The sequence below is a fragment of the Ranitomeya variabilis genome, chromosome 4 (assembly GCF_051348905.1).
Source record: "Ranitomeya variabilis isolate aRanVar5 chromosome 4, aRanVar5.hap1, whole genome shotgun sequence".
Lineage (NCBI taxonomy): Eukaryota > Metazoa > Chordata > Amphibia > Anura > Dendrobatidae > Ranitomeya > Ranitomeya variabilis.
Genome location: NC_135235.1, coordinates 428,397,711 through 428,686,068, shown reverse-complemented (window position 1 = coordinate 428,686,068; position 288,358 = coordinate 428,397,711). Strand labels below are relative to the sequence as shown.

Here is a 288,358-nt window from a genome sequence, read left to right as displayed (position 1 = left end):
AATCAGACATGTCTCCGATATTTGTCACAGAGCACTTGGACCAAGGAAAAAATGGTCCCAGAGAATATCATGTTTACGAGTGCTATCCATGAAAAACATGGGCACCACTCATGCACAAAAATCGGACACCTTAATGAGGACTTACTGTATTATGGAATCTTGCTACATGGCCTTTATGTCCTTTTCATCCTTTATTCATTGCCTCAGATGTATTTTTCGGTAGGCTAATTAGGGCTATGATCTTTCACAGTTACGGAAGGTTAAAAATGCTTTAACATTTTAAAAAATATGTTAATTATCAAGAACAAGAAATATGTTGCCATGGTTTAGTTCTGGAATGTGTCTTAAGGAGGCCTGGTTCACTGTGTCCTTGCACGCTTAGAAAATTCAGACAGAAATATCTCAAAGGCTCATTATTGTGAATTCGGTATGAATGTTTACAGTGAGGTTTAAGATCTAAGTATACAGAGTTCATGTATGGAGGCTAGCAGGGGTGGATCTTACATCTTCAATGTAGGTGGATGGGTCAGAGTACATTGCCCAGCTTTGTCTGTATTATACTCACTTCTCAATTTGTTGCCATATACCTCTAAGGTCAGATGTAGTGCTGAGCAATGCATGTAGTGATGGTAGCTGTGGGGGACAGATAAGTGCTAGCTATAATACAACATAATGTAGCAGTGCCACTTTATAATTATATATCTATTATTTATCTACCTCATATCTATCTATTATCTATCTATCTACGAATCTATCTATCTCATATCTATTATCTATCTATCTACCTACCATATCTGTCTATCTTTATATCTATCTACCATATCTAGCTATATAGCTCTCTATGAATCTATTATCTATCTATTATCTCTCTATAATCTATCATCTATCTATCTATCCCATATCTATCTATCTATTCTCTATCTATTATTTATCATCTATCTATCTATTATCTATCTATCTATCCATCTCTCCATCTATGAATCTATCCATTAATCTATCATCTATTATCTATCTTTAAATCTATCTGTCTATCATCTGTCTATCATCTGTCTATCTATCTATCTGTCTATCTATTATCTATCCATCTATGAAACTATCTATCATCTATTATCTCTCATATCTATTTATCTATCTTATATCTATCTATTATCTATATATCTATGAATCTATCTATTATCTGTCTATCTATCTATCAAATCTGTTATCTATCATCTATCTATTATCTATCTATCTCATATATATCAATTATCTATCTATTATCTATCTACCATATCTATCAGCTATCTATCTATGAATCTATTTATCAAATCTATTATCTATTTATTATCTATGTATCTATCATCTATCTATATATGAATCTATTATCTATCAGTTCTAACTATTATATCTATTTGTCTATGACTCTATCTATGAATCTATCTATGAATCTACTATCTATCCATGAATCTATCATCTATTATCTATCTATGAATCTATCTATCTATTAATCTGTAACACCCCAGGAAACTGGTTGTTACAGTGGCATTGCTTTCCTCACGGGGAGAGTGATGCCATGCTTGAAAGCAAGGAAGGATCCCTTTAGCAGGTATTCAGCACATACAACACTGTTCTGACTCCAGGCCAGAAGGGGGAGCTCTACACCCGACTTCAGGGGAGCTTCCCTAGATATATATATATCCTGGCCTGGGGGAGGAGTTAGTTAGATTGTGAGAGGAGAGAGAGCAGAGTGGAAGCAGACAGAGAGAGTCTGAGAAAGGAAAGTTGGGGCCGTACAGACGAGTGATTCTGCAGCTCCTAAAAGAAAAGAGAAAAGTAGAGCAGTCTGTAGGAGACTGACAGGGAAGAGAAGCAAAGAAGAGGAAAGAGCTGGAGGAAAGCTGCGACTGGGCTCCCTCCACGCTGAAGCGCAGATACCGGTAGCCGGAAGACCGAGGTTGTGGGGGTAACTCTATGCCCCATGGAAGAAACTGGCGGACAGCAGGTTGCAGGTCGCCTCTCCACCATTAACACTCAAAGGCACAGTAATAGATAGAGCCCATAGTCATCCTGAGAGACCCTGCAGCTTGCAGAATAAGCAGGGACCTGATCAAATTCGCTCAACTCTAGTCATTAAATAAAATAAAGTCATCAGTTGCAGAGCAGCTTTTTAAAGTCTATTTTCTCTGATAGTTTCTCTTTAAAGGGAATATTTGTCCCCATGTTTTTGCTGTTATCAGAGAGGAGCATATTGTAGTGGCAGAGACCCTGATACCAACAATGTATCACTTGCTTGGCTGCTTGTTGCAGTTTTGACAAAATCACAGTTTTATTTGCTGCAGATCTACCAGTTTTCTGAATGCTAACCTTTCTATGACCTGTATCACCTATATCACTGATTGGCAGCTTTCTGTGGACACTGTGCATAGGCAGAAAGAACCAATGAGTGGAGGCGGGGTTATGAAAAGCTCAAGAATATGGAGTATTACATGACAGCAGGTTCCACTAGTGATGATATCCTGCTAATAAGGCCAGGATCACACTTGCGAGTGCAATGCGAGAAACTCGCGCATCAATACCCGGCACTGCCACTGGCACTCGGGATCCGAGTGTGCAGCAGCATGTATTTCTATGCAGCTGAACGCTCTGGACCCAAGTGCTGGCGGTAGTGCCGAATATTGTTGCGAGAGACTCATGCGAGTTTCTCGCATTGCACTCACAAGTGTGACCCCGGCCGAAAAAAAAGATCTGAACTACAGCTCAGTAAGTGATGCAGCACTGGAATCAGGGTTTCTGTCCCTACATCAAGCTGCTTTCAGATTAATTAGCAAAAACCTGCTGACAGATTGCCTTTAAGGGTGAGTTCACACATTTTGTCCTGTATTTGTTTGCAAATTTCAGTTGTTGAATTTGCACTTTTATTCTGCAACCAAGTGCAATACATTATTAATGTCTGAAGTTTTACAAAACTCCATTCAACCACTAAACAAAAATCCCCAGCGGATTCTTGTCATGTTACAGATCTTCATATCCATGACATTCCCTATCTATTGCCGATAGGCCGCAGATCCTCTCTGCTATGCAATGAGAAAAAATCATGGCTGTGTCCACATGTGAATTTCATTGATTCAAGAATGACAGGATAGAGCATTCCCTTTTTTTCAGAATACATTTTTTTTCTACAGAACGCAAAACTACATGTCTTCCCTAGTCACGTAACCTGGTTATAGATTCTACGATAATTACTGTTAAATAATTGGCTTATTTTGCAGGTATAAGACCTAGCTCCAGGTCGAGATCTTCTCTTTATATCCGCTATAAAAGGGCGACTACTCAGACCCAAACCCGCTGACTGTTCCACCCCCCATAGACTGAAAGAAGATAATTTGTCTGGGCGACAAACTGGAATTGTGCACTTAGCAAGGTCTTTGATGACAGTAAAAAATAAAAGATAACGAGCTGTTTTCAGAGATGCAACTCAAAACTTCCTTTCAAAGAGGCCGCGGCGCAGATCTTGCATTTCAATGAAAGGAGCAGGAAGCGGGGGCTATCACAGCTAGAGAATTACCTGCAATTGAAAACACTCAGCAGACGTGTTCGGAGAGAGACGCACCTGCAAAGCCTGCTGAGCATTGAGGCAAAGACAGGGCAAGGATAGAGACGGAGATTAGACGCTTCAGCTAAGTGCCCCACTTTCATCAAACTTTACCAAAATAGTCAAACATGTAAAGAAAGCGGGGGAGAAACACTCGGAGATGACTCATGGTAAAAGCAAAGGACCAACGGAGCACACAAAACCAGCTGATGGCAGGTGAATATTAATACGCTCCCTAATATTGAAATTGCAACACCAAGAATGGGAAAACTAGTAGAATTATTGAGATCACAAGCTAGATAGACATGTTTTTGATAAAGAAACTGTGCAAAAATGGATACAACATTTTTAAAACATCTCAATTTATTTTGTCTCGAATATGAGCACCACAAGCAGAAATCCCCGCACTTGGCTGCTATCAATGAGGTAATTAATGGTTGCCTGAGCCGTTCTACTACGCGGAATACACTTGCCATTGTTGGGTTAAAAAATGATCCTGGGACATTTTGGAGAAATGGCTGTACCGCGGTTTCCATCAACTGATTTAATGTAACAATGAGCTGTTAGTGTACCTAGAGAGGTCTCGCTACCATGCATTTTACCACCGCAACCATAATGCCAGGAGTAGGACAGGTGTAACCTTCCATCATAAATGCTTCTTCATAGAGTTGCCTATGTTGTATCTAGATGGAGACCAGAAGTTGGAATTGAACAATAGAAGCTTGAATGAAGGTTTATCTTCTTCAGAGTGATTCCTACTTCTAACTTTTGGATGGTATGATATCCAGAGATCGGTTTGTAGACAATGTGGGCAACGCTATGAAAAGGCCTTCACAAGGGAACTTCACACTGATCCTTCTCCCAGGATTATGGTATGGAATGACATAATGTAGTACCCAGGCCCCTCTAGTCTTCATGAGCAACACGCGTGGCCTAAACATGCTACCACTGCCTGCAGTATTTACGGACTTGTCTCTATGGGATGTCATTGGTTGGCAATTGTGAAGGAAGCGGACATACGGTAAGCGGATCTTGATGATTTGCATTCTGAAGTACATTCAGCGAGGCATTCCTCAAACAACCATTAATAACCCCATTAATAGCATGCCAGGCCATGTAATGACATGGATTTCTTTACCTAACACTCATACTTCATACCGAATTGAGATGTTTTGAAAATTTTATTCCCATTTTTTCACCATTTATATATCCGTAACAGGTCTATCCATTCTGTTATTTTAATAATCCCACAACCTTCTTGGTGTTGCAATTTAAATGTTGAGGATTGTATGTTGTAATGTAGTCCATGAAAATGAGATGCTTCAAGTAAATGCATAGTGCTCAAGTGTTTAAATTTCTCTATAAAATAGACTTTCAAAGGATGCAACCATTACAGGGACTATGTGGGATTGTTACCCAGCTTTCCATACCCCCCAAAAGTTATGTAGATCTGCACTTTTATGTAATCTCCCCACAAGGATCACAATAATATGTATAGCAAAAGAAGGAATGCCTTCGTGACATATATCATCCATTATCCTCAAGTGCCTTCAAGACTCTCCAAGCATCAGGACATAGTAGCTAGAACCCTTTTATTAAGGTCTACCCTCATTCACCCAAGCGATGGTAGATCCAGGTAATATTGGTGGGATGTGCCAGCAGTTCTCTACATTGCATGTCCAACTTCATGTTATATGAAAGTATTCTGAGAGCAGTTCTAACATACAACTGACAGGAGCAGGTGGTTCCGGATGATGAACAGTGCCCTAAATCTCTAAGAAGAGGAGTACTATAGAATTGTGGAAAGATGTTGGCCAAAAACAAGTACACTGAAATGGCAGGATGAATAGATTTCCTAGAACAAAGCAAGTGATTATCATCAGTAGGCATTGTAGTACACGTGGCTGCAATCTAAAGCCTTTATATACGTATGTCCTAATGCAGTGAAGGTACTGCGATTTTTGCAACACACAAGCCAAGTGGAAATTCCTCCAGTTTCACAAAAAAATTATACGGTAGAATCATTTCTCTAAATCACTCTATTAGTAGTTTTTGATGATAATCTGCAAAATGGACTGTCTGAAGTATGAGCCTAGCAGTAGCCGATCATACAAATTGATCTTATCAAGTCGTCAAAGCACACCTATGTTAAAATGTCAGTTTTTTGTCATGTAAAATAAAGAATGATTTCAGTACTTTTACACCTTTAATGTGACAATCTTGACAATTCAATTAGAAAAAAAAATCATTTCGAGGGGAAAAATAACCATAACAAAACAAAAAAAAGTCGTTGCATAAGTGTAGACATATTTGTTGACATGGTTGTATCCACAATTAGCCACTTATAGTGATTCTGATTAACCCTTTACAAAGTTAATCTGTTCTAGTAGGATTTCCTGACTTTTTACAGCAAAGTCATGGTCTGTAAACAGCTTACAACACAGCAGAGGGATTTCACTGCTGAAAGTTATCAATCATTAGATATACCATGGAACACAGTGAAGATGTCATCAAGAAGTGGCCTAAATTTTGCACAACAGTAACATTACTAAGAACTTGATGAAAAATTGATGAAAATACAAGAAAAAAAATTGGTCTGACAGACAGCCATGAGGCCTACAGCAACAATAAAGGAGCTGCAGGAATTTATGGTAAATACTGGTTGTGTCCTGCATGCACAATAATCTCCCATATTCATCATATGTCTGGCCTGTAGGGTGGGGTGGCAAGTTGGAAGACTTTTCTTACAAAGAAAAACATCCAAGCCTGGCTATGTTCTTCCAAAACCTGCATAAAGTATGGCAAGAGCATGTGGGAAAATGTATTATGGTCTGATGAGAACAAGGTTGTAGTTTAAGGGTGTGCATACTTATGAAACTATATTTTAGTTCTTTTGTTTTAATTTTCCACCCGAAAAGATTTCAATTTATTTTTTAATTCATTTGTACAGATTAGTGACATTAAAAGGTGGGAAAGTTCTGAAATGAATCTTTTTAGTGATGAGCGAATATACTTGTTACTCGAGACTTCTCGAGCATGCTCGGGGGTCCTCCGAGTATTTTTCAGTGCTCGGAGATTTAGTTTTTCTTGCCGCAGCTGAATGATTTACATCTGTTAGCCAGCATAAGTACATGTGGGGATTCCCTAGCAACCAGGCAACCCCCACATGTACTTATGCTGGCTAACAGATGTAAATCATTCAGCTGCGGCAAGAAAAACTAAATCTCCGAGCACTAAAAAATACTCGGAGGACACCCGAGCATGCTCGAGAAATCTCGAGTAACGAGTATATTCTTTTACATTACAAAAACCTGGCATTTTAACAAAGTGTGTGGGCCTTTTATATACACTGTACTCATAGCTGTAGAATTGTAATCTATATTGCAATCAGTAAAACATCTGACATCTGATTGTGTCACATGAGCCAATCAGCAGCGACTATTGGGCTGCCATGCTCTCCCTTTCCTTGGGCTTAAGCTGTTCTGCAGTACCCTGCAGCAGCCACTACACACTGAAGTAGCTGTGCTTTTCATCTCCTTTTCAAAGCCTTTACAACCAGCAGCTGCTGGTGCAAGTAGCAGTGGGGTGCCGACTGTTGGACCCCAACAATGGATAGGTTATCAATATATTTTGATCGGGCACCCCCTTTAATTAAGAAGCTTCGTTTCGGCATGTATCCATCTTTCATATGAAGCATCCTCCTATCAGTTTTGCAGCATTTGACTGAAGTTAAGCAGAATGCATAGCTCTATATCCTTCAGAATTCACTTACATCATCAGTAAATACCAGTCTTCCTCATCTATTAGAAGCAATCCATGCCTTAACACTAAGTTCAAGTTCACATGTCGCGGATTTGCGTTGAGGATTCCACACCACTAGTCCGCAACAATTTACAGTACAATACAAGTAATTGGTTTTCTCAAAATCCCAGACACATGCTGTGGAAAAAAAATAATCATGAAAATGAATTTTACTCATTGCATAGCAGAAAATGTGGATTTTTATTGCAGTTTTCACCCTATTTGAAGTTTAGTAAATGGAGCAGGGAGACATTAAATTATTTTCAGAAATGATCCTGTCCAGACTATGAACCTTGTTTATGGATATTATTCACCCAGACTAAGAGGGTTTCATGAGGGGGAGGGATGCTAGGGACAATACTACCAAGGCACTGAACCTTATACATAGAGCTAGAATAAGTCCCAGCCCATTATGTTAACTTTCTACAGACAGAAAAGGCTTTTGATAGAGTAAATTGGTCTTTTATGGATGAGACACTCTGTAGCCTAGGTTTAAAGTCTAGCTTGTTAAGATGGATTTCTGTCCTATGTACTATGCCGACCGCCAGCGTGAAAGTAAATAGAGTTCTGTCATGGGACTTCGACATATGTAATAGTACAAAACAGGAGTGCCCACTTTCACCTTTAATTCTTATACTTACTATGGGACCTTTTCTTCCAAGGGTTCATTATGGGCCCTGGCACCCGCAGTGCACCTCTCAAGATTGCAGATTATGCAGTCTGCTTTTTTTCATTACCAACCAATTTCTTTGCTGAACCTGAAGGCAGTATTTCATTTGTACAATGGCTTTTCCAACTTTAAAATCAATTTCTCCAAGTCAGAAATCCTGAATGTTAATATCCCTTCGCGTACTGTAGTGCTTTTGGTATTAAGTGGGCCAAGTCAGCTTTAAAATCTTTAAAATATATGGGGATCCTCTTACATATTTGACATATTTGCTTAACTTCCATAAGTTACTACAATCGGTGAGGGAGAGCTGCTCAAGATGGACAAGGAACACCTTTACATGGTATGGGAGCAGAGTGATTTTCAAAATTAACATCCTACCCCAAATTCTGTATATGATACAGGCTTTCCCTATTCATTCGTCCTTCTTCAAAAGTTCAGCATTGGTTCAAGCCAAGTTTATTTGGTCTGGCAAATCTCTTCGTATTAGAAGAGCCATACTACATTGTCCTAAATCATCAGGGGGTATAGCTTTCCCCAACTTCAGATCTTATTACATTGCCACTCACCTTTCTAAGATATTGGAGCAGTGTAGGAATGACACAGGAACAGCATGGGTCAGGATTGAGCTAAGTTTTACAAATATCCCTCTTATATCAGCTCCCTGGTTAGAACCTTCTTTGGTCAAAACACATTCAACAATTGGGGCTATCCTTTCATGCTGTTCCCTCCCCACAGTGCTTGACCACATTATGCCACAAAACTCTATGTTACCAATTTTGAGCAATCCATTTTTCCTCCCCTGGTCTCGACGATTGTTTTCTGATCCTGGATAAACAGGGGTCACTTCAGAAAGTCATTTTGGAGCAGAACACCTCTGGCCTTCAAAGGACCATCTCCTTGGTATTTCTTCACCATCCACCCTGGACATCTGGAGAATAGGTCAACTTTCACATTTTTTCCAGTTACTCCCTCCCAGATCCTTCTATAATGATAAAATTAGGTACTTTCGAGACAGCTTGCATGAGTGCAGGACCTATGAGGCACACCTTTTCCTCATACTCTGTTGATTGACCCTCCAGACCTTCCGGTCACCAGGTTTCGGACACAGTGGGAGGGGGATTTGGGATTTTCTCTATCAAAAGATCAATGGAGAATTCTCCTTAACGCTTAAAGTGTCAATCTGTTCTCGTTTTCATGAGGCCAGTTCTAAATTGTTATCAGGATAGTATAGATCCAGACTCGACTACACTACTTTTCTTGATACTAGCCCCATGTGTTGGAGATGTGGAGATGAGGAAGGTGATCAACTACACATTTTTAAGTCATGCAAGTTAATCTCTCCTTTTTGGGACAAAGTACAGTGAGTGATACGAAGATTCACAGATCTCATGTTCGACTTGACTCCTGCTCTTGTCCTTCCCCATCACTGCGACATTCTGCTAAAAATATATAGGCATTCTATACTGAGGAACTTAATTTTGATGGCTTCGGCATGCACCCCTTTCTCTGGAAAAAAAGATAACGCTCCAACAATCGCCCTTTGGTTTCTTTAAAATAATTAATGTTGATGGAGGAACTAACCGCTATAGCTAATAACTCTTATGACTGTTTTAACAAAATAGGGATTTTTGTGTACTCACCGTAAAATCCTTTTCTCCGAGCCACTCATTGGGGAACACAGGACCGTGGGTGTATGCTGCGGCCACTGGGAGGCTGACACTAAGTAAATACAAAAAAGGTTAGCTCTTCCTCTGCAGTATACACCGCCCACTGGCTCCGGATAGAACCAGTTCAGTGACCAAGCAGTAGGAGATTAACAAAAATTAACCATAGGTGCAACATGTCAAAACTATAACACTCATCATAGTCAACAAGCCACAGAAAAGTGTGTGCTGTGTCCCCCAATGAGAGCCTCGGACAAAAGGATTTTACGGTGAGTACACAAAAATCCCTATTTCTCCATCTCCACATTGGGGAACACAGGACCGTGGGATGTCCCAAAGCAGTCCCTGGGCGGGAAATAACATAACAGAGTAAACTGTCGGCGCCTGCTTTCTAAAGGTGCACTACCGCTGCCTGCAAAATTCGCCTACCCAGGCTCGCATCTGCAGATGCCTGAGTATGGAGATTATAATGCTTTGAGAAAGTATGCAGGCTAGACCAGGTCGCAGCTTTGCAAACCTGCTCAGCAGACGCTTGATGCCGAACGGCCCATGAAGCACCCACCAACCGAGTGGAGTGTACCCTGATCCCCATTGGGATAGGCTTGCCTCTGATGCAATAAGCTTCTTGAATAGTCAACCAAGTCCATCTGGCTATTGTCGACTTAGAAGTGGCCAATCACTTCCGGTGTCCCGCCGGGAGCACAAACATAGCTTTCGTCTGTCGAAAAGGTGCCGTCCTAGACACATACTTTCTGAGAGCCCTTACAAGATCCAAGGAGTGAAGAGCCTTCTCCATGCGGTGCGCCGTGGCAGGACAAAACAAAGGAAGTACGATATCCTCATTAAGGTGGAAGGAAGACACCACCTTTGTAAGAAAGGTAGAAGATGGTCTGAGGACCACTTTGTCTCGTGGAATGTAAGAAAAGGCGCTCGACAGGAAAGAGCAGCCAACTCCGAGACTCGTCTGAACGAAGTAATAGCGACAAGAACAGCCACCTTCCATGAGGAGAGATAGAGAGATGTCCTGCAAGGGCTCAAAGGGAGATTCCTGCAGGATGCCTAGGAGGCTATAGGGAGGCACCACGTGGGAGACTCCCTGAAATAACATTCTCACCTGGGGTTTGGAAGCAATTTTGCACTGGAAAAGAACTGACAAGGACGAGACCTGCCCCTTAAGGGAGCTCGGCGATAGCCCCAAGTCCAGACCGGATTGAAGGAATTCCAAGATGGTGGGATGGTTGAAAACCAACAGAGGGTGACCTCTACTTCTGCACCATTCAAAGAAGGTCTTCCAGGTCCATTGATAGATGTGCAATGACACCGGCTTTCAAGCACTGATCAAGGTGGAAACTACTTTGCGAGAAAAACCCGCTTGAGTCAGAACCCAGGATTCAACGGCCAAGCCATCAAACACAGGGCCCCTGAGTTCTGGTGGTAAATCGGACCCTGAGAAAGCGGATCAGGACGATCTGATAGTCGCCAAGGAACATCTGCGATCAGTTGGACCAGCTCCGCGTACCACGCTCGGCCAGTTCAATCCAGAGCAATGAGAATCACCGGCACGTCCTCCGCCTTGATTTTCCTGATGACCCTCGGAAGCAAGAGCAAGGGAGGAAACAGGAAAGGAAGAAAAAACTAACTCCAAGGAAGGACCAGCGCGTCGACTGAGGTACCTTGGAATTGAACCAGGAAGCCATCAAGTCTACGTCCGGAGTACCCCAACGAAGGCAGATCTGTTGGAAAATGTCATGATGGAGAGACCACTCTCCTGAGGCAAGACCTTGATGGCTTAGGAAGTCCACAGCACAATTTTCCACCCTTGGAATGTGAACGGCCGATATAACCAAGTGGTTCCTTTCGGCCTAACGAAGAATGTGCTCTACCTCGCGCATTGCAGCCTTGCTGCGGGTGCCCCTCTGATGATTTATATATGCCACAGCCGTGGCATTGCCGACTGGATACGGATGGGGCGGCCTGCTAGGAGATGATGGAACCGCCGCAGGGACAGCCAAATCACACGGATCTGTAGGATATTGATTGGAAGGTGAGACACGTCAGGAGACCAGATCCCCTGTGCAGTGTGATGACGAAAAACAGCTCCCCAGCCGAGGAGGCTGGCATTGGTAGTGACTACCAGCCAATGGACTGGGAGGAAAGATTTCCCTTGGAGAAGGGAGGCCCGGTCCACCATTGGAGTGCCTGTTTGACCCGAGGGGTCAGTGGACACGGTTGGTCGAGGGAAAAAGGACTCTTGTCCCATGCGTCCAACAGTGCGTGCTGAAGTGGACGAAGATTCAGTTGCGCAAATGGAATTGCCTCCATTGCGGCCACCATCTTCCCGAGAATCCTCATGCTGAAACGGATGGAACAGGGAGACGGTTGACGGAGCTTATGGACCCCCGTTGAAGAGCTAGGACCTTGTCCCAAGGGAGAAGCACCAACCCTCGGGAAGTGTCCAGAGTCATGCCCAGGAAGGAGATCTGCTGAGCTGGGACAGGAGATGACTTCTTTACGTTGATTAACCAGCCCAGCTGAGAAAGAGTATCCAAAGGAATGCGGACGCACTCCTTGCAGGTTTGGAAAGATGAGCCTTTGACCAGTAAATCATCTAGATAGGGGAGCATGACTAGTCCCCGAGTGTGTAGGATGGCCATGACTGCCGCCATGACCTTTGTGAAAACTCTGGGGGCGGTAGCGAGGCCGAAAGGTAAGGCCGTGAACTGAAAATGTTCCCCGCGGACAGTGAAGCGAAGGAACCTTTGGTGAAGCGGGAAGATTGGGATGTTTAGATACGCATCCCGAATGTCGATGGAGGCTAAGAACTCGCCTTGCTCCATCGAGGCAATGACGGAACGGAGGGACTCCATGTTGAAATGTCGGACTTTGACAAATCTGTTTAAGAGCTTTAGATCAAGGATGGGTCTGACTATTACATCCTTCTTGGGGACCGTGAACAGATTTGAATAAAAACCTTGGAACCTTTCGTTTTCTGGGACCGCCGTCTCGGCGAAGTGACTCGGTGGCCTGGAAAAGCATTCCCACTTTGGGAGGCCGGGAAGCAAAAAAACGGGTTGGAGGGGGGGAGGAAAATTTGATTTTGTATACGAAGGACACCAGATCCCTGACCCACTCGTCGTGAACGACTGCAAGCCAGATATGATGAAACAGGAGAAGGCATCCGCCTACTCTGCTGGTGTCGTCTGGACAAGGTTGCAAGTCATTTCGTGTAAGATCTTTAGGGTCTGGATACCCTAGATCTAGACTGCATGGGGCGGCCCCTCCAGGAATGGTTGGGCTTGTACGAGGTCTGTGGACTTTTGTCTCTGACAGCGCGACGCCCCGTACTGGGGGAACTGGCCATAGAGGACATCCGTAATTGCTGAGAAAGGACCGAAAACAAGCCTGCGGCTGTCGGCGGATCGGTTGTCTAAATCTCTGCTGGGGAAGGGATTTACTCTTCCCTCCTGTAGCATCGAGAATCAGTTGGTCCAGCTTTTCACCGAATAAGCGGCCACTGAGATGGGGAAGGGACGTTAAGGACTTTTTAGATGCAGAGTTCGCTTGTCAGTTCCTCAGGCATAGTGCCCTTCTAATCGCCACTGCGTTTGAAGCTGTAAGTGCAGAGCAATTAGCCACGTCCAGGGAAGCGTTTACTAAGTAATCACCAGCCAAAGAAATTTGATTAGCCAACTCCGCTATCTCGGAGGGGAGATCACTCTTCTGTAAGGGTATGTGTCCACTTTCAGGATGGCCGGCGGTTTGGACGGAGCGGCAAACCCGCTCTGCCCTAAGCTCCGCCCCCTTCTGTGACGCGGTGATGCCAGATGTGTTTATTGCACACACTCGGCATCATCGCACCCCACACATAGGGCCCTGTGATTTACCTTGCGGTGGCGCATCGTCGCCGCAAGGTAAACGAACATGCTGCGATCTTAAAAGACGCGCCGCATGTCCTGAATCGCAGGGCTGCCGGGTGCGTGTTACCACGCATAGTGGAGACGGGATTTCATAAAATCCCCTCCACTATGCTGTAACATCTGGACGCTGCGCGTTTGATGCTGCAGCTCTGCACAGCGTCAAACATGCAGCGTTTCCTGAACGTGGAAACATACCCTAAGGCCTTAAGCAGAGTATCTACCCAAAAAGTCACGGCTTTGGCTACCCAGGTAGCTGCAAAGGAGGGAAAAAGTGCCGCGCCTGATGCCTCGAAAACCAAACGGGCGAAGCTGTCAATCAGGCGATCTGTGGGATCTTTGATGGAATCCATCCGGCAAAGACAGAAGAATTTGGGAGGATCCACTGGAGGAGATTCTGTCCATTGTTTGCGGAGGTCAGGAGAGGAAGGATATCTGGACTCCAGAGATCTCTGACCTGCAAAGCGTTTGTCCGGACGCTCCCTATGTCGCCGAACTATGTCCTGGAATTCTGGGTGATAGGCAAACAGCCTTTGAGGATGCTTGGTACTTTTGAAGGACACCGCATTATCCGTATGGAAAGTTGCAGGTTCCTCGTCGACCTGCAGTGACTGGTTGACGGCCTTAATGAGACTATCTATAGTAGTCTGATAACCTGGCAACTCTAGATCAAGGGGCCCATCAGACTCAGGTTCAGAGTCATGGTCCCTATAGGCGCCTGGAGAGGGAGAGTGGGAAGCAGAGCTAACGGACGCCGAGACACCGGAAGGCCTGGGGGACGAGCTATGAACACGCTTCCTAGATGCCCGTTTGTGTCTTGAATGAGAAAGGCCCCGGCAGGCCGATGGTTCCCCTGCTGTAGGGGAATTTTCTTGGGCAGGCGGATTAGTGGTCCTGCTCCTGGATGGATCCTGGAGGGACTCAATCACTTTAGTCAAGGAAGCCATAGATTGCGAGAGTGACAAAGCCCACTCAGGGGGACTGGTCACCGTGGGCTCGGTCACAGTGGGGGGCTCCTGAGCGCATTTAGGGTCACAAGCATGACAGAACGGAGCAGTATGCCCTCTTGGTAGCGCAGCCTGACAGGAGGTGCAAGAAGTAAAAAACACTGTGTTTTCGAAGACTCTTTGGAGGTTTTAGGTAGAGACATGTTGTACCGTTATCCTCCAAAAGAACTGCAGGGATGTTGCGGCTGAAAAATCAGCGGAGCACTTTATGTGCGGCTGTCTTAATCGTGGCTATATAAAGGGGGGACCTGCGGTAGTCTAGCAGAGCAGTTACCCAGGTCCTGTGCCAGTGTCTCAGCGGAGCAGCGCTGTTCCTGTGTAGTGTTGTGGTCCATTCAGCGTTAGAGAGGCTGAAGATGGCCGCCGAGATTAGGACGCTTCTCGTAGTGCAAAGACCGGTGGGCGGGGCCTCAGACATGACGCGCGCTGTGGGCGGAGTTTTTCAACCTGCGGCCTAGTTAAGCCCGAAGCCGGGGGCTAAATTAGCTGAGCCCGGCTGTGAGAAGCGGCCGGGCCCACGATGCGCTCGGGAGAACCCCCACTCCCGCCGAAAACTCACCGCTGAAGCTGGAGGATGAGAGTTCTATCCCGCGAAGGTAGTATGCGGGGGGACGGTACAGGAACCTTCGATCCACCATCCCCTTTGATGGGGAGGTAGAGAGGGATCTTCCAGCTCCACGCAGCACCGCTTTTTAACCTCTTTACCCCCAAGGGTGGTTTGCACGTTAATGACCAGGCCAATTTTTTTAATTCTGACCACTGTCCCTTTATGAGGTTATAACTCTGGAACGCTTCAACGGATCCCGGTGGTTCTGACATTGTTTTCTCGTGACATATTGTACTTCATGATCGTGGTAAAATTTCTTTGATATTACCTGCATTTATTTGTGAAAAAAAACGGAAATTTGGCGAAAATGTCGCAATTTTCCAACTTTGAATTTTTATGCCCTTAAATCACAGAGATATGTCACACAAAATACTTAATAAGTAACATTTTCCACATGTCTACTTTACATCAGCACAATTTTGGAACCAACATTTTTTTTTGTTAGGGAGTTATAAGGGTTAAAAGTTGACCAGCAATTTCTCATTTTTACAACACCATTTTTTGGGGGGACCACATCACATTTGAAGTCATTTTGAGGGGTCTATATGATAGAAAATAACCCAGTGTGACACCATTCTAAAAACTGCACCCCTCAAGGTGCTCAAAACCACATTCAAGAAGTTTACTAACCCTTCAGGTGTTTCACAGGAATTTTTGGAATGTTTAAATAAAAATGAACATTTAACTTTTTTTCACAAAAAAATTACTTCAGCTCCAATTTGTTTTATTTTACCAAGGGTAACAGGAGAAAATGGACACCAAAAGTTGTTTTTCAATTTGTCCTGAGTACGCCGATACCCCATATGTGGGGGTAAACCACTGTTTGGGCGCATGGCAGAGCTCGGAAGGGAAGGAGCGCCATTTGACTTTTCAATGCAAAAGTGACTGGAATTGAGATGGGACGCCATGTTGCGTTTGGAGAGCCCCTGATGTGCCTAAACATTGAAACCCCCCACAAGTGACACCATTTTGGAAAGTAGACCCCCTAAGGAACTTATCTAGATGTGTGTTGAGCACTTTGACCCACCAAGTGCTTCACAGAAGTTTATAATGCAGAGCCGTAAAAATAAAAAATCATTTTTTCACAAAAATCTTTTCGCCCCCAATGTTTATTTTCCCAAGGGTAAGAGAAGAAATTGTACCCCAAAAGTTGTTGGGCAATTTGTCCTGAGTTTACTTTTTTGTTTTTGTGATTGGCGAACAAGTCTATTGTTGGGGTTCCCCACATTTTCGTGATCTGGTTGTAGACAGACTGATTCAGGGACCATTCGCCTTGTCTCAACTGAGTTCGACTCAGGTAATCCGCTTTCTCGTTTTTTGAACCTAGAATATGTAGTGCGGAAAGGGAAAGTAAATTCGTTTCTGCAAGGCGGAGAATTTTGGCGGAGGAATTCATCAGTGACCAAGACCTTGTTCCCCCCTGGTGATTTATGTAAGCTACTGTCACTATATTGTCCGAGAAAATTCGGACATGATGTCCTCGTATGTAGGGAAGAAACGACAGGAGAGCCTGATACACCGCCCAGAGTTCTTTTTGATTTGAGGATGCTGATAGTTCCTGAATTGACCAGTTGCCCTGAGTCACTCTGTTTCCCATGTGGGCCCCCCACCCCCTGGGACTCGCATCGGTTGTTATTACCCGAGATATTTTGGGTACCCAAGGAATCCCTTTTGAAATATTCTGGCTCTTTCCCCACCAGAGGAGGGAATGAATAACGGAGGAATTTAGAGTGACCCTGCTTTCCAAATTGTTTTTTTAAATTTCCTGCCATTCTAGTATGTGCCACTGAAGCTCCCTTGTGTGGAATTGTGCAAAGGGTATCGCCGGCAGGCATGAGGATAGAGACCCCAGTAGAGACATTGCCCTCCTTAGAGTCATGGAGGGGTTTTGCAGTGTTTGTGCTATCATGGCCAAAATTTTGTCTTTTTTGGGGCCCGGGAGCCGGCATTCTTGAACCCGGGAGTCTAACGTCAACCCTAGGAACTCCTGTACCTGAGAGGGTTCCAACTTTGATTTTTTTATATTTATGAGCCAACCTAATTCCGTCAGAGTAGTCATTACCCGGTCTCTCTGATGTCTGCAATTTTGAGCCGAGTCGCTGGCAATAAGAAAGTCGTCCAAGTAAGGGACTATGATAATGTTCTGTTCCCTTATGTGGGCCATCATCTCCGCTACTATTTTTGTAAATATCCGCGGAGCTATAGAAATCCCGAACGGGAGGGCCCTGTACTGGAAGTTTCTTATTTTCCCTTTTATGGATACCGCCATCCTGAGAAACTTTTGAGAATTCTCGTGGATGGGCACATGGTAATATGCGTCGGTTAGATCTATCACAACCATGTAGCAATTTGGAAAGAGAATTTTTATTGTAGATTTTATTGTCTCCATTTTGAATTTGCGATTCCTTACATAATTGTTTAGGTTTCTTAAGTTTATAATTGTCCGAAAGGACCCGTCGGGTTTTGGTACTAGAAACAGAGGGGAGAAAAACCCCTCCCCCATTTCTTGAGGAGGAATCTCCTGAATTACAGCTTTCTTCAGTAGGGAGATAATCTCTTTCTCTAGTGCCGCTTGCTCTACCGACGAAGACCTCATTTTTGTTATTACATAATTTCGAGGGGGGAGGGAAAGGAAATCTATTTTTAGGCCAAATTGTATGAGTCTTAGAATCCAGGTGTTGTTGGATATTTTCTTCCAAGCAGGAAGAAATGTGGTGAGTCTTCCCCCCAACGCAGGGACAATGTCATTTGGTGGGTTTTTTGTCGCGGGAGGTGTTGCCAAAGAGGTAGCCTCTATCTCGCCTTCTACCTTCTTCCCATTTATTTTGGTCTCTAGGAGGTCTTCGACGAAAAAATTTTCTATTCCGAAAGGACTGTTTAAATGTGGCTGGTCCCAGATTTGGAAACCCCTTCTTTTTGTCTCCCGCTTTCTGGAGGATGTCATCCAAGGTTTCCCCGAATAAGAAGTTTCCCTCGCATGGAATAGAACACAGCTTTAATTTGGTTTGGAGATCCCTTGGCCAGCTTTTAAGCCATAGGGTCCTTCTGGCCGCATTGGAGAGAGCAGCGGCCTTGGATGTTAGACGTACTGAGTCCGCTGAGGAGTCTGCTAGAAAAGCTGCTGCTGCTCTAATTGCAGGAATTGAGTCTAACAATTTACTTCTGGGTGATCCGTCCTTGATCTGGCTTTCCAGCTGGTCAACCCACACCATCAAAGACCTGGAGGTGCAGGTCGCTGCGACTGCAGGTCTCAGGCTACCTCCAGCCGATTCCCAAGCCCCTTTGAGAAAGGGATCTGCTTTTTTGTCTAAGGGGTCTTTGAGGGTACCCATATCCTCAAATGGGAGCGCAAATTTTTTTGAAGCTTTAGCTACTGCTACGTCCAATTTGGGTGCCTTGTCCCAAGAAGTGGACGCCTCATCATCGAAGGGATACTTTCTTTTCAGCGAGGGTACTGAAGAATTTCTCCTGTCCGGTTTCTCCCATTCTTTTTTGATTAGTGTCTGGACATTGGAGTTTAATGGAAAAGCTCTCTGCTTTTTTTGTGTCAGACCTCCGAACATAATGTCTTGAGCCGTTTTATCGGGTCTGGGATCCTCAACCCCCATGGTGGCCCTGACGGCTTTAACCAAAGCGTCCACTTCCTCTAATGGGAAGCAGTGACGGCCCGAATCTTCGTCAGAGGAAGATAGGGAGGATTTGGAATCATCAGAGTCCGCATCCTCAGATGAGGATCGGACAGAGTGAGCATATACCGTCTCCTTCACCTTTTCCTTCCCTTTTTTGGATAATAGGGCATTCTGAACTTCCGATCTAATTATGGTTTTAAGTTCGGAAGCGAAGTCAGGGGTTTCTTCACATAACAAACGCTGGATACAAGATTTACAAAGCTTTTTTCCCCAGGTTGCCGGCAAAGCTTTGTTACATGTGGGGCAAACTCTATTTTTCTTTTTCTCCAGGCTCTTCTTACCCTAGTAAGGGAGAAGAGGGAGCCCTATTATAGGAAATGTGTACTTTCACGGAGATCACTCACCATTCAGATGTGGAGGCAGGTACCGGTTCTGGAGGAGGGCCGGGATCTGGAAGTGAAGCCTCTTGAGGAGGAGAGTTAGTCCTTGCAGCAGATCTGCTGCGCTGTGTGGATCGACTGCTTGATCCACTTCTGGAGCTCTTTGGGTCATTTTTCTTATGATGCTGCTGCCTTGGCTGCAGCTGCTGTGAATCGCTGTCCTCCATAGTGAAAGGGAGGTAGTGCGACAATCATGTGTGCACCATCTCCCTTTTTAAATCCGGCGCCAGCTCCGGCGTTTTCCGTCACTTCCGGTCCTGCACACATCCCTGGGAGAGGAGACCTTGCCGCGCATGCGCGCGGGGATGACCCGGAAGTTGATGCCGCATTTCCGGAGCGGCGGCCATCTTACTACACCCGGCCCGTGCAGCAGCCGGCACAGGAGCTCCGGGTGACCAGCGCCCCTTCGTCCGTCGGAGTCTGGCGGCGGCCTCTCCCCCGCTCACCCTGAAAACCCCATCGGTCTCAGCGGTGGCGGCTTCGGGTGCCGGACCAGCCGCGGCAGGAGCCTCCTCGCTGCCAGAACTCGACTGTCCGGTCCCGGTCCGTGGATACGACGTCTTCATTGCAGGTACCGCCGAAAGGAGGTTCCCCGTTCAGGGACAGGAAACCAACTGATGCGAGGGAGAGGTACCGCCCTTATGTATCTGTAGGTTTCCTGTCCCCGAAGGGCGGATCCCCTCTCTCCGTAGTGCTGTCATGGGAGACCGAGAAAATATCTCTTACTCCTAATAGATGCAATATTTCTGATAAACCCCTTTAATTACAGCAGAAGTCTATACTTCAATGGCATCCTGATGGCTGGTTTCTAATATATCGTACAGAGGTTAAATTATGAAAATTCTTCTGGCCCTGACGAACACTATTAATGAGATCGTTAGTAGTGATGAGCGAGTGTACTCGTTGCTCGGGTGGTCTCAGAGTATTTATGACTGCTCGGAGATTAAGTTTTCATCGCCTCAGCTGAATGATTTACAGCTACTAGACAGCTTGAACACATGTGGGGATTCCTTAGCAACCAGGCAACCCCCACATGTACTTAGGCAGGCTAGTAGCTGTAAATCATTCAGCTGCAGCGATGAAAACTAAATCTCCGGACACTATCAAATACTCGGAGACCACCCGAGCGTGCTCGGGAAAACCCGAGCAATGAGTATACTCGCTCATCACTAATCGTTAGATCTCGTTGCGCTTTAATTCAACCCATATTATACTCTTCTGCACTAGCAGTCTTTTCACTGTCATCAATGTTTAGATCACTCATTAGTAAAAAGCACAGATTTTTTTTCAGATGCTGAAAATAATTATTTATTATCTCCATACACACAAAGAAAAAACAGGAATGTTGCCATCCATGTCACACTGTCATTTATATAGCGGTAACATTTACTCCTGAGAATTAAAAAACATTGCACAACACATTTACACTCAGACCCAGGTAGAAGCAGAAAAAAAATCTTTATTTTCTACGTCTTTGTCTAAAAGTTTAAAACTTCCTATAAATCCAGTTCTTTTTTTCCCCATGTTGTCTCAGGTTTAAGCCTATCTGAGAAGAGGATGTAAATCCAGTAGCAGCATATGTGTAAAAGGCAAAGACAGTACCTTCCTCGGTCCTTCCACCTTCCTCAGTCCATCAAAACAAAAAACTAAAGCATTTTAAAGGTTGGAAAAAAAAAAAAAAAAAAAAAGAGGATAAAAGTCTGAAGTGCAAACAGTTGGTACCGTGCCCTTTCACCATGGAGTAGCGAGATTCCTAGACACACGTGGTAAACTCTGAAGATTTCCCTGAGCAAGCAGCAATAGGAGAGGTGCTCGTGATGAGCTAGGTCACACAGTTCAGGCTCAGGCTTTAATCTCGGGGGGCGGCTGTGGGAGCTTTGATTCTGTCAAGTTCTCCTCTGACACATCTGCATCCTGCACGACCTTACACTGAAGAGCTCTCTCCGATTTGGTTTTGAAAAGCAGCCCGTGACCTAAAAACCAGAAGTAAGTTTTGGTACTTTGACATTTTTGCGAGAAGGTGGCGTAACGGCAGACAGCTGACACCAACCTGCACAGTCTGCCAACTCCCTGAATGCTTTCTTCTTACAGCAGCTGCGGCACAGATGGAACACACATTTATTGCCCTAAAATCCAATAACAGCACAATCAGGCAACCGCATATACAAATTGCCAAATAGATTTTTAGAACAGTAGATTATCTTTGCAAATGAAGCTAGCACGACCTCGCATCCATGACAAAGTAATATATTCTTTGGCAAAAAGTTACAAATATCGTGAATGTGACCTTATAAAGGGCACTGTGAAATGAATGCCCAAAACATGAAAATTACTACCAAAACAAAGATATTCTAAGAATAAATGTGGCAAAAAAACTTCAGTAGCCGTAGGGGAAGTTACTTGTTCAGCAGACAGGTATTCCTTCCGCCTAACCCCACCTTCATACACATCTATGGGTATTTTGGGACCTGATCTAAAGTTCATAGTTAGAAAATACTGCCCTGAGAAGTAACAGAAGAAACTGGTACATACTTGCAGCTATTACAATTTTGCTAATGGCGTGCTCCATCTAACATCAGGTTTAAATGGACAGTTGTGTAGGGAAGCTTGGTCAACATCTTGGCTTCAATGCTGACTGTTTTTAAAGGGAACCTATCAGTACTAAATAACTGTTCAAACCAAGCACAGCAGCTTGGAGCACCATTGGCAAGTCCAAACTATAAATTGCATCTTCCCACCTACTTGTTTTCCTTCTGTCTCTGTCCTTCTCTAGCTCCAGTAAAGACAGAGCTGTGAATCAAGGAAGGAGGAGGGAGAGTAAGAAGGAAAACAAGTAAGTGTGAAGGTGCACTGAATTCTTTGGCCATACCAAGAGTGCACCGAGCGCATGTACTTGGCTTAATCAATAAGTTTGTGCTGTCCGGCTTGCTTTAAAGGGAAGTTTGAAAATTATTGCATACCCAAAAGATTGGCGATAACTTTCCATTCGCTGGATGACCAACCAATGTGGCCCCCACCAATCCAGAGAATGGAGGGGATGTCGATCATGCGCACTATCTATCCGTTCATTCTAATAGGAGCGCTGAAGATCAGTGCTCGGCAATCTCCAGCACTCCTGTTAAAAATGAATGTAGCCGTACTGCGCATAATTGATCTCTGCTCCATTCATTCAGCCCCCCTGGTTCTTGAGATTGGTGGAGGCAAAGGAAGTCTGAGCTCCAGCGATTAGAAAGCTATCAAGTATCCCTAGCATAGGGAATAACTAAAGACCTTGAGAACAACACTTTAAAAAAGGTCTCCCATTAATATTTTTACTCCCTAAACCTGTGTAAATGTTAGTGTGATGTGTCAATATCACCGATTGCAGTCTTGTATCCAACGACGTTCCGCTCCTCTTCCGAGTCATGTGATGACAACCAAGACTCTCCGACTCGCACTGTGCTCTGTGTCACCCAGTATTTGCTGAACAAGACTCCACAAATTTACTTTTGTAAAGAAGATTTCTTTATCACACACACCCCAATGTGATCCGGAGAGCCTGAATTGCGGTCATGTGACTCATACGGGGACCTAGTGGTGCTGGACACTTGAGAAAACTGCGATCGATGAGTATATTACCACACTGACACTACACGAACATCTACTCAGGTGTAGGATGTAAAGATGAATGGGAATGTTTGTCCCCCAATCTTGGTTTCAGGGGTGGCCATAAAGAAAGAGCCGTTAGCTGCCAAATGATTCTGTTCATTTGTCTTTGTGTGCTTGCAGTAACTTGTAATTCTAATTTGTAGTAGAAGTTAATGCAGTTTTGATGCCAAAAACACAGAATGGGATCTAAAAAAAAAGAAAGCTGTGAAGGAAAGACTGATTGTCCTCTCTGTATCCATTGCTGTTTGGTTAAAATAAAACCTGCATGTGTGGCTGAAGCCTAAACCCTAAAACACTGGATAAATAATGTAACTATGACAGCAGCATTAAAGGGAACCTGTCACCCCCAAAATCGAAGGTGAGCTAAGCCCACCAGCATCAGGGGCTTATCTACAGCATTCTGGAATGCTGTAGATAAGCCCCCGATGTATCTTGAAAGATGAGAAAAAGAGGTTAGATTATACTCACCTGGGAAGGGGTGGGGGTGGGGGGGGGGACACAGAGCAAAGTGCTGGGCCTCTCTGACCCTTCCTCAACAGGGCAGACAAAATACGCCTGCGCCGGAGCCGCAGTGTGAGGACAAGAAGAGGACGTCATCGTAAGAAGATGGGAGGCCCCGGACCGGACCGCGACACCCATCGGACCACCCCTGGGTGAGTATAATCTAACCTCTTTTTCTCATCTTTCAGGATACATCGGGGGCTTATGTAAAGCATTCCAGAATGCTGTAGATAAGCCCCTGATGCTGGTGGGCTTAGCTCATCTTTGATTTTGGGGGCGACAGGTTCCCTTTAATATGGAAGATACTCTATTCATGTAGTTCAATGTATAAAAGCTGGGCTTGGTGAACAAAGCTCAAAAACATGTTCTGGAAAGCTTACCTTGGGATTTCCACACTGGTCACATTTTGCATATTTAGCTGCAAAAAACAGAGGTGTGGGTAAATTACAATAGTTTGTGCAGCTGAACAGTCGCACTCTGGCGTTTCATTACTTTCTGCACTGTGGTGTGTATGGGTGTTGGCCAATTTTCATTCTTGTGCAGGGGAACTTAAAATTATTGGATTTGTACGGTCAATCCTCAAGGGCTGACCTCAAGAATAATGGTTTTGATAAGTTGCAATCACTGTTTAGTAGTACTGATTGGCTAAAAGGGATGTCTGGGTTCTGAGACCCCCATCTGATCGCCTACAGTAAAAATCAGGGGTGCTTAGCTAATCCTCAGAGCACAAGCAAAGTGACAGATTTTTGGGTGCACTCAATGGTAAGTTTAGCGCTTCTGCTCCTTCCTTTGCACACACAATCTTCAAGGAGTTACATACGTTTTACAGAAGAGTCAAAAGTTTTGTTGGGGTTACGCAGTTTCTTTTTCTGTTTGTTCTTCGACAGGTGTTCTGCATTTCCATCTTCTTCATCCTCCAAGGCTCTCTTCCCTCGTACTCCACCTTCGTCTTTAAATACATCTTTAGGCCTTAGAAGAAAAACAAAACAAAGACTCTTTGACCCCTTAAAGCTTCCATCGGCTCCCTGCAACATGATCGCGGGGAACCAGTAAGGTGTATGCTGAAGGCCCACATAACTGCCATGTTAGTTGTCTTATGAAGCTCCACTACTGGCTGAGCTCCATAGGAGAATCTCATTTTCTGTATCTGCATATATACAGCATTTGTATATAGTATCAGCAATTGCATATTAAGTCCCTGAAGGAGACAAAGTAAAAGTGAATCACAACATTACATGCACCCCGATATGGTATCAATAAAAAGATCAGCTCAGCGAACAAAAAACAAGCCCTCATACAGCACTATGGCCCAAAAAATTAAAAAAGTTACATTAACACATTTTTTCTTAATACAAATTTCAGATTTTTTTTCACTACTATAATAAACAAAAACATTGGACGAGTCTGCTATCGCTGTAATTGTACTGACTTTTTACAGGATAACAGCATAAAAACACCACCTGACCCCCAAAATAACAGAACTGTGGGCTTTTTTTTAAGCAATTCCACCGCACTTGATATTTTTTCCCCCATTTACAGTACAGAACACGGTATAGTACACATGGGAAAGTGAACAGTGTCATTCACAACTATAATTCGTCCCATAATAAACTTCATACCGCTATATATCAATGGAAAAGTAATTTTAAAAAAAAGTTACGGCTTTTGATTTAAGAGTTAATAGCAAATAAAAAAACACCATAGGATACCTTCACACACACTCTCCATGCATGCTAGAAATTATTGATGAGCGAACGTGCTCGGATAAGGACCTGAGCATGCTCGGGTGCTAATCAAGTGACTTCGGCGTGCTTGAATAATAAGTTGGGCTCCCCGCGGCTCCATGTCTCATGGCTGTTGGACAGCCGCAATACATGCAGGGATTTCTGTTTCTTATGAAATCCTTTCATGTGTTGCGGCTGTAGAACAACCACTAGACATGGAGCGGCGGGGACTCAAACGTACTTTTCAAGCACGCCGAAGACATTCGGTAAGAACACAAGCATGCTCGGAGAAGTGCCGAAAAGAACACTACTGATTAATGAGGGGAGAACTTACAGTGGGCGGACATAAGGCTGGCAGATCCAGTGAGGGAATGGCAAGTCACCTGAGACAGTTTCACCTTCTTTCCCGTTCAATGCTTCCTCCTATGAGACAAAATACAAGTGTTTTTTCTGACGAACCAAAAAGCACGAGCACACAAGGCCTCATAAACACACTTTACACCACGAATAGTGATTCACGTTTAACGATTATTTACCAAAGATATTTATATACAAATATTCAGCATTTAGTGCAGAAAATATCATTAATATCATTCGTTGCTAATAAAACCTTATTTTTATATTCTATGCCTAAATTTTGGTATTTAACTACTTCAGCTCACTGCATCAGGGACAGAGCTTATTATTGTATCTAAAATTCATTTTCAATATTCATTTATATTTTTCTTTAATATGACATTTTTACCAAACATTTCCCGGACACGATAGCAGCCCCAGCTACAAGGCGACACTGCCCTGATGAGTGAAAGTATCAAGAATGGGCTGCGTCTACTGTAGTTAGGCCTGGAGCCTCAACAGAACGGTAAACCCCACCACCAATGTGCTGTATAGTAATGGCTTATATGCACTGTGTGTATACAGAGATCAACAATGGAAAAAGGAGATTTTTGTGTACTCACCGTAAAATCTCTTTCTCTTAGCCTCTAATTGGGGGACACAGGACCATGGGTGTTATGCTGCTGTCCACTAGGAGGCGACACTATGCATAATCTGAAAAAGATTAACTGTGGCTCCTCCTGTGCAGTATACACCCCTGGACGGCATCAGCCTTCTCCAGTTTTGTGCCAAAGCAGTAGGAGGAACGTAACATGAATAACATAATTATGCCTGTAAGAAGGCAACTATGTACGAGCTCAAGAAACAATATGAGAACTCAACAGTTACAACAGCCCGGAAAGGGCAACAGGGTGGGAGCTGTGTCCCCCAATTAGAGGCTAAGAGAAAGAGATTTTACGGTGAGTACACAAAAATCTCCTTTACTCTGTCGCCTCATTGGGGGACACAGGACCATGGGACGTCCTAAAGCAGTCCCTGGGTGGGAAGCAATGGACGAATATTGTGCAGACAGGCCCGTACACTTAGGGCGCCGCCGCCTGCAGGACACATCTACCCAGGCTCGCTGAGGACTGGGTATGAACCCTGTAGTGTTTAGTAAATGTGTGTAAGCTAGTCCAAGTGGCCGCCTTACACACTTGTTGTGCCGAAGCCTGGTGCCGAATGGCCCAGGAGGCCTCTACCGCCCGTGTAGAGTGTGCCGTAATACCGGCTGGAAGAGGAGGATTTTTAAGGCGGTACGCCTCTTGTATGGTGGATTTGATCCACCTGGCAAGAGTAGCTTTTGGAAGCTGGCCTACCCTTGTGGCCGCCTTCCGGAAGGAGGAAAGGAGAATCAGACCTCCGGAAGGACGCAGTCCTAGACACGTATATACGCAAAGGCCTGACAAGGTCAAGCGTATGCAGAGCCTTCTCCACTCTATGAACCGGAACCGGACAAAGGGATGGTAGTGAAATTTCCTCATGGAGGTGGAAGTCTGACACAACCTTCGGAAGGAAGGATGGGACCGTACGAAGAACTACCTTGGCCTGGTGACAAGCCAGGAAAGGCCGTCTGCATGAGAGTGCTGTCGGTTCAGACACCTTGCGTAGCGAGGTGATTGCCACCAGGAAAAAAAACACCTTCTGGGAAAGAAGGCGGAGCGGGACCTCCTTAAGGGGTTCGAAGGGTGGTTCCTGCAATGCTGTCAGGACCAGGATGAGGTCCCACGTTTCTAGTGGTCGTCTGTAGGGGGGAACCAATCGGGGAACCCCCTGAAGGAAAAGGCCTTACTTGCGGCTTGGTAGCAATGTGCTTTTGGAAAAAGCACTGAGAGGGCCGACACCTGGCTTTAGGCGAGCCCAATGACAGACTGGCCTCCAGACCCGCTTGGAGAAAACCAAGAGCTTTGGGTAGGGAATAAGGGAGTGGAACCTAGCCACGAGATTCGCACCAGGTAAAGAAAACTTTCCAGGTACGGTAATACATCTTGGCAGAGGCTGATTTCCGTGCTCTGATCATGGTTGCAATGACCTCTGTCGAGAACCCTGCCTGGGTTAGAACCCAGGTCTCAAGGGCCACGCCATCAAGTTGAGAGCCCTTGAGTTCTGGTGGTAGAACGGCTCTTGTGATAGAAGATCGTGGCGGTCGGGGAGACGCCAGGGGGCGTCTGCTGTGAGTTGTACGATGTCGGCGTACCATGTGCGTCCGGGCCAGTCCGGTGCAATGAGGATAGTTGAAACTCCCCCTTGTTTGATCTTCCTCACCCTCTGAATATCAGGGGGAGAGGTGGAAAAAATATACAGAAGCTGGAACTGAGTCCAGTCCTGAACCAGAGCGACTGCTCCGAGCGACCGCGGATCGTGAGTTCAGGCAATGAAGTTGGAGACCTTGGCATTGAAATGGGATGCCATTAGGTCCACATCCGGGGTCCCCCAGCGGAGACAGATCTGTAGAAAAATTTCGGGATGGAGAGACCACTCTCCCGAGTCTATTTCTTGTCGGCTGAGGAAGTCTGCTTCCCAGTTGTCCACACCCGAACGTGGAAAGCCGAAGGACCGACCCTGTGTCCTCCGCCCAGCGGAGGACATATGACACTTCCCGTGTCGCTTGGGTACTGCGGGTCCCCCCTTGATGAGTCACATATGCCACAGTCGTGGTATTGTCCGACTGTATCCTGATGTAAGAGGCTGCCAGTAAGTGATGGAAAGCCCTCAATGCCAGAAGGATGGCACGAATTTTCAGGATGTTGATGGGCATGGACGCTTCCGCTGAGGACCACTTGCCCAACAGGAGCCCACAGCTGAGCCGGGGTCCCTGGATGCAGGCGCAGTGTGCTGGCCTATTGCTTGGAGGTGTAGGATGCTGCCTGTACAGGCCCTACCTGAGGTGTCTCAACCTATACCCCCAGAGAGGGATAGGGAAGGTGCTATTGTCACCTTCAGGGGCCTTTATCCTCGCCTCGACCTCAACCCAGAAACCAAAAGGAATTGGGGAAGGGAGTCTCGACTTCGAACCAGCACCCGAGGGACTGGGGAAGGAGCAGCATGGGGAATAGCCATCTCAACTTCAACTGGGCACCCCATAATAGGGGGCCGAGGAAGGAGCCATGCCGGGAGTCTCACAAGAGACCCTCTTTTCTTCATCTGCTAGTCGGAGGGCCAGTGCCTTGTCCTTGGGAAGGAGCACTAGACCCCTGGAAGTGTTGAATAACATTCCCAGGAAGGTCAGGGACTGACTCGGAGTTGGTGATGACTTTGTAGGTTGATTAACCAGCCCATACGACTGAGAGTATCGGTTGTGATTGAGACGCTGAGCTCGCAAACCTTGAAGGTGGGAGCCTTGATGAGTAGATCGTCCAGGTATGGAACGACTACTATGCCTCTGGAATGCAGGACGTCCATGGTTGCTGCCATGACCTTGGTGACACTCTGGGAGCCGTGGCGAGTCCAAAGGGGAGAGCCACGAATTGGTAGTGGTCCTGGCCTATTGCGAACCTGAGAAACCTCTGATGGGCAGGTGCAATGGGTATATGCAGGTATGCGTCTTGTATGTCTATGGAGGCGAGATATTCTCCCTTCTCCATGGACGCAGTGATGGACCGAAGGGACTACATGCGGAAGTGACGGACCCGTACATATTTGTTGAGCTGTTTTAGGTCTAGTATGGGCCGTACGCTGCCTCCTTTCTTGGGAACTACGAACAGATTGGAGTAGAACCCTCGGAAGCGGTCGGTCGTGGGTACCGGTACTATGACTCCTGATTAATAAAGCGAGGAGACCGCTTGGTGGTAGGCTCGAGCCTTGGCTGGCGGTTTTGGGGGGACAGAGAGGAAGAACCTGTCCGGTGGGTTGGAGGTGAAGTCTATTTTGTATCCAGAAGACACTAGTTCCATGACCCACCTGTCTTCTGTAATAGGCAGCCATACTTGATGAAAGAGCAAAAGTCGGCCGCCTACCGGTGTGGTGTCTTCCGGAGTCCGTGAGTCATGAGGAAGAGAAAGTCTGAGATTTTCCTCCTCTGGGCTTAGACTGGCCTGCTTTTGACTGCCAGGTCTTGTCCGACCTTTGCGTCGATCGTGAGTTGTCCCTGCGTGGGGAACGGTTACGATTTTGTACTGGACGTGAGACGGACCAGCCGGAGGAATTCCGAAAGGATCGGAATCGAGTTTGGTTACGCTTCTGGTAAGTGCGTTTAGGTTTCAGTTGGGGAAGAGAAGTACTCTTACCCCCTGTGGCGTTGGATATCATAGTATCCAACTGTTCACCGAAAAGTCTCCCACTGAGGTAGGGGAGGTGCGTGAGGGACTTCTTTGAGGCTGCGTCCGCTTTCCATTCCCGCAACCAGAGGATACGCCTCATGGGGTTTGATGCTATCCCCGCGACTCCCCTTGCTGAAACCAGAGCTGCATGGAGCATGTAATCTGCTACAACTGCAATTGAACCACTTGGTCCGACAGTTGAGGAGCGGATGCTTGGAAGGCTTGTAGATTCTTTACCCAGGCCAGGATGGCCTTGGCAGCCCAAGCTGAAGCGAACGCAGGAGCCATGGATGCCCTTGCTGCCTTGAAAATTGAACGAGCCATGCGTTCTACCTGCCAGTCTGCTGCGTCCCTGAGTGTTGAGCTATCTGGCGGTGTAAGGAGGGTCTGTGCTGCCAGCCTAGAGACTGGGGGATCCACTTCAGGTGGATCTGTCCATTCCTTGGTGTCCTTCTGTGGGAAGGGGCACCTTGCCTCCAGATATTTGCGATTAGCGAATTTTTTCTCAGGCTGTGAGAGCTGTTTTTTAAGGATCGCCTTAAACTCTGGTGGTTAGAGAAAACCTTAGGCGGCTTCAGAGGTCCTTCAAAGGAAGTCTGATGTTCCGGGGCCTCTGGTGGCGGATCAGAAATGACCAGCACCCGATGGATGGACGATATTATGTCCTCAACTAGCGCTGTATTGCTAGGAAGGATTGGGATCAGGGACCCCTCCGTTTCTCTGTCTGAGTCAGAGACGCAGATGCCTTCCGAATCCTGTGTATCACTGAGGCGTCCCCTGCTAGGTGAGCTGGGGAGGAGGCCTTCTCTGGTTGGGGATTGCGGAGATCTGCATTGTCTGTCCCTGGAATGGGACGGTCTAGATGACCTGGAGCAACGGTGTCTCTCCCTAGAGGGGGATGACCGTGTGCTATGGGATGACGCAGATGGACTTGATGTATGGATCCGCTTGCGTCGTGACCTAGACGTGGATGTGCCAGGGGCATCTTGTTCCTGAGTCAAGCTCTCCCTTTGCTGGGTAACGTTCATAGCCGGGGCATGACCCTGCAGAGCCTGAAGCAATGTGGAAGTTAGGTTATCTATAGACTGCGTCATAGATTACGATATCTGAGTAGCCCATTCCGGTGTGTCATTAGACACCGAGGCATTGGCAGGGGCTTCTTGAGGCTGTGACACAGTAGTTTGTATACAGTTCTGACAATGCGGGTACGTGCTACTACTGGGGAGAGCGGTCTCGCAGGCTGTGCAGAATGCATAATAGCAGTTCTGCCTGGTTCTCTTAGACCTTGAGCCCGGCATAGTGCACAGAGTGCAGAAGTGCTGCCAGCAGATGGACCTTACAGGGGTAGAGAACCTACAGGGGAGCCTTATAGGTAATATGGATTCACAGCTGAGTAAAGATAACCCAGCTGTGATCTTACCCCACCAGTGTACCCCTAGGTCCAGCGCCGAAAATCCACAGTCCTGTGCCCCCCGGAGACTGGCTGCCTGGTCCTGGTCCTGCAGACCGGGAGATGCAGGGTTAATCTGCAGCCGAAAATGGCTGCAGAGACAGAGAAGAGAGGAGGAGAAGGGGGCGGAGAGCTGGAAAAAGGCGGCAAGGCTATAAAAAACCCGCCCTTTCTGTCTCGATCCGCCCCTTGTATGACACTGTAGAGTGTCATATTTGTCATCCGGGGGGCGGGCCGGGGGGCGGAGAGGAGGCTGCTGCTTCAGCTAGGCCGAAGCCGGGGCCTAAATTAGATGCCTGAGGCCCAGAAGGGCTCCAGGCCGGCGCAAAAGTCCGGGAGGGGGTCGGATCTGAACCGGACCCCTCCGGATTTGAAGGCAGGATGGCGGTGGGGCTATAAGCGGAAGGGGGAGCCCGGCTGGGGTCCCCGAGGCAGTATAGAGCTGGTGCTGCCGCAGAGACAGGGACGCAGGGAGCCCTGTGTCTGTATGTGCCATGCCTGCCTGCACTCCCCCCGGCCCCAACAGGAGCCCGCAGCTGGGCTGGGGTCCCTGGATGCAGGCGCAGTGTGCTGGCCCATTGCTGGGAGCTGTAGGATGCTGCCTGTACAGGCCCTACCTGAGGTGTCTCAACCTAATACCCCCAGAGGGGGATAGGGAGGGTGCTTTTGTCACACCTTCAGGGGCCTTTATCCTCGCCTCGACCTCAACCCAGAAACCAAAAGGAATTGGGGAAGGAGGGGGGTCTCGACTTCGAACCAACACCCGAGGGGTTGGGGAAGGAGCAGCATGGGGAATAGCCATCTCTACTTCAACTGGGCACCCCATAATAGGGGGCCGAGGAAGGAGCCATGCCGGGGGTCTCACAGGAGACCCTCTTTTCTTCATCTGTAATCCCGTCGGAAAACGGGAAACGGAGTAAAAACGGAGTAAAAATCTTTAGGTGTGCCTCCTTTGCGACACTAAGCAAAAACTGGAGAAGGCTGATGCCGTCCAGGGGTGTATACTGCACAGGAGGAGCCACAGTTAATCTTTTTCAGATTATGCATAGTGTCGCCTCCTAGTGGACAGCAGCATAACACCCATGGTCCTGTGTCCCCCAATGAGGCGACAGAGTAATACTGGTCTTCTGTACCATTCTTAAACTATTTAGAATAAGATAGATTGCACTGGCAATCATTAATACGTCATTATTATAGCTGACTATTAATATGAGAGATGTATATGTGCCGAGTAAACACGCTCGTAGCCATCGTTGTATTACCTGGCATCGGAGTTTCAGCTCTTTATTCACAGCAATGATGCCATTTAAGGACTTGGCTTTTGCCAGCTCTTCACGTAGCACCTGGTAAACCTGCAAACTAAGGTCAGGAGAGTGAGAACATGCCATGGAACCATCTAGCAGAAAGAAAGTGGGAACCAACATACTGGCCACAAACAGAACTGCTGGAGGCAATGCCCATAGAAGCCTCCAAATCGGGGAGGCACCCCCCAAGATTTCTTCAGATAATGGTAAGAGAGCAGAATTCGTGTGCTTCAGTGTGTGGATTATACATTCGCAGTGGTGGCAGCAGTGATCACTTCAGGTTCAGTCCACAACAAGGAAGATTTCTGCCGGAAAGGTGTCCTACTAAAATACAGACTCCTAAAACAGTGTGCCCCCGATTTCTCAGGACTGGCGGCTTGTACGAGTATGTGTATTTCGTTACGAAGCATGCCCCTCCTAATGAATTAGGCGCATCTATCTGCAGCTGTGCGCAACCACAAGGAACGTTCTCCAGTACATCTCTGGAGTAATACATGCCATCTTCTTGGCATAAATTATGACGATTCCGATGGCCGCACAGAGCTTTGTCGGCATTTCTAAAAGTTCGTGAAAGTGGCAGGGACAGGAGTAAAAAAAAAATAAAAAATCAGAAGTTGAATTTCTTTTTGCACAACTTGCAACATTTTGGTGAAAACAGCTTGATGAATGAGCCCCTATGTGTATTTAAAGGGCTCGTCCTTTTCAGAAAATCTTGGTCCCCAGGTGCAGTTTGTTATGAGAAGGCAAACTGCTGAAGCGGTGATGTCAGGTCAACAGAGCAGCAACCAAACAGTGAGCTTGGCGGCTCTGAGCAGAACATGCCATCCACACAGGCAGAACCGCTGGCCTCACTAGGTGGTTACTGCGCTGTCAACCAATACCAGACACAGGACTAAGCGCTGGACTCGGGGAGGGTGTTCCACAAAGTATAGTTTAAGAAAAGCCTCCTGGTAACAAAGACTGAAAAGACACCCCTCCCCCACAGATCCCACTTGCAAATCACATGTAGGGGATGCTTCTGTAAGTATATGGACCGGACCATGCCGACTGGAATGAAAAGAAATAGCATATACACAATATTTGCGCCACGGGGACTGCAGAACGTGTGCACATCACACACTGTCTCTCCATAAGACAGTAGGACTGTTTTATGTCAGGACTCGGATGCCTGGAGAAATCACACGCAGTAAAGTTTTCTCAGATGATGAAACTTCAAGAGGAGACGGCTGACGCATACACAGTATGGCTCTGGGGGGGTTCGGTCTAAGTATGCTCGGAGTATTATGCTACACATAATGAATCCTCATTACTACATCCACGGGAAAGGGAGAAGTCTACATTTCAATTTCAAAAGGTGTGAACAATACCCCAGGGAATGGTGTCTTTAATGTTTTCTAGAATCAACAGCTTAACAGAATTCCAATAAAATCCAAAGCATCTTCGTCATCAGGAGAAAAAAGTTTCACAAGCGATGCTGCTTGCCATCCTAAACTTCAGCTTGCCCGATAAGCCATATTGAGAACCCCTAAAGACAGCCAGTTGGAGGTGGTGTGAATTGTGTGCACAACCTGGTCCCAACAGTCATGACAGTAATCTATGAGCGCTGGACGGGAGCCTTAAAGGGGTATTCACAGCTCTAAGAGCCTATCCCAATATGTAGTAGGTGTAATAATAATATCAGCAAAGCTCCAATTAGAATTGTAGTTTAGTTCTTCTGATGTACTAGGTCGCTTGCCATATGCAGGGCATAGCAATAGCATAGGTATCCATGGTTACGACCACTTGCAACTAACGGACTGTCACTGTGTGAGAGGTCGTAACCGTGGATACATAAGCTATTGCAATTCCCCGCACATGGTATGCAACAAAGCAAATCAGAAGAACTGAACTACTTTTCTAATTGGAGGTATCTGCTGATAATATTATTAAACCTACCACATATTGGGATAGGATCTTGGAGATGAGAATACTCACCTCTCACTCAACAGCATCTGCAGCTCTTCTTTTGATTATCCGACCTGGTGCATGTCATATGTGCGTCACGCGGCAATGACGGTGTTGCTGTAGGCAATATAAGAGCCATGTCTGCAGATAGGCAAGAGGCCGTTATCAGAGCCCAGCAGCCAATGGTTACTGTCTAGGCCGATGGGACAAGGTTGTGCGAATCAATGCACACCATCTCCAGTGCAGGATCACTTCAGAGATGCCAACAGCAGCTGTCCTGTAATCTAACATTCGCTCCACCTCTCCTTATATATCTGCATTGTGTCATTCCTCGGTTATATAGTTATGTAGGTTAAAAAAAGAACTAGATCCATCAAGTTCAACCTTTCTCCACCAATTGTACATTGTGTCAGTAAATTAACTATAACCCGCAATGTTATGTGTGTGGAGGAAATCACCCAGCCCTTTTTTAAAAGCTGTTATAGTATCTGCCATTACTACCGATGTGGACGGGAATACCACATTTTGACAACTCTACTTAGCTGTCGGAATCACCTTTCTTCCACCCGTAATGAGTGCCCCCTAGTTCTCAGCACGGTCCTTGGAAGGAATAAGTCATGTGTCAGTGTTTTGTACTGGCCACACATATATTTATACATGTAAATGAGATCCACTCTGAGGTATCTTTTTTCTAAGGCTACTTTCACACTAGCCTATTTTGTAATCCGTCGCAATCCATCATTTGGGGCAAAAAACGGATCCTGCAAAGTTGCCCGCAGGATGCGTTTTTTGCCCATTGACTTTTAGTGACAACGGATCGCGACGTATGGCCATACGTCGCGTCCATTGTGCACTGGATCCGCCGTGTTTTGGCGGACCGTTGGCACAAAAAAACGTTCAAGTGAACTTTTTTTGTCAGTCGCGTCCGCCATTTTTGACCGCGAATGCGCGGCTGAAACTCCGCCCCCTCCTCCCCGAACTTCAGAATGGGCAGCGGATGCGTTGAAAAACTGCATCCGCTGCCCACGTCGGGCACAATTTTCACAACGTGCGTCGGTACGTCGGCCCGACGCATAGCGACGGACCCGTACCGACGCAAGTGTGAAAGAGGCCTAAGCCGAACAAGCCCAACTTGTCTAACCTTCCACCATATGAGAGGCCTTCCATCCCTTGTAATAATCTAGTTGCCGCCTTTGAACTGATTGTAACTTCTGAATATCCTTTTTAAAATGTGGAGCCCAAACTGGATCCCATATTCTAGATGTGTGGCCTCACCAGTGATTTATAAAGGGGTAATAATACGTTGGGATTGCGGGATTTTCTCTCTCTTTTTATACATCCTAAAATCTTGTTTGATTTTGGAGCTGCTGCTTGACATTGAGTACTGCTGCTCAGCTTACATGTAATGAGAATACCCAAGTCCTTCTCCTGGTCTGTAGTCCCGAGTATACTCCCATTTATTGTATATGCAGCCATAGGATTACTCCATTCCAGGTGCATTTGCCAAGTTAGCCATCTTATGCAGATCGTTTTGTAATGTCAAGGTCAGATTTTAATATCCTACATAGGTTGGTGTTGTCAGCCTTCTGCCTAGAAATGTGTGAATAAATTAATAACTGGGTATATGTCCCTAGACAGTCTGACATGCTCCAAACCAGTGCAGACTGTGTCAGACATTGTGCCCTACAGTTTTCTGTCTTTTACCAGATGTGTTATAAAGTCAATTCAGTGAGAGCCAACCAAGACCAATTCATTCTCCACATCAGTGGAGTTTCACGGAGGTCACCTTGAAATCAAAGAATACACAGCACAGGCAGGGAATCGTATAAACGGCAGTAGTCATTAAAAGAAAAGCAATGTGCAGCCCCAAGCTAAGCTGCTCGCAACTCCACTGTTTTAACTCCTTCATGACATATGACGTACATGTATGACATGATGTACATGTACGTCATATGTTGTGTACCTGCCTTTGATGTGGGCACGTACACCAAATCCACATCTTTCCCAGCAAATGGTGGCTGATTTAATCAGCCATCATGTGTTTTTAACAGCTGTGGGTGGAGCGGAGCTGTTAACTTGTTAAATCCTGCTGTCAGTCGCGCCGGCAGGGGGGGCCTGTCGTTCCACGCTACCATTGGGTTGTCATAATAGCTGATGATCTGCTTAAGACTCCTGTGCCTGTCATTACGATACTCTTGTGAAAGTCAGCCCTTGGCTGGCATTCATAGGAGATTATGATTTTCCTTTACGCAGTAGTGTTGATACACTGATATGTATAGCCCAAAGCGATCGCAGCTTCAAGTCTCCTAAAGGAACTAATACAGTAAAGTCTGAAAAAAAAATAATATTAAAAAAAGTTCAAATAACCCTCCTTTTACCCACATTGAAAAAAAAAATTAATCAGATCTTTAAACGGCATAATGAGAAAAAAAAATTAGAACTTAAAATTATTGGTTTTTTTGGTCACCACAACAATGCAATAAGAGGCGATCAACACATGGCATCTATCCTAAAGTGGTATCAATAAAAATGTCAGGATAGGGAGTAAAAAATAGCCCATCACACAACCCCAGATCCTAAATAAAGAAAATGTTATGGGTCTCAGAATATTATAAACGTTTTTTTTCTCTAAACTATACATGTTTGATATCAAAAGTACAACTCATCCAGCAAAAAAAAAATAATTTACGGCTGTTGGAAGAAGGGGAGAAAAAAACGAAAACAAAAGAACGCCATATAAGGAAGGGGTTAAAAAAGAACTTTCAGTTTTAGTGAATACCTATAAACCCCATGAAAAGGAATTGCAGGGGCATCTTTTTTCAAACTGTCATCTGTGCTATTGTGGATTGTGACTGGGCCATTCACACACATGAATATGCTTTGATCTATACAACTCCATTGTAGCTCTGGCAGTATGTTGAGGGTCGTTGTCCTGCTGGAAGGTGAACCTACACCCCAATCTCAAGTCTTCTGCAGTCTCCAACAGGTTTTCCTCCAAGGTTGCCCAGTCTTTAGCGTCATCATTTTTCCTCATCAATTTTGACCAGATTCCCTGTCCCTGCTGAAAAAAAGCATCCTGGCAGCATGATTCTGCTGCCACCACGTTTGATAGTGAGCATGGTGCTTTCAGGGTGATGTGCAGAGTTAGTTTTCTACCACTCATAGCGTTTTGTATTTAGCCCAAAAAATTCCACTTAGGCTTCATCTAACCAGAGCCCCATCTTCCAAATGTTAGCTTTGTCTCCTACATGGCATTTTGCAAGCTACAAATGGGACTTTTTTATGGCTTGCAATCAAAAATGGCTTTCTTCTTGCCATTCTTCCATAAAGGTCAGATTTGTGTAGTATACAACTAATAGTTGTCCTGTACAGAGAGATTCTCCCACCTGAGCTGTGGATCTCTGCAGCTTCTCCAGAGTGACCATGGGCCTGTTGGCTGCTTTTTTTAATTAGTGCTCTCCTTGCTTGGGATGGCTGGACGGCCATGCTTTGGTACATTTGTGCCATACCCCTTCCATTTTTGGATGAGGGATTGAACAGTGCTCCATGATGTTTTCAGAGTTGGGCCATTTTTATTTATTCATTTTTATAACCTAACCCTTCTTTACTGTGCTCCACAACATTTTCCTTGACCGGTCTGGTGTGTTTCTTGGTTTTCATGATGATGATTGATCGCCAATGTTCTCAAACAAATCTCCGAGGCCTTCACAGAACAACTGTAGTTATACTAAGAATAAATTACACACAGGTGGACTAAGTTTACTAATTGTGTGACTTCTGAGGGCAAATGGTCACTCAATTTTATTTAGGGGTATCAGACTACAGGGGGCTGAATACAAATGAGTGTCACAATTTTCATATTTATATTTTTTAACCCCTTCATGACCCAGCCTATTTTGACCTTAATGACCTGGCCGTTTTTTGCAATTCTGACCAGTGTCCCTTTATGAGGTAATAACTCAGGAAGGCTTCAACGGATCCTAGCGGTTCTGAGAATGTTTTTTCGTGACATATTGGGCTTCACGTTAGTGGTAAATTTAGGTCAATAATTTTTTAGTTTGTGAAAAAAATGGAAATTTGGCTAAAATTTTGAAAATTCCGCAATTTTCAAATTTTTTATGTTTATTCTGTTAAACGAGAGAGTTATGTGACACAAAATAGTTAATAACATTACCCACATGTCTACTTTACATCAGCACAATTTTGGAAACAAAATTTTTTTTTGCTAGGAAGTTATAAGGGTTAAAATTTGACCAGCGATTTCTCATTTTTACAACAAAATTTACAAAACCATTTTTTTTTAGGGACCACCTCACATTTGAAGTCAGTTTGAGGGGTCTATATAGCTGAAAATACCCAAAAGTGACACCATTCTAAAAACTGCACCCCTCAAGGTGCTCAAAACTACATTCAAGAAGTTTATTAACCCTTCAGGTGCTTCACAGCAGCAGAAGCAACATGGAAGGAAAAAATGAACATTTAACTTTTTAGTCACAAAAATGATCTTTTAGCAACAATTTTTTTATTTTCCCAAGGGTAAAAAGAGAAACTGGACCCCAAAATTTATTGTCCAATTTGTCCTGAGTACACCAATACCCCATATGTGGGGGGAAACCACTGTTTGGGCGCACGACAGGGCTTGGAAGGGAAGGAGCGCCATTTGACTTTTTCAATGAAAAATTGGCTCCAATCTTTAGCGGACACCATGTCGCGTTTGGAGAGCCCCCGTGTGCCTAAACATTGGAGCTCCCCCACAAGTGACCCCATTTTGGATACTAGACCCCACAAGGAACTTATCTAGATGCATAGTGAGCACTTTGAACCCCAGGTGCTTCACAAATTGATCCGTAAAAATGAAAAAGTACTTTTTTTTCCACAAAAAATTTCTTTTAGCCTCAATTTGTTCATTTCCACATGGGCAACAGGATAAAATGGATCCTAAAATATATTGGGCAATTTCTCCTGAGTACACTGATACCTCACATGTGGGGGTAAACCACTGTTCGTGCACACGGCAGGGCTCGGAAGGGAAGGAGCGCCATTTGACTTTTGAATGAAAAATTAGCTACAATCGTTAGCGGACACCATGTCGCGTTTGGAGAACCCCTGTGTGCCTAATCATTGGAGCTCCCCCACGTGACCCCATTTTGGAAACTAGACCCCCCAAGGAACATATCTAGATGCATAGTGAGCACTTTGAACCCCAGGGGCTTCACAAATTGATCCAAGAAATTGTTCCGTAAAAGTGAAAAAGTACTTTTTTTTTTTTTCACAAAAAATTTCTTTTAGCCTCAATTTGTTCATTTCCACATGAGCAACAGGATAGCATTAAGCTACTTACGGGTAGCGGCATTTTTCGGAGGCCCATGACAGCACCACGAGAGAGGGGATCCGCCCCTTAGGAACAGGAAACCCACAGATACAAAAGGGCGGCACCTCTCCCACGCATCAGTTGGATTACAGAGCCTGAGAGGACTACTGCAGTTAATGACAAGCAAACACAACATTACATACAGTTAAACACAATAACTTTAATAAAGTAACAATTCAGATATCACACGTGAAAAAACCTTTTTCCCCTTTTTATTTTTTACATATCAAGGATGTGCAACCCCCACGTGAATAGGGAGGGAACTAAGGGTGCTGTCATGGGCCTCCGAAAAATGCCGCTACCCGTAAGTAGCTTAATGCTTTATTCGGACTCCCATGACAGCACCACGAGAGAATTACAGAGATGTAAGCTATTTTAGGGAGGGACCACAGCCTGAAGCACCCTTAACCCGAAGGTGAGATCTGAGGAGAACCCTAAGTCCAACCGATAGTGTTTGAAAAAGGTGGAAGGGGATGACCATGTGGCCGCCTTACATATCTGGTCGACCGACACTCCAGACCTTTCTGCCCAGGATGACGCCATGGCTCGGGTGGAATATGCCCTCAGATTCTGCGGAGCCGGACCCCCACCTGTCGTGTAAGCAAGAGAGATGGCCTCCCTAATCCATTTAGCTAGTGTGTATTTTGACGCTCTAACCCCTTTCCTAGGACCTTGGAAGGACAGGAATAGTGCATTATCTTTCTTCCAGTCATTAGTAACCGAAATATATTGTAAAAGACATCTCCTGACATCTAATGTATGGAGTTCACTTTCTTTAGGGTTAGAAGGATTAGGGATGAATGAAGGTAAAACTATCTCCTGCGACCTGTGAAACTGCGATGCTACCTTTGGTAAGTAGGCTGGGTCCGGTCTAAGGATAACTCTATCCTGTAAAAATTCTGTATACGGGGGAAGTCTAGAAAGCGCCTGGATGTCTCCTATTCTGCGAGCTGATGTTATAGCTATCAGGAAAGCTGTTTTGAGAGACAACATATTGATTGAGGCTTCATTCAACGGCTCAAAGGGGGCTTTTGTTAAAAGAGGAAAGGACAAGATTTAAATCCCATGGTACCATTTTGTTTCTATATAACGGTCTAGCTCTACCGACCGCCTTAATAAATCTCGACACCCAATAGTTGCTCGCAATATTAAGTGAGAACAGGGCTCCAAGTGCTGAAACCTGTACTCTTAATGTGCTTGTGGAGAGATTTAACTCTAACCCCCTTTGCAGAAATTCTAATATTTGGCGTATTGGTACCCCTTCATTAATGTTAAACTCTGAGGAAGTTAGGAACTTTCTCCAGGTTCTGGAGTAGATTCTCGTTGTTATTGGCTTCCTACTATTTAAAAGGGTATCAACCAAATTAGAGGAGAAGCCTTTATTTTTTAATAATGACCGCTCAAACTCCAAGCCGTCAAATGAAGCCCCTTCACTTGTGGATGGAATACCAGCCCCTGGGAAAGTAGATTTGGGATGTCTGGTAGCACCCAGGGATCGCCTACTGACATTGTCCTGAGCCATGCAAACCAAGTTCTCCTGAGCCAGAAGGGAGCAATCAGAATGACTCTCACATGATCTTCTCTGATTTTCCTCACCACTAGAGGTAACAGGTTCAATGGTGGGAAGGCGTAGGCCAGAGTAAAATCCCATTTTATGAGGACTGCATCCACTGCCAGCGGATTTTCTCTGGGATTTAGAGAACAAAAGTCTTTTGCTTTTTTGTTTTCTTTCGTAGCAAATATGTCCACCACTGGCCGACCCCATAAGCGGACAATCTGCTTGAAGATGTCTCCATTTAGAGACCATTCCCCTTGTCTTAGAACATTGCGGCTGAGAAAGTCCGCTTTTATATTCTCCTTCCCTGTGATGTGGAGAGCAGTCAAAGATCGAAAATTCTCTTCTGCCATCCGGAGGAGGCGATCTGTGATCTGCATCAGAGTCTCAGGACGTGTACCTCCTTGATGATTTATATAGGAGACTGCCACCTGGTTGTCCGAGAGGATCCTGACGTGGTGGCCCTGCAGATACATGAGGAGTATTTTAACTGACAACTCAATTGCCAATAATTCTCTCTGATTGGATGAAGACGTTGAGTATGGTTCCCATTGACCCTGAACCACAATGTCATTCATGTGAGCCCCCCAACCTGAGGAGCTAGCATCCGTAGTTATCACCCGGGACACCTCTATTACCCAGGGAACTCCTGCCGACAGATTATCCCTATCCAGCCACCAATTTAGGGATTCACGAGTCGCCGGTTCTAAAGTTATCTTTTCCTCCAATACACCCCTCAAGATCCTGTCCTTAATCAAAACATCTTTCTGAAGGGATCTAGCATGAAATTGTGCCCACCTTACCGCTGGAATGCAGGATGTGAGGGACCCTAGCAGGGACATAGCTTGTCGAAGGGTCATACAAGGTGTATTAATTGCTTTTAATACCTGATGCTGAATCTGATTTAATTTATTTTCTGGAAGGAGACACTGTTGTGTAGTTGAATCCAATAATAACCCTAGGAACTTTTGAATTTTTTGAGGCTGTAACCGGGATTTTTCAAAATTAATTATCCAGCCCAGGCGTTCCAACTTAACCCTAGTCAGCTCTAATTGGGACAAACAGTGTTCCGCCGAGTTCCCTGCTATGAGGAAATCGTCAAGGTATGGGACAATAAGGACATTAGATTCCCGCAAATGAGCCATAACCTCCGCAACTATTTTTGTGAATACTCTAGGGGCCGATGTTATACCAAAGGGAAGAGCTCTGTACTGAAAATGATGAACCACTCCCCCCATTAATACTGCTACCCTCAAGAACTGCTGGAAATCTTCATGAATGGGCTCATGATAATAGGCATCTTTTAAATCGACTACCACCATAAAGCAGTTTTTGAATAGCATTTTTATTGTCGAGCTGATGAACTCCATCTTAAAAGTATGCTTAACCAGATAACTATTAAGATGCCTGAGATTTATAATGGTCCTATACGTCTTATCAGGTTTCTGAATAAGAAACAGGGGAGAATAAAATCCTTTCCCTCTATCAGACTTTGGAACCTCTATAAGTACATTTTTAGAGCAAAGAGACCACACTTCTTCTAGAGCAGATTGTTCTAGGGGAGAAGAACGCAAAGGAGTTAACATAAAATTATCCCGTGGGGTACGGCAAAACTCAAGTGTGAGACCCCGAGAAATAGTATCTTGTACCCAGACACTATTTGTGATCTCTGTCCATTCTGAACAGAAATGCAATAGTCTACCCCCCACCGGGATTTCTAGTCATTTGTCCTCTTTCTTTCTCTCCTTTGAGGAACGACGGAACATATATCCTGTACCTCGTCTATGTCTATCCTCCCATCTAGACCGGTCTCTTATAGGTGAAAAGGTACGCTTTCCTCCGCGACCAAACCTTTTCTTATTAAAGGGACGACGATAGAAATTCCCCAATCTGCTTGGATCCTTTTTGTCACCCCCTGCTTTCTCTAGGAGTTCATCCAAGGTGGGCCCGAATAAATACTCTCCTTTACATGGAATGGCACAAAGTTTTGATCTCGTTTGCATATCACCTGGCCAACATTTTAACCATAGAGCCCTCCTGGCTGCATTCGAGAGTCCTGCTGCTCTAGCAGCCATTTTAATGGAGTCAATGGAAGCGTCTGATAAGAAGGCAGCTGCTTCTGGAATCACCGGTAAGGCAGTCAGAATAGAATCCCTTGACGCACCTTCTTTCAACTGAGTCTCTAACTGATCCAGCCAGACCATCATTGATCTGGCTGTACAGGTTGAAGCCACCGCAGGCCTTAAGGAACCGGCTGCCATCTCCCAGGTACCCTTTAGAAAGGTGTCCGCTTTTCTATCAAGGGGGTCTTTAAGGGTTCCCATATCCTCAAAGGGGAGAGAGGCCCGTTTTGCCACCTTGGCTATTGCCGCATCCAATTTGAGGGCTTTTTCCCAATTGGTGACTGCTGGGTCATCAAAGGGATACCTGCGCTTCTGCGCTGGTGGTAAGGAACCTTTTTCCTCGGGCTTCTTCCACTCCTTATTAATAAGATCTTGAATTTTTTCATTGAGCAGAAAAACCCTACGTTTTTTCGGCTCCAACCCACTAAACAATTTCCTCCTTGGAAAGTTGGGGTCTTGGTTCTGTTATGCCCATTGTTCCTCTGACCACTTTAACCAACTTATCTATCTCCTCTCAAGAGGTAGACAGAAGCGAGCGGTATCTTCATCCGAGGAAGAGGACGATGCCGCTGAACCGGAGAAAACTTCCTCCTTATCCTCCTCTGCTGAAGAATCGGAGAATAATGGAGCTTTATATTTTAGAACTTCCTGCTTGAGAAAGGCCCTTTAAGGATTGTCTGACCTCCATTCTGACCATCTCTTTCAAGCTGGCGGCCATAGTAAGGGATTCCTCCGCTACCTGAGGGGGTAAGTAAAGCAATCTAATCCCTGTAGATATAATGCTCTCACCCCCTCCCCCTTCCTGAGACCTCACCGTCTGCTGGATACAGGGGCCACATAATTTTTTAGGGCACAAATCAGGTAGGGGAACCCCGCAGATGCCACATTTCCTGTGTTTCGCCTTCCCGGCACATTTCTTCCCCTATAACAGAACATATGAGGGGAATCATGTCACTGGGTGAACTTTCACCAGCAGCTGCCCAAAGAAAGGTACCGGAATATGAGGGGGATTTTTCCTGGCTGACGCTCCAGACCCCTGTCTGGAGGAGCTTTTGTGGCCAGACTCACTACTCCTTCTGTCGCGTTCCTTCCCTTTGGGCTTCTGGGATACCTCTTCCAGCAGCTGAGGCTGCTGCACATGCTCGTCCTCCATTTCCGCACAATGTGAGGTCAGAAACAAGGGACCACGATCCGGAGTTCTTCTTATAACCCCTCCTCCGGTCAGCAGATGTGCCTAGCGCTCCCCTGATTGTTTTCCGGACTCCCCCAGGTGCAGGCGGTCGTCTCTGGGGCTCAGAACGCCAGCGGTACTATTGCCGGTGGGCGCCACCATCTTGGATGCACTGCGCATGCGCAGGACCCCGGAAACCCGGAAGTGACTGCCGGCTCCGCCCCTGACGTCACCTCGGCTCCCAGCGCTTTCCTATCAGCGCTTAGAGCGGCGTCGGACAGACCAGCAGCACCCCGGGTGGCACCACCAAAGCGCCGCCGCATACAGAGACCCCAGCCACCCCAGAAGGAGGAGACCCAGGGGACATACTTACCCAGCGCTGGCCTTGGAGACAGGACACCACCGGCGACCGCTCCCTGCTGGAATGCCACCGACGTGCAGCCCTGCCAGGACCACCGTGACATCTCCAGGAACTCCGCACCGGCCAAGGTAGGAGACCCCCTCGCTACCTGAGTCGGCCGGCCTGGGATCCTTTTGTAAGTTCTGCAGGATCCCGTCCCATTAGGAACAGGAAACCAACTGATGCGTGGGAGAGGTGCCGCCCTTTTGTATCTGTGGGTTTCCTGTTCCTAAGGGGCGGATCCCCTCTCTCGTGGTGCTTTCATGGGAGTCCGAATAAAAAATGGATCCTAAAATTTATTGGGCAATTTCTCCTGAGTACACCGATACCTCACATGTGGGGGTAAACCACTGTTTGGGCACACGGCAGGGCTCGAAAGGGAAGGAGCGCCATTTGACTTTTTCAATGAAAAGTTAGCTCCAATCGATAGACACCATGTCGCATTTGGAGAGCCCCTGTGTGCCTAAACATTGGAGCTCCCCCACGTGACCCCTTTTGGAAACTAGACCTCCTGTGGAACTAATCTAGATGTGCAGTGACCACTTTAAACCCCCAAGTGCTTCACAGAAGTTTATAACGCAGAGCCGTGAAAATAAAAAATCATTTTTCTTTCCTCAAAAATTATTATTTAGCCAGCTATTTTTTTTTTTTTCACAAGAGTAACAGGATAAATTGGACACCAAAAGTTGTTGTCCAGTTTGTCCTGAGTACGCTGATACCCCACATGTGGGGGGGAACCACCGTTTGGGCACACATTGGGGCTCAGAAAGGAAGTAGTGACATTTTGGAATGCAGACTTTGATGGAATGGTCTGCGGGCATCATGTTACGTTTGCAGAGCCCCTGATGTGCCTAAACAGTAGAAACTCCCCACAAGTGACCCCATTTTGGAAACTAGACCCCCCCCCCCCCCAAGGAACTTATCTAGATATGTGGTGAGCACTTTGAACCCCCAAGTGCTTCATAGAAGTTTACAATGCAGAGCCGTGAAAATAAAAAATCATTTTTCTTTCCTCAAAAATGATGTTTTAGCAAGCAATTTTTTATTTTCGCAAGGGTAACAGGAGAAATTGGACCCCAATAGTTGTTGCCCAGTTTGTCCTGAGTATACTGGTACCCCATATGTGGGGGTAAACCACTGTTTGGGCGCAGGTCGGGGCTCGGAAGCGAGGGAGCGCCATGTTGCGTTTGGAGACCCCTGATTTGTCTAACCCTAATCCCAACTCTAGCCATAACCCTGTCAAGGTGAAAATATACTTTCTTATATACCTTTTGTACTTTTATACTCTTATACTGTGAAACAATAAGTTTTCCCTTGCTAATGTAACTGTATTAAAGATGGCTGCCAGTGTTCATTCTTCACTTCAGTTTAGAATCTGAAGGGTTAAGTTTCATTTCTCCTGAAAAGATAACTCTGGAATGTGAAGAAAGAAGTAACCACCGGGAGACGTTCTGACGAATCGGAGAGAGAGACTGGACACTAGATGTATACTGCATAAACCCCGCCTATTGCATTCCTTTTTAGTACTGTGTATTGTAAATAAAACTCAGTTGCTGTGACCGTTACACACATGTGTGTGGATGCACGAGCATGCACTGAGATTGAACCAGCTACCTGTCTGACTCATTCTTACCCGGTACCACATGCTTATAATTTAATTTGGAATGACTGGTGAATGAGGGTATATTGTCGTTACGACCCCGACAACCCTAATCACAACCCTAACCCCAACACACCCCTAACCACAACCCTAACCCCAACACACCCCTAATCCCAACCCTTACCCAAACCTAACCACAACCCTAATCCCAACACACCCCTAACCCTAATCCCAACCCTAACCCAACCCTAATCCCAACCCACCCCTAACCATAACCCTAATCTTAACCCTATTTCCAACCCTAGCCCAAATTCCAACCCTAACTCTAATTCCAACCCTAACCCTAAGGCTATGTGCCCACGTTGCGGATTCGTGTGAGATTTTTCCGCACCATTTTTGAAAAATCCGCAGGGAAAAGGCACTTTTACCTGCGGATTTACCGCGGATTTCCAGTGTTTTTTGTGTGGATTTCACCTGCTGATTCCTATTGAGGAACAGGTGTAAAACGCTGCGGAATCCGCACAAAGAATTGACATGCTGCGGAAAATACAATGCAGCGTTTCCGCGCGGTATTTTCCGCACCATGGGCACAGCGGATTTAGTTTTCCATAGGTTTACATGGTACTGTAAACCTGATGGAAAACTGCTACGAATCCGCAGCGGCCAATCCGACGTGGATCCGCAGCCAAATCCGCACCGCGTGCACATACCCTTAGAATTAGGCTATGTGCACACGCTGCGAAAAAAAGCTGCGGATCCGCAGCAGTTTCCCATGAGTTTACAGTTCAATGTAAACCTATGGGAAACAAAAAACGCTGTGCACATGCTGTGGAAAAAACTGCGCGGAAACGCAGCGGTTTACATTTCACAGCATGTCACTTCTTTCTGTCCATTCCGCAGCGGTTTTACAGCTGCTCCTATAGAAAACCGCAGTTGTAAAACCGCAGTGAAATCCGCGGTAAATCCGCAGCGGTTTTGCACTGCGGAAAAATCCGCAGAGGACCAGAATACGTGTGCACATAGCCTTTCCCTAACCCTAATTCTAACCCTAGCGCTAACCCTAGTTCTAACCCTAACCCTAGTGGAAAAATAAAAGTAAATATATTTTCTTTATTTTATTATTGCCCCTACCTATGGGGGTGATAAGGGGGGGGGGTTCATTTACTATTTTTTTTTATTTTGATCACTGCGATAAAACCTATCACAGTGATCAAAATGTACATGGAACGAATCTGCCGGCGCACTGCGCATGCGCCCGCCATTTTGGAAGATGGCGGCGCCCATGGAACAGACGGACGGACACCGGGAGGCTCGGTAAGTATGGGGGAGGGGGGAAATCGGAGCACAGGGGGGAGTGGACAGGAGGACAGAGGGGAGCGGACCACAGAACAGAGGACTGGGGAGGCGATCGGTGGCTGTGGGCGGGGGGGGAGAGCAGATCAGGATTTCCAGCCATGGCCGATGATATTGCAGCATCGGCCATGGCTGGATTGTAATATTTCACCATTTTCATAGGTGAAATATTACAAATCGCTGTGATTGGCTGTTGAAAGTGAAACAGCCAATCAGAGCGATCGTAGCCACGGGGGGGTGAAGCCACCCCCCCTGGGCTGAAGTACCACTCCCCCGTCCCTGCAGATCGGGTGAAATTGGAGTTAACCCTTTCATCTGATCTGCAGGGACGCGATCCCTCCATGATGCCACATAGGAGTCACAGGTCGGATTGGCACCGAATTTCATGACGCCTACGTGGCGTCACAGGTCGGGAAGGGGTTAAATAATTAGAAAAACATGTATCATTTCCTCTACACTCCACAAATGTTTGCTACTTTATATTGGTACTGTACGTATGCATGTACATACACACACACACACACACACACACACGTGTGTGTGTATGCATGTACATACACACACACACACACACACACACGTGTGTGTGTATGCATGTACATACACACACACACACACACGTGTGTGTGTGTGTATGCATGTACATACACACACACACACGTGTGTGTGTATGCATGTACATACACACACACACACACACACACACACACGTGTGTGTGTATGCATGTACATACACACACACACACACACACACACACACGTGTGTGTATGCATGTACATACACACACACACACACACATGTGTGTGTATGCATGTACATACACACACACACACACATGTGTGTGTATGCATGTACATACACACACACACACACGTGTGTGTATGCATGTACATACACACACACACACACACATGTGTGTGTGTGTATGCATGTACATACACACACGTGTGTGTGTGTGTGTGTGTGTGTGTGTGTGTGTGTGTGTGTGTGTGTATGTATATACACACACATGTCTATATGTATATATGCGTGTGTTTGTGTGTGAGTGTATGTGTGTATATATATACACACACACATACATATACACACACACACACATACATACAAAAAAAGTTAATATTTTTCAGTTCTTCAATACAAAGAGTGAAACTCATATAGAGTCACTACAAACAGAGTGATCTATTTCAAGTGTATATTGGTTTATGTTGATGATTATGGCTTATAGCCAATGAAAACCCAAAAGTCATTATATCAATAAATTAGAATACTTTATAACACCAGCTAGAAAAATGATTTTAAAATACTAAATGTTGGTCGGGGCTCCTTTTGCATCAATTACTGCATCAATGCAGCGTGGCGTGGAGGCTATCAGCCTGTGGCACCGCTGAGGTGTTATGGAAGCCCAGGTTGCTTTGATAGCAGCCTTCAGCTATCGTCTGCATTTGTTCGTTCTGGTGTCACATCTTCCTCTTGACAATACCCCATAGATTCTCTATGTGTTTAAGGTCAGGCGAGTTTGCTGGCCAATCAAGCACAGTGATCCTGTTGTTTTTAAACCAGGTATTGGTACTTTTGGCAGTGTGGACAGGTGCCAAGTCCTGCTGGAGAATGAAATTTCCATCTCCAAAAAAAGCTTGTTGACAGGGGGAAGCATGAAGTACTCTGGTACTGATAAATGGCTGCGCTGACTTTGGTCTTGATAAACATAGTGGACCTACACCAGCAGATGGCATGGCTCCCCAAATCATCACTGATTGTGGAAACTTCACACTAGACCTCAAGCAGCTTGGATCATGGCCTCTCCACTCTTCCTCCAGACTCTGGGACCTGGATTTCCAAATATAATGAAAAATTTTCTTTCATCTGAAAACAACGTCTTTGACCACTGAGCAACAGTCCAGTTATTTTTCTCCTTGGCTCAGGTAAGATGCTTCTGGCATTGTCTATTGGTCATGAGTGGCTTGACACAAGGAATGTGACACTTGGAGCCCATGTCCTGGATACGCCTGTGTGTGGTAGCTCTTGAAGCAATGACTCCAGCAGCAGTCCACTCCTTGTGCATCTTCCCCCAAATTTTTAAATGGCGTTTTCTTAACAATCCTTTCAAGGCTGCGGTTATCCCGGTTACTTTTGCACCTTTTTCTACCACACTTTTTCCTTCCACTCAACTTTCCATTAATATGCTTGGATACAGCACTCTGATCAGCCAGCTTCTTTAGCAATGACCATTTGTGGCTTACCCTCCTTGTGGAGTGTGTCAATGACTGCCTTCTAAACATCTGTCAAGTCAGCAGTCTATACCATGATTGTGGAGCCTGCTGAAACAGACTAAGGGACCTTTCTAAATGCTTAGGAATCCTTTTCAGGTGTTTTTTGTTAATTATTCTAATTTACTGAGATAACTTTTGGGTTTTCATTGGTTTTAAAGCCATAATCATCAACATTAACAGAAATAAACACTTAAAATAGATCGATCTGTAATGACTTTATAATTTAGAAGTTTAACTTTTTGTATTGAAGAACTGAAATTTACTTTTTGATGATATTCTAATTTAGTGAGAAGCACTTGTATATATGATAGAATAGAGATGATAGAGATAAATAGATATACACTGTGTTAGAGCGGCTCACTTGGCTGGACAGAGGTATAACCGGGACACTGTCTCTTTAAGAAAATGCTTGGTTTATTGAAGACAGCCTAAACCAAGCTTTGGAAAGTAAACACGCCCCTCTAGGCAAAACAGATAAACAAGAAACAAAAAGAAACAGTCCTTTTCCTAACGGAGGATCAGCCTGCTAATAGGCAGTAATGTCCACAGTTCAGATTAGCACACACTTTCCTGGAGTGCTCGCTCTCCAGGCATCTCCTGAAAACTGGAAGCTTTGGCAGTCAGTCATTTCAGCCCAGGCCTTGTGACTCAATCATGTGACTGATCACGTGATCCTGACATCACACAGGTCCTCTAAGGACACTGCAGGTGGAGATACGTGGACCTCCTCTCACCCCGCTCTATGGAAATCCAGCCCATCATATAACTTTATATAAACTGTCCCAACACGCAGTGAGCTGGAGGAAATTATTCTGGTTTTACATCACTGATGCCATCATGCGCAGTGACACGTATCTCCCCTCCATCACTTCACCAGTGACTGTCACAACACACACACACACAAATATACACATATCGTAAGTCCTCCTGCCTCATCAGGTAAAAGAAAAGTGCAGTTTGTATTGTGAAATCAGAAAACATTTTTTAACCCCTTTCTGACCTCGGACGGGATAGTACGTCCGAGGTCAGAACCCCCGCTTTGATGCAGGGCTCTGGCGGTGAGCCTGCATCAAAGCCGGGACATTTCAGCTGTTTTGAACAGCTGACATGTGCCCGCAATAGCGGCGGGTGAAATCGCGATTCACCAGCCGCTATTAACTAGTTAAATGCCGCTGTCAAAAGCAGACAGCGGCATTTAACCGGCGCATTCGGCCGGAAATGATCACATCGCCAACCCCCGTCACATGATCGGGGGTCAGCGATGCTTCTGCATTGTGACCATAGAGGTCCTTGAGACCTCTATGGTTACTGATACCCGGTAGCTGTGAGCGCCACCCTGTGGTCGGCGCTCATAGCAAGCCTGTAATTCAGCTACATAGCAGCGATCTTATGAAGGAGGGGAGAGAAAAACGAACACGGAAAAATGGGAAATCCCAAGGTCATGAAGGGGTTAATGGTCTATGCACACTGGTAGACAAGAAATGGTAGACCTCAAATGATCCTGTTAGCCAGATATATATTACTGAAAAACGCCATAGAACCATAGGGAGAGACCAGAATAAGCTGGCTTCTCCCCGCCCTGCTTCACACATGGGAGAGACCACCCGGGGTCTGTACCAGACTACTCGGACCTCTCCTTATGGTTATCTCTAAGTTGTCAAACTTCGTTTTCTCTGAAACACAGTAGCATTTAGAGTGAAACATACCTGGCTGCAATCATGTCACCAGGCTCCAATTCATGCTGTCCGTGGTTGGAGCCGAGAAAATCAAGTAGCAGGTTCCATTTAATGTTAAAAGGTGGATCTGAAAACATATACCAGAACATGATACTCACGTGTGGTGCCAAAGTTTAAAAAGATGTGCCCGCACAAAAGACAAGGGGCATGGGTATTGCTGAGCAAGCTCCAAGTACTCTTCTGCCATCTCCCACACAAAAGGACTCTTCCCTTCAAACAAGGCTGGATTGTGAAGATTTCCCTCTAAAATACAACCAACCATGAATAAAGTTACACCAGACTAGCTCAGTAACTTAGACAACCAAATTGAAACTACTGACGATGGAACATATTTATGCACCAATTATTGTGTAAGTAGGTATTTCTTGAAGGTCTTCTCCTGGGCCGCTGACGTTTGCATCAGGAGAAGCCCTTCAAGAAATACCTACTTACACAATAATTGGTGCATAAAGGAGGGCTTCTCCTATTAGCCGTGAAGTGTCCATAATACGTGCCGAACATGTATGTCACAACAGATATGACCAGACAAGACATCATCGGAAGCACCTGCCCCCGGATGCAGAAGTGAGTGGCACTGGAGAGCTCCTATAATGGGAATTTGCCAATACAAAATGAGGGAATCTACAAGTAGAGGCACACCTCCTCTCCATAGACTTTTATTTGGATGACTTATGACATATAAAGCGTGCTCCAGCCTGCACATTGAGGGTGCATATAGTGTGAAAGTATGTATCTTAAAAGGATACATTTAAAAGGGGCCTCATGATTTAATCATCAGTCTTTTATATTCTACAATATACTATCTGCCTAGTGGGTTCTGAGATGTAAGGAGGTCTTAAGTGTTCCAAAACATATGTCTTTATATGACAGGAGGATTCTAAATTACTACTCCCATAGGTCATCAGATAAAATGTCTCCCAGGTCTGGACAGAGGGGAACCAACCTGCACTCATCACTCCATGGACACCAGTCTCTTGAATACACCGCTCCACATCACTAAGGTATTGGATATTCCCATTTGCAAAAACTGGAATGTTTACAGCATTTCTATTCAAGATAATAATGAGAAAACCTGCAGTGATAAGCAAGAATGAAATAACATACAGTTTCCAGAAAAATAAATGTATGAAAAAGGAAACAAAACAATAGAGAAATAGAAAAGGGGTTAATTAACAAAAAGTGGGATAAAGCTTAAGCTGCAAGGGGAAGTGCAGAGAATAAGTAAAATAGAGGTGGCGACAAGAATCGGGGAATATAGTCACAGCTGACCCAAGCAGTAGACCTCCAGGGTACACCAGATCTGAACTCTGGGTCCATTGCACTAGCTTGATAAATGTCGGACAATGTGCCTCTACTAATATAACATGTGCCTATACACTCACCGGACAGCTTTAATATGTTCCCATGAAGCAATGCCAGTTAGAGGCCCTTTCTGCTCTTTGGTGCGACCATGAACTGTGAGGAGCTGAAACAGAATCCTGTAAGGAGCCAAGAGAAAAACTTCAAGAAGACAACACAGTCAATAAAATACCAACCTGGCACCCGGCTTTCTCCAGTAACTTGGCATATGCGACGGTTTTTTCAATCTCAGAGAAAACTCTGATTTTACAAGTGATGGGGACAGCCAACTTCTGGTGCGCCAGCTGAACTAAGAAATGGAATTCAGAAGAACTGAAATCCCCAGATAGAAATTAAAGAAGCCGCCAGAAACTTACAAAGACGTTATTATACAGTGGAGACTTACTCATCTTCTCCAGGAGCTGCCATTCATCTTGTAGAAATGCTCCATAGTGACCTGAGCAATGAAACAAAGACATGGGTATGAGCAGGTCTTTTATGCACTCTCAATTTATGTACTAGACAACGGAGCATCAAGGGTAATGTGGTGTATCCTGAATGCACAGGCACCAAATAATGATCTGCAAATGGGTTGTAAGTTTGGCAAAATGGACTCCCTGCCAATAAGCTGTTGCCCTTCCCCCCCCCAGTCAATTTGTTGGGCCCTCCACTGAGCCTGAGAATGGGGCTATATGATCACCCGGTAATGACGGAAACATGTATGCACACCTCTGCTTTATTAATTTCTATTGAATGCAGATTGTATATTTGTTTCTCGCTTTTGGCCATGCTTGTCCTTTGAAGGGGAGGTCAAACATTTTTTGGAAAAAGGCACAAAGCAGTGGAGACTTCAAATAATAAAAAAAAAAAAAAAATGCTAAAATAATTAACACTTGCCAGGATATTCATCTGCCAGTCCAATGATCCCACCATTCTGCAGTGATAATGATCACTGAACTTAGTGGACATGTTCTGACCGTGGTACCATCTAGGCTGAAGCAACAGATGCACCGCTGTAGTGTGGTCAGAAAGCCGCAAACACCAGCAGGACCATCGGAGCGGCAGGGGAACTAGCAGGACATTACAGGATATTTCACTCATCTAATCCATCCCTGGCTTTGTAGCCGCCATTAGATGTTGGACAAGCCCTTCTGCCAGTCTGCAGTGCCAGGAAGGTTTGTATATCACTATACCTCTCTTCGCAATCATTTGTGGGCAGCCGAGGTTCAGATCAATGGCATCACAATAATCCTGTGCTAGCAGCGCTGCTTGGACAAACACTTCAGGGTCGTTTGCACAAAACTTAAAGAGAAAAACAGACAAGCAACATTTAATAGCCGATACAAATAAGGAAACAATGGAGGTGGTGTACCTGACAGTCAGCCCCATGCAAAGCATGTCACCATTACGGAGACGGAACAGGTACTCTTCTATGTCAATAACAAGCAATATTTATTTCCCAATGCAAGAAAAAAGTCTGCAGTCACATGACAAGTATGCGATTTGGGAATTTGTGATCACGTGCCAACTAGGTTCTCATCCGCTTCTTTCAATAGAGGGAATGGTGAATTAGAGGGGAGTGGTAGGGGAATAGGCATGGATGGTAAGAATCAATTATTTTTATAATAAAACATTTAGAGAAACTGGTGAGAATCTGTTATTAGGTGGAGAATCCTGGCTGCATGCACATTGCACACTGTCACAATCCTGCCACCTGCGGGCATATAATGTGACTGCTGAAAGTTCTCATAGGCCCAGAAAAAAAATCCCTTTTAATTTTGAAATAAATCTCTGCTTGCTACCAAAGTACATGAACATTCTCCAGGGGTTGGAATCCCGTCCTGTACACAAGCAGCTTCTACACCTTACAGCGTTCCTCAGGAGAGGAGCCCTCCAACACTGCAAGAAGCCCCTCAGCCTTACCAATTGGAAATGATCAGGGCAGGTTATATCTAAAAAGCATTGCATCCATTCACTGATGGCAAGCGGAAATATAAATACCATCAAACACAACACCCTGGTAAATGGTAGGGGGTGATGTACACCCAATGAAAAAGGAGACGTCCAGTCCCGTAGCAGGCTGACTACATGCCTACTCACTCTCCCCTGCGTTCTCAATGGGAAGAACAGGTTGCTGCTAGGAAGAGGTGGCTTGTCTCCTGTGCTTACAAAAGGATTGGACATGGTGAAATCCAACATGCCTGACCAATGTTCTGACATTTGTAACAGCGGTCACAAACACACTGGCTGGTCAGGCCACACATCTAATATGCATGACCACCTATACACGTAAAGAACACCTGTCATGTATCTGTAAAAATGAGTTACCTTTCCAAAACCCTAAGCTGTCCTGAATCTGCCGACGCTTTCCATTTTTGTTTGCACCCCTACGTAGCAGAGATATGCCCATTTTTCTATTTTGGCTGCCAATGCTCTTGTGGACCAGGAGGGCGCTTTAGAAAGTTCTCTGTTGGGACGTGTAGTCCTCTCCCTCTGCTCAACACCATCAAACGGGTTAAACAACGTGATCGCACAAGATCTTCCCGTTACCAATGTGACTTGCCTGTGACAAGTGCTCAGGATAGTCTTCTTCCACTGAAACCTTGCAAGAACAGGGGGATCTTGGGAGATCCAGTCTCAGGAGGAAAACAAGCCTCAAGCGAAAACTTTCAGAAACACCCTCTTGGTCCACAAGCATAATTGGAGCCAAAGTAGAAGAAATGGCGTGTCTCCACAGAGGGACGAAATACAAACCGGAAGGCTCCGGCACATTCAGGGCAGCGCAGGAACTTGGGCAATGTAATAAGGCGTGACAGGTGCACTTTAATACGAGGGAGCCTTTGGTTCTTGAAAGTAACCCTATCAGCGCCAGATGTCACCAGGGAATAACGTGAGTGCGGAGCAGTGCAGCCGGTTGGGTGACTCGCCCTATGGGCACCGGACGGCCGCAGATACTACAACCCTCATCAGACGATAGTCGCCTATTCTGGCTACCACCATTACCAGTCCTATGAGCAGCCATGCCAGGAGATAACTAGCAGCCATGGTTACCTGGACGATGAGGGGCCGGTCCTCCGCAGACACCTCACAGGACAGGTTCTCCTTCCGGTAGTTGGCATCTCGTACAAACACCTGGGCATGGAGCATGGGAGTGTAGCACAGCTCAGCACCATGTCTCCGGCTCAGGAGCCTCCAGGCCAGCTCACTCTGATCCACCATGGGAGCCAGCACATGGCGAGCTCCCTTCAGGGTCTCTTTCCAGAAGTCCATGCCCTGCCGCTTAGCCATGCTGTGTGCTGCCAGGCTCCGGGGCCACAAGCCGGCGTGGACCATTCAGCTCTCCCTCCCGGACTATCCAGCGTCGCTGCCAGCGCTCACATGCCAACTACTGGCATTCGGCTCCGCTCCAGAGCAAAGACACAATCACTTCCGGCAGTAAGCATGGCACTTCCGCTTGGTGCGTCACTGACTTCGTTCCCCGCAGCGCAGCACCTTATACTTCCGTTAGCAACAAAGCAGAAATGTCTTAGTTCCCTAGTGTCGTTATCATCAGCCGCAGCCATTACTGCTGCCTGCTTCCCTTTCGGACATAATGCAGTCGGTACTTTTCAGAGTGAAATGCAAACCTGTCCCAACATTATAATATGCTGTACCTGCTAGAAGTTTTCAGTGCTAGTTGGACATGGACCAGGAAAAATATTTGCTTCACCCTATTGAATGTCATCATCTCTCCGTATAACTGGCACATAGTGCAGCAGACGCACAATGACACTGCCACTCTCACTGAGGGCCCCTCAGATGTCTGCATTCCAGATATGGACAAAGAGACTTGCGGTACTCCGTCACAACCGGACTTCTGCGGTACTCCGTCACAACCGGACTTCTGCGGTACTCCGTCACAACCGGACTTCTGCGGTACTCCGTCACAACCGGACTTCTGCGGTACTCCGTCACAACCGGACTTCTGCGGTACTCCGTCACAACCGGACTTCTGCGGTACTCCGTCACAACCGGACTTCTGCGGTACTCCGTCACAACCGGACTTCTGCGGTACTCCGTCACAACCGGACTTCTGCGGTACTCCGTCACAACCGGACTTCTGCGGTACTCCGTCACAACCGGACTTCTGCGGTACTCCGTCACAACCGGACTTCTGCGGTACTCCGTCACAACCGGACTTCTGCGGTACTCCGTCACAACCGGACTTCTGCGGTACTCCGTCACAACCGGACTTCTGCGGTACTCCGTCACAACCGGACTTCTGCGGTACTCCGTCACAACCGGACTTCTGCGGTACTCCGTCACAACCGGACTTCTGCGGTACTCCGTCACAACCGGACTTCTGCGGTACTCCGTCACAACCGGACTTCTGCGGTACTCCGTCACAACCGGACTTCTGCGGTACTCCGTCACAACCGGACTTCTGCGGTACTCTGTCAAAACCGGACTTCTGCGGTACTCCGTCACAACCGGACTACTGCGGTACTCCGTCACAACCGGACTACTGCGGTACTCCGTCACAACCGGACTACTGCGGTACTCCGTCACAACCGGACTTCTGCGGTACTGTGTCACAACCGGACTTCTGCGGTACTCCGTCACAACCGGACTTCTGCGGTACTCCGTCACAACCGGACTTCTGCGGTACTCCGTCACAACCGGACTTCTGCGGTACTCCGTCACAACCGGACTACTGCGGTACTCCGTCACAACCGGACTACTGCGGTACTCCGTCACAACCGGACTTCTGCGGTACTGTGTCACAACCGGACTTCTGCGGTACTCCGTCACAACCGGACTTCTGCGGTACTCCGTCACAACCGGACTTCTGCGGTACTCTGTCACAACCGGACTTCTGCGGTACTCCGTCACAACCGGACTTCTGCGGTACTCTGTCACAACCGGACTTCTGCGGTACTCCGTCACAACCGGACTTCTGCGGTACTCCGTCACAACCGGACTTCTGCGGTACTCCGTCACAACCGGACTTCTGCGGTACTCCGTCACAACCGGACTTCTGCGGTACTCCGTCACAACCGGACTTCTGCGGTACTCCGTCACAACCGGACTACTGCGGTACTCCGTCACAACCGGACTACTGCGGTACTCCGTCACAACCGGACTTCTGCGGTACTGTGTCACAACCGGACTTCTGCGGTACTGTGTCACAACCGGACTTCTGCGGTACTCCGTCACAACCGGACTTCTGCGGTACTCCGTCACAACCGGACTTCTGCGGTACTCCGTCACAACCGGACTTCTGCGGTACTCCGTCACAACCGGACTTCTGCGGTACTCCGTCACAACCGGACTTCTGCGGTACTCCGTCACAACCGGACTTCTGCGGTACTCCGTCACAACCGGACTTCTGCGGTACTCCGTCACAACCGGACTTCTGCGGTACTCCGTCACAACCGGACTTCTGCGGTACTCCGTCACAACCGGACTTCTGCGGTACTCCGTCACAACCGGACTTCTGCGGTACTCCGTCACAACCGGACTTCTGCGGTACTCCGTCACAACCGGACTTCTGCGGTACTCCGTCACAACCGGACTTCTGCGGTACTCCGTCACAACCGGACTTCTGCGGTACTCCGTCACAACCGGACTTCTGCGGTACTCCGTCACAACCGGACTTCTGCGGTACTCCGTCACAACCGGACTTCTGCGGTACTCCGTCACAACCGGACTTCTGCGGTACTCCGTCACAACCGGACTTCTGCGGTACTCCGTCACAACCGGACTTCTGCGGTACTCCGTCACAACCGGACTTCTGCGGTACTCCGTCACAACCGGACTTCTGCGGTACTCCGTCACAACCGGACTTCTGCGGTACTCCGTCACAACCGGACTTCTGCGGTACTCCGTCACAACCGGACTTCTGCGGTACTCCGTCACAACCGGACTTCTGCGGTACTCCGTCACAACCGGACTTCTGCGGTACTCCGTCACAACCGGACTTCTGCGGTACTCCGTCACAACCGGACTTCTGCGGTACTCCGTCACAACCGGACTTCTGCGGTACTCCGTCACAACCGGACTTCTGCGGTACTCCGTCACAACCGGACTTCTGCGGTACTCCGTCACAACCGGACTTCTGCGGTACTCCGTCACAACCGGACTTCTGCGGTACTCCGTCACAACCGGACTTCTGCGGTACTCCGTCACAACCGGACTTCTGCGGTACTCCGTCACAACCGGACTTCTGCGGTACTCCGTCACAACCGGACTTCTGCGGTACTCCGTCACAACCGGACTTCTGCGGTACTCTGTCAAAACCGGACTTCTGCGGTACTCCGTCACAACCGGACTACTGCGGTACTCCGTCACAACCGGACTACTGCGGTACTCCGTCACAACCGGACTTCTGCGGTACTGTGTCACAACCGGACTTCTGCGGTACTCCGTCACAACCGGACTTCTGCGGTACTCCGTCACAACCGGACTTCTGCGGTACTCCGTCACAACCGGACTTCTGCGGTACTCCGTCACAACCGGACTACTGCGGTACTCCGTCACAACCGGACTACTGCGGTACTCCGTCACAACCGGACTTCTGCGGTACTGTGTCACAACCGGACTTCTGCGGTACTCCGTCACAACCGGACTTCTGCGGTACTCCGTCACAACCGGACTTCTGCGGTACTCTGTCACAACCGGACTTCTGCGGTACTCCGTCACAACCGGACTTCTGCGGTACTCTGTCACAACCGGACTTCTGCGGTACTCCGTCACAACCGGACTTCTGCGGTACTCCGTCACAACCGGACTTCTGCGGTACTCCGTCACAACCGGACTTCTGCGGTACTCCGTCACAACCGGACTTCTGCGGTACTCCGTCACAACCGGACTTCTGCGGTACTCCGTCACAACCGGACTACTGCGGTACTCCGTCACAACCGGACTACTGCGGTACTCCGTCACAACCGGACTTCTGCGGTACTGTGTCACAACCGGACTTCTGCGGTACTGTGTCACAACCGGACTTCTGCGGTACTCCGTCACAACCGGACTTCTGCGGTACTCCGTCACAACCGGACTTCTGCGGTACTCCGTCACAACCGGACTTCTGCGGTACTCCGTCACAACCGGACTTCTGCGGTACTCCGTCACAACCGGACTTCTGCGGTACTCCGTCACAACCGGACTTCTGCGGTACTCCGTCACAACCGGACTTCTGCGGTACTCCGTCACAACCGGACTTCTGCGGTACTCCGTCACAACCGGACTTCTGCGGTACTCCGTCACAACCGGACTTCTGCGGTACTCCGTCACAACCGGACTTCTGCGGTACTCCGTCACAACCGGACTTCTGCGGTACTCCGTCACAACCGGACTTCTGCGGTACTCCGTCACAACCGGACTTCTGCGGTACTCCGTCACAACCGGACTTCTGCGGTACTCCGTCACAACCGGACTTCTGCGGTACTCCGTCACAACCGGACTTCTGCGGTACTCCGTCACAACCGGACTTCTGCGGTACTCCGTCACAACCGGACTTCTGCGGTACTCCGTCACAACCGGACTTCTGCGGTACTCCGTCACAACCGGACTTCTGCGGTACTCCGTCACAACCGGACTTCTGCGGTACTCCGTCACAACCGGACTTCTGCGGTACTCCGTCACAACCGGACTTCTGCGGTACTCCGTCACAACCGGACTTCTGCGGTACTCCGTCACAACCGGACTTCTGCGGTACTCCGTCACAACCGGACTTCTGCGGTACTCCGTCACAACCGGACTTCTGCGGTACTCCGTCACAACCGGACTTCTGCGGTACTCCGTCACAACCGGACTTCTGCGGTACTCCGTCACAACCGGACTTCTGCGGTACTCCGTCACAACCGGACTTCTGCGGTACTCCGTCACAACCGGACTTCTGCGGTACTCCGTCACAACCGGACTTCTGCGGTACTCCGTCACAACCGGACTTCTGCGGTACTGTGTCACAACCGGACTTCTGCGGTACTCCGTCACAACCGGACTTCTGCGGTACTCCGTCACAACCGGACTTCTGCGGTACTCCGTCACAACCGGACTTCTGCGGTACTCCGTCACAACCGGACTTCTGCGGTACTCCGTCACAACCGGACTTCTGCGGTACTCCGTCACAACCGGACTTCTGCGGTACTGTGTCACAACCGGACTTCTGCGGTACTCCGTCACAACCGGACTTCTGCGGTACTCCGTCACAACCGGACTTCTGCGGTACTCCGTCACAACCGGACTTCTGCGGTACTCCGTCACAACCGGACTTCTGCGGTACTCCGTCACAACCGGACTTCTGCGGTACTCTGTCACAACCGGACTTCTGCGGTACTCCGTCACAACCGGACTTCTGCGGTACTCCGTCACAACCGGACTTCTGCGGTACTCCGTCACAACCGGACTTCTGCGGTACTCCGTCACAACCGGACTTCTGCGGTACTCCGTCACAACCGGACTTCTGCGGTACTCCGTCACAACCGGACTTCTGCGGTACTCCGTCACAACCGGACTTCTGCGGTACTCCGTCACAACCGGACTTCTGCGGTACTCCGTCACAACCGGACTTCTGCGGTACTCCGTCACAACCGGACTTCTGCGGTACTCCGTCACAACCGGACTTCTGCGGTACTCCGTCACAACCGGACTTCTGCGGTACTCCGTCACAACCGGACTTCTGCGGTACTCAATCAAACCGGACTTTTGCGGTACTCTGTAACAAGTGGACTTCGGTGGCTCGTATCCTCCAATTGGTGGCCTCACACGTTGACCTCACACTTTTTGATGTGGCATTGAAACCCAGGCCCAGTATCCATGGCCCTTTCCTAGGCTATTAATATCAGCCTGCAGCTGTCTGCATAGCCTATGCTGGTTATTAACCCCTTAAAGTCGCGGCCCTTTTTCATTTTTGCGTTTTCGTTTTTCGCTCCCCTCCTTCCTAGAGCCATAACTTTTTTATTTTTCCGTCAATATGGGCTGAGGGCTTATTTTTTGCAGGACGAGTTGTACTTTTGAACGACACTATTGGTTTTACCATGTCTTGTACTAGAAAACGGGAAAAGAAATCCAAGTGTGGTGAAATTGCAAAAACAGTGCAATCCCACACTGGTTTTTTGTTTGGCTTTTTTGCTAGGGTCACTAAATGCTAAAACTGACCTGCCATTATGATTCTCCAGGTGATTACGAGTTCATAGACACCAAACATGTCTAGGTTATTTTTTATCTAAGTGGTGAAAAAAAATTCAAAACTTTGCTAAAAAAAAACTTGCGCCATTTTTCGATACCCATAGCGTCTCCATTGTTCATGATCTGGGGTCGGGTGAGGGCTTATTTTTTGCGTGCCGAGCTGACGTTTTTATTGATACCACTATTGTGCCGATACGTTCTTTTGATCGCCCGTTATTGCATTTTAATGCAATGTCGCGGCGACCAAAAAAACGTAATTCTGGCATTTCGATTTTTTTTCTCGCTACGCTGTTTAGCGATCAGGTTAATGCTTTTTTTTATTGATAAATCGAGCGATTCTGAACGAGGCGATACCAAACGTGTATGTTTGATTTTTTTAATTGTTTTACAGTATTTTGGATGGAGCGAAAGGGGGGTGATTTAAACTTTTATATTTTTTTTAATTTTTTTCATATTTTTAAAACTTTTTTTTAACTTTTGCCATGCTTCAATAGCCTCCATGGGAGGCTAGAAGCTGACAAAACTGGATCGGCTTTGCTACGTAGCAGCGATCATCAGATCGCTGCTATGTAGCTGAATTGCAGGCTTGCTATGAGCGCCGACCACAGGGTGGCGCTCACAGCAAGCCAGCATCAGTAACCATAGAGGTCTCAAGGACCTCTATGGTTACTTTCCTGACGCATCGCTGACCCCCGATCATGTGACGGGGGTCGGCCATGCACGCATTTCCAGCCACGCGGCCGGAAGTGGTAGTTAAATGCCGCTGTCAGCGGCATTTAACTGGTTAATAGCAGCAGGTGGATCGCGATCCCACCTGCCGCTATTGCGCGCACATGTCAGCTGTACATAACAGCTGACATGTCGTGACTTTGATGTGGGTTCAGCGCCGGAGCCCACATTAAAGGGGGAGACATGACATGTGCCGTACTAGTACGGGGCATGTCGTGAAGGGGTTAATTATAGGGTGACCCAATGTCATTTTTTGAGCTGTCCCCCATTTTAATAGCTAGTAAAGGCCAAGTATACAGTTGTGAGCTGATAATAGCCTGGGAAGCTCCATGAATATTACCCCATTCCCAGGCTATAAACAACGGCCCCCAGCCTTCGGCTTTCCCTCTTCTGGTTAGGGAAATTACACGGGAGCCCACACCATTTTGTTCTGAAAAATTATCTTTTATTAATTAAATACATGTACAGTAAGCTGCGCACACACTGTACTAATTGTATGTCACAGACATCTGTATATCTACCTATTTTATTAGTATTTACTGTATGTAATCCATCTCTTCTATCCTGTCAGCTCTTGCTATGATATTACTCAATGCGGCTATCCGTGTAATATATATACATATATACAGCGTCGGACTGAAGCACCTTGGGCCCACAAGAGAAAATCATTCTTGGGGCACACTATGTAACTACATAGAAATAAATTCAAGACCACCAATTGTGTGGTAAAACGTGCTAATATCAGGGTATAATATAAGGTAGTACACATCTTAATTATCAGGGGTTGGGGTAGAATCATAGAGGGGTAGCCCCCTCATAAAATATAATGTCGCCCCTCATAGAATATAATGTAGCCCCCTCATAGAATATAATGTAGCCCAGCTCATAAAATAATGTAGCCCCCCCTCATAAAATATAATGCAGCCCCCTCTCATAGAACATAATGCAGCACCCCACAAAATATAATGCAACCCCCTCCGGTATAACGCAGTACCCTGAATATAATGTAGCACCCTCATAGGGTATAATGCAGCCCCCTCATATAGTATAATTCAGCCCACCACAGAGTTTACGGTAGCCCCCTCATAGGGCATAATGCATATAGTATGATGTAGCCCCCCAGAATATAATGTAGTCCCCTGAGAGAATAATGCAGCCCCACCACAGAATATAATGCAGCCCTCCCATAGAGTATACTGTAGCCCCCTCATATAGTATGATGTAGCCCCCCCCAGAATATAATGTAGTCCCCTGAGAATAATACAGTCCCCCACAGAATATAATGAAGCACAGTGGCGTGTAGGGTTTTGAGTATTATAATCACTAGTGGATGACCCATACTTCTTTGACTACTGTCCATGAGGGACTTTTAAAAGTTTTTAATTGATTTGTATGTGGTGGTTTCCAATAAAAAGAATTTTTGCATTGCACTCTATTTGGTGATCCCTCTTTTGATGCATATGCTTTGTTTCTATTTTTTGTGACTACTTGTTCTATATGAATTAGGTAATCCCAGCGTAATTGTATTTGTGGATGGTGCCCGCTTATACATATTGCTTAAGCCTTACGTCACTCAGTCAGCATAGAATCTTGTCTACTTAGCTGAATATACCCTCATCGGACTTGTCTCTATTATGCAACCTCGGTCTTCCCTCAGTCAAGCTGTCCTGTGTTGCCTGTGACCCTTTGTTCTTCACTCAGCCAGGCTGTGCTGTTTTTCCTTAGATACTACGTTCTTCCTTCAGGCTGTGCTGTGTCTCCTGTGACACTACGTTCTTCCCTCAGTAAGTCTATGATGTGTCTCCTCTGACACTACGTTCTTCCCTCAGTCAGGCTGTGCTATGTCTCCTCTGACACTACGTTCTTCCCTCAGTCAGGCTGTGCTGTGTCTCCTCTGACACAATGTTCTTCCCTCAGCCAAACTGTGCTGTGTCTCCTCTGACACAATGTTCTTCCCTCAGCAAGGATATGCTTGCGTTCTCCTCTGACACTACTTTCTTTCCTCAACAAGGCTGGGCTGTGTCTCGTCTGACAATACGGTACATTCTTCCCTCGGCAAGGCTGTGCTGTGTCTCCTCTGACACTCTTTCCTCAACAAGGCTGTGCTGTGTCTCCTCTGACTCTACTTTCTTTCCTCAACAAGGCTGTGCTGTGTCTCCTCTGACTCTACTTTCTTTCCTCAACAAGGCTGTGCTGTGTCTCCTCTGACACTACTTTCTTCCCTCAGCTAGACTGCACTGTGTCTGCTCAATCACACTTTGTGTCCTCAGTCAGGCTGTGTTTATCTCCTACAATCATTTTTCCAGATATCACAAACAGCCTTAAAGGAGCTTCATGAGCCAAAATAACATTATCCCCGTCCTCTCCAGTTCAACCCCTATTCTTTCTGCAAACTTATTTTCTCTGATGAAGCCCCTTCAGACTGTTTGGGACAGCTGGAAGAATGACTGTCCAGAGAATAAAAGATGAGCGCTTCCATAAGTCCTGTGTCATCCCAACAGCAAAGCATCCAGCCGAGACTATTCATTTGTGGAGGGTTTTTTTTATAGAGCAGGCTTACTCATAATTTTGGGGGAAAAAAAACAGGTAATTGTGGAGGATTTCAAATGACTGTCTAATATACTGTATATAGAAACCTCCCCCCTTAAGAGGTATACTTTATTGATAATAATTAAAAGTAGACAAAAGACAAACATTTCTGATTAGATACTGATTCTGATAACTGACTCAAAGGTTACAATCACCAAAACCTTTACTAGTAAAAAGCACACAGTATGATAACAAGGGGCATTGTGGTGAATATAGAGAGGGAATATATCTATAAAACCATACACTCTCCCTATCAGGTAATCCCCAAAATTCACCCTACCTGAACTTTGTTGTCATCCCAAAGGTTGCAATGGATTGGTAGCTATATGGGGTTATCTTTCTCTATGAGAGATATTTTATCCCTGTTGATTTCAATGACTATACCAATTTTACTTAGCATTTTGCACTAGGGTTAGCTACTGTATATGAGCATATATCATACCTTATGTATTTTGGGTTTTTCTGTGTTAGGGGACATTCACTCCTTGTTCTTTCTTTGGTAGATGTGTTTTTCTACATTCTCGTTGTTGATTGGAACATTTATCCACTTATAGGGGTTATTGATAACAAGGCTGCCTTGCAGTTTCCTAGGGTACGATGACAGTGAGAGATGGCGCCTATTCTACGTGGTTTCTTTATGGTGCCAGGTAGGGTGAAAGGAGATACAAATAAGTGCTATTTTAGATAACCCCTTTAATGCCCTTTAAAATAGATTTTTTTGTTTTGTTTTTGATGGATTTATTTAAACTTTCTAGATTATTTTGGAATAGGCTAATTGAATTACTTAATAAATTAATAGGTAACAATTACAAATCTGAACACTTTTAACCCTATTACAATGTATTATAAAATAATTGCTGAAATTCTTGCAGACAGGATGAAGGTGGTAATTGAAAAAGTTATAATCCAGATGACGTGTATAAAGTGTATGGGCTGGATATCCAGCAACCTCCTAATGTAATTAGAGCATTAGATCTGCTATCAAAAAGTCAGAAACTAACTTTTTAATGATGGCCTTTGAAAGTGTCTCATGAATATTTTGTTAACCTTCTAAGAAAGAAAGTTCTGTCTGCACATTTAATACAGAAATGATTTTCATGTAGTTTTAACTAACAACAATTTTAAAAATCATATTTTTACCCATTTTGTCTCTAATGTAAGATATTACCATGACTGCGGTTTTTGGTACCCCATGTGAGGGCAGAAGTTTCATTATCAGTAACTTATTATAGAAAGGATCACAATGAAATGTAATACCTTAAAAGTGAACAGTAATCAGAATTCAACATTCACAATAGGTGATGGCCACAGTTCATCCCCTTGCCATAATCAGAGCATGCTTATGACAAGGGCTACCACCAGGAATTTCAGGGCCCCATTCTGGCAACATTTTTAGGCCCCCTTGAGTCTCCACCCAGGCTCCATCCCAGCTCCGCTTCCACCCCTTCCACTTTCCCACCACCCACTCTTGGAAAAACTCCACTTCTGCAAAACGTCCTCACCAGTCCTCATTAACCTCTTTACCCCGAAGGTGGTTTGCACGTTAATGACCAGGCCAATTTTTCAATTCTGACCACTGTCAATTTATGAGGTAATAACTCTGGAACGCTTCAACAGATCCCAGTGATTTGGAGAATTTTTTTTTTACATATTGTAATTCATGATAGTCGTAACTAGGGTTGAGCGACTTTTGCTTTTTTAGGATCGAGTCGGGTTTCGTGAAACCCGACTGTCTCGAAAGTCGGATCGTGTGAAATCGGCCGATTATTGTGAAAAGTCGGGGGGCCGACCGAAACACGAAACCCAATGCAAGTCAATGGGGATTGATTTTTTTTTTCTCTCTCTCTCTCTCTCTCTCTCTCTCTCTCCCCTCCGTCCCTGCAAAATTTGTGTTTCACTGTGGGAATCGCTATATCCCAAACGTTAAGATGGCGCTTTTACCCCTTGTGACGCCGCACAAAGCGAGCCGGAACCCATGTCATCACGCTGCACACACTCCTTCATTGGCTGAAAAAAATAGCGTGGAAAGCGTCATACGAAACGCGACTTTGGAGCGAAAATCGCCGACCGTGTGGCCGATCCCACGCTGGGGTCGGGTCGGGTTTCACGAAACCCGACTTTGCCAAAAGTCGGCGACTTTTGAAAATGACCGATCCGTTTCGCTCAACCCTAGTCGTAACATTTCTTTGATAGGACTTGCGTTTATTTCTGAAAAAAATGGAAATTTAGTGGGAATTTTGGAAATTTCGCAATTTTCAAACTTTCATTCCCTCAAATCACAGAGATACAAGTGCTTTTCACAAAATTAGAATATCATCAAAAGGATAATTTATATCAGTTCTTCAATACAAAAAGTGAAACTCATATACTATATAGAGTAATTACAGAGTGATCTATTTCACGTGTTTATTTATGTTAATATTGATGATTATGGCTTATAGCCGATGAAAACCCAAAAGTCATTATCTCAGTAAATTAGAATAATTAACAAAAAACACCTGCAAAGGCTTCCTAAGCACTAAAAAGGTCCCTTAGTCTGTTTCAGTAGGCTCCACAATCATGGGGAAGACTGCTGACTTCACATATCCAGAAGGCAGTCAGTGACACACTCCACAAGGAGGGTAAGCCACAAAAGGTCATTGCTAAAGAAGCTGGCTGTTCACAGAGTGCTGTATCCAAGCATATTAATGGACAGTTGAGTGGAAGGAAACTGTGATAGAAAAAGGTGCAAAGTACTGTTTGGACGCACTGCAGGTCTTGGAAGGAAAGGAGCGTCATTTGACTTTTTGAATGCTAAATATGAATGTTGAATGTTTTTCGAATGTTAAATTTCCTGGAATCATTAGCGGACGCCATATTTAGAGAGCCCCTCGTGCCTAAACAGTGGAAACCCTCCACAATTGACCCCATTTTGGAAACTAGACCCCTCAAGGAATGTATTTAGATGTATGGTGAGCACCTTGAAACCCCAGGTGTTTCACAGAAGTTTATAACGTTGAGCTGTGAAAATAATAAAGTTATATTTTCCTCACAAAAAGTGTTATTTTGGTCCCAAATTTTGCATTTCATAAGGGTAACAGGAGAAATTGCTCCATACAAATAGTTGTGCAATTTCTCCTAAACACGCCGATACCCTATATGTGGGGTAATACTACTTTTGAGGCACAGTGCAAAGCTCAGAAGGGAAGAGGAGCCTTATTCGAGTTCAGATTTTGCTGGAATGTATTGAGGGTGCCATGTCACATTGGTAGAGCCCCTAAGGTGCCAGAACAACAGAAACCTCCTATATGTGAACTCATTTTACAAACTGCAGTCCCCAATGAATTCATCTAGGGGTGCAGTGATCATATTGACACCACATGTGCCTCACAGAATTTTATACCACTGAGCGGTGAAGAAAGAACGAATTACATTTTTACCACTAAAATGTTGTTTTAGCCCCAAGTTTTTAATTTTTAAAAGGGCTAATAGAATTTTTTTTTTACAAAAAACTGAGGTTCACTTTTTCCTGAGTGTGCCAATACCCTATATGTAATTAGGAAATATTTTTCAGGCACAGTGCTAAGCTCAGAAGGGAAGGAGCGCCAGATTTCACTGTTATGATTTGCAGGTGCCATAACCCACTGGGAGAGCCCATGAGGTGCCAGAACAGCAGAATCCCTCATAAGTGATCCAATTTTACAAACTACACCTCTCAGTGAATTCACCTAGGGGTGCAGTGATCATATTGACACCACGGGTGTGTCACAGAATTTTACACCATTGGTCAGTGAAGAAAAAATAACTACATTTTTTACCACCAAAATTTTGTTTTAGCCCCAGATTTTACATTTTCACATAGGAAGTGGGTAACTATGGCACCATAATTTGTCACCCAATTTCTACTGAAGGTGGCAATACCCCATATGTGGCTGTACAGTACTACTTTACCATATGGAGAGACTCGGGAGGAACAAAGCGCTATTTTCCTCCTTGAGCGCAGATTTTCCTAGAACAGTTTGCAGACTCCATATACAGAGTCCCTAAATGCTAGAAGAGCAAAATACCCCATTTTGTAAATTATATCCCTTTGGGAATTTATCTACAGGTGTAGTGACGATTTTGACTCCATGGGTATTTTCCAGAAATAAGAAGCAATGGATGTTGCCCTGTGAAAATTGCAAACTGCCCCTGTAGTGACCAGTACACTGTAGTAACTAGTACATTGCAGTCACCAGTACGGTAGGCCCAGCTCATGCCTCTGGAGACATGCACCTGTAAATTAGGCGGGCTCTCATCGCTTTAGAAATTCCAAACATGTGGGCACTTTTATGTGGTTTAGGTACACTGGTGTTCAGAAGGGAGGGGGCATTTGGATTTGTTAGCTCAGAATTTGCTGAATTTCTTTTGGGGAGTGAGGAGCCATTTCCCTTTGTACTACCAATAACGTGGAAGCCCCCTATATTTCCATTAACAGATGACAGACCTGAGTGAGGACTTACTTTTTTGTGGACTGAGGTGAAGCTTTTATTGGGAACATTTTACATAACATTTGGGATCGCATTTATCCGGCGCTCTATGCTGAGCACTTACTTAGGGTTTCCATCTAAATCTCTGACTGACGTGATGCAGATGAAACCCCTGTGGGATCAATTCACTTAATGAGGCAGCAGAGTTACTCTGGACTCCGTCTGGCCTCTGTTCAGCGGTGTCCTTTTCAGAAGTCATCAATACATCCTTCTTTTCAAAAGTGCACAAAACTGTGGATGACGGCTCTTTTATGCAATCCTAAAAAGACAGACACCACCGGATCACAGGTCAGACAGAGTCCACAGTGCTTCCATCTTCCTCATTATAGGGAATTTTCCACCAGAGGTTCTATCTGAATCCCGTATTTCAGAGATTTACACGGAAACCCTGGTGCAAGCGCTCAGCGCAGAGCGCAGGATAAATGTGCGCCAAGCCTTCCTGCAATCTTTGGCAGGCAAAATGAAAAAAATCAACAACAGGTGAAGAATTGGTTTTATTTATTTTTTACGCCATTCCTCATGTGGGATAAGTGATTAGGCGACATTCTTCTTTAGGTCAGTGCGATTGCAGCAATACCAGATTTATATCGGGTTTTTATGTTTAGCCACTGTCACACACTAAAAGAAGCATTTTATTTCCAAAAATAGTTTTTGCATTACCATATTTTGAGAGATATTATTTTTCAATAGTTTGGCCCACAGAGTCATGTGAGGGCTTGTTTTTTTGCGGGATAAGTTGACATTTTTATTGCCACCATTTTCAGATGCATGACATTTTTTGATCGCTTTCTATTCCAATTTTTGGGAGGCAGAATGAACAAAAACTTGCAATTTAGGAATTTTTTTGGGGGGTGGGGTTTATGTCATTCCACGTATGGTAAAATTGATAAGACAGTTTTATCCTTTGGGTCAGTATGATTACAGCGATACCACATTTATATTTTTTGTATGTTTTTGCGCTGTTAAACAATAAAAACTATTTTATAGAAAAAATAATTTTTTTTTGCATCGCTTTAGTCTGAGAGCTTTAACGTTTTCATTTTCCCACTTATGTTCGGCAATATGATGATATAGCATTGTCTTTTATCTTGTTTATTATGGTGTTCACTAAAGGGGTTAACTACTGGGACAGTTTTATAGGTTGGGTCATTCTGGATGCGGCAATACCAAATATGTGTACTTTTATTGTTTAGATTTTTTTTCATACAAATATTTATTCATGGATAAAATATCTTTGATTTTTTTATTATTATTATTATTTGTATTTATTTTAAATATTTTTACAATTATTTATAATAATTTTTCAAATTTTTTTTTTTTACTTTTTTACTTTTGTCCCATTATGGGACTATCATTTTTTGTAGCCTGATTGCTTGTATAGCATGAGGATGCTTTTACATCCCCATGCTATGCAAACTGTCAGCTCTGCACTGACAGAGAAAGATGCTGAGCATGCACTGCACATGATCAAGCAACTTTCCTAGCTCTGGTGACCAGGATGTCATCACACCGCGAGGTCTCTGATCCAGGGGCAGAGAGTCTGTCATCCCTCTGCCGGCTCCCGGAATGCTGCAATCGCCTTCGATTGCATCAATTAGATGGTTAAAGTGCCGGGAGTGGTGCGGGACCACTCCTGGCACTTAGTGCCTGGTGTCAGCTGTCAGAATCAGCTATTACCCAGCGGCGATCGCGCATGCACAGCCCATAGCCCACAGCTGTTTGTTTAGCCTGTACTGGTTATAATAGGAGAGACCCCTCAAAAAAAGAATAAAGTGGGGTCACCCCTTCATTTACTAACCAGCAAAGGCTATGCAGACAGCTGAGGCATTATTGTTGTGAATTTGGATTCTGGGCTCCCCCGGTGGCCGCTTGTGGAATTGGACTTGTCATCCTCTTTCCTGTTTCACCTGGTTCCATCAGTAGTGGGTGTCGCTATTTAAGCTCATTTCTCTGGTGGTTTCTTGCCGGTCAACAATGTTATCTGATGCCTCTCAGTGCTTGTTCCTGCTTCTAGACAACTACTAGATAAGTTGGACTTTTGTCCATGTTTTGTTTTGCCTATTTGTTCCAGTTCACAGCTGAAGTTTTGTTACTGTGTCTGGAAAGCTCTCGTTGATCAGGGATTGCTACTCTGGCGTTATGAGTTAATGCCAGAGTTTAAGGTAATCTCTGGATGGTGTTTTGTTAGTGTTTTTCTGCTGACCATGAAAGTATACTATCTGTCTTCTGCTATCTAGTAAGCGGACCTCAAATTTGCTAAGACTATTTTCCTGCTGCGTTTGTTGTTTCATCTGAACTCACCGTCATTATATGTGGGGGGCTACTGTCTTCTTTGGAATATTTCTCTAGAGGTGAGCCAGGTCTTATATTTCCCTCTGCTAGCTATTTAGGTCTTAGGCCAGAGCTGGGCATCTAGCGATAAATAGGAAATGCTACCTGGCTATTTCTAGTTGCGCGGCAGGCTTAGTTCATGGTCAGTATAGTTCCATCTTCCGAGAGCTTGTCCCTCTATAGGCTTGCTATGATCTCTGCCTGCAGAGATCATGACAGTTTGACCGGCCATTAAAGTGTTAAAGACCCAGGTTGAGAAAGGAGAGTTATAAGAAGTCTGCTGGAATTTTTTTTTTTTTTTCCTCCAGTCTGCCTTGCTGCAGTCTTTTTTCTCTCTCTCCTCCTAATCTCTGTATGGCTCTGTGTGCACCTGACAATAATGGATCTCCAGAGTGTAACTGCGGGTTTGAATAATCTCATCACGAAAGTACAAAATTTACAAGATTTTGTGGTACATGCTCCGGTATCTGAGCCGAGAATTCCTTTGCCGGAGTTCTTCACAGGGAATAGAGCTAGCTTCCAGAATTTCCGAAATAATTGTAAGCTTTATTTGTCCCTGAAGTCTCGTTCAGCTAGAGACCCTGCTCAGCAGGTTAGGATTGTGATTTCCTTGCTCAGGGGTGACCCTCAAGATTGGGCCTTCTCATTGCCAGCAGGGGATCCTGCGTTACGCGATGTGGATGCGTTTTTTCTGGCCTTGGGCTTGCTTTATGAGGAACCTCATTTGGAACTTCAGGCAGAAAAAACTTTGATGGCACTATCTCAGGGGCAAGACGAAGCTGAAGTTTTCTGCCAAAAATTCCGTAAATGGTCTGTGCTTACTCAGTGGAATGAGTGCGCCTTGGCGGCAACTTTCAGAGAAGGTCTCTCTGATGCCGTTAAGGATGTTATGGTGGGGTTCCCTGTGCCTGCAGGTCTGAATGAGTCCATGACAATGGCTATTCAGATTGATAGGCGTCTGCGGGAGCGCAAACCGGTGCACCATCTGGCGGTGTCTATGGAAAAGACGCCAGAAAGTATGCAGTGTGATAGAATTCTGTCCAGGAGCGAGCGACAGAATTTTAGACGGAAGAATGGATTGTGTTTCTATTGTGGGGATTCTACTCATGTTATATCAGCATGCTCTAGGCGTACAAAGAAGCTTGATAAGTCTGTTTCCATTGGCACCATTCAGTCTAGGTTTGTTTTGTCTGTGACCCTGATTTGCTCTTTGTCATCCATTGCCACGGACGCCTATGTTGACTCTGGCGCCGCTCTGAGTCTTATGGATTGGTCCTTTGCCAATCGTTGTGGTTTTGATTTAGAGCCTTTGGAGACTCTTATTCCTCTGAAGGGGATTGACTCCACCCCATTGGCTAATAATAAACCACAATACTGGACACAAGTAACCATGCGTATCAATCCGGATCACCAGGAGATTATTCGTTTCCTGGTGCTGTATAATTTACATGACGATTTGGTACTGGGATTGCCATGGTTGCAGTCTCACAACCCAGTCTTGGACTGGAGAGCAATGTCTGTGTTGAGCTGGGGATGTAAGGGTATTCATGGGGACTTACCTTTGGTTTCTATTTCGTCGTCCATTCCCTCTGAAGTCCCTGAGTTCCTCTCTGATTATCAAGACGTCTTTGACGAACCCAAGCTTGGGTCGTTACCTCCGCACCGTGAGTGCGATTGTGCCATAGATTTGATACCGGGTTGTAAATATCCAAAGGGTCGTTTGTTTAATCTGTCTGTGCCGGAACATGCTGCTATGCGGGAATATATAAAGGAGTCTTTGGAAAAGGGACATATTCGTCCATCTTCTTCTCCCTTGGGAGCTGGGTTTTTCTTTGTCTCAAAAAAAGACGGCTCTTTGAGACCATGTATTGATTATCGGCTTCTGAATAAGATCACTGTTAAGTATCAATACCCATTGCCATTGCTTACTGATTTGTTTGCTCGTATAGAGGGTGCTAAGTGGTTCTCTAAAATTGATCTTCGTGGGGCGTATAATTTGGTGCGGATCAGGCAGGGGGATGAGTGGAAGACCGCATTTAATACGCCCGAGGGCCACTTTGAGTATTTGGTCATGCCTTTTGGTCTTTCTAATGCCCCTTCAGTTTTCCAGTCTTTTATGCATGATATTTTCCGCGATTTTCTGGATAAATTTATGATAATATATCTGGATGATATTCTGATTTTTTCTGATGACTGGGACTCTCATGTCCAGCAGGTCAGGAGAGTTTTTCAGGTTCTGCGGTCTAATTCTTTATGTGTGAAGGGGTCTAAGTGCGTTTTTGGGGTCCAGAAAATTTCCTTTTTGGGGTATATTTTTTCTCCCTCTTCCATTGAGATGGATCCCGTCAAGGTGCAAGCTATTTGTGACTGGACTCAGCCCTCCTCTCTTAAGGGTCTTCAGAGATTTTTGGGCTTTGCCAACTTTTACCGCCGATTTATTGCTGGTTTTTCGGATGTCGTTAAACCACTGACTGATTTGACCAGACAAGGCGCTGATGTTGCTAATTGGTCCCCTCATGCTGTAGAGGCCTTTCAGGAGCTTAAGCGCCGTTTTGCCTCTGCCCCTGTGTTGCGTCAGCCTGATGTGAATCTGCCTTTTCAGGTTGAGGTTGACGCTTCGGAGATCGGAGCTGGGGCAGTGTTGTCGCAGAAAGGTTCCGACTGCTCCGTCATTAGGCCTTGTGCCTTCTTTTCTCGCAAATTTTCGCCCGCAGAGCGGAATTATGATGTTGGGAATTGGGAGCTTTTGGCCATGAAGTGGGCGTTTGAGGAGTGGCGCCATTGGCTCGAGGGGGCTAGGCATCAGGTGGTGGTATTGACTGACCACAAAAATTTGATTTATCTTGAGACTGCCAGACGCCTGAATCCTAGACAGGCGCGCTGGTCTTTATTTTTTTCTCGCTTTAATTTTGTGGTGTCATACCTACCGGGTTCTAAGAATGTTAAGGCAGATGCCCTTTCTAGGAGTTTTGACCCGGACTCTCCTGGTAATTCTGAACCCACAGGTATCCTTAGGGAGGGAGTAATTTTGTCGGCCGTTTCTCCTGATCTGCGGCGGTCCTTGCAAGAGTTTCAGGCGGATAGACCGGATCGTTGTCCGCCTGATAGACTGTTTGTTCCGGATGATTGGACCAGCAGAGTCATCTCTGAGGTACATTCTTCTGCATTGGCAGGTCATCCCGGAATTTTTGGTACCAGGGATTTGGTGGCAAGATCCTTCTGGTGGCCTTCCCTGTCACGAGATGTGCGAGTCTTTGTGCAGTCATGTGACGTTTGTGCTCGGGCCAAGTCTTGTAGTTCTCGGGCTAGCGGACTGCTGTTGCCCTTGCCTATTCCTAAGAGGCCTTGGACACACATCTCGATGGATTTTATTTCAGATCTGCCTGTTTCCCAGAAGATGTCTGTCATCTGGGTGGTCTGTGACCGTTTCTCTAAAATGGTCCATTTGGTTCCTCTGCCCAAGTTGCCTTCTTCTTCTGAGTTGGTTCCTCTGTTTTTTCAGAATGTTGTCCGATTGCACGGTATTCCTGAGAATATTGTTTCTGACAGAGGTACCCAATTTGTGTCTAGATTTTGGCGGGCATTCTGTGCTAGGATGGGCATAGATTTGTCTTTTTCATCTGCTTTTCACCCTCAGACTAATGGCCAGACCGAGCGGACTAATCAGACCCTGGAGACATATCTGAGGTGTTTTGTCTCTGCTGACCAGGATGATTGGGTTGCTTTTTTGCCATTGGCAGAGTTCGCCCTCAATAATCGGGCCAGCTCTTCCACCTTGGTGTCCCCGTTTTTCTGTAATTCGGGGTTTCACCCTCGATTTTCCTCCGGTCAGGTGGAATCCTCGGATTGTCCTGGAGTGGATGCGGTGGTGGAGAGATTGCATCACATCTGGGGGCAGGTTATGGACAATTTGAAGTTGTCCCAGGAGAAGACTCAGCGTTTTGCCAACCGTCATCGTCGTGTTGGTTCTCGGCTTTGTGTTGGAGATTTGGTGTGGTTGTCTTCTCGTTTTGTCCCTATGAGGGTCTCTTCTCCTAAGTTTAAACCTCGGTTCATCGGCCCTTATAGAATATTGGAGATTCTTAATCCTGTTTCTTTCCGTTTGGACCTCCCTGCGTCCTTTTCCATTCATAACGTTTTTCATCGGTCGTTATTGCGCAGGTATGAGGTACCTGTTGTACCTTCAGTTGAGCCTCCTGCTCCGGTGTTGGTTGAGGGTGAGTTGGAGTACGTTGTGGAGAAAATTTTGGACTCTCGTGTTTCCAGACGGAGACTCCAGTATCTGGTCAACTGGAAGGGTTACGGCCAGGAGGATAATTCTTGGGTCAATGCATCTGATGTTCATGCTTCTGATCTTGTTCGTGCCTTCCATAGGGCTCATCCTGGTCGCCCTGGTGGATCTGGTGAGGGTTCGGTGCCCCCTCCTTGAGGGGGGGGTACTGTTGTGAATTTGGATTCTGGGCTCCCCCGGTGGCCGCTTGTGGAATTGGACTTGTCATCCTCTTTCCTGTTTCACCTGGTTCCATCAGTAGTGGGTGTCGCTATTTAAGCTCATTTCTCTGGTGGTTTCTTGCCGGTCAACAATGTTATCTGATGCCTCTCAGTGCTTGTTCCTGCTTCTAGACAACTACTAGATAAGTTGGACTTTTGTCCATGTTTTGTTTTGCCTATTTGTTCCAGTTCACAGCTGAAGTTTTGTTACTGTGTCTGGAAAGCTCTCGTTGATCAGGGATTGCTACTCTGGCGTTATGAGTTAATGCCAGAGTTTAAGGTAATCTCTGGATGGTGTTTTGTTAGTGTTTTTCTGCTGACCATGAAAGTATACTATCTGTCTTCTGCTATCTAGTAAGCGGACCTCAAATTTGCTAAGACTATTTTCCTGCTGCGTTTGTTGTTTCATCTGAACTCACCGTCATTATATGTGGGGGGCTACTGTCTTCTTTGGAATATTTCTCTAGAGGTGAGCCAGGTCTTATATTTCCCTCTGCTAGCTATTTAGGTCTTAGGCCAGAGCTGGGCATCTAGCGATAAATAGGAAATGCTACCTGGCTATTTCTAGTTGCGCGGCAGGCTTAGTTCATGGTCAGTATAGTTCCATCTTCCGAGAGCTTGTCCCTCTATAGGCTTGCTATGATCTCTGCCTGCAGAGATCATGACACATTATATTAATTGCCTAGGAAGGGGCCATGGATATTGGCCCCTCTCAGACTAAGTACATCAGCTCTCAGCTGCCCCAGAAATGGCGCATCCATTAGCCTCTACTCTTCCCACTTACCCTGGTGCTGTAGTAAGTGGGGTAACAGTTGTAGGGTTAATGTCAGCTGTTTTATGGCCGCTGACGTCAAGACCAGGGATTAGTAATGGAGAGGCATCTATCAGACACCCTCATTACTAACCCCATTGTCAAGTTTAATAAAAACAGAGACAGAGTAAAGTCCTTTAATTGAAATAAAAACACAAAGTCCTTTCTTCGAGGCAAAAACTCACCAACCCTCTTTTACCCATTTATTCAACAAAAATAAGAAAGCAAAGTTATACTCACCTTTCCACTGACAATCCATTAATAACCATGCCCCACAACGATCCGGATGGTTTTGGTGAGTGGTCACATCAGTGATGCTACCTCTCACCATGCCAGCCGGAACACACTGAGCTGAACGGGAGAAGCGCTGCCTGTGACCAGTAGTCACCACCAGTCACACGCATCCACGTGTATATATCAATGCCAATGATTTTAACCTAAAATTCACTCATTGTTTTCATAACTAATCACTGTGGCGTGTTTCGGACCGCCCCTGAACCGGGTGGGAGGCATCACAATGGGATGGAGTGACTTCCTCCATCCAGTCTTCATGGCTTAGACGCGCCCCATGCATGCACTGTCTCCCCGGCGGCGGCCGGACATGTTGCCGTGGAGATGGGCAGTGATGATGCACATCCTCCTTCCCATCATCCACGGCGAGTGCCGGCCCGCCCTCCAGCCGGAGTGGACGTACCATGCTGGGCTGTGCACCAATTCGCCGAGGGTCCCCTTCTCCTCCATATAAATAACCCCTGCCCTTTTATTTAAACACGCCTCCTGATGAAGCCAAGGCAGTGCAATGCGCGTCGAGGCCCTCCTTTGTCATACCTGCATGCCTGCACTTCCAATTCATCATGTCCCAAGGTATCACTATAAAGTCATCTTCGGCTTATATCCATTATTGTTCATCTTGGGTCTCATCTATTCTTATGCACATTTAACCAATGGCTATGTGCAAACAGAGCACTTTAGTTATAGTATCAGGCCATTATGCCTGACCTTATTGATCTTTACTAGGTATTACCTCTATGGCTCTGTGATTATTATGCCTATTGCCTATTTATCTTTTGCATAGCAGATGCTGCTTAAGGACATGTGTTTTTCTTAACCAGTGCATTTTCACTGTTTTCATGCACTGACTTTTTTAGCTGTGGTTATTTTCTCACTTTAATACCTTGTCTCTGATTATTATAATTGTTTAAGAAAATGTTGTATTGATTTGTACCAAACCCCTATTTTTGTATGGATCCTGTGTCAACAGCTATTTTTTGATTGACTGATCATATTGACATCATAGACTCAGTTATCCTATCTGCAAGTCGGTTTTTATGTCTTTGACTTAGGGTTACGCTAGCGTTCAAAAGTTTAGGGTCACGCAGACAATTTTGTGTTTTCCATGAAAACTCATACTTTTATTAATCAAATGAGTTGCCAAATGAATTGAAAATCTAGTCCAGACAAGGTAAAAAAAAAAAAAAAAATTTATTTGAAATAATAATTTTCTCCTTCAAACTTTGCTTTAGTCAAAGAATGCTCCCTTTGCAGCAATTACAGCATTGCAGACCTTTGACATTCTAGCAGTTAATTTGCTGAGGTAATCTGAAGAAATTTCACCCCATGCTTCCAGAAGCCCCTCCCACAAGTTGGTTTGGCTTGATGGGCACTTTTTACGTACCATATGGTCAAGCTGCTCCCACAACAGCTCAATGGGGTTGAGATCTGGTGACTGCACTGGCCACTCCATTACAGATAGAATACCAGCTGCCTGCTTCTTCCCTAAATAGTTCTTGTATAATTTGGAGATGTGCTTTGAGTCATTGTCCTGTTGTAGGATGAAATTGGCTCCAATCAAGCGCTGTCCAAAGGGTATGGCATGGAGTTGCAAAATGAAGTGATAGCCTTCCTTATTCAATATCCCTTTTACCTTGTACAAATCTCCCACTTTACCAGCACCAAAGCAACTCCAAACCATTACATTACCTCCACCATGCTTGACAGATGGCGTCAGGAACTCTTCCAGTATATTTTCAGTTGTTCTGCGTCTCACAAATGTTCTTCTGTGTGATCTAATCACCTCAAACTTAGATTCGTCTGTCCAAAACACTTTTTTCCAATCTTCCTCTGTCCAATGTCTGTGTTCTTTTGCCCATATTAATCTTTTCCTTTTGTTAGTCAGTCTCAGATATGGCTTTTTCTTTGCCACTCTGCCCTGAAGGCCAGCATCCCGGAGTCGCCTCTTCACTGTAGACATTGACACTGGCGTTTTGAGTGTACTATTTAATGAAGCTGCCAGTTGAGGACCTGTGAGGCATCGATTTCTCAAACTACAAACTCTAATGTACTTGTCTTGTTGCTCTGTTGTGCAGCGCGGCCTCCCACTTCTCTTTCTACTCTAGTTAGAGTCTGTTTGTGCTCTCTTCTGAAGGGAGTAGTACACACCGTTGTAGGAAATCTTCAGTTTCTTGGCAATGTCTCGCATGGAATAGCCTTCATTTCTAAGAACAAGAATAGACTGTTGAGTTTCACATGAAAGTTCTTTTTATCTGGCCATTTTGAGAGCTTAATGGAACCAACAAATGTAATGCTCCAGATTCTCAACTAGCTCAAAGGAAATTCAGGTTTATAGGTTCTCTAATCAGCTAAGGCTACGTTCACATTTGCGGCCAGCGCCTGTTGTGAATTTGCTTTTTGCTCCCTCTAGTGGTTACTAGTTTTTTGACTCTGGTTTTTCTGTCATTCCTTTTATCCGCACCTGGGTCGTTAGTTAGGGGTGTTGCTATATAAGCTCCCTGGACCTTCAGTTCAATGCCTGGCAACGTAGTTATCAGAGCTAGTCTGCTGTGCTCTTGTCTACTGATCCTGGTTCCAGTTATATCAGCTAAGTCTGCCTTTTGCTTTTTGCTATTTGTTTTGGTTTTGTATTTTTGTCCAGCTTGTTCCTAATCTATATCCTGACCTTTGCTGGAAGCTCTAGGGGGGCTGGTGTTCCCCCCCCCGGACCGTTAGACGGTTCGGGGGTTCTTGAATTTCCAGTGTGGATTTTGATAGGGTTTTTGTTGACCATATAAGTTACCTTTCTTTATTCTGCTATCAGTAAGCGGGCCTCTCTGTGCTAAACCTGGTTCATTTCTGTGTTTGTCATTTCCTCTTACCTCACCGTCATTATTTGTGGGGGGCTTCTATCCAGCTTTGGGGTCCCCTTCTCTGGAGGCAAGAAAGGTCTTTGTTTTCCTCTACTAGGGGTAGCTAGATTCTCCGGCTGGCGCGTGTCATCTAGAATCAACGTAGGAATGATCCCCGGCTACTTCTAGTGTTGGCGTTAGGAGTAGATATATGGTCAACCCAGTTACCACTGCCCTATGAGCTGGATTTTTGTATTCTGCAGACTTCCACGTTCCTCTGAGACCCTCGCCATTGGGGTCATAACAGTTTGCCAGGCCAGTATTAAATGTTTAATGCATTGCAGAAGAGGGATTATAAGAAAGAAGATTCTGAGTTTTTTTTTTTTTTTCTCCTTCCCCTTTACCTCAGAGTGGCTATGCTTGCTGCAGACATGAATGTCCAGACCTTGATTACAAGTGTGGACCAGCTGGCTACTCGTGTGCAGGGCATACAAGACTATGTTATCAGAAATCCTAGGTCAGAACCTAAAATACCGATTCCTGAACTGTTTTCCGGAGACAGGTTTAAGTTTAGGAATTTCGTGAATAATTGTAAATTGTTTTTGTCCCTGAGACCCTGTTCATCAGGAGATTCTGCTCAGCAAGTAAAAATTGTTATTTCGTTCTTACGGGGCGACCCTCAGGATTGGGCTTTTTCGCTGGCGCCAGGAGATCCGGCATTGGCTGATCTTGATGCGTTTTTTCTGGCGCTCGGTTTACTTTATGAGGAACCCAATCTTGAGATTCAGGCAGAAAAGGCCTTGCTGTCTATGTCTCAGGGGCAGGACGAGGCTGAAGTGTATTGCCAAAAATTTCGGAAATGGTCCGTGCTGACACATTGGAACGAGTGTGCACTGGCCGCTAATTTTAGAAATGGCCTTTCTGAAGCCATTAAGAATGTTATGGTGGGTTTTCCCATTCCCACAGGTCTGAATGATACTATGGCACTGGCTATTCAAATTGACCGGCGGTTGCGGGAGCGCAAAACCGCAAATTCCCTCATGGTGTTGTCTGAACAGACACCTAATTCGGTGCAATGTGATAGAAAAACCGCAAATTCCCTCATGGTGTTGTCTGAACAGACACCTGATTTAATGCAATGTGATAGAATCCTGACTAGAAATGAGCGGAAAATTCATAGACGCCGGAATGGCTTGTGCTACTACTGTGGTGATTCTACACATGTTATCTCAGCATGCTCTAAACGTATAGCTAAGGTTGTTAGTCCTGTCACCGTTGGTAATTTGCAACCTAAATTTATTCTGTCTGTGACTTTGATTTGCTCACTGTCATCTTATCCTGTCATGGCGTTTGTAGATTCAGGTGCTGCCCTGAGTCTCATGGATCTCTCATTTGCTAAGCGCTGTGGATTTACTCTTGAACCATTAGAAAATCCTATTCCTCTTAGGGGTATTGATGCTACACCATTGGCAGCAAATAAACCGCAGTATTGGACTCAGGTTACCATGTGCATGACTCCTGAACACCGCGAGGTGATACGTTTCCTGGTTTTACATAAAATGCATGATTTGGTTGTTTTAGGGCTGCCATGGTTACAGACCCATAATCCAGTCCTGGACTGGAAGGCTATGTCAGTCTCTAGTTGGGGCTGTCGTGGTATTCATGAGGATTCCCTGCCTGTGTCTATTGCTTCTTCTACGCCTTCGGAAGTTCCGGAGTATTTGTCTGATTATCAGGATGTCTTCAGTGAGTCTGAGTCCAGTGCACTGCCTCCTCATAGGGACTGTGACTGTGCTATAGATTTGATCCCAGGCAGTAAATTTCCTAAGGGAAGACTGTTTAATCTGTCGGTACCTGAACATACCGCTATGCGTTCATATATCAAGGAGTCTCTGGAAAAAGGACATATTCGTCCGTCTTCTTCCCCTCTTGGTGCGGGATTCTTTTTTGTGGCAAAAAAGGACGGATCTTTGAGACCTTGTATTGATTATCGGCTTTTAAATAAGATCACTGTCAAATTTCAGTATCCTTTACCGCTGTTGTCTGACTTGTTTGCCCGGATTAAGGGTGCCAAGTGGTTCACCAAGATAGACCTTCGTGGTGCGTACAACCTTGTGCGCATTAAGCAAGGTGATGAATGGAAAACCGCATTCAATACGCCCGAAGGTCATTTTGAGTACTTGGTGATGCCTTTTGGGCTCTCCAATGCGCCTTCAGTTTTTCAGTCCTTTATGCATGACATTTTCCGGAAGTATCTGGATAAATTTTTGATTGTTTATCTGGATGATATTTTGGTTTTTTCTGATAATTGGGATTCGCATGTGGAGCAGGTCAGGTTGGTCTTTAAAATTTTGCGTGAAAATTCTTTGTTTGTCAAGGGCTCAAAGTGTCTCTTTGGTGTACAGAAGGTTCCCTTTTTGGGGTTCATTTTTTCCCCTTCTGCTGTGGAGATGGACCCAGTCAAGGTCCGAGCTATTCTTGATTGGACTCAGCCCTCGTCAGTTAAGAGTCTTCAGAAGTTCTTGGGCTTCGCTAACTTCTACCGTCGTTTTATCGCTAATTTTTCTAGCATTGTGAAACCTTTGACGGATATGACCAAGAAGGGCTCCGATGTAGCTAACTGGGCTCCTGCTGCCGTGGAGGCTTTCCAGGAGTTGAAACGCCGGTTTACTTCGGCGCCTGTTTTGTGCCAGCCTGACGTCTCACTTCCCTTTCAGGTTGAGGTGGATGCTTCGGAGATTGGGGCAGGGGCCGTTTTGTCGCAGAGAGGCCCTGGTTGCTCTGTTATGAAACCTTGTGCCTTTTTCTCTAGGAAGTTTTCGCCTGCCGAGCGAAATTATGATGTGGGCAATCGGGAGTTGTTGGCCATGAAATGGGCATTTGAGGAGTGGCGTCATTGGCTCGAGGGTGCTAAGCATCGTGTGGTGGTCTTGACTGATCACAAAAATCTGATGTATCTCGAGTCTGCTAAACGCCTTAATCCGAGACAGGCCCGCTGGTCATTGTTTTTCTCCCGCTTTGATTTTGTTGTCTCGTATTTACCAGGTTCAAAGAATGTGAAGGCCGATGCTCTTTCTAGGAGCTTTGTGCCTGATGCTCCTGGAGTCGCTGATCCTGTTGGTATTCTTAAAGATGGAGTTATCTTGTCAGCTATTTCTCCGGATCTGCGACGTGTGTTGCAGAGATTTCAGGCTGATAGGCCTGAGTCTTGTCCACCTGACAGACTGTTTGTCCCGGATAAGTGGACCAGCAGAGTCATTTCCGAGGTTCATTCCTCGGTGTTGGCAGGTCACCCGGGAATTTTTGGCACCAGAGATCTGGTGGCCAGGTCCTCTTGGTGGCCTTCCTTGTCAAGGGATGTGCGGTCATTTGTGCAGTCCTGTGGGACTTGTGCTCGAGCTAAGCCTTGCTGTTCTCGTGCCAGCGGTTTGCTCTTGCCCTTGCCTGTCCCGAAGAGACCTTGGACACATATCTCCATGGATTTCATTTCTGATCTTCCGCTATCTCAGGACATGTCCGTTATCTGGGTGATATGTGATCGCTTCTCCAAGATGGTCCATTTGGTTCCTTTGCCTAAGCTGCCTTCCTCTTCCGATCTGGTTCCTGTGTTTTTCCAGAACGTGGTTCGTTTGCACGGCATCCCTGAGAATATTGTGTCAGACAGAGGATCCCAGTTCGTTTCCAGGTTCTGGCGATCCTTTTGTAGTAGGATGGGCATTGATTTGTCGTTTTCGTCTGCTTTCCATCCTCAGACTAATGGACAGACGGAGCGAACCAATCAGACTTTGGAGGCTTATTTGAGGTGTTTTGTCTCTGCTGATCAGGACGATTGGGTGACATTCTTGCCGTTGGCTGAGTTTGCCCTTAATAATCGGGCTAGTTCCGCCACCTTGGTTTCGCCTTTTTTCTGCAACTCTGGTTTCCATCCTCGCTTTTCTTCGGGTCATGTGGAGCCTTCTGACTGTCCTGGGGTGGATTCTGTGGTGGATAGGTTGCAGCAGATCTGGAATCATGTGGTGGACAACTTGAAGTTGTCACAGGAGAAGGCTCAGCGCTTTGCCAACCGCCGCCGCGGTGTGGGTCCCCGACTACGCGTTGGGGATTTGGTATGGCTTTCTTCCCGCTTTGTTCCTATGAAGGTCTCCTCTCCCAAATTTAAACCTCGTTTTATTGGGCCTTACAAGATATTGGAAATCCTTAATCCTGTATCTTTTCGTCTGGATCTTCCTGTGTCGTTTGCTATTCACAATGTATTTCATAGGTCCTTGTTGCGGCGGTACATTGTGCCTGTAGTTCCTTCTGCTGAGCCTCCTGCTCCGGTGTTGGTTGAGGGCGAGTTGGAGTACGTGGTGGAGAAGATCTTGGATTCTCGCCTCTCCAGGCGGAGGCTTCAGTACCTGGTCAAGTGGAAGGGCTATGGTCAGGAGGATAATTCCTGGGTGGTCGCCTCTGATGTTCATGCGGCCGATTTAGTTCGTGCCTTTCATGCCGCTCATCCTGATCGCCCTGGTGGTCGTGGTGAGGGTTCGGTGACCCCTCACTAAGGGGGGGGTACTGTTGTGAATTTGCTTTTTGCTCCCTCTAGTGGTTACTAGTTTTTTGACTCTGGTTTTTCTGTCATTCCTTTTATCCGCACCTGGGTCGTTAGTTAGGGGTGTTGCTATATAAGCTCCCTGGACCTTCAGTTCAATGCCTGGCAACGTAGTTATCAGAGCTAGTCTGCTGTGCTCTTGTCTACTGATCCTGGTTCCAGTTATATCAGCTAAGTCTGCCTTTTGCTTTTTGCTATTTGTTTTGGTTTTGTATTTTTGTCCAGCTTGTTCCTAATCTATATCCTGACCTTTGCTGGAAGCTCTAGGGGGGCTGGTGTTCCCCCCCCCCCGGACCGTTAGACGGTTCGGGGGTTCTTGAATTTCCAGTGTGGATTTTGATAGGGTTTTTGTTGACCATATAAGTTACCTTTCTTTATTCTGCTATCAGTAAGCGGGCCTCTCTGTGCTAAACCTGGTTAATTTCTGTGTTTGTCATTTCCTCTTACCTCACCGTCATTATTTGTGGGGGGCTTCTATCCAGCTTTGGGGTCCCCTTCTCTGGAGGCAAGAAAGGTCTTTGTTTTCCTCTACTAGGGGTAGCTAGATTCTCCGGCTGGCGCGTGTCATCTAGAATCAACGTAGGAATGATCCCCGGCTACTTCTAGTGTTGGCGTTAGGAGTAGATATATGGTCAACCCAGTTACCACTGCCCTATGAGCTGGATTTTTGTATTCTGCAGACTTCCACGTTCCTCTGAGACCCTCGCCATTGGGGTCATAACAGCGCCGCAGCGTCGGGCGCCGCAGCGGCGCCGCATGCGTCATGCGCCCCTATATTTAACATGGGGGCGCATGGACATGCGGCGCACTTGCGTTTTGCGCCGCATGCGTCGCTGCGGCGCCCGCGTCGGGGCGCAGAGGACGCAGCAAGTTGCATTTTTGCTGCGTCCAAATTCAATGAAAAAAACGACGCATGCGGCGCAAAACGCAGCGTTGTGCATGCGTTTTGCTGCGTTTTTGTTTGCGTTGTGCGCTGCGGCGCCGACGCTGCGGCGCACAACGCAAATGTGAACGTAGCCTTAACTGTTTTCAGCTGTGCTAACATACTTGCACAAGGGTTTTCAAGGGTATTCTAACCATCCATTAGCCTTCTTACACAGTTAGCAAACGCAAAGTACCATAAGAACACTGGAGTGATGGTTATTGGAAATGGGCCTCTATACACCTATCAAGATACTGCATTACAAACCAGACGTTTGCAGCTAGAATAGTCATTTACCATATTAACAATGTATAGAGTGTATTTCTGAATCATTTAATGTTAGCTTCATTGGAAAAAACTGTGCTTTTCTTTCAAAAATAAGGACATTTCTAAGTGACCCTAAACTTTTAAATGGTAGTGTACATGGTGAAGGGATAAGGGAGGGAGGGGGAGACAAAGACAAAGACATATGACATATATGGGGGGAGACGTACTAAAGAGTAAATACCAGGAGGTAAAGTGTCCAAAAGCAAAATTAAATTAGCAATTCCAAATAGGAAACTGTTGATCCTAGAATTTAGGTCCAAATACCTAGGTGAGGAGGAGAAAGCCATGACAGGAAGAGGCATTCTTGTGCAACCCTTATTGCTCAATAATTCAAATATGTATTAAACAGCAGGATATGTAGATGGAGGAGAGAGGGAAAATATGTTTGAAGGGATAAGAAGGTTATGAATTAGCTGGGTGTTAAGAAAGAAGTCACTATGTTTGATCAAAAGTCAAAAATATTAGAATTATTACATGACATCTATAAGGGAAGGTATGTATGCTTTTCTTTCAAAAATAAGGAAATTTCTAAGTGACCCTAAACTTTTGAAAGGTAGTGTATGTCCTCTTTTGGCCATAAGGACAATTTTGCCTATATTTATATGGGTAGATGGGATCCTGCCGTGATTAAAACCGCCAGAGGCTGATGGGTGGAGTGCTCAGAGATCCTATGTACAAATAACAAAAGACTGATCTTCACTGACAAAAATAAAACAGGTATGTACAGGTGCAAACTAAAAGTTGCCATCTCCATATATAACCAACAAATAAAGTTGTACTCTGTAACACTATAGCATGAAAACATGAAATAAATGAAATTAGAATTGCATTACTGCTCTAGAAAATAGAAGAAAAATGAGAATACTTAGCACATAAATTGGCCAATTTATGTATACCCAGCAACTGTGGTAAGGTGATTCTCTTTGCTGGGAACCTATCTGTGATGACACAGCATTTAATCTTAATTATCTAGATGTCTATTTTCAGTAGGCCAGGAGGCATAGACTATTATCTTCTTGTTAAAGAAGTTGTCCACTACTATAACTTTTTTTTTTCATAAATTTTGCTATTATGTGCCACTGAAAACATCCACTGTGTTTATTTTAGCAATATTACCTTTTATCATGCTGTAGCAGCACATCCTCAGTGCTGGATCCAGCTCTCATGGAGTTAAATCGACAACTTCCTTTCTCCTGACTTATTGTGCTCTAATACTACAAGTTCCATGATGCATTGCACTGGCCTCTAAGCCCCAACCTAGCACATCCACTCCAAAACACACCCAAACCTCTCCTCTCCCTCCTCTATCTTCAAAAAGATTTGTGATGTAATTTCTTGTCCAACCTCCTCTTTTACATTTGTCCAACCCACACTCCATTACACACAGGTAGACAGATACAGTAGATAGATAGATAGATAGATAGATAGATAGATAGATAGATAGATAGATAAATACTGTAGATAGATAGATAGATAGATAGATAGATAGATAGATAGATAGATAGATAGATAGATAGATAGATAGATATGGGATGGATAGATAGATACATACAGAGATATATCTATATATCTATTTCCATAGATATGTCCATATCCATGTTTCTAAACCCCTTCACCCCTGGAGCTTTTTTCTTTTTTCGCTCCCCTTCTTTCCAGAGCCATAATTTTTCCGTCAATATGGCCATGTGAGGGCTTATCTTTTGCGGGACAAGTTCTACTTTTGAACGACATCATTGGTTTTACCATGTCGTGTAACAGAAAATGTGAAAAAAATTCAAAGTGCGATGAAAGTGCAATCCCACACTTGTTTTTTGCTTGGCTTTTTTGCTAGGTTCACTAAATGCTAAGGCTGTGCCTTTTTTGGAAGTGCATTAGAAAAGCAAGGTGGCTTGTTGTTGAAGGGAAATAGAGGAAAAAAAAAAAAAAATCTTTAAATCTTCAGCATAGCGAGTGTGAGCGAGCTGAGTGTGACCTGAGCGTAAGTGTGGACGGCGGTAAGTGTGACTTGTGACTCAGTGAGGAGGTATTTGGAAGGCCTTTAACAAATACCTGTGTGAATTTGTGTGAGTTGTTGAATTGGGAGTAGCTATATTCACAAGGGGTTAACTTAGGGTGGGCGGTCATAATCAAGGGTTTATAAGGGGCAGCTGTTTGGGGCTCAAGTCCTTTTTGGAAGTGCATTTGAGCAGCAAGGTGGCTTGTTGTTGAAGGGAAATAGAGGAAAAAAAAAAAAAATCTTTAAATCTTCAGCATAGCGAGTGTGAGCGAGCTGAGTGTGACCTGAGTGTAAGTGTGGACGGCGGTAAGTGTTACTTGTGACTCAGTGACTTTGGAATCAGGGCATTTCCAAGGGAGGAATTGCTGTTCCAAGTGTTAATTAATTTGTATTTATTTTTATTTAACGTTTCTATCTGGTGCAATCCCCATTAGGAAATGTGCTCCACAATTGTTAATGCCATCCAGTGTACATCTTGCCACATGTATGCAGTCCTTGACCAGCCGGTCGAGGGTGCATACTGCTGTGCGAGATGTGAGCACGTTGTGCATTTGGAAACCCAGATACTGGATCTAAATGTGCAGCTGGCAACACTGAGATCCATAGACAATATGGAGAGGAGTCTTCTGCTCACAGAGCAGACGCTCAATGGGATAGATGAGGAGGAGGATGGTAGGATGGAGCTGCAGGACAGTGAGGCAGTTAGCTGGGTGACAGTTAGGAAGCGGGGTAGAGGGAAGAGTGCCAGGGAGGCTAGTCCTGATCTTTCACACCCCAATAAGTTTGCTAAGTTGGCAGATGAGGGGGGTGCCAGTACAGGGGTAGCACTGCTGCAGCCAGGCATGTCCTCTGAATGCCGGAGGAGTGACTGCTCCAGTAAGGAGGGAAATAGGAGAGAAGGGCAGGCCAGACAGGTGCTGGTAGTGGGGGACTCTATTATTAGGGGAACAGATAGGGCAATCTGTCACAAAGACAGGGATCGTCGGACAGTGTGCTGCCTACCTGGCGCTCGAGTCCGACACATCGCTGATCGGGTGGACAGATTACTGGGAGGGGCTGGTGAGGACCCAGCGGTCATGGTGCACATTGGCACAAATGACAAAGTTAGAGGTAGGTGGAAGGTCCTTAAAGATGATTTCAGGGAATTAGGCTGCAAGCTGAAAGCAAGGACCTCCAACGTGGTATTTTCTGAAATACTGCCTGTACCACGTGCCACGCCAGAGAGGCAACGGGAGATTAGGGAGGTTAATAAGTGGCTCAAGAATTGGTGTAGGAAGGAGGGGTTTGGGTTCCTGCAGAACTGGGCCGACTTCTCAGTTGGCTACAGGCTCTACGCTAGGGATGGGCTGCACCTCAATGGGGAAGGTGCAGCTGTGCTGGGGGAGAAAATGGTTAGAAGGTTGGAGGAGTGTTTAAACTAGGGAATGGGGGGGAGGGTATTCATTTTATAGGTGGGGAAGATAGTGCAGATAGAGACCTGGGCACAAATAAGGAAGTTGGGGGTGGCGGAGGCATGGGGGGTGGGGTTTGAACAGTTAGTAATTTAAGAAAGAATAGAGGTACAGAGAGGAACATCAAGTGCATGTATACTAATGCCAGAAGCCTCGCCAACAAAATGGACGAATTAGAACTAATGTTGTTGGAACATAATTATGACATGGTGGGGATATCTGAAACATGGCTGGATGAGAGCCATGACTGGGCTGTTAACTTGCAGGGCTATAGCCTTTTCAGAAATGACCGTACAGATAAGCGAGGGGGTGGGGTGTGTCTGTTTGTAAAATCGACCTTAAAACCCATCCTGCGTGATAATATAGGTGAATCTAATGAAAATGTAGAGTCCCTGTGGGTGGAGATAAGGGGAGGGGGAAAAAATAATAAATTACTGATAGGGGTTTGTTATAAATCTCCAAAAATAATGGAAGCAATGGAGAATATCCTTGTAAAGCAAATAGATGAAGCTGCAACTCAAGGAGAAGTCATTATTATGGGGGACTTCAACTACCCTGAAATAGATTGGGGAACAGAAACCTGCAGTTCCAGTAAAGGTAATCGGATTTTGACAACTATGAGAGACAATTACCTTTCACAACTGGTTCAGGACCCAACAAGAAGGGGGGCACTGCTAGACCTAATATTAACCAACAGGCCAGACCGCATATCAAATATAAAGGTTGAGGGTCACTTGGGGAATAGTGATCACAAAATAATAAGTTTTCATGTCTCCTTTAATAAGATGTGTAGTAGAGGGGTGACAAGGACACTAAACTTCAGGAGGGCAAATTTCCAACGGATGAGAGAGGATCTTGGTGCAATTAACTGGGACGATATCCTGAGACATAAAAGTACACAAAGAAAATGGGAGACATTTATTAGCATCCTGGATAGGACCTGTGCACAGTATATACCGTATGGGAATAAACATACTAGAAATAGGAGGAAACCAATATGGCTAAATAGAGCTGTAAGGGGCGCAATAAGGGACAAAAAGAAAGCATTTAGAGAATTAAAGGAAGTAGGTAGTGAGGAGGCATTAAATAAATACAAAAAATTAAATAAATTATGTAAAAAGCAAATCAAGGCAGCAAAGATTGAGACAGAGAGACTCTTTGCTAGAGAGAGCAAAAATAACCCCAAAATATTCTTTAACTACATAAATAGTAAGAAACTAAAAAATGATAGTGTTGGCCCCCTTAAAAATAGTCTGGGTGAAATGGTGGATGAGGATGAGGAAAAAGCCAATATGCTAAATGACTTTTTTTCATCAGTATTTACAAAAGAAAATCCCATGGCAGCCAATATGACTAGTGATAATAATTCCCAATTTAATGTTACCTGCTTAACCCAGCAGGAAGTACGGCGGCGTCTAAAAATCACAAAAATTGACAAATCTCCGGGCCCGGATGGGATACACCCCCGAGTACTGCAGGAATTAAGTACAGTCATTGATAGACCATTATTTTTAATCTTTAAAGAGTCCATAATAACAGGGTCTGTACCACAGGACTGGCGTATAGCAAATGTGGTGCCAATATTCAAAAAGGGGACAAAAACTGAACTCGGAAATTATAGGCCAGTAAGTTTAACCTCTACTGTGGGTAAAATCCTGGAGGGCATTCTAAGGGATGCTATACTGGAGTATCTGAAGAGGAATAACCTCATGACCCAGTATCAGCACGGGTTTACTAGGGACCGATCATGTCAGACTAATTTGATCAGCTTCTATGAAGAGGTAAGTTCCGGTCTGGACCAAGGGAACCCAGTAGATGTAGTGTATATGGACTTTTCAAAAGCTTTTGATACGGTGCCACACAAAAGGTTGATACATAAAATGAGAATAATGGGGATAGGGGAAAATATGTGCAAGTGGGTTGAGAGTTGGCTCAGGGATAGGAAACAAAGGGTGGTTATTAATGGAGCACACTCGGACTGGGTCACGGTTAGTAGTGGGGGTACCACAGGGGTCAGTATTGGGCCCTCTTCTTTTAAACATATTTATTAATGACCTTGTAGGGGGCATTCAGAGTAGAATTTCAATATTTGCAGATGACACTAAACTCTGCAGGGTAATCAATACAGGGGAGGACAATTTTATATTACAGGCTGATTTATATAAACTAGAAGCTTGGGCTGATAAATGGCAAATGACCTTTAATGAGGATAAATGTAAGGTCATGCACTTGGGTAGAAGTAATAAGATGTATAACTACACTCACCGGCCACTTTATTAGGTACACCTGTCCAACTTCTTGTTAACACTTAATTTCTAATCAGCCAATCACATGGCGGCAACTCAGTGCATTTAGGCATGTAGACATGGTCAAGACAATCTCCTGCAGTTCAAACCGAGCATCAGTATGGGGAAGAAAGGTGATTTGAGTGCCTTTGAACGTGGCATGGTTGTTGGTGCCAGAAGGGCTGGTCTGAGTATTTCAGAAACTGCTGATCTACTGGGATTTTCGCGCACAACCATCTCTAGGGTTTACAGAGAATGGTCCGAAAAAGAAAAAAAATCCAGTGAGCGGCAGTTCTGTGGGCGGAAATGCCTTGTTGATGCCAGAGGTCAGAGGAGAATGGGCAGACTGGTTCGAGCTGATAGAAAGGCAACAGTGACTCAAATCGCCACCCGTTACAACCAAGGTAGGCCTAAGAGCATCTCTGAACGCACAGTGCGTCGAACTTTGAGGCAGATGGGCTACAGCAGCAGAAGACCACACTGGGTACCACTCCTTTCAGCTAAGAACAGGAAACTGAGGCTACAATTTGTACAAGCTCATCGAAATTTGACAGTAGAAGATTGGAAAAACGTTGCTTGGTCTGATGAGTCTCGATTTCTGCTGCGACATTCGGATGGTAGGGTCAGAATTTGGCGTAAACAACATGAAAGCATGGATCCATCCTGCCTTGTATGGAGCATCTTTGGGATGTGCAGCCGACAAATCTGCGGCAACTGTGTGATGCCATCATGTCAATATGGACCAAAATCTCTGAGGAATGCTTCCAGCACCTTGTTGAATCTATGCCACGAAGAATTGAGGCAGTTCTGAAGGCAAAAGGGGGTCCAACCCGTTACTAGCATGGTGTACCTAATAAAGTGGCCGGTGAGTGTATGTGCTTAATTCTAAAACTCTGGGCAAAACCGTCAATGAAAAAGACCTGGGTGTATGGGTGGATGACAAACTCGTATTCAGTGGCCAGTGTCAGGCAGCTGCTACAAAGGCAAATAAAATAATGGGATGCATTAAAAGAAGCATAGATGCTCATGAGGAGAACATAATTTTACCTCTATACAAGTCACTAGTGCGACCACACTTAGAATACTGTGCACAGTTCTGGTCTCCGGTGTATAAGAAAGACATAGCTGAACTGGAGCGGGTGCAGAGAAGAGCAACCAAGGTTATTAGAGGACTGGGAGGTCTGCCATACCAAGATAGGTTATTACACTTGGGGCTATTTAGTTTGGAAAAACGAAGACTAAGGGGTGATCTTATGTTAATGTATAAATATATGAGGGGACAGTACAAAGACCTTTCTGCTGATCTTTTTAATCATAGACCGGTGACAGGGACAAGGGGGCATCCTCTACGTCTGGAGGAAAAAAGGTTTAAGCATAATAACAGACGCGGATTCTTTACTGTAAGAGCAGTGAGACTATGGAACTCTCTGCCGTATGATGTTGTAATGAGTGACTCATTGCTTCAATTTAAGAGGGGACTGGATACCTTTCTGGAAAAGTATAATATTACAGGGTATATATATTAGATTCCTTGATAAGGCGTTGATCCAGGGAACTAGTCTGATTGCCGTATGTGGGGTCGGGAAGGAATTTTTTTCCCCATGATGGAGCTTACTCTTACCACATGGGTTTTTTTTGCCTTCCCCTGGATCAACATGTTAGGGCATTCTAGGCTATGGGTTGAACTAGATGGACTTAAAGTCTTCCTTCAACCTTAATAACTATGTAACTATGTGTGCACACGTTGCGGATTTGATTGCAGATCCGCAGCCACGAAATTGCATCAAATCCGCATTGTAGTGCACAACCAATGTAAGTCTATGGGAGCCGCAGACTTGTTGTGCACATGCTGCGGAAAAAGCCGCACCGAAACACAGCTTTTTTTTTCCGCAGCATGTCACTTCTTTTGTGATGAACTGCAGCGTTTCTGCACCCATAGACTTGCATTGAGTCTGGCACATCAACAGCAAAACTGCAGATGTAAAAATATCTGCAGTTTTGCTGCGGATGTGGGTCCGAGAAAAGCTGTAGTTCGGGAGGAGGGAAGTGTGTGGGCGGAATATGTGCGGTGACTGTGTGCGTGTATGTGTGTGCGTGTGTGCGGGACTGTTCGGGTGTGTGCGGGACTGTTCGGGTGTGTGCAGGGCTGTGCGGGTGTGTGCGGGACTGTTCGGGTGTGTGCGGGGCTGTCAGGGTGTGTGCAGGGGGTCTTTGGTTGTGTGTGTGTGCAGGCATCATCCGATGGGACTACAAGTACGCAGCATCCAATCTGCAGCTAATCCGGATGTAATCCGGACAGTGGACACGCACCCTACACTATCCATACATCTATCAATAGATATATCTATAGATAGCTATATGAATAGATAGATGTATGCATCTATAGATCTATCTATATGTAGATCTATCTATCCATCTCATCCATCTATCTATCTGTCTATCTGTGTGTGTAATGGAGTGTGGGTTGGACAAATGTAAAAGAGGATGTTGGACAATAATGACATCGCAAATCTTTTTTTTTATTCAATAATACATTTTGTTTAGCTTTCAAAAACGCATACAAAAAAGCATTAAAAAAACGCACAAAAACGCATAAAAACCGTGCAAAAACTGCACCAAAAACTAAATCAAAACTGCACCAAAAACTAAATCAAAACCGTGCAAAAACTGCGCAAGAAACGCACCAAAAACTGCATAAAAACCGCACCAAAAATGCATCAGAACCGTGCAAAAAAACACGCAAAGTCATCAAAACTGCACCAAAAGCTGAATCAAAAACGCATCAAAACTGCACCAAAAACTACATCAAAACCGCGCAAAAACCGCACCAAAAAACGCATCAAAACAGCGCAAAAACTGCATAAAAAACGCATCAAAACAATGCAAAAACCACACCAAAAACTGCATCAAAAAACATATCAAAACCGTGCAAAAAACGCACAAAAACGCATCAAAAATGCAGCTGCGTTTTCTGCCAGGAGATGCAAATTTTGTGCAGAATATTCTGCACCCAAATCTCTAACGTGTGCACACAACCAAAAACTTACCTGCCATTATGATTCTCCAGGTGATTACGAGTTCATAGACACCAAACATGTCTAGGTTCTTTTTTATCTAAGTGGTGAAAAAAAAATTCCAAACTTTGCTATGTAAAAATAAAATAATTGCGCCATTTTCCAATACCCGTAGCGTCTATATTTTCTGAGATATCGGGTTGGCTGAGGGCTAATTTTTTGCGTGCCGAGCTGACATTTTTAATGATACCACTTTTGTGCAGATACGTTCTTTTGATGGCCCGTTATTGCATTTTAATGCAATGTCGCGGCGACCAAAAAAATATAATTTTGGCTTTTGATTTTTTTCTTGCTACGCCGTTTAGCAATCAGGTTAATCCTTTTTTTTTTAAATTGAAAACAGCTGACATGTTGCGGCTTTGAAGTGGGCTCACCGCCGGAGCCCACCTCAAAGCGGGGGATACTGCCAGCTGACGTACTATTCCGTCAGCTGGCAGAAAGGGGTTAATGAACAATATGTTTCAGTTAAAAAAAAAAGAAAAAAAATGTTGTGGGCTCCCGCGCAACTTTCTGTGCCAGAGGGGGAAAGCCGACATCCGGGGACCAATATTTGTAGCCTGGGAAGGGGTTAATACCCATTACCCCTCCGAGGCTATGCATATCAGCCCGCAGCTGTCTGCATAGCCTTTACTGGCTAGTAAAATAGGGGGACCCCCCAAAAAATGACGTGGGGTCCCCCTATATTTTATAGCCAGAAAGGCTACGCAGACAGCTGCGGGCTGATATTCATAGCCTAGAGAGGGGCCATGGATATTGGCCCCCCTGGCTACAAATACCAGCCCGCAACCGCCCCAGAAATGGCGCATCTGTAAGATGCGCCAATTCCGGCACTTAGGCCCTCTCTTCCCACTCCCGAGAAGTGGTGGGATATGGGGTAATAGGGGGTTAATGTCACCTTGCTATTGTAAGGTGACATTAAGCCTGGTTAATAATGGAGAGGCGTCAATAAGACGCCTATCCATTATTAATCCTATAGTAGTGAAACGGTTAAAAAATAAATAAAGACGCAGCCAGAAAAAAGTATTTTAATATTCTTAATTCAACCATACTTACCTGTTATGGACCTGGTGGTTAGGAGCACCCGGAATGACCTGATGGTTAAACTATCACACAGGACAAGCTCTGGGAAGTGGGAGCTCTGCTGTCCGCAAGCCTAATCCTATCACTCACACACTAGAAATAGCTGTGGAGCGTACCTAACTCTGCCTAGACGCCTCTTCACAGCCTAAGAGCTAACTACCCCTAAAGATAAGAAATAAAGCCTACCTTGCCTCAGAGAAATTTCCCCAAAGGAAAAGGCAGCCCCCCACATATATTGACTGTGAGTTAAGATGAAAGTCACAAACATAAGAATGAAACAGGTTTCAGCAAAGGAGGCCAGACTTCACTAAACAGACTGAGGATAGAAAAGGTATCTTTGCGGTCAGCACAAAACACTACAAAAAGCCACCCAGAGTGTGCAAAAAGACCCCCGCACCGACTCACGGTGCGGAGGTGCCACTCTGCCTCCCAGAGCTTCCAGCTAGCAAGGCAATATCATGATAGCAAGCTGGACAAGAAAACAAAGATCAGCAAATAAACTAGCAGGGACTTAGCTTATGCTGGAGTAGACAGGTCCTCTGAAGGATCCAAGAGAGATCTGAACCAGTACTAGAACATTGACAGCTGGCATCAAGTAACGATCTGAGTGGAGTTAAATAGAGCAGCCAGCCTAGGACCAAACGAGGTCAGCTGAGGAAGGAACCTCAGAACCAGCAGCTCCACTCACAGCCACCAGAGGGAGTCCATGGGCAGAACTCGCCGAAGTACCATTCATGACCACAGGAGGGAGTTTGAGAACAGAATTCACAACACTTACCATACTCGATCGCCTGCAAAATATTAAAAATAATAATCCGTATACTTACTTTCCGCCGTAGTCCAATTAATAATGAGTGTCCCACGACGATCTCCCCTATAGAACAGTGACATCGGGTGATGTCACTGCTCTATAGGACCTCCAGTGACACACTGACAGGAGACAATTGTTTCTGCTGTGTATCACTGAGGTTACCTAAGTTCAGTGTCTCACTTTATGGCAAAGCTGTGTGAGAATTTTCCCACACAGCAGTGCCAGAAGTGAGACTAGGGACTATTTTCTCACAGGGGCATAGGAATACATTGTGGGGAATACATTGTGGAAGGATACCTACCATCATTGTATTCCTGGAACCCCTGGAGAGCGGTCGCATCAGCTGATGCTGCTGCTCTCCATGGGAGATCGTCGTGGGACGCTCATATTAATTGGATATCTGCGGATCAGGGAGTATAGTGTTTGTTTGTTATTTTAATATTTTTTACAGGTGACACTGGCTTCGGGGATCAAGGTGACAAGGTGATGGTGAGCATGTACTCTATGTTATATGTACTGTATGTCTATATGTATGTTGTATGTATGTACTGTATGTGGCATGTTGTATGTTGCATGTCGCATGGTGCATGTCACATGTTGTATGTTGCATGTCGCATGGTGCATGTCGCATGGTGCATGTCGCATGGTGCATGTTGTATGTTGCATGTTGTATGTCGCATGTTATATGTTGCATGGTGCATGTCGGATGGTGCATGGTACATGTTGTATGTTCCATGTTGTATGTCGCATGACGTATGTGGTATGTTGCATGTCACATGGTGCATGTCGCATGGTGCATGTCGTATGTTGCATGTAGCATGTTGCATGTCACATGGTGCATGTTGTATGTTGCATGTCGCATGTTGCATGTCACATGGTGCATGTTGTATGTCGCATGTTGTATGTTGCATGTCGCATGTTGCATGTCACATGGTGCATGTCTCGTGGTGCATGTTGCATGTTGTATGTCGCATGTTGTATGTTGCATGTCGCATGGTGCATGTCGTATTTTGCATGTTGTATGTCGCATGTTGCATGTCACATGGTGCATGTCGTATATTGCATGTAGCATGTTGTATGTCGCATGGTGCATGTCACTTGGTGTATGTTGCATGTTGTATGTCGCATGGTGCATGTCGCATGGCGCATGTCACATGTTGTATGTTGTATGTCCATGTTATATGTCGCATGTTGCATGTCGCATGGTGCATGTCGCATGGTGCATGTTGTATGTTGCATGTTGTATGTCGCATGTTGCATGTCGCACGGTGCATGTCGTATGTTGTATGTTGCATGGTGCATGTTGTATGTCGCATGTTGCATGTCGCATGGGGCATAGTGCATGTCGCATGTTGAATGTCGCATGGTGCATGTCGCATGGTGCATGTTGTATGTCATATGGTGCATGTCGTATGATGCATGTTGTATGGTGCATGTTGCATGGTGTATGTTGCATGTTGTATGTACTGCATGTGTGTAATGTATGTTGTGTGTATGCTGTATGTCTGTATGTTGTATGTACTGTATGTGTGTAATGTATGTTGTATGTATGTTGTATGTACTGTATGTGTGTAATGTATATTGTATGTATGTTGTATGTACTGTATGTGTGTAATGTATGTTGTATGTATGTTGTATGTACTGTATGTGTGTAATGTATATTGTATGTTGTATGTACTGTATGTGTGTAATGTATGTTGTATGTATGTTGTATGTACTGTATGTGTGTAATGTATATTGTATGTATGTTGTATGTATTGTATGTGTGTAATGTATGTTGTATGTATGTTGTATGTACTGTATGTGTGTAATGTATATTGTATGTATGTTGTATGTACTGTATGTGTGTAATGTATGTTGTATGTATGTATGTACTGTATATGTGTATGTGTAGTTATTTTTTTTACATTCAACACATTAGCCGGATGATGGGACTACTACTGTCCCATCATTGGCTAATGTGTCACTCACTGTCACTGTAGCAGGCATAGCCCAATGGGACTTGTAGTCCCATCGGCCAATGCCTGCACACAGAGACACACACACCAATGAGACAGAAACACACACCCCCGTCTGAAGCAGACCCACCGCACAAAGCAGACCCACCGCACAGGCCCGCAGACCCCCTGCCCGCACACTCCAGCACCTTCCGCAGACCCACTGTGCAGAACCCCCACTGCCAGCAGATCCACCACTGGCAGATTCACTGCACAGACCCCCGCTGCCGCACCGGCCGCATGTCCCAGCACATGAGCACGGCCAGCAGACCCCAGCCCCGCCCACCCGCAGACTTTAGCCCCGCCTGCAGGCTGACCCCAGCCCCGCCCACAGCCCAGTCACTCTTGATGATGGACCTCTGTCTGTGGAGGCTGGGTCACTGTTGTGAATTCCGCTCTTGGACTCCCTCCGGTGGTTGTAAGTAGCACTTTTGTGAATTCTGCTCTTGGGTTCCCTCCTGTGGTTTTGAGTGGTATAGCTGCTTCTTGGATTTAGCATCAGCAGCTGCTTCCACTGATCGTCTTTCTGGCTCGGCTATTTTAGTCTGGCCTTATCGCTCAATCAATGCCAGTTGTCAATTGTTCCTGCTTGGAGCCACTGCTCTTTTGGATTTCCCTGACACTCTGTCCAGTTCAGCAAAGATAAGTCCTTGCTTGTCCTTTGGCAGTCCACTTGTTGTGGACTTATTTGTTCAGCACATTCTATGTTTTGCTCATTTGTCCAGCTTATCAGTATGGATCTATTCAGCTAAGCTGGAAGCTCTGGGCTGCAGATTTTGCCCTCCTCACCTTTAGTCAGGTGTGGAGATTTTTGCATATCTCTGCGGTGGACTTTTTCTAGTTTTTATTACTGACCGCACAGTGTTCTTTCCTGTACTATCTATCTAGCTAGTAGTGGCCTCCTTTGCTGAATCTTGTTTCATACTACGTATGTCATTTCCTTCTCCTCTCACAGTCAATATTTGTGGGGGGCTGTCCTATCCTTTGGGGATCTTCTCTGAGGCAAGATAGCTTTCCTATTCCTACCTTTAGGGGTAGCTAGTTCTCCGGCTGTGACGAGGTGTCCAGGGAGTGACAGGAACATCCCACGGCTACTGCTAGTGTTGAGTTAAGATCAGGAACTGCGGTCTGTATAGTTACCACCTGCTCAGAGCTAGTCGCATGTCGCTCCTAAATTACCAGTCCATAACAGTACAACTGGCCAAAAATGAGTTGAATGCATCTCAAAAGAAGGAAAAGAAAAAGAGTTCTGAGCCATTTTTTTTTTTCTTTAGTCTGTTTTATCTTTTTCCTTCCTCTTAATCTCTGGGTGGATTTGGGAGCGGACATGGATGTTCAGGGTTTGTTTTCTCGTGTGGATCAGCTTGCTGCAAGAGTTCAGAGAATCCAAGATTGTGTTGTTCAGACTCCAGCCTTGGAGCCTAGAATTCCTACTCCAGATTTGTTTTACGGGGATAGATCTAAGTTTTTGAACTTTAAAAATAACTGCAAATTGTTTTTTGCTCTGAAACCCCGTTCCTCTGGTGACCCCACTCAGCAAGTTAAAATAGTTATTTCTCTGCTGCGTGGTGACTCTCAGGACTGGGCATTCTCCCTTGAGTCAGGGGATCCGGCATTGCTTAATGTAGATGCATTTTTTCAATCGCTCGGATTATTGTATGACGAACCTAACTCTGTGGATCATGCGGAAAAAACCTTGTTGGCCCTGTGCCAGGGTCAGGAAGCGGCAGAATTATACTGCCAGAAATTTAGAAAATGGTCTGTGCTCACTAAATGGAATGAGGACGCTCTGGCAGCAATTTTCAGAAAGGGTCTTTCTGAAGCCCTTAAAGATGTTTACCACGCCTGTTGGTCTGAGCGAATCTATGTCTCTAGCCATTCAGATTGATCGGCGCCTGCGCGAGCGCAAAGTGGTGCACCATATGGCAGCATCCTCTGAACAGAGTCCTGAGACTATGCAATGTGATAGGATTCTGAACAGAGCGGAACAGAGGGGATACAGACGTCAGAATGGGCTGTGTTTTTACTGTGGTGATTCAGCTCATACTATCTCTGATTGCCCTAAGCGTATTAAGAGGGTCGCTAGATCTGTTACCATTAGTACTGTACAGCCTAAGTTTCTCCTGTCTGTGACCCTGATCTGCTCATTGTCATCTTTCTCTGTTATGGCATTTGTGGATTCAGGTGCTGCCCTGAACTAAATGGACTTAGAATTTGCCAGGCGCTGTGGTTTTTCCTTGCAGCCTTTGCAGAGCCCTATTCCTCTGAGGGGTATTAATGCTACACCGTTGGCCAAGAATAAACCTCAGTATTGGACTCAGCTGACTATGTGCATGGCTCCAGCACATCAGGAAGATTGTCGTTTTCTGGTGTTGCATAATTTACATGATGTTGTTGTACTGGGTTTTCCATGGTTACAAGTACACAATCCAGTGTTGGATTGGAAATCAATGTCTGTGACTAGTTGGGGTTGTCAAGGGGTACATAGTGACGTTCCTTTAATGTCAATTTCCTCTTCCCCCTCTTCTGATGTTCCTGAATTTTTGTCAGATTTCCAGGATGTATTCGATGAGCCCAAGTCCAGTTCCCTTCCTCCACATAGGGACTGTGATTGTGCTATTGACTTGATTCCAGGCTCTAAGTTCCCTAAGGGCCGACTTTTCAACCTGTCTGTGCCAGAACATACCGCTATGCGGAGCTATGTTAAGGAGTCCTTGGAGAAGGGGCATATTCGGCCGTCTTCGTCACCATTGGGAGCTGGATTCTTTTTTGTTGCCAAGAAGGATGGCTCCTTGAGACCCTGTATTGATTATCGCCTTCTTAATAAGATCACGGTCAAATTCCAATACCCTTTACCTTTGCTCTCTGATTTGTTTGCTCGGATTAAGGGGGCTAGTTGGTTTACCAAGATTGACCTTCGAGGGGCATATAATCTTGTTCGTATTAAACAGGGTGACGAATGGAAAACTGCATTTAATACGCCCGAAGGCCATTTTGAATACCTGGTGATGCCTTTCGGGCTTTCTAATGCTCCTTCTGTATTTCAGTCCTTCATGCATGACATTTTTCGAATTTTATCTTGATAAATTCTTAATTGTGTATTTGGATGATATTTTGATATTTTCCAATGATTGGGAGTCTCATGTGAAGCAGGTCAGGATGGTGTTCCAGATCCTTCATGATAATGCTCTATTTGTGAAGGGGTCTTAGTGCCTATTTGGAGTTTAGAAGGTCTCTTTTTTGGGGTTTATTTTTTCTCCTTCGTCTATAGAAAAGGATCCTGTTAAGGTCCAAGCCATTCATGACTGGATTCAACCCACATCTGTGAAGAGCCTTCAGAAATTTTTGGGCTTTGCTAATTTTTATCGCCGTTTCATTGCCAACTTCTCTAGTGTGGTTAAGCCCCTGACCGATTTGACGAAGAAAGGCGCTGATGTAACAAATTGGTCCTCTGAGGCTGTTGAGGCCTTTCAGGAGCTTAAGCGCCGATTTACTTCTGCCCCTGTCTTGCGTCAGCCGGATGTGTCTCTTCCTTTTCAGGTTGAGGTTGACGCTTCTGAGATTGGGGCAGGGGCCGTTTTGTCACAGAGGAATTCTGATGGTTCCTTGATGAAACCATGTGCCTTCTTTTCCCGAAAGTTTTCGCCTGCGGAACGCAATTATGATGTCGGCAATCGGGAGTTGTTGGCTATGAAGTGGGCATTTGAGGAGTGGCGACATTGGCTTGAGTGTTGTGAACTGTGTTTCTGGGCTCCCTCTGGTGGTCACTAACGGTATTGTGTTAGGCATGTCTTGTTGCAGGCCTGAGCTCCAGCTGTGTTGTTAAGCAGCGGGTGTTCCCTATTTAAGTCTCCTTCGGACTCAGTCTCTTGCCTGGCATCGTTGTATCCAGACCTATATGGTCTCCTCCGGATTCCTTTCAGTCTGTCTCATGCAAGAAAAGCTAAGTCCGTTTTGTATAATTTGGATTGTTTGCATTTTTCAGTGTCTTTGTCCAGCTTGCTTAATATTTGATTTTCTGGCTCGCTGGAAGCTCTAGGGGGCTGATATTCTCCCTCCGCACCGTCAGTCGGTGTGGGGGTTCTTGAATGTTCAGCGTGGATGTTTTTGTAGGGTTTTCTGCTGACCGCATAGTCCACTATCTATTTTCTGTCTATCTAGACTAGTGGGCCTCACTTTGCTGAATCTAGTTCATCTCTACGTTTGTGTTTTCCTCTTGCCTCACCGTTATTATTTGTTGGGGGCTTTCTATATCTTTGGGGTTCAATTTCTCTGGAGGCAAGTGAGGTCTTATTTTCCCTCTAGGGGTAGTCAGTTCTCCGGCTGGCTCGAGACGTCTAGAACCAACGTAGGCACGTTCACCGGCTGCTTCTAGTTGTGTGTGTTAGGATCAGGTATGCGGTTAGCCCAGTTTCCACCTCCCTAGAGCAGTATTTATGTTTTTGCTATCTTGCTGGAATATCAGAGGTCCTCTACCACTGGGATCATAACAGTATGCCAGGCCAAAAGAAAATGTTTATTGCATCGCAGAAGCGGGATTAAAAAGAAGTTCTGAGTTTTTGGGTTTTTTTTGTTGCTGCAGTTTGCCTAGCTTCTTCCATCCCCTTTTTCTCTGAGTGGCTGGAACTCTGCTGCAGATATGAATGTCCAGACTCTGACTTCTAGTGTGGATCAGCTTGCTGCTAGGGTGCAAAGCATTCAGGATTTTGTTATCCATAGCCCTATGTCTGAACCAAAAATACCTATTCCTGAGCCGTTTTTTGGAGATAGATCTAAGTTCCTGAATTTTAGGAATAATTGCAAATTGTTTCTGTCTCTGAAACCTCGTTCCTCTGGTGATTCCGCTCAGCAAGTTAAGATTGTTATTTCCTTCTTGCGCGGCGACCCTCAAGATTGGGCATTCTCTCTGGCGCCAGGAGATCCTGCATTGGTGAATGTTGATGCGTTTTTCCTGGCACTTGGTTTGCTTTATGAGGAGCCTAATCTTGAAAATCAGGCTGAAAAGATGTTGCTGGCTATCTCTCAGGGTCAGGACGAAGCTGAGGTATATTGTCAAAAATTTCGGAAATGGTCCGTGCTTACTCAATGGAATGAGTGTGCACTGGCCGCAAATTTCAGAAATGGTCTTTCTGAAGCCATTAAAGATGTGATGGTGGGGTTTCCTATCCCTACAGGTCTGAATGATTCAATGGCTCTGGCCATTCAAATTGATCGACGTTTGCGGGAGCTGTTGTGAAATTGGATTTTGGGCTCCCCCGGTGGCCACTGGTGGAATTGAACTGGTGTGCATCATCCTCTCTGTTCACCTGTTTCCATCAGGATATGGGAGTCGCTATTTAGCCTTGCTCCTCTGTCACTTCCATGCCGGTCATCATTGTAATCAGAAGCCTTTCTGTGCATGTTCCTGCTGCTAGACAACTCCCAGCTAAGTTGGACTTAGTCCTTGTTTGTTTTTGCATTTTGTTCCAGTTCACAGCTGTAGTTTCGTTTCTGTGTCTGGAAAGCTCTTGTGATCTGAAATTGCCACTCTGATGTTATGAGTTAATACTAGAGTCTTAAAGTAATTTCAGGATGGTATTTTGATAGGGTTTTCAGCTGACCATGAAAGTGCCCTTTCTGTCTTCCTGCTATCTAGTAAGCGGACCTCAATTTTGCTAAACCTATTTTCATACTACGTTTGTCATTTCATCTAAAATCACCGCCAATATTTGTGGGGGCCTCTGTCTGCCTTTCGGGGAAATTTCTCTAGAGGTGAGCCAGGACTATATTTTCCTCTGCCAGGATTAGTTAGTCCTCCGGCCGGCGCTGGGCGTCTAGGGATAAAACGCAGGCTACGCTACCCGGCTACTGTTAGTTGTGCGGCAGGTTTAGTTCATGGTCAGTTTAGTTTCCATCCTTCCAAGAGCTAGTTCGTATGTTTGCTGGGCTATGTTCTCTTGCCATTGAGAACCATAACAGGGAGCGCAAATCTGTTAATCCTTTGGCGGTGCTGTCTGAACGGTCACCTGATTCTATGCAATGTGACAGAATTTTGACCAGAGCCGAGCGACAAAATCATAGACGTCAAAATGGGTTGTGTTTCTACTGTGGTGATTCAACACATGTTATCTCAGCATGCTCTAAACGCTTAAAAAAATTGTTAATCCTGTCGCCATTGGTACTTTTCAGCCTAAGTTTATTTTGTCTGTGACTTTAATTTGTTCATTATCTTCTTACTCAGTTATGGCTTTTGTGGATTCTGGTGCTGCTTTAAGTCTGATGGATTTGTCGTTTGCCAAGTGCTGCGGTTTTGTCCTGGAGCCTTTGGAAAATCCTATTCCTCTTAGAGGAATTGATTCTACGCCATTGGCAGAGAATAAACCTCAGTATTGGACGCAAGTGACCATGTGCATGACTCCTGTACATCAGGAGGTGATTCGTTTTCTGGTACTGCATAAAATGCATGATGTTGTCGTTTTGGGTCTGCCATGGTTACAGGCCCATAATCCAGTTTTAGATTGGAAAGCTATGACTGTGTCTAGTTGGGGGTGTCAGGGGATTCATGGCGATTCTCCATTGGTGTCTATTGCTTCTTCTACTCCTTCTGAGATCCCTGAGTTTTTGTCAGACTTTCAGGATGTATTTAATGAGGCCAGGTCCAGTGCCCTTCCTCCTCATAGGGACTGTGATTGTGCTATAGATTTGATTCCTGGTAGTAAGTTTCCTAAGGGACGACTCTTTAATTTATCTGTGCCAGAGCATGCCACGATGCGGAGTTATATAAAGGAGTCTTTGGAGAAGGGACATATTCGCCCATCCTCTTCTCCTCTTGGTGCAGGATTCTTTTTTGTGGGCAAGAAAGACGGGTCTTTGAGACCTTGTATAGATTATCGTCTTCTGAATAAGATCACGGTTAAATTTCAGTATCCTTTGCCATTGTTGTCTGATTTGTTTGCTCGGATTAAGGGATCCAGTTGGTTCACCAAGATAGATCTTTGTGGTGCGTATAACCTTGTGCGCATAAAGCAGGGAGATGAATGGAAAACGGCATTTAATACGCCCGAGGGTCATTTTGAGTACCTGGTGATGCCTTTTGGATTATCGAATGCCCCTTCTGTGTTTCAGTCCTTCATGCATGACATCTTCCGGAAATATCTGGATAAATTTATGATTATTTATCTGGATGATATTTTGGTTTTTTTCTGATGATTGGGAGTCCCATGTGAACCAGGTCAGGATGGTGTTTCAGGTTCTGCGGGAGAATGCTCTATTTGTGAAGGGCTCAAAATGTATCTTTGGGGTACAGAAGGTTTCTTTCTTGGGTTTTATTTTTTCCCCTTCTACTGTGGAGATGGACCCAGTCAAGGTTCGTGCCATTCATGACTGGACTCAGCCCACGTCTGTTAAGAGCCTGCAGAAGTTCTTGGGCTTTGCTAATTTTTACCGTCGTTTTATCGCTAATTTTTCCAGCGTGGTTAAACCTTTGACGGATATGACCAAGAAGGGTTCTGATGTTGCTAATTGGTCTCCTGCGGCCGTGGAGGCCTTTCGGGAGCTGAAGCGTCGGTTTACTTCAGCGCCAGTCTTGTGCCAGCCGGATGTCTCTCTTCCCTTCCAGGTTGAAGTTGATGCTTCTGAGATTGGTGCAGGGGCTGTTTTGTCGCAAAAAAGTTCTGATGGCTCCGTGATGAAGCCATGCGCCTTCTTTTCAAGAAAATTTTCGCCTGCTGAGCGTAACTATGATGTTGGTAATCGGGAGTTGTTGGCTATGAAGTGGGCATTTGAGGAGTGGCGACATTGGCTCGAGGGAGCTAGACATCGTGTGGTGGTCTTGACTGATCATAAAAATCTGATTTACCTCGAGTCTGCCAAGCGCCTGAATCCTAGACAGGCTCGTTGGTCGTTGTTTTTCTCCCGTTTTGACTTTGTGGTCTCGTACCTGCCTGGTTCGAAGAACGTGAAGGCTGATGCACTTTCTAGGAGTTTTGTGCCTGACTCTCCGGGAGTCTCGGAGCCGGCTGGTATTCTCAGAGAGGGAGTGATTTTGTCTGCCATTTCCCCAGATTTGCGACGAGTGCTGCAGAAATTTCAGGCTGATAGGCCTGATCGTTGCCCACCAGAGAGACTGTTTGTCCCTGACAGATGGACCAGCAGAGTTATTTCTGAGGTTCATTCTTCAGTGTTGGCGGGACATCCTGGGATTTTCGGTACCAGAGATTTGGTGGCTAGGTCCTTTTGGTGGCCTTCCTCGCGGGATGTGCGTTCTTTTGTGCAGTCCTCTGGGATTTGTGCTCGGGCTAAGCCTTGCTGTTCTCGTGCCAGCGGGTTGCTTTTGCCCTTGCCTATCCCGAAGAGGCCTTGGACGCACATTTCCATGGATTTCATTTCGGATCTTCCGGTATCTCGGAAGATGTCTGTCATCTGGGTGGTGTGCGATCGTTTTTCTAAAATGGTCCATTTGGTGCCCTTGCCTAAGTTGCCTTCCTCCTCTGATTTGGTTCCTTTGTTCTTTCAGAATGTGGTTCGTTTGCACGGCATCCCTGAGAATATTGTTTCTGACAGAGGATCCCAGTTTGTGTCCAGATTCTGGCGATCCTTTTGTGCTAAGATGGGTATTGATTTGTCTTTTTCGTCGGCTTTTCATCCTCAGACTAATGGCCAGACCGAGCGAACTAATCAGACGTTGGAGACTTATTTGAGATGTTTTGTTTCTGCTGATCAGGACGACTGGGTTACCTTTTTGCCACTGGCCGAGTTTGCCCTTAATAATCGGGCTAGTTCTGCCACTTTGGTTTCACCCTTTTTCTGCAACTCTGGTTTTCATCCTCGTTTCTCCTCGGGCCAGGTTGAACCTTCTGACTGTCCTGGGGTTGATTCTGTGGTGGATAGGTTGCAGCGGATTTGGAACCATGTGGTGGACAATTTGAAATTGTCACAAGACAAGGCCCAGCGTTTTGCCAACCGCCTCCGCGGTGTGGGTCCCCGACTTCGTGTTGGGGATTTGGTTTGGTTGTCTTCTCGGCATGTTCCTTTGAAAGTCTCCTCTCCTAAGTTCAAGCCTTGCTTTATCGGTCCTTATAAGATTTTGGAAATCCTTAACCCGGTGTCTTTTCGCTTGGACCTTCCAGCGTCATTTGCTATTCATAATGTGTTCCATAGGTCCTTGTTGCGGCGGTACGTGGTGCCTATGGTTCCTGCTGTTGAGCCTCCTGCCCCGGTTTTGGTTGAGGGCGAGTTGGAGTACGTGGTGGAGAAGATTCTGGATTCTCGTATCTCTAGACGGAAACTCCAGTATTTAGTTAAGTGGAAAGGCTATGGTCAGGAGGATAATTCCTGGGTTGTCGCCTCTGATGTTCATGCGGCTGATTTGGTTCATGCCTTTCACGCTGCTCATCCTGATCGCCCTGGGGGTCTTGGTGAGGGTTCGGTGACCCCTCCTCAAGGGGGGGGTTACTGTTGTGAACTGTGTTTCTGGGCTCCCTCTGGTGGTCACTAACGGTATTGTGTTAGGCATGTCTTGTTGCAGGCCTGAGCTCCAGCTGTGTCGTTAAGCAGCGGGTGTTCCCTATTTAAGTCTCCTCCGGACTCAGTCTCTTGCCTGGCATCGTTGTATCCAGACCTATATGGTCTCCTCCGGATTCCTTTCAGTCTGTCTCATGCAAGAAAAGCTAAAGGTACCTTCACACGAAGCGACGCTGCAGCGATAGCGACAACGATGCCGATCGCTGCAGCATCGCTGTTTGATCGCTGGGGAGCTGTCACACAGACCGCTCTCCAGCGACCAACGATGCCGAGGTCCCCGGGTAACCAGGGTAAACATCGGGTTGCTAAGCGCAGGGCCGCGCTTAGTAACCCGATGTTTACCCTGGTTACCAGCGTAAAAGTAAAAAAAACAAACAGTACATACTCACCTGCGCGTCCCCCAGCGTCTGCTTCCTGACACTGACTGAGCTCCGGCCCTAACAGCACAGCGGTGACGTCACCGCTGTGCTTTCACTTTCACTTTAGGGCCGGCGCTCAAGTGTCAGGAAGCAGACGCTGGGGGACGCGCAGGTGAGTATGTACTGTTTGTTTTTTTTACTTTTACGCTGGTAACCAGGGTAAACATCGGGTTACTAAGCGCGGCCCTGCGCTTGGTAACCCGATGTTTACCCTGGTTACCAGTGTAAAACATCGCTGGTATCGTTGCTTTTGCTTTCAAACACAACGATACACGGCGATCGGACGACCAAATAAAGTTCTGGACTTTATTCAGCGACCAGCGACATCACAGCAGGATCCTGATCGCTGCTGCGTGTCAAACTAAACGATATCGCTAGCGAGGATGCTGCAACGTCACGGATCGCTAGCGATATCGTTACAAAGTCGTTTCGTGTGAAGGTACCTTTAGTCCGTTTTGTATAATTTGGATCGTTTGCATTTTTCAGTGTCTTTGTCCAGCTTGCTTAATATTTGATTTTCTGGCTCGCTGGAAGCTTTAGGGGGCTGATATTCTCCCTCCGTACCGTCAGTCGGTGTGGGGGTTCTTGAATGTTCAGCGTGGATGTTTTTGTAGGGTTTTCAGCTGACCGCATAGTCCACTATCTATTTTCTGTCTATCTAGACTAGTGGGCCTCACTTTGCTGAATCTAGTTCATCTCTACGTTTGTGTTTTCCTCTTGCCTCACCGTTATTATTTGTTGGGGGCTTTCTATATCTTTGGGGTTCAATTTCTCTGGAGGCAAGTGAGGTCTTATTTTCCCTCTAGGGGTAGTCAGTTCTCCGGCTGGCTCGAGACGTCTAGAACCAACGTAGGCACGTTCACCGGCTGCTTCTAGTTGTGTGTGTTAGGTATGCGGTTAGCCCAGTTTCCACCTCCCTAGAGCAGTATTTATGTTTTTGCTATCTTGCCGGAATATCAGAGGTCCTCTACCACTGGGATCATAACACTTGAGGGAGCCAAGCACCGCGTTGTGGTCTTGACCGATCATAAGAATTTGATTTACCTCGAGTCGGCCAAGCGGCTGAACCCTAGACAGGCTCGATGGTCCCTGTTTTTCTCCCGTTTCGACTTTGTGGTTTCATATCTTCCGGAATCTAAGAATGTTAAAGCGGATGCCCTCTCTAGCAGTTTTTTGCCTGATTCTCCTGGAGTTTTTGAGCCGGTTGGCATTCTTAGGGAAGGGGTGGTTCTTTCTGCCATCTCCCCTGATTTACGGCGGGTGCTTCAGGAATTTCAGGCTGATAAACCTGACCGCTGTCCTGTGGGGAAGCTGTTTGTTCCTGATAGATGGACAAGTAAGGTAATTTCTGAGGTCCATTGTTCGGTGTTGGCCGGTCATCCTGGGATTTTTGGTACCAGAGATTTGGTGGCTAGGTCCTTTTGGTGGCCTTCCTTGTCGCAGGATGTGCGTTCTTTTGTGCAGTCCTGTGGGACATGTGCCCGGGCTAAGCCTTGCTGTTCCCGCGCTAGTGGGTTGCTTTTGCCTTTGCCTGTCCCTGAGAGGCCCTGGACGCATATTTCCATGGATTTTATTTCGGATCTTCCTGTGTCCCAGAGGATGTCTGTTATGTTGGTGGTTTGTGACCGGTTCTCTAAAATGGTCCATTTGGTACCTTTGCCTAAATTGCCTTCCTCCTCTGATTTGGTTCCATTGTTTTTTCAGCATGTGGTTCGTTTGCATGGCATTCCGGAAAATATTGTGTCTGACAGAGGTTCCCAGTTTGTTTCCAGGTTTTGGCGGGCCTTTTGTGCTAGGATGGGCATTAATTTGTCTTTTTCTTCGGTGTTCCATCCTCAGACAAATGGCCAAACTGAGCGAACTAATCAAACCTTGGAAACCTATTTGAGATGCTTTGTGTCTGCTGATCAGGATGATTGGGTGGTTTTCTTGCCGTTGGCCGAGTTTGCCCTTAATAATCGGGCCAGTTCGGCTACTTTGGTTTCGCCTTTTTTTTGTAATTTTGGTTTCCATCCCCGTTTTTCTTCAGGGCAGGTTGAGCCTTCTGATTGTCCTGGTGTAGATTCTGTGATGGACAGGTTACAGCCGATTTGGACCCCATGTGGTAGACAATTTGACGTTGTCTCAGGAAAAGGCTCAGCGTTTTGCTAACCGCCGTCGGTGTGTTGGTCCTCGGCTTCGTGTGGGGGATTTAGTCTGGTTATCTTCTCGTCATGTTCCTATGAAGGTTTCTTCCCCTAAGTTCAAGCCTCGGTTTATTGGTCCTTATAAGATTTCTGAGATTATCAATCCAGTGTCTTTTCGTTTTGCCCTTCCAGCCTCTTTTGCCATCCACAATGTTTTCCATAGATCTTTGTTGCGGAGATATGTGGTACCCGTTGTTCCCTCTGTTGATCCTCCTGCCCCGGTGTTGGTTGAGGGGGAGTTGGAATATGTGGTTGAGAAAATTTTGGATTCTCCTTTTTCGAGGCGGAGGCTTCAGTATCTTGTTAAGTGGAAGGGTTATGGCCAGGAGGATAATTCTTGGGTGTTTGCCTCCGATGTCCATGCTGCCGATTTGGTTCGTGCTTTTCACTTGGCTCGTCCTGATCGGCCTGGGGGCTCTGGTGAGGGTTCGGTGACCCCTCCTCAAGGGGGGGGGTACTGTTGTGAATTCCGCTCTTGGGCTCCCTCCGGTGGTTGTAAGTAGCACTTTTGTGAATTCTGCTCTTGGGCTCCCTCCTGTGGTTTTGAGTGGTATAGCTGCTTCTTGGATTTAGCATCAGCAGCTGCTTCCACTGATCGTCTTTCTGGCTCGGCTATTTTAGTCTGGCCTTATCCCTCAATCAATGCCAGTTGTCAATTGTTCCTGCTTGGAGCCACTGCTCTTTTGGATTTCCCTGACACTCTGTCCAGTTCAGCAAAGATAAGTCCTTGCTTGTCCTTTGGCAGTCCACTTGTTGTGGACTTTATTGTTCAGCACATTCTATGTTTTGCTCATTTGTCCAGCTTATCAGTATGGATCTATTCAGCTAAGCTGGAAGCTCTGGGCTGCAGATTTTGCCCTCCACACCTTTAGTCAGGTGTGGAGATTTTTGCATATCTCTGCGGTGGATTTTTTCTAGTTTTTATTACTGACCGCACAGTGTTCTTTCCTGTACTATCTATCTAGCTAGAAGTGGCCTCCTTTGCTAAATCTTGCTTCATACTATGTATGTCATTTCCTTCTCCTCTCACAGTCAATATTTGTGGGGGGCTGTCCTATCCTTTGGGGATCTTCTCTGAGGCAAGATAGCTTTCCTATTCCTACCTTTAGGGGTAGCTAGTTCTCCGGCTGTGACGAGGTGTCCAGGGAGTGACAGGAACATCCCACGGCTACTGCTAGTGTTGTGTTAAGTGTTGTGTATCCGCTTTTTGGGCTCCCCTGGTGGTTGCTGGTGGTACTGGTGACTTGTTTGCACTTTGCTGCTTCTGTTCACCTGCTTCCATCAGTGTTTGGGAGTTTCCTATTTAGCCTTGCTCTCCAGTCATTTCCTTGCCGGTCATCATTGTAACCAGAGCCTTCGGTTGCATGTTCCTGCTACTAGTCTGCTGATCAGCTAAGTGGACTTTGTCCTTTTTGTTTTGTACCTTTTGTCCAGTTTGCAGTTTTTGTAATTCTCTGTAGCTGGAATCTCTTGCGGGCTGAAATTGCCACTCCTGTGTCATGAGTTGACACAGGAGTCTTAAAGTAATTTCAGGATGGTTTTTGAAAGGGTTTTCAGTTGACCGTGAAGTCCTCTTTTGTATCCTTCTGCTATCTAGTAAGTTTGCTAAATCTACTTTCATACTGTGTATGTCTTTTCCTCTTAATTCACCGTTATTACATGTGGGGGGCTGCTATCATCTTTTGGGGTATTTCCCTAGAGGTAAGCCAGGTCTGTTTCTTCCTCTACCAGGCGTAGTTAGTCCTCCGGCTGGCGCGTGGCATTTAGGAAGCCGTAGGTATGCTCCCTGGCTACTGTTAGTTGTGTGGTAGATTTAGCTCACGGTCAACTCGAGTTTCGATCACCCGAGAGCTCGTTCGTTACTTATATGTTTCTTACGTTCCCTTGCCATTGGGAACCATGACAGTATGACCGGCCTGTGTTAAACTTATTGGCAGAAGAAAGGGAGAAAAAAGAAGTCTGTAAATTTTTTATTTTTTTTTCCCTTTTTCCTCTATGCTTGCTCCATAGTTGGATCAGTTGTATTTCAGCTTTAATTACAGCCTTTGCCTTTCTCTCCTTATAATCCTTGAATGGCTCTGAGCTCACCTGTTTAAAGATGGATCCTCAGAGTTTGGCTGCAGGTTTAAATAATCTTGCTACGAAGGTTCAAAATTTACAAGATTTTGTTATACATGCTCCTATTTCTGAACCTAAAATCCCTACACCAGAGGTGTTTTCCGGAGATAGATCTCGGTTTTTGAATTTCAAATATAATTGTAAATTATTCCTTTCTCTCAGACCTCACTCCTCAGGAGATCCTGTCCAGCAGGTTAAGATTGTAATCTCTTTGCTGCGAGGTGACCCTCAAAATTGGGCATTTTCATTGGCACCAGGGGATCCTGCGTTGCTCAATGTGGATGCGTTTTTCCTGGCTTTAGGGTTGCTTTATGAGGAACCTAATTTGGAGATTCAAGCTGAAAAAGCTTTGATAGCCCTATCTCAAGGGCAAGATGAAGCGGAGATATACTGCCAAAAATTTCGTAGGTGGTCTGTGCTTACTCAGTGGAATGAGTGCGCCTTAGCGGCAAATTTCAGAGAGGGCCTTTCTGATGCCGTTAAAGATGTTATGGTCGGGTTCCCTGCGCCTACAGGTCTGAATGAGTCCATGACAATGGCAATTCAGATTGATCGGCGTTTGCGGGAGCGCAAACCCGTGCACCATTTGGCGGTATCTTCTGAAGAGACGCCAGAGAAAATGCAATGTGACAGAGTTATGTCCAGAAGCGAGCGTCAGAATTATAGGCGTAAAAATGGGTTATGCTTCTATTGTGGTGATTCTGCTCATGTTATATCGGCATGCTCTAAGCGTACTAGGAAGGTTGACAAGTCCATTTCAATTGGCACTTTACAGTCCAAATTTATTTTGTCTGTAACCTTGATTTGTTCATTATCAGTTATTACCGTGGATGCCTATGTGGACTCTGGCGCCGCTCTGAGTCTTATGGACTGGCCCTTTGCCAGGCGCTGTGGGTTTGATTTAGAGCCTCTGGAAGTCCCTATACCTCTGAAGGGTATTGATTCTACACCTTTGGCTTGTAATAAACCACAGTTCTGGACGCAAGTGACTATGCGTATGACTCCAGACCATCAGGAGGTGATTCGCTTCCTTTTGTTGTACAATTTACATGATGTTTTGGTGCTTGGATTACCATGGTTACAGTCTCATAACCCAGTCCTTGACTGGAAGGCTATGTCTGTGTTAAGCTGGGGATGTCGGGGGGCTCATGGGGACACTCCTATGGTGTCCATTTCGTCATCTATTCCATCTGAGATTCCGGCATTTTTGTCTGATTATCGTGATATTTTTGAAGAGCCTAAGATTGGTTCACTCCCTCCTCACAGGGATTGTGATTGCGCCATAGATCTGATTCCTGGCAGTAAATTTCCAAAGGGTCGTTTGTTTAACCTATCTGTACCTGAACATGCTGCTATGCGCGAGTATATTAAGGAGTCCCTGGAAAAGGGACATATTCGTCCTTCTTCATCACCTTTAGGAGCCGTTTTTTTCTTTGTCTCTAAAAAGGATGGCTCTCTGAGGCCTTGTATTGATTATCGTCTCCTGAATAAAATTACAGTCAAATATCAGTATCCGTTGCCTTTGCTGACTGATTTGTTTGCTCGCATAAGGGGGGCTAAGTGGTTCTCTAAGATTGATCTTCGTGGGGCGTATAATTTGGTGCGAATTAAGCAGGGGGATGAGTGGAAGACCGCATTTAATACGCCTGAGGGCCATTTTGAGTATTTGGTAATGCCTTTCGGCCTTTCTAATGCACCTTCTGTCTTTCAGTCCTTAATGCATGATATTTTCCGTGAATATTTGGATAAATTTATGATTGTGTACTTGGATGATATTTTGATTTTTTCTGAGGACTGGGAGTCTCATGTTCAGCAGGTCAGGAGGGTTTTTCAGGTTTTGCGGGAGAATTCTTTGTGTGTAAAGGGTTCAAAGTGTGTTTTTGGGGTTCAAAAAATTTCATTTTTGGGGTATATTTTTTCCCCTTCTTCTATTGAGATGGACCCTGTCAAGGTTCGGGCTATTTACGACTGGACGCAGCCTACTTCTCTGAAGAGTCTCCAGAAATTCTTGGGCTTTGCTAATTTTTATCGTCGATTTATAGCTGGTTTTTCTGGCGTTGCTAAACCTCTGACGGATTTGACTAAAAAGGGTGCTGATGTTGCCAATTGGTCCCCTGCTGCCGTGGAGGCTTTTCGGGAGCTTAAGCGCCGCTTTTTGTCTGCCCCTGTGTTGCGCCAGCCTGATGTTTCTCTTCCCTTTCAGGTTGAGGTCGATGCTTCCGAGATCGGAGCGGGGGCGGTTTTGTCGCAGAAAAGTTCCGACTGCTCAGTGATGAGACCTTGTGCGTTCTTTTCGCGAAAATTTTCGGCCGCCGAGCGAAACTATGATGTTGGTAATCGGGAGCTTTTGGCCATGAAGTGGGCATTTGAGGAGTGGCGTCATTGGCTTGAGGGTGCCAGACATCAGGTGGTAGTTTTGACTGATCACAAGAATTTAATTTATTTGGAGTCTGTCAGGCGCCTGAATCCTAGACAGGCACGTTGGTCGTTGTTCTTTTCCCGGTTTAATTTTGTGGTCTCGTACTTACCGGGTTCTAGGAATGTGAAAGCAGATGCTCTTTCTAGGAGTTTTGAGCCTGACTCTCCTGGGATTTCTGAACCTGCTGGTGTCCTTAAGGATGAAGTGGTTTTGTCTGCTGTCTCTCCAGATTTGCGACGTGCTTTGCAAGAATTTCAAGCGGATAGACCTGATCGTTGTCCGTCTGGTAGACTGTTTGTTCCTGACGAGTGGACCACTAGAGTCATCTCGGAAGTTCATTCTTCTACTCTGGCAGGTCATCCGGGAATTTTTGGCACCAGAGATTTGGTGGCTAGATCCTTCTGGTGGCCTTCCCTGTCTCGAGATGTGCGTGTTTTTGTGCAGTCTTGCGATGTGTGTGCTCGGGCCAAGCCTTGTTGTTCTAGGGCTAGTGGGTTGTTGTTGCCCTTGCCTATTCCGAAGAGGCCTTGGACGCACATCTCTATGGACTTTATCTCGGATCTCCCTGTTTCTCAGAAGATGTCTGTCATCTGGGTGGTGTGTGACCGTTTTTCTAAAATGGTTCATTTGGTGCCATTGCCTAAGTTGCCTTCCTCATCTGAGTTGGTCCCTTTGTTTTTTCAAAATGTGGTTCGCTTGCATGGTATTCCGGAAAACATCGTTTCTGACAGGGGTACCCAGTTCGTGTCTAGATTTTGGCGGGCAGTCTGTGCCAGGTTGGGCATTGATTTGTCCTTTTCGTCTGCATTCCATCCTCAGACCAATGGCCAGACGGAGCGAACTAATCAAACTTTGGAGACTTATTTGAGGTGTTTTGTGTCTGCGGATCAGGATGATTGGGTTGCCTTTCTGCCGTTGGCGGAGTTTGCTCTTAATAATCGGGCTAGTTCTGCCACTTTGGTTTCTCCTTTCTTTTGCAATTCAGGGTTTCATCCGCGTTTTTCATCTGGTCAGGTTGAATCTTCGGATTGTCCTGGAGTGGATGCGGTGGTGGATCGGTTGCATCGGATTTGGGGACAAGTGGTGGATAATTTGGAATTGTCCCAGGAGAGGACTCAGCAGTTTGCTAACCATCGTCGTCGTGTTGGTCCCCACCTTCGCGTTGGGGACTTGGTGTGGTTGTCTTCCCGTTTTGTCCCTATGAGGGTTTCTTCTCCCAAATTTAAGCCTCGGTTCATCGGTCCTTATAGGATTTTGGAGATTCTTAACCCTGTTTCCTTTCGTTTGGACCTCCCGGCATCTTTCGCTATCCATAATGTGTTCCATCGGTCGTTGTTGCGGAGATATGAGGTACCGGTGGTTCCTTCTACTGGACCTCCTGCTCCTGTGCTGGTGGAGGGTGAATTGGAGTACGTCGTGGAGAAGATCTTGGACTCCCGTCTTTCCAGACGGAGACTTCAATATCTGGTTAAATGGAAAGGCTATGGTCAGGAAGATAATTCTTGGGTAACTGCCTCTGATGTTCATGCCTCGGATTTGGTTCGTGCCTTTCATAGGGCTCATCCAGATCGCCCTGGCGGTTCTTGTGAGGGTTCGGTGCCCCCTCCTTAAGAGGAGGGTACTGTTGTGTATCCGCTTTTTGGGCTCCCCTGGTGGTTGCTGGTGGTACTGGTGACTTGTTTGCACTTTGCTGCTTCTGTTCACCTGCTTCCATCAGTGTTTGGGAGTTTCCTATTTAGCCTTGCTCTCCAGTCATTTCCTTGCCGGTCATCATTGTAACCAGAGCCTTCGGTTGCATGTTCCTGCTACTAGTCTGCTGATCAGCTAAGTGGACTTTGTCCTTTTTGTTTTGTACCTTTTGTCCAGTTTGCAGTTTTTGTAATTCTCTGTAGCTGGAATCTCTTGCGGGCTGAAATTGCCACTCCTGTGTCATGAGTTGACACAGGAGTCTTAAAGTAATTTCAGGATGGTTTTTGAAAGGGTTTTCAGTTGACCGTGAAGTCCTCTTTTGTATCCTTCTGCTATCTAGTAAGTGGACCTCTCTTTGCTAAATCTACTTTCATACTGTGTATGTCTTTTCCTCTTAATTCACCGTTATTACATGTGGGGGGCTGCTATCATCTTTTGGGGTATTTCCCTAGAGGTAAGCCAGGTCTGTTTCTTCCTCTACCAGGCGTAGTTAGTCCTCCGGCTGGCGCGTGGCATTTAGGAAGCCGTAGGTATGCTCCCTGGCTACTGTTAGTTGTGTGGTAGATTTAGCTCACGGTCAACTCGAGTTTCCATCACCCGAGAGCTCGTTCGTTACTTATATGTTTCTTACGTTCCCTTGCCATTGGGAACCATGACAGTTAAGATCAGGAACTGCGATCTGTATAGTTGCCACCTGCTCAGAGCTAGTCGCATGTCGCTCCTAAATTACCAGTCCATAACACTGTACCATAGAAAGCTGTGCCATATAGTGCTCTGCACCGTTCATTATTGCCCCATAGCTGTGCCATATAGTGCTCTGCACTGTTCATTATTGCCCCATAGCTGTGCCATATAGTGCTCTGCACCGTTCATTATTGCCCCATAGCTGTGCCATATAGTGCTCTGCACCGTTCATTATTGCCCCATAGCTGTGCCATATAGTGCTCTGCACCGTTCATTATTGCCCCATAGCTGTGCCATATAGTGCTCTGCACCGTTCATTATTGCCCCATAGATGTACCATAGAAAGCTGTGCCATTGCTGCTGCTGCAATAAAAAAAAAAAGACATACTCACCTCTCTTGCTTGCAGCTCCTCAGCGTCCCGTCCCGGCGTCTCTCCGCACTGACTGATCAGGCAGAGGGCGGCGCGCACACTATATGCGTCATCGCGCCCTCTGACCTGCACAGTCAATGCGGAGAGATGCCGGGAAGATGGAGCGGTGCCCGGCGTGTGGAACGCGGACAGGTGAATATGTAATACTTACCTGCTCCCGGCGTCCCGCTCCTTCCCCCGGACAGCTGGTCTTCGGTGCCGCAGTCTCTTCCTCTGTCAGCGGTCACCGTTACCGCTCATTAGAGAAATGAATATGCGGCTCCACCCCTATGGGAGTGGAGTCCATATTCATTTCTCTAATGAGCGGTCCCACGTGACTGCTGAACAGGGGAAGAGCTGCGGCACCCGGAGACCGTGGGACTGCAGGGACAGCGCCAGGAGCCCCGGAAGCAGGCAAGTATGCCTCAGCACCCTCTCCCCCTCACCCGCCGACCCTGCCGCCGACCGTGGCTCAAGTATAAGCCGAGAGGGGCACTTTCAGCCCAAAAATTTGGGCTGAAAATCTCGGCTTATACTCGAGTATATACGGTAATTCGTTGACCATTATACAGCGGATGAGCAAATGTGGGGGTCATTATACAGCATGGAAGCTAATGCCGGGGGTCACTGTACAGCATGAGAGCAAATTGGGGGCCATTATACAGTATGGGAGCTAATGCGCGGGCCAGTATACTGAATAATAGCTATGGCGGGGGCCATTATACAGTGTTGGAGCTAATGCAAGAGCCATTATACAGTACAGTTTACAGGCTACTGTGGGGCCATCATACAGTATCGGGGCCTATATACAGTGAGGGAGTTACTGTGGGGGCTGTCATAAACTGGGGTCTATATACAGTGTGGGAGCTACTGTGAGGGCACAAAAGAGACATTCTACTATGTATAGGGCACAGTGGTGGCATTAGTATGTGAGGCAGAAAGAGGATCCCAGCGCTTGTACCACACAGCAGGTTCAGTAATAGGGACACATACGGCAGCAGCAGCTCAGTATTGGGGTATCAGGGGCAGTAATAGGGACACATACGGCAGCAGCGGCTCAGTATTGGGGTATCAGGTGCAGTAATAGGGACGCATACGGCAGCAGCGGCTCAGTATTGGGGTATCAGGTGCAGTAATAGGGACACATACAGCAGCAGCTGCTCAGTATTGGGGTGACAGCACGTTGAGGCATTTGTGCAGGTTGGGAATAGATGGGGATGGTGCTGGAAATGTGAGAAGTGAAATGTGTCTGTTGTAATCTGTGCATACAAGTACTGGCTGGAGAAGTTGTCATGTCGGTCTGAGTAAGATGTCAAAGTGAACAACTATCAGAAAGAACGTCACCTGTAAGTTATTATCTGTAACTGTATTGTAAACTCTTGTATATCCTGCAGCACTGGTAGCTACCAGTATATGGTCACTATATGGTGGTAGTATCAGTCTTGGCCATTGTATAGAGATTTTTTTCAGCACTGTCATCTGCTGATATTCCAGTATAATCAGGGTTACTGGTTAGGGGCCCACTCAGATTTTTCATCCCCCCCTGAGCTGAACCATTAGCTGGGTGTAAGTGTGACTGACTGTCCTCTGAGTATATCAAGATGTCATCCAGGTAAATGACAACATAGCGCCCAATCAGATCAGAAAAAACAACATTAATGAAACTCTGGAAAACAGCAGGGGCGTTAGTGAGACCGAAGGGCATAACCAAATTTTCAAACAAGCCCTCGGTCGTCAGAAATGCTGTTTTCCATTCATCTCCCTCTCGAATCCTTATCAGGTTATAAGCCCCTTGTAAGTCAAGCTTAGAAAACCATTTGGCCCCAGTGAGTTGATTACATAAATCAGGAATCAGAGGAAGAGGATACGTGTTTTTTACAGTAATCTTATTCAGTTCCCAAAAGTCGAGGCATGGTCGCAAACCACCATGTTTTTTCTTCACAAAGAAAAACCCCACTGCGACGGGTGAAACAGAAGGCCGAATATGCCCCTTGCGGAGACTCTCAGTGATGTACTCTTTCATGGCTTGGCGCTCGGGCCCAGACAAATTGTATAAACAAGCCTTGGGTAATTTGGCTCCTGGGATTAAATTAATAGCCCAATCACCAGGTCGATGTGGTGGAAGCGCCTCAGCCTCACTTTCGGAAAACACGTCTTCAAAGTCTTTCAGGTAGTCCGTAATACCCTCCAGACTGACAGACGACACAGATACAGACTTTATCGGGTTAACAAAAGGTCCCAGGTTACAACACAGACCATTAGCCTTACATCCCCATTGAGTGATCTCCCCCGCCACCCAATCAATGGCAGGATTGTGGCGTTGCAGCCAGGGCATTCCCATTACCAGTCCTGTAGGCAGATTATTCATCACCATACAACTTAATTGCTCCACGTGAGTGGAACCCACTTTCAGAGAAAAAACATCAGTCCTGAAACAAATTCCATCCCGGGTAAGAGGGGACGAATCAACAGCCACAATTTTAACAAGGTCTTTCAGCCTGACTGTCCCTATCTTATTATGAGTCACAACTTGGGCATCAATCAAGTTCATGGAAGAACTGCAGTCAACAAAGGCGGTGGTCACCATAGGACCACCAGCAAGTTCCAATTCCTCTTGAATCACAATTTTAGCAAGCGAGAAAAAATGTACCTGGGAGTCTGGACAACCTCCTCGATTGTTGCCCAGACTCAGTCATTTCTCAGACGGTTTCACTAAAGAAGGGCAGATGGGGCTGGTCCTTTTCCAATGTCCAGAGGCTCCACAGTAAAAGCACAGTTGGTTGTCTCTACTGCGCCTCTTCTCTTTCTCCATAACCAAGACTGACCCAATCTCCATGGGCTCAGATACAGGTGAGGCGTAACACAATTTGGAGAACAAGGAAGTCTCTTGCTGCATCACTCCTCTAGCACAGAGTCTCCGGTCCATTCGGACCGCCTGCGTCATGGCATCCTCTAGGGTATCAGGAGGAGGATGAAGTGCCAGAGCAACCTTCAGATGGTCAGACGGACCCTTGCGGAACAACCCCCTTAGGGCTGTGTCATTCCAAGAAACTTTGGCTGCCCAACGCCTAAACTCAGAGCAGAACCATTCAGCGAAGTGCCTCCCCTGTGTTACACTCATCACCATATCCTCCGCCAGATGTACTCTATCAGGCTCATCATAAATGTGTCCCAGAGACTCAAAGAACAGGTTCACAGACATGCGTCCAGAAGCAGAAGAAGGTAGAGAGAAAGCCCATGCTTTTGGAGTCCCCCTTAACAAGGACATTACTACCCCCACCCTATACCTTTCATTTCCAGAAGCCAGGGGATGCAACTCAAAAAAACAGCTTACATCCCTCCTTAAAAACCCTGAACAATTTTTTATCCCCAGAAAAAGTATTGGGTAACTATACCGGTGGTTCGGGGTCCATTAGGGATACATCAGAGGGGCCCCCCTACCGGGGCCGCAATGGAGCAGACATCTGTAAAGCACCTGCCACATCTCTCTGCACCTGTTGGTGCAAGTGGGCCAAGGATTGCTGCTCCACGGACAACTTCTGAAAAAGCTGGGAAAGCTCATTAATCTGCCCCGTGAGAGCCTGTACCAGATCCATGGCATACAAACACCCCCCCCACACCAGGGAGAAAGACTGTATGGTCAGCTATAATGTCACAGCTCCTAGGTATTTATGCTGCGAGGGGAGCTGCATACAGCAGCAACAGACCTGAGGTAAACGTCGGGTACAAATTGATCACAAACAGGACCTTTCACATGTGACCAGAGTGGGAGGAGATCAGGGGGTGGAGCCAGATGCCGGGGAACAGAGAAGGGATAACATTAGAGAGTTTCCAAACAAGCAATGATCATAGCCAGGAGATCACGAGGTACCAAAAAGGGGAGAGACAGGGGATAGTCAGAAGCAAAGCCAGAGGTCAGGAATCCAGAATAGCAAACAGAAAATCACACGGAAAGCAAGGTAAACACAGTGCAGACTGAACATAAACTCCAGGAGTCAGACACTCAAACCAAAACAGAACGTATAGCTGACAAGGAACGCCATCTGGGAGCAAGTATAAATACCCCTCCCATCTGAAAAAGAGGCCAACCATATTAACCCTGCGAGAATAGGAAATTAACCATGTCCTAACCATGACAGATGCCATCTACTTCCCCTTTGTGGAACTTTGGTCTGATTGCTCTAAGCATCTTCTGCCAACCACTGTTTTCATATGTTGTCAGGGAGGTTGTTGGCATGAATATTTGTATTACACTGTATGTTAGGGGTGTAGTAGGGTCAAAAGGGAAAGCCGCCAAAGAGTGGGGGCACCATACCATGGAAACTAAGGGTGCCAACCTCCATTGACAGGCAGGGACCATTATATTAATTATTTGTAGGGCTCAGTAGTCCACACGCATTGTAACTTGACTTTTCCCAAATTAAGAACCTTATCATACTTGCTTTTATATATATGTATCTGTTGAAACATGGACTGTTGAGCTTTAACTTTCTAATGAAAAGTTATATTTTAGAGGTCCAAAATTTTCTGGTTTGTGCTGTGTCCTCAATTTCATCATAAACCCACCCAATAGGATCTGGTCCAAAATAGAAGAACAGTTAAATCCAATCCATCTCACTAGACTATTGAGGGTGGACATACCCTTAGGTCTGTAACTTATCCCATATCTCCTCTATATCATACTTTGCTAACTATATGGGACACATTGGCTCCCAAATATAAACTTTCATCAATCCCAGGCCTAATGCCTCCCCTACTACATAATCCACACTAATATAATAGCTTCAGCTATTTGGGCTCACCAGATACTCTAATATCTCAAATGAGACACGTTGGCTTAAAACCCATTGAGAGTCTTGTCTCTCCCGGCTTCACCCATGATCAGACCTGGTTAGAGTGTCGTCGTATTCATAGCCTCTTGCACTTAACTCCTTGCCATGAAATCTGGACAAGATCCTTAACTGAATTCGAAATAAATATGTATTAGGGAGTAGCTCCTCTCTCTTTGTGTCTCTGTGATGTGCGGACTGCTGAATATAGAGGAGACTCTAGACTCCCCAGCTCCATTCCAATCTGCTTGGGAACTGAAGCTTGAAAGATCTTTTTTTTTTGTTTGAATGGTCCAGGGCCATCATCCTTACTCACAAGCTCTCTAGCTCATGTCATATTCAGGAGACAAACTACAAGATAATTTCTAGGTGGATCAGGGCACAAGATGGCATTCACCATATGTTCCCCAATGTTTGGAATGAGTGCTGGAGAAGTGACTCTGCCATAGGCAATATGACCCACTTTGGTGATCTTTCCCCCAAATCTCCAAACTCTGGGTTTGATCATTTGATCTATTTAACAAATTATTTGGTACCACTGTTCAAAATACTCCAGAGGCGGCTTTACTTTCGATACTACCTTCATATCCATCTCCACTGTCAAAAAAGGATTATTTCAAATATTTTTAGCATTGATGAAACTGATTATCCCCAGACACTGGAGATCAACCACCATTCCCTCTAAGATGGAGAGGGTTAAATCTCTGGATAACTTGATTCCCATGGAAGATCTTATAATGTCTGACAGTTGGCGACAGACAAATTCTGATAAATAGCCTTAGTCTTGCAGCGCTGAGGTCCTGGGTTCAAATCCCACCAAGGACAACATCTGCAAGGAGTTTGTATGCTCTCCACATGTTTGTGTGGATTTACTCTGGGTACTGTGGTTTCCTCCCACACCCAAAGAAGTACTGAGAGGGAATTTAGATTCTGAGCCCCATTGGAGACAGTGATGATAATGTATATGATGATACTGTAATAAGATAGAGCTATATAAGCAAAGCATGATAAATAAGTGAATACATAAGAGCTTGGTTACTCTTTCAGAGATTCATTTGAATTTAAAATTAACCTCTCCATTTTAAGGGGAGAGAAAAAAGTCTCTGAGCTTTATTAGAACACGCTATTATCAGATAATGCCACTAGGGCGGCATTGACATTAGCTTGTACTCAGACCCTAGTCTTTCTGTGCATAATGTGGTGGTGCACCATCTTGGGTGTCAGGTCCGAGCATTCCTACATGAACAGTTTCCTGGAAAGTGGATTGGTCGTCGTGGGCCAGTTGAATGGCCACCAAGGGCTCCTGATCTGACCCCCTTAGACTTTTATCTTTGGGGTCATCTGAAGGTAATTGTCAATGCTGTGAAGATACGAGATGTGCAGAGTCTGAAACAACGGATACTGGAAGCCTGTGCTAGCATTTCTTCTGCGGTGTTGCTATCAGTGTGTCAAGAGTGGGAGAAGAGGGTTGCAACACAATCCAACACAATGGGCAACACTTTGAATACATTTTATAAGTGGTCATAAACTTGTAAATAACTCATGAAAGAATAAAGTTACGTTAAAAGCACACCATTGTTTTTCTTTTGAAATTCTCAGTAAGTTTTATGTGTCACATGACCCTCTTCCCATTGAAAAAAATAAAGTTGGATCCAAAATGGCCAACTTCAAACTGGCCGCGATCGTCACCACCCATCTTGAAAAGTTTTCCCTCTCCCATATACTAATGTGCCACAAACAGGAAGTTGATATCACCAACCATGCCCATTTTATTTAGGTGTGGCCCACCCTGTACATCCTTAGTTGGTTGTATGCAAATGTATTTTTTTATAGAAAATATTATTCAATAAATTAATAATAGTTCATTTTTATAACATAACTTTTTCCCCTTTACCTCTCTTGGTGGTGTCCACATATGTTTATAATGTCCAATGAGATTTGACAATTCAATTACTGTCACACAACAGTAAAGCTGCCGGGATCCCATGGCTCCATTAAGAGGAACACGGATTTGACATTCCACAAGTTGTCAGCTTAAGGACCATGGCTCTAGGTGGAAGAATTACAATCTGCTCCATTGACCATCACTGAACCCATGAATTTGATTGGGGAAACCAGGTTGGGACCCTCCCTCGGTCACTTGGCTCTATGGAGACTTTCGGAGAAGCCAGGTTGGGACCATCTGTTCACCTGGCCACGTGTTTGAGTAGACTGTCAGCTCCCTAAGCTTGTCTCTCTGTGGGTGCCCGCCAAAAACAGGGTGTCACTGGTGAGGGTTGTCAACCCTGGAAGCCTCGAAGTTGCAGCTGCTCTAATCCCGGCAAGTCAGCAAAATGGTGAGACTCTGTAATTTGCACCATCTTGGGTATTTTGTTGGGGACTGTTCTATATGTTATTGTCTGGTGGTTCAATAAAGTATTGGCACACTATTTTACCCTCACCTGTGTTGTCTGAGTAGTATCATGCATTCAGTGGTATGAGCCCTGGTCCATGCAGTCTCAGGCCAGTGGACAAGAGCACCCACTGACCTCAGTGTCTCCACAATTGGTGGCAGCAGTGGGACACCACTCAGCCTGGCATATCCTGGGGAACTGGTGTTCGTAGACACCGTCCAAGGCCTCCACAACCAGGGAAGCATACAGACAGACACAGAAGACCATAGGTGATGCATACACAGCAGATTTCAGATGCCATCATGTCCATCTCCACTAGCTCGTCCTTCAGAAGAAGACAAGAGTGGATGTATAACCGCAACAAGAAATAGCAACTACAGGAGCTGTGCCAAATTCGATATATTGAATACCAAGACTCGATCGGATTTAAACCAGGAACCAAGGGAGGCGAAAGACGCCATGTGTGAACGCAAAGAATACGAGTTGGTTCTGGTCAATTACGCGAGGAGTTACCCAGGTCAAGCCGAGGACCAGGAAAAGGATGAACAGAATCCTATCACGTCTGACTAATTAAGATGGGGGAACAATATGATGACACAGCATTTAATCTTAATTATCCAGACGTCTATTTTCAGTAGGCCAAGAGTCATAGAATATCATTCATGAGTCTGAATGTTGATTCTAGAATTGTTGTGTTTTCCTTACGGTAAGTCAAGAATCATAGACTATTGATTGAATGTTTGATTATTGAATTGTTGTTTCTGAATTGATGAATGGCTGCTTCTTGCCTCTTAGGGTACCGTCACACTGAGCAACTTTTGAACGAGAACGACAGTGATCCGTGACGTTGCAGCGTCCTGGATAGCGATCTCGTTGTGTTTGACACACAGCAGCGATCAGGATCCTGCTGTGACATCGCTGGTCGGAGCTAGAAGTCCAGAACTTTATTTCGTCGTTGGATCACCCGCTGTCATCGCTGGATCGGTGTGTGTGACACCGATCCAGCGATGTGTTTGCTTGTAACCAGGGTAAACATCGGGTTACTAAGCGCAGGGCCGCGCTTAGTAACCCGATATTTACCCTGGTTACCATTGTAAATGTAAAAAAAAACCACTACATACTCACCTTCTGATGTCTGTCACGTCCCCCGCCGGCGGCTAACCTGCACTGAATGTGAGCGCCGGCCGTAAAGTAAAAGCAGAGCACAGTGGTGACGTCACCGCTGTGCTGTGCTTTACGGCGTGTCAGTGCGGGAAGCTGACGGCGAGGGACGTGACAGACACCGGAATGTAAGTATGTACTGTTTTGGTTTTTTTTACATTTACAATGGTAACCAGGGTAAATATCGGGTTACTAAGCGCGGCCCTGCGCTTAGTAACCCAATGTTTACCCTGGTTACCCGGGGACTTCGGCATCATTGGTCGCTGGAGAGCTGTCTGCGTGACAGCTCTCCAGCGACCACACAACGACTTACCAACGATCACGGCCAGGTCGTATCGCTGGTCGTGATTGTTGGTAAATCGTTTAGTGTAACGGTACCTTTATATCAGCTCCTACAGGTTATTGTCAACGCTTTTTGCAAGACAGGGACACAGGGTCATTGAGCAATCAATGTTTAATATGTTAATTGACTATTGTTTGGGTCCATGTGGCTTGTTGACCCATATTTTGAGTGGAGAATTCCTATTTTATTATCTAGAAATATTCAAATTTGTGAGTCCTCAATGGTTGATACCCTTTAATGGCTAACTGAAAACATTGAACCTCAGCGCCACATCTGGGCCTTGCTGCACACAGATGTCCTTGACAAAGACCGATTACTGTTGAAACTTTGAACTATATCTGTTTTGACTTCTTGCTGGATCAAAATAAATAATACTTGCAGCAAGACCTATGGTCTGTTATCCTTTCTGTGGTGCTGAGATTTCTACTTTGATGAGTCTGGACCACGAGTCCCTACCTCGAAGACACTATATTCAATGACAAGAAAACGAAAAAATAAGGTAAAATCTGTTGAAAAAGTTCCTCCACCCAAAAGGGAAATTGACAGATCTCGAATTTTAAAGTATAAAGAAGCATCTACAATTCTTAAAATAAATACCACAGTGCCAAATGGCTTGAATATCAGAACAGACCTTAGGTACACTATGTTTATTTAAAAAATCAGCCTGTTTCTCTTTTGTAAAACGACGATCTGTCACCGTGTTCACACATGCTGCTGAGGCACATCGCACTTAACCCTATATGTGCACAGGTCTAACAACCCATGCCCCACTTTTTCATGTCACGGAATGTTTAATGATTTAGTGATCTCCAACCAAGATTATTGGTCCACCTGATCTAATAACCTTACTTTGTCCTGTAACTGATGAAGGTCTGATGTAAGACCGAAATGTTTTACTTACTACTAGTGTGGACAACATTAAATTATCTGATCACTTAAGTTGAGTGCCGAGGCTCTTAATAAATGTAATTTCCTGTCCACTTACTTTATAAAACAACCCCCTATCCACAGAGATTTATTCTAAACTATAACTAAGAATGTACAGTTTGAAACGCGTCAGTATGGACCCATTCACATCCCAGGTATATGCTGTAAACGTAATTTAAATTTTTTACGTTTTTCTAATAAATTTGTTTATTATTATTATTATTATTATACATTTTTATAGCGCCATTTATTCCATGTCGCTTTACATGTGAAAGGGGCAAATATAGGCAAGTACAATAACATGAGCAAAACAAGGCACATACAAGTACAGAAGGAGAGAGGACCCTGCCCGCGAGGGCTACCAGTCTACAGGGGATGGTGAGGATACACTAGGAGAGGGTAGAGCTGGTCATGCGGCCATTCAGCAGACAGAGGATCGCTGCAGATTGTAGGCTTGTCGGAAGAGATGGGTCTTCAGGTTCTTTTTGAAGGTTTCCGTGGTAGGCGAGAGTCTGATGTGTTGGGGTAGAGAGTTCCAGAGTATGGGGGAAGCACGGGAGATGTCTTGTATGCAGTTGTGGGAAGAGGAGATAAGAGGGGAGTAGAGAAGGAGATCTTGAGAGGATCGAAGGTTGCGTGCAGGTAAGTACCGGGAGACGAGGTCACAGATGTATGGAGGAGACAGGTTGTGGATGGCTTTGTATGTCATAGTTAGGGTTTTGAACTGGAGCCTCTGGACAATAGGAAGTCAGTGAAGGGCTTGGCAGAAAAGAGAGACTGGGGAATAGTGGGGAGACAGGTGGATTAGTCGGGCAGCAGTGTGTAGGATGGATTGGAGTGGTGCCAGAGTGCTAGAGGGGAGGCCAGAGAGTAGGAGGTTGCAGTAGTCAAGGCGGGAGATGATGAGGGCGTGCACTAGCATTTTTGTGGTTTCATGGTCAAGGAATGCACGGATCCGGGAAATATTTTTGAGTTTGAGTCAGCAGGAGGAGGCAAGGGCTTGGATATGTGGTTTAAAAGAGAGGGCAATTTTTTATAAATCTACTGGATTCAGGATTGGATATTTCCATATACTGTACCAAATTATATTCAATGGCAGTATTCCTTCTGCTAGCTAACTGAAAAGATGGTAACAAGCCTTTGAAACTACTCAGGTCTCTTCATTGGACATAGTATAAGGAATGATCACTTTACTACATCTTTGAGGATAACTATAAGACAAACACTAGCTAGACCATTCATGAGAACCAATACTTGATGTGAACTTCGATTTTTCTTGGTATTTCTAATGATCTTCGGGCACAAAACCTGAAAAAAGCTCTGTAACTCATTAAATATACCTTTGCTGACTGTTTAAACAGGGTCTGAGCTACTTGAAAATGTTTAACTGAAATAAAATTATATTGGTTGACAACCTATAAATTATAGTGAAAATTTTAAAATGGCAATTTTTTTTTCTTTTACTGTAATAATTGAAACATGTATTTCAATAAAAAATAAAAAAAAATTAAAAAAGGGTCTGAGCAATATTATCATGCTTATCTTTTATTTTGGTAGGTAAGGACAACTGAAGGCAGAAGTTAAATATAAGAGTGAGAATCATAAGTTATTTGCACTGTTATTGTGAATGAGTCATTATTAAAGTGGTGCTCTTAGGGTGCATTCACGTTATGTTTAGTGTCCCTGTTGGGGTATATGTCCGAACTCCGCCCCCACAAAATGGGATCCGGATGTATGCGCCAAAGGGGTCATAGGCTGTATTGGTGCCAACAGAGCAAATGTGCATCATTTTTGGGTGTGTATGCCTACAGGAGGTAGACACCCAGACGGGGTGGGGGCTGGGGGTTCGGACTTATGCTCTGACAGTGCCACTAAATGCAATGTGAAAGCACCCTTACCCACATAGCTAAAGGAGGATGGCCTTTTTTAAAAGTTGTTCTTATTGCATTTGCTCATTGACTAAATGTGGCCAAATTGGTCATGCATTAGGACATTGGGAACACATTTCATGAATTGTAGGTGCTGATTATTACATTTCCAGAACAGAATAGAAAGACTGTATTCCATTCTTACATGGAACGTATCATGTAACAACGTAACATCTGAAGATGATTTATAAAATCAATTAAACCACATTTAAGCCAAAAATTTGTTGCCATTTATTTTGATCTCATTTACTTTGCTAACTGCATTTAATGAGCTGTCATAGTACAATAAATTAGAAAAATGTACGGAAAAACAGATACTGTATAGAGAAATGATTTACTTGGGATAGTTCACTTCAATTGTTCACTAATGTATAAGAATACTCCAAGCACAAGTGTAATTGGTATTTCAGAAATGTATGTAACCTTTCCTCTTGGCTCGAGATAACCTAAAATTAATGGCAAGAGTTCATCAGCTTTCAAAAGAAAATCATTTGTGTTACTCAAAATACATAACAGAGTAGTGCAAAAGTGAAAAGAAAGAGAAGAAAAACTTGTGATCTCGGTTATCTTATACCAGCTAGGAAGTTAAAATCTGTAAGTCTAGTGCCTGGAGTAATCACTATAGTCATTATACAGTATACATCGGTTATGTCAGGAGTAATTATAAGATAATAATAATCTTTATTTATATAGCGCCAACATATTCCGCAGCGCTTTACAGTTTAACAGTTTCAAACACAGCAGTCATAAGTAACATCGTTAACAATACATTAATTAAAGCAAAATAGGATGACCCTGCTCGTGAGAGCTTACAATCTACAATGAGATGGGGGAGATACAAAGTACAAGTGTGTATTTACAATGATGGTCCAGATATCTTGAGGGAGTGGGGGATAGGTGGAGATAGTGAATGGGCTACACACACACTTAGGGTACCGTCACACATTGAAATTTTCATCGCTGCGACGGCACGATTCGTGACGTCGCAGCGTCGTATAATCATCGCTCCAGCGTCGTAGACTGCGGTCACACGTTGCAATCACGGCGCTGGAGCGATGCCGAAGTCCCCGGGTAACCAGGGTAAACATCGGGTAACTAAGCGCAGGGCCGCGCTTAGTAACCCGATGTTTACCCTGGTTACCAGCGTAAACGTAAAAAAACAAACCGTACATACTCACCCGTCAGTGTCCTTCAGGTCCCTTGCCGTCTGCTTCCTGCTCTGAGTGCAGCCGTACAGTGAGAGCAGATCGCAGCACCGCTGCGCTCTGCTCTCACTTTCCGGCCGGCACTCAGAGCAGGAAGCAGACGGCAAGGGACCTGAAGGACACCGACGGGTGAGTATGCACGGTTTGTTTTTTTACGTTTACGCTTGTAACCAGGGTAAACATCGGGTTACTAAGCGCGGCCCTGCGCTTAGTTACCCGATGTTTACCCTGGTTACAAGCGAAGACATCGCTGGATCGCTGTCACACACAACGATCCAGCGATGTCAGCGGGTGATCAAGCGACGAAAGAAAGTTCCAAACGATCTGCTACGACGTACGATTCTCAGCAGGGTGTCTGATCGCAGTAGCGTGTCAGACACAGCGATATCGTAATGATATCGCTAGAACGTCACGAATCGTAACGTCGTAGCGATGGAAATTTCAATGTGTGACGGTACCCTAACACATAAAATGACTTTGATTAGGGAACGTGATAGGCCGCTCTGAACAAATGTGTTTTGAGGGAGCGCCTAAAACTTTGCTAATTTCTTGGGGTAGAGCATTCCAGAGGATTGGCGCAGCACGGGAGAAGTCTTGGAATCTGGAGTGGGAGGTACGGATTAGTGCAGAGATTAGTCAAAAGTCATTTGCAGAGCGCAGCGATCGGCTAGGCCTATAGACAGAAATGAGGGAGGAGATGTAAGGGGGTGCCACACTGTGGAGAGCTTTCTGGGTGAGAACAAGTACTTTGAATTAGATCCTTTAGTGAATGGGCAGCCAGTGTAATGACTGGCGAAGAGCAGACACGTTTGAGTACCAATTAGCCAGATGGACGACCCTGGCTGCTGCATTAAGGATGGAATGGAGAGGGGAAAGATGAGTAACGGGGAGGCCAATTAATAGAACATTACAATAGTCCAGCCAGGAGTGGATCAAGGCGACAGTGAGGGTTTTTGTTGTTTCCATGGTGAGAAAAGGGCGGATTCTAGAGATGTTATTTAGGTGTAAGCGCCACGAGCGGGCAAGAGATTGTATATGGGAAGTGAAGGAGAGATTGATGTCAAACGTAACACCCAGACAGCGTGCCTGCTGCCGGGGTGTTATTATGGTGCCACCTACGGAGAGGGCACTGTCAGATTTAGGGAGGTTAGTAGACAGCAGGAGAAGTTCGGTTTTGGAGAGGTTGAGTTTCAGATAGAGAGCGGACATGATGTTGGAAACTGCAGACAGACAGTCACTGGCGTTCTGTAGTACATCGGGGGTAATGTCAGGGGATGACGTGTATAGTTGTGTGTCATCAACATAAAGATGGTACTGAAAGCCAAATCTGCTGATGGTCTGTCCAATTGGGGCCGTGTAGAGAGAGAAGAGAAGGGGCCAAGGACTGAGCCCTGAGGTACCCCAACAGTGAGAGGAAGAGGGGATGAAGTGGAGCCAGGGAACAAAAGACTGAAGGGGCAGTCAGAAAGATAGGAAGAGAACCAGGAGAGAGCAGTGTCCTTAATGCCTAGTGACTGGAGCACCGACACAAAAAGAGGGCTTAAAAAAATCCTCCCAAAATTTTTCAAAAAAGTCACAGAGAAAGAAGCAGAGATGATTACCTGCTCAGGCCTCCAGAACAAATGCACTGGCATTGCCTGTTTGAATACTGCCACATACAGACTATTATCTCTTATCTTTTTGTGCATTTAAATACCAAACAGCCACACTAGATTGAAAGTGGTTGTTTCACCGGTATTGTTGCACCTGTGTTTCTGCCATCATTAATCGGGTCCACTGCACCCTGCCAGTGCATTTGTTCTGAAGGCCTGAGCAGGTAATCATCTCTGCTTCTTTCTCTGTGACTTTTTTGAAAAATTTTTGGAGGATTTTTTTAAGTCCTCTTATTGTGTCAGTGAGCCTTGTTTGATTATCGTTCGGAGATGTTTAGCGTTAGGACTGGCAAAATGTAAGGACCCTTGATGTAGGTTGCCATCTTATATATTGGGCCCCAATATTAACCAATACCTTGCATACATTGATATGTTTTTTTTGCACTTTATCTTGCAGGGTGCAGTTGGACCAAGATGGCTCTGTAAACTGTGGCCTCTGTTCGCACAGCATGCATTTTGTAGCACTGGGCCGCCCACCTGTATGTGCGTTAGTAATAAGTTGTAAACCAGATGCTCTGCATTGCCTGTGTGAATAATGCCATATACAGACTATTATCTTTTATCTTTTTGTGCATTTAAATACCAAACAGCCAACACTAGATTGAAAGTGGTTGTTTCATCGGTATTGTTGCACCTGTGTTTCTGCCATCATTAATCGGGTCCGCTGCACCCTGCCAGTGCATTTGTTCTGGAGGCCTGAGCAGGAAATCATCTCTGCTTCTTTCTCTGTGACCTAGTGACTGGAGCCTAGGGAGTAGGAGACGGTGGTCAATAGTGTTGAAAGCTGCCGAAAGGTCAAGAAGAATGAGCAGAGCGTGGTCACCGTTACACTTTGCTCTCAGAAGGTCATTGGTCACTTTGATGAGTGCAGTTTCTGTCAAATGTAGGGGGCGGAAGCCGGACTATGAAGGGTCTAAGAGGGAATGAGTGGAGAGGTAACAGGTAAGACGGGAGTAGACAAGGCGCTCCAAGAGATAAGAGATGAAGGGGAGATTGGAGACTGGTCTGTAGTTGTTTGTGCAGGATGGGTCGAGGGCAGGTTTCTTTAATAATGGAGTAATGATAGAGTGTTTGAAGGAGGAGGGGAAAATGTCAGAGGAGAGGGAGAGATTAAAGATTGTAGTTAGGTGAGTAGTGATGAATGGAGAGAGAGACTGGAGGAGATGTGAGGGAATGGGGTCAGTAGTGCATGTAGTCGGACGAGGAGAAGAGAGGAGCCTGGAGACTTCTTTTTCTATGATGGGATCAAATGTGGAGAGTGAGCCAGGGAAAATGCAGGGAGGGATGGGAGTCACTGCAATTGGTGGCTGGGAATGGATTTCCTGACGCATATTATCTATTTTCTCTATAAAGTGGGAAGCCAGGTCATCAGCACAAATGTTTGTGATAGGGGCATGTGCTTTCGGCCTGAGGACGGAGTGAAAGATGTCAAAAGATGTATCAGTTTTGCCAGGAGTAATCATTATACAGTATGTATCAGTTATGCCATGAGTAATCATTAGATGTATCGGTTGTGCCATGAGTAATCATTAGATGCATCCGTTATGCCATGAGTAATCATTAGATGTATCAGTTATGCCAGGAGTAATCATTATACTGTACAGTTGCAGAAAGCAATATTTTTTAAGAGCCTTACAAGAGAGGGTCAAAGGTGATACGTCCTATGCAGAAGCTCTGACATCCAGTCCACAATAAAAGCAGTCTGAAGTGCTGCTTGTACATTAGTACAGTCTAATTGTGTCAAGATTTTCCTGCTCACATCAGAATCCTTAGTTTCCCTTTCCCATTTTCTTAATAGAGTAACATTTGAAAAAATCATGAACTTTCGGTGATAAATTAAGTAAAACGTAATAATAATTAAAGTAGAAAAATAAGATCTTCTTAAGGACATTACGCATGAATGAAACATTTCTGCCTCAGTTGAAAGCACAATATGCCATTCCCTTGGGTTTTATTTAAGGCAGTTCTTCAGGTTATATTTTTATATCCTTTTTATGACACATCTGTCTTGCTTTCTTTGAAGCAGTCGGAGGCTCTCAAGTACGATAGATTTTATTTGCTGCTAAGTTTGACATAAACAATCAGTGTGAACATCTCCTAAGTAAATCAGTTCCTGTTCTCTACATACATGTACAAATGGAGTCATGCAGGTTGTGAGTAGTTCATTGCAAAACCTAATTCAGTCCAAAGTAGAGGAAATACTCAAATGTTAGCGGCTAAATATATCCTCATTGCATAATATTGTTAATTTGTGGAGTAAAAATTGGGCAGTCCAACCAGTTGGGCGCAGGAGCCACTTTGTAAGTTGTCCTCACTTATAGGCTGAGCAAAATGGAAATGAAAAATGCATAACATTACTCTTTTCTGCCATAGCCAATTTTCATTTATACCCTTTTGTTTTTCCTTCTGCTTCTTCCAAGAGACATAACTTTTTTATTTTTCTGACAAAATTGCTATATGAGAGCTTTTGCAGAACACCCTACATTTTATCTTACTAAAATGGCGAAAGAAATGGAAAAAAAAATGCATTTCCAAAATTGTTTTTCTAGTCGGAATGATTATGGCGATACCAAACTTTTATAGTTTTCTTTAAGTAATGACAATTTTTTTAGGACTGGTAACTTTTTAAATGTTTCTTTGTTGGAGCTATGTGTTTTTTTTGTGTGGCGAGCTGATGTTTTTATTTGTTATGCCCAACCGTGGCACATGTGAATTTGTAGACCCACTGTGCCACAGGACCGAGCCTACACAGGAAGGGGTGTAAATAAGCAGCTACCTTGGTGTTCACTGGAGCCTCTAGTGGTGAGGTCAGGCTTGTGCAGCAGGTAGCTGCCAGGTACCACTCCTGGGCGGAATCCGGTACTGCAGCTGCTGATCCCTGGGTCACGTACGCTGACACTGATTTAGGGCTTGGTTCAGACACACCGGTCTAGGCGGTCTAGGATACTGGATCAGGGTTTGGCCACTCATGGGCCAGGGGATAATGTTCATGCACTGGACCAAGGGACTTTGGATACAGGACTGGCCACACCAGGACCAAGGAATAATGTTCAGGAACTGGCTGCTCCGGGACCAGGGAATAAGGTTCAGGCTCTGGCCGCTACCGTGACCAGGGAATAAGGTTCAGGCTCTTGCAGCTCCAGATTCAGGGGACAAGGTTCAGGATCTGGCCACTCTGGGAACATGGGATGAGGTTCTGGCGCTGGCCGCACCAGGACCAGGGGGGGCATTGTCCAAGCACTGACTACACCGGGACCAAAGGACTATGGATACAGGACTGGCCACCCCAGAACCAGAGGATAAAGTTCAGGCTCTGGCCGCATTGGGACCAGGGAACCTCACAACTCACTAGGAGTACACCTTACACCAAGGGACTTTTGATACACGACTGGCCATACCAGGACCAAGGGAACAATATTCAAGAACTGGCCACTCCAGGACCAAGGAACAAGGTTCTGGCTCTGGCCGCTCCAGGACCAGGGGACAAGGTTCAGGCACTGGCCACTCCGACCCCAGGGACAAGGTTCAGGCACTGGCCGCTCCGAGACCAGGGGACAAGGTTCCATCACTTGCCGCTCAGTGACCAGGGGACAAGGTTCAGGCACTGGCGGCTTCGGGACCAAGTGAGAAGGTTCAGGCAATGGCCACTCCGGGAACTTGGGACGAGGTTCAGACACTGGCCACACCGGATCAGGGGACAACGGATACAGGACTGGCCACATGGGACCAGAGGATAAAGTTCAGGCTCTGGCTGCACCGGGACCAGGGGACCTCACACAACTAATGATTCACTACGTAGCTTGGTGACTCCTTAGAGGAGAAGGAGTCTTTTATACAAGATGCCTCCTAGCCATTGGCTGGGAGCCATCTTGCTGGTGTACTACATTATAATAAATGCCTCTGAGCAACAAGCTGAAGGCATTTAGTATATGCGTACTAGGCACGCCGCCAGGAACTGCAGCAAGCACACCAATAAGTAAAATGCAAAAGTGCATGTAAATATCACAGGGTTCTTAGTAATACTGTTTTTGATCAAAAAAAGCATAAAAGCCATCCCACCAGTGGCAAGGTGACACTGATCCGGATGGTCCTACGCTGTCTAATATTAAGAACCTTACCAAGTGTCAGATGTAAACTCAGTGTGAATGAGGGCAGATAAAGGACCGGGTCCTGAACGCTGGGTACCTCAGCATTGGGAAGCTTTTTAAATGTAAATGTCCAGTTCAAGGAAGGGAGGCCATGCCGTAACATGCAAAAATCCAAAGAAAAAACACAAAAATTGAGCTGGAGTTTGAGATGGTATACATGCAACACATATACACACGTTCATATTGGCAATTAAACAGACAAAACCTACAACAAACAAAATGAGCATATACCTTGCATTTTCTGTAAGTTAGGGAATGGCCTCCCTTCCTTGAGCTGGACATTACATTTAAAAAGCTTCTCAAGGCTGTTGTCCACAGGTCAGGACCTGGTGCTTTATCTGCCCTCATTCACACTGAGGTTATATCTGACACATGGTAAGGTTTTTAATATTAAACAGTGTAGAACCATCCTGATCAGGGTCAACTTGCCGACAGTAGGATGGCTTTTATGCTTTTTTTTCCCAAAAACAGTATTACTAAGAACCCTATGTTATTTAAATACACTTTTAATTTTAACTTATTTAGTTACAGAAGCGTATATGCTCATTTTCTTTCTCGTAGGTTCCCTCCTGTGACATGTATGCCTCCAGCCCCTCCTGTGATGTACATGCTCCAGCCCTTCCTGTGATGTGTATGCCCCTAGTCCCTCCTGTGAAGTGTATTTCCCCAGCCCCTCATGTCATGTGTGTGCCCCAAGCCCTTCCTGTCATGTGCATGCTTGCCGCCTGTCATATGTATGCTCCCAGCCCCTCCTGTCATGTGTATGCCTCCACCCTTCCTGCCCCCGCTCCTCCTGTGTGTTGTTTGCCCCCAGCCCCTCCTGTGACGTGTATGCACCCTAGAACCTCCTGTCATGTGTATGCCCCCAGCCCCTCCTTTCAAGCAGTTCCATTAGGGGTGAGTTAATTAACTGATAATGTAGCTCCCACCCAGACCCTCCTGTCATGTGTATGCCCCCAGCCCCTCCTGCGAAGCAGTTTCATTAGGGGTGAGGTAATTAAATAATTATATAGCAGAATAAATATCAAGTTGATAATTTTCTACGGCCCCTGAATGATGGTATAAATATCCAAATGGCCCGACAGAAGCTTTGATCATCAGAGATGCAGATTCCTTACTGTAAAAGCAGTGAGACTATGGAACTCTCTGTCATATAATGTTATGATATATTCACTAACAAAAAGTTCAAGGAGGGCCTGGATGCCTTTCTTGAAAAACATGAAAAACATAATATTATAGGTTATGAGTACTATATTCTGTGAAGGGACATTGATCCGGGGAACTCGCCTGATAGCTATATGTGGAGTCGAGAACAGATTTTTTCCCCCTAATATGGGGCAATTTGCATCTGCCTCATAGTTTTTGTCTTCCTTTGGATCAACAAGTTAGGTTGTGGGTTGAACTTGATGGACTTCATGCTAAACTTGATGGTGTTCATGCAACTGTGAAACTCTAACTTCCAGGAGTTGGGTATGACCTAACATAAAACGTTCGTGGAGGTCTACAGTTAGTGATAGGTTACAATCTGATATTCTGAGCAGTTTATGAGTTAAAGTTATAATTTCTGTGGCCTATGACTAAAATATAGATATAATTTCAGGTAACTATTTCATGTCCCCTCAAACAAAAAAGGCACACTCTGTAGCGCCATAGCATGCAAATATGAAATATTAAAATTGAATTGCATTACTACACTAGAAATATGAAAAATTGAGAAAGCTTAGCGCATAAATTGGCCAATTCATGTGTACCTGGAAGCCACGGTAAGGCGTTTCTCTTTTCCAGGACCTAACACTGCCATTCCTCTCTTAGAATAAAGCCTTCATCTGAATGGGAACCTAATGTGAGTCCTCTCTTAGACTAAAATCTATCTCTCTGTGGAGGGGTAGCGTCCTGCTGTAATTAAAACACCTGTGGCTAAAAGGTGGAGTGCTCAGTCAGAAGGCTAATGAATACAAATGTAAAAAAACTGACCGTTACATCCAAAAAATAGACTAAGTGTGAACAGGTGCTGAACCTAGAGTCACCAACTCATAAACATTCAAATAAAAAAGGCAGCATTCTGTAGCACCATAGCATATATGAAATATGAAAATTGAATTGCATTACTGCACTAGAAATATGAAAAATTGGAAACTGGAAAAGAGAAACGCCTTACCGTGGCTTCTAGGTACACATGAATTGGCCAATTTATGGGCTAAGCTTTCTCAATTTTTCATATTTCTAGTGCAGCAATGCAATTCAATTTTCATATTTGCATGCTATGGCACTACAGAGTGCTGCCTTTTTTGTTTGTATGTTTCTGAGTTTGTGACTCTAGGTTAGCACCTGTTCACACTTAGTTTATGTTTGGATGTGACGGTCAGTTTTTTAAATTACTATTTCATGCCCAACATTAGATGCTGATTGATTTTATAGTAAGTGTTTGTAACGGTAGTATTCTAATTGCATAATACATTTCTGGGTGTATGCTGCCAACATTAGGGGGAGCTCACTTTATTCTGATTTATTCAGCTCTCACTGAAAGTAATACTAGCTGTATACATCTGGATGTAATCTGCTCCCCCAGTGATAGCTACATTCAGAAAACATTTTACCATGCAACTATCCTGTTTCTGCATTTTAAAGGGAATATATCATAAAAAAATAATCTGTTGTTTTATTCAGGTTTCATTTCTAAAAAATGTTTCGTAATTTTTTTTCCATATCACAATCTTTATTAAAATCTAAAATAGAAATCTTGCCATTTTCACACTGGCTATTCGAGCTTTTTTAGACTCAAACTTCACAAAACAACACATGCACACAGCGATAATGAAAAGTCCCTGACCCTATCTTTTGTATTGAAGTGTCAGAAGAACCAGCGTAGAGGGGCAGCATCACATCACCTATTATGAAAAGTGGATCCTGCGTTATCAGCTGTGTATAAAGGAGTTACCTGTCATTACCTCTGATGATAAGGAGCCTGCTGTAAACTCTTCTTCAAAAGATAGAATGTGTAAGTCTAAAATAGCTCGTGGCCAGAAAGAAAATTGCAAGATTACTCGTTTTGTTTATTTAATTAAGATTATAAAATAAAAAAAATACATTTTTTTAAATAATACATGCAACTCAAAAAACTGCTTTAAACAATAGGTCATTTTCTGATGACACAATGCCTTTAATTACTCCAAATAATGACATATAAGCATAAATCCCCTTAAAAAGGACAACAACATGACGAGTTTAAACATTATTTCTTCTTTATTAATAACAGGAAAGTGCAACATACACAAGACTATTTTAAAGCTCCAATATTTACCAGGAAAGAGAAAAAAATAATGTATGAAAAAAGGAACCATCACTATTATTTCTTGTTATTAAAATATAGACCTACATTAAAGTTATTCTGCTGCGGTCAACAGAGGAAGGATGTCAACAGGCGTCTATACCGACAGTGAAAGGCCCAGCATGTCCTTGAGATCTGCAAGGAATCAATCCTTAATACAGCCTTAGGTCCTGAGCCTTCACCTGGGAGAACATTAAACCTGCGTCAACCTCTCAACTGTGTCATAGGTGCAGCAGAACTTCTCATTTCCATCAAGGAAAATTCCAGAGTAGATAGACCTGCTTGAGGAGCAGGTGACAGGATCACTCCCCCACTAGAAGATGCACAACCCTCATGCCTCATACTCACTTGAGTTTACAAGTCATTGGACCATTACATGCATGATTGCAACCTCTCGTGACAGAGTACTGCAATATGTCCAAGCATTACATATTGTTGGCCCCTCATAAGAAGGCTAATCCATCCAAAAGCAATGTAAATGTAACCTAAGTGCCATCACTTAGAACACAATTAACGCATGGTGCTAATATATTTAGTATGTATCAGCAGGCAACCCTTGTGCATGACTGCTTCTTACTGTATAGCATTTTATGATTTTTACCCAAAGATTTCTACTTGGTAATATCTTAAGATAACAATTAGACTTGAAGGTTTGACCCCACAAAAATAATTCTAGATGGAGTTGACTGCATTCTCCAATGAGTGAGTGACCCGAAGAGCTATAAGAGATACAATAAATTACGGAACATTAAAATAAAAAAAAAATACAAAAATACACAACCACAAACAATAAGACTGACAGGGACTCCACTGTACGAAGACCTATGTCATTATAAGACTAGCACAGCTCGTCACAGGCATGGAGATGCCTCAGAGGGCGAGAACTAGTCATTCAAAAGTGGTGTGCAGGGTTTTCTAAGTGCTAACGTTTCGCCTTTGGAATACTGATAAGAACAACATGCTACAAAATGAGCTCTAACCCTATTCTATGAAGAAGGCATGGACTATTTTGCTGTGTTTGGTACCCATAGAGCAGGAGAACTAGTAATGGACATGAACGGTGAGTGATCCAGGGTTACTTCCCACTAGAGGTACCATTATGGCACTGCCTCACATGGGGTTCTGTGCTGATGTGAAAGTGACCATATGCCCAGTCCAGTGTGCTAAATGAAGCCCTTTCTCCTTGTAAGCAGGATCTAGAGAAATCCAACAAGGAGATGACGGCTTCACTAATTTAACCCTCACGGACGCTGGTGCGAGGTTCAGCTAGTGAACTGTGGATGATGTTGATGATAGAATCAATGCCAGATCCTTCCAGAAATGTTCGATGATCTCCTTCTATGACATGAACGGACACCTTGCCATCACACACCTAATGGAAAAGGAAAAAGAGAAAGAATTTATATCCAGATTCAGAAGGTAAAACAATCTGACATTAAGCTGCATCGCCAACTATTTCTATAGCCCAACTCCAAGAAGACACCTGGTTAAAGAATAAGCTAATCTGCATCGGCAAGGGAGAATGTCGCAAGAGACTAGGACTTCTATTTTTACGCTAGGTAAGAAATAGCTGAATGTGCTGTAGAATAATGCTGCCATATGCACACAGTATGTTACACTTATGGGAACCAGAAATAGCACAAGGGACCACTTATAAATAATGCAGTGTTATACAGCTTTTTTTTAAATTAAGATGGAATGCTATTTTCTATTTGAATAGAACGTGTGGGCGACAATAAAAGAGTATATTCTGAACACCATTTTTCAGTTCATATGGCATCTATACAAATGCTTAGAAATGGTATAAATATATAGCATTCACTCAATGGGAGCGGAGTTGCAGTACATAAGAACGGCCTCTACGCGGTGTATGGAGCTGTGCTGTTCCGCCTCCGAACACTATGTGTGCTTCTGGCGGCTGCGGGACCTGGTAACAGCTGATAAGTACGGGTGTTGGGGGTGAGATCCCCACCATTCTGATATTGATAACCAATCATAAGAATGGGTCATAGTAACATAACATAGTAACATAGTTAGCAAGGCCGAAAAAAGATATTTGTCCATCCAGTTCAGCCTATATTCCGTCAGAATAAATCCCCAGATCTACGTCCTTCTACAGAACCAAATAACTGTAAGATACAATATTGTTATGCTCCAGGAAGACATCCAGGCCTCTCTTGAACCCCATGACTGGGTTCGCCATCATCACCTCCTCAGGCAAGGTTTTCCAGATTCTCACTGCCCTAACAGTAAAGAATCCTCTTCTATGTTACTGGAAAAACCTTCTCTCCTCTAGATGCAGAGAATTCCCCCTTGTGACCATCACCTTCCTTGGTATAAACAGATCCTCGTAGAGATATTTGTATTGTCCCCTTCTAGACTAAATAATCCTAATTTTGCTAATCACTCTGGGTCATCATTATTATAATCCTGGACTACCCCTTAATAGAGGACCTGCCACATCCAAAAAAAAAAAAAGAAAGTATGTTTCCTGGTCAAAATCCCAATGTTCCCCTGAATCTGCCTCTGATTTCCATTTTTCAACTTCTCCCTCTGTTGTTGAGATATACCATTTATTCATTTTGGCACCCGGTATCCTAATTTCTGGCATTTGGTCCAAGAGGGCGCGTCAGAAGACTTTTCTCTGGGGGCGTGTTGTGAAGGCATTTCCCCTCTATGACGCTGTCCAAACACCACATAGCAGCATTTGAGATTGGTCGAACAGGCAGGATCTCAAGAGACGACTCTGTTCTTGTGAGATCCAATGTAGGAAGACTTTCCTGCCTGCACACAGGCAAATCATATCGAGAACAGTGAGACAAGATCGTGATGTTCAAACTGTTTTAGATGCTGCCAAGTGGTGTTTGGGCGGCGTCATAGAGGTGGGAGGACTAGATGACACCCCCCAAAAAAAAACTCTGACATGCCCTCTAGGACATCAAGACAGTAATTAGCATATTGGGTGCCAGGAGTAAAAAAGGGCATATTTCTGCAATGGAGGAACAAAATAAAAAACGGAAAACATGGTCAGATTCCGGGGAGCAAGGGGATTTTTAGTAAGGTAACAATGTAATTTTTATTTTTATAAGTGACAGACCCTCTTTAGCTTCTCATGTAGATTTATTTTCTAAACTCAGGGAATGTGCTCTACAATTCTATTGTCTCTGTCCTTCAAACCTTACGCCACCTTCATTGGTCCTTGTGTAAAAGAAAACATTGCAGACAAAAAGATAATGGCTCACAAGTGTCCACCTACCTCAGATAGTTTGTAGTCTGCCCCCAGCCCCTCTCCATATTCATTTCTTGTCTTTGCCCTCAGCAGGGTAATGTTTCCATGATACTTATTGCCTGGGACATACTGGTCGGCAGCCTTCAGCTTGTAGTAGAAGGAGGACGCCGCAAAGTGGAGGGAGTCATGGTTGATAGACTTGTGACTCTGTGTTATTAGATCCACAGCGGCACTGACTCTGGCCGCTAAGTCCTTGTGGGGCAGGAGGGTTTCTAGCAGCTGTGGGAAGGCAGGGTAAGCTATTATATCAGTATTTTTCTGGATACGAGGCAGCCTACTAGGTCATATGTGGGCAACATTTACCTTATTATATTCAGTGACGGTGAACTGCTGGATGAACGCGCACAGAGCCTCAGTTTCTGCCTCAGCATCACTTCCCGGTGTTAGTTTGGCACGATAGCTCTAGAAAACAAAGAAGGACATTCCATCAGTCAAGAAAAGGAGATTTTTGTGTACTCACCGTAAAATCTTTTTCTCCGAGCCACTCATTGGGGGACACAGGACCATGGGACACAGGACCATGGGTGTTATGCTGCTGCCACTAGGAGGACACTAAGTAAACAGAAAGATTAACTCCTCCTCTGCAGTATACACCCCTTCACTGGATACAATTTCAACCAGTTCGGTAGTAAAGCAGTAGGAGCATGAACAAAGACAAACTATGTCAAAACCAAAGAAGTAACAACAAGCCAAAACAGGCTAACAGGGTGGGTGCTGTGTCCCCCAATGAGTGGCTCGGAGAAAAAGATTTTACGGTGAGTACACAAAAAATCTCCTTTTCTCCTACGCCTCATTGGGGGACACAGGACCATGGGACGTACAAAAGCAGTCCCTGGGTGGGGAGCAATATGCTAATACCCCATGTACCACCAGCTTACTGAGGTACCGATGTGTGCAGAATGCGCCTGCCGAGGGCAGCGTCTGCCGAAGCCTGAGTATGGATGAGGTAGTGCTTCGTGAAAGTATGCAGACTGGACTAAGTCGTAGCTTTACAAGCTGATGTGCGGACGCCTGGTGCCGAATGGCCCAAGAAGCACCGACCGACCGGGTGGAATGCGCCTGAATCCCAGGTGGGACAGGAGTGTTCCTGACACGATAGGATTCCTGAATAGCGGAACAAATCTACTTAGCTAGAGTGGCCTTTGAGGCAGGTAGACCCTTCCAATGTCCCTCCGGAAGCACGAAGAGGACATCCGACCTACGGAAGGGAGCCGTGCGAGATATGTACCTCCGAAGAGCTCAAACCAGATCCAGAGTATGGAGAGCTTTCTCGATACAATGAGTAGGTGCAGGACAGAAAGACAGGAAGACAATGTCCTCGGGAGAGGTTCTCAAAACCACCTTATCTGGGTAAAAAATTCAGAAAAAGGGGGGGGGTCGGCAAGAGAGAGCCGCCAACTCAGAAACTCTCCTAATTGACGTAATTGCCACTAGAAAGACCACCTTCGATGAGAGGAGGGTGAGAGATGTCCTGCAATGGTTCGAAAGAGGCCTCCTGAAGAACCCTGAGAACCAAGTTAAGATCCCATGACGCCAAAGGCATTCTATAGGGAGGGACCACCCGGGAGACTCCTTGGATGAACGTCTTAACCGGCAGTCTGGAAGCGATCCTTCGTTGGAATAGAACAGACAAGGCGGACACTTGTCCCTTGAGCGAGCTTAGGGCAAGGCCTGACTCTAAACTTGATTGGAGAAACTCCAGAATGGACGGAATGGAAAAGACTAAGGGCAAACGTCCATGGGTATTGCACTATGAAAAGAAGATACGCCAGGTGCGATGATAAATGCGCACGGATACAGGTTTCCTAGCGCGAATCATGGTAGAAGGACCCCCGGAGAGAATCCGGCTTGGGCTAAAATCCAGGATTCAACGGCCACGCCATCAAAGACAGGGTCCCAGAGTTCTGATGGCAAATTGGGCCCTAGAAGAGAAGGTCCGTGCGATCTGGAAGGCGCCAGGGGGTGTCGGCGACCATTTGGACGAGTTCCGCGTACCATGCTCGGCGCAGCCAGTCGGGCGCGACGAGAATCACCGGTCTCCCCTCTGCTGTGATCTTTTTGATGACTCTCGGAAGCAGAGAAAGGGGCGGAAAAATGTATGGCAGCTGGAACGGATGCCACGACAGAACCAGGGCATCTACCCCGATGGCGCGAGGATCGTGGGAACGGGCAATGAACTGGGGAACCTGGTTGTTGAACCTCAAGGTCATGAGATCCACATCCGGCGTCAGCCAGCGAAGGCAAATCTGCTGGAAAACTTCCGGATGGAGGGACCACTCGCCCGAAGCAAGACTTTGGCGACTGAGGAAGTCCGCTTCCCAATTCTCCACGCCCAGTATGTGGATCGCCGATATGAGCGAGTGATTGGTCTCTGCCAAGCGCAGGATGTGGGAGACTTCGCGCATGGCTGCTCTGTTCCCCCTTGTGGTTGATGTACGCCACGGCTGTGGCGTTGTGGGATTGAATTCTGATGGGATGACCTGCGAGAAGGTTGGTGAAAGTTGTGTAAAGCGAGAATGATCGCTCAAATTTCCAGGATATTGATTGGGAGACGTGACTATCTCGTGGACCAACGACCCTGTGCCGTGTGGTGAATAAAAATTGCACCCCAGCCAAAAAGGCTGGCATCGGTAGTCACCACTAACCAGCGTACAGAAAGAAAGGATTTCCCTTGGTTCAAGGAAGACTGTAGTGTCCACCACCTGAGGGTCTGCCTGACCTGTGGGGGTAGATGAAAGCGACGGTCGAGAGGAACCGGGCTTCTGTCTCAGGCTAAAAGGAGCGCCTGTTGCAAGGGACGGGGATGGCACTGCGCGAACAGAATGGCTTCCATCGCCGCAACCATTTTTCCGAGGATGCGCATCGCAAAGCGAATGGAGTGAGGGACTGGGCGGAAGAGCCTGCGCGCTCCCTGTTGTAAGGATAGAACCTTCTCTGGAGGGAGAATGACCAGCCCGCGGGAAGAGTTCAAAATCATGCCCAGGAAGGAGATTTGCTGGGCCGGCACTGGAGATGATTTCTCGAAGTTGATCTTACAACCCAGGCGAGAAGGAGAATCCACGGTGATGCTCACCGACTCCTCGCAGGTAGACTGGGACGGACCTTTGATTAATAGGTCGTCCAGATATGGCAGGACTACCACTCCCCGAGCGTGAAGAATGGCCATGACAGCCGCCATGACCTTTGTGAAGACTCTGGGGGCGGTGGCAAGTCCGAAGGGCAAGGCCACAGACTGGAAGTGTACTTCTTGGGCTGCAAAGAGCAGGAACTGCTGATGTCTATGAATGCAAGGCACTCTCCTTTTTCCAGGGACGCGACAACGGAACGGAGGCGGTCCATCCTGCAGTGTCGGACCCGTACGAATTTGTTTTAGCAGTTTGAGATCCAGTATGGGCCGTAGAGGCCCGTCCTTCTTTGGGACCACGAAAAGGTTGGAGTAAAACCACGTGAACCTTTGGTCACGAGGGACTGGAGTGATGACACCGTCCTTTTGAAGCGCCTGTATGGCGTGAAGAGAAAAAACTCAATTTTGTATCCGGAAGACACGAGCTCTCTGACCCACTCGTCGTGAACGACCGAGAGCCACTGTTGACGGAACGAAAGAAGGCGTCAGCCTACGTTGTCAGTGTCAGCCGGACACGCCAATGAGTCATTGTGAAGGTTTAAGGGATGCGGACGGCTCAGGGGCAGACGGCCTGGGTCCGGGTTTCCAGGAACGGTTTGGTCTGTATGAGACCTGGGAAGTTCTGTTGTCCCGACGTCCCGAACCAGGGGAAGAGGGCGACAAACTGGAGTTGTTACGAAATGACCGGAATCGAAACTGCTGCTGATTCCATGCTGGGGAAGAAATTAATTTTTTTTTTTAATCCGGTAGCGTCAGAAATGATTTGGTCTAGGTTTTCCCCCAAATTAAACGACCCGCTTGGTAAGGAAGAGAGGTCAGCGACTTTTTGGAAGGAGAGTCTGCTCGCCAATCGCGGAGCCATAGGGCCCCCCCCGATGGAAATTGCGTTAGCAGCCGCTTGCGCTGCGCAATTAGCTATGGAGGCGCTAACGACAAAATCTCCGGCCTGAGCTAACTGGTTAACTAGTCTGGCCGTCCCTGGGGAAGATTACTGCCGTGGACGGTAAAGGTCAACACCTCAGCCCAGGTCACCATTGCCTTAGCTACCCAGGTAGCTGCAAAGGATGGAAGGAGGGCTGCTCCTGAGACTTCAAAGACTGAGAGTGCCAAATAATCAATCTGGCGGTCAGAAGGGTTTTTGACTGATGAATCGTCTGACAGAGAGAAGATTGTTTTGGATGCAAGCCGCGACACGGCAGGATCCAGAAGGAGAAAGAAGTAAGCCCTTCACCAGATCCCTTGAGAAAGGATATTTAGCTTCCGTGGCTTTTTGAGCCGTAAAGCGCTTTTCTGCTCCCTGTGTTTTGGGATAATATCCTGAAACTCAGGGTGATTATGGAGACTTCTTAAAAGATACAACGTGTTCCTGAGAGGAAGCAGATTCATCGTCCACCATTAATGCCTGACCAATAGAGGAGTCTGGGTTAAAGATTCCTCCGACTCATATACTGAGCCCTGTACGCTGCGACCCTCAGGGGAGGGGGAGCGAGAAAATGAGCTTGCAGAAGCTGAAGCTCACGCGTGTACGGGAGATGGGGAAAAGGTCCTTTTCCTGGAACCCCGGGAGTCCCGTACAACGGTGCGCCCCCTGTGTTCGGACAGCCCCGCGCCGTTATCAGATTCCGTCGCAGCCGACGGAGGTGAATTCTGGTTTAAGGAGGACCCAGGATTCCACTGAACGTGCGCGGCCCACTCAGGAGACGACATAGGAAGTGGCGGCAGAAGGCGGCTGCGCACTGGCCAGGTCACAGTTCTGGCACAAGGGGGGACTGTGGGTACTTGGCAAGGCAGACTTGCAAGTGGCACAAATGGTAAAAAATACAGTGTGCTTTTTTGTCCCCTTTTTTCCATAGATTGAGACATAGTGAATGTCTATCTCCGATAAACCGCAGTAGCAGTTATGTGAGCAGGGAAGGGGTTAAGCTTTTCCCTATGCAGCGGAGCAACTTACCCACGGTCCTGAACTGGTGTCCCCAGGGAGGAAGAGAGGGAGGTAGCGTTTTCGGCTGTATTTCCCTGTAGCAGTGGAGTCCCAAGATGGCGCCCGAGATTTGCAGGGCTCTTCTCATTGAAAACGAGAAACGCCTGAACAGTGGGCGGGGCTCCGGCGTGGGCGGGTTTTTTGAACTGCGGCCTAGTCCGGCTGCAGAAGCCGGGGACTAAATTAGTGGAGCCGGCCGACGGAGCGCTCTGGCGGCCGCGACGCCGCGCCTAACGATCGTCGCTGGCATCTAGCCAGCGGTACCTCTCCCCAGGGACCCGGACCGCTTCTTCCCACGCCAGTAGCGTGAGGAAGATAGTACTCACCAAAGGAGGGACCACCTCCAGCTCAATCGATCCTCCCTGTGTTGGGGGACGGAGAGCCTCCTGAAGCATGCTTGCCTTCTCAGGGGACTTACAGCTGTGCCTGCCACATGGAGATTATTGCAGGGTTCTTCTGCGCCTGCCACAGGGGGCTTACGGCTACTGTGGGGACTACGAGACGCCAAGATGAGGGCTTGAGTGCGGTGGAGCCCGGGAGATGCACATAAGAGGTATACTCCATGTGCTCGCCATCTTACAGGGGGGAGATCGGGACCACATAGGAACCGTCGCCCTAGCGTAGATTAGGCGTGCCCCATACGTCGCAGGAGAGGGACGGGGAGGTATACTCGCCGTGCTCGCCTGTTGATGGTTCGGGGGAGAGCGGACCCTATAAAAAAAGGAACCCGTCGCCCCCTTCACTCCGTTAAGTAAAAAATTAAAAATTTACAGAAAACTAAAAACTTTAAAATAAAAATTAAAATAAGAAAGTTGGGGCCTGAAATCAGACCCAAGTGCCTCCTACAGACACTAAGCAAGAACTGGTTGAAATTGTATCCAGTGAAGGGGTGTATACTGCAGAGGAGGAGTTAATCTTTCTGTTTACTTAGTGTCCTCCTAGTGGCAGCAGCATAACACCCATGGTCCTGTGTCCCATGGTCCTGTGTCCCCCAATGAGGCGTAGGAGAAATGAAGATGATATTATTACTAGGCACTCAGGCTGAACCTAAAGACCTAAAGACCTAAACCTAAAGAACCTAAAACCTCAGGCAGAACCTAAATCCCACAAACCAAGCTAAAAACAAAGCATGTCCACTAACAAAAATCTACAGTTAATAATGTCCAGAGCGCTTGTGCAAAAAAACTAATTTTTCATCTGTTTCAGAGCAGTCACAACCCCTCTTCTGCTCTGTTCTGGTCCTATGAACGAGCAGCAAAGGTGTACTGTGCAGTGTTGCTGTGGTTCCTTCTCTCAGTACACTACATCATCAGTGTCAGACTATGGCAAGGTTCAGACTGCCGTATTTCACAGACATCATATGGTCTTCAATGCACAGACTGAACGCAGGTTTAGTGACCTGTACTCACACAACCTCAGCTGTAAATTCGGGTTGGGAGACCTCAATATACTTTAAGTGTGAACACACCATTAAGGCTGCAGAAAACAATTCAGGAAAAAACACATCCAAACCTCTTCAAAACAACTTCAGGAAATGCTTCAGAAAATGAAAAAACTCCACCAAAAACTCCCAAAAGACGGACAGTTTACTGAAGTGTTTTCTGTTTGAAAAATGTGTCGTTTTGAACACCTGAAAAAACTGCATGTGAACACAGCCTAATACTACCTTATTCACACAGACATTCTCTTTGCAAGGTAAAGTAAATGAATGGATGTAAGGAGCTTTACCTGCGTATAGGCAGCAACATATGAATGTGACCCATCGAATAGGAACAAGCTGTCAGGGGCATGTGTGGTGGCCCGCTGAGCCTGCAGCTGGGAGCACATCTCAAAGGCTACACAGGCACCAAAAGAGTAGCCAGCTATCCAGTAGGGCCCCTCTGGCTGCACCTGCTTGATACACTGAATGTAGTAAGCTGCCAGATTCTGAATGCTGTCCAAGGGAGCGGCTAAAATGTAAAATAATATATATATAGTTCACATTGTTCATTTCAGAATACAAAATGAAATATTTCGACAACAATGATCAAAATGCCGACAAAGAGTATAGTAATCGTATAATCTCTGACTATATGATAAATAGTGATGTGGTCCCCCAAAAAGTTATAAAAACCCACTAGATCTTTATAGCACCATTGTTTGGCCACGTAGAGCTGGCACATCCTCCTGCTCTCCAGTGGCAGTCTACGTGAATTGAATCTTCCATGGGAATCCTCACTGTCTCTTTCCTTACTCCTAGGAGGAATATGTAACTGAGATCAGAAGAGTCTGTCAGCTCTATCTAAGCCACAATGTATAGAAGATTAATAAAATATATGGTGGATTTAGTGGTCTATGCAAGATCCATTGTAATACATGAAATTACATAACATACTGACCCCGATTCATCAAGACAGGCGACTCTCAGGAGGAGGCGTGTTGGAGCAGATGCAACTGGTTCTTTAGGATTCATTTGCCTCTGTGTGCACCTCAACACGAATCTTACTTCAGTCCCTGCTGGAGTAAGATTTGTGGTGCCGTGAACGTCACTGCTTGTATGAATTTGACGAGTGAGGATCACCAGGCCGGGACAGGCCCCTGTCCCGCCACACCGCTGCTCACTTAGTAGGAGCTGGGGCGAGAATGGCGTGAAAACGTCAAAAGTCACATTTTTTGAGCAACCTTGAGTTTGGTAAAAAAGTGCAACTGTGCAAAGCTAGAAATCCTCTGAAAAAGCTTTGATGAGTTCCCTTGTTGTCTCTTGACCACAGAGTATATTCGGGATGATATGATTGAAGTAGTAAAGCAACCACCTAACTTACCTTTTGTACACTGCAGTCCATAGCAGGAGATGTTGAGCTTTGCAGCCAGATTCTGGAATGCAGCGATAGACCCTTCAATGGGGTGCACCAGGAAGAGATGATGTTCGATACTTTGTACATCGTTCAGCTTAGCGATAGTGGAAGCATTGGGATTCACCAGGAGATTATTAAGGTCCAGGAAGCTGAGATCTGGTTGTGCAGAGGTTTTCTGAGAAGGCTTTGACTCTAAAAAGGTAACGGTTGCCAATAATAGGTTATATAAAACAAAGAACCTGTCCATACTTGTTCAACGTTCACTACTTTTTGTTTTTATTTAATTCACTGGTTTCTCCTACTTCACCTACTCCCACTAACCCTGTATATTCTTGACCAGTACGACTCCTCCCCACTGGCTACTGTATTTCCCACTGGTCTATTGGCATAAACCTTCTCATGTGATGGCGGTAGATACGGTAATTATCAGCCTAACAGTTCGTAGCCATATTACAGAATATGTATTGGGGGCCTGGAACTTCAAGTTCTGCCTTTGCACATGGCAAACTAGTGAGTCTCCCATACATAAACTTTAAGGGATGGTCCACAAAGACATGCTGAAGTAATAACTTTTCTTACAAACAACTTCCCGGCCACATTTTTAAGAATGTTACGAATAGGTGCAATAATTTAATTAGGGATAGAAGCTGGACGAAATGTTTCTCTTGTTACGGGCTCATACACAAGACCAATTATATAGGACAAATGCTATCCATGGTTTTCACGCACAGCACTTGTACCTATATTATTCTCTGAGGCTGTGCACATGTCCGATTTTTTCCTCGAACCACTTGATGATGTCTGATTTTGATCAAGTGTTCTATCAAAATCGACAATGCAAGTTTATGGGTCCATGGAAAGAAACATCAGACTGCACTCGGATGCAAACTCAAGCTATGTCATCACTTAAAACCTTTTAAAGGGAACCTGTCACCTCCAAAATCGAAGGTGAGCTAAGCCCACCGGCATCAGGGGCTTTTCTACAGCATTCTGTAATGCTGTAGATAAGCCCCCGATGTATCCTGAAAGATGAGAAAAAGAGGTTATATTATACTCACCTGGGCGGGCGGTTCCGCTGCGGTCCGGTCTGATGGGCGTCGCGGTCCGGTCCGGGGCCTCACATCTTCATAGGGTGACGTTCTCTTCTTGTCTTCACGCTGTGGCTCCGGCGCAGGCGTAGTTTGTCTGCCCTGTTGAGGGCAAAGCAAAGTACTGCAGTGCGCAGGAAAGGTCAGAGAGGCCCGGCGCCTGCGCACTGCAGTACTTTCCTCTGCCCTCAACAGGGCAGACAAACTACGCCGGAGCCAGAGCCGCAGCGTGAAGACAAGAAGAGGACATCATCGTAAGAAGATGGGAGGCCCCCGACCGGACCGCGACGCCCATCGGACCCAAACAGAATTCGGACCGCCCCTGGGTGAGTATAATCTAACCTCTTTTTCTCATCTTTCAGGATACATCGGGGGCTTATCTACAGCATTACAGAATGCTGTAGATAAGCCCCTGATGCTGGTGGGCTTAGCTCACCTTCGATTTTGGGGATGACAGGTTCCCTTTAAAGGGAATCTGACAGCTTCTCCATGTCCCACAAAAGGACCTCATGTCTTTATCCCACTCTTTTTACTGCTTGCAACAAGTCCCTTTCTATTGCTTTCTGTTTAATCAATTTCCTGAAAAAATGTTTATTTAATGTCATGTCGGACGCTGTTCAGACCAGGTCGTTCGACAGACAGGCGTGTGGGCCTGGTGTTGTCATTATTAAGCGGGGATCCCCAAGCATGGGCGTTTTCTTTGCCGTCTGATTCTGCTACATTTAACTCAGTGGAGAGTTTTTTTTCTGCTTTAGGACACATTTACGACGATCCGGACAGAATGGCTCTAGCAGAATCTAAGATGCGCACTATTTGCCAGGGGGAGCGTGTTGCAGAGGATTACTGTTCTGAATTTCGCCGCTGGGCGGTCAACACACAGTGGAATGACTCTGCGCTGCGGAGTCACTTTATTCATGGAGTTTCTAATAGGGTTAAAAAAGCCCTCCTGATGTACGAGACTCCTGCTTCACTAGATTCCGCTATGAGTCTTGTTGTCCGCATTGATCGGCGTTTGCGTCAGGGGGATCATGAGACGCCGCCTGTGGGTGAAGGGTTAGGTTCATGTGAGGTTGCTGCAGGTGAGCCCATGGAACCTATGCAAAGCGCAGGGGTATCACATGTTAAGAATCGAGCCCCTGTACTCAGGAAGCAGGGAGCCTGTTTTTACTGCGGTAAAACTGGTCATTTTATTAATATCTGTCCTCTGCTGTCAAAGAAAAACGCAACGGCGGAAAAACTTCTAAGCTCAGAGGGTGTGGAGGAGTCCAATCTGAGCTTATGTATATCCTCCATGATGGTTTCTCAGTGGATGCTCCCTGCCAAAGTTGTTGTCGCTGGCAGAGAGCTGCCAATCACTGTTTTTGTGGATAGTGGTTCTGCCACAAATCTCATTGATGAGGAGTTTGCGCGCACTGCTGGTTTTAGGGTCGAAAAACTGCCTCATCCTATCCGTGTGGTCACCATCAATTCTGCTCCTCTCCCACAGGGGGAGATTACTGAGTTTGTGGCTGAGGTTAAACTTCATATTGGGGTTCTTCATTTCGAGCAGGTTACATGTAAGGTGCTCAAGAGTCTTCCGGCACAATTGGTTCTGGGTTTTCCATGGTTGTCTACACACAACCCGGTTATTGACTGGAAAACTCAGGACATAATCCAGTGGAGTGATTTCTGTCAGGAGAATTGCTTGGCCACATGTGTGTCTGCTGTGACTCCAAGCGTTCCTGAGTCACTTCTGGATTTTGTGGATGTGTTCTCTGAGAAGGGTTGTTCAAAATTGCCACCACATCGCTCCTATGACTGTTCTATCAGGTTTAAACCAGGGGCCAAGTTGCCTAAAGCAAGGATGTTTAACATCTCTTGTCCGGAGAGACAAGCGCTAAAGGATTACATTGCTGAAAGTTTGAGCAAAGGGCACATCAGGCCTTCATCCTCGCCTGTGGCAGCAGGGTTCTTCTTCGTTAAGAAGAAAGATGGCGGACTACGCCCGTGTCTGGATTTCAGGGAGTTGAACCAGATTACGGTTCGTGATCCATACCCTATGCCATTGATACCGGATTTGTTCAATCAGGTGGCAGGTGCTAAGTGGTTTACCAAGCTTGACCTCAGGGGGGCGTACAACCTCATAAGAGTCCGTCAAGGTGATGAGTGGAAGACGGCTTTTAATACCCCTGAGGGTCATTTTGAGAATATGGTGATGCCATTTGGGTTGACAAACGCACCTGCAGTGTTTCAACATTTCATAAATGATGTGTTCTCGCATGTTTTGGGGAAATTCGTTATTGCGTACCTAGATGACATCCTCATATATTCTTGCGACCGTGATACTCATTTAGATCATGTCAGGCAGGTGTTACAGCTTCTCAGAGAGAATAAGCTATATGCAAAACTGGAGAAATGTGTATTTTCGGTACAGGAGTTGCCTTTCTTGGGCTATATTGTGTCTGCTTCTGGTTTTAAAATGGACGCCGCTAAGGTGCAAGCGGTGTTGCATTGGGAACGGCCTGATAACCTAAAAGCGCTTCAGCGGTTCCTTGGGTTTTCCAACTACTATAGGAAGTTTATCAAGGATTTTTCCATCATTGCTAAACCACTTACTGACATGACTAAAAAGGGTACCAATTTCTCCGTTTGGCCTGAGGCTGCTGTGTGAGCATTTGAATCTCTTAAAAACAGGTTTGTTTCGGCTCCCATTCTGGTGCAGCCAGATGTATCAAAACCTTTAATAATAATAATAATAATAATAATAATTTTTATTTATATAGCGCCAACATATTCCGCAGCGCTTTACAAATTATAGAGGGGACTTGTACAGACAATAGACATTACAGCATAACAGAAATCACAGTTCAAAACAGATACCAATTGGAATGAGGGCCCTGCTCGCAAGCTTACAAACTATGAGGAAAAGGGGAGACACGAGAGGTGCATGGTAACAATTGCTTTAGTTATTTGGACCAGCCATAGTGTAAGGCTCGGGTGTTCATGTAAAGCTGCATGAACCAGTTAACAGCCTAAGTATGTAGCAGTACAGACACAGAGTGCTATTAACTGCATAAAGTGTATGAGAACATGATGCGAGGAACCTGATTATGTTTCTTTTTTTTTTTTTTTTTTAATGGGCCACACAGGGATGGTTAGGTTAATGCATTGAGTCGGTAGCCCAGTCTGAACAAATGAGTTTTTAGGGCACGCTTAAAACTGTGGGGATTGGGGATTAATTGTATTAACCTAGGTAATGCATTCCAAAGAATCGGCGCAGCACGTGTAAAGTCTTGGAGACGGGAGTGGGAGGTTCTGATTATTGAGGATGCTAACCTGAGGTCATTAGCGGAACCTTTTGTTGTAAAAGTCGATGCGTCTGAGGTTGGTGTGGGGGCGGTGTTGTCACAAGGCTCATCCTTAAGCGGTTTGCATCCGTGCGCCTATTTTTCCAAGAAACTGTCGCCCGCCGAACGTAACTACGATATCGGCAACAGAGAGTTGTTGGCAATCAAATTGGCCTTTGAGGAATGGCGACACTTCTTGGAGTGGTCCATAAGAATTTGCTTTATTTGGAGTCTGCCAAGCGTCTGTCTCCCAGGCAGGCTCGCTGGGCATTGTTTTTCACGCGGTTCAACTTTGTTGTCACTTACAGACCTGGTTCTAAAAACACTAAGGCGGATGCTTTGTCCAGGTGTTTTCCGGGGGGAGAGCCTCGGGAAGATCCAGTACCCATCCTCCAAAAGGGTGTTGTGGTTTCGGCTCTCACTACCGAGGTTGAGGCTGAGATTGCCGAGGCACAGGAGGAGGTACCATCTGAGCTTCCCGTCAATAAAACGTTTGTACCGCTTCATCTCCGCTTAAAGGTTTTGGCGGAGCATCATGATGCTGTCCTGGCTGGCCATCCAGGGGTTAGGGGTACCTTGGAGTTGGTGTCACGTCGGTTTTGGTGGCCTAAGATCCGACAGGACGTGGTCTCATACGTGTCAGCTTGCACCACGTGCGCTAGGACTAAGACGCCCCGGTCCCGTCCTGTTGGCACACTACTTCCTCTTGAGGTACCTAGTAAGCCATGGACGGAAATCTCCATGGATTTTATCACTGACTTGCCCTCCTCAGCTGGGAACACGGTCATCTTGGTGATTGTTGATCGGTTCTCAAAAATGTCGCACTTTGTGTCTTTGCCTTCGTTGCCTAACGCTAAGACTTTGGCTCAGGTATTTGTGCAGGAAGTGGTCAGACTTCATGGGCTTCCGTCTGACATCGTTTCTGATAGGGGGTCTCAGTTTGTGGCAAAATTTTGGAAAGCATTTTGTTCACGGCTGGGGATCAAGTTGTCTCATTCTTCGGCGTTTCATCCTCAGTCAAATGGTCAGACCGAGCGTATGAACCAAAATTTGGAACAGTACTTACGCTGCTTTGTTTCAGATAACCAGGAGGAGTGGTCGAAGTTTCTTCCTTTGGCTGAGTTTGCCATCAATAATCACCGCCAGGAGTCATCTGGGGAGTCTCCGTTTTTTGTGTTTACGGGCTTCATCCTCAATTTTGTACTTTGAGTCAGGGGGGCTCTTCCGGCGTCCCGGAGGAAGACCAGTTAGGAGCGCAACTGTCATCAGTCTGGAGGAGAGTTAAACAGCGCCTGTTGAGCGTGGGTGCTAGGTACAAACGTGTGGCTGACAGTAAGCGTGTGCCAGGTCCGGACCTGAGTGTGGATGACTGGGTGTGGTTATCCACAAAAAACATAAGACTCAAAATACCATCCCTTAAATTGGGTCCACGGTTTATTGGTCCATTTAGGGTCACCGCCGTCATTAACCCAGTAGCGTACCGATTGGAGCTTCCTACGGTGTATAAGATACACAACGTGTTCCACAGGTCTCTTTTAAAGAAGGTGGTGGGTTCCGTGAACGCGGTGCCTATGCCACCTCCAGTCTTGGTGGATGGTAATTTGGAATTTGAAGTCTCCAAGGTGGTTGACTCTCGTGTAGTGCGCCGCACTTTACAGTACTTGGTACACTGGCGTGGTTATGGGCCTGAGGAGAGGTCCTGGGTACCAGCCTCGGACGTTCATGCGGATCAGCTGGTCAGGTTTTTTCACCGCCGCCATCCGGACAAGCCGGGTCCTATAAGCCGTGAGGGCCCTGGGGTCCCTCGTAGAAGGCGGGGTACTGTCATGTCGGACGCTGTTCAGACCAGGTCGTTCAACAGACAGCGGTAATTCCGCTTTTGACCACTATGCGCTCATTGGCGTCGGCTAGATTTTATGTAGCTGGTCCGGGATTAATTTACCTGGTGCTCGGATTGGAAGCTAGGCCAGGCCCACTGCCTTTAAATAGTTCTCCTGAACATTGGGCGTCGCCGATTATAGCTTCTGTCTTGTGCATTGTTATCTCGGTCTGGAGTGGTGAGCAAGTAGTTGGAGTATCTTTGCTGGTGGTGTATTTCCCTTTGTCTTATTTGCTCCTTCCTATATTTGTATTTGTTTTGCCCTTTGCATTTATGGTGTATTCCTGAGTGACTGCGGCGTGGTGCTTATTTTTCCGTTAACCTTGTCTGTGCAAACTATGGGTATTGGAGTGTGGACTCTTCACTGGGTGGTGGGTGGTAGTTTCAGCATAGGGTTGAAACAGGAGATAGGGCGAGGGTGGAGGCCCAGACATGCACACCATCAGTGTAAACTCTGGGAGAGGGTCAGTCAGGGTTTCCCTAGTCTGAGGGAAATTGTAGGGGCCCGGGTTATTAGCTCTTTCCTACCTAGGTCTCCCGTGACATTTAATTTGGCCAGGTATATGCAGATCAGTGGTGGCTAGTAGGGTGCGTTTTCTTCCCCCAGACTAGTCATGTTATCACTTTCCTGTATGCGTAAGTAACATGATTTGCAAGAGTCGGTGACTGCTGGCTGTTTGTAAATCTCTGCCACCTTGATGTGCACTGAAGCCGGTATATGAACCCCATCATCAATCAGCGCACTGGACACTTGCAGTGATGTAGGACAGAGCCAGAAATGAGATTTTCAGAGCTTGCAGTTACTTTTGTCTGTGTCCTCAGTCACCGCTGCTTCCTTGTGCATGTGCACCCTCGACTAGTCACCCATTAATTTGTATATTCTTGGTCAAATTAAATAAATTCCCTTTAAGATGGACTCTATCAAACGTGTTTTGCCTAGCTGGCTATAACCTGAACACACTCTTGTGTTCTCTACAACCTGCATCTACTTCCTTCAGTTACTGTGCCTGTCTACATCCCTGATCTGTTTCTTCTTATGTGTCCTGCTCCTCTTATCTGCCTGCTTTCCTGATTCTCGCTGTTCCACATGGCATCAGGCAAGTCCAGGTAGCTGCACCATCGCCCTCAGTCCAAGTGTTCCCCCTGACCTGCTGCTTACTGAATCCACCTCACCAGGTGAACCCTAATAAGTCTACCTTTTCTGGCCATTTTTGACCTGCTAGATTTTTTTCTATTATTAGGCAATGTTTCCACGATGATCTTTTTTGATCAGTTTTTGATGTTGCAGATTTTCTGTAAAATACGCTACTTGCACTTTTTTTTCGAAAATACGCAGTGTAAATACTCATTGTGGGAATGTAGCCTTAGGTGACCTGAATATGGCCAAGAATGTATAATGAGAGAGTCTTAAGGTACCGTCACATTTAGCGACGCTGCAGCGATCTAGACAACGATGCCGATCGCTGCAGCGTCGCTGTGTGGTCGCTGGAGAGCTGTCACACAGACAGCTCTCCAGCGACCAACTATGCGAAGTCCCCGGGTAACCAGGGTAAACATCGGTTACTAAGCGCAGGGCCGCACTTAGTAACCCGATGTTTACCCTGGTTACCAGTGTAAATGTAAAAAAAAACAAACAGTACATACTTACATTCCGGTGTCTGTCGCGTCCCCAGCGTTCTGCTTCCCTGCACTGTAAGCACCGGCCGTAAAGCAGAGCGGTGACGTCACCGCTGTGCCCTGCTTTACGGCCAGCCGGCGCTGACACAGTGCAGGGAAGCAGAACGCCGGGGGTCGCGACAGACATCGGAATGTAAGTATGTAGTGTTTGGGTTTTTTTACATTTACACTGGTAACCAGGGTAAATATCGGGTTACTAAGCGCGGCCCTGCACTTAGTAACCCGATGTTTACCCTGGTTACCAGTGAAGACATCGCTGAATCGGCGTCACACACACCGACTCAGCGATGTCAGCGGGTGATCCAGCGATGAAATAAGGTGCTGGCCTTCTAGCTCCGACCAACGATGTCACAGCAGGATCCTGATCGCTGCTGCGTGTCAAACACAACGATATCGCTATCCAGGAAGCTGCAACGTCACGGATCGCTATCGTTATCGTTGTTAAGTTGTTGAGTGTGAAGGTACCTTAAGATATACTAAATAATTCTCACGTTCAATCTATCTATGCCAAACCTGAGGCTAAAAACCATTTAGCCCACAGAAAATGGTATATTGGTTTAGGAAATAAAAGTCTTTATTTCGAATAGTAAAGAAAAGCTGGGAACTCATCTATTACATCGGTGATATGTAAATATCCTACCTTCATTATGTCCTGGCTTGGAAGAAAGCTCCCGCAATTTGTTAATTGTTAGCTGTCTAACTTCTCGCATTGCCATGACAATATCATAATCACGTTCCAGCGTCTGTCGCACCTCTACACCCATGAGGGAATCTAGCCCTAAATCGGCCAGTGTGGTGTCAGGATTTAAGCTGGTCACGTCTCGGACACCTAGGGAAAAAAACAGAGCAAACTCAGAACATCAATCGTCTCAACCTAAAACTCTTAATGAGGTTGTCGCATCTAAGCCATTTATGGGATATTGAGAGTTTAAGTCAGAAATATTGAATTGATGTAGGCACCACAGCTGGAAACCATATCTATCCAGACAACAGGGCTCTGTTCTAGAGACAGAGGGTCCTAGCCATTGGAGCCACATCTATCGGGCATTTATGGCATATCCTAAAAACTAACGAATAAACCATTTGGATCAATAATGATCTGTATTGAGTGTTCTGTCAGAGATCTCCAATAAGTGAAATGAAATGATGTTCTCTAAGGAGCCCTCCAGACCACCTAGAAATCAGGGATGATTTGAGCTCAAAAGGGCTCAAAATTCATCACTGCATTTTCACTCCTTCTTTGGCATAAATAATTCTCAATTAGTGACTTTTTGATTTACGAGAAATTAATCAAAAGATCTGTTCCATTAATTTTCTGACTTTTAGATCAACATGGCTTTTTCAGATGCTTAGACTGATTCATCAATTGCGATTCTTTAATAAGTGGCAACATTTTTACACAAATGTACTCCTTAAAGGGAACCTGTCACCTGAATTTGGCAGGACCGGTTTTCGGTCCGATGGGCGGTGTTTTCGGGTGTTTGATTCACCCTTTCCTTTCCCGCTGGCCGCAATATTGGCTTGAAGTTCATTCTCTGTCCTCCGTAGTACACGCCTGCGCAAGGCAATCTTGCCTTGCGCACGCGCAGTATGCTTTGCCCAACTGCGGGCAAAGCCGAAAAGCATTAGTGCGCATGCGCCGGCGCACTATGTCCCGGAAGTATTTCGCTGTGTTCCCGGACATAGTGCGCCGGCGCATGCGCACTAATGCTTTTCGGCTTTGCCCGCAGTTGGGCAAAGCATACTGCGTGTGCACAAGGCAAGATTGCCTTGCACAGGCGTGTACTACGGAGGACAGAGAATGAACTTCAAGCCAATATTGCGGCCAGCGGGAAAGGAAAGGGTGAATCAAACACCCGAAAACACCGCCCATCGGACCGAAAACCGGTCCCGCCAAATTCAGGTGACAGGATCCCTTTAACTGACAGGAGTGATTTTTTTTGTATGCCAGAAATGTTTTCAAAAATTGTACGAAATTGTTTCAGAATATGACTTTTTGCTCTAAAAAGGTGCAAGAAAAGATTAAGAAGACAAAAAATAAAGACCATTTGTGCAAAATTCATGAATCACAAGTGCCGATTTGAAGCTTTGGTGGAAAGATGGCAACAAATACCACAAGACAAAAATAAAAATAAAAGTGGCTTAAAAAAACGCAAATGAGGAATTAGGACCAAATTCATCACCAATGTGATTTATGATTTAACTGGATTTCGGGCAAATAACTAAACGTACATCTAATGTTGTCCACAACATTAATACAAATCATATATTCTTCATACTAAGAGTAAGATTTCCAATACCACTGATGATTTTTGTTTAAATAGGAAGCCTTGGCCACCGAATTACTTTCTGAAATGTTGTTATTACCTAAAATGTGAGCTACAGCCTCCACCAAATCTTGTTGTCCAGCTCCTTTGGTTTTCACAGAGATGGTCTTCTCAGCTAAGACAAAACTGGACATTACAGGATGAGGCTGATTAAGGAACTGATCAAGAACCTCGAGACAGGAACTGATCCTCTGCGGTAATGTGCCACCAATTACTGTGTCGTTACTTCCCATGGTCTCCAGCACGACACCCACATCACCAATAGCTCCCCACTGGACAGCCAAACCTGGGGAGACAATTATACAAGTTTTAAAAAAATATATATATATATCAGGTGATTAAACAATAAAAGTATCATTATATTTCACAATTGTTTTACTCAAAATAATTAGTAGAAAGGTATTTTTGCAGTAAATTATGGCACTGCCCAAGCTAAGATCCACCTGTATTCCATAGAATCACATGCCATCCAGTGGTTACATTTCGGTATGTTTTATACCTGGCAGATAATCCTGACGACGTTTTTCGCAAATACGCTCCATTGTTGAGTTTGCAAATCCGTAGTTACTTTGCCCGGCATTTCCTCTCCCGCAACTCACTGAGGAAAATATGACAAAATGATCCAGCTCCGGACACTTCTCTCTGCTGACCCTGCAAAATGACAATCGGGACCTTATTTCAATCTGCGGTTTATATACCTGCATAGATATATACAGTCAAAAATGCCGCAAAGTAAGAATACTTTCAAAATAGAAGCGTTAATAGTTTATTTTTATCAATAAAAAAATGCAAAGCGAAGGAACAAAAGAGAAATCTAAATCAAATTAATATTTGGTGTGACCACTCTTTGCCTTCAAAACAGCGTCAAAGCATCAATTGTTCTAGGTACAGAACGTGGGCTCGAGAAGTTGACCGTACATCAGATCACACTCGGACCAATGTTATTCATGTCCGATTTTTTCCTCGTACAGAGTCAGTCGGGTGCGATTTTCACGGACTGACAAAATGGAGAAGATCATTTTCTTTCCCACATTCGAGAAATTCGAATCACACCGTGATCAAACTCTGATCTGAGTATGATTAGCATAACCAGCCTGACTCTCTCGGTTAAGGGAAAATACGGTGGTGGGTCCCTAGCCTCATAGTCAGGTACAATATTGCTCAAAAGTGAGTACACCCCTCACATTTTTGTAAATATTTTATTATATCTTTTCATGGGACATCACTGAAGATGTGATGCTTTCATACAATGTAAAGTAGTCAGTATACAGCTTGAATAACAGTGTAAATTTGATGTGCCCTCTAAATAACTCTTGTCTAAACTGCTGGCAACAAAAGTGAGTTCACCCCTAAATGAATATGGCCAAATTCTGCCCAATTAGCCATTTCACTCCCCGGTGTCATGTGACTAATTAGTGTTACAAGGTCTCTGGTGTGAATATGGAGAAGGTGTGTTAAAATTGCTGTTATTGCTCTCACACTATCTCATGCTGGTCACTGGAAGTTCAACATGGCTTCTCACGGCAAAGAACCCTCTGAGGATCTGAAAAAAAGAATTGGTGCTCTACATAAATGTGGCCTAGGCTATAAGAAGATTGCCAACACTTTGACACTGAGCTGCAGCACCATACCAGTTTAATAAGACAGGTTCCAGGCAGAGCTGGCCTTGCCATAGTCAACCAAAGAAGTTTAGTGCCTGTGCTCAGCGTCATATCCAGAGATTTTTCTCAATTTCCAAATAGACCTATGAGTGCTGCCAGCATTGCTGCAGAGGTTAAAGGAGTGGGTGGTCAGCCTGTCAGTGCTCAGACCATATGCCACACACTACATCAAATTGATATGCTTGGCTGACTTCCCAGAAGGAAGCCTCTTCTAAAGATGAATGACAAGAAAGCCCACAAACAGCTTGCTGAAGACAAGCAGACTAAGGACATGGACTACTACATCCATGTCCTGTGGTCTAATGAGACCAAATAACATATTTAGTTCAGATGGTGCCAAGCATGTGTGGCAGCACCCATGTGAGGAGCATAAAGACAAGTGTATCTTGCCTACAGTCAAGCATGGTGGTGGGAGTGTCACGGTTTAGGGCTGCATGAGTGCTGCTGGCTGTGGGGGAGCTACAGTTCATTGAGACAACCGTGAATGTCAACATGTACTGTGACATACTGAAGCAGAGCATGATCCCCTCCCTCTGTTAACGGGGCCGCGGGGCAGTATTCCAATATGATAACGGCCCCATACACACCTCCAAAAAGACCACTGCCTTGCTAAACAAACTGAGGGTAAAGGTGCTGGAATGGCCAAGTGTGTCTCCAGATCTAAACCCTCTTGAGTATACATGGGGCATCCTCAAATGGAAGGTGGAGGAATGCAAAGTTTCTAAAATCCACCAGCTCCGTGATGTCATCATGGAGGAGTGCAAGAGGATTCTAGTAGCAACCTGTGAGGGTCTAGTGAACTCCATTCCCAAGAGAGTTAAATGTTATGATCCCAGTGGTAGAGGATCTCTGATATTCCGGCAAGATAGCAAAAACATAAATACTGCTCTAGGGAGGTGGAAACTGGGCTAACCGCATACCTGATCCTAACACACACAACTAGAAGCAGCCGGTGAACGTGCCTACGTTGGTTCTAGACGTCTCGAGCCAGCCGGAGAACTGACTACCCCTAGAGGGAAAATAAGACCTCACTTGCCTCCAGAGAAATTGAACCCCAAAGATATAGAAAGCCCCCAACAAATAATAACGGTGAGGCAAGAGGAAAACACAAACGTAGAGATGAACTAGATTCAGCAAAGTGAGGCCCACTAGTCTAGATAGACAGAAAATAGATAGTGGACTATGCGGTCAGCAGAAAACCCTACAAAAACATCCACGCTGAACATTCAAGAACCCCCACACCGACTGACGGTGCGGAGGGAGAATATCAGCCCCCTAGAGCTTCCAGCGAGCCAAAAAATCAAATATTAAGCAAGCTGGACAAAGACACTGAAAAATGCAAACGATCCAAATTATACAAAACGGACTTAGCTTTTCTTGCATGAGACAGACTGAAAGGAATCCGGAGGAGACCATATAGGTCTGGATACAACGATGCCAGGCAAGAGACTGAGTCCGGAGGAGACTTAAATAGGGAACACCCGCTGCTTAACGACACAGCTGGAGCTCAGGCCTGCAACAAGACATGCCTAACACAATACCGTTAGTGACCACCAGAGGGAGCCCTGTTGTGAAATTGGATTTTGGGCTCCCCCGGTGGCCACTGGTGGAATTGAACTGGTGTGCATCATCCCCTCTGTTCACCTGTTTCCATCAGGATGTGGGAGTCGCTATTTAACCTTGCTCCTCTGTCACTTCCATGCCGGTCATCATTGTAATCAGAAGCCTTTCTGTGCATGTTCCTGCTGCTAGACAACTCCCAGCTAAGTTGGACTTTAGTCCTCGTTTGTTTTTGCATTTTGTTCCAGTTCACAGCTGTAGTTTCGTTTCTGTGTCTGGAAAGCTCTTGTGATCTGAAATTGCCACTCTGATGTTATGAGTTAATACTAGAGTCTTAAAGTAATTTCAGGATGGTATTTTGATAGGGTTTTCAGCTGACCATGAAAGTGCCCTTTCTGTCTTCCTGCTATCTAGTAAGCGGACCTCAATTTTGCTAAACCTATTTTCATACTACGTTTGTCATTTCATCTAAAATCACCGCCAATATATGTGGGGGCCTCTGTCTGCCTATCGGGGAAATTTCTCTAGAGGTGAGCCAGGACTATATTTTCCTCTGCCAGGATTAGTTAGTCCTCCGGCCGGCGCTGGGCGTCTAGGGATAAAAACGTAGGCAACGCTACCCGGCTACTGTTAGTTGTGCGGCAGGTTTAGTTCATGGTCAGTTTAGTTTCCATCCTTCCAAGAGCTAGTACTTATGTTTGCTGGGCTATGTTCTCTTGCCATTGAGAACCATAACAGTTTGACCGGCCAAAAAAGGGTTAAATTAATTGACAGAGTAAGGAGAGAAAAGAGAAGTCTGCTGAAGATTTTTTTTTTTTTCCCTTCCCTTCAGTTCTGAGTGTGCTTGTAATTGAATCTCTTGCAAGTCTGCCTATATTGCAGCCTTTCTCTCTCTCTCTCTCCTTCTAATCCTGGAATGGCTCTGTGTTCACCTGTTTAAAATGGATATTCAGAGTTTAGCTGCAGGTTTGAATAATCTCACCACGAAAGTTCAAAATTTACAAGATTTTGTTGTTCATGTTCCTATATCTGAACCTAGAATTCCTTTGCCTGAATTTTTCTCGGGGAATAGATCTTGCTTTCAAAATTTCAAAAATAATTGCAAGTTGTTTTTGTCCCTGAAATCTCGCTCTGCTGGAGATCCTGCTCAGCAGGTCAGGATTGTGATTTCCTTGCTCCGGGGCGACCCTCAGGATTGGGCTTTTGCATTGGCTCCAGGGGATCCTGCGTTGCTCAATGTGGATGCGTTTTTTCTGGCCTTGGGGTTGCTTTATGAGGAACCTCAGTTAGAGCTTCAGGCGGAAAAGGCCTTGATGTCCCTATCTCAGGGGCAAGACGAAGCTGAAATATACTGCCAGAAATTCCGTAAATGGGCTGTGCTTACTCAGTGGAATGAGTGCGCCCTGGCGGCGAATTTCAGAGAGGGTCTCTCTGATGCCATTAAGGATGTTATGGTGGGGTTCCCTGTGCCTGCGGGTCTGAATGAGTCCATGACAATGGCTATCCAGATCGATAGGCGTCTGCGGGTGCGCAAACCTGTGCACCATTTGGCGGTGTCTACCGAGAAGACGCCAGAGAATATGCAATGTGATAGAATTCTGTCCAGAAGTGAACGGCAGAATTTAAGACGAAAAAATGGGTTGTGCTTCTATTGCGGTGATTCAACTCATGTTATATCAGCATGCTCTAAGCGTACTAAGAAGCTTGATAAGTCTGTTTCAATTGGCACTTTACAGTCTAAGTTTATTCTATCTGTGACCCTGATTTGTTCTTTATCATCTATTACCGCGGATGCCTATGTCGACTCTGGCGCCGCTTTGAGTCTTATGGATTGGTCCTTTGCCAAACGCTGTGGGTATGATTTGGAGCCTCTTGAAACTCCTATACCCCTGAAGGGGATTGACTCCACCCCATTGGCTAGTAATAAACCACAATACTGGACACAAGTAACTATGCGGATTAATCCGGATCATCAGGAGATTATTCGCTTTCTTGTGCTGTATAACCTACATGATGTGTTGGTGCTTGGATTGCCATGGCTGCAATCTCATAACCCAGTCCTTGACTGGAAAGCTATGTCTGTGTTAAGCTGGGGATGTAAGGGGACGCATGGGGACGTACCTGTGGTTTCCATTTCATCATCTATTCCCTCTGAGATTCCTGAATTCTTGACTGAATATCGTGACGTTTTTGAAGAACCTAAGTTTGGTTCATTACCTCCGCACCGGGAGTGCGATTGTGCCATAGATTTGATTCCGGGTAGTAAATACCCTAAGGGTCGTTTATTTAATCTGTCTGTGCCTGAACATGCTGCTATGCGAGAATATATAAAGGAGTCCTTGGAAAAGGGACATATTCGTCCTTCGTCATCTCCCTTAGGAGCCGGTTTTTTCTTTGTGGCTAAGAAAGATGGCTCTTTGAGACCGTGTATTGATTATCGGCTTTTGAATAAAATCACGGTTAAATATCAATATCCGTTGCCACTGCTGACTGATTTGTTTGCTCGCATAAAGGGGGCCAAGTGGTTCTCTAAGATAGATCTCCGTGGGGCGTATAATTTGGTGCGAATTAAGCAGGGGGATGAGTGGAAGACCGCATTTAATACGCCCGAGGGCCACTTTGAGTATTTGGTGATGCCTTTTGGTCTTTCAAATGCCCCTTCAGTCTTTCAGTCCTTTATGCATGACATTTTCCGTGATTATTTGGATAAATTCATGATTGTGTATCTGGATGATATTTTGATTTTTTCGGATGACTGGGACTCTCATGTCCAGCAGGTCAGGAGGGTTTTTCAGGTTTTGCGGTCTAATTCCTTGTGTGTGAAGGGTTCTAAGTGCGTTTTTGGGGTTCAAAAGATTTCCTTTTTGGGATATATTTTTTCCCCCTCTTCCATCGAGATGGATCCTGTCAAGGTTCAGGCTATTTGTGATTGGACGCAACCCTCTTCTCTTAAGAGTCTTCAGAAATTTTTGGGCTTTGCTAACTTTTATCGTCGATTTATTGCTGGTTTTTCTGATGTTGTTAAACCATTGACTGATTTGACTAAGAAGGGTGCTGATGTTGCTGATTGGTCCCCTGCTGCTGTGGAGGCCTTTCGGGAGCTTAAGCGCCGCTTTTCTTCCGCCCCTGTGTTGCGTCAGCCTGATGTTGCTCTTCCTTTTCAGGTTGAGGTCGACGCTTCTGAAATCGGAGCTGGGGCAGTTTTGTCGCAGAGAAGTTCCGATTGTTCCGTGATGAGACCTTGTGCCTTTTTCTCGCGTAAATTTTCGCCCGCCGAGCGGAATTATGATGTTGGGAATCGGGAGCTTTTGGCCATGAAGTGGGCTTTTGAGGAGTGGCGTCATTGGCTTGAGGGGGCTAGACATCAGGTGGTGGTATTGACTGACCACAAAAATCTAATTTATCTTGAGTCCGCCAGACGCCTGAATCCTAGACAGGCGCGCTGGTCGTTGTTTTTCTCTCGGTTTAATTTTGTGGTGTCCTACCTGCCGGGTTCTAAGAATGTTAAGGCGGATGCCCTTTCTAGGAGTTTTGAGCCTGACTCCCCTGGTAACTCTGAACCTACAGGTATCCTTAAGGATGGAGTGATATTGTCTGCCGTTTCTCCAGACCTGCGGCGGGCCTTGCAGGAGTTTCAGGCGGATAGACCTGATCGTTGCCCACCTGGTAGACTGTTTGTTCCTGATGATTGGACCAGTAAAGTCATTTCTGAGGTTCATTCTTCTGCGTTGACAGGTCATCCTGGAATCTTTGGTACCAGGGATTTGGTGGCAAGGTCCTTCTGGTGGCCTTCCCTGTCTCGAGATGTGCGAGGCTTTGTGCAGTCTTGTGACGTTTGTGCTCGGGCCAAGCCTTGTTGTTCTCGGGCTAGTGGATTGTTGTTGCCCTTGCCTATCCCGAAGAGGCCCTGGACGCACATCTCGATGGATTTTATTTCGGATCTTCCTGTTTCTCAGAAGATGTCTGTCATCTGGGTGGTGTGTGACCGTTTCTCTAAGATGGTCCATTTGGTTCCCCTGCCTAAGTTGCCTTCTTCTTCCGAGTTGGTTCCTCTGTTTTTTCAAAATGTGGTCCGTTTGCATGGTATTCCGGAGAATATCGTTTCTGACAGAGGAACCCAATTCGTGTCTAGATTTTGGCGAGCATTCTGTGCTAGGATGGGCATAGATTTGTCTTTCTCGTCTGCTTTCCATCCTCAGACAAATGGCCAGACCGAGCGGACGAATCAGACCTTGGAGACATATTTGAGGTGTTTTGTGTCTGCAGATCAGGATGATTGGGTTGCTTTTTTGCCTTTAGCGGAGTTTGCCCTCAATAATCGGGCCAGCTCTGCCACCTTGGTGTCTCCTTTTTTCTGTAATTCGGGGTTTCATCCTCGATTTTCTTCTGGTCAGGTGGAATCTTCGGATTGTCCTGGAGTGGATGCTGTGGTGGAGAGGTTGCATCAGATTTGGGGGCAGGTGGTGGACAATTTGAAGTTGTCCCAGGAGAAGACTCAGCTTTTTGCCAACCGCCGGCGTCGGGTTGGTCCTCGGCTTTGTGTTGGGGACTTGGTGTGGTTGTCTTCTCGTTTTGTCCCTATGAGGGTTTCTTCTCCTAAGTTTAAGCCTCGGTTCATCGGCCCGTACAGGATATTGGAGATTCTTAACCCTGTGTCCTTCCGTTTGGACCTCCCTGCATCTTTTTCTATTCATAATGTTTTTCATCGGTCATTGTTGCGCAGGTATGAGGTACCGGTTGTGCCTTCCGTTGAGCCTCCTGCTCCGGTGTTGGTTGAGGGCGAGTTGGAGTACGTTGTGGAAAAAATCTTGGACTCCTGTTATGACCCCAATGGCGAGGGTCTCAGAGGAACGTGGAAGTCTGCAGAATACAAAAATCCAGCTCATAGGGCAGTGGTAACTGGGTTAACCATATATCTACTCCTAACGCCAACACTAGAAGTAGCCGGGGATCATTCCTACGTTGATTCTAGATGACACGCGCCAGCCGGAGAATCTAGCTACCCCTAGTAGAGGAAAACAAAGACCTTTCTTGCCTCCAGAGAAGGGGACCCCAAAGCTGGATAGAAGCCCCCCACAAATAATGACGGTGAGGTAAGAGGAAATGACAAACACAGAAATGAACCAGGTTTAGCACAGAGAGGCCCGCTTACTGATAGCAGAATAAAGAAAGGTAACTTATATGGTCAACAAAAACCCTATCAAAATCCACACTGGAAATTCAAGAACCCCCGAACCGTCTAACGGTCCGGGGGGAGAACACCAGCCCCCTAGAGCTTCCAGCAAAGGTCAGGATATAGATTTGGAACAAGCTGGACAAAAATACAAAACCAAAACAAATAGCAAAAAGCAAAAGGCAGACTTAGCTGATATAACTGGAACCAGGATCAGTAGACAAGAGCACAGCAGACTAGCTCTGATAACTACGTTGCCAGGCATTGAACTGAAGGTCCAGGGAGCTTATATAGCAACACCCCTAACTAACGACCCAGGTGCGGATAAAAGGAATGACAGAAAAACCAGAGTCAAAAAACTAGTAACCACTAGAGGGAGCAAAAAGCAAATTCACAACAGTACCCCCCCCTTAGTGAGGGGTCACCGAACCCTCACCACGACCACCAGGGCGATCAGGATGAGCGGCATGAAAGGCACGAACTAAATCGGCCGCATGAACATCAGAGGCGACCACCCAGGAATTATCCTCCTGACCATAGCCCTTCCACTTGACCAGGTACTGAAGCCTCCGCCTGGAGAGGCGAGAATCCAAGATCTTCTCCACCACGTACTCCAACTCGCCCTCAACCAACACCGGAGCAGGAGGCTCAGCAGAAGGAACTACAGGCACAATGTACCGCCGCAACAAGGACCTATGAAATACATTGTGAATAGCAAACGACACAGGAAGATCCAGACGAAAAGATACAGGATTAAGAATTTCCAATATCTTGTAAGGCCCAATAAAACAAGGTTTAAATTTGGGAGAGGAGACCTTCATAGGAACAAAGCGGGAAGAAAGCCATACCAAATCCCCAACGCGTAGTCGGGGACCCACACCGCGACGGCGGTTGGCAAAGCGCTGAGCCTTCTCCTGTGACAACTTCAAGTTGTCCACCACATGATTCCAGATCTGCTGCAACCTATCCACCACAGAATCCACCCCAGGACAGTCAGAAGGCTCCACATGACCCGAAGAAAAGCGAGGATGGAAACCAGAGTTGCAGAAAAAAGGCGAAACCAAGGTGGCGGAACTAGCCCGATTATTAAGGGCAAACTCAGCCAACGGCAAGAATGTCACCCAATCGTCCTGATCAGCAGAGACAAAACACCTCAAATAAGCCTCCAAAGTCTGATTGGTTCGCTCCGTCTGTCCATTAGTCTGAGGATGGAAAGCAGACGAAAACGACAAATCAATGCCCATCCTACTACAAAAGGATCGCCAGAACCTGGAAACGAACTGGGATCCTCTGTCTGACACAATATTCTCAGGGATGCCGTGCAAACGAACCACGTTCTGGAAAAACACAGGAACCAGATCGGAAGAGGAAGGCAGCTTAGGCAAAGGAACCAAATGGACCATCTTGGAGAAGCGATCACATATCACCCAGATAACGGACATGCCCTGAGATAGCGGAAGATCAGAAATGAAATCCATGGAGATATGTGTCCAAGGTCTCTTCGGGACAGGCAAGGGCAAGAGCAAACCGCTGGCACGAGAACAGCAAGGCTTAGCTCGAGCACAAGTCCCACAGGACTGCACAAATGACCGCACATCCCTTGACAAGGAAGGCCACCAAAAGGACCTGGCCACCAGATCTCTGGTGCCAAAAATTCCCGGGTGACCTGCCAACACCGAGGAATGAACCTCGGAAATGACTCTGCTGGTCCACTTATCCGGGACAAACAGTCTGTCAGGTGGACAAGACTCAGGCCTATCAGCCTGAAATCTCTGCAACACACGTCGCAGATCCGGAGAAATAGCTGACAAGATAACTCCATCCTTAAGAATACCAACAGGATCAGTGACTCCAGGAGCATCAGGCACAAAGCTCCTAGAAAGAGCATCGGCCTTCACATTCTTTGAACCTGGTAAATACGAGACAACAAAATCAAAGCGGGAGAAAAACAATGACCAGCGGGCCTGTCTCGGATTAAGGCGTTTAGCAGACTCGAGATACATCAGATTTTTGTGATCAGTCAAGACCACCACACGGTGCTTAGCACCCTCGAGCCAATGACGCCACTCCTCAAATGCCCATTTCATGGCCAACAACTCCCGATTGCCCACATCATAATTTCGCTCGGCAGGCGAAAACTTCCTAGAGAAAAAGGCACAAGGTTTCATAACAGAGCAACCAGGGCCTCTCTGCGACAAAACGGCCCCTGCCCCAATCTCCGAAGCATCCACCTCAACCTGAAAGGGAAGTGAGACGTCAGGCTGGCACAAAACAGGCGCCGAAGTAAACCGGCGTTTCAACTCCTGGAAAGCCTCCACGGCAGCAGGAGCCCAGTTAGCTACATCGGAGCCCTTCTTGGTCATATCCGTCAAAGGTTTCACAATGCTAGAAAAATTAGCGATAAAACGACGGTAGAAGTTAGCGAAGCCCAAGAACTTCTGAAGACTCTTAACTGACGAGGGCTGAGTCCAATCAAGAATAGCTCGGACCTTGACTGGGTCCATCTCCACAGCAGAAGGGGAAAAAATGAACCCCAAAAAGGGAACCTTCTGTACACCAAAGAGACACTTTGAGCCCTTGACAAACAAAGAATTTTCACGCAAAATTTTAAAGACCAACCTGACCTGCTCCACATGCGAATCCCAATTATCAGAAAAAAACAAAATATCATCCAGATAAACAATCAAAAATTTATCCAGATACTTCCGGAAAATGTCATGCATAAAGGACTGAAAAACTGAAGGCGCATTGGAGAGCCCAAAAGGCATCACCAAGTACTCAAAATGACCTTCGGGCGTATTGAATGCGGTTTTCCATTCATCACCTTGCTTAATGCGCACAAGGTTGTACGCACCACGAAGGTCTATCTTGGTGAACCACTTGGCACCCTTAATCCGGGCAAACAAGTCAGACAACAGCGGTAAAGGATACTGAAATTTGACAGTGATCTTATTTAAAAGCCGATAATCAATACAAGGTCTCAAAGATCCGTCCTTTTTTGCCACAAAAAAGAATCCCGCACCAAGAGGGGAAGAAGACGGACGAATATGTCCTTTCTCCAGAGACTCCTTGATATATGAACGCATAGCGGTATGTTCAGGTACCGACAGATTAAACAGTCTTCCCTTAGGAAATTTACTGCCTGGGATCAAATCTATAGCACAGTCACAGTCCCTATGAGGAGGCAGTGCACTGGACTCAGACTCACTGAAGACATCCTGATAATCAGACAAATACTCCGGAACTTCCGAAGGCGTAGAAGAAGCAATAGACACAGGCAGGGAATCCCCATAAATACCACGACAGCCCCAACTTGAGACTGACATAGCCTTCCAGTCCAGGACTGGATTATGGGTCTGTAACCATGGCAGCCCTAAAACAACCAAATCATGCATTTTATGTAAAACCAGGAAACGTATCACCTCGCGGTGTTCAGGAGTCATGCACATGGTAACCTGTGTCCAATACTGCGGTTTATTTGCTGCCAATGGTGTAGCATCAATACCCCTAAGAGGAATAGGATTTTCTAATGGTTCAAGAGTAAAACCACAGCGCTTAGCAAATGAGAGATCCATGAGACTCAGGGCAGCACCTGAATCTACAAACGCCATGACAGGATAAGATGACAGTGAGCAAATCAAAGTTACAGACAGAATAAATTTAGGTTGCAAATTACCAACGGTGACAGGACTAACAACCTTAGCTATACGTTTAGAGCATGCTGAGATAACATGTGTAGAATCACCGCAGTAGTAGCACAAGCCATTCCGGCGTCTATGAATTTTCCGCTCATTTCTAGTCAGGATTCTATCACATCGCATTAAATCAGGTGTCTGTTCAGACAACACCATGAGGGAATTTGCGGTTTTTCTATCACATTGCACCGAATTAGGTGTCTGTTCAGACAACACCATGAGGGAATTTGCGGTTTTGCGCTCCCGCAACCGCCGGTCAATTTGAATAGCCAGTGCCATAGTATCATTCAGACCTGTGGGAATGGGAAAACCCACCATAACATTCTTAATGGCTTCAGAAAGGCCATTTCTAAAATTAGCGGCCAGTGCACACTCGTTCCAATGTGTCAGCACGGACCATTTCCGAAATTTTTGGCAATACACTTCAGCCTCGTCCTGCCCCTGAGACATAGCCAGCAAGGCCTTTTCTGCCTGAATCTCAAGATTGGGTTCCTCATAAAGTAAACCGAGCGCCAGAAAAAACGCATCAAGATCAGCCAATGCCGGATCTCCTGGCGCCAGCGAAAAAGCCCAATCCTGAGGGTCGCCCCGTAAGAACGAAATAACAATTTTTACTTGCTGAGCAGAATCTCCAGATGAACAGGGTCTCAGGGACAAAAACAATTTACAATTATTCACGAAATTCCTAAACTTAAACCTGTCTCCGGAAAACAGTTCAGGAATCGGTATTTTAGGTTCTGACCTAGGATTTCTGATAACATAGTCTTGTATGCCCTGCACACGAGTAGCCAGCTGGTCCACACTTGTAATCAAGGTCTGGACATTCATGTCTGCAGCAAGCATAGCCACTCTGAGGTAAAGGGGAAGAAGAAAAAAAAAAAAAAAAAAAACTCAGAATCTTCTTTCTTATAATCCCTCTTCTGCAATGCATTAAACATTTAATACTGGCCTGGCAAACTGTTATGACCCCAATGGCGAGGGTCTCAGAGGAACGTGGAAGTCTGCAGAATACAAAAATCCAGCTCATAGGGCAGTGGTAACTGGGTTAACCATATATCTACTCCTAACGCCAACACTAGAAGTAGCCGGGGATCATTCCTACGTTGATTCTAGATGACACGCGCCAGCCGGAGAATCTAGCTACCCCTAGTAGAGGAAAACAAAGACCTTTCTTGCCTCCAGAGAAGGGGACCCCAAAGCTGGATAGAAGCCCCCCACAAATAATGACGGTGAGGTAAGAGGAAATGACAAACACAGAAATGAACCAGGTTTAGCACAGAGAGGCCCGCTTACTGATAGCAGAATAAAGAAAGGTAACTTATATGGTCAACAAAAACCCTATCAAAATCCACACTGGAAATTCAAGAACCCCCGAACCGTCTAACGGTCCGGGGGGAGAACACCAGCCCCCTAGAGCTTCCAGCAAAGGTCAGGATATAGATTTGGAACAAGCTGGACAAAAATACAAAACCAAAACAAATAGCAAAAAGCAAAAGGCAGACTTAGCTGATATAACTGGAACCAGGATCAGTAGACAAGAGCACAGCAGACTAGCTCTGATAACTACGTTGCCAGGCATTGAACTGAAGGTCCAGGGAGCTTATATAGCAACACCCCTAACTAACGACCCAGGTGCGGATAAAAGGAATGACAGAAAAACCAGAGTCAAAAAACTAGTAACCACTAGAGGGAGCAAAAAGCAAATTCACAACAGACTCCCGTGTTTCCAGACGGAAACTCCAGTATCTGGTCAAATGGAAGGGATACGGTCAGGAGGATAATTCTTGGGTGACTGCCTCTGATGTTCATGCCTCCGATCTGGTCCGTGCCTTTCATAGGGCTCATCCTGATCGCCCTGGTGGTTCTGGTGAGGGTTCGGTGCCCCCTCCTTGAGGGGGGGGTACTGTTGTGAAATTGGATTTTGGGCTCCCCCGGTGGCCACTGGTGGAATTGAACTGGTGTGCATCATCCCCTCTGTTCACCTGTTTCCATCAGTATGTGGGAGTCGCTATTTAACCTTGCTCCTCTGTCACTTCCATGCCGGTCATCATTGTAATCAGAAGCCTTTCTGTGCATGTTCCTGCTGCTAGACAACTCCCAGCTAAGTTGGACTTTAGTCCTCGTTTGTTTTTGCATTTTGTTCCAGTTCACAGCTGTAGTTTCGTTTCTGTGTCTGGAAAGCTCTTGTGATCTGAAATTGCCACTCTGATGTTATGAGTTAATACTAGAGTCTTAAAGTAATTTCAGGATGGTATTTTGATAGGGTTTTCAGCTGACCATGAAAGTGCCCTTTCTGTCTTCCTGCTATCTAGTAAGCGGACCTCAATTTTGCTAAACCTATTTTCATACTACGTTTGTCATTTCATCTAAAATCACCGCCAATATATGTGGGGGCCTCTGTCTGCCTATCGGGGAAATTTCTCTAGAGGTGAGCCAGGACTATATTTTCCTCTGCCAGGATTAGTTAGTCCTCCGGCCGGCGCTGGGCGTCTAGGGATAAAAACGTAGGCAACGCTACCCGGCTACTGTTAGTTGTGCGGCAGGTTTAGTTCATGGTCAGTTTAGTTTCCATCCTTCCAAGAGCTAGTACTTATGTTTGCTGGGCTATGTTCTCTTGCCATTGAGAACCATAACAGAGCCCAGAAACACAGTTCACAACAGTACCCCCCCTTGAGGAGGGGTCACCGAACCCTCACCAAGACCCCCAGGGCGATCAGGATGAGCAGCGTGAAAGGCATGAACCAAATCAGCCGCATGAACATCAGAGGCGACAACCCAGGAATTATCCTCCTGACCATAGCCTTTCCACTTAACCAAATACTGGAGTTTCCGTCTAGAGATACGAGAATCCAGAATCTTCTCCACCACGTACTCCAACTCGCCCTCAACCAAAACCGGGGCAGGAGGCTCAACAGCAGGAACCACAGGCACCACGTACCGCCGCAACAAGGACCTATGGAACACATTATGAATAGCAAATGGCGCTGGAAGGTCCAAGCGAAAAGACACCGGGTTAAGGATTTCCAAAATCTTATAAGGACCGATAAAGCGAGGCTTGAACTTAGGAGAGGAGACTTTCAAAGGAACATGCCGAGAAGACAACCAAACCAAATCCCCAACACGAAGTCGGGGACCCACACTGCGGCGGCGGTTGGCAAAACGCTGGGCCTTGTCTTGTGACAATTTCAAATTGTCCACCACATGGTTCCAAATCCGCTGCAACCTATCCACCACAGAATCAACCCCAGGACAGTCAGAAGGTTCAACCTGGCCCGAGGAGAAACGAGGATGAAAACCAGAGTTGCAGAAAAAGGGTGAAACCAAAGTGGCAGAACTAGCCCGATTATTAAGGGCAAACTCGGCCAGTGCCAAAAAGGTAACCCAGTCGTCCTGATCAGCAGAAACAAAACATCTCAAATAAGTCTCCAACGTCTGATTAGTTCGCTCGGTCTGGCCATTAGTCTGAGGATGAAAAGCCGACGAAAAAGATAAATCAATGCCCATCTTAGCACAAAAGGATCGCCAGAATCTGGACACAAACTGGGATCCTCTGTCAGACACAATATTTTCAGGGATGCCGTGCAAACGAACCACATTCTGAAAGAACAAAGGGACCAAATCAGAGGAGGAAGGCAACTTAGGCAAGGGCACCAAATGGACCATTTTAGAAAAACGATCGCACACCACCCAGATGACAGACATCTTCCGAGATACCGGAAGATCCGAAATGAAATCCATGGAAATGTGCGTCCAAGGCCTCTTCGGGATAGGCAAGGGCAAAAGCAACCCGCTGGCACGAGAACAGCAAGGCTTAGCCCGAGCACAAATCCCACAGGACTGCACAAAAGAAGGCACATCCCGCGACAAGGAAGGCCACCAAAAGGACCTAGCCACCAAATCTCTGGTACCGAAAATCCCAGGATGTCCCGCCAACACTGAAGAATGAACCTCAGAAATAACTCTGCTGGTCCATCTGTCAGGGACAAACAGTCTCTCTGGTGGGCAACGATCAGGCCTATCAGCCTGAAATTTCTGCAGCACTCGTCGCAAATCTGGGGAAATGGCAGACAAAATCACTCCCTCTCTGAGAATACCAGCCGGCTCCGAGACTCCCGGAGAGTCAGGCACAAAACTCCTAGAAAGTGCATCAGCCTTCACGTTCTTCGAACCAGGCAGGTACGAGACCACAAAGTCAAAACGGGAGAAAAACAACGACCAACGAGCCTGTCTAGGATTCAGGCGCTTGGCAGACTCGAGGTAAATCAGATTTTTATGATCAGTCAAGACCACCACACGATGTCTAGCTCCCTCGAGCCAATGTCGCCACTCCTCAAATGCCCACTTCATAGCCAACAACTCCCGATTACCAACATCATAGTTCCGCTCAGTAGGCGAAAATTTTCTTGAAAAGAAGGCGCATGGCTTCATCACGGAGCCATCAGAACTTTTTTGCGACAAAACAGCCCCTGCACCAATCTCAGAAGTATCAACTTCAACCTGGAAGGGAAGAGAGACATCCGGCTGGCACAAGACTGGCGCTGAAGTAAACCGACGCTTCAGCTCCCGAAAGGCCTCCACGGCCACAGGAGACCAATTAGCAACATCAGAACCCTTCTTGGTCATATCCGTCAAAGGTTTAACCACGCTGGAAAAATTAGCGATAAAACGACGGTAAAAATTAGCAAAGCCCAAGAACTTCTGCAGGCTCTTAACAGACGTGGGCTGAGTCCAGTCATGAATGGCACGGACCTTGACTGGGTCCATCTCCACAGTTGAAGGGGAAAAAATAAAACCCAAAAAAGAAACCTCCTGTACCCCAAAGATACATTTTGAGCCCTTCACAAATAGAGCATTCTCCCGCAGAACCTGAAACACCATCCTGACCTGGTTCACATGGGACTCCCAATCATCAGAAAAAAAACAAAATATCATCCAGATAAATAATCATAAATTTATCCAGATATTTCCGGAAGATGTCATGCATGAAGGACTGAAACACAGAAGGGGCATTCGATAATCCAAAAGGCATCACCAGGTACTCAAAATGACCCTCGGGCGTATTAAATGCCGTTTTCCATTCATCTCCCTGCTTTATGCGCACAAGGTTATACGCACCACGAAGATCTATCTTGGTGAACCAACTGGATCCCTTAATCCGAGCAAACAAATCAGACAACAATGGCAAAAGATACTGAAATTTGACAGTGATCTTATTCAGAAGACGATAATCAATACAGGGTCTCAAAGACCCGTCTTTCTTGCCCACAAAAAAGAATCCTGCACCAAGAGGAGAAGAGGATGGGCGAATATGTCCCTTCTCCAAAGACTCCTTTATATAACTCCGCATCGCGGCATGCTCTGGCACAGATAAATTATAGAGTCGTCCCTTAGGAAACTTACTACCAGGAATCAAATCTATAGCACAATCACAGTCCCTATGAGGAGGAAGGGCACTGGACCTGGCCTCATTAAATACATCCTGAAAGTCTGACAAAAACTCAGGGATCTCAGAAGGAGTAGAAGAAGCAATAGACACCAATGGAGAATCGCCATGAATCCCCTGACACCCCCAACTAGACACAGTCATAGCTTTCCAATCTAAAACTGGATTATGGGCCTGTAACCATGGCAGACCCAAAACGACAACATCATGCATTTTATGCAGTACCAGAAAACGAATCACCTCCTGATGTACAGGAGTCATGCACATGGTCACTTGCGTCCAATACTGAGGTTTATTCTCTGCCAATGGCGTAGAATCAATTCCTCTAAGAGGAATAGGATTTTCCAAAGGCTCCAGGACAAAACCGCAGCGCTTGGCAAACAACAAATCCATCAGACTTAAAGCAGCACCAGAATCCACAAAAGCCATAACTGAGTAAGAAGATAATGAACAAATTAAAGTCACAGACAAAATAAACTTAGGCTGAAAAGTACCAATGGCGACAGGATTAACAATTTTTTTTAAGCGTTTAGAGCATGCTGAGATAACATGTGTTGAATCACCACAGTAGAAACACAACCCATTTTGACGTCTATGATTTTGTCGCTCGGCTCTGGTCAAAATTCTGTCACATTGCATAGAATCAGGTGACCGTTCAGACAGCACCGCCAAAGGATTAACAAATTTGCGCTCCCGCAAACGTCGATCAATTTGAATGGCCAGAGCCATTGAATCATTCAGACCTGTAGGGATAGGAAACCCCACCATCACATCTTTAATGGCTTCAGAAAGACCATTTCTGAAATTTGCGGCCAGTGCACACTCATTCCATTGAGTAAGCACGGACCATTTCCGAAATTTTTGACAATATACCTCAGCTTCGTCCTGACCCTGAGAGATAGCCAGCAACATCTTTTCAGCCTGATTTTCAAGATTAGGCTCCTCATAAAGCAAACCAAGTGCCAGGAAAAACGCATCAACATTCACCAATGCAGGATCTCCTGGCGCCAGAGAGAAGGCCCAATCTTGAGGGTCGCCGCGCAAGAAGGAAATAACAATCTTAACTTGCTGAGCGGAATCACCAGAGGAACGAGGTTTCAGAGACAGAAACAATTTGCAATTATTCCTAAAATTCAGGAACTTAGATCTATCTCCAAAAAACGGCTCAGGAATAGGTATTTTTGGTTCAGACATAGGGCTATGGATAACAAAATCCTGAATGCTTTGCACCCTAGCAGCAAGCTGATCCACACTAGAAGTCAGAGTCTGGACATTCATATCTGCAGCAGAGTTCCAGCCACTCAGAGAAAAAGGGGATGGAAGAAGCTAGGCAAACTGCAGCAACAAAAAAAAACAAACAAAAAAAAAACTCAGAACTTTTTTTTAATCCCGCTTCTGCGATGCAATAAACATTTTCTTTCGGCCTGGCATACTGTTATGATCCCAGTGGTAGAGGATCTCTGATATTCCGGCAAGATAGCAAAAACATAAATACTGCTCTAGGGAGGTGGAAACTGGGCTAACCGCATACCTGATCCTAACACACACAACTAGAAGCAGCCGGTGAACGTGCCTACGTTGGTTCTACACGTCTCGAGCCAGCCGGAGAACTGAGTACCCCTAGAGGGAAAATAAGACCTCACTTGCCTCCAGAGAAATTGAACCCCAAAGATATAGAAAGCCCCCAACAAATAATAACGGTGAGGCAAGAGGAAAACACAAACGTAGAGATGAACTAGATTCAGCAAAGTGAGGCCCACTAGTCTAGATAGACAGAAAATAGATAGTGGACTATGCGGTCAGCAGAAAACCCTACAAAAACATCCATGCTGAACATTCAAGAACCCCCACACCGACTGACGGTACGGAGGGAGAATATCAGCCCCCTAGAGCTTCCAGCGAGCCAAAAAATCAAATATTAAGCAAGCTGGACAAAGACACTGAAAAATGCAAACGATCCAAATTATACAAAACGGACTTAGCTTTTCTTGCATGAGACAGACTGAAAGGAATCCGGAGGAGACCATATAGGTCTGGATACAACGATGCCAGGCAAGAGACTGAGTCCGGAGGAGACTTAAATAGGGAACACCCGCTGCTTAACGACACAGCTGGAGCTCAGGCCTGCAACAAGACATGCCTAACACAATACCGTTAGTGACCACCAGAGGGAGCCCAGAAACACAGTTCACAACAGTTAAAGCAGTGCGTGAAAATAATGGTGGCCACACAAAATATTGACACTTTGGGCACAATTTGGCTATTTTCACTTGGGGGGCTGTATAACAATTTTATTGCCAACGATTTAGACATTAATGGCTGTGTGTTGAGTTAATTAGAGGGCACACAAAATTTACACTGTACACTAACTACTTTACATTGTATTAAAGTGCCATATCTTCAGTGTTGTTCCATGAAAAGATATAATAAAATAGCTACAAAAATGAGAGGGGTGTAATTTTGTGATATACCGTTTGTGAGTAACCAATTGTACTAAACAGGTGATAATGATTAACACATGTTTATTACCTGAAACAGAAACAGCTGTGTATGGGGCTTAAAACTGGGTGAGAAACAGCCAAACTGTTCCACAAAGGTGAGGTTATGGAAGACATTGTCATGTCACAGGTCAAACACCATGGTAAGACTGAGAACAGCAATAAGACACATGTCAGTTATACCGCATACGTAAGGTCTCTCCAGGCAAAGATTTCAAAGCAGACTGGCATTCAAGATGTGCTATTCAAGCTCTTTTGAAGAAGCACCATGAATCGAACATTCAAAAAACCCGCTGCCCTCATATCTGGCAAGCCTGCCATCTACGTCTGCTACAACCTAGTGCTCTGTTCATCTATTTGCGCGTGCGCAGGAACAAAAATGGCCCTTGTGGTTGTTGTCCTGACAACCTGTATACAAAACTGGGGAATTGTTACCATTTGACCATGATAAGGGTGTAGTAGTTCTACTACACCCTATGAATGTATGCGCATACATCTGTTATCGGTAACTAACTGTTTTCTGCATGCTTGTTATGATACCACTGCTCGCGCAGGCGCTTTGTATTGTTGACCGGTGCCGGCCCTTAGAGATATTTGCGCCTGCGCAATAGGTTCAGCAATACGCCGTATTGATGGACGCATACCACCATTGCCGTATAGACCTAGCGAGCTGTAATACTAACGACGCATGCGCTAACTATTTGTGTTTCGGCCGCGGCAAATTTCTTTACGCTTGCGCAATAAGCTCTGCAGTACGCCGGAATGTTGTGCCACAGTCCCCATCGCTACTCACACCTGGTAGGTGTATTGATAAAATTATGTGACAACTTAAACTTGGGAATACACCACTTTGGCACTACTGACCTTGAGGAAGACGCTCTAAGCGTCGATACGCGTGGGTCTGAACAACCACACGGCCGACCAGATTCACCGAGCCTATCATGCCACCATTTGAGGGGCAACTATCTGTTAGGTTGGGTAAGAATATAGGGCTGATGGACTAAGACCCTGTGAAATAGGCAGTGCCTTGCACACCTTTATTATACCTATTCAGATTGAGTTTCCTCCCTTGTTCGATATACTTGTTTTTGGCATCTGTACAGGGGATTTTTTATTAATGAGACTGTTATGGTTATTGATATATATTCATATATTTTGCAGTACAGCATGTGTATATTAGGCTAAGATTGGCACTTGTGATCTATTTATGGTGGTGCATATTTTATTGCAAATTGGCTGTGTGGTGTTTTCTGTTGGTATTTACCTGTAATTAATGTGGACCCATTACCCCTATTTTATGTTGTGGGTTTTTAAGTGTTTTTAAATGTCTTTTTCGTGTTGTTCTCAGATAAAGACTATATATATTTTTGTACCTTGCAATTGATGTGGTGATCCTAATTTTTATGCATACACTTTGCTTTGTTTGGTTATGAATCGAACGTTGAGGACCATAGACGCTGTGGTTGGCTAACAAAACTTAGTACAGAAGATGAAGGACACATCATGCTTACGTCCCTTTGAAATGGGAAGATGTGCAGCAATGCCATCATCTCTGAATTGGTAGCAACCTGCTATACACTTTGACTGGTCGGAGAACTCTGACCAGAAGTAGTCTTCATGGAAGAATTGCAGCCAGAAAGCCATGAATGGACTTATTTGTGGAGTACTAGATCCAACCCAATCTTATAGCCTGGTATTATCAAATATATATAGCGGGTGAAATAAGTATTGAACACGACACCAATTTTCTAAGTAAATATATTTATGGACATCAGTGGTTTGATTTCTGTGCCTGTGTGGAATGGATGGGTTGCTACCCACATCTGTTGAGAATTTCATGTCAATAGCACCATGAGAAATATATTTACTTAAAAAATTGGTGACGCGTTCAATACTTATTTCGTCCTCTGTATTTATGTAAAATATGACAGCAGGTACTCTGAACTACAGAGACAAAATTGGAAATATGTGGCTGTAACAGAAGGCAGCTTGTTCACTGAAAGGCTGGAGATCAGTACAATAAGGAGGGTCTGTCGGCATCAGTGAAGTATGGTGGAAGTTGCCTGCAGATTTTGGACTGTATTCAGCAAAGGGAGTTGATGATTTCGTCATGAGTAATAGTGTCCTTAATACTGAGAAATAAATGCAGATACTTATCTATCATGCAATACCATCAGGGAGGCATCTGATTGGCTTCAAATTTATCCTACAGCAGAACTATGACTCCAAATATGCAGCCAATGTCATTAAGAACTATCTTCAGCATAAAGACAAACAAGGAATCCTGACGGTGATGATATGACCCTTACAAAGCCCTGATCTCAACATCATCGAGTCTGTGTGGGATTATCTGAAGACACAGAAGCATTTGCACCAGCCTTCATCCACAGAAGATCTGTGGTTAGTTCTCCAAGATGTTTGGAACAACCTTCCTGCTGAGGTCCTACAAAAACTGTGTAAAAGTGTACCTAGAAGAACTAATTCCATTTTGAAGGTAAAGAGTGGTCACACCAAATATTGGTTGGATTTAGGTTTCTCTTTTGTTCATTCGTGTTGAATTTCGTTAATTGATAAAAAAAAATATTTACACATTTTTTAAAGCATTTTTACTTTGTAACATTTTTTCCACACATGCCTAAACGTTTTGCACGCAGCTCTATGTGACTACTATCAAAATAATGTATAGAGGGCAAGAGACAAGGAAAGGATGGGCACAACCAGAATGCCCGCAGGGCAGTAATATACTCACCTGTCCAGGTTAAGAGTACCATCATACTTTGGTTTGTTCACCTCCTGAAACAGTTTTGTGGATAGGTTTTCAATCATGGCATCTTTGAGAACCTGTCCAAAAGAGAAATAGATATTTACTCCATTTTTGTTGCTTTTTCTAGTTCTGTTTATTCTCCAGGTGGTCAGCTCCACAAGTGGTCACATCTGGTGCGGCCAGAGGGGAGAACAGCGGATCAGTGGGGTGTTGGCTTTTGGTTCCCAATCTTCTGAAATCGATGATCTTGGATCTCCATGATAGAGCCACTACCAGACATCCCAGGTGGCAGTCTACTTCTCAGAGAACAAAAGTATCGGTAGTCTGAAATCAGACCTGCCAGATCCTTATCTCCCGACAATCATCTGTAGCATTTTTTTCTGGTAACAAGTTCCCTTTAATGTCTGTGGAAGCCTTTATAATAGGCTTCATTTCTCCATGGCCAAAGATTCAGTTTTCTGTCTTAGGCCTGTAGCTAAATACTTTGGCCTTGGGAATTTGGTACTTCCTGCCCGTGCAGACTACTGAACAGTTTTCCATGTACAAAGTGATATGTGTTTTCCATCTTTAGACTGTACAACGTACAAAGTCACACAAGTATTCTGCCGGAGTATAAGTGTTCATCAAACCTGCGCCGATCTCTACAGAGAATGTAAGGACTAATTATGTTACAGCTAAGAGAGGCACATCATTCGGCCTGGACTGATATATCCATATAACAGCATGAAGCCATCATGTCAGCTACAGTTTTGTTTCCCCACTTTAGTGGGGTTGTCTAGGCAAAGAGAAAAGTCTCCTGGGTCCTTGCAGGTGTTAAACGGAATCTGTCAACAGGTTTTTGCTATTTAATCTGAGAGCAGCATGATGTAGGGGCAGAGACCCTGATTCCAGGGATGTGTCACTTACTAGGCTGTGTGTTATAATTTCAATACACTATAATAGATGAATGTGGATAAAATCCGCGCTGCTGCGACAAATAATGGATCCAGATATAGTTATAAGGTGTTCGGGTGGTTTATTCAACGCGTTTCGAAGCTCATGGCTTCTTCTTCAGGAAGTTTCCACACAGAGACCACCAGGTGAGCAGTTCTCTCATAATTGATTAGAAGCAATCCTGAGGATAAGACCCTATTTGCGCTTTTTTTGTCTCCTACTTTTCTATACTAATAATTTAAATACAAGCAGTGTTTTATCAGGAGTAGATTATCACTACAGGACTAAGTCTCCCGTGCAGACCCGTCAGGCTAATCTGTGTAACCCCACCCCCTTCACTGATTGGAAGCTTGCACAGTATACACAAAAAGCTGCCAATCAGGGGTGTGGGTGGAGTTATACACAGCTCAGCATTTACACCACTACAACATTGCAACACAGAAAATAGGGATTCTATCAAAACTACACAAAACAGCTCAGTAAGAGACACCGGAATAAGGCTCCCCTCCCGTACATCATACTGCTCTCAGATTACATGGCAAAAAGCTGCTGGCAGATTCCCTTTAATAAATCACAAACTAAGTGTTACTCACCTACTACCACCCATCTGGGTCCAGCAATGTAGGTGAGTGTTACTTAGTTTGTCATTTTCTACACCTCCAAGCCTCTGGAGAACTCTTCTTTTTGCCCAGAAAACCCCTTTAATTCAAGCATAATATTATTTGTCTAATGACATTCTTAGAATAGCGAGAAGGCACATGGATAAGGGAAACCAAAAGCTGTCATCACAGCTCCACAGAAAGTTTTCCTCTGTACACATTTCCCTCAAGAGCCTTGAGGATATCACAATAATGTACAAAAATACACAATTTTACATATTTTTTAATAACTATTTGCAGATCAAATATTTTTCATTCAGATTAAATTCCACTGACCTGAATAGTGTGAATGTCAAGATCATAAAAGGAAACATGTAATATTTCCATTCTAACATTTTTGTGGGTTGGAGAAAATACTTAAAGGGGTTGTCCAGGCTTGGTATATAAAAATAATAATGGAGTGGTAATAGGAGTTGATTATTTGACCTTGATGAGTTAGTATCTTTCCATAACTCACCATGGCAAGGTTAAAGATTCCGCCCACTGGTCCTAACTGTGATGCGGCATCTATCAACTGACGCGCTCCCCCTATAGAACCGGCGTCTTTGGTTGAAACAATCACAGTAATTCCGGCTTCCTTCCAGCTCTGGACTTGTTTGGCCTGATAACCTACAAATATAAGCAAATGGTCAGAACTCTGATGTATCATTCCAGCTTTTTACAAATTATCGTTCTTTGGAAATTTGTGTGACTGTACATTACCATTCCTTATGCCAGATCGAGACGTTAAAATGAGGTTCCTGGCACCTCTCTCAATTAACCACTGAGCCAACTCCAAGCCGAATCCCCCAAGTCCTCCAGTAATGATGTAGGACTTTGTTGGTGGGAAAGATGTTCGAGGGATTGCGGGAAGGAACATTTCAGAGTCATGAGCTGACCCCTCTTCACGCACCTACATATGGAAAATAGACAACAGATACCAAATGTAGTCAATATCTCCAGAAGCCCTTCTTTTAGGGATTTTGTAGCAGCTACAACCTTTATTTTCTTATTGCTAATGTATAATTGTGCTTTCCCTTACTGTTATCCTGACTTCCAGATGGACTTGTACTTTTAAAGCTGCTGTCAATATTAACAAGCAGGGATGTAGTGGAAATCACAGAGAAGGTTGGAACAGTAGCCTAAACCATTAGTGAGGCAAAAGGTGGATTTCAGGCCAAATAAATCTGGTTAGAGCGTGTAAGTATTAAAGGACTTTTCCTCTTTCAGGAAACTTCTATCCACAGGCACAGTTTGGTTAAAAAAAAAAAAAAAAAAAAGTTTACTTTAGTTACCCTCTTTGTGTCCTGGGCCCAATTGGAGGAGTAGCATAGATTGTTTGTTTGTTTTTTACACCTAACTGTGCCTGTGGACAGAAGTTTACAGAGAGAGGAAAAAACTTTTAACATTGTCAATTTAGAGATGAATTATGCTTTCTCAAAAACCCAGGACCAATTATTACCAACAATACATATTTTCTTCATTTAGCTGGTGTATTGCTATTCAATCCTTTTTCAATAAAGCTTTCTGTGAAAAATGAGCACAGTTATAAGGTCGTGGCTCAGTTTGGGGATTCGATCTGCTGACCAGTTGCTTCATGGTCGGTTACCCTGTCTGCTGAGCTGTTGCCGCTTCTTCCCTGTCCAAATGCTAATGGTTCCAATTGTCTTTGTTTCCTCTTCTTGGTTTGCTTCTCTCAAAGTGTATTCCATCTTCCCATTTTGGACTACCCTATCATATTCTGGGTTTGGTTTTATATGTTCACCCTTCACTGCACTTCCTTGCTGTCTATACCTCTAGGTAGACTTGTGTTTAGGAATTCCAACCCTTCAGTTAATTGGTTTACCTTGCTTAGTAAACATCAGTTGAATCCTGCAGTGACTTTGTTTGTTTTCCTTCCCAGTACCTCTTCCTTTCACCTCTTTTGGTTTCTGGGACATTATACTTTTTCTGTTTACTTTTTGCTCTTCAGGAAAGAAAAAAAAAAAAGGTTGAGTTCCAGCTCCTTAAAATTGAAATTGTTTAATGGTGTCCAAAATATTAAAAAACTATACATACAAGTGGATAGACTCCCTCCGGTGGGTGCCCCAAAGCATGAGGGACTATATGGCATGGCGTTTCGATCAAACGATCTTTCTCAAAGCCACTACTTAATCTGGTTGTGCTGCTCTATATAGGGAGACTCGCCCAACCAAATTCCCAGAATGAATCACATGACATTTCTTAAGGTCCTAATATAAAATCATTAGCAAACATTAATGCATAATAAAATATTCACTTCTTAATCAACAATAGTGCAGCATAGTTTCATTGCGTTTATTAAGTCCCATCGGGGATCGGGTATTTAGATGAAATATCCAATATGCCTCTCTCGTGAGGAGATGCCTCCTGGCGTCCCCTCCGCGAGGAGGCATATTAACCTGTTCAATTCCCTGGATCTGGAAACCTGCAGTGCTCCGTGCGTGGTGAGTAACAAAATGTCTAGAAGCCGCCGACATATTTCTGTTACCACCCTGCGTGTTGCTTATATCATATAAATGTTCCCGGACGCGTGTCTTAAGTTTCCTCATCGTGCATCCCACATAGGATAAGTTGCAATCTCTGCAATTAATTCTGTATACTATATTGGTGGAATTACAGTTAATATATTGCTTTGTATTAAATTTAATCGTTCCTTCCGCATTGTGGAGCGTTTTGGCTACAATGGCATATTTACAGGTACTACAATTGTTTGTACCACATTTAAAAAAAACAGGATAATTTAACCATGTTTTTGTACATTTGGCTATGTTAGATCGGAACATACTAGGGGCTATTTTTTCAGTGACTAACCCGTTTTTGGATCATGTGGTGTGGTATGGCAGATACATAGATGATACCCTCATAATTTGGGGGGGTGATGTGTCTGCCATACCACACTTCATGGATATCTTAATGACAATGAATATAGTATTAAATTTACTTACAAATATGACAGTACAAATATCTCATTTTTGGATTTGGAACTTGGGGGATACAGAGCAGCACAACCAGATTAAGTTATGGCTTTGAGAAAGATCGTTTGATCGAAATGCGTTGCCATATAGTCCCTCATGCTTTGGGGCACCCACCGGAGGGAGTCTATCCACTTGTATGTATCGTTTTTTAATATTTTGGACACCATTAAACAATTTCAATTTTAAGGAGCTGGAACTCAACCTTTTTTTTTTTTCTTTCCTGATGATCAATTCGTTCTCCTGCAACGGAGTTCCGTGCACCTGCGGTGGTTACTGGTGAGCTGGCTACAAAACTTCTTTTTTGTTATACTTTTTGCTCTCTTTAGCTTTCACTGTCTACCCTATATGAACGTGTTTTAATTTTCTCACCCTGGGTTTTCATATCTTCCTTCACACTTATCTCTCCTCTTGTTGGCAGTGTGTTGAGGCCTCCCCTCTGGTTCCTCAGGAAGTATGAGAAACCACTCAAAGGCCTTTTAGGTCAAAGGTGATGTTTTTCAGCTGTGTGGCTAAGGTCTTTCTAGTCTTCCCTTTTTCCGTTACCTTTGAGTGAGTGTGTTTACATTCATAACAAATAAAACCATTCAGATTACAACTCTGTCCCATCAACATTTTTGGAGCAACTCTGATGTAACTGCTGTCTAACATTTTAGGGCATAGTGAATTTCTCTGACCTTTATAAGGACTTTGCCGATATGCTTTCCTTGTGCCATGAACCTAAAGGCTGGCTCCACCTCATCCCGAGTGAAGATGGTGCACTTTAATGGCTTCACCACTCCATTTCTGATTCCAGACTTCAGAAGATTGGACACATCCTCCCATTCTTTGTTTCCTTCTTCAAAAAGGGCATCAAGCAGGATTCCGTGGAATGCCACATTTTTCAGGAAAAGAGCCATTCCTATATGATGACACCATCGAGAAGTGTTTGTCATAGAAAATGAGCAATGATCTTAAGATGGAAACTTCTTAGATTAATATTTAGTTAAACTTACCTAATGGCGTATTGTTTGACAGATCATATTTGCCTATTTCCAAAAAGCGTCCATGGCGGGCCAGACAGCGGAGACTAGCTTGCAATTTTTCCTCTGCCAATGAGTTAAGAATGAGGTCCACTCCTACAGTGAAGTGAAAAAGACAATAGTTTGCTGGTGTTTGGATCATTCTACTTCCAGTATTTTTCGGGTCACAAAAAAAATATATGTTTGTCCTTGTAATAAACTCCCAAACCCACCTTTATTTTTGTTTTACAACTTCCTTTCAGCCCCATGCAGCCATCTGAGTGATTTTCTAGTGTTTACTTCCCAAACTTTCTGTAAGCTCTACCTCTATGGCTCTAGACTACATTTCTGAAAAGGCAGAGCTGTATCTGTCTCACAGCTCACAAACTCCCATTTCCAATGCCCGCCAGAACTCCACCTGCAATGTACCACCCTGAGACTCCAGTCTCAAGATAAATAAATTGATGCACACACAATTTCTCCTTCATACCAATGCTCCAACTTTTCACCTCCACCCTCACCCCCTGTACACAACCCCAGTCAATGTAAAGTTGTCGGGGATCACAGGCCATGTCCCCCATGACATCACCGTACAAAGCACTGGCAAGAAATCAAAGTGCTCTGTGCTTTGAACAGACTGCAGTAGGAAGTAAGGAGATGGAAGTCACATCACCACGTGACAGCTTAGAATTAGAGCAGAATTTTTACAGCAAGTAAATCATGAAATGTCTTCATTTGTGATGGATTAATAAAACATTCTTAAGCCTATTTGCCTGGAAAAAGAACCCTTTAACTAAGAACAAATCCTTAGCTTTCACTCACCTTTCCCTCCCGTAACAGTGAGAATATGTTGTTCAAAAGACGTATCTCGGGAATTCGCAAAACAGCTGGCATCAAGCTGTGGGAATCTGCTCTGGAGATATTGCTGCTTTTCTGAAGATCCTAAGCAATACATATTAATATTCCAGCTCAATGTTTCCGTACAGTTCTTAGCTAAATCTTGATCCTAACACACTGAATGGCAATATTACGGTTTTTATATGGGTTGTCAGCCAGCTTTTTCAGCTTATGGATGGGGACAGGAATTGTAACATGGCATAACTAGTGGGATTTACTAATCTAACAAGTTCTGAATTTCTAAATCAACATAAAAAGTTTTGTATGATTGTCAGATACTTTGCTTTACCTACAGAAAGTCCTGTTCAACTAAGGATTTTCTATACTTTATTCTCTAACTGTAACACCCCAGAGTAACAGACTGTTATGCTACACTCACCATAAACCACTTACTTAAAAAATGTGTATTTTTCCCACTAAAAAAAGTAATTGGGAGCTTGGTAGGTTAGGTACACACTGCGTCTGTGTCCACTATCGTGGGCATACACTCAGAAGGTATAAGCTCGACAGTGGCCCCAGTAATGGATGGTAATGTCTAGGAAGATTAGCTACAGTGCATGGGCTGTAAACGTCTTGACTATGTTGAGCGCTGTAAACAAAAGAACATCAAGATCTATGGAGGTAAACTTGTAACCTTGAGATTGTGGATATTGTTCAACAACTTTGGTTCTCGGGTTCTCAAGTCCTCAGACAGTTCTCTTCTCCTCTTTCTGTTCTCTATGCTTAGTGTGGCACACACAGACACACAATGTAAATATTGAGTCAACTTCTCCCCTTTTTATCTGGTTTCAGGTGTAATTTTCATATTGCCCAAACCTGTTACTTGCCACAAGTGAGTTTGAATGAGCATCACAAGCTTGAAACACAGTTGCTTACCCACAATTTTGGAATGGTGCCAACAAATTTGTCCGACCCATTTTGGGGGTTTAGTGTGAAATTATGTCTAATTTGCCTGTGTTGTTCCAATACACAAAGGAAATAAAAATGTGTATAACAAAACATGTTTAATTGCCATAATTTTCTGTGAGAAATAATTCATTTTCTGGAACAATTTCAAGGGTGCCAACACTTTTGTCCATGATTGTATGTTTGGAAAAGCTGTCTTTGTATATTGTAGGGTAAATGTACAGACACTTTGTGCTCGTAGTCTTAGTGCTCCTTTTTTGGTTCTAAAAAGTGCATTAAGACATCACAGAGAATAGAAGTCAGCTATAAGTTTACATTTCTGATGAGGTGGAATTAACAAGATGCCTACCAAAATGTGATATTGTAATAAAAGCAGTTAGTCCCCAAAAATGTATGCTGCATAGAACATTGTAGATAGAAACAGCCATGATCAGATCTTCTACCAAGTCCAACAAGAGTTCTAAGTTTGATGGCAAGGAATGGAATAAAAATCACACACATTCTTCAGAACAACCTACCTACTGTTGTGAAGACGCGGCAACCCATGCTAAGAGAAATAGCGATTGCTGCCTGCCCAACGCCACCAGATCCAGAGTGGATAAGAACGCTCTCACCCGTCCTCATCCGTCCACGCACAATCAGGGCATAGTATGCTGTGGCATAGACCACAGGAACCGAGGCAGCATCAGCCAAAGACCTACGAACAGAAAGAACAGAATATAACTGTGAACACACAATGATTACAACTCAATACTCAGCAACTCATTTCGAGAAGATTGAGAACTTACCAATCTTCAGGTACATTCCACAAGAAGCGTTGATCGGCATCCACAACAGTGGCAAGGCCTTTAGCTGGAAGAAGTCCCATGACCCTGTTACCTGCGGGGTCACGTCCTGAAAACTCCATTCCCAGCATGCACTGCTGTAGAGCTACATCTCCTAAAAACAAACAGCAAAATTGTCAAGTGTGTTCCAATACTCACCTAATGCCCTTTATATGACCAGTAATGAATTTTCAAAATGAAATATCTATAACAAAAACTTGCTCCAAAATTATTACTTGGCTCTAACATAAATATCTATATGTATTTTGTCCCAGCTCCGTAGATAGGTATTGAAGCCAAAATTAGCTATCACCCTTCCATTGATGGAAAGAGATGAGAACTTCTTAATTTTAGACTTTTATGTCTGGCCAAGGTGACTACCAGACTATAGATGATTTGGTTTACAAATTGGACCATAGTGCCATGTACGAAGACCCTAGAAGTTGTATATGTGGCACTGCTCTACACAAGCTACTCTAATGAGCTACATAATGGAAATGTTTCATACCAGGTATGGCATCGGGGGGCAGCTTCCCAGTTGCCAACATGATGTCACGGAAGTTGAGCGATGAATAGTACACCTGACACAGTTTCACATTGGGATTGGTAGGGTGGAAGTGGCGTAGAGGAGATGCAATCCAGCGTAGGGTGGAGAGATCTCCGCGGGTCAGCACGTTCACAAAAGCATAGGCTGTTTCATCCTGTGCTTCTCCTATAGGTAAAAAAATAAAACAAAATATTATTGCTTTGGAAATTACACACAAATTATCGTTTAATTCTACAACTGTATTTTACGTTCCAAAGTGGTAGCGTGAATAATAATAATTTTCTGGTTTAAATGGTTCCCTGAAGCTGAGCTGGTGTTCAAGACTCCACTGAAGATCCAGGTGCAGTGATGGATTTCTCATTCCAAGCTAAAACATCGTCTCTTTAGTCCCAAAAAGTGCCTCTATTAGGCCTTTACCAAATATCTCTAGCTAGATGTGTTCAGATATTAACCAGTTTATCCCAGGGTAATACGTTATCTATGACTTCTACAAGAACAAAAAGATCTACGGTACAGGCACCTGGCAGATACCGTATGATACTTATCCTACTTAAATGCATACATACTGCACATAAATGCTGACATTCATCTCAAAAATAGTCATATACTCACCTTTCTGAAAGGGTGTGTGTCGAAAGGCGCCCCACCTTCCATCCCGGTAGACATTCATTGCCAGATCTTGCTTCTGCCGCTGCAGGATCTCTTTTTCAGACACTTTATGTGAATTCACATCAGAGTTAAAGATACACCTAGAAATAAAATGTCAATATGTAGTTCTGCATGCAGCGACCTTAAGAATTACAGTATTTCGCTCCAGTAAATAACAATTTCTTGCTGCCAACACACAGAGAAATGTAACAACCTATAGGTGGCGCTAGAGAGACAGCATACTTCCATATTGATATATTTAAACTAACCCTGTCAGCAGGATTGTGCACAGTGACCTACAGACAGTGTCAGGGCGGCGCCATTATACTGATTACAATGGTACCTGGGTGATGAAATCTGTCTTGTGGTTGTTGTTTAATCTTTATTTTCAGTTTTGAGTTAATGATATGCTCGTGCCCCAGGGCGGCCTGTGGGGGGGTCTTCATGTGGTGCTCTGATTACATATTCATCCTTATGGGCTTATGACAGGTCACTGATCCCTCACTGACCTGCCCCCTATTTTACACACTGCATATACTACAGTGGGGTTACAAAATAATATTCAACTTGGTGCAGGCGGTAGCACCTGCGGTGTAGCATGAGACAATGACTAATATGCCTATATGCATTTATGCTTTATTCCTATACTATTGTGGGGTAATAAAATATATGGCGGCGGTGGTGCCTGCGCAGCAGCATCTATCACGGTCCGATACATTGTACTGCATACGCACCACCGCCAGCGCCATTTTGCTGGAGAAAAAAAATTGCCTGCACAGCAGCATCTATCGCTGATAGATGCTATTTTGATGGAGCAAATAAAATTTTCTCTAGCAAAATGGCATCGGCACCTGCCCAGTACCATCTATTGCGTTCCGATAGATGCCACTGCACCAGCGCTGTTGCCATTTTGCTTGGGAAAAAAAAATTGGCTCCATCAAAATGTCGCCGGCAGTGTGTGCGAAGTAGCATCTATTGCCGACAGATGCTATTTTGATGGAGCCAAATTTTTTTTTTCTTTCGCAAAATGGCACCGGTGTCTGAGTGTTCCAATAGATGCTACTGTGCAAGCACCCCTGCCGGCGCCATTTTGATGAAGCCAAAGTTTTTCCTTCAGCAAAATGGCGCCAGCGGTGACACTTGCGCAGTAGCATCTATTGGTGCTCACAGGGTAATAATGCAGAGCAGCCTAAAACACGTCCCCAGAGAATCCTGAGAGCACCACCTCCTTGTAAAGACCATAAAAATCAGAATGCAATAGGTGCTACTGCGCTGCCATTTTGATGAAGATATGTATATTATTTTATTACCCCATGACAGTATAGGAATAAAGCATAAATGCATATAGGCATATTAGCCATTGTATCATGGTACAGCACAGGCGCCGCCATCATTTTGATGAAGTTGAATTTTTTTTCTGTAACCCCACAATAGTATATGCAGTATGTAAAATAGGGGGCAGATCAGTGAGGGATCAGTGACCTGTCGTTAGGATCACTTGCTGATTAGTTAGGGTCTGACTACAGAGCTACGTTATTAGAATAAGAGGGCTGCAAAATGAGTTTTTCTTTCTGCAAAATCCTCAGAGGTTGTCCGCAACTGATCAATGTTAAGCCATATTTTAGAGATATGCTATAATATTAAAAAAGGGAATATCACTTTAAAAGGTCATGACAACAAGTCATCTCATATACTTATACATATATGTACATTGTTAGTGTTTTTGTTATGTAAAGGTGATGGATTTGAGGACATACTGTTTCTTAATTTTGCTACACCTTAAAGATCTAAAAATCCATTCATTAACACAAATTGCCAGACAAAACCTGAATCTTGTCCATGTAACCATCCCATGACGTCTGCCATACCTTATTCTGTTTCCTCCTGGCTCCTGGCGTAGGCAGTTTACCATTCCAACAATACCAGAATTTGGTTTATTCAGGGCTGTTAGCCAAATTCGGTGATCCGATGTATCGGCCATAGCTTCCTATCATATAGAACAGATGATGATGAAGAATATAGATATTTAGACATGACGAGTAAATGAACTGTTCATTTAAAGTGCGGCACCTTCAGTGATTCCACCCACGGACAGTCCATGTCTTCAACCGAGAGGAGAGCCGCTTTCCTCTCTGGGGTACGTCGACGACATAAGAAAATGACTGAGTTGTAGAAGGACTTCTTCATGGCAACCACATCCATGTGGGCACTGTCAATCAGCTTCTCCCATTCTGCCTGGCAAAGTTAAGACATTTCAGACAGTTCAGAGTATGTGTATTGCACCATATGTATAAAGGGTAGAGGCACAGAGTGAACACGGATTTATCACTAAATTACCGGAATTACAGCCAGCTCAATGCTCATAGTGCACTGACGTATAGAACCATCATACCTGGGAAAGGAGACCATCTCTCTTCTGGAGATTTTGGGTCCTCAGGAAGGCAATGGTCTCTCCTAAGATACCTCCTTTTAGATGTGTATGAAGTAAAATGAAACCTCCTTCTTTCACAGCCGCTGCCATATTGGGCAGAACTTGTCTAGGATCCTGTAGGAGATGTGCCGAGCTATTGCACACCAACAGATCAGCACCAGTTACACCACTAGGTGGAGGGGTATATGGGTCCCATTGCTCTATGGAAACTCCAGCTTCTTTTAGATTGTCCTCTATTGTAGAAAGGACATCCAGAGTCTGGTCAGTGGCGATGTAGTCTATCTGCAGCATTGGTTGGGTGTTCAGCACATTTAGCACGTAAGAAGACAAATTCCCTTTTCCTGTTAGGGTCTATGGAGAAAAAAGAAATAAAAACTAACATGGATAAGTTATGTACTGTGTGTAACTCCTAGAAATAGGTATTAATATAGATCACCTACTATAGCCCTGCATTCTTGTTCTTTTCATACAGAAATGGTCTCAAGCTGCAAGCTCTATATAAAGCCAATCCACCAGAAAATAGACTTGGGGAAAAAATATACAGGTCAAGGAGCTCTGTCAGCAGTCTGTGGCCACCAAAGCAGAGCACTGTGAATTTTCTACTACCTGGGCATCTTCTGATTAATAGACCCTGAAATGTCCTGAGGCTGCGACATAACACAAATGCAAAATATAGGAGCAGCCTACTAATTAGAAGAGGCACCAGGGATGCTGCAGGTAGTAGGAGGTCCGCAGTGCTCTGTTCCAGCTGTCCTGGACCACTGATGTAGCCAATGGACCATGTTCCCGCAAATTTAGTTGTTCAACTCAAACAAACTTTTATGTTCCATAGTCTCAGAATTTGTCACAATCTTGGTTTGCTGTCAGCAACTTACAATCGGTGGCTATAAACCAATTCACATCATGTCCTTCTTATAATGAAATGTTGGGCAATCACAGGATAGAAAAAGGCTCACATATACTGGGTATTCTCAAGTTTACACGTTATACCCTGTCTGTAAGTTAGGGAATAACTTCACTGGAGGATCCAACCACTGGGCCTCCATCAATCCCGTAAACCAGGGTTCTTAAGTGGTTGATCATGTGCACTGCAGCTCCATTTATTCTCATGGGAGTGCCGAACACAAGCTAAATGTAGCGTTCGGCTGTCTCTAGCTATCACATTAAGAATGAATGGAGTGGCAGTGAACATGATTTACCCCAGCTCCAACCACATGGGGCTCTTCTTCTTGTGATCAGTGAGGTTCCAATGGTTAGACCCCAGAAATTGGGAAGTTATTCCTGATCCTGTAGATAGGAAATAGCTTCAATCTTGGCAATACTCCTTTAGTAGGTTGTGCACCTGAGTGATCAAATCAAGTAGGGTTTTAAGCCACAAAATTTAAAAAACAATGAATGTTTCCATTCACAAGACATCAAACAGAGATCTTGAAAACACTGGTGAATTAAAAGCCAAAGTATAACTATAATGACCGTCCTTACTAGTAGACAGAAATGACACACCTATATTTAGCATGTAGGACTAGCCTATGAGTGATGAATGTGTTAAAGGAGGCCTTAGCACAAAACCTACCACAACACCTTGTGAACAAAGCCTGATCTATCATTGACATTTAATTGTAAGAAGCTTTCCACACAGATTGTCTTACTGCACTGTACAGATGGTGACCTTTTGTTTTGTTGCCCATCCGGAGATGGACTTGAAATACTGATGACTTTTTCTCAGCTTTGAGGACTCAAATTCCCCATATACCCTGCTTAATAAACTGCTAAATATCATCTGTATGATGTTTAAATAGTTTAAATATGAACCCATGTATTATCCATCTAAAATACACTGTGTACAGAATTATTAGGCAAGTTGTATTTTGATCACATGATACTTTTTATACATGTTGTCCTACTCCAAGCTGTTGAGGCTTGAGCGCCAACTACCAATAAAGTAAATCAGGTGATGTGCATCTCTGTAATGAGGAGGAGTGTTGTCTAATGACATCAAAACCCTATATAAGGTAACAAAAAGCACAAGGTGTGTGATACTCAGGGACATGGCCAAGGTAAGGAAGGCTGAAAAACGACCACCTTTGAACAAGAAACGTAAGATAAAACATCAAGACTGGGCCAAGAGATATCTTAAGACTGACTTTTCAAAGGTTTTATGGACTGATGAAATGAGTGACTCTTGATGGGCCAGATGGATGGGCCAGAGGCTGGATCAGTAAAGGGCAGAGAGCTCCACTCCGACTCAGACGCCAGCAAGGTGGAAGTGGAGTACTGGTATGGGCTGGTATCATCAAAGATGAACTTGTGGGACCTTTTCGGGTTGAGGATGGAGTGAAGCTCAACTCCCAGACCTACTGCCAGTTTCTGGAAGACAACTTCTTCAAGCAATGGTACAAGAAGAAGTCGGTATTGTTCAAGAAAAACATGATTTTCATGCAGGACAATGCTCCATCACATGCCTCCAACCACTCCACAGCGTGGCTGGCCAGTAAAGGTCTCAAAGAAGAAAAAATAATGACATGGCCCCCTTGTTCACCTGATCTGAACCCCATAGAGAACCTGTGGTCGCTCATAAAATGTGAGATCTACAGGGAGGGAAAACAGTACACCTCTCGGAACAGTGTCTGGGAGGCTGTGGTGGCTGCTACACGCAATGTTGATCGTAAACAGATCAACAACTGACAGAATCTATGGATGGAAGGCTGTTGAGTGTCATCATAAAGAAAGGTGGCTATATTGGTCACTAATTTTTTGGGGCTTTGTTTTTGCATGTCAGAAATGTTTATTTCTAAATTTTGTGCAGTTATATTGGCTTACATGGTGAAAATAAACAAGTGAGATGGGAATATATTTGGTTTTTATTAAGTTGCCTAATAATTCTGCACAGTAATAGTTACCTGCACAAACAGATATCCTCCTAAGATAGCCAAATCTAAAAAAAGAAAACACTCCAACTTCCAAAAATATTAAGCTTTGATATTTATGAGTCTTTTGGGTTGATTGAGAACATAGTTGTTGATCAATAATAAAAATAATCCTCTAAAATACAACTTGCCTAATAATTCTGCACACAGTGTATTGAAAAAACTTACTTCAATAATCTTCATTTTATGGGGACTACTGTTCTCTAGAACTGTATCCAGACATGTTTTCAGATAAGGTGACGTGAGCAACCCATTCAGGAGAGGATCATCTTGGAGCTGATTGTTCTTCTGGGTCAGAGTTTCTTCCAGTTCAGAATGCAAGTTGCCATTTAACTCAAGATTACAGATCTCGGTAAGGACATGCAGGAGACCATGGTCCGGGGAAGTGCTTAGTTTTTTATTCCTGTGGGCTCTTTTGATTCTGGGAATGTTGAGTTGTAGTCCATGCTGGGTCACCTTTGACTCTAGTTCACAAATTTTATCTGCAAGGGAACCAGATGACACTTTAGATTTACAGCCAACTAGACGCAAAGTTGGGGTCAGGGATGTTAATACACCCGATGATGTAATGAAAGAGTTGGACCCATGAAGCATGTGTGGGCAAGGGCCCCTTCATTCAGCATATTGTTGGGGCTCAAAGCTCTCTGACCTCATATTATTGGAAACCCAGTTACCAACATGTCAGCAAGTGATGACCTATGGTGAACGATTTACTATATCTGTTGGACATTCTGACATATAAAATATCGTTTACAAACTTCTAAATGAGTATAAAAAACCATAGACTTTAATAATAAAGATAACTGCAAAAATCAGTACCTGTGCATTGCTCTAGAAGAGAATATAGGTCATTGTTATCTCGTAGACAATTTTCTTCAATGTAAGGGGTGAAGACAAAGTTCTCCAGAGTAGGTGGCGTTTGCTGCTGTTGGCGACGTGGAGCAGTGGTGGCATGGAGACCAGATATCTGCACCCCTCCAGATGTAATTTTTTCTAGGCATTTGTGGACACTAACACGAAGAGCTGAAATAATAGGAATATACGGTGTTAAGCTGATGCTTATATCCATGACTTTTATAGAATTTTATATATCTTTACTGTATGTTATTCTAGTTAATTCACATTTATTATCTTTTTCTTAAAGTGTATCTGTCATTTCAGGTAACTTCTCAGAATAAGCATTTATGTATCTGTACAAGAAGAATAACATCATTTCTGGCTTTTATATGACTTATATCCTATATGTTTCACCAATTTTCTCCTCTGTAGGCTATAGCTTCAGTTTTCAGTATATCTGACGTAGTGAGTGGAGACTAGCTGATATTGATTCCCATACTTCAGATGGATTCCCATACTTTTTTTTTGTCTGAGCACACAAACCGAAGCAGCAGCTGCATGGAGGACATTATTCAGCATCACTGAGCAGTATAGCTGTGAATCCAAATTTGGAAGTAAAATAAAGTTGCTGGACCCTGTAGATGGGAGGACATTATTCAGCATCACTGAGCAGTGTAGCTGTCAATCCAGCTTTGAAGTAAAATAAATCTGCTGGAACTTGCAGCATGATCTGAGTTTGTTGCCTAGTTTTTCCCTGTGCTGATAGCTTCTCACCCTTCCTACCTCCACATCTCATAGAATCGAATATGCTCTGTGACCTGACACTACAGTCAGCTAGCATTCTGTATTGCTTTCATCAAGATGTATTTGATTTGGGGATTTTTTTAGAATAGAGACCGATTAAGAAGACATGGCATGTTTTACCACAATAACATAATATAAATCACTGAAGTGCTACAGAAATACCACCCATCAGAAGAATGGACATGGGGCCAAAACTATGTTGCCAGTATGGCTTTTTTATTAGAGAGGTATTTCAATCAGAAATATTTATCATCTCTTCACTGGACAGGTGATGTTTTGTTGTTGGGGGTCCTTGTCATGTCGGACGCTGTTCAGACCAGGTCGTTCGACAGACAGCGGTAATTCCGCTTTTTACCACTATGCGCTCATTGGCGTCGGCTAGATTTTATCTAGCTGGTCCGGGGTTAATTTACCTGGTGCTCGGATTGGAAGCTGGGCCATGCCCACTGCCTTTAAATAATTCTCCTGAACATTGGGCGTCGCCGATTATAGCTTCTGTCTTGTGCGTTGTTATCTCGGTCTGGAGTGGTGAGCTAGTAGTTGGAGTATCGTTGCTGTTGGTGTATTTCCCTTTGTCTTATTTACTCCTTCCTATATTTGTATTTATTTTGCCCTGCGCATTTTTAGTGTATTCCTGAGTGACTGCGGCGTGGTGTATATTTTCCGTTATCCTTGTCTGTGCTAATTGTGGGTATTGGTGTATAATCTTTTCACTGGGTGGTGGGCAGTGGTTTCAGCCTAGGATTGAAACAGGAGACAGGGTGAGGGTCGAGACCTAGACATGCACACCATCAGTGTAAACACTAGGTAGAGGGTCAGTCAGGATTTCCCTAGTCTGAGGGAAATTGCGGGGGCCCGGGTTATTAGCTTTTGCCCACCTAGTCTTCCCGTGATAGTCCTTTCTCTTAACCTCCATTTCCCAAAATGCTGTAGCTAGGACAAGTCCGAAGTGAATGGCGTCTGAGCAAGCATCTCAGCGCATCATTCAAAGTCCATGGCCCTCACAGACGCAGCAGAGTGGTAAATCTCAGCCAAGCATACTGATAAATGCTCCTGGCTGGAATATCCTTTTCAAAGTTTTGCTCCATGTGGAACACTCCTCCATAAAATGAAACAGATTGCCATGGGTCAATAATATTGGTGATCAGTGGGGAGTCTTGTTGCGGCCACTCATTCCCCAATATCATGTGCTCCTTCAAATGGACAGCTGGAAAAATTGTTATTCTGATAACTGATATTATATCTATAGACATAAAAAATATGTATTATACCTTTTTTGTCATCTGAACATAAGGATACACGTTCCTCATGTGTTGCGGGGTCAATGGAAACAGACTGGATCCTTGTGGGTAAGCGGAGACTGCGTCCACTTATCCCTAAAACCAGCATCTGCAGCATTGTGTCCAGGAAGGTCACCCAATTATCATTCCACAGCAACTTCCCCTTGTCACCTATAGCCAAACAAATGACATGAAAACAACCGAAAACATATAAACAATGTTATTTCACTGACGCAGAAGACGCTATGGTCAGGTAACTGCTTTCTACAGTGCTGAATGGTAAAACCAGCCCTGCCAATCACTCACCCTTGCTATTGGACTCAATAATCCCTTGGAAGGTGGGTCCATAGTCGTACCCTCGCAGCCTTAACTCTTTATACACATCGTTGCCTGACAACAAGAACTCCTCCGTCTCTCTGTTTTCCATCACAGTATCTCTTAGCTGTTTCTGGAAGTCACTCACATTATTTTCTTCCATGACAGAAATTTTCCCTGAAAATAAAAAATTATAAAGTGTTTCATGGCTACCACTACTTCTTGACTAATATATAGTTGTTTTTATCATAAAAATGTACTAATATACAGTAGTTATAACTCCACCATATTATTCGAGCACTCTGAAGACACTCGGTTAGCTCCCCAGCATGCTCTGATTACACCTTATCTCAGCACGTTCGCTAATATTGAGTAACTGCAATTACAACAATTCCTGTCCAATTAAGGCTACGTTCACATTTGCGTTGTGCGCCGCAGCGTCGGCGCCGCAACGCACAACGCAAACAAAAACGCAGCAAAACGCATGCACAACGCTGCGTTTTGCGCCGCATGCGTCCTTTTTTTCATTGAATTTGGACGCAGCAAAAATGCAACTTGCTGCGTCCTCTGCGCCCGGACGCGGGCGCCGCAGGGACGCATGCGGCGCAAAACGCAAGTGCGACGCATGTCCATGCGCCCCCATGTTAAATATAGGGGCGCATGACGCATGCGGCGACGCTGCGGCGCCCGACGCTGCGGCGCAGACCGCAAATGTGAACGTAGCCTAATCTATTCCTACTATATGAAATATCTGGGATTCGTTGCCATTTTTTGCTCCAAATTCTTTAAAATTGTGTTGATGAATTTTGCTCAAAATCAAACATTCTTTTTTTCTGTCTTTTATCTTTTTTTGCGCCTTTTTAGAGCAAAAAGTCGCATAATTCTTCGAACATGTTTCACGTTAGTCTTCAACTGCGCAGAAATAAATTTAGATTAAGGTACTGGAGTACAAATTGAAAAGTTGCAAAAGATGAATTAATCTAAAAGAGCTGGATGAAGAAAACTATGTCCACAATGTCAAATAAAAGTAAGTAAAGATATCTGGAAAAAGGAGATTTTTGTGTACTCACCGTAAAATCTCTTTCTCTTAGCCTCTAATTGGGGGACACAGGACCATGGGTGTTATGCTGCTGTCCACTAGGAGGCGACACTATGCATAATCTGAAAAAGATTCTGTGGCTCCTCCTGTGCAGTATACACCCCTGGACGGCATCAGCCTTCTCCAGTTTTGTGCAAAAGCAGTAGGAGGAACGTAACACGAATAACATAATTATGCCTGTAAGAAGGCAACTATGTACGAGCTCAAGAAACAATATGAGAACTCAACAGTTACAACAGCCCGGAAAGGGCAACAGGGTGGGAGCTGTGTCCCCCAATTAGAGGCTAAGAGAAAGAGATTTTACGGTGAGTACACAAAAATCTCCTTTACTCTGTCGCCTCATTGGGGGACACAGGACCATGGGACGTCCTAAAGCAGTCCCTGGGTGGGAATTGTGAAGATTAGACTGAAAGAATCCTTTGTGTCTTATCTCAAGAAACTAGAGCAAAGTTGACATTTCCCTTTATGGACGCATTCCTTCTTACTGATGTAACCTTCTTACTTACATACTAGAAGCTGTACCTTATCTCTGCTTGTATAGACTGTTTTTGTAAGTGATAGTGAAATATGAGCGCTTGTGCGCATGTCTGCAAATGCATAACTCTTTTTCTTTATAAAGGAGGGGTAAAGCCCAGAGAGTCAGACGCGCTCCTGAGCTTCCCCTGTATATGATCACACAATACTTTGTTTGCGTGTCATTTACCTGGAAGCTTACCTCCAGTAAGCCAGGGACTGAGAAGGACTTAACATTTCTTTGGCGCCCGAACAGGGACCTGAGATAAGAGTATTTGCTCGAGATTTACCTGCGGATACGGACAACGGAGATCTGGGATAATGGACGGCAAATGAACTGAAAAACCTGGCCAGGTAAGAGACATTATTAGTTCTCTTTTATCTGCCCTGTATTATCCGAAAGATCTCTATGAGCCGTGTCACGCTGGGTTAGTCTAGTAGTGAGTAGATACCTATAAAACTCGGGTTACCATATTGTATAGACTTATGAGTCCTGTCCCTGGCAGTGTGTGAACAGTGTGAAGGTTGTGGTATGTTGTGAAAGAAGAGCAAAAGTGCGTAGAAAAATAAGCCGAAATAGTTGGGGTATAAGCCTTATACACGGAAGTCAGCCTAACTGGGTCATGTGGTTGCGTCCTTCTGGGAGACCTCCGCCCATGCTTGACTATTCATTAAGTGCTTAACCTCCTTCATTTCTGGATAAGGTTTGATAGAATGAGCCCAGGACGCGGGTTTTCATGAGCCTGGGACAAGTATGCTAACTGACACAGAAAGTTTTGTGATCTGTATGGTGTTGATGGGTCTGTTTGCGTGCATAATAGCACTTAAGTACGTCCTGCATATTAGAAGAAACGGAGCAGACGAGCCCTTCAATATTTTAGCTCCCTAGGAGAGAAGGCAACGAGACGCCACCAACAGAGGAAGTGGTTGTCCAAACGTCACCTAGGGTAGTCATAGCTAATATTGAAAAGAAAAATGGGAAATAAACAGACCAAAACCGTCTTAGGACAAGTGGAAGCAGCAGATATCATACAGGAAAGATGTGGAAAGACAGTCACAAGGCAGATTAGAAGGGTAAGAGGAAAATTGGGAATTTCAGAAGCACTTATGTTCAGTACAGAATGGGAAAGACTGAGTAAAGAACGAGGTGGAATTATCAAAGACAATGGGTGGGAAGAAATCATACATTGTATGATAGAGGTCTCAAAAACAGCTAAAGAGGAGAATTGGAAGTACGATCCAGACACTTCCAAATGGATCATGGGGAAGGGAAAAAGTTGTGACATAATCCCGCCACCTTACCTAGATCCAAAAGCCCAATCATTTGTACCATCTGGAAGAGCAGAAGGAGGAAAACAATTTCCAGCCTTGTATCCCAATCTTGGTGGGGTAGGAGGATGGGAATGTTCACACTGTGGACAACAAAATCCAGATTGGAGAAATGATTGCCTAGCCTGTGGTACACCTAGATATGGCGCTGTACCCCTGTTAGGGTAGTACCAAGACCTTTTAGAGAAGCTGGTGCTGACGGGGTAATGAACACCAGATATCATCAGACCAGACAATACTTTCCTTGGTCCCCTGCCGAGGGTATGTCCCTCCTGCATAATGCGCCTGATCCCACTCAATACCCCATAAGGTTTGCGCAGTATATACAACAAATCATGCAGACTCATGCTGGGGTCTGGGCGGACGGGGAAGAATTATGTAGAATGAAAATGTCCCCCAGACTTTTTCAGGAATTATTGACACACCTACAGCCCAATAGACCAGTGGCAGAAGGGGGTGCCTTACAGACAGAAGCATCAGGTACCCAGTTCACAGAGGCATTAATAATTTTCATGAGAGGAAAACAGAGGGAAAGGGGGTCTACAGGTGTGATTATGCAGAAATTTGGGCAAAGTATTGAAGAATATAGTCAAGAACTAGAAAATAGCTTTAGGGATGAAGGATTGGATTTGACTGATGCTTCAGTAAGGAGACTTTTTACAAAACAATTAATAGAGGGGCTAGATCCGAAAATCAGAGAAAAATTTAAATCCTCTACTCCAGATTGGAGAACAATTGAACAACCAAATATTGTGAAACAACGATGTTTAGGAATAGCCATGGATATGAGAGAGAATCATAAGCCTGTTAGAATAGCACAAGCTAATACAGGAGGAAGAGTGAGACACAATTTTCTTTGCCACTACTGTAAAAAGCCAGGTCATTTCCAAAGAGAGTGCAGGAAGAAGTTGGCAGATATAAAGTCAGGCAAATTTGTTCCCAGAAATAACCCTCCCCAAACGGACAACCAGCAGAAATCTACCATCATAGATGGTTACATACCAGATTCAGATTGACTCGATGTGTTACAAACTTCCCTACCAGCTAGGAGACCTATGATACAGGTGAATGTGGGGGGGGAGAGAGATTCCATTTTTGATAGATACAGGTGCAACTTCCTCAATTTTGAATCAAGATTTTCTTCCGAATCCGGAAGATATTTCAGAACAAACAACTTTTGCTGAGGGTTATGATGGGGTAATTCGAACACTGCCATATACTGTGCCCCTAGAGGTCTCATTAGGACCTAAATGTTTTGCATCCAGATTTTTGTATGCCAGAGGTGCCCCAACATGTCTGTTAGGAACTGATGTACTAAAGAAATTAGAAGCTAACATCAATTTTAGGGAAGATGGCACAGTTATGCTGACTATCCCTGATGATGCAGAAACATTAGAACAATATGTCAGAATTCAGGCTTTTGAGGATTATACTGAAGAAAAAGAGTACACCACAGATCTAGACCTCTCAATGATCCCAGAAACACTGTGGGCACAGGGTGACACTGATGTGGGATTATTGCATATTTCTCCTGTAAAATTATCTGTGCAACCAGGAGCTGTTCTCCCACAGCTCAGACAATACCCTGTGAGTGCCCAGCAGGAATTAGCAATTACAAAACAGATAGAGGGATATAGAGAGAAAGGAGTTTTGGTAGAGATACAATCACCTGCTAACACTCCCCTGTATCCAGTCAAGAAGAGAACTCTTGATAAGGGTTCCATGCCCAAATATCGTATGGTACATGATCTAAGAGAAATAAACAAAGTTCTAGATCCAATCACCCCAGTTGTACCCAATCCTCATACGTTACTATCACAGATACCAGCCAGTTCTCAAGTGTTTACTGTAATAGATCTTTCAAATGCATTTTTCTCGGTTCCTTTACACCAAGATAGTTGGCATTTGTTTGCATTTACATTTAAGGGCAAACAGTTGGCGTGGACACGCCTTCCACAGGGAATGATACACTCCCCTACTCTTTATTCAAATGCCCTACAAACCGTCCTTCAGAGGTTTGAACCCGAACCACAGGTAGTAATTTTGCAGTATGTGGATGACATACTACTTTGCTGCCCAGATCTAGAAACTGCAGAAAGGTCCACTGTGAGTTTACTATGTTTTCTAGAAAAAGAAGGGTGTAAAGTGAATAGACAAAAGCTACAAGTTTGTCAGATCAAAGTGGTCTTTCTAGGTCATTGCATTTCTCAAGGTAAAAAGCATCTTACACCTCAAAGAACTGAAGCAATAAGACAGATGAATGAGCCTAGAAATCATAAACAGCTACGAGCATTTTTAGGAATAGTGTCTCATTGTAGACAATGGATTATACATGCCAGTCAACTAATGCAACCACTGTATGACTGTGTAAAAAGTGAACCTTATTTGTTGACAAAAGAAGGTCAGATTTCGTTCCAACAATTAAAAGATGCCCTTGTTTCAGCTCCAGCGTTAGGGCTACCAGACTACACCAAACCATTTCAGCTTATGGCTGCAGAAGTTGATTCCCATGCTACAGGAGTTCTTACCCAGAAGCATGCAGGGAAACAAAGACCAATTGCATATCTTTCAGCAAGGTTAGATCCCGTAGCTAGAGCAGCGCCAACCTGTGTACGTGTAGTTGTTGCTGTCTCACTATTGTTGGACAAAGCATCAGAAATTGTCCTAGAGCATCCACTCACAGTTCAAACCACACATGATGTTTATGGGATATTAAACCAGGTCCAACCAAAACACATTTCGATGGCCAGACATTTGCGGCTACAGTGTTCTTTGCTGCTCCCCTCTACTATCACATTTGCAAGGCTTCAGACTCTCAATTTAGCTACACTGCTACCTCTCGAGTCTGAAGGGGGGAATAAGGACACTGATCCACACGCAAATTTTTTCCCTACAGACACACATGATTGTACAGAGCTCATTTTACAAGAAACAGCAGGCTTACCCAATGTATCCGAAACACCACTTCAAAATCCAGATTTAGAGCTGTTTATAGACGGTAGTAGGTTTGCAGATGACACAGGTAATTTCCATACAGGGTATGCAGTTGTGTCAGAATCTGAAACTCTCAAAGCAGAACCACTTCCACCAAAACAGTCTGCACAAGAAGCAGAACTAACAGCATTGATTGAAGCGCTAAAAATAGCTGAGAATCAGACAGCTAATATATACACTGATTCTAGGTATGCACATGGTATTGTGTTTGACTTTGGAGTAATCTGGAGAGCTAGAGGTTACATGACAGCGTCAGGCCAACCTGTAAAACATGCTTCTCTGATCAAACAGATCTTAGAGGCTGCACAAGAAACAAAAGAAGTAGCAGTAATCAAGGTAGCTGCACATGTGAGACTCGACACTAGGGAATCTAGGGGAAATGATAGGGCTGATAAAGCAGCCAAGGCAGCAGCGGTCAAACCCTTACAGCAGGTTCATACTGTAAACCCCACAGAAAATACTGAAGATAGACTGAGACAAGCACAGGAAGATGCAGGAGAAGAGGAGAGGGACAGGTGGAAAAAGGAAGGGGCAGAAGAACAAGCAGGAATTTGGAAGAAAGATGGACTAATATGTCTACCTAGAGCCTGGTACCCGATTGTAGTTGGTGGACTGCACCACCCTACTCATGTGTCTGCAAATGCAATGACACTACTGGCAAAGCAAGTCTGGTTGGCTCCAGGTTTTGGCAACTACGCAAGAGACTATTGTGCTGCATGCGTTATATGCCTGGCACATAATCCCGGACAGACGACAAAGACCCCTATGAAGCACCACGTCCGACCTCTCTATCCGTTTCAGCGATTACAAATAGACTTTATCCAGCTGCCAAAAAGTAATGGGTATGAGTATGTGTTGGTGTGTGTGGACATGTTCTCAGGGTGGCCAGAGGCCTATCCAGTTCGGAAGGCTTCAGCTAAAAACACTGCTGTAAAGCTAGTTGCCGAACTGATACCCCGTTACGGTCTCCCTGAAGTGATCGAGTCAGATAGGGGTACTCATTTCACTGGAGAAATATTTCAAAATGTACTGAAAATGTTGGGTGTTGAAAGTCAGTTGCACACTCCATACCATCCTCAAAGTTCTGGTAAGGTGGAACGCATGAATGGAACTTTAAAGTTAAAAATACAGAAAGCCATGGCTGAAACAGGAAAGCCTTGGACAGAATGCCTTCCACTGGCCCTTTACTCAATACGCAATACCCCAAGGGGTAAGACTAAACTGTCTCCATATGAAATTTTGTTTGGCAGGACTGCCAATTTAGGATGTTATTTTCCACAGCAACTTGTGTTAAATATTGAGTCATTGACTTCTTATGTGCAAAACCTCCAGAAACAATTAACTAAGGTGCATGCACAAGTTTTTGCTTCTCTTCCAGATCCTGACAACATTGAAGGAAGTCACAAGTTGGAACCAGGTGATCAAGTCTATGTAAAAAGACACACCAGAAAGGCTCTTGAACCAAGATTTGACGGACCCTTCCAAGTCCTGTTGACAACACCTACATCAGTCAAGCTAGAAGGAAAGGCATCATGGATACATGCAAGCCACTGCAAAAAAGCAGTACAAAACTCATGATATTGATATTAATAATGTTAACACAGATGTGGGATAAACTGGTTAGGGCCACAGACTATCTAGATGATCAAATTTGGGATATATTGGATATACTAAACACTAGTATAGCTGTACAGAATCAGCTTATAATAGTCATATACGTACTATTCCAGATTGTGCTCAAGGGTATCTCAGTATGCACAGATAAACTTTGTGTAATAGATGCAAGAGTATAAAGTTTTTTTTTTTTTTTTTCTTCCTTCTTATGTTATCCTCTAGTGATTCTAATTAATATTACTGTACTAATTTTTGTTTTTATATTTTAGTATACTGCTAAAGAAGAAAATAATTTGCGATAGAAGAATTAATACTAGATTTGATTCTCTTATTAATAATATAAGTGTGTGTATGTGTAATACCAAAATAAAGGCTTTGTCTTTGGCCCTATGGTAATAAATAAAAGGAATATGTCAAAGGGGGGAATTGTGAAGATTAGACTGAAAGAATCCTTTGTGTCTTATCTCAAGAAACTAGAGCAAAGTTGACATTTCCTTTTATGGACGCATTCCTTCTTACTGATGTAACCTTCTTACTTACATACTAGAAGCTGTACCTTATCTCTGCTTGTATAGACTGTTTTTGTAAGTGATAGTGAAATATGAGCGCTTGTGCGCATGTCTGCAAATGCATAACTCTTTTTCTTTATAAAGGAGGGGTAAAGCCCAGAGAGTCAGACGCGCTCCTGAGCTTCCCCTGTATATGATCACACAATACTTTGTTTGCGTGTCATTTACCTGGAAGCTTACCTCCAGTAAGCCAGGGACTGAGAAGGACTTAACAGAAGCAATGGACGAATATTGTGCAGACAGGCCCGTACACTTAGGGCACCGCCGCCTGCAGGACACGTCTACCCAGGCTCGCGTCCGCTGAGGACTGGGTATGAACCCTGTAGTGATTAGTAAACGTGTGTAAGCTAGTCCAAGTGGCCGCCTTACACACTTGTTGTGCCGAAGCCTGGTGCCGAATGGCCCAGGAGGCCCCTACCGCCCGTGTAGAGTGTGCCGTAATACCGGCTGGAAGAGGAGAATTCTTAAGGCGGTACGCCTCTTGTATGGTGGATTTGATCCACCTGGCAAGAGTAGCTTTGGAAGCTGGCATACCCTTGTGGCCGCCTTCCGGAAGGAGGAAAAGGGAATCAGACCTCCGGAAGGACGCAGTCCTAGACACGTATACACGCAAAGCCCTGACAAGGTCAAGCGTATGCAGAGCCTTCTCCACTCTATGAACCGGAACCGGACAAAGGGATGGTAGTGAAATTTCCTCATTGAGGTGGAAGTCGGACACAACCTTCGGGAGGAAGGATGGGACCGTACGAAGAACTACCTTGTCCTGGTGAAATGCCAGGAAAGGCCGTCTGCAGGAGAGTGCTGTCAGTTCAGACACCCTGCGTAGCGAGGTGATTGCCACCAGGAAAACCACCTTCTGGGAAAGAAGGCGGAGCGGGACCTCCTTAAGAGGTTCGAATGGTGGTTCCTGCAATGCTGTCAGGACCAGGTTGAGGTCCCACGTTTCTAGTGGTCGTCTGTAGGGGGGAACCAATCGGGAAACCCCCTGAAGGAAAGTCCTTACTTGCGGCTTGGTAGCAATGCGCTTTTGGAAAAGCACTGAGAGGGCTGACACCTGGCTCTTAAGCGAGCCCAATGACAGCCTGGCCTCCAGACCCGATTGGAGAAAACCAAGTACTTTGGGTATGGAATAAGGGAGTGGGATCTGGCCACGAGATTCGCACCAGGTAAAGAAAGCTTTCCAGGTACGGTAATAAATCTTGGCAGAGGCTGGTTTCCGTGCTCTGATCATGGTTCCAATGACATCTGCCGAGAGCCCTGCCTGGGTTAGAACCCAGGTCTCAAGGGCCACGCCGTCAAATTGAGAGCCCCTGAGTTCTGGTGGTAGAACGGCCCTTGTGATAGAAGATCGTGGCGGTCGGGGAGACGCCAAGGGGCGTCTGCTGTGAGTTGTACGATGTCGGCGTACCATGTGCGTCTGGGCCAGTCCGGTGCAATGAGGATGGTTGGAACTCCCTCTTGTTTGATCTTCCTCACCACTCTGGATATCAGGGGGAGAGGTGGAAAAATATACAGAAGCTGGAACTGGGTCCAGTCCTGAACCAGAGCGTCTGCTCCGAGCGACCGCGGATCGTGTGTTCTGGCAATGAAGTTGGAGACCTTGGCATTGAAATGGGATGCCATTAGGTCCACATCCGGGGTCCCCCAGCGGAGACAGATCTGTTGAAAAATTTCGGGATGGAGAGACCACTCTCCCGAGTCTATTCCTTGTCGGCTGAGGAAGTCTGCTTCCCAGTTGTCCACACCCGGAATGTGGACCGCCGAAAGAACCGACCCTGTGTCCTCCGCCCAGCGGAGGATATGTGACACTTCCCGCATCGCCTGAGTACTGTGGGTCCCCCCTTGATGATTCACATATGCCACAGCCGTGGCATTGTCCGACTGTATCCTGATGTGAGAGGCTGCCAGTAAGTGATGGAAGGCCCTCAATGCCAGTAGGATGGCACGAATTTCCAGGATGTTGATGGGCATGGTCGCTTCCGCTGGGGACCACTTGCCCTGTGCCCTGTGGTGTAGGTGCACCGCACCCCAACCCGTCAGGCTCGCGTCGGTGGTCAGGACCTTCCATTGACCTGAGAGAAAGGATTTCCCCTTTGCTAGCGAGGTTGGCTTGAGCCACCAGTGCAGGGACCTCCTGGTTGACGACGTTAGCTGGAACTCCCTGTCGAGAGAAAAGGGATTCCTGTCCCAGGACTTGAGAATGGCTAGTTGGAGAGGTCTGAGGTGAAACTGGGCAAATGGGACAGCTTCTATTGCCGCTGCCATCTTGCCGAGGACTCTCATGGCAAACCGGAGAGATCGAGGGGGTTTGCGGAGGAGGGTGCGAACTACAAGTCGGAGAGCCAGTGCCTTGTCCTTGGGAAGGAGCACTAGACCCCTGGAGGTGTTGAATAACATTCCCAGGAAGGTCAGGGACTGACTCGGGGTTGGTGATGACTTTTGTAGGTGGATTAACCAGCCCATGCGACTGAGAGTATCGGTTGTGATTGAGACGCTGAGCTCGCAGTCCTTGAAGGTGGGAGCCTTGATGAGTAGATCGTCCAGGTATGGAACGACTACTATGCCTCTGGAGTGCAGGACGTCCATGGTGGCTGCCATGACCTTGGTGAACACTCTGGGAGCCGTGGCGAGTCCAAAGGGGAGAGCCACGAATTGGTAGTGGTCCTGGCCTATTGCGAACCTGAGAAACCTCTGATGGGCAGGTGCAATGGGTATATGCAGGTATGCGTCTTGTATGTCTATGGATGCGAGATATTCTCCCTTCTCCTCCATTGTCGCAATGATGGACCGAAGGGAATCCATGCGGAAATGACGGACCCGTACTAGTATGGGCCGTACGCTGCCTCCTTTCTTGGGAACTACGAACAGATTGGAGTAGAATCCTCGGAAGCGGTCGGTCGTGGGTACCGGTACTATGACTCCTGATTGACAAAGCGAGGAGACCGCTTGGTGGTAGGCTCGAGCCTTAGCTGGCGGTTTTGGGGGGACAGAGAGGAAGAACCGGTCCGGTGGGTTGGAGGTGAAGTCTATTTTGTGTCCGGAAGACACTAGTTCCGTGACCCACCTGTCTTCTGTAATAGGCAGCCAGACTTAATGAAAGAGCAAAAGTCGGCCGCCTACTGGTGTGGTGTCTTCCGGAGTCCGTGAGTCATGAGGAGGAGAAAGTCTGAGATTTTCCTCCTCTGGGCTTAGACTGGCCTGCTTTTGACTGCCAGGTCTTGTCCGACCTTTGCGTCGATCGTGAGTTGTCCCTGCGTGGGGAACGGTTACGATTTTGTACTGGACGTGAGACGGACCAGCCGGAGGAATTCCGAAAGGATCGGAATCGAGTTTGGTTACGCTTCTTGTAAGTGCGTTTAGGTTTCAGTGGGGGAAGAGAAGTACTCTTACCCCCTGTGGCGTTGGATATCATAGTGTCCAACTGTTCACCGAAAAATCTCCCACTGAGGTAGGGGAGGTGCGTGAGGGACTTCTTTGAGGCTGCGTCCGCTTTCCATTCCCGCAGCCAGAGGATACGCCGAATCGTGATGGCGTTTGATGCTATCCCCGCGACTCCCCTTGCTGAATGCAGAGCTGCATGGAGCATGTAATCTGCTACAACAGCAATTTGGACCGCTTGGTCCGACAGTTCAGGAGCGGATGCTTGGAAGGCTTGTAAATTGTTTGCCCAGGCCAGGATGGCCTTGGCAGCCCAAACTGAGGCGAACGCGGGAGCCAGGGATGCCCCTGCTGCCTCGAAAATTGAACGAGCCATGCGTTCTACCTGCCGGTCTGCTGCGTCCCTTAGGGTTGAGCTATCTGGCAGTGAAAGGAGGGGACTCCCCTTTCTGTGCTGCTAGCCTGGAGACTGGGGGATCCACTTCAGGTGGATCTGTCCATTCCTTGGTGTCCTTCTGTGGGAAGGGGTACCACGCCTCCAGATATTTGCGATTAGCGAATTTTTTCTCAGGCTGTGAGAGCTGTTTTTTAAGGATCGCCTTAAACTCTGGATGGTTAGAGAAAACCTTAGGCGGCTTCAGAGGTCCTTCAAAGGAAATCTGATGTTCTGGGGCCTCTGGTGGCGGATCAGAAATGTCCAGCACCCGATGGATGGACGATATTATGTCCTCAACTAGCGCTGTATTGCTAGGAGGGATTGGGATCAGGGACCCCTCCGTTTCTCTGTCCGAGTCAGAGTCGCAGATGCCTTCCGAATCCTGTGTATCACTGAGGCGTCCCCTGCTGGGTGAGCTGGGGAGGAGGCCTTCTCTGGTTGGGGATTGCGGAGATCTGCATTGTCTGTCCCTGGAATGGGACGGTCTAGATGACCTGGAGCAACGGTGTCTCTCCCTAGAGGGGGATGACCGTGTGCTATGGGATGACGCAGATGGACTTGATCTATGGATCCGCTTGCGTCGTGACCTAGACGTGGATGTGCCAGAGTCATCTTGTTCCTGAGTCAAGCTCTCCCTTTGCTGGGTAACGGTCATAGCCGGGGCATGACCCTGCAGAGCCTGAAGCAATGTGGAAGTTAGGTTATCTATAGACTGCGTCATAGATTGCGATATCTGAGTAGCCCATTCCGGTGTGGCATTAGACACCGAGGCATTGGCAGGGGCTTCTTGAGGCTGTGACACAGTAGTTTGTATACAGTTCTGACAATGCGGGTACGTGCTACAACTGGGGAGAGCGGTCCCGCAGGCTGTGCAGAATGCATAATAGCAGTTCTGCCTGGTTCTCTTAGACCTTGAGCCCGGCATAGTGCACAGAGTGCAGAAGTGCTGCCAGCAGATGGACCTTACAGGGGTAGAGAACCTACAGGGGAGCCTTATAGGTAATATGGATTCACAGCTGAGTAAAGATAACCCAGCTGTGATCTTACCCCACCAGTGTACCCCTAGGTCCAGCGCCGAAAATCCACAGTCCTGTGCCCCCCGGAGACTGGCTGCCTGGTCCTGGTCCTGCAGACCGGGAGATGCAGGGTTAATCTGCAGCCGAAAATGGCTGCAGAGACAGAGGAGAGAGGAGGAGAAGGGGGCGGAGAGCTGGAAAAAGGCGGCAAGGCTATAAAAAACCCGCCCTTTCTGTCTCGATCCGCCCCTTGTATGACACTGTAGAGTGTCATATTTGTCATCCGGGGGGCGGGCCGGGGGGCGGAGAGGAGGCTGCTGCTTCAGCTAGGCCGAAGCCGGGGCCTAAATTAGATGCCTGAGGCCCAGAAGGGCTCCAGGCCGGCGCGAAAGTCCGGGAGGGGGTCGGATCTGAACCGGACCCCTCCGGATTTGAAGGCAGGATGGCGGTGGGGCTATAAGCGGAAGGGGGAGCCCGGCTGGGGTCCCCCTGAGGCAGTATAGAGCTGGTGCTGCCGCAGAGACAGGGACGCAGGGAGCCCTGTGTCTGTATGTGCCATGCCTGCCTGCACTCCCCCCGGCCCCAACAGGAGCCCGCAGCTGGGCTGGGGTCCCTGGATGCAGGCGCAGTATGCTGGCCCATTGCTGGGAGCTGTAGGATGCTGCCTGTACAGGCCCTACCTGAGGTGTCTCAACCTAATACCCCCAGAGGGGGATAGGGAGGGTGTTTTTGTCACACCTTCAGGGGCCTTTATCCTCGCCTCGACCTCAACCCAGAAACCAAAAGGAATTGGGGAAGGAGGGGGGTCTCGACTTCGAACCAACACCCGAGGGGCTGGGGAAGGAGCAGCATGGGGAATAGCCATTTCAACTTCAACTGGGCACCCCATAATAGGGGGCCGAGGAAGGAGCCATGCCGGGGGTCTCACAGGAGACCCTCTTTTCTTCATCTGTAATCCCGTCGGAAAACGGGAAACGGAGTAAAAATCTTTAGGTGTGCCTCCTTTGCGACACTAAGCAAAAACTGGAGAAGGCTGATGCCGTCCAGGGGTGTATACTGCACAGGAGGAGCCACAGTTAATCTTTTTCAGATTATGCATAGTGTCGCCTCCTAGTGGACAGCAGCATAACACCCATGGTCCTGTGTCCCCCAATGAGGCGACAGAGTAAAATGAATAAGGTGCAAACATAAACAGTCACTAATAAAACAAACTTTTACTCCAGAAAAAAGGGGCAAAGGCCATGATGAACGCGGGCTTATGTCTTTGTGGGCATATACACAACATAGGCTCTGCTAATGGATTCACAATTCTGTATTTGTAATATATACATTATGGAAGACACCTTTTTTAAGTCTCTTTTCTGCTTTTGTCCTTTCATAGTCTTTTTTAGCTCCAAATTCATCAAAATGGTGTGTCGGTTTTTCAACTTTACGCAAAATAAAAAAAATTCAGTATTTTTGTCTTTCACTTATATTGCGACTCAAACTCCCAAAAATGGGGCAAATTTTGTGCTAAAATATCCGGCGGACATAAAATTACTCCAGGGGGAGACTGGAGTACATATGCGACACCTATTACAACTTTTCGAAAAGTCGCAAATGATGAATAAGGTGAAATGATTTGGAAATGCCAAACTCCGTCCATAGAGGCAAATAAAAAAAAAACTAAGAAAAAAACAGGAGAAGAGAGAAAAGTAGTGACTTCAAAGTAGATACAATAAAAAAGAGATGTAAAACACTAAAAGCTCAACAAAAAAACAGGAGTAAATGCAACAATGGATCGGCCTGAAGTCTTTACATCCAGGAACAAAAAGATAAATAATAAAATAACTATAAAATAAGTATACGGGTGACCTATTACCAACCACTAAAAAAGGAATGATAACGAGGTAGCGTGCTGCCTCACACCAATAGAACCAACTGGAAACTAGAAGTCCTAAGTCACAGAATCTATTGATCAGACATCTTCTGTCCTTTCCGTGTTTCTACAACTGAGGTAGATTTACACATCCGTGTGTCAAGGACTGGTCCCTGGTCTCCTTACCCAAACTCTATAGTCTCAAGCTGCTGAGCTGGGGTCAGGAGACCCACACTTTACAATCCATGCTCGGACCATGACACATGGATGGGTGAATCTAGCCTGAGTGGTCATTCAGGAGAACGTCTATAACTAGTCTGTATGCTGTCCATATGCAAAACTGACACACTGACCAATGCTATTTAATGCGGTAGTTCATGGGAATGTTTTTATTAAATCAAATGGCTGTATAAATTGGACATACAGATGACATACAAATGAAAATCCCTTGCTTTTTTTCTTTATGAAAAACAAACAATTTTCAGCAAAATCAAGCCTAAAGTGAACACACTACACCCAGGAATGAATCAACCCAGCGCCTCAACTGACTCAGGACTATAGACAAAGCCTTTCCAAGAAGCAAGAATAACCAGAGACGCTGTTCACAAATATTACTTTACCAGGGATACCCAGCCTTCCAAGATTCCTCACCCTGTTTTTCCTGGATGAGATCTACACTTTCTTGAACCCAGTATGCATATGGGCCACTTGTACAGTCACCATCTCACAAGATATAATATGAAATTTTATTTCTATTTTGTCACAGATTTTTTTACGTCACCAGTAAACCTACCACTAGCTGACAGATTGCCGTTCTCGGAGACTTCAAACCGTTTCGATCCCGGCATCAGACGAACCTCCAGTTGGACAACTCCTTTAGACACAAAGAAAGAAAATGTGCTAAAATATACAAGAAATTCCATTATTTATATGTCATGCATCAATAATCTAAGCATCCGAGTAGCTTCTGCCAGCATAGGTGTAATTAGGGGGTGATTGTGGGACATAAGGCCTAAATACGGAGAAAGGGGACACTCCGTGGTGGCCAAGATATTCACATATAGGACTAAGACATTAAACTGATTCTTTGTTCTGGGTCAGGAAAAGCCAAACTATGACTTTGTGCATCGAGACTAAATTTGGAACACGTACAAAGACTCAACCGCGGCCATGTGTTCCTTATCCACTGATCTTTTTGTTAGGGGTTTTTTCCATTCAATTAGATTTTTCTATTAAGATTGGAAGCCATGCTAGATGCCACCTCACTTTCTTAGAAACAGATAAGAAACTTCCAAGAAGAAGGTGCGACCATTTTACAATAGAGAACAGTTCTATAAAATTACCAATCATTTCTTATAGATATTGGAAAAATGCAGTAGTAATTTTTGGAGCTCCCATAGACATACATGGAGAGAACTGTGGATGTGTGACCACTTCTCCATAACTGACAGTGTCTGTTCTCAAGAGAAATCTGGATCCATAAATGTCCCTGATGGGACGACCTGCCATGGACGGTGACATAGCATGCCACGTAGTAGTCACCTGTTTTGGGGAGAATTGTTGCTCTGTGAATTGTAACATCTTCGAATAGAACAGGTGTCTGCTCCATGACTACACCCGAGGATCTGGCAAGTGTCCTCCATGCTAGCACTAAATAGCCGGTCGCTGGGTACAGGACACGACCATCGATACAATGTCCACTCATAAAAATATCTGGAGAATCTGGGCTCATATCTGAAACAGAGGAAATAAAAAAGCAATAGTGAGAGCAGAAATACAAGGGAACAGCTTCTGTGGGCTTCATCTTCTAAATGCCTTCTAAAACCAGTATCTAATGGTATTAATATTAACAGCTGAGTAGTTTACCTATGTTATAGACCGTAGAAGATGTAGACCCCCCCGAACCAGCAGGGAAGTCGTCAGGCTTGGGAACATCCCACGTCTGGTTGTGATCCCACTGGATGAGAGGGGAGATCAGGGGTGTTCCAGCAGGGACCGGATACTCAACTGGCGGGTACATGTTATTACATTGGACATTGATTCTGCAGAGAAGAAGCAGGAATAATGAGATTTATCAAAGATAAAACATAACAAAGCACATAGCTGTGTATAGGGTGTACTCTGGCTCTGCTATGGGGACCAAGGACGAAATATGGTCCTTAGGACCGTGGGGGGGTGGGCAAGAGTATTGAGTAAACTCCTGTAACAAGACAGGGGGCATTTTGGTGTGATCACCAGTACAGGGACAAGGAACTCAAATTTAATCTTTACTACTGGCTAAAAATATCAAAATTACAATACAAAATAAAGCAAATATTTCCTACCCATTCAAATAGACTTTCCCAATGTTTGTAAGGAAAAATTCCAGATTGTTACTATGTCCTTTTTTCATTAGTGGGAGGATTGTGTTGGTTGACTTTAGACTCCTCCTTAGGATTGCCTGGGGTAGAAATTAATATAATTCATATAATGAACATTACAATTACATACAGCCAATCAGTAGTGAATCGTTTTAGAAAATGCCATAAGCAAAAACGAAAAAGTTAGAACAAAAATTCATTTTTACAGTACCATGTAGTTGCCAGTAGATGTCAGTGTAAAACCAAACAGTCATTCAGTTGTATAGTACAGTGTACATAGGTGTAATGTGGCACCTGAGCCACCAGGGATCGCAGCTGCTTCACTTTAAAAAAACGTCAAAGTGTACTAAAAAATACATACCATATACTAAAAAAGGTAATGGTTAAACCAACCTGAAGAAGGGCATGCGGGGCAATCTCCACCACTATTGCATTTTCTGGGATGCTCTGCAAACCTTCCTGGAATAAGACCGGACTGACTAAATTATTAACATGATATTCTGCTGATGAGAACTGAGCAAGGTCACTTTGCCACTGAGCCTCTGGTATGGACGTGCTGATCCAACGAGGAGAACGCCGCTTGGGAACCGTAATGACCTGAAGGGCAATATCAGAGCAAATCTGAGCTCAAACAGCAACATAATGAGGATTATATAGGATTGCGGTACACTTTCCAGAAACTGTCTCAATCATATTCAGATGAGGAACGTTCCATTTCTAAACCCAAATGTGCATAGAACTATTAGATTACCGAGCGGCACCTGATGCTACTGATGACCCGCTCTATCTTTGTAAAGCTGGGTGTAAAACAGACAGGGAATCCATGTGTGCATACATAAGAAATATGTCTTCACCTCTTCATGCCCCATCTGGATTCTACTGAGCTGCCATGATGTCTTTCCTACACTGCACACACAGAGAAGAGGAGATCCTGCTCCCCTATGCCATACAGCCCACATTCAGGGTCAGTGCTGGGCAATGTAGCTATGAAATCGGCAATGGAGTGGGATAAAACATTTGCGGGCAGCAGCAGGACCTCTCTACGCCTCTATCTCACTCTGCAGATGCTCCATCCACTTTCCCCTTCATTCTCCATAGACCTTTGTAGGCAGCATGTAACCTGATCCTTCAGTATACTGATAATCCTTCTCATCTCTAAAGACAAATGTTATCAGTAAATTCAGAATAATGAATCAGTCCAGGATGCTGGGGTGAGAAGTAACCCACATGGGGAGAAAGCATTTTTTTTTATAAGATATGTTACAAATTTTCTTACAATCACTTGTGCTATTGATTTCTGTGTCGTCTCTTGTAAAGACATAAAAATCCTGATGATAACCTAATGCTATGGAGCTGGTTACTAGTCAGATGTACGGCTCACTAGCTAGACATCTCAGAAAAGGTTATTGAAGCCCCTATATTCCAATGACAGAGGTCCTTGGTACGAGGTCTTTGGTACCGGAATTATTAATAAATACACAGGAAATAAGCAGATGACTTACTTTCTTGAGGGCATTAAGTAGGGATGGAGCAATGGATGCCATGTAATAAGAGTGAAAGGCTACTCCTGCACTCTGCACTTCTTTGGCGAACACCCCATCTTTCTTGAGTTTTGCAACAAAGTCTCGCACAGAATCCTAAAAGAAGAGAGAGTTCATTTCCACATATACTATAGCAAAGTTCAAGAGTCTCGAGCTGTAGGGAAACCTATACCAAGAGAGAATGGAGACAGATGCATTACCTGTGGGCCAGATATGGTGACTGTATCCTCAGAGTTATGGCAAGCCGGCACCACGCCCTGGGGACACTGAACCTTACATTCCTCCCACGTCAGCCCTGACAGGAGTAAATAATCCAGTTATTATCATTAATAATCACCAGATTTACCCAAAGAGAATTCAGACCAAGAGTCAATGTCCTACACTGTATTGTGATGTTCTTCTGTTAGTCCACCTGAAAATGTATTAATAAATTGGACATTCCCTTGTTAATGTTACATATGATGCACCTCCCTGATAGGGAACGCCAGAACATCAAGTTGTCCATTTCTAGGATGAATAACAGGGGGACCACAATGCAGACTTCTTAGAAACGATACCCCGGAATGATATCATGGAGACTAAGGACTTTCTAATAGATCAGCTTAGTTGACAGGTCTACGTCACTGCCCAACATGGAATAGCTGGTCGGTAGACGGAGATCAGGTACCATCAGACTTTTATTGGCCAACGTTACAAAGATAATCCCCGCTAAGATGATGAACTGTCACTGGAATTAAAGAAGGGTCCTAGCACTGATCAAATGGGTAACTGGAAGTTGGCATCAGTCAAAATCCCCCTCTTAGACCCTCAGTTTGTAGGTCTTCACAGACCATATGATTTTTACATTTTTACTTAGAAAGTCCATACAAGACGCTCATCTGAACAAGCCATTAGTCTTATTCAAAAGGCCTCATTCAGGCGGGCGAACCCAACAAGGAAGATGTTTCACGAAACACCGGTGTTTTTTCTTGTAGTGTTATTTTTTTATTCTTATTTCCTGGCACTTTTTCAATATGTTTTGACCTAGCAGTGAATTTTTTTTAGCCTTTTTGGGGAATTTGTGTCAGTGGTGTTTTTATTTTTGCTCGTTTCAGCAATGAAGAAACTGCTGGCAGTGTTATACAATTAGTTAGACAATGGCTGATTATGTACGGTAAGTCTATTCATATTGCTCAGAAAAGAAGCAGGAAGGATTGGAGTCGTAAAGTATTAGGGCAGGAATCTGAAAGTGGTCCACATGATGATGTGCAGCGTACCTACTGCAGCCATTCCACCGGGGGGGAGTCTGGCCTCTTTGATGCTCCGTCCCCTCCAGTAGGCAGCGAGTATGGCTTCTGACTGGCTAAGTGAGTTATCGGCATACCCACAAGCCAACTCCCCGACGGAGTGGCCAACAATGCCATCAGGTTCCAGGTTCATTGCTTTCAGCATGTCGATCTGAGCAATCTGAGAAGGAGAAATCACTTATTAATGACAGCAGATGCATCATCCTGGTCCAAGTGTAACATGCCATTATACAAGGGCGGACATATCATTGGTGCAACCTGGGCCCAAGAAGTAAAGGGACCCATTTCTATCTCCTAGGCAGGTGCAATTTTGCATTTTTAGGAGCCCTCGGGCTGCAAAGGTCCCATATATTGTTACTGTACAGGAGTCCTTTACTGGTTGTGTCCCCAGTGCAATTATATTATATACATAAAGTTTTTTCTTCGATAAGTGCACACTGTAGGTGTTACAGTATATTATATCCCAGTGTACATGCCAGTATCATCATATTCGAGAAATGAATGGCGTACCATATACAGAACCTACCTGAATGGCAGCGAGCCCAACGAAGGCATGAATGGTGTCCTCGAATGTGCTGTCATCCGCGTACAGCAGGAGTTCTGAGACTTTCAATCCCGTTCCTTTTAATGCTTCATCAGATCGTAAAATGGACTCCCGGAATATATCTAAGTTCATGAGACTGTGGCCCATTCCTTTCCACTGTGTTCCCATGCCTGTATATCATATAAAACATGGATCATGTCAGAAACGGGACAAGCACTCTGGGTGTCCAATGCAGGTACCCTACAGTCAGCCCTAAAGCTGAACATGATAGCTATATGATGGGCCACCATAAAAGGGAATCAGTCAGCAGCTTTTTACTATGTAATCTGAGAGCAGCTTAGCCTAGGGGGAGAGAGCCTGATTCCAGTGATCTATCACTTACCCGACTGCTCCGTGCAGTTCTAATAGAATCTCTCTTATCCCTGTTGTAGATGTAGCTATGGTCATACTGCTGAGTTGTGTTTAATCCCATACACACCCCTGATTGGCAGCCTCATGTGTACACTGTACATTGTCAGCAAGCTGCCAATCAGTGGTGGAGCGGGGCTACACAGATTATCTGGACTGTCTTGCACGTGACAACAAGGCCTGCAGTGATAATCTCCTGCTGATAAAACACTGATTTTACTGAACCTACAGCAAACTGCTGAGCAAGTGACACATGCCTGAAATCAGGCTCTCTACCCTTACAGGATGCTGCTCTCAGACTAAAGGTACCGTCACACTAAACGATATCGCTAGCGATCCGTGACGTTGCAGCGTCCTGGATAGCGATATCGTTGTGTTTGAGACGCAGCAGCGATCAGGATCCTGCTGTGATATCGCTGGTCGTTGATTAAAGTTCAGAACTTTATTTGGTCGTCAGATCGCCGTGTATCGTTGTGTTTGACAGCAAAAGCAACGATACCAGCGATGTTTTACAATGGTAACCAGGGTAAATATTGGGTTACTAAGCGCAGGGCCGCGCTTAGTAACCCGATGTTTACCCTGGTTACCAGTGTAAAATGTAAAAAAACAAACAGTACATACTCACCTTCGCGTCCCCCGCCGTCCGCTTCCTGCACTGACTGAGCGCTGTCCGTAAAGTGAAACCACAGCACAGCGGTGACGTCACCGCTCTGCTGTTAGGGCCGGCACTCAGTCAGTGCAGGAAGCGGACGCCGGGGGACGCGAAGGTGAATATGTACTGTTTGTTTTTTTTACATTTTACACTGGTAACCAGGGTAAACATCGGGTTACTAAGCGCGGCCCTGTGCTTAGCAACCCGATGTTTACCTTGGTTACCCGGGGACCTCGGCATCGTTGGTCGCTGGAGAGCGGTCTGCGTGACAGCTCCCCAGCGACCACACAGCGACGCTGCAGCGATCGGCATCGTTGTCTGTATCGCTGCAGCGTCGCTTAGTGTGACGGTACCTTAACTAGCAAAAACCTGCTGATAAATTCCCTTTAATTAATTGCAGTGTGTCACCTTCTGATTCTACGTCAATATCTCCCCATTTCTCTTCATCAACATCCCTTTAAAAAAAAATATATATATATATATATATATATATATATATATATATATATATATATATATATATATAAATGAGGGGCTAGCTGTATGCATCTTTGAAAGAGTCTACGTGATCTGAAGCTCATCAGATAGAAATTTAAAGGTAGGTTACGGTTTCCTAAATAATGGATGCCCCTAAAGGAGCCTTAGGCTGTGGCATACTCCAACTAAGCCTAGAATAAGCTGTCAATGATACTGACCTATATCATGATGATATTTTAGTCAGAACTGGGATAAACCAAAATTTATACCAAGAATTGATCCGAAAATTAGCTTTATGGCAGAGAACCAAGTTGGAGAGCAATTCTCACCTGAACAAATGTACCACAGAGGTCTGCCCGATGCCTGTGTCTGTTGGATTTCCTTTATGTCACTTTCTGTCCCCACAAGTGTGTACCCCCGGTATGGCATGGCTGAAGAGGGAATTCCAGAGATGTTGTTCAGCAGGTTCACAAAAGAGGCATCGGAGGCAAGTTTTCGACTTTTCTCTATAAGAGCCTCAACGGCTTCTTGGGTCCTTCCGCATATTTGAACCAGGCGGGGAAGAGGTAGGGAGTCCGTGATAGAGGCTGTTTTTTGGTTTGGTCTCAAGATCACATGGACATTGGAGCCACCAAATCCAAAAGAGTTGATGCCAACAATACCACCTTTGACAGGGATGGGTTCAGTCACTACTTGGATTCTTCCATCTTGCAAAGCAGGAATATCTTGGTTTGGGTTATTGTAATGGAGATTTGGGACCCAAACACCATGTTCAAGAGACAAAATCACCTATTGTGGCATAAAATTGAAACAGTAAGTTATAAAACTATATAAGTTATACAATATATGTGCATTTGTATCCTACAATAGACTGTCCTGCTTGTGGGATTGAAAAATTAGATTCTGTGATGATCTATAAAGGATAACTAATCGGTGATGGTGGTGGGGGGGGGCTTGGGGGACAAGCCAGTCATAAAACATGTAATGGTTAAATCGGTGGACGCAGATATTAACCTGGATGTCATACTAATAGCAGGAAATAATCTGCACGGAAGCTACAAAGCTGAGTGAGGTCATTGATTGTTATAGTAGACAAGTTGGTTTTTGCAGAAATTTGAAAGAAGAGGTTTCAAACTGGTTTAGTGAGGTGAAAAGATATAATAGAACTTATTGTTGTATTTTCATGGGTCCACTCGTGGACAACCCACTGGATCTCGGCGAGTTAACATGTCTATGTAATAATATATTTCTGTCTATTTGAGTTAAGGACCGAGTTGTGGGTGAGTGGCCAACAGGTATCTCTGATGGCTTCAGCCTCCACTTACTACTCAATGTCTCTCTCAATCCTTTTAGTGTAGGACAGGACATACAATCCTTCATGTTCCTCTATCAGTATTTCTGAAAATAATCTGAAAATAGAGCGGAGCTGGGGAAATAAATCCCCAGGAGCTTCCACAGCCATGTAGCTTGTGTTTTGTGATCCACAGACAGAATACGAGATGCTATAAATGGGATCTATTATTCTGCCGTATGGCTATTAATGAGGGAATAGCAGTTCCCAACGGCTTCTTCTTCTGCACTATTAATGGATTGCACATAACAACAAAGGAATACTTGAAAGACCCTTACATATAAGAGAAGGTTAATATCATGATTGTGCCACCACAGTTTTAACCCCTTCACCCCCCTTCAAGATATGTTTGCCTTCTCACCTTACACAATGCAGCAAGACCAGAGGCAGGTTCTGGATGACCCATATTTGACTTGGTGGATCCAAGTAACAATGGTTGTCTTTCTGACTTGCAGAAAACACTCACAATCCCATTTACTTCTTGAGGATCTCCAACCTGCAGGAAATAAGATTATGCAGCTATGTAATAAGCGTAGTATACCTACAGAATCATAGAATATTAGAGTTGGAAGGGACCTCATGGTCATCGTGTCCAGCCCCTGCTCAATGCAGGAGTCACTAAACCATCTCAGACAGATATCTGCCCAGCCTCTGTGTGAAGACTTCCACTGAAGGAGAACTCATCACCTCTGGTGGCAGCCTGTTCCACTCATTGATCACCTTCACTGTCAAAAAGTTTTCTCTAATAACTAATCTGTATCTTCTCCCTTTCAGTTTCTTATAGTGGTACGTGCTTGTCTTCTAGATATGAGAAGGTGACGTGAGATGTTTGAACATTGCAGGAGGGTGTCATATTGAGTAAAGTCAAATTAAAATAATTGCAATTGTTTGTAAAGGAATTAGGAATGAAAATCAATGTATTCAAAATTATTTTTGGAAAATATCCAATATTGTCTCTATCGTGTCTTGGACATTGTTGCCCAGGGTGCCACATTGAAACATATTGCAACAACATCATTAAAAAACTACAATGAGCAATAATCCCAAATATGTGCAGATGAACCTGCAGAGATATGGCCACGTGACCATCACACATGCCGGTCCTCAATCCAGTGAGTGGAATTCCAAAGTGCCACAGAAAAGGGGAATGTGAGCAGTTATGAGTAAATTGTTGAGGGTCTGTATTTATTCTTGGGGTCTGGAGCCCATATTTATTTAGGGAGTTTGTATTTAGGTGTATTCATTTAAGAGGTCTAGTCTAGGGGGTCTAAACAATCAATATACTTTACATACAAGATGCCAAGCACGTGTTCTTTTTTAGTGTGTTTTATCTTAGCTTTTCACAGACAGAGCATGTACCCATTCAGAAAGAAATAGCACTCATATGCCATACACTGTCTTGTGTTTTATAGGCATAGAGGCTTGGAACAGCTTTCTATATTTTTTGTCTCTGAGAAAAGAGGATGCCACACTAATGGTAAAAATGGACACAACGGATGAAGATTGGATCCTGCACATGGATGAAAAACAGTCCACTTTTCTCACAAGCAAAATAAACCGAAGGTCTGAACGAGGCCTTAAGAACAGCAATGAGAAAATGGCAAGGGTGTCTTCTGAAATACTGTACAAATGACGAACTCTTCCCGATGGAAGCTACAATCAAAATGTCTACACTCCTGCATAGTAGATCTTTGGTAAAACGCAGCAATCCTGAAGAAGGCTTTCCAGAATGCTCTTCGTATGCCAACCCTCCACTACCCAAGGCCAGCACAGTTGTGTCCTACTACCTTAGTGCCTGTGCCGTGGGCCTCCACGTATTCCACCTCACTGGCCTGGATTCCAGCCTCGTGGTACAAAGCGTTCAGCAACTGCTGCTGCACTTCACCGGATGGGAAGGTCACTCCTGTTGGATGGAACACAGTGGAGTCTTTTAACAAACCTGAGAAGACAACTCTGTAGAATACAGATGAGGTGGAAGCCAATGGCTTTCAACTGACAATGAGTACATTTACACTAATATCGCTATCCCCTTCCTTTCTGGTTTCTATTAATTAGGCAACACTAAGGTTAGTCTTGTATCACAGGATCTAAATACACTACTTAAAAATGTCTGTCCCAGCTAAACCTATCCTTATAGATTGGTTGGGTCTGACCACTGAGACTTTGCCTAAACTGAGGTCACGTATAGGAAGAGATAGAGTGGACTGGAATTCGAGCCTGCGACAGGGAGCTCAATTCTTAGTCTTTGGAATTGACATGAGCAGTCGAACACGGAGCTCAGGGTCCCTCTGTCTATCAATAGTATGGATCGCCCACCACAAATCTTGCATTTATCACCTATCCCAAGGTTTTTTAGGTCACAATATCCTTAGGATAAGCTATCAATATTGTATCGCCGGGGGTCCAACTCTTGGCACCCCAACCTATTAGCTTTCTAAAGGGGCAGTGGCGAGTGCTTCAGCCTTTTTTATATTTATGTTGCGCCATCTACCTTTATGTCATCTACATAGTAAAGGCTGTGCTGGGCATTGCAGTGTTGCCCTACAGATGTGAATGGTGGAGGGGGCTTAATGAGCAAATGGCCAGATGAATAATTCCACCCATCACTATGGCATGGGTGATACTCACCAGCTCCTTAGGTTCTTCCGTGTCTGCTGTTCGGAGATCTGTTAGCTTTGTACAAGGACACAGCTATATATGGGACTACGTTCCCACAATACGTTTTTGGTGCGTTTTTGACACTGTGTATTTTCACTGCACGCCGTTCTACATATGGATGGGATTTACAGAGATCTCACGACCACTGATTTTTTTTTACGCAGTGTAAACTGAGCTGCGGTGCGTTTTAAATCTGTAACATGTCAATTTTTCTTGCAGCTACACTGATTTTTATGTGTTGATTTTCGTCTTAGAATCGCATTAAATGCGGAAAATTCACGGGTAAAAAAACGTATATGCATTTTTATTGTGCTTCTGCTGTGGAAACGCATTATAAACCCATGTAATCAGCACACGATTATCAATAAACTTGTATTAAAGCCAATTACCAGGAAGTGTGCAAAACACAGCATCCTTATTTAAAACATGACATGAAAAGGCAATAAAAACGCACACAAAAAAATGCAACAAAAAAATAATATACATAGCAGGTACAGATATGCTGCAGAAAATGCAGAAAAACTCACTAAATAATGTCCAAGGTGGACATCACACAACGTCTAGCTCCTGCTCAATCCTTCCCCCATGCTTTACACTGCAGCTCGGCTTAGTCTGACTCCTGTGTCTAGGGAAGTCAGGGCATGTGAAGATGATTTGTAGGAATCTAGATGACACTATACTACGGCACAGAACACACTATTGCCCTATGTAGACACACCTTGCTCTTTATAGCCATCAGTATTGCTCCCAGCGTTTACAATGGTAGCATAGACTCGTCTTGCTAGAGCCTTCTTGGTGACCAGGACAGCGCAAGCAGCTTCAGAGCGACAATAGCCATTTCCTAAATTAGGGACATAAAACGAGCACAAATAACATCAGCTAAGACATCAAGGAGACTCCTAATCCCGCTATGCTGTCATCTACTTGTTCCAACTCGAACTTCTGAAGTACTATGTTTAGTGTCATAGACAAGCCCATTGTTCATCACTTTAATAATTTTATTTTTGGGGGCCAGCATAAAAAGTTATGAAACTTTGACAATCATTTTATTAGGAAGTTTGTCTTCATTCCTTTAAAAATAATTGCATTTAAGTTGCTTCCAAACCGCTTATTTTCCCAAGTCTATTTGCCGGTATTTAGCTGCATTGATTTCAGAACATATTTACCGTATATACTCGAGTATAAGCCGACCCGAGACCCCTAATTTTGCCACAAAAAACTGGGAAAACTTAATGACTCGAGTATAAGCCTAGGGTGGGAAATGCAGCAGCTACTGGTAAATTTCAAAAATAAAAATAGATACCAATAAAAGTAACATTATTTGAGACATCAGTAGGTTAAGTGTTTTTGACTATCCATATTGAATCAGGAGCCCCATATAATGCTCCATACAGTTCATGATGGGCCCATAAGATGCTCCATACAAAATACGCCCCATATAATGCGCCATACAGTTCATGATGGGCCCCATAAGATACTCCATATTAAAATATGCCCCATATAATGCTGCATAAAAGGTTAATATTGGCCCCATAAGATGCTCCATAGAATACTATGCCCCGTATAATACTGCACAAAGGTTGATGGCCTCATAAGATGCTCCATAGAAAAATATGCCACTTACAGTATAATGCTCCATAAAGGTTGATGGCCCCATAAGATGCTCCATGGAAAAATATGCCCCGTATGCTGCTGCTGCTGCGATTAAAAAAAATAAATGACATACTCACCTCTCATCGCTGGGTACTGAGTGCCGGGGGCCTGAGCAGGTGGGGACACCGGCGCGCTATGGGGGCCCGGTACGGAAGTCGCAGCGGGCTCAGGACATTGGCACTTGCGATAATCACCTGTCCCCGTTCCACCGCCACACGCCGCTGTGTCTTCCGGGTCTCTGCAGTGACAGTTCAGGCAGAGGGCGCACTCTAAACACGTCATCGCGCCCTCTGACCTGAACGTCACAGCCAGAGAACGCGGAAGACAGAGCCCGGCGGTGGAACGGGGACAGGTGAATATCTCATGGCCCACCCTCCCCTGTCATACTCACCCCATCCTGACGCAGTCTGCAAGTCCCTGCTTCTCCGATGGTCTCCGGCACGTGCCGGCAGCTTGTTCCTGTGTTCAGCAGTCACATGGTACCGCTCATTAAAGTAATGAATATGCGCTCCGCCTATGGGAGTGGAGTCGCGTCCATATTCATTACTTTAATGAGCGGTACCACGTTACCGCTGAACACAGGAAGAGCTGCAGGCACCAGAGACCATTGGAGAAGCAGGGAAGTGCAGAGACCGTGCCAGGAGTGGGTGAATATTATGTGACAGCTGCCGCTCCTGCCACTCTCCCTCCCCCACCGACCCCCGGGGACAATGACTCGAGTATAAGCCGAGAGGGGCACTTTTAGTCTAAAAAAATGGGCTGAAAATCTCGGCTTATACTCGAGTATATACGGTATTTGGAGTACAGATGATGGAAGTGAAAGAATGAGCTCTGCACTTGTGTCTCATCAACTCTAGGAAAAAGAGGAAATCGACACTATAGGAAATCATTACATCCGACGCTGCAATGTGTCGCTGCGATTTCCGTGTGATGTGACATATGTGGTCATGTAGCCCAAGGTGTTGACTAGAGATAAGCGAACGTGCTGAGGCAAGGTGTTGTCTGAGCATGCTCCGGTGTTAACCGAGTGACTTCGGCGTGCTCGAATAATATGTTGGAGTCCCCGCTCCTGCATGTTTTGGAGCTATTCGACAGCCACAACACATGCAGAGATTGCCTAAGAAACAGGCTGTTGAACAGCCATGAGACATGCAGCCACTGGGACTTGAACATACTTTTTGAGCATGCCAAAGACACTTGGTCAGGACCCAAGCATGCTCAGAAAACACCTTAATGTTGATCCTTTCACTGCCAGCATCAGTACTCCAAATTATACCAATGAAGCTGAAGGCAGGCAAATAGATTAGGAAGAAACAGTGGTGTGGAGGCCACTTACAAGCAATTTGTTAGCAGGAATGAAGACAAATCCCCTAATAAAGTGATTTATAAAGTTTCACAACTTTCCATGCCGGACAAAATTATTTGAAAAAAAATTGAAAGTTTAGTTGTTCTTCAAGCACATGGCCTCCAATGTTTCAATAATATCCTTCAGATATCCATGCAGAGATGTCATTTTCTGTTGGCTCTAATTATAACACAAGACTTCCATTGTAGAGAACAGGCATTTATCCTAGTTAGGTTTGTCCAACATATGATGTATAACCCCATTTCCCAAAAAGTTAGGACGCTGTGCAAAATGTAAAGAAAACAAGAATGCAATGATTAGGAAATCTCTTATAGCCACATGTTCTTCATGACTGAAAACAGAACATAGAAGGTGACTGTTACAACATCCTTCCATTTCATTTGAAAAAACTAACTCATTTAGAAGTTGATAGAACAATTTCAGAAAGAATGTTCCTCAAAGTAAAAATAAAAAGACTATGAATAGTCCACCATCTATATCATCAAAAGATTTAGAGATACTGGAGAAGTCCATGTGCGCCAGGGACAAGGCCGACAGTCAATGTTGGATACTCGTGGACACTTGTGATCTACGGACCATCGGTCATTAAAAACAGGCATCTGTCATGCAAATCATGTCATGGGCTAAGAAACACTTCTAGAAATCATTGTCTGTGCAGACCATTAATGGCTATGGCTTGGGCAGCTTACATATATAGTTAGATAGGTTGAACATAGGTCCATCAAGTTCAACTTTTCTCCACCAAAGCTCTGTCAATGTTGAGCGTCATATAGATGTTTTAAAACAACATATGTACATCTATTTCAGAGAAGGCCTTGTATATTTTAGGAAAACAATGCTAAACCAAATACTGCATCCATCACAAGAGCATGGCATCACAAAGGAGTTCGGGTGATGAAACAGCCCGCCACAGTCCAGACCTTTCCCCAACAGAAAACATTTGGCGCATTACGAAACTCCAACAACTGGTCTCCTCACTTCCCAGATGTTTACAGGCTAGTGTGAAAAGAGAGGCTACACAATTTAGATACGGTCCTATGACAACTTTTTGAGGTGTTGATGCCATCAATTTCTAAACAAGTTGATTTTTTGAAGTGAAAAATGTCTAACGTTCTTCTGATCTGCGCTCTCTGTTCTGTTGTGAATATCATATGATTATATGAGATTTCCAAATCATTCCATTCTTGTTTTGGGAATTGGGGTGGTACAAATAGGAATGAAAAAACATTGAAATTGTCCCATTTATGGGTGCCATAAAATGAGGCCTTGTTTCTGCAATGGGGTTCTTGTATACAAGACCAACTGTGGATCTTCCTTTACAACGAGTCTAATGAGATAGCCACAATTCATTTACCTGAGGCATCAAAAGACTTGCAGGTTCCATCCGGACTCAGCATGCCCAGTTTCATAAACTGTACTGATGTGTTGGGTTTGAGCAGCAAATTGACTCCACCAACGATTGCCGCATTGCACTGGCCATGGTAGATCGCCTTGTATGCATTTTCTAAAGCCAATAAACTGGATGAACATGCAGTGTCTATAGCCAAACTGGGACCTGAGATAAGTAAAACATATGTGTAAGAAATCTGAAATAAAACCAATATTTGTAAAAAATAAAAATAAAAATGAAAAATATAAATATTACAATACTATGGTACACACGCTATATAGTTGACCCCCACCTTTAAAGTCAAAGAAGTATGATATGCGGTTAGCAAACATGGCACGTTGGCATCCAGTCATGCTGTACCCAAGCAATTCTTCTGGATCCCGGCTGAAGGCCTCTCCTGCTTCAGACCCACTGACACCTATCCAGACACCTGTGTTTGTGCCACGTAGATCTGATGGGTTCATACCTGAAATAACAGAAGTACTGTAAGAATATGAAGCAGTTTTACCAGTAAAATGTTTAGGGTTAAAATAAATAGTTTAATTGTGTACTAGCTGACATGATTCAGATCCATTGTTGAGCCAACGTTGGCACAGTATTGGCTCAGCGATAGTAGAATACTAGGGATGGTTTACCAGCTGCTACTGGTCCTGGAAGCGCAGCCTAACTCAGATTGGCCCCATCTCTACAAATTTAGCAAATAAGGGTCATAGAATAGCCAAACATTAAACTGCCCTTTCCTTCTACATAACATATATCAAACTCTGCCCCGCAGGGCGAGTATATTTGGCTTGCGACGCCGGGTGTGTCCCATGAGAATATTTGGCCCACCCCATCCAGCATCGCACTTGCAACTCATGTTCCCTCTCCCATCATTCCCCCCTCTGACATCTGAGCGCAGTGGGCATGATGATGTCATTACAACACACCCGCTGAACCGTGATGTGCGGAGGATCTGAAGACACCTTGAAGATACCGGAGCAGCGGGGGAACAGGCAGAGGTGAGTATTTATGTTTTTTAAAGGTGGGGCCTATTATACTATATGGATCACTATGTGAGGCCCTTTATGATGTATGGAGCACTATATGAGACCATTATACTTTATTGAGAACAATTGGAGGTCACCATACTGTATGGAGCACTATGTGGGGCCATTATCTGTATGGAGCACTATGTGGGGCCATTATACTGTATGGAGCACTGTTTGTCGTCATTATACTTTATGGAGTACTATTTGGGGCCATTATACCTTCTGGAGCACTATGTGAGCCAATTATACTGTATAGAGCACTATGTGGGGCCATTAAACTGTATGGAGCACTATGTGAGCCAATTTTACTGTATGGAGCACTATGTGGGGCCATTATACTGTATGAAGCACTATGTGGGGCCATTATACTATATGCAGCACTATATGAGGCCATTATATTGTATGGAGCACTATGTTGGGCCATTATACTGTATGTAGCACAATGTGGGGCCATTGTACTGTATGGAGCACTTTTTGTGGCCATTATACTGTATGGAGCGCAATGTGGGGCCATAATACTGTATGGAGCACATTTTGTGGACATTATACTGTATGGAGCACTATGTGGTGCCCATTATAGTGTATTGAGAACTATGGGGGCCCATTATACTGTTTGGAGCACTATGTAGGGCCATTATACTCTATGGAGGACTATGTGAGATCATTATACTGTATGGAGCACTATGTGGGGCCATTATACTGTAAGGAGTACTTTTTTGTGGCCAATATATTGTATAGAACACTTTGTGGGGCCAATATACTGCATAAAAGGCAATGCAGGGTCCTGTTATACTCTATGAAGGACTATGTGGGGCCCATTAATTTGTATGGAACACTGTTTGTGGCTATTATACTGTATGGAGGGCTGTGTGAGAATTACAGTTGGTACTATAGTACTATTATAGTTCATACTGTGATAGCGTCACCATTATTTGTTGGGGGGATTGAGAGAGGGGAGTACAGTAGAGTCATCATACCATGAGTGTGGAAGTTACCGTGGAGCAATTCACTGTGGGAGTATCATACTGTGTTTATGGGCTCTATTTTTTGCATCATACTTTTATTATCTTTATTATTCAAGATTTTTTATCTTTTGTTATTACATATTTAAATTAGGCCATTTGGCCATATGCTTTTTATTGAACTAACATAATCCTTATATGTAATTGCCTAAGGGGTACTTCCATCTGTTTGTCTGTTTGTCTGTAACGGAAATCCCAGGTCACTGATTGGTCGCGGCCGGCTGTGTTATATACTACGTGGGCTGTGTTATATACTGCATGGGCTGTGTTATATACTGCATGGGCTGTGTTATATACTGCGTGGGCTGTGTTATATAGTACGTCGCTGTGCTATATACTACATGTGTATTTGAGTTTGACATCCATGTTCTACATGGAGAATTTCAACATGGTCTCCATCTACTTTATTTTGTAGAGTTCATCACTACAGAAAGCCCGTATCGTGTGTTTAACACAAACTGTATGACAATAATTACCATCGATAAATGAACAGGAATTGATATCAATCACCAATGTTTGAAATACAGAAAGAAAGAAATCTAATGAAAATAAAGTTGAAACCTAGATCTTACCTCCATCTACTATGGCTTCATAGCAAATTTCTAAAAGTAAGCGTAACTGAGGGTCCATGGTATGAGCTTGCTTAGGGTGGACTCCAAAAAAAGAGGCATCAAATTTATTAATTTCTTTGAGTTTTCCATTTCTTGTTGGTAATCCATACAGTCCTAGAAAATGCCAATAAAAATAATGTATTGACATGTAGTACAATAATATGAAACCCTCTCTTCACCATTATTAACAGATACCATTATTAACAGATAGATCACACATCCCATAATCATCATGCTCCCTATTACAACTTAATAGAGCAACACAGACATTATCAGGTAGTGCAGCCACCGACATTATTATGTTGTGCAGCCACAGACATTAGCAGTCAAATGACATTATTAGTTAGCACAGCCACCAACATTATCATTTATTAGTGCCATCAACATCATCAGTTACCTGGTTTCCACCTTCTGTCATCTTCTGTTACCATGTCCACTCCTCCTATTAGGTTTTCCCAGAATTCCTGCAGATTGTCCGATTCCGGGAGCCTTCCCGCTATTCCTGCTATCACGATGTCCTCCATATTTATTCTGTGGGGAAAAAAAAAGCAACATTGAGATGTAGAATTTAGGTAACTGAGGTACATCCATTGCCTTGGTGTTGGTGCTGTGTGGCAGCCATTGTTGCTGTGGCTTTGTGCCTGTGGGACAGTGTGTCCTGGAGCCATGGGGACTCAGCCTTCTAGCATGGGCGCTGTGAGGCACCATATTGGCCACCCTACTGGGGCACTTTTAGGCTAGGAACCCACTGAGAGGTTCGCCATGACGTGGCAGTGGGCTTCATACCATAAGAACCTCATGTTCAGTTTTGTACATTTTTGCATAGCGGCATTAGATCAACGTATGATTGTTGGATGTGTGGTGCATTTCTTTTTTCTACAGTTCTGGTTTAGACACAGATCACCCATGCGTTAGAGTTTACCATTTGCCCATTTCACCAATATACCTAGTCCATGGTTTAATTACCTGTCATGTCAATGTTTTCTGTTACCTAATACATCCCTTGAATGGCAGCTGTCTACTTACTAGTTTAGTATGTGAGACCCCTATGATCGAGCTGTAGGGATAATGTGATTTTAAGTCTGTGCTATTTATTGAAAATCCCAAGAGTTAAAGCACAATCTATAGGGTCCTGTGGGCCAAAGGTGTCCCCTTACTAGCCCATACACAATACTTTCCAATTAATAGTTCTATATGGTGCCTGTCATACATGAACACATAACAGTTCGATATAGACCACAAATAATGCCACTAACATACAGGAAAAAAATAATAAAACAATTGGTGTCCTGATGTAAGATCATCACAGAGAACAATTCAGCCATTTTGGGCCGGGGCGCTATTATGAAGAAGACCAAATGGTAAAGTCACTTTTACTCATGGAATAATCCAGACCGGAATATGAGACGTAAGTACAATTAATATTGTGTCATGATCAATGAAAAATATCACTTTGGACATAGATGTTAATTGGTGCACTGTCTGATTTAGAAAGGAAGGGATCATAGGTCAGACAACCATGATACGTCAGAGATCAGCAGCCGTTGCCCAAGCAATTAATTACCCACCTACTCAATGTCCATAAAATATACATCAAATGAACAAGTGTCATAGGAAATGTCGAGAAAACATGATATTACTACTAGACTTGAAAGCATTTGTGTACATAAAAATACATGATATGGACAAACGTATAGGGACCATGGCAGGTATCTACAGGAGCATCCATGACATCCCATTCTAAGCCTATCGGCATTAATATGGAGTTGCTTCTCCTTTTGTTCCAAAACAGCTTCCACTTTTCTCCAAAGGCTTTCTACAAGATTTTGGAACGTGTATGTGGGAATTTCTGACCATTCATCCAGAAGAACATGAGACAACGATCATAGAATGTTAGAGTTGGAAGCCATGGCAGGTGTCTACAGGAGCATCCATGACATCCCATTCTAAGCCTATCAGCATTACTATGGAGTTGTTTCTCCTTTTGTTGCAAAACAGCTTCCACTTTTCTCTGAAGGCTTTCTACAAGATTTTGGAACGTGTCTTAGGCTATGTTCACACGCTGCGGGTTTTGCTGCGGACCCGCAGCTGTTTTGCAGCTGTGGGTCCGCATCCTTTTTCCATGTAGGTTACAGTACAATGTAACCTAATGGAAAACAAAACCCGCTGTGCCAACGATCCTTTTTTTCTGTGGAAAATCCGCGCGGATTTTCTGCAGAAAAAAAGAAGGACCATGTCACTTCTTGGTGCAGAATCGCAGCGATTCTGCACCCATAGAAATGCATTGAACCGCTAACTTCCCGCATGGGGCTGTGCCCACGTTGCGGGAAGTTAAGCGGATAATGTGCGGATGGTACCCGGGGTGGAGGAGAGGAGACTCTCCTCCAGGCCCTGGGAACCATATTTGGGTGTAAAAAAAAGAATTAAAATAAAAAATCATGCTATACTCACCTCTCAGCGCTGCCCGCGGCGTCCGGTCTCAGTTGCTGTGCCGAACAGGACCTGTGGTGACGTCGCGGTCACATGACCGTGATGACGCCGCGGTCACATGACCGTGACGTCACGAAGGTCCTTGTCGGCACAGCCGCTTGCAGCGCCGGGGAGATCGCGACATCAGAGGGTGAGTATAGCCAATTTTTATTATTTTTACCATTACTATTGATGCTGCATATTGCTGCATATGCAGCATCAATAGTACAGGAGTAATCCCGCAGCGGAAACCGCGGAACAAACCGCGATAAATCTGCAGGGATAACCGCAGCGGTTTTGCCCTGCAGATTTTCAATTCCGCTGCGGGATTAACCCGCAGAGGAACCCGCAGCATGTGAACGTGGCCTAAAGGGAATTTCTGTCCATCCATGCAGAAAAACATGAGACAATGATCATAGAATATTAGAGTTGCAAGGGACTTCAGGGTCATCAGGTCCAACCCCCTGCTCGATGCAGGAGTCACTAAACCATCCCAGACAGATGTCTGTCCAGCCTCTGTTTGAAGACTTTTATTGAAGGAGAACTCGCCACCTCTAGTGACAGCCTTTTGTACTCATTGATCACCCTCACTGTCAATGATGATGAACGTGAGGGTCTGGCCCGCGAGCGTGACTGTCACATCAGACGGCAGAGAGTGACATAGTGACCATTGAGTCCTATTGTAAAAAACACATACCGCACTGTATACATTTTGATCAAAGTGTCGCTCCAGGTAGGGGGTGCAGCAGTCTGTGCTTTCTTATAAAGTAAGAACAAGGTATACTGATACAGAAGAACCTCCTTTTGCATATGGCGCATGCATGGGGCCTATGGGCACAATCTTCGCGTGCGCTGACGAGTTTGAAGAATGGAAAATAGACAGACACATTTTACTGTGTATAGAGTAGTGTAACAAGAGGTCTCGTCATAAATGCTAAGAGCACAATGTGTGACATACAGGACATGCCCTTGTCCTATAATAACCTTTGAGGCTATATACAGTATATTTTAGATTAGCGCTAGATGACAACACACGTTACATGATTGCACAATTTACAATGTATTTGTAACTAATTGTAACCTACTACTATGAATTAGGACAGAGAAGGTCACAGACGTACATGAAATCCCACATTTAGTCACTGTAGAAGGTAATAGTAAAGTTTCAGGATCCAAAGGCAGTAGCAAAAAGCACAAAAACAAAAAAGTGTCCAGAGTGCCACCCGTGGTGTATAAGAGGATCTGCCTTCTCTAGACAACTCTGTGACATATACTCGGAAATACGCTAACGCTCCTGCCCTGGACGCCTTCATTCATACAATGCTTGGCAAAGATTCCTAGTGGAAGTGGGTAAATCTCTACCATCTGAATTTGGCAATAACATGTACTCTGTACACTTACTATGATAAAGGGAATCTATCATCAGATTTTTACCACCTAATTTGAGAGCACCATGATGTAGGGTCAGTTACCCCGATCCCAGCGATGTGTCACTTACTGGGCTGCTGGCTTAAGTTTTGATAAAATCACAGTATCAGCATGAGATTATCATTAGGACCAGTAAACCTCCTACAATGTAGTCCTCCATATTCATGAGCTCTGTATAGCCCAGCCTGCAGCTTTCTGCCTATGGGTCAAATACATAAAAATACCATCAATTAATGAATAATAAATAACAACTAGCAACTACATCCTAAGTACATCAAAGAAGCTTTCCAGGACATGACGGGACACAAATAGATCGCAATAAATACTACTCCCCAGTCATATACGTATCAATGAATGCTATTTCACATATGGGACCTGCTAGCAGTGGCAAGCGGTGGTTTAAACCCAGTAGTCTGCTATAAAGTGCATTATCCAAGGGAAATGCCCACACATCATGAAACCGTCATTATAAATATAAAGAACAAACATAATTAAATGGATTTACCCATGTGTGTGCAAGCGTCCCGCGTAGATCCTGGATCGCAAAACCCCAACGCGCGTTTCGCGTGCAAATCTCGTCGCTTCCTCAGGGGGCGTGCACCCTGTTTGTTCTTTATATTTATAATGACGGTTTCATGATGTGTGGGCATTTCCCTTGGATAATGCACTTTATAGCAGACTACTGGGTTTAAACCACCGCTTGCCACTGCTAGCAGGTCCCATATGTGAAATAGCATTCATTGATACGTATATGACTGGGGAGTAGTATTTATTGCGATCTATTTGTGTCCCGTCATGTCCTGGAAAGCTTCTTTGATGTACTTAGGATGTAGTTGCTAGTTGTTATTTATTATTCATTAATTGATGGTATTTTTATGTATTTGATTCTTTGAAATAAAATTCAATTGATTGTAAAATTACATTGGCTAGTTTTGACTCTCAATTCTCCTTTATACTACTATTTGTATGAAGAGTCGCCATTTGTGTGTTACCTATAACTGACGTCTTATTCTTTCTTTCTGCCTATGGGGTAGCAAACACCTGGTGACAGATTCCCTTTAATGCTTTCTCTAAATCATCCCTTACTTGTATTATTTAAAAATAATTAATTATTATAAAAGATATCAGATACTCCACAACAATTCAAAACATAAAGAAGAGAATGAAGAATATTTTTCACATTTGTCTTCCAATATCTGTAAATCCATAATTTTAAGATAAATATTATGATTACTTATGATAAAATTCATGTGATTCTCCCTTTCTTTGATGTTCTGTGGCCAGGCTTCAGATCTCTGGTGAGAGACTACTAGTAATGAGCGAACATGCTAGGATAAGGTGTTATCTGAGCATGCTCGAGTGCTAACTGAGTGACTTGAGCGTGCTCGAATAATATGTTTGAGACCCCGCGGCTGCATGTCTCGTGGCTGTTCTACAGCCGCAACACATGCAGGAATTGCCTAATAAACAGACAATCCAAAAGATGCAACCGCTAAGGCCGGGTTCACCTTAGCGTTTCTGTGTGCAGCGTATGATCCACATAGATCCGCAGGCGTCATGCGTACATATATTTAACATGGTGTACACAGGGACACGCGTTGGCATGCATTCACATGCGGATGCATACACATGCGTCATTTTGCGGTGTCTGGCGAACGCAACATGTTGCATTTTTTGAGGCGTCAAATATTGCGCAATCATGTACGTGCGTGCGATTGAGGATGTGTGTCAAAAAACACATTACTGTCTATGGAAACACACTGGTACACAAGGAGATGTGTACGCATGCGTTCGATACGCATGCATGCTTTAGACTGCACATGTCCAGGAAATGATGTCACCAACTCCACCATGCGCATAAAAAACGCAAACACATGGCACAACGCATGCACACGCAGCATGTTTTTTGTGTGTCATGCGTAAGATGATGCGGAGGCGTAAGCATGCGTTTGCCTCCATTTTGGCATGAGTTTGTGTATGCAGATGATACGCTGAGCACAGAAACGCTAATGTGAACCTAGCCTAACACTCGGTTAGCACTCGAGCATGCTCAGATAACACCTTATCCCAGCATGTTCGCTCATCACTAGTGACCACCTTCAAATAGGGCATCAGTAAGGATCTTCACGAATCATAATGGTTTTATATAATGGGGTCAAATAAGTATACTGGCACATCCTGTAGCACAGCTACCGGGGGGGGGGGGGGGGGGGGGGGCAGAAACAGTTAAAAGTCTGCAGCAGAGCAGGGAGACACGATCTCTCTGCACTGCCGTTATGGGACGGGGGGCTCGGCACTGTACCCCGCAAATTCAACTGTATCGGCATCTGCTGATACGGCTGGCAGCAATGACGGTGGAGGTGACCATTTCTTCCATATCATACTTCCTCAGCATCTGACGTCACTACATTATGTCCTCTGCGCTGAGATCTGTGACGCTGCGGAGATCGGAGGAGGAGAGGTGACTATTGAATCTTTTTTTTAAGAACATTGTGGTGAACATAAAACTATATTGAGGGCTATGAGAGGCACTGTATGGTCTATGTGGTGCATTATACTATATAGGCTAAGGAGTACATTATACTGTATGGACTATGGGGTACATTATACTGTAAGGACTATGAGGTTAATTATACTGTATGGGTTAAGGGGTAGATTATACTGTATGGTCTATAGGATGCATTATACTGTATGGACTATGGGGTGCATTATAGTGTATAGGCTATGGGGTGCATTATGCTGTACGGACTATGGGGTGCATATACTATATGGGCTAAGGGCTACATTATACTGTATGGTTTATGGGGTTCAATTTACTCTATGGGCTAAGGGGTACATTATACTGTATGGTCTATGGGGTGCATTATACTATATGGGCTATAGGGTGCATTATACTGTATGGACTATGGGGTACATTATACTGTATGGACTATAGGGTACATTATACTGTATGGGCTATGGAGTGTTTTATACTGTATGGTTTATGAGATGCATTATACTGTATGGACTATAGGGTGCATTATAGTGTATAGGCTATGGGGTGCATTATGCTGTACAGACTATGGGGTGCACTATGCTGTAAGGACTATGGGGTGCACTATGCTGTACAGACTATGTGGTGCACAATGCTGTACGGACTATGGGGTGCATTATACTATATGGTCTAAGGGGTACATTATACTGTATTGTTTATGGGGTTCAATTTACTGTATGGGCTAAGGGGTACATTATACTGTATGGTCTATGGGGTGCATTATACTATATGGGCTATAGGGTGCATTACACTGTATGGACTATGGGGTACATTATACTGTACGGACTATGGGGTACAGTATACCGTATGGGCTATGGGTTGCTTTATACTATATGGTCTATGGGATAGCAACAGAAATCCCATATACATATTTGAGAAACAGGGGTAGCGACACAAATTGTCCGCAACCCCTGTTCAAACAACCTCAGCTCCAATAAACATCAGACAAAAATACGAGAAAAAGGAGCAAACTGATTACATCCGGTAAAAATAGTCATATAACTCTATTAATTTGTAGAAAAGATAAAACATCTCAACAGTACATAAAGAGCCATAAACAATGCAGATTGCTATATACCCCACCCCCCCACCTATCACCACCTCACATTGCACATGAGTCCCTGAAAAAATAACATAAAGGTCCAAAGACCATAACCCTGAGGGAGCAGTGCATCCAAAAGTGGACACCTGGAGGTCAGCATGCATCCATAAAGTGACTAAGGATAAAGTAACACCTGTCTATCTTTCATATAAAGTGCGGAAGTAACTAGCAAAAGGTGCAATGCTTACCAGCAGATGAGTGGGAACAAGGGGAGTGGGATGGAGGGACAAATGTGTCTTCTACCTTGGGGTTAAGGGATTTTTTCTGACAGCGTGGGCGGGTATGTGTGTGGCCAGAATCGTGGGCCCCCTCCCAGATAGTGTGCAAGTATTGAGCGGTCTTACCCATACCAGAAGAGAAGGAAGTTCAGAGGTGAGATCGTTCTAATTCTTATACTTTAATCACTGTTACTGCATCTTCATATGACGGATGGAGATAAGAGATATGCGGTTTGTGATTGTGCATGTCATGTGGTTTCTCATATGATTTGATTTTTTCCCCTAAGAGATTGATATACCAAATGGTTATTTACAAAATTTTGGGGATTTTGTGGTTTTTCCAGTCCCTCTGAATGGGAATTTTTTCTGTGAGTCCTTTATTTGAATTTTTCTTGTTGTTTTTGTGTGGTTACTTATACCAATTTTAGCAGATATATTAAAAGTTAATTTTTATATTAGTCACACCCTGCTTTGATATACCGTGGGGTACAGTAGGGTCATCATACTGTGTGTGTTGAGGGTACTGTGGAGGAATTCACTGTAGGGGGATCTTAGTTCTTGTGGGGCACTTTTGTTGACATCATACTTTACGAGTGCAATGAAAGAGGAATCTAGAGCTCCAGTAGGAGGAAAATTAGAGGGCACAGAGTCCACACAGGAGGTGCAGTAATAGGGACACATATGGCAGCAGCGGCTCAGCATTGGGGTATAAGCAGGATGAGGAGGTTGAGCAGGATGGGGATAGATGGGGATAGTGCCTGAAATGTGAGGTCAGATGAGTCTTTGTTGTAATTTCGGCAGCCGAGTTCTGGCTAGAAGAAGTCGTCATGTTGGTCTGGGCCAGATGGAAAAGACAGGAAAAGTGAACGACTCCATCAGAAAGAACATCGGCTGTAAGTCTCCATCAATAACAGTACTCTAATCTCTTATATGTTCTGCAGCACTGGTATCTACTACTATATGGTCATTATATGGCGGTAATATCAGAGTTGATCTTTGTATAAAGATTTTTTTTCAGTAACAGCGCGGTCATCTGCTGAGGTTCTCCTACATCCACTATTAGGGTGCGCCACCATCGTTGTAATCAGGGTTACCTGGTTAGGGGCCCACTGAGAAGTTTCGTCCCCCCTAAACCAAGCCCCTAGCTATACCTCAGGGAACATTACTAGCTGTGCATGTTATGATAACTATGTGTTACACAACTGCATTGCTACATCCATTTTGTCAGCTGAAGTCTAATGGGATAAAGTGTCTTTATCTACAAAGTTCAAAAATAAAGTAACCCACTGTCTGGTGTTATCAATGGACGTAGAAGGCCTCCTTGTGCTTCTTAATTTATAGAAGTGATACCCATCTCATAGAAGTTGTGAAACATTACGTGGATATGAGGCTGTACGAAAAGCTATAATGAACGCTCATCTGAGGTGAGCTTTTATGTGTATGAGGGATACAGTGGAAATAGCCATCACCCGACAGCCATATAATGTGTGTGAGCACCCTAACAATCTACTCAGCCCTTGTATCAAACTCTGACAACAGCCTAGAAAACAGTGAGACCGCATAATACACTTTATTCTACACATTTGGATCATGTCCCTACTCTACAGTCCAAGCTCGTAAGAAAAATTCAGTCAAACTTCTCCAAAAAATAGACTGGGAGATATCTGAGGCCTGGTCCTCAGTCTGCAAAATTCTCACACAATCGGGACTAGCGTACCCAACCACCCACAAACACCCCATGGGAGCTACACACAAAAAGATTTGCTCCCAGTCCTTACAGTAGGCTGATATAGGACAAGGGTCAGTAGAGGGGCATACACTGACAGGAATCAGTGATTAAACACTATGAGCAATATGTCTACCACAATACATTTATGAGGCCTTATCCGTGCAGTGGGAAGCCATTGTTGTTTAATTATAGGAATAATAATTATAGTTAAAGGGGTTGTCCAGTCATATAATACTGATATGACCTATCCTGAGGATAGATAATCAATATCAGATTGTTGGGGGTCAAAGACCTGATACTCCCACCCACCGGTGACGACCATTTGTAAACAATGAACAGAGCTTCAGTGCAAATTTCCATTCAATGTGTGAATATACAGTATAAGCGATAGGTAATAAATCAATTATAGACTGCCATGTTCCCTGGTCTGGGGGATAGCTTGGTGACAAAGAATAGCATAACCATTACAGCCCCCCGAGCTGTCCTAATAACATGTATAGCTGTCTTCACAGCGGCATGGTAAGGAGGATTTATGGTAAGGAGGATTAATGTACAGCCTCACATCTAGGCCGGGGAGGCTGTATATATCATGAAGCAGCTTTCCAAAGAAATGGAGATAATATTGAATAACATTAAGATTTGTATAAAAAATAATATCCAATTTGTTAGCCTTTATTAGCTTTTATAGTTATGCACCTCTATATATCTATACTGTATATTATCTGACTTTGTCATTTATATATTATACCCTACAATATTTTACGTCATAGTGTTACAGAGAAGGTTCACCAATACGGGTAATATGGGACAGGAGGGGCTGCTCCGCTCCAAAATGAACACAAAGCTGTGTGAAATTAGCAGAGGGGCCTTTCCTCCTCTGGCAGCCATGAGGCCTAGTTCGTCCCTAGCTGTGAACCAGAATGCCTCTCTACAGGATGCAGGAGCGTGCTACATTCGAGCAGCTACTGTAAGGGGAAGGCATTTTGTGCCTACCAAGCTGAGCTCCATCTTAACACATGCATGCTTCTCCGTGTCCGCTCGGAAAATGCCTCCTCTGTGAAGCGCCCAGCATTGATGCCACGAAGGATTCTGAGGGGATTAATCGTGCCCTACGATGACCTGTTATGTGGAAGCCCGGATTGATCAAGGAGATGAAGAGATTCCCTTATTGCATCGTATGAATTTGTAGATTCAGTTTGCTGTGGTCCATGATAGGGTTAACCCCATACTAGTTTCAAGATTTTAAAGGGTATTCCAATATTAATCTACCAAGTGGAGGACACAGATTGATGAGGGCCCCTGTGCAAGAACATTGGTACTGTGGTAGAAGCTGCGTTTTGCTTTGGAGGTGGAAGTGGGCCCCCTTACATCTTGGGCCTCAGGTTGCACCAATGGTATGGCCAACCTTAAAAATACCTATGTCAAGACCTTTCATTGTGGACATTAGTGAGGTTCTCCTTAGGACATATATGTTTGACATGTAGTTGAAAGTTATTGTTGGAGAACCCCTTAAAAGGGAACCACCTGGAGAAAATGAGTTGTCAATTATGAGTATGAATGAACACATCTGACCCCAGCTTCACACGTCCATATTTCAGGGTCCACGCACAGACCGCAATTTTCAGACCGGCCTATATATATATAAAGCGCCTGAGATGGGACTAGGAGATTTTTGGACGATTAGGCAATCGTGGACCATTCACTGACTATGAAGCCAGCAGAATATGTGAATTCACCTGTGGCCATGTCCCGTAAGATGCAATTTATTAAGGGGAAATTCGCTATTGTCCTAAAAAAAAGCCACAGGTCAATGTGTGAATCTGGCCGAATATGTTAAAGAAGAAATAGCTTCTGTCAAGGGTAGAGGAATCCTAGGCCCAGATTACAGTGTTCCTCAATGGTGATGGTGGCATCTTACTTTTCGTGATTCCTATTGATATTTATGTAGTTCTTATTATATGGCGTCAAAATAACCAGGTTCCTAAAGTCTTCAGTAATGTGTTCACCTCTGCGCTCAGGTGCTAAAACGTATTTCTTTCCTTCGAACTTAGCAGGTAACGTTATTTGCAGAATTTGCCTCCATTTATATTAATTCCCCACGAGTGGCTGAAAAAACAAAACAAGTGGAGGTCCCCAAACGTTAAATTTAAAGGGGGAGGCCACCTATGGAGATCCCTTGAGATGTAAGAAGATGGCATCCTAGAAAAAAATGAAGGCGCAATGGTGCCCATTATACATAATTTTGGTACTCAAAGGGTGTTTCTGTTACTATAGTGAACTTATGCATAAATAGCAAATCCCTAATATCCTATCAAGTGATCAAAATGGCTACCTTTACTAGTGGACCAGACTGTACGTGAAGTATCTGCCACATTAGATGGCTGGCCTATCGGGCTGAGGTTGGTGGTTTCGGACGACTGGGGTGTATAGGGGCTTTAAACGAGACCTGTTTTGCCTTATTTTATTACTGTTGCTCCCCTTAGTGTTCTCCATTTTTTTCATACTTCGAGAAAAATTGGCCTTTTTACATAGTGTTGATTTTTATGGTCTTTGCCAAAGGATAATAATGCACCCTAGAGACACGCCCCCGAGAATCCTGTGAGCCACACCCCCTTGTATAAGACCTTAAGAATCAGTAGTACATAAACAGACCCATATCTCAGGAACCATATGGCGGATTTATAGAAGAAAATATATTATAATCAGGGGAGTAGCGGGAATAAAATGAGAGCAAAGTCTGGACACTTTAGACCTAGTGATTGTCCCACTTTAAGGACAAATTAGAACATAAAAGTAAACTGAACATAATGGAATGACACAGAGGTAACCCAGTTGGTGGAGAATCACACAGCACTGCAAGTGCCCACAAAGCCTAGAGCCGGCCACTATATAGCAACGTGGCTTCTACTGACTACATATTGTCCTGCTACTACTCCTCCATTATTAAACAGCACAGTGGGCATCAGTCATGGCGCACCATCCTGGCTGCCCTACATTACCAAGGGGACGAGGACTTATGTGCCATGCGTATAGATCCATCCCAGTAAGATCCAGTACACACCAGTGCGCGCCCGAGGAGCACATTTTACATCCCATAGACACTGATAATATGCCCACCATAGTGTGCATAGTGTGGGCCTTCTGCTCTTGGGGCCTCCATGGCAGCTACATGTGGCTTGTCATCCTTCTGTGAATTCACCATGTTCACAATGTACCCTCCTACACAATATTTCATTATTATTTTACAGAACTAATAATATGGAGAATAATAAATCATCTACACCCCTGGTCTAGTATAAAACACATTTGTCATCAAGTGTTGGAAGGTGAAAACCCCACCACCACTCACCAGCCCTACCAGGGATGCCATGCTGGGGGTATCATGCATGGCAGAGCAGCATCCTGGCAATGCCATCCTCCCAGGATATAATGGCACATTTATGCCTCGTCCAGAGCTGCTGACTGCTGTCCCTCCCCCTGCTCCATCCATCTTCTGGGGTCCTAGATCTGGGCACTTACCTGCTGCCTCCTCGGCTGTGTCTGTGCTGAGCTCTCCCTGGCAATGGGCAGGTGATGCAGCAGCAGATGTCTCCTCCCTGGTGATGTCTCCCCGGTGCCCCCTCCCTGCTGGTGCAGTCTCTGGGATGTCTCTCTCCGAGCAGCACCGTCTATTTAAATGACAGACATCCTCCGCCGGCCACGCCACATGGGCTGACAGCTTCTCGCCGCCGCCGTCCAATGAGGGGAGGCCGGGCTCCGGGGTGATTCAGCCCCCCATCCCCACCCCAAACGTGCAACCTCTGCAGAGGGGGGAGAGCAGGAACCTGAGGGAGACCTGTGTGCTGGGAAATACCGACCGAGCCAGCAGCCCTGACCCGAAAGCTGCCGCTCCATGACACCCTGGAATGGCTCCATGTGCCAGCTGCAAGTGGCCCTCACGTCTGCTCCTAAGGGCCAATCACCCGGTACACATTGCATGAGCTGACACAGATGCCCCCATGGGGATGTGCACCTACCCCATGATTAAGTGCCAGCCACAGATGCCCCTCTAATAAAGTGCCTGCCACAGATGCCCCTCTAATAAAGTGCCTGCCACAGATGCCCCTCTAATAAAGTGCCAGCCACAGATGCCCCTCTAATAAAGTGCCAGCCACAGATGACCCTCTAATAAAGTGCCAGCCACAGATGCCCCTATAATAAAGTGCCAGCCACAGATGCCCCTATAATAATAATCTTGCAGCCACAGATGCCCCTATAATAATGTTCCAGCCACATATGCCCCTCTAATCAAGTGCCAACCACAGATGTACCCTCTAATAAAGTGTCAGCCACAGATGTCGCTATAATAAAGTGCCTGCCACAGATGCCCCTCTAATAAAGTGCCAGCCACAGATGACCCTCTAATAAAGTGCCAGCCACAGATGCCCCTCTAATAAAGTGCCAGCCACAGATGCCCCTCTAATAAAGTGCCAGCCACAGATGCCCCTATAATAAAGTGCCAGCCACATATGCCTCTATAATAAAGTGCCAGCCACAGATGCCCCATAATAAAGTGCCAGCCACAGATGCCCCATAATAAAGTGCCAGCCACAGATGCCCCTCTAAAAAAGGGGCCAGCCACAGATGCCCCTCTAATAAAGTGCCAGCCACAGATGCCTCTATAATAAAGTGCCAGCCACAGATGCCCCATAATAAAGTGCCAGCCACAGATGCCCCTATAATAAAGTGCCAGCCACAGATGCCCCTCTAATAAAGTGCCAGCCACAGATGCCCCTATAATAAAGTGCCAGCCACAGATGGCCCTCTAATAAAGTGCCAGCCACAGATGCCCCTATAATAAAGTGCCAGCCACAGAAGCCCCTATAATAATGTTCCAGCCACATATGCCCCTATAATAATGTTCCAGCCACATATGCCCCTATAATAAAGTGCCAGTCACAGATGCCCCTATAATATAGTGCCAGCCACAATTGCCGCTATAATAACGTGCCTGCCACAGATGCCCTTATAATAATCATCCAGCCACAGATACCCCTATAATAAAGCGCCAGCCACAGATACCCTTATAATAAAGTGCCAGCCACATATGCCCCTATAATAAAGTGCCAGTCACAGATGCCCCTATAATATAGTGCCAGCCACAATTGCCGCTATAATAACGTGCCTGCCACAGATGCCCTTATAATAATCATCCAGCCACAGATGCCCCTATAATATATGCCAGCCACAGATGCCCCTATAATAATCTTCGAGCCACAAATGCCCCGAAAATAAAATGCCAGCCACAGATGCCGCTATAATAAAGTGCCAGCAACAGATGCCCCTATAATAAAGTGTCAGCCACAGATGCCCCTATAATAATCTTCCAGCCACAAATGCCCCTGTAATAAAGTGCCAGCCACAGATGCCGCTATAATATAGTGCCAGCCACAGATGCCCCTATAATAATATTCCAGCCACAGATACCCCTATAATAAAGTGCCAGTCACAGATGCCCCTATAATATAGTGCCAGCCACAACTGCTCCTATAATAATATAACAGATACTGACATCCCTATATTAAAAACCAGCCACAGATACTATTATAATAAAGTATAGCTACCCCTGATAAAGTGCCAACCACAGATATCATTATAATAATGTACCGGACAAGAATGCCCTAAATAAATGTATCTGCCCTACAATAAAGTGCCAGCCACAGATCCTTCTATAATAATGTACCTATCACAAATACCACTATAATAATGTACCTGAAACCCCTATGTTAAAGTACCAGTCACAGATGCCTCTATAATAATGTACTTGCCACAGATACCACTATAATAATATAAATGAAAGTGCCAGCCACAGATGCCTCTATAATAATATAAATGAAAGTGCCAGCCACAGATGCCTCTATAATAATGTAATTGCCACAGATGTAATGCCCCTGTAATAATGTACGAGCCACACAATGCCTCTATAATAATGTACACCTAGTCCTATAGTCATATACCTACCTCTTGCCTTTCTTCTTACTAGTGATGATCTGGCACTAAAATGCTCGAGTGATCAGTACTCGAATCGAGCAGGTTGGACTCTTGGAAAGGGCTCGACTCGAGTAACAAAGTCATCTGTCGCCATATTTTGCCGTCGCCTATAACACATGATGAATCTCTAAAAATTTGGAGTGAGGGCCGCATGATGACCTACATTTGAATTGGCTTTATGTTCCGCTGTTTTCATCCGGTGGGGTTGAGAAGTCTGAGCCAATCCAGGCCTTGCTCATTTTGATAAGTCAGCCTGTCAGCATTTTCCTCCTTGGTTGCCCAAGGATCTATGACCTCTGCCGCCAGATGGGAAGTTTTTTACTAAGCCCGGGGTCACACTTGCGAGTTCAATTTGAGAAACTTGCGCAAGTCTCTTGCATCAATACCCGGCACTGCTGTCGGCACTCGGGACGGGAGCATGTGGCTGCATGTATTTCTATGGACCCCCATTGAAGAAGCGATTGCGAAACGCGCGTCGGGGCGTGTTTTCTGACTGAGCAGCTTACACTCAGGGATAGCATACTTATGTTTATCTTTAATCAGCTCCTGGCATAATGCTTTACCTTTCCAGCTTAGGCTAAAAACTTTTCACTATGCAAAGACAGCTTCCATTACCATGATCTATCCTTATAACACTAGGTTATAAAATCACTAATGGCATTTTAGTGTTTTTCTTTAAGCTACTTTGTGCACTGCCACTTTATACACTGTATATATATATATACAGTATATATATACAGTATATATATATATATATATATATATATATATATATATATATATATATATATATATATATATATTCTTTGATATATTTCATATGTTTTATGCCATTATCCATTTTGGGGTTAATATGCACTGGCACTTTACCAATTAAAGGGTTTTTGATCTTTATGCACAGTGCATTCATAATGTAATTTTTCCTATACCTAGAATTACTGTATTATCAATGTATGACTGTTCCGCTGTCACTCTGTTCTGTTTTCCCCTGTGATTATTGATAGGAATACATATGTTGCATATTTTATTCTATTTATATTAATAAAGTTGTATATTTTATTGGGATTCTGGCACTTCCTTTGTTTTTTTGGTTTCCTTATTATTAAATCGGTAATTAGTGTTGGCAAAAATGTGTATAACGAGAGGGTTACGGGAAAGGCAGTGGGACATAAAGTCAGCAATGTGAGCCAAACTCCAAGCAGGCAAGACTACTCTTTCCACTTCCTTCTCTTCAGCCCATTCACACTGAACAGATGGGATGAAGCTGGTGTGGGAAGTACTCACTGAATCACAGGCAACCATCTCCTGTTCCTCCTCCTTCTCAGCCTTCTCATTATCACCCAATCCGCGCTGAGGAGATGAAATGAGGCTGGGCAGGGTAGTACCACCCTGTGTACTTTCTTCCTCCATCTCCATCTGGTTCACATGCAAAGCTATCTCTTTAATTGTGAGCTGCGAACAATTGAGTAGACACAGAAGCGGGATGCTTATGCTGATGATGGCGCCATCGCCACTCATCATTTGGTTGGTTCCTCAAAGTTTTGGAGAACCTCACAGATGTCAGACATCCATGCCCACTCATCGGTTTTTTGCAGAGGCTGACCGGAACACCAATGAGAGTGTTGTATTCATCTATTGGCCTCTGCTGCTCACAAAGCTTTGCCAACATATGCAATGTGGAGTTCCAGCACATGGTCACCTCGCACACCAGTTGGTGAGCTGGCATTTGCAAGCTGTGCTGCAGCAATACCAGACCGGCGGCAGCTGTAGTTGACTTTAGGAAATGGGTGCACGCGCAGCGTACCTTCACAAGTAGCTCAGGAAAATCTGAGTATTATTTCAGAAACCACTGTACCACTAAGTTGAGCACGTGGGTCAGGCATGGTATGTGCGCTAGCTTACCAAGCTTCAGAGCCACCACTAGGTTACAGCCATTATCACAGACAACCATGCCAAGTTGTAGGTTCAGTGGCTAGAACCACAGATCTCTCTGGTCTGTTATAACTTTCAACATCTTTGGAGCTTCGTGCTATTTGTCACCTAAACAAAGTTGTTTCAGCAGAGCTTTTTGCCACTGCACCGAGGCAGTGCTGCAGTGCTTCCAGCTTGTGACTGCTATGGATGACAACTTGGAGATGGAAAATAAGGCGAAGGAGGGGGTGCAGGAACTGTTGTAGGAGGTGGAGAAAACTCTGATGGAACTAGGCGTCTGTAGCACATGTGCAGTCCCACGGTGCACCTCGGTCCAGGCCTCCACTACATTCACCCAGTATGTTGTCAGGGAAATGTAGCATCCCTGGCCACAAGCACTTGTCCAAGTCTTAAGGCTGAGTCACACATAACGATATCGTTAACGATATCGTTGCAACGTCACGCTTTTGGTGACGTAGCAACGATCCCGCTAACGATCTCATTATGTGTGACAGCGACCAACGATCAGGCCCCTGCTGGGAGATCGTTGGTCGATGGGAATGATCAGGACCTTTTTTTGGTCACTGATCACCCGCTGTCATCGCTGGATCGGCGTGTGTGACGCCGATCCAGCGATGTGTGACGTCACCGCTGTGCTCTGCTTTACGGCCGGCCAGCGCTGACACATTCAGTGCAGGGAAGCCGCCGGCGGGGGACGTGACAGACATCAGAAGGTGAGTATGTAGTGTTTTTTTTTTACTTTTACAATGGTAACCAGGGTAAATATCGGGTTACTAAGCGCGGCCCTGCGCTTAGTAACCCGATGTTTACCCTGGTTACCCGGGTGCTGCAGGGGGACTTCGGCATCGTTGAAGACAGTTTCAACGATGCCGAAGTCGTTCCCCTGATCGTTGGTCGCTGGAGAGAGCTGTCTGTGTGACAGCTCCCCAGCGACCACACGACTTACCAACGATCGCATCGCTGGTCGTGATCGTTGGTAAGTCGTTTAGTGTAACGGTACCTTTAATCGTTAAGTGGATCTCCCCAGTAACTGCGTTGGTCAGGGCATGGGTGGTTTTATGGGACACATGCTGGTGTAAGGCGGGGATGGAACATCGGGAAAAATAGTGTTGGCTGGGGACTGAGTACCAAGAGACGGCCACCCTCATGAGGTTGTGGAAAGCCTCAGTGTCCACAAGCCTTAACATTTCGAGGGCAAGCAGCCTGGAAATGTGCCTTTTTAGTGTGTGAGTCTGTGAGTGGGTGGGTGGCTGGGTATTTACGTTTGCGTGCCAAGGCCTGGGGTAGGGATAGCTGAATGCTGAGCTGATACAAGGAATTGGACGTGGTTGCTGATGGTGCTTGCGAATGTGCAAAGACTGATGCAGGGTGGGATGCAGCCATGTAGCACAGGGGAAGAGGCAGTGGTGTCAGCCACAGACACTGATTGTGGACTCAGGCGTTCAGCCCTCCTAGTCAGGTGCTTTGATGACATGTGACTGAGCATGCTAGCGGTGGTCAGGCTGGTTGTGGTCAGGCCCCTGCTGATCTTGGTAAGGCAAAGGTTGCAAATGACCATTCTTTCATTGTCCACACTTTCTTTAAAAAAGCTCCAGACTGGGGAACACCCAACCGTCGACCTGGGAACTTGCCGTGTGTGGGTGCTCTGTGCAACAGTTGCCCGCCTTCTCCCTCTGGCCACCCCACTTCTCCTTCCCATCTGTTGCAGTTCTGCAGATCCCTCCCCCTCTCCGCTTCTGGCCTCGCTCTGTATGGCACCTTCCCAGGTGGGTCAGTGACTTCATCATCCACCACCTCGTCGTTCACTTCTGCACTCTGGTCCTCCTGACTTGTTGACTTAACAACATCACTTGTTGTCAACTGTCTCATCATCATCTACTTCTTGAGACACTAATTGCCGTTCCCTACCATCGTCTTCTTCTAACCATTTCTGCTCAAATATTTGGGCATCATTACACACTAGGTCCTCATGTCCCTCTTGAAACGTGCAAGGTGAGAGGCCAGAATCAATAATTGGAAATGTGAAGAGCTCCTCAGAGTGTCCAAGAGTGGGATCACTTGTCTTCTGGGCATCACTATAGTGGGAGGAAGAAGGATCAGGGTAAAGATTATGTGGTCTAGACTCTTGGCTAGTGAGACTGGACCATGTGGAAGACTGGTGGTGCTGGGAAAAATACTGGAAGCATTAATAGTCATTACACCAACCACCTGTTTGCACTGTTCTGGCTGCAAGAGTGGTGTCCTGCATCCCCCAGCAAAGTGGGCCAGGAAGCTAGGTCTTGTGGATGAGCATGTTTGTTGTGCTTCCACAGCAGGCACAGTTTCACCTTGCCCACAGCCTTGGCCTCTGCGTGCGTCATCAGCAGCACATCCACTTCTCCATCCCTCACAGCACGCCTTGCACATTTTAAATTAGGTATATATACTTGCAAACTTTCCAGTATTAATAAGGAAAAAAATATTTAGCCGTGACAAGGGTTATTGTCTTAATGGTGCAGTGGCAGCGGTACATAAGTACTGCAATAGTAATATTAAACCCTGCCTAGATGCCTCTAATCCTAAACTTTCTTTCCCCCGATTGCAGATATCAGCAGTTTTACTACAGAAAAGAAAATATTTAGCCCTGAAAACAACTGTTGTTTTAATGCTGCAGGAGAACAAGTACTCCTATAGCAATATTATTAAACCATGACTATATCCCTGCTATAAACTAAGCTCTCCCCACCTATAACAACTCTCCCGGAACTGCTTCTTGAGGACAGTGTCCCGAACATCGCGTCACAGCGTCTTATATAGGACCCCATGATGGGATGCAGCTGGCCAATCACAGTAATGTCCGTATCCAACATGGCTACGGCGTTACCGTGCATGGCGCGCAATCTCTGCATGTTCATTGACTGTCTAACAGGCGTTAAACATGTGGGACGGGAACTCGACCATGGCCCTCGAGCATCCGCAATACTCAATCGACTAATGAGTGTACCCGAGCATCCTGATGCTTGATCGACTATTGAGCAGTGGATTGAGCAATCTCCCTTCTCGCCTTTGGAATGGAGATCTTGAATTGATCTGATTTTGACATAAAGAATATGTTGAAAGTTGCAATATCAGAACTGCAAAGTCTAAACCCAGTTTTGTTATATGTTTTCACGAAACTGGGTTTAGTTCATAGTATGTTCTGTCTTATTTTCTGTAATATTACACCTATTACAATGTAAGTGCCATAGGTGCAACTATAACAATGTACTTCCCCCTATAATAAGATATCTGCCACAAAAAAACAGTGTAATAATATACCAGCCACAGATACGACTATAATTATGTACACCTAATCCTATGATAATGGACCTGCCACAGGTATCCCTACAATAAAGTAATGCCAGTAACGTGCCAGCCACAGTTGCCTCTATAATGATGCCCCCAATAGAGATACTACCATTCACAGATGCCTCCATAAATAACCCCATAATAATAGCTATAGATGCCACTATAATGGCTTAATCAGATAGCTGTGATTTTTTTTCACATACGTAAAGTATTGGGACATACCTCTTAATAATTGAATGTAGGTTTTTCCATAGGTGCCACAGAGGTGCAAATTCATGCCTCTCGCCATGCAGTCTCGCTTACTAATAATTTTTAAAGACTGGTCTGTTCAAAAAAGCTCAGATACCACTATGTCCCTGTAATAGGACACCTTTCAGTGTCATTTCCTGAAATTTCTTCCCCCTAAATATTGCACGATCACCTGTGAGTGGTGTCATTAAAAAGAGGAAGCATTTAGGAACCACAAGAACTTTGATATGAAGTGGACAGCGCTAACTTTGTGGAAACAGTTTGTGGATGACCTTTCTCTTTTCTCCATGACTGTCCTTAAAGGAGTTTTCCCACTAACAAAAGTTAATTTTACTCAATAGATCTTGGAATAATAATAATTTCCATAATTGGATGTATTTAATAATAATGCTCCTGTGCTGAGATAATATTATAAATGTGCCCCTGGTGTGTACTGGCTGTGTCTGACCCTGCAGGAACATGGTCTGATCATACCACAGCTCCTGGGCAGGGGAGGACGCAAAAGAGTATATAGGCATTACAGCACTGGGTCTTTTTGTGAGGTAAAACATTTTCCTGCCTGTTTTCAAACAATGTTTTACTCATTTGCAATCTTGTGCTGTCCTGCCTGTATACTCTTTTGCTTTCCCCCTGCCCAGGAGCTGTGGTACGATCAGACCATGTTCCTGCATGATCAGACACAGCCATCACACAGTACACAGCAGGGGCACATTAATAAGATTATCTTAGAACAGGAACATTTTATTTAAACACACCCAACTGTGGAAAATAGTATTATTATTCCAAAGTGTATTGCTTAAAATGAACTTTTGTTGGAAATCCCCTTTAAATAAGGTCCACAAAGACATAGTTGGGTGAAATTGCTTTGGAAAAACATGCCTAGCTGCACTGTGCCCTGACCTCAGACCCAACAAACGCCTTTGGGATGAATTAGTAATGAGATTGTGAGCTCTTTTGGATGAATGGGCTAAAATTCCCACAGACAATTCTAAAATCTTGTGGAAATTCTTCCCACGAAGAATGAAAGCTGTTTTAGCTGCAATGGGATGAACTCCATAATAATGCCTTTGGCTTTAGAATGGAATGTCCTAAAAGCTCCTGTAGGGGAAATGTGCAGTTGTGCCAATACTTTTGTACTTTTGTCCACGTATGTTCCAATAAATGAGGGGACAGAAGGATGTTCTGTTGCCCTGTGCTCTACTGCCCTTTACCTGTCTAGAGAGGCAGCCAGATGTCCTGCTGACTATTCGACTGGTTCCTGCTTCTAATATCTTCTCATTATATCAGCAGGGGGACCACTATACTAGAGCTACATTTTAAATGTGTAATTTGGTTATATGGCAATCACAAGCAGATTTTCTAATTCTGGAGTTTGTAGAGGAAAATCCCTTATTTATTGTCAGTGTGTCCCATGTATCATGGAACAAGACAAGAACCCCCTTATTTGGATGAAGAGGGTGTTCCTTGCTTCAGTTGCTGCCTGCAAAAACTAATTGTATATTTATGACAAAAAATGTTTTCTACTTCTCCTTCCATCGTTGTAAGTACAGGGCAATGCAGCACCACAGTAGGACCAGAAACCCAGCTTTAGCATCACGGTAGGACCAGAAACATAGCTTTAACACCACGGTAGGACCAGAAACCCAGCTTTAGCACCACAGTAGGACCAGAAACCCAGCTTTAGCACCACAGTAGGACCAGAAACCCAGCTTTAGCACCACAGTAGAACCAGAAACCCAGCTTTAGCACCACGGTATGACCAGAAACCCAGCTTTAGTACCACGGTATGACCAGAAACATAGCTTTAGCACCACGGTAGGACCAGAAACATACTGTAGCTTTAGCACCACGGTAGCACCAGAAACGCAGCTTTAGCACCACAGTAGGACCAGAAATCCAGCTTTAGCACCACGGTATGACCAGAAACCCAGCTTTAGCACCACGGTAGGACCAGAAATGCAGCTTTAGTACCACAGTAGGACCATAAACATAGCTTTAGCACCACGGTAGGACCAGAAACCCAGCTTTAGCACCACAGTAGGACCAGAAACCCAGCTTTAGCACCACGGTATGACCAGAAACCCACCTTTAGCACCACAGTAGGACAAGAAACATAGCTTTAGCACCACAGTAGGACCAGAAACACAGCTTTAGCACCACAGTAGCACCAGAAGCACAGCTTTAACACCACAGTAGGGCCAGAAACATAGCTTTAGCTCCACGGCAGGACCTGAAACACAGCTTTAGTACCACAGTAGGACCATAAACACAGCTTTAGTACCACGGTAGGAGCAGGATCATAGCTTTAGAACCAGAAACATAGCCTTAGCACCACAGCAGGACCAGAAACATAGCATTAGCACCACAGTAGGACCAGAAACATAGATTTAGCACCACAGTAGGACCATAAACATAGCTTCAGCACCATGGTAGGACCAGAAACATAGCTTTAGGACCAGAAAAATAGTTTTAGCAACACAGTAGGACCGGAAACACAGCTTTGTATGGAGCTAGCATATCCATGTGGTTTTCATCTGGACATTCTATTTCACTCATATACTCACAACATATCCTGCAGCTCAACTGTCTGCAAGAATGCGAAGTTTTGTCAAATATAGGTTAGAAAATAGCATTAGCACTTCAAGGGCTTAAACTCAGATTACCCTATATACAATATATAATAGTTTGTAATTTCCTGTTAAGCAGGCCCCTTTGGGACTGAAAAGATTTTCATCACTATATCAACACTATATACAGCACCTAAGTAATAAAGGAGAGAATGAAATGTGAGGAACAGCAGGGAAAAAGAAGTTTCTGAGCTTAGGAATTAACTCTGTGGTGGTTGCGTGTGACTGGAGAGTTGTATGTCTTGATCTGTAATTTTTGATGGATCCATAACTATAGTTATCCCTCATGGAATAAATATTGGACACAAGTCATTAGGCCTTTTATGCAGTTTTATGGTGTAAAACTAATTGAAATGTTGATGTGCAAGAACATTACGTGTTTTGACGTTTTTACTCAAGTCCCAGGTATGGGACATGACCAAGTGCAAACAATAAAATAATTTATGGCTTAAAGGAGTATTCCAATATCCTATCCCAATATGTAATAGGTGTAGTAACAATAATATTAGAAAATATCTCTAATTAGAAATATAGTATAGTTTTTTTGATTCACTATGTCTCTTTCCTCATGTGCAGGCATTGCAGGACCTCTGATATCCATGGTTATGTCCACTAGCAACTAGCTGACTATCACTTCATCAGTGGCCGTAACCATGGATAACTAAGTTTTGTAATGCCTGCACATGAGGAAAGAGACATAGTGAATCAAAAAAACGATACCACATTGCTAATTGGAGGATCTGCTAACATTGTTATTATTATACCTACTACATATTGGGATAGGAGATGGCAATACCCTTTTAAGTTATGATAGAAAGTTCTCGTCTGGAGTCCATATTTAACAGTGAAGCACAGGTGATGAAAGATGCACCAAGTTAATTAAGAGTAAGGAGTAAGAGGCTCTTTCCAATGGTTTTGGCTCATCTTACTCCAGCGCATCGTTGAAGATTGGATGTATGGGTTCAAATAAATCAAGAAATCACCCTGACAACTAAGTTTTCCTTTGAATCTTGGTGTATGGTCCTTTAGGCCCTATGCACAGAACTTCTGTATGGTAGCACTCAGAGGATGTGTGGCTTCCTGGTAAGAGCCACTAGCTCCCGTTTACTGCCATACATATCCTGATGGGTGCCGTATGTCTGAAGAACTCCTTAGGCTGCTGTCACACTAGCAGTATTTGGTCAGTATGTTACATCAGTATGTGTAAGCCAAAACCAGGAGTGGGTGATAAATACAGAAGTGGTCCATATGTTTCTATTATACTTTATTTGTTCCACTCCTGGTTTTGGCTTACACATACTGATGTAAAATACTGACCAAATACTGCTAGTGTGACGGCAGCCTCACTCTTAGATAATTCTGTCTCCCACCTCAAACTTTGTCTCCTCTGCGGAAACACACTAAAAACACATGTATGTTTTTTACCTGCAGATTTTCCACATCTAGTGCAAGTCTATGGCTTTGTTCACACATTGCATTTTTCAGCGGTTTTTATGCATTTTTTAATGTAAATTTTAAGCTGTGTTTTACAGAACCAGCAAAGTCTATGAGGTTTCAGAAATCTCATGCACACGGCTTGTTTTTTATTTTTGTCCTGAGTATTTTTGCAGCATGTCACTTCTTTCAAAGCGCTGAAATAACGCAGGTATGAGGTTTTGCTGTGTTTTAGGTGCCAAGACCTGATTTCGATATATATATATATATATATATATATATATATATATATATATATATATACAGTACAGACCAAAAGTTTGGACACACATCTCTACAACAACTGTTAAGAGGAGACTTTGTGCAGCAGGCCTTCATGGTAAAATAGCTGCTAGGACACCACTGCTAAGGACAGGCAACAAGCAGAAGAGACTTGTTGGGGCTAAAGAACACAAGGAATGGACATTAGACCAGTGGAAATCTGTGCTTTGGTCTGCTGAGTCCAAGTTTGAGATCTTTGGTTCCAACCACCGTGTCTTTATGCGACGCAGAAAAGGTGAACGGATGGACTCTACATGTCTGGTTCCCACCATGAAGCATGGAGGAGGAGGTGTGATGGTGTGGGGCTGCTTTGCTGGTGACACTGTTGGGGATTTATTCAAAATCGAAGGCATACTGATCAAGCATGGCTACCACAGCATCTTGCAGCGGCATGCTATTCCATCCGGTTTGCGTTTAGTTGGATCATCATTTATTTTTCAACAGGACAATGACCCCAAACACACCTCCAGGCTGTGACCAAGAAGGAGAGTGATGGGGTGCTAAGACAGATGACCTGGCTCCACAGTCATCAGACCTGAACCCAATCGAGATGGTTTGGGGTGAGCTGGACCGCAAAATGAAGGCAAAAGGGCCAACAAGTGCTAAGCATCTCTGGGAACTCCTTCAAGATTGTTGGAAGACCATTCCCGGTGACTACCTCTTGAAGCTCATCAAGAGAATGCCAAGAGTGTGCAAAGCAGTCATCAAAGCAAAAGGTGGCTACTTTGAAGAACCTAGAGTATAAGACATAATTTCAGTTGTTTCACACTTTTTTGTTAAGTACCGTATTTTCCGGCGTATAAGACGACTGGGCGTATAAGACGACCCCCCAACTTTACCAGTTAAAATATAAAATCTTCTTAAAAGTCGGGGGTCTTCTTATACACCCTATGTCGTCTTATAGGGCCGGTAAATATGTGCCTTTTGGGGGGGGGGAGTGGTCCTGATGACGACGAGGGGGCGTCTCACAGGAAAGTGAGTATCCCCCATTACCTCATCATAGCGCTGCAGCGTGGGGTCTCTGTGCTGGGAGCGGCGGCTGCTGTGCTGTGGGGCGGCGGCTCCTCTTCTGCAGTGTGGGGCCTCTGGTGCTGTGGGGCGGCGGCGGCGTATCTTCATGCAGTCGGGGCTCCTCCAGCATCTCCATAAAGCCCGGAGGCCCCGGCAGCTCCATCGGTACAATGCGGTGGCCTCCGGGAAAATGGCCGCTGCTCAGATTCAGATCTCGTCCCGAGATCTCGGGAGACGAGATCTGAATCTGAGCAGCGGCCATTTTCCCGGAGGCAGCTCAATAGGTGCGATGCCGTGGCCTCCGGGAAAATGGCCGCTGAGGGCGGCGCATGCTCAGATTCAGATCTCGTCCCGAGATCTCGGGACACGAGATCTGAATCTGAGCAGCGGCCATTTTCCCGGAGGCCACCGCATTGTACCGATGGAGCTGCCGGGGCCTCCGGGCTTTATGGAGATGCCGGAGGAGCCCCGACTGCATGAAGATACGCCGCCGCTGCCCCACAGCACCAGAGGCCCCACACTGCAGAAGAGGAGCCGCCACCCCACAGCACAGCAGCCGCCGCTCCCAGCACAGAGACCCCACGCTGCAGCGCTATGATGAGGTAATGGGGGATACTCACTTTCCTGTGAGACGCCCCCTCGTCGTAATCAGGACCACTCCCCCACCCACCATATACACCCGGCGTACAAGGCGATACCCGGCGTATAAGACGACCCGCGACTTTTAAGAAGATTTTCAGGGGTTAAAAAGTCGTCTTATACGCCGGAAAATACGGTATATAATTCCACATATGTTAATTCATAGTTTTTATGCCTTCAGTGTGAATGTACAATTTTCTTAGTCATGAAAATACAGAAAAATCTTTAAATGAGAAGGTGTGACCAAACTTTTGGTCTGTACTGTGTATATATATATATATATATATATATATATATATACACATATATATATATATATATATATATATATATATATATATATATATATATATATATATATATATATATATACACTGCTCAAAAAAATTAAGGGAACACTAAAATCCCACAACCTAGATATCACTGAATTAAATTTTCCAGTTGTAAATCTTTATTCATTACATAGTGGAATGTGTTGAGCACAATAAAACCTAAAAATGATCAACATAAATCACAACTAATATCCCACGGAGGTCTGGAGTTGCAATGATGCTCGAAATCAAAGTGGAAAATGAAGATACAGGCTGATCCAACTTCAGTGGAAATGCTTCAAGATAAGAAAATGATGCTCAGTAGTGTGTGTGGCCTCCACGTGCCTGTATGATCTCCCTACAATGCCTAGACATGCTCCTGATGAGGCGGCGGATGGTCTCCTGAGGGATCTCCTCCCAGACCTGAACTAAAGCATCTGCCAACTCCTGGACTGTCTGTGGTGTAACGTGACGTTGGTGGATGGTGCGAGACATGATGTCCCAGATGTGTTCAATCGGATTCAGGTCTGGGGAACGGGTGGGCCAGTCCATAGCTTCAATGCCTTCATCTTGCAGGAACTGCTGACACACTCCAGCCACATGAGGTCTGGCATTGTCCTGCATTAGGAGGAACCCAGAGCCAACCGCACCAGCATATGGTCTCACAAGGGGTCTGAAGATCTCATCTCGGTACCTAATGGCAGTCAGGCTACCTCTGGTGAGCACATGGAGGGCTGTGCGGCCCTGCAAAGAAATGCCACCCCACACCATTACTCACCCACTGCCAAACCGGTCATGCTGAAGGATGTTGCAGGCAGCAGATCGCTCTCCACACGGCATCTCCAGACTCTGTCACGTCTGTCACATGTGCTCAGTGTGAACCTGCTTTCTTCTGTGAAGAGCACAGGGCGCCAGTGGCGAATATGCCAATCCTGGTGCTCTGTGGCAAATGTCAAGCGTCGGGCACTCAGACCATCCTCATGGAGTTGGTTTCTAACCGTTTGTGCAGACACATGCACATTTGTGGCCTGCTGGAGGGCATTTTGCAGGGCTCTGGCAGTGCTCCTCCTGTTCCTCCTTGCACAAAGGCTGAGGTAGCGGTACTGCTGCAGGGTTGTTGCCCTCCTACGGCCCCCTCCACATCTCCTAGTATACTGGCCTGTCTCCTGGTAGCGCCTCCAGCCTCTGGACACTATGCTGACAGACACAGCAAACCTTCTTGCCACAGCTCGCATTGATGTGCCATTCTGGATGAGTTGTACTACCTGAGCCACTTGTGTGGGTTGTAGAGTCCGTCTCATGCTACCACGAGTGTGAAAGCACAACCAACATTCAAAAGTGACCAAAACATCAGCCAGAAAGCATTGGTACTGAGATGTGGTCTGTGGTCCCTGTTATAACCCCAATGGCGAGGGTCTCAGAGGAACGTGGAAGTCTGCAGAATACAAAAATCCAGCTCATAGGGCAGTGGTAACTGGGTTGACCATATATCTACTCCTAACGCCAACACTAGAAGTAGCCGGGGATCATTCCTACGTTGATTCTAGATGACACGCGCCAGCCGGAGAATCTAGCTACCCCTAGTAGAGGAAAACAAAGACCTTTCTTGCCTCCAGAGAAGGGGACCCCAAAGCTGGATAGAAGCCCCCCACAAATAATGACGGTGAGGTAAGAGGAAATGACAAACACAGAAATGAACCAGGTTTAGCACAGAGAGGCCCGCTTACTAATAGCAGAATAAAGAAAGGTAACTTATATGGTCAACAAAAACCCTATCAAAATCCACACTGGAAATTCAAGAACCCCCGAACCGTCTAACGGTCCGGGGGGAGAACACCAGCCCCCCTAGAGCTTCCAGCCAAGGTCAGGATATAGATTTGGAACAAGCTGGACAAAAATACAAAACCAAAACAAATAGCAAAAAGCAAAAGGCAGACTTAGCTGATATAACTGGAACCAGGATCAGTAGACAAGAGCACAGCAGACTAGCTCTGATAACTACGTTGCCAGGCATAGAACTGAAGGTCCAGGGAGCTTATATAGCAACACCCCTAACTAACGACCCAGGTGCGGATAAAAGGAATGACAGAAAAACCAGAGTCAAAAAACTAGTAACCACTAGAGGGAGCAAAAAGCAAATTCACAACAGTACCCCCCCCTTAGTGAGGGGTCACCGAACCCTCACCACGACCACCAGGGCGATCAGGATGAGCGGCATGAAAGGCACGAACTAAATCGGCCGCATGAACATCAGAGGCGACCACCCAGGAATTATCCTCCTGACCATAGCCCTTCCACTTGACCAGGTACTGAAGCCTCCGCCTGGAGAGGCGAGAATCCAAGATCTTCTCCACCACGTACTCCAACTCGCCCTCAACCAACACCGGAGCAGGAGGCTCAGCAGAAGGAACTACAGGCACAATGTACCGCCGCAACAAGGACCTATGAAATACATTGTGAATAGCAAACGACACAGGAAGATCCAGACGAAAAGATACAGGATTAAGGATTTCCAATATCTTGTAAGGCCCAATAAAACGAGGTTTAAATTTGGGAGAGGAGACCTTCATAGGAACAAAGCGGGAAGAAAGCCATACCAAATCCCCAACGCGTAGTCGGGGACCCACACCGCGGCGGCGGTTGGCAAAGCGCTGAGCCTTCTCCTGTGACAACTTCAAGTTGTCCACCACATGATTCCAGATCTGCTGCAACCTATCCACCACAGAATCTACCCCAGGACAGTCAGAAGGCTCCACATGACCCGAAGAAAAACGAGGATGGAAACCAGAGTTGCAGAAAAAAGGCGAAACCAAGGTGGCGGAACTAGCCCGATTATTAAGGGCAAACTCAGCCAACGGCAAGAATGTCACCCAATCGTCCTGATCAGCAGAGACAAAACACCTCAAATAAGCCTCCAAAGTCTGATTAGTTCGCTCCGTCTGTCCATTAGTCTGAGGATGGAAAGCAGACGAAAACGACAAATCAATGCCCATCCTACTACAAAAGGATCGCCAGAACCTGGAAACGAACTGGGATCCTCTGTCTGACACAATATTCTCAGGGATGCCGTGCAAACGAACCACGTTCTGAAAAAACACAGGAACCAGATCGGAAGAGGAAGGCAGCTTAGGCAAAGGGACCAAATGGACCATCTTGGAAAAGCGATCACATATCACCCAGATAACGGACATGCCCTGAGATAGCGGAAGATCAGAAATGAAATCCATGGAGATATGTGTCCAAGGTCTCTTCGGGACAGGCAAGGGCAAGAGCAAACCGCTGGCACGAGAACAGCAAGGCTTAGCTCGAGCACAAGTCCCACAGGACTGCACAAATGACCGCACATCCCTTGACAAGGAAGGCCACCAAAAGGACCTGGCCACCAGATCTCTGGTGCCAAAAATTCCCGGGTGACCTGCCAACACCGAGGAATGAACCTCGGAAATGACTCTGCTGGTCCACTTATCCGGGACAAACAGTCTGTCAGGTGGACAAGACTCAGGCCTATCAGCCTGAAATCTCTGCAACACACGTCGCAGATCCGGAGAAATAGCTGACAAGATAACTCCATCTTTAAGAATACCAACAGGATCAGCGACTCCAGGAGCATCAGGCACAAAGCTCCTAGAAAGAGCATCGGCCTTCACATTCTTTGAACCTGGTAAATACGAGACAACAAAATCAAAGCGGGAGAAAAACAATGACCAGCGGGCCTGTCTCGGATTAAGGCGTTTAGCAGACTCGAGATACATCAGATTTTTGTGATCAGTCAAGACCACCACACGATGCTTAGCACCCTCGAGCCAATGACGCCACTCCTCAAATGCCCATTTCATGGCCAACAACTCCCGATTGCCCACATCATAATTTCGCTCGGCAGGCGAAAACTTCCTAGAGAAAAAGGCACAAGGTTTCATAACAGAGCAACCAGGGCCTCTCTGCGACAAAACGGCCCCTGCCCCAATCTCCGAAGCATCCACCTCAACCTGAAAGGGAAGTGAGACGTCAGGCTGGCACAAAACAGGCGCCGAAGTAAACCGGCGTTTCAACTCCTGGAAAGCCTCCACGGCAGCAGGAGCCCAGTTAGCTACATCGGAGCCCTTCTTGGTCATATCCGTCAAAGGTTTCACAATGCTAGAAAAATTAGCGATAAAACGACGGTAGAAGTTAGCGAAGCCCAAGAACTTCTGAAGACTCTTAACTGACGAGGGCTGAGTCCAATCAAGAATAGCTCGGACCTTGACTGGGTCCATCTCCACAGCAGAAGGGGAAAAAATGAACCCCAAAAAGGGAACCTTCTGTACACCAAAGAGACACTTTGAGCCCTTGACAAACAAAGAATTTTCACGCAAAATTTTAAAGACCAACCTGACCTGCTCCACATGCGAATCCCAATTATCAGAAAAAAACAAAATATCATCCAGATAAACAATCAAAAATTTATCCAGATACTTCCGGAAAATGTCATGCATAAAGGACTGAAAAACTGAAGGCGCATTGGAGAGCCCAAAAGGCATCACCAAGTACTCAAAATGACCTTCGGGCGTATTGAATGCGGTTTTCCATTCATCACCTTGCTTAATGCGCACAAGGTTGTACGCACCACGAAGGTCTATCTTGGTGAACCACTTGGCACCCTTAATCCGGGCAAACAAGTCAGACAACAGCGGTAAAGGATACTGAAACTTGACAGTGATCTTATTTAAAAGCCGATAATCAATACAAGGTCTCAAAGATCCGTCCTTTTTTGCCACAAAAAAGAATCCTGCACCAAGAGGGGAAGAAGACGGACGAATATGTCCTTTCTCCAGAGACTCCTTGATATATGAACGCATAGCGGTATGTTCAGGTACCGACAGATTAAACAGTCTTCCCTTAGGAAATTTACTGCCTGGGATCAAATCTATAGCACAGTCACAGTCCCTATGAGGAGGCAGTGCACTGGACTCAGACTCACTGAAGACATCCTGATAATCAGACAAATACTCCGGAACTTCCGAAGGCGTAGAGGAAGCAATAGACACAGGCAGGGAATCCCCATGAATACCACGACAGCCCCAACTTGAGACTGACATAGCCTTCCAGTCCAGGACTGGATTATGGGTCTGTAACCATGGCAGCCCTAAAACAACCAAATCATGCATTTTATGTAAAACCAGGAAACGTATCACCTCGCGGTGTTCAGGAGTCATGCACATGGTAACCTGTGTCCAATACTGCGGTTTATTTGCTGCCAATGGTGTAGCATCAATACCCCTAAGAGGAATAGGATTTTCTAATGGTTCAAGAGTAAAACCACAGCGCTTAGCAAATGAGAGATCCATGAGACTCAGGGCAGCACCTGAATCTACAAACGCCATGACAGGATAAGATGACAGTGAGCAAATCAAAGTTACAGACAGAATAAATTTAGGTTGCAAATTACCAACGGTGACAGGACTAACAACCTTAGCTATACGTTTAGAGCATGCTGAGATAACATGTGTAGAATCACCACAGTAGTAGCACAAGCCATTCCGGCGTCTATGAATTTTCCGCTCATTTCTAGTCAGGATTCTATCACATTGCATTAAATCAGGTGTCTGTTCAGACAACACCATGAGGGAATTTGCGGTTTTTCTATCACATTGCACCGAATTAGGTGTCTGTTCAGACAACACCATGAGGGAATTTGCGGTTTTGCGCTCCCGCAACCGCCGGTCAATTTGAATAGCCAGTGCCATAGTATCATTCAGACCTGTGGGAATGGGAAAACCCACCATAACATTCTTAATGGCTTCAGAAAGGCCATTTCTAAAATTAGCGGCCAGTGCACACTCGTTCCAATGTGTCAGCACGGACCATTTCCGAAATTTTTGGCAATACACTTCAGCCTCGTCCTGCCCCTGAGACATAGCCAGCAAGGCCTTTTCTGCCTGAATCTCAAGATTGGGTTCCTCATAAAGTAAACCGAGCGCCAGAAAAAACGCATCAAGATCAGCCAATGCCGGATCTCCTGGCGCCAGCGAAAAAGCCCAATCCTGAGGGTCGCCCCGTAAGAACGAAATAACAATTTTTACTTGCTGAGCAGAATCTCCAGATGAACAGGGTCTCAGGGACAAAAACAATTTACAATTATTCACGAAATTCCTAAACTTAAACCTGTCTCCGGAAAACAGTTCAGGAATCGGTATTTTAGGTTCTGACCTAGGATTTCTGATAACATAATCTTGTATGCCCTGCACACGAGTAGCCAGCTGGTCCACACTTGTAATCAAGGTCTGGACATTCATGTCTGCAGCAAGCATAGCCACTCTGAGGTAAAGGGGAAAAAGAAAAAAAAAAAAAACTCAGAATCTTCTTTCTTATAATCCCTCTTCTGCAATGCATTAAACATTTAATACTGGCCTGGCAAACTGTTATGACCCCAATGGCGAGGGTCTCAGAGGAACGTGGAAGTCTGCAGAATACAAAAATCCAGCTCATAGGGCAGTGGTAACTGGGTTGACCATATATCTACTCCTAACGCCAACACTAGAAGTAGCCGGGGATCATTCCTACGTTGATTCTAGATGACACGCGCCAGCCGGAGAATCTAGCTACCCCTAGTAGAGGAAAACAAAGACCTTTCTTGCCTCCAGAGAAGGGGACCCCAAAGCTGGATAGAAGCCCCCCACAAATAATGACGGTGAGGTAAGAGGAAATGACAAACACAGAAATGAACCAGGTTTAGCACAGAGAGGCCCGCTTACTAATAGCAGAATAAAGAAAGGTAACTTATATGGTCAACAAAAACCCTATCAAAATCCACACTGGAAATTCAAGAACCCCCGAACCGTCTAACGGTCCGGGGGGAGAACACCAGCCCCCCTAGAGCTTCCAGCCAAGGTCAGGATATAGATTTGGAACAAGCTGGACAAAAATACAAAACCAAAACAAATAGCAAAAAGCAAAAGGCAGACTTAGCTGATATAACTGGAACCAGGATCAGTAGACAAGAGCACAGCAGACTAGCTCTGATAACTACGTTGCCAGGCATAGAACTGAAGGTCCAGGGAGCTTATATAGCAACACCCCTAACTAACGACCCAGGTGCGGATAAAAGGAATGACAGAAAAACCAGAGTCAAAAAACTAGTAACCACTAGAGGGAGCAAAAAGCAAATTCACAACAGGTCCCCACCTGCAGAACCACTCCTTTAGGCTAGTTTCAAATTTGCGGTTGAGTCCGCAGCGTATCATCCGCAACTGCTAACGCATGCAAAAATGCATGCCAACGCAGCGTTTTTTATCCGCATCAGCTTACCCATGATGGAAAAAAAACGCTGCGTTTGCATGCATTTTTGCATGGCTTTGCGCTTGTTATGAGCATGCGTTCGATAGGAAAAAGATTTTCCAGGAGAATTATCTTGACACAAGCCACGCCCAATGGGCGTCTCACTGGATTTCTGTATATTGACCCTTGTACCTGCGTCCACAATGTAAAAGATATGAAATCAAGACGCATGCGGATGTATGCGTCAGAAACGCTGCGGACACAACCGCAAATGTGAAACTGGCCTTATTGAGTGTGTCTTGATAATTGTGTCCGCCGCCCCCCCACCCCCTGTGCGCCCCCCCGCTGGTCATAAAATACTTACCCGGGTCCCCCGTCGGCTGTCGCTCCTTCCTGGTCTGGCCGCGGCTTCTCTACTGTATGCGGTCGATTACACTCATGAATATGTGGCTCCACCTCCAATAGGGGCGGAGCCGACTATTCATGATTGTAAATGAGCGGCCCCATGTGACCGCATACAGTAAGCCGCGGCCAGACCAGGAAGGAGCGACAGCCGACGGGGGACCCGGGTAAGTATTTTCTGACCAGCGGGGGGGGGGGGGGGGGCGCACAGGGGGTGGGGGGGCGGCAGACACATAGATCTTTATTTTAAACACTATTATTCATACTTTCTGTGCAGCAAACGCTGCTGCAGGGAACATATGAATCGCGGCTTCAGCACCATGTGGGGGGGACAGCGCTTACTGTAGCGCTGTCTCCTGCACGCACACGGACCCCAGACGGAGAATGTCCGTGTGAGGTCCGTGTTTTACATGGATCCATTGACTCTATTGGGTCCGTGTAATACGTGCGCTCCCACGAACACTGACATGTCTCCGTGTTTGGCACACGGAGACACGGTCCGCAAAAAATCAATGACATCTGAACAGATGCATTGATTTTTATGGGTCTACGTGTGTCAGTGTCTCCGGTACGTGAGGAAACTGTCACCTCACGTACCGGAGCCACTGACGTGTGAAACCGGCCTTATGCAGCGTAAAGTGACCTGTGGTGCGTCTTTTAACCCCTTCATGACATGGCGATGTTCTATTTTATTTTATTTTTTCATTTTATCCTCCTCCTCTTCCAAGATCAATAACTTTTTTTTCATATTTACAGGTGCTTCTCACAAAATTAGAATATCATCAAAAAGATAATTTATTTCAGTTCTTCAATACAAAAAGTGAAACTCATATTATATAGTCATTACAAACAGAGTGATCTATTTCAAGTGTTTATTTCTGCTAATGTTGGTGTTTATGGCTTACAGCCCATGAAAACCCAAGAGTCATTATCTCAGAAAATTAGAATAATTAACGAAAAACACCTGCAAAGGCTTCCTAAGCATTTTAAAAGGTCCCTTAATCTGTTTTAATAGGCTCCACAATCATGGGGAAGACTGCTGATCCTAAACTGTCATGATGACTCATCGGTGTCCCACGATCACGTCACTAGTGCACTGATAGGATCGTGGAATGTGCTAAATGCCACTGCCAGAGATCAGTGTGCTGTAACACTGCTCAAACAGATTTCGGAGGGATTTACCACCCCTCCACCCTCGGCTGTTAGAGGAACATGATGGTTGATTAAAGAAAGACAAAAACCACAGCATCAAAAATGCATGAAAAAAAACGCACTTAAAAAGGTAATTAAAAAAACACAAGTAACCTAATTTACATGATAGGATTTAGTAGCCCCCTGACATATCCATTCACTTTAATGAAGTAAGAGTCCTAAAGAATCATATTTTTCCCATATATCCCAGATGTAACCAGTGCTCAGAGCAGAGCAATTTTCTAGTGTGAACGTAGCACTTTGCTTTCTGCAATCATTTGCATTTTTACTTCATATTGTCAAATATCTATGTTGTTTGGATATATAAAATGTGTTTCCAAGGCCATGGCAGTAGTCTAACTTCACTTGGGGGCTAGTAATGGTCTCATGGCACACGAGGGGACATTACGAGCCCTCCCAGTGAAGTTAGACTAGAGGCTTCTGTTTTGTTCATGTGTAATGTGTGATATATGTTATACCTTGGCAGTCAGGCCACTAATATGCCTCCTTTACCAGTCACTGTGCCTTTGAAAATAATGCTGATTGCTATCTGTATTAGCAAACTAAAGGCAGGTGGCGTCTGTGAGGATCGATAATGCAGAGTGGCACCGCATGGCTCCATTGTAGGGAGGAGCCTTGTCTACATATTAACCTGTACTTTAGTTTGCGTCTGTAAAGTGTGGATGTGACTGGCTCTGTGGGCTTGTCCGCATTGTGGGTGGGCGCAGGAGCTGCCATTACATTGCATGCCATAGGCTAAGTTGCCGCTATTAGTATTCGATGTGTTTTTTTGCTGCATGTTTTCATTGTACAAAAAATGCAGCAAAAACTAACCTGGGGTGCGTTTATGAAATCCGCAATGCGTCACTGTCCTTTGTGGTAAATAAGTGATTTATTTGTGAATTTTCTCCATAGGCTTCAATGAGAAGCCACAATCCACAAATAAAAATTACATATAGGATATTAGTACGTTTCCACAACGGATGTACACTAAAAACGCATGTAGTCCAAACATGACTTAATAAAGTTTAATCAAATCCAAGTAGCAGGAAGTTTCCAAAACAAAGCAGCTTTATTTAACACATGACATACCAAAAAGTGACAAAAACCGCAGCAGAAAAAAAACACGATGAAAGCACATGTAAAAAACTGCCCTGTGAAAAACACATAATCTAATTTTTTTTTTAATCAGATCATTTTGATTATTTGATTTTATAAACAATTACATACATTATACAATATAGCTGATAGGTGCAGAAATGCAGCAGAAAATCTGAAAAATCTTGTAAGCAGAAGGCTAGGGTCACATTGCGTTAGGGCAATCCGTTAAGCGCATAGCGCTAGCGGATTGCGCTAACGCAATGCTTCTCTAGGGTCCGCATTCGGCGTCCCCGCTAGCGCAGATCCCCGATCTGCACTAGCAAGGAACGGACCTCAGGCGCGCCGCGGACGCAGCAAGCAGCGTCCGAGGTCCGTCACTCAAATGACGGCACATCGCTAGCGCACGCCCAATGTGGGCGGGCGCTAGCGACGCGTTCACCATTACAGGCTATGGCGGCGTTAACGGACTACGTTAACACCGCGTTATGCCGCGGTGTAACGTAGTCCGTTAAACGCGGTCACATAACGCAATGTGACCCTAGCCTAATACCCAAGCCCATATTCCCCACAAAGGAATGGGCAACACTTCACATAATGCTACAACACACTAATCCCACAGTTAATCTGACTGTGGTCAAAGAAGTGCCACCTGAACATATTAAAATACTGAATATCTTTATTGCAAATGTTTTAAAATACATATAAATATCTAAATAAACAGTAAACAAGGTGCCTCAAGCAAACCAAAAGAATACAAATGAGGTCAACTAGAGCAGGACACGTAGTCAATACACAGGGAATCATTTATGTAAATATTGCACATGCAGTGGTGTTGGAATATAATCAGAAATGAAATACTGCTATTGCCAATAGGCCATAAAGACAAATAGAATCATGAGAATTCAATATTCCTATTGTGCAGTGATGAAAGTGCAAAAACATGTATGTTAGGCCAGATCTATCAAAGTGAATGCATATAATTCAATGCAGTCTTGTCAATAAAGTGGTAAGGCTAATGCAAGACCTGAACCAAGCCAAGGCTGTAGCCATTATAGGCCGCTCTGCAGACTATTCACAGTTCTCCTTATCTCCACACACCTTTTTTTGGCAATAGATATATGAATGAAAAATGTGAAAATAGGCAATTTATATGCAAACACAAAACATCATGTGCCATGTATGAGTATGACATATCCCTGATGAAGGTTCATACTGAAACGCGCATCGAGGTTGGCTCCACACTCGCTAACTGGACAACACAGGTATAGTACTTGTATATATATCCATGCATGCTGTGTCTCTAATTTTCCCCTGCATGTCTTGTGCATTATAACCAGTGCCTATCCTATTTATATAGTTCCCGATAGATGCCATTTGTGCCTATAACAATGGAGTTGTTATATGGATTGCACAGATAGCTTCTATGCTTATATACATCCTACATCTGGGGATGCCTGAATAGATATAGTTTGATTCCCCTTTAATATTTAGTCTTGTTGCATACATTGGCTTGCAAAAATATTCACCTACTTGGCTTTTTACATATTTTGTTACATTACAACTAGTGATGAGCAAATGTGCCCGGATAAGGTGTTATCCGAACATGCTCGGGTGCTATCCGGGTATCTTGGGCATGCTCGAATATTATGTTTGTTCGGCAATCCTCGCGTGTGTTGTAGCTGTCTAACAGCTGCGAGAACTCAAACATAATATTCGAGCATGTCTGAGATACTCTGATAGCACCCGAGCATGTTCGGATAACACCTTACCCAAACACATTCGCTCATCACTAATTACAACCTGTGTTTAAATATTTTTGTGATCCGATTTGTGTATGATGCATCAGCACTAAATAGTCTACGTTGGTGATGTGAAAACAATATTTAATTTAAGGGATAAAATACATAAAACTTGGCGTGTGCATATGTATTCATGCCTTTTGCTATGAAGCCCTGAAAAAATTCTGGTGCAAGGAATTACCTTCATAAGTCACATGCTTAGGCCGGTTTCACACGTCAGTGGCTCCGGTACGTGAGGTGACAGTTTCCTCACGTACCGGAGACACTGACACACGTAGACACATAAAAATCAATGCATCTGTTCAGATGTCATTGATTTTTTGCGGACCGTGTCTCCGTGTGCCAAACACGGAGACATGTCAGTGTTCGTGGGAGCGCACGTTTTACACGGACCCAATAGAGTCAATGGGTCCGCGTAAAACACGGACCTCACACGGACATTCTCCGTCTGGGGTCCGTGTGCGTGCAGGAGACAGCGCTACAGTAAGCGCTGTCCCCCCCACATGGTGCTGAAGCCGCGATTCATATCTTCCCTGTAGCAGCGTTTGCTATAGAGAAAATATGAAGAATAGTGTTAAAAATAAAGATCCATGTGTCCGCCGCCCCCCCACCCCCTGTGCGCCCCCCCGCTGGTCAGAAAATACTTACCCGCCTCCCTCGCTCCTTCCTGGTCTGGCCGCGCCTCCTACTGTATGCGGTCACGTGGGGCCGATCATTTACAATCATGAATAGTCGGCTCCGCCCCTATGGGAGGTGGAGCCACATATTCATGACTGTAAATGATCGGGCCCACGTGACCGCATGCAGGAGAAGCCGCGGCCAGACCAGGAAGCAGCGAGGGAGGCGGGTAAGTATTTTCTGACCAGTGGGGGGGCGCACAGGGGGTGGGGGGGCGGCGGACACCTAAATCTTTATTTTTAACACTATTCTTCATATTTTCTCTGCAGCAAACGCTACTGCAGAGAGGATATGAATCGCAGCTTCAGCAGCTTCAGCACCATGCAGAGTGGGTACCACACGCTCCGTGTGGTACCCACTCGCCATACGGGCGGCACACGTGTGCCGCACGTATGGCCTCCGTGAGTTTCCAGGCACACGGACACGGATAACTCCGGTACCGATTTATTCCGGTACCGGAATTATCTGGACGTGTGGGACAGCCCTTAGTGAAAGGAAGTCCACCGGTGTGCAAACTAAGTATCAAAGTTGAGAAGCAAAAGTCAGGATTGGGTTATTTAAAAAAAATAAAATCCCAATCTCTGATGATCCCCTGAGCCCCATCAAACCATTATCATCAAATAGAAAGAACATGGCACCACAACAAACCTGCCAAGAGAGGAGCGCCCACCAAATCTGTCAGCCTGGGAAAGGAGGGCCTAAATCAGAGAGGCAGCTCAGAGACCAAAGGTAACCCTGAAGGAGCTGCAGAGTTCCCAAGCAGAGACTGGAGTATCTGTCCATACGATGACAATAAGCCATACACTCCATAGAGATGGCCTTTATGGAAGAGTGGGCAGAAAAAACCTTTACTTACACACAAAAATTGTAAGGCTCGATTTGAGTTTGCCAAAAGACATATGGGAGACTTCCTAAATGTATGGAGGAAGGTGCTGTGGTCAGATGAGACCAAAATGGAACTTTTTGGCCCCAGTAGTTCAGCTATTAATTATTATTACATTTACAAGACCAAATACAGTTTTGTATGCTAAATAATGGCGAGGTATCTGTAACATTCAAGTGCCTTATGGATGTTCCTCGTGGGTTCTGACTTGTTTGCACACCAATAGACTTGAATAGGCGAGCATAATCCAAAATACAGAAGAGGCTAATACATGCTGCATCTTTGTTACGCTGTGTGAACAGCCCTATTGAATAACATTGGTCCGAGTGCTACACAACAATTGGACCTAAAATACGTCGGTGTGAATGTAGCCTTCCATTGTTTTTTTTCCAAATTACTGCCACATCCAATCATTCAAGTGAATGGGGCAGACCTGTTCCCTACTATATAGTGATTGCAAACTTGTATGTGCATGGCTTCTACCTAATGTATCATTGAAATAATTTTTTTATTGTTTTCTTTGTCTGGATCAAGTGGTTTTTTTCACAACACCCAATTATTGTGTTATGAAAAATACTACAGGAGTTGATGCTAAATCTGCATGATTGATGCTTCCCAATTTGTACGATTGCCCCCGTAACTTGCCCCGGTGTCGGCGCTGATCCAGTGATGTCGGCACTTGCACTCCCGGGGCTCACGTGACATACTGATAGGAAGATCTACGAATGTGGGAAGCTGTGTGACATTCCCTAGGCAAACTATCGTGTAGATCATTTTAGCTATCAACCTTCTTTTCCTAAAAAATGATTTAACTTAAAAAAATATCTAAATAAAATGAGTAGGAAGACATGAAACACCAGTTTTTTAGATTTACTCTAAAAATGTACCCATAAGGGAGAATCGTTGATTACATATCTCCTTACCAAACTATTGAGATACTAAATCAACACAGAAGTTTTTTACTGTTTGCCATATAGTGTTGAACTTAGGTAGCACTGAGTCACTGACTTCTCCCTACGATCATGCTGCTGCACTCAGCCAATACCGGGCCTGGTGTCTCACAAGAAATATTTCTAGTCACCAGTCCCACATCCAGGAAACCTCAGACTACTCAAGCACAGGATTAACTATTGCACACCTGATTCATCTGTACAGACCAGTGGTGTGACTGGTTTTGCAAGAAAGTCTACTATCTACCTATCTATCTATCTATCTATCTATCTATCTATCTATCTATCATTTATCTATATAACATATACCTCTCTCTCTATACTGTATATACACTGCTCAGAAAAATAAAGGGAACACTAAAATACCACATTATTATTATTATTATTTATTGTTATAGCGCCATTTATTCCATGGCGCTTTACATGTGAGGAGGGGTATACATAATAAAAACAAGTACAATAATCTTAAACAATACAAGTCATAACTGGTACAGGAGGAGTGAGGACCCTGCCCGCGAAGGCTCACAATCTACACATCCTAGATATCTCTGAATTAAATATTTCAGTTGCAATTTTTTATTAATTGCATAGCGGAATGTGTTCAGAACAATAAAACATAACAATTATCAATGTAAATCAAAATGAATATCCCATGGAGGTCTGGAATTGATATGATTCTCAAAATAAAAATGAAAAATCACATTACAGGCTGATCCAACTTCAGTGGAAATTCCTTATGACAAGGAAAAGATGCTCAGTATTGTGTGTGGCCTCCACGTGCCTGTATGACCTCCCTACTGTACAATGCCTGGACATGCTCCTGATGTGGCGGCGGATGGTCTCCTGAGGGATCTCTTCCCAGACCTGGACTAAAGCATCCACCAACTCCTGGACAGTCTGTGGTGCAACATGACGTTGGTGGATGGTGCGAGACATGATGTCCCAGATGTGCTCAATCGGATTCAGGGCTGGGGAATGGGCGGGCCAGTCCATAGCTTCAATGCCTTCATCATGCAGGAACTGCTGACACACTCCAGCCACATGAGGTCTGGCATTGTCCTGCATTAGGAGGAACCCAGGGCCAGCCACACCAGCATATGGTCTCACAAGGGGTCTGAAGATCTCATCTCGCTACCTAATGGCAGTCAGGCTACCTCTGGCGACCACATGGAGGGCTGTGCGGCCCTGCAAAGAAATGCCACCCCACACCATTACTCACCCACTGCCAAACCGGTCATGCTGAAGGATGTTGCAGGCAGCAGATCGCTCTCCACGGCATCTCCAGACTTTGTCACGCCTGTCACATGTGCTCAGTGTGAACCTGCTTTCATCTGTGAAGAGCACATAGTGCCAGTGGCGAATTTGCCAATCCTGGTGTTCTGTGGCAAATGCCAAGCCTCCTGCACAGTGTTGGGCTGTGAGCACAACCACCATCGGGCACTCAAACCATCCTCATGGAGTCAGTTTCTAGCCGTTTGTGCAGACACATGCACATTTGTGGCTTGCTGGAGGTCATTTTGCAGGACTCTGGCAGTGTTCCTCTTGTTCCTCCTTGCACAAAGGTGGAGGTAGCGGTCCTGCTGCTGGGTTGTTGCCCTCCTACGGCCCCCTCCTCATCTCCTGGTTTACTGGCCTGTCTCCTGGTTTCGCCTCCAGCCTCTGGACACTATGCTCACAGACACAGCAAACCTTCTTGCTATAGCTCACATTGATTTGCCATCCTGGATGAGCTGCACTACCTGAGCCACTTGTGTGGGTTGTAGAGTCCGTCTCATGCTTCCACGAGTGTGAAAGCACAACCAACATTCAAAAGTGACCAAAACACCAGCCAGAAAGAATTGGTACTGAGATGGGGTCTGTGGTCCCCACCTGCAGAACCACTCCTTTATTAAGGGTGTCTTGATAATTGCCAATAATTTCCACCTATTGTCTATTCCATTTGCACAACAGCATGTGACATTGATTGTCAATCAGTGTTGCTTCCTAACTGGACATTTTGATTTCACATAAGTTTGATTTACTTGCAGTTATATTCTGTTGTTTAAGTGTTCCCTTTATTTTTTTGAGCAGTGTATATAGTGGGTACGGAAAGTATTCAGACCCCATTAAATTTCTCACTCTTTGTTTCATAGCAGCCATTTGATAAATTCAAAAAAGTTCATTTTTTCTCACTCATATTTAAAGGGAACCTGTCACCCCCAAAATCGATGGTGAGGTAAGCTCACCGTCATCAGGGGCTTATCTACAGCATTCTGTAATGCTGTAGATAAGCCGCCGATGTTACCTGAAAGAGGAGAAAAAGACGTTAGATTATACTCACCCAGGGGCGGTCCCGCTCCGATGGGTGTCTCAGGTCCGCTCCGGCGCCTCCTATCTTCATTCCATGACGTCTTCTTCTGGTCTTCACGCCGCAGCTCCGGCGCAGGCGTACTTTGTCTACCCCGTTGAGGGCAGAGCAAAGTACTGCAGTGCGCAGGCGCCGGGCCTCTCTGACCTTTCCGACCTTTCTGACAAAGTACGCCTGCGCCGGAGCTGCGGCGTGAAGACCAGAAGAGGACGTCATGGAATGAAGATGAGAGGCACTGTACCGGACCTGAGACACCGGACCGGACCGCAGCGGGACCGCCCCTGGGTGAGTATAATCTAATGTCTTTTTCTCCTCTTTCAGGTAACATCGGCGGCTTATCTACAGCATTACAGAATGCTGTAGATAAGCCCCTGATGACGGTGAGATTACCTCACCATTGATTTTGGGGGTGACAGGTTGTTATGAACTATATTTTTGGGCTCCCTCTTGTGGTCACTCACGGTATGGCTCTTGGATTCTCTTTCCTCAGGTTGGTAGTCACCTGTTCGTTAAGACTCTGGGTGTTTCTATTTAAACTTCCTGAAGTCTTAGTCCATTGCCTGGCATCCATGTAATCAGTCCTTGTCTGGTTGCTCTTGTCTACTGGTCCTGATTTTTGCAACATAAGCTAAGTCCTGCTTTCTTGTTTTTTGTTTATTTGTATTATTCTGTTTTTTTGTCCAGCTTGTTCATAATGTGATTCCTGATTTTGCTGGAAGCTCTTAGGGGGCTGATATTCTCCCCCCATACCGTTAGTCGGTACGGGGGTTCTTGGATATTCAGCGTGGATATTTTAGTAGGGTTTTTCGCTGACCACATAAGTCCGCTTTCTATATTTCTGCTATTATTTAGTGGGCCTCTCTTTGCTGAATCTAGTTCATACTTACGTTTGTCCTTTCCTCTTACCTCACCGTTATTATTTGTTGGGGGCCTGTATCTACTTTGGGGTATCTTTCTCTGGAGGCAAGTGAGGTCTGTATTTTCTCTGAAAGGGTTAGTTAGATCTCCAGCTGGCGCGAGACGTCTAGAACCAACGTAGGCACGTTCCCCGGCTGCTATTATTTGTGGGCTAGGATCAGGTATGTGGTCAGCTCAGTTACCACCTCCCTAAGAGCTAATTTTTATGTTTGCAGACTTTGCTGAAGACCCTGAGATCCTCTGCCATTAGGATCACAACAGTATGCCAGGACCCTGAATAGTTAATGCATTGCAGAAGTGGGATTAAAAGAAAAAAGAAGTTCTGAGTTTTTTTTTTTTTCTTCCTTCCCCTTTACCTCTGAATGGCTTGAAACTCTGCTGCAGACATGAATGTGCAAACTCTGATTACTAGTGTGGATCAGCTTGCTGCTCGTGTGCAGAGCATTCAGGATTTTGTTATTGGCAGTCCTATGTCAGAGCCTAAGATTCCTATTCCTGAGCTTTTCACTGGAGATCGATTTAAATTTAGGAATTTTAGGAATAATTGTAAATTGTTTCTATCTTTGAGACCTCGTTCGTCTGGAGACTCAGCTCAGCAAGTTAAAATTGTTATCTTCTTCTTGCGGGGCGACCCTCAGGATTGGGCTTTCTCATTGGCGCCAGGAGATCCGGCATTGGCGAATATTGATGCGTTTTTTTCTGGCGCTCGGATTGCTTTATGAGGAGCCCAATCTTGAAATTCAGGCAGAGAAGGCTTTGCTGGCTATTTCTCAGGGCCAGGATGAAGCTGAAGTGTATTGCCAAAAATTTCGGAAATGGTCCGTGCTTACTCAGTGGAATGAGTGTGCTCTGGCCGCAAATTTCAGAAATGGCCTTTCTGAAACTATTAAGAATGTGATGGTGGGCTTTCCCATTCCTACAAGTCTGAATGATTCTATGACGCTGGCCATTCAGATTGATCGGCCTTTGCGGGAGCGCAAATCTGCTAATCCTTTGGCGGTGTTGTCTGAACAGACGCCTGATTTAATGCAATGTGATAGAATTCAGACTAGAACTGAACGGCAAAATCATAGACGTCAGAATGGGTTGTGTTTTTACTGTGGTGATTCTACACATGTTATATCAGCATGCTCTAAACGCCTAACAAAGTTTGTTAGTCCTGTCACCGTTGGTAACTTGCAGCCTAAATTTATTTTGTCTGTGACTTTAATTTGCTCATTGTCTTCCTACCCTGTTATGGCGTTTGTGGATTCAGGCGCTGCCCTGAGTCTTATGGACTTATCGTTTGCCAGGCGCTGTGGTTTTGTCCTGGAGCCTTTAGAGAATCCTATTCCTCTTAGAGGAATTGATGCTACGCCATTGGCGTAGAATAAACCGCAGTATTGGACACAAGTGACCATGTGCATGACTCCTGAACATCGGGAGGTGATTCGTTTTCTTGTTCTGCATAAAATGCATGATTTTGTCGTTTTGGGTCTGCCATGGTTACAGGCTCATAATCCTGTTCTGGATTGGAGGGCTATGTCTGTGTCAAGTTGGGGTTGTCAGGGAATTCATTGCGATTCCCCGTCGGTGTCTATTGCTTCCTCCACTCCTTCAGAAGTTCCTGAGTTTTTGCTTGACTATCAGGATGTGTTCAGTGAGTCCAGGTCCAGTGCTCTTCCTCCTCATAGGGACTGTGACTGCGCTATAGATTTGATTCCTGGTAGCAAGTTTCCTAAGGGACGATTATTTAATCTGTCGGTACCTGAGCATGCCGCGATGCGTTCTTATATAAAGGAGTCTTTGGAGAAAGGACATATTCGTCCATCCTCTTCCCCTCTTGGTGCGGGATTCTTTTTTGTGGCCAAGAAAGACGGATCTTTGAGACCTTGTATAGACTATCGGCTTCTGAATAAAATCACGGTTAAATTTCAGTACCCTCTGCCACTATTGTCGGACTTGTTTGCTCGGATTAAGGGTGCCTCTTGGTTCACCAAGATAGATCTTCGTGGTGCGTACAACCTTGTGCGCATTAGGCAGGGAGATGAATGGAAAACTGCATTTAATACGCCCGAAGGTCATTTTGAGTACTTGGTGATGCCTTTTGGGCTCTCTAATGCTCCTTCAGTGTTTCAATCCTTTATGCATGACATCTTCCGGAAGTATCTAGATAAATTTGTGATTGTTTATCTGGATGACATTTTAGTTTTTTCTGATGATTGGGATTCTCATGTAAAGCAGGTCAGGATGGTGTTTCAGGTTTTGCGTGATAATGCTTTGTTTGTGAAGGGCTCAAAGTGTCTCTTTGGAGTGCAGAAGGTTTCCTTTTTGGGTTTTATCTTTTCCCCTTCTGCTGTGGAGATGGACCCAGTCAAGGTCCGAGCTATTCATGATTGGACTCAACCCACGTCTGTTAAGAGTCTTCAGAAGTTTTTGGGTTTTGCTAATTTCTACCGTCGTTTTATTGCTAACTTTTCTAGCGTTGTTAAACCTCTGACGGATATGACCAAGAAAGGTTCTGATGTCGCTAATTGGGCTCCTGCGGCCATTGAGGCCTTCCGGGAGCTGAAGCGCCGGTTTACTTCGGCGCCTGTTTTGTGCCAGCCTGATGTCTCACTTCCCTTTCAGGTTGAAGTGGATGCTTCTGAGATTGGTGCAGGAGCTGTTTTGTCGCAGAGAGGCTCTGGTTGCTCTATGATGAAACCATGTGCTTTCTTTTCCAGGAAGTTTTCGCCGGCTGAGCGGAACTATGATGTTGGTAATCGGGAGTTGTTGGCCATGAAGTGGGCATTTGAGGAGTGGCGTCATTGGCTCGAGGGAGCTAAGCATCGTGTGGTGGTCTTGACTGATCACAAGAACCTGATGTATCTCGAGTCTGCTAAACGCCTGAATCCTAGACAGGCTCGTTGGTCATTGTTTTTCTCCCGTTTTGACTTTGTGGTCTCATACCTGCCTGGTTCGAAAAATGTGAAGGCTGATGCTCTCTCTAGGAGCTTTGTGCCTGATTCTCCTGGAGTCTCAGAGCCGGCTGGTATTCTTAAAGAGGGAGTTATTTTGTCGGCCATTTCTCCTGATTTGCGACGTGTGTTGCAGAGATTTCAGGCTGGTAGACCTGACTCTTGTCCACCTGATAGACTGTTTGTTCCTGATAAATGGACCAGCAGAGTTATTTCCGAGGTTCATTCCTCGGTGTTGGCAGGGCATCCTGGGATTTTTGGTACCAGAGATTTGGTGGCTAGGTCCTTTTGGTGGCCTTCCTTGTCACGGGATGTGCGTGCTTTTGTGCAGTCCTGTGGGACTTGTGCTCGGGCTAAGCCTTGCTGTTCTCGTGCCAGCGGGTTGCTTTTGCCCTTGCCCGTCCCGAAGAGGCCTTGGACACACATTTCCATGGATTTCATTTCAGATCTTCCGGTGTCTCAGGGAATGTCTGTCATCTGGGTGGTGTGTGATCGTTTTTCCAAGATGGTCCATTTGGTGCCCTTGCCTAAGTTGCCTTCCTCTTCCGATCTGGTTCCTTTGTTTTTTCAGAATGTGGTTCGTTTGCACGGCATTCCTGAGAATATCGTGTCTGACAGAGGATCCCAGTTTGTGTCCATATTCTGGCGATCTTTTTGTGCTAAGATGGGCATTGATCTGTCGTTCTCGTCTGCCTTTCATCCTCAGACTAATGGCCAAACGGAGCGAACTAATCAGACGCTGGAGGCTTATTTGAGATGTTTTGTTTCTGCGGATCAGGATGATTGGGTGACCTTCTTGCCATTGGCTGAGTTTGCCCTCAATAATCGGGCTAGTTCCGCTACTTTGGTTTCGCCATTTTTCTGCAACTCTGGTTTTCATCCTCGTTTCTCCTCGGGTCATGTTGAGCCTTCTGACTGTCCTGGGGTGGATTCTGTGGTTGATAGGTTGCAGCGGACTTGGAATCATGTGGTGGACAACTTGAAGTTGTCACAGGAGAAGGCTCAGCGTTTTGCCAACCGCCGCCGCGGTGTGGGTCCCCGACTTCGTGTTGGGGATTTGGTTTGGTTGTCTTCTCGGTTTGTCCCTCTGAAGGTTTCCTCTCCTAAGTTTAAGCCTCGCTTTATTGGTCCTTATAGAATTTTGGAGGTCCTTAATCCGGTGTCTTTTCGTTTGGATCTTCCTGTGTCGTTTGCCATTCACAATGTGTTCCATAGGTCTTTGTTGCGGTGGTACATTGTGCCTGTGGTTCCTGCTGTTGACCCTCCTGCTCCGGTCTTGGTTGAGGGCGAGTTGGAGTATGTGGTGGAGAAGATCTTAGATTCTCGTCTCTCTAGACGGAGGCTTCAGTATCTGGTCAAATGGAAGGGCTATGGTAAGGAGGATAATTCCTGGGTGGTCGCCTCTGATGTTCATGCGGCCGATTTGGTTCGTGCTTTTCACGCTGCCCATCCTGATCGCCCTGGTGGTCGTAGTGAGGGTTCGGTGACCCCTCCTTAAAGGGGGGGTACTGTTATGAACTATACTTTTGGGCTCCCTCTTGTGGTCACTCGCGGTATGGCTCTTGGATTCTCTTTCCTCAGGTTGGTAGTCACCTGTTCGTTAAGACTCTGGGTGTTTCTATTTAAACTTCCTGAAGTCTTAGTCCATTGCCTGGCATCCATGTAATCAGTCCTTGTCTGGTTGCTCTTGTCTACTGGTCCTGATTTTTGCAACATAAGCTAAGTCCTGCTTTCTTGTTTTTTGTTTATTTGTATTATTCTGTTTTTTTGTCCAGCTTGTTCATAATGTGATTCCTGATTTTGCTGGAAGCTCTTAGGGGGCTGATATTCTCCCCCCATACCGTTAGTCGGTACGGGGGTTCTTGGATTTTCAGCGTGGATATTTTAGTAGGGTTTTTCGCTGACCACATAAGTCCGCTTTCTATATTTCTGCTATTATTTAGTGGGCCTCTCTTTGCTGAATCTAGTTCATACTTACGTTTGTCCTTTCCTCTTACCTCACCGTTATTATTTGTTGGGGGCCTGTATCTACTTTGGGGTATCTTTCTCTGGAGGCAAGTGAGGTCTGTATTTTCTCTGAAAGGGTTAGTTAGATCTCCGGCTGGCGCGAGACGTCTAGAACCAACGTAGGCACGTTACCCGGCTGCTATTATTTGTGGGCTAGGATCAGGTATGTGGTCAGCTCAGTTACCACCTCCCTAAGAGCTAGTTTTTATGTTTGCAGACTTTGCTGAAGACCCTGAGATCCTCTGCCATTAGGATCACAACACAGGTTCCCTTTAAGTCACATGCTGTCTATTTCTTTGTGATCCTCCTTGAGATGGCTCTACTCCTTCATTGGAGTCCAGCTGTGTTTAATTAAACTGATAGGACTTAATTTGGAAAGGCACAAACCTGTCTATATAAGACCTCACAGCTCACAGTGCATGTCAGACCAAATGAGAATAATGAGGTCAAATGAACTGGCCAAGGAGCTCAGAGACAGAATTGTGGCAAGGCACAGATCTGGCCAAGGTTACAACAGAATTTCTGCAATACTCAAGGTTTCTAAGAGCACATTGGCCTCCATAATCCTTAAATGGAAGAAGTTTGGGACCACCAGAATTCGTCCTAGACCTGGCTGTCTAGCCAAACTGAGCAATCGTAGGAGAAGAGCCTTGGTGAGAGACGTAAAGAAGAACCCCAAGATCACTGTGGCTGAGCTCCAGAGATGCAGTAGGGAGATGGGAGAAAGTTCCACAAAGTCAACTATCACTGCAGCCCTCCACCAGTCAGGCCTTTATGGCAGAGTGGCCCAACAGAAGCCTCTCCTCAGTGCAAAACATACAGTATGAAAGCCCGCATAGAGTTTGCTAAAAAACAAATGAAGGACTCCCAGACTATGAGAAATAAGATTCTCTGATCTGATGAGACAAAGATAGATTTTTTTGGTGATAATTCTAAGCGGTATGTGTGGAGAAAACCAGGCACTGCTCATCACCTGCCCAATACAATCCCAACAGTGAAACATGGGGGTGCAACATCATGCTATGGGGGTGTTTTTCAGCTGCAGGGACAGGTCGATTGGTTGCCAATGAAAGAAACATGAATGCGGCCAAGTACAGAGATATCCTGGATGAAATTCTCTTCCAGAGTGCTCTGGACCTCAGACTTGGGCGAAGGTTCACCTTCCAACAAGACAATGACCCTAAGCACACAGCTAAAATAGCAAAGGAGTGGCTTCAGAACAACTCTGTGACTATTCTTGACTGACCCAGCCAGAGCACTGGCCTAAACCCAATTGAGCATCTCTGGAGAGACCTGAAAATGGCTGTCCACCAACGTTCACCATCCAACCTGATGGAACTGGAGAGAATCTACAAGGAAGAATGGCAGAGGATCCCCAAATCCAGGAGTGAAAAACTTGTTGCATCATTCCCAAGAAGACTCCTGGCTGTACTAGCTCAAATTGGTGCTTCTACTCAATACTGAGCAAAGGGTCTGAATACTTATGACCATGTGATATTGCAGTTTTTCTTTTTTAATAAATTTGCAAAAATTTCAACATTTCTGTTTTTTTCAGTCAAGATGGGGTGCAGAGTGTACATTAATGAGAAAAAAATAACTTTTTTGAATTTACCAAATGACTGCAATGAAACAGAGTGAAAAATTTAAAGGGGTCTGAATACTTTCCGTTCCCACTGTATAGATATATATATATATATATATATACACTTACTTATACACACACGTATAACCTCTCTCTCTCTCTGGGGCTCTATATGGAAATGGGGCAGTTTAAGGGGTTCTGTATGAAGATGGGGCAGTGTAGGGGGGTTCTGCATGCAGAGGCGGCAGTATAGGGGGATTCTGTATGGACAAGAGGCAGTATAAGAGGGTTCTATATGGATTTGCGGCAGTATAGGGAGGTTCTGTATGAAGATGGGGCAGTGTAGGGGGTTCTGTGTGGAGATGTGGCAGAATAGGGGGATTCTGTATGGACATGAGGCAGTATAGAAGGGTTCTATATGGATATGGGACAGTATAAG

At 45.1% G+C, this 288,358-nt stretch overlaps 2 protein-coding genes across 2 annotated transcripts; both read right to left on the bottom strand.

Moving 5' to 3' along the window:
• Positions 1-20,583: 20,583 nt before the first annotated feature.
• On the bottom strand, positions 20,584-56,898 carry DUS1L (dihydrouridine synthase 1 like). Its single transcript, XM_077251393.1, has 13 exons — positions 56,478-56,898; positions 54,620-54,728; positions 53,833-53,883; positions 53,624-53,736; positions 53,471-53,553; positions 53,032-53,135; positions 52,187-52,331; positions 32,523-32,619; positions 25,511-25,599; positions 24,273-24,421; positions 23,833-23,870; positions 21,354-21,429; positions 20,584-21,276 (listed from the first exon to the last, which is right to left on the bottom strand). Exons 1-13 carry the CDS (start codon positions 56,757-56,759, stop codon positions 21,146-21,148), a joined length of 1,467 nt encoding a protein of 488 aa, XP_077107508.1. The 5' UTR covers positions 56,760-56,898; the 3' UTR covers positions 20,584-21,145.
• An 84,045-nt stretch (positions 56,899-140,943) lies between these two features.
• On the bottom strand, positions 140,944-249,655 carry FASN (fatty acid synthase). The gene is made up of 43 exons (XM_077251392.1): positions 249,507-249,655; positions 236,906-237,039; positions 236,470-236,622; positions 234,137-234,310; positions 233,809-234,009; positions 230,154-230,276; positions 228,565-228,680; positions 227,139-227,273; positions 225,756-226,215; positions 223,872-224,059; positions 223,316-223,505; positions 222,260-222,354; positions 222,021-222,155; positions 220,912-221,115; positions 220,483-220,598; positions 220,025-220,200; positions 219,701-219,892; positions 218,952-219,032; positions 203,344-203,529; positions 203,029-203,208; positions 200,936-201,139; positions 200,285-200,598; positions 197,151-197,540; positions 196,829-196,993; positions 196,627-196,745; positions 194,723-194,859; positions 194,072-194,275; positions 193,528-193,678; positions 193,258-193,436; positions 191,759-191,878; positions 190,931-191,053; positions 190,613-190,836; positions 187,666-187,855; positions 187,421-187,572; positions 185,357-185,448; positions 163,077-163,228; positions 162,618-162,863; positions 160,891-161,079; positions 152,248-152,472; positions 151,175-151,395; positions 144,645-144,743; positions 144,309-144,560; positions 140,944-142,424 (listed from the first exon to the last, which is right to left on the bottom strand). Exons 2-43 carry the CDS (start codon positions 237,030-237,032, stop codon positions 142,287-142,289), a joined length of 7,518 nt encoding a protein of 2,505 aa, XP_077107507.1. The 5' UTR covers positions 237,033-237,039; positions 249,507-249,655; the 3' UTR covers positions 140,944-142,286.
• Between the last annotated feature and the right edge of the window lie 38,703 nt (positions 249,656-288,358).

Bases quoted from the DNA above. Each gene is read 5' to 3' on its own strand.
- DUS1L (XM_077251393.1), bottom strand. From the start codon at position 56,759: ATGGTCCACGCCGGCTTGTGGCCCCGGAGCCTGGCAGCACACAGCATG. The intron at 53,554-53,623 runs GTTGGTATTTTA...ATTCTGTTTCAG, and splicing joins TGGAGAAAGCCGGGTGCCAG to CTCCTCACAGTTCATGGTCG. The intron at 23,871-24,272 runs GTATGTAACTCC...TGTTTTTTGCAG, and splicing joins TTTTGACTCTTCTGTAAAAC to CTAAATATGCAAAATGTGAC.
- FASN (XM_077251392.1), bottom strand. From the start codon at position 237,032: ATGGAGGACATCGTGATAGCAGGAATAGCGGGAAGGCTCCCGGAATCG. The intron at 226,216-227,138 runs GTGAGAAGGCAA...ATGCCACAATAG, and splicing joins GTCTTGCTGCATTGTGTAAG to GTGATTTTGTCTCTTGAACA. The intron at 191,054-191,758 runs GTGAGTGAAAGC...ACTTCACTGTAG, and splicing joins CACTGTTACGGGAGGGAAAG to GAGTGGACCTCATTCTTAAC.